General features: G+C 42.9%; 7 protein-coding genes across 14 annotated transcripts; 6 read left to right on the forward strand and 1 right to left on the reverse strand.

The window, feature by feature from the left end:
• Positions 1-336: 336 nt before the first annotated feature.
• Positions 337-10773, forward strand: nelfb (negative elongation factor complex member B). Its single transcript, XM_079160542.1, has 13 exons — positions 337-547; positions 3421-3581; positions 3661-3760; positions 5933-6163; positions 6256-6441; positions 6550-6662; positions 6743-6845; positions 7749-7844; positions 7934-8076; positions 8285-8391; positions 8562-8703; positions 8896-9004; positions 10312-10773. The coding sequence occupies exons 1-13, from the start codon at positions 446-448 to the stop codon at positions 10468-10470; spliced, it is 1752 nt and encodes a 583-aa protein (XP_079016668.1). The 5' UTR covers positions 337-445; the 3' UTR covers positions 10471-10773.
• Positions 10774-19960: 9187 nt separating this feature from the next.
• On the forward strand, positions 19961-35084 carry arrdc1a (arrestin domain containing 1a). Its single transcript, XM_079162027.1, has 8 exons — positions 19961-20108; positions 23350-23460; positions 23933-23983; positions 27428-27582; positions 29441-29623; positions 29766-29942; positions 31643-32165; positions 33954-35084. Exons 1-8 carry the CDS (start codon positions 19991-19993, stop codon positions 33989-33991), a joined length of 1356 nt encoding a protein of 451 aa, XP_079018153.1. The 5' UTR covers positions 19961-19990; the 3' UTR covers positions 33992-35084.
• Positions 35085-37010: 1926 nt separating this feature from the next.
• ehmt1a (euchromatic histone-lysine N-methyltransferase 1a) lies at positions 37011-64058 on the forward strand. 3 transcript variants are annotated; one of them, XM_079161352.1, is made up of 23 exons: positions 37011-37085; positions 37401-37818; positions 38920-38998; positions 39347-39429; positions 41936-42158; positions 42270-42430; positions 45417-45560; positions 48544-48851; positions 50571-50654; positions 50741-50829; positions 50939-51045; positions 52163-52285; positions 54060-54161; positions 54263-54367; positions 54949-55103; positions 55790-55957; positions 57926-58070; positions 58604-58681; positions 59525-59640; positions 59930-60016; positions 60124-60202; positions 63248-63423; positions 63514-64058. In XM_079161352.1, the coding sequence occupies exons 2-23, from the start codon at positions 37465-37467 to the stop codon at positions 63608-63610; spliced, it is 3063 nt and encodes a 1020-aa protein (XP_079017478.1). In that variant the 5' UTR covers positions 37011-37085; positions 37401-37464; the 3' UTR covers positions 63611-64058. The 3 variants fall into 3 exon arrangements, with proteins under 3 accessions (XP_079017478.1, XP_079017479.1, XP_079017480.1); XM_079161353.1 differs by having other exon boundaries at positions 42270-42415; XM_079161354.1 differs by lacking the exons at positions 58604-58681; positions 59525-59640; positions 59930-60016; ... (1 more) ...; positions 63248-63423; positions 63514-64058 and adding an exon at positions 58454-58586.
• A 2068-nt stretch (positions 64059-66126) lies between these two features.
• cacna1ba (calcium channel, voltage-dependent, N type, alpha 1B subunit, a) lies at positions 66127-203121 on the forward strand (the record flags this gene model as incomplete). The annotated part of the gene is made up of 49 exons (XM_079160508.1): positions 66127-66377; positions 68246-68351; positions 70189-70328; positions 105303-105394; positions 106631-106783; positions 107453-107640; positions 114652-114755; positions 126858-126973; positions 127083-127169; positions 128229-128312; positions 129356-129571; positions 131508-131620; positions 131781-131893; positions 131987-132118; positions 133386-133458; positions 133544-133661; positions 133812-133879; positions 136433-136539; positions 137957-138022; positions 139297-139332; positions 140134-140892; positions 141342-141529; positions 142957-143053; positions 144440-144569; positions 154738-154797; positions 155327-155433; positions 159516-159536; positions 162748-162844; positions 163995-164155; positions 164247-164384; positions 164865-165066; positions 166444-166608; positions 167078-167188; positions 167268-167351; positions 173090-173206; positions 176778-176843; positions 176994-177085; positions 178603-178753; positions 180230-180357; positions 180599-180695; positions 184628-184733; positions 185473-185580; positions 189154-189269; positions 189785-189966; positions 194143-194278; positions 195464-195583; positions 199873-200116; positions 200712-200926; positions 202570-203121. The coding sequence occupies 49 exons, from the start codon at positions 66127-66129 to the stop codon at positions 203119-203121; spliced, it is 7113 nt and encodes a 2370-aa protein (XP_079016634.1).
• Positions 203122-212836: 9715 nt separating this feature from the next.
• man1b1b (mannosidase, alpha, class 1B, member 1b) lies at positions 212837-231426 on the forward strand. Of its 6 annotated transcripts, none has more exons than XM_079161266.1 (14): positions 212837-213375; positions 213855-213974; positions 218273-218372; positions 218879-218991; positions 219645-219781; positions 219862-219971; positions 220171-220350; positions 221559-221707; positions 222967-223155; positions 225703-225893; positions 228121-228241; positions 229344-229538; positions 229843-229974; positions 231204-231426. In XM_079161266.1, the coding sequence occupies exons 2-14, from the start codon at positions 213870-213872 to the stop codon at positions 231408-231410; spliced, it is 1929 nt and encodes a 642-aa protein (XP_079017392.1). In that variant the 5' UTR covers positions 212837-213375; positions 213855-213869; the 3' UTR covers positions 231411-231426. The 6 variants fall into 6 exon arrangements, with proteins under 6 accessions (XP_079017392.1, XP_079017394.1, XP_079017393.1 ...); XM_079161268.1 differs by having other exon boundaries at positions 212837-213365; XM_079161267.1 differs by having other exon boundaries at positions 212837-213119; positions 213218-213974.
• An 8-nt stretch (positions 231427-231434) lies between these two features.
• dpp7 (dipeptidyl-peptidase 7) lies at positions 231435-241112 on the reverse strand. The gene is made up of 13 exons (XM_079161270.1): positions 240999-241112; positions 240657-240786; positions 240441-240580; positions 237911-238074; positions 237661-237796; positions 237384-237465; positions 237094-237260; positions 236542-236602; positions 235965-236083; positions 235197-235353; positions 234786-234850; positions 234629-234699; positions 231435-234539 (listed from the first exon to the last, which is right to left on the reverse strand). Exons 1-13 carry the CDS (start codon positions 241083-241085, stop codon positions 234428-234430), a joined length of 1491 nt encoding a protein of 496 aa, XP_079017396.1. The 5' UTR covers positions 241086-241112; the 3' UTR covers positions 231435-234427.
• A 6870-nt stretch (positions 241113-247982) lies between these two features.
• Positions 247983-264262, forward strand: noxa1 (NADPH oxidase activator 1). Its single transcript, XM_079162011.1, has 16 exons — positions 247983-248121; positions 249490-249664; positions 250077-250159; positions 250863-250971; positions 253420-253554; positions 255205-255312; positions 255437-255496; positions 255570-255607; positions 255719-255857; positions 257008-257076; positions 257358-257445; positions 260274-260380; positions 262769-262929; positions 263326-263434; positions 263780-263903; positions 263993-264262. Exons 2-16 carry the CDS (start codon positions 249491-249493, stop codon positions 264097-264099), a joined length of 1611 nt encoding a protein of 536 aa, XP_079018137.1. The 5' UTR covers positions 247983-248121; position 249490; the 3' UTR covers positions 264100-264262.
• Positions 264263-288358: the final 24096 nt, after the last annotated feature.

Consider the following 288358-nt stretch of genomic DNA (forward strand, 5'->3'; position numbering starts at 1 on the left):
ATTTTTTTCTCCTGGGTCTCAGGAGAATGGATATTCTGCAAAAGAACTCAAGTGAGAGTTATCAAGTATTATTTAAATATCATAGATTCATTAATATTATTAAGAAACTATGAGCCCGTTGTTTTGTTTTGTTCTTTTCTTTGAAGTTTAATTTGTATATAAGTACTAGACATCCTGATCCACACTCCATACCAGTTGGTGGCGGTAATGCACCAATTCATTGTTTGCCAACCGCCAATAAACCTAAAAACAGAAGTAAGAATAAGATCCGCCGCTGGTGTTTCTGGCGGACTGTTTACACAGTTACAACACCGGAAGTTTCCTTTGAAAGAGAGCGTGATGTGTTGGAGTCTTGTGTAGCAAGCGGAGTCTCTTCGGCTAAAAATCCACACGGTAGAATATTTAAGCCCCGCGCAAATCTTGAAATTGATGATAAAGGAGCAGAATGTTCGCGGGGCTGCCTGAGCTGGGGATCTCCAACGGAGAGGACCTGAAAGAGACGCTCACCAACTGCACGGAGCCGCTGAAAGCCATCGACCAGTTCCAGGTAACGGTAACAGGGTTCTCCAGGACCACGCTGTGTGGTCATGTCGTAACGTTACATTTCCAATAACGTTACCAGTTAGATGTCTGAGAGGACTAATGTTAACTCTATATTTCGGAATAGTCGTTCATGCTTTTATCTTGTAGAAAGCCTCTTTACTCATAGGTGCTCTTCAGTTTAGTGGATGGAGAACAACACGCTCCTCTGAGAGATCCTCCGAGCAACAGTTGAATAAGAAGAAAATAAATCAGAAGTCATTGGTCAAATAAACTAGAAGCTTAGATTTAAACAGGAACTTCCTGTTCAAGAGCTTCACAATAAAAGCAGGCTGGAACGAGCTGAAATTAACTTAAGAAAAGCTTTTCTTCAGACTTAACAATACAAACAGAAGGTTAGTCTAGGGTTAGTACTGTTGGAAGTTCCGATTAACTAATCACAGTTTAAACTTCTCAATCAAGACTCACTCAATATTTAGAGCCCGCAGCGGTGCATCAGTAGTGGAGATGGAGCAGTGTACCGATCCCGCGCAATGCCCCTGCTGTTTCTTATATCGTTTCCTAACGGCAGGTTCCGTTTGACATCGATATGCTACTAGTCGGGGATCGAACCGCCGACCCTCTGATTGTATATTCTATCAGTGGTAGAGCAGGGTGGTCCTTCAGTCAAAGGATCGGCTGTTCGATCCCCGGCTCCGCTAGTCGATGTTCCTGCCGGGTATGAATAGTTGGATAGTTCTGATGAGACCTTGCATGGCAGTCCCTGTCATCAGTGTATGAATGGGTGAATGATGATATATAGTGTTAAAGCTGTTTGAGTGGTCAGAAGACTAGAAACCATATGGTCCCTTTTTATATGCCAAATTATTCTAAGCCATTTCCATGGTGTGTCAAATGTCTTAAGTTGTGTTGTCTAGTTCAGTGATTGTCAACTGGTGTCGGGCCTTTGACTGAAAAAAAAGAAGAAAATCGTGTGATTTTATTTTGAAGGGGATTTTTTATGCACAGTAGTAACAGTATTTGGCGTTAATGCCTTGTAATGCTAATAGACCATTTCACAGTATAGAAGAACACCCACAAAGTTTGTTTTCATGCTAATTGAGCGAAACGCAAGTACGACACCGACTACATGAGACTACATGAGATATGGATCTTCTTACATTGAGGGCAAAAACCTCAGTGTGTTTTGTGCAGCGAGGTTCTGGCACAAGAAAGCATGAAGCCTTCAAACCTGAAGCGGCATTTGGAAACAAAACACCCTTCTCTCAAAGATAAACCTGTTGAGTACTTTCAAAGACGACTTAAAGACCTGAGGACATCACACAAGTGTCTCACTTACCTGCAGCCGTGGACGTGTTGGATCAATCCGCAGCGGATAAACTGGAAACTGACACTATAAGTAGACGAATTGAAGACATGTCGGATGACATCAAACAGACCACAGCTCGAATTAACCTCTTCCACTCCCCCCCTATTTTGGAGCAACAACGCCTAAAATGACGTACCAAAATTAAAATGGCTGTATCTTCTGAACCACTCTGACTATATGCATCAATGAGGTCTTGCCAGAAAGAAAACCCCCTAAAGTTCCTTGTGAAAGTGTCTGTAGACCTGTAGGTCATACAGAAACAGAGCAGTGGGCCTTTGAAGTCAGAAAAATTGAAGATTTTTGTCCGCCTAAAATAAAAAAGTATCTTTCAGTATAAATAACTGCCGTTGCCTCTGAATCTGTACCGGTAAAGGACAGTATAGGGCTGTAACTACACTATCAGTAAACACTTGCTTCAAATGTTAAGAAGATTGGACAAAGTATGACCATTCTACAGTGTTCCTTTCCATGAAGAGATCCAGGCGGAGCGCTAAAGGATATTTGGAGACGCAAATGGACACATGATAACCAAATGATATTCTGACATACTAAAGGTGTTTTTTCCTTTACATTTTGCTATTATATTATTTCCCTTTTATTTTTAGCCATTGCAAAAACTAAGTATATATGGTCGAAGACGTGGTATGTAAGTAGCAGACTTGCTGTGCGTAATAGCCATGACCGAGCGCACGGCAGAGTATGCGGGTAGCTTCGTTACGCGAGACTGTATACACCCCCAGGAAAGCTCAATGTGCACATGCAATACATCGTTCGAAAGCCTGAAGTCTCCTCTAGACGAAGGGCTTGACAAGCCTAAACGTATCGCTAGCTGTTACTCATGAAGTGCAGTCAAACAAAAACGGAGCAAATCCACGTTTTCAGGGCAGGTAAAGATAGCTCGGTCTCCTGGCTTTAATACATTACTGTCAGTGAACACACAATGCTGAGCCAGATGCTAACATAGTGCAGTATTGAAACCCGGCATCATTGTGATCGCCAAAGTAATTTTTAGACACACACACACCATAATGAAGCATCAGAAAAGGGCCGTACATGTAAAGTGAAAATTATGATTATGTAGGTTGACGGCTTATATTAGAAAACTATTAGGTTTGTACTATAAGTAAGAACGGGAGGGTTTAAGAGGTTTTAAGGCAAGTGGTCATTTTGCATTACAAATGGACGAATAAACAGACATCACAAACAAAGCAGTTTACGTGAAACGTGTGAGACGGGGACTGACAGGAACTACTACGGCTGCAGAGGACATTTTCAGCTCAGGTTCAAACAGCACCATCTTTTCATTAAATACATTTGAGATGTTGAAAATTTGGGTCGTGGCTTGTCATTAAGGGGTGATGGTGGGTCTCGCAGCCAGACCAGTTGAGAACCACTGGTCTAGTAGATATCAGCCATTGTAAATAAGCAAGGAAACCTTTATTCAGCTGGCTCTGACCAGCCACAATTACAACTAATCCCTGATGAGTCTTTAATGCGTTACATGACTGCAGATGGAAAATGGCATCCTGCTGCCAACCCTCCAGTCTGCTCTTCCCTTCCTTGATCTACATGGAACCCCTCGGCTGGAGTTCCACCAGTCCGTCTTTGACGAGCTTCGGGAAAAGCTGATGGAGCGAGTCGCCACCATTGCAGAGGGCAAGGACGAGGACAGGTGTGTCATTGAACTCTGAACTTTGAGTAATGTTTTGAAGGAGCCAGCTTGGATGCTATTATGCTCTGTTTTCTTACAGATATGGGAAGCTTGAGGAGCTGCTGGAGAAGAGCTTTCCCCTTGTCAAAATGCCGTCCATTCAGCCAGTGGTAATGCAGGTGCTGAAGCATCTACCCAAGGTAAGTGTCTTCAGGGCCATTGCTTTCCTGTTAAAGACTAAAAATAGCAATATATCCCAAGGTGTGAGCAGTATTGACATTTAATCAGCATTGCTGGGGCCACGGGTTCAGTGTATTGTACTGTGTATTGCAGCATTAATAACGTGTATTACAGTCACAGAGTACAGTACGTTTAGAATATGTGATACCCCATTCAGACTGACTGGATGCAGGTCTAACCTGGAGCGGGTTGCACCAACTGGTCTTCACTAAGCCTGGTCCTAACTGCTAAGTCGGTCTTTGTTAACGTTGTTTGCACTAGCCTTACTACTCCCGGTTTTAGCCATACACTTTCACGTGACTGCCCACGCAGCGATGGCTGTTCCCTAGCAACTTGCTAATGTGTAGAGTTCCAGCCGGCTAAGTTTAAGACCGGGCGTACGTCCTGCAGGTGCAAACGGCCACTGGTGGTTCTCTGAACGGGGCAGTGAGCGTGAGGTTGCTTTGGTGACCAGGGTCCATGTTAACAGTGTTCTATCTACGACGTTAACGGCGTTCTGTCTACGACGTTAACGGCGTTCTATCTACGACGTTGACAGCGTTCTATCTACGACGTTGACGGCGTTCTATCTACGACGTTGACGGCGTTCTGTCTACGACGTTAACGGCATTCTATCTACGACGTTGACAGCGTTCTGTCTACGACGTTAACGGCGTTCTATCTACGACGTTGACGGCGTTCTGTCTACGACGTTAACGGCGTTCTATCTACGACGTTGACGGCGTTCTATCTACGACGTTGACGGCGTTCTGTCTACGACGTTAACGGCATTCTATCTACGACGTTGACAGCGTTCTGTCTACGACGTTAACGGCGTTCTATCTACGACGTTGACGGCGTTCTGTCTACGACGTTAACGGCGTTCTATCTACGACGTTGACGGCGTTCTGTCTACGACGTTAACGGCATTCTATCTACGACGTTGACGGCGTTCTGTCTACGACGTTAACGGCGTTCTATCTACGACGTTGACGGCGTTCTATCTACGACGTTGACGGCGTTCTGTCTACGACGTTAACGGCATTCTGTCTACGACGTTAACGGCGTTTTATCTACGACGTTAACAGCGTTCTATCTACGACGTTAACAGCGTTCTATCTACGACGTTAACAGCGTTTTATCTACGACGTTAACAGCGTTTTATCTACGACGTTAACAGCGTTTTATCTACGACGTTAACAGCGTTTTATCTACGACGTTAACAGCGTTCTATCTACGACGTTAACAGCGTTTTATCTACGACGTTAACAGCATTCTATCTACGACGTTAACAGCGTTTTATCTACGACGTTAACAGCGTTTTATCTACGACGTTAACAGCGTTTTATCTACGACGTTAACAGCGTTCTGTCTACGACGTTAACAGCGTTTTGTCTACGACGTTAACAGCGTTCTGTCTACGATGTTAACAGCGTTTTGTCTACGACGTTAACAGCGTTCTATCTACGACGTTAACAGCGTTCTATCTATAACGTTGACAGTGTTAGAGGCCCTTTATTCATCCCAGGAAAGTCCCAAATAGCCCATGCTATAAGGAATAGTAATCAACATCAACTATTATTAGGAGGTCGATAGACATTAATCGATATATATCATTATTTTATATGTGGATATAATTCAGTGTATTTATTTATTCATTTGTCTATGATTCATATTGTTAATTCATCATGAGCAAATTTGTTTTTATGCGATATTGCTGTAATTTATTAAATGTGATTATTGTACATTTTGTAGCCGTTTTCATTTCAAGACAGGAAAATCTCTAAAGTTTTAGTCCTCATCTCTCATTAGACAATAATAGCAAAGTACAATTTAAGTAAATAACTAGCACAAGTTTGAGTAATTGTATGTGTAAAATACAGTGCTCTCCACCACATCACCAAACAACAAATGGGAATGCGTTTTGGAAGAATGCTGTCCGTCCCGCCGCCCAGCGTGGAACAACACACGTACATTGATTTGTAACCCATCTGTATCTTGTCATGAACGGCATTGACTATATTCTGACCCTCTGGGAACCTTGAATATCCGGAACAAATTTTATTAGGTATAAAACAATTTGTTGAGCCAAAATCTTCAAATTGGCTTTGCAGAAGTGCCCCTTAATCATCATTGCATGCTCCCTCCTGCAGGTGCCAGAGAAGAAACTGAAGATGGTGATGGCTGACAAGGAACTGTACAAGGTGTGTGCGGTGGAGGTGAAGAGGCAGATCTGGCAGGACAACCAGGCTCTGTTTGGGGATGAAGTGTCACCTCTCCTAAAGCAGTACATTGTGGAGAAGGAAGCCGCTCTGTTCAGCAGCGACCTCTCCATCCTGCACAATTTCTTCAGCCCCTCTCCCAAAATGCGACGCCAAGGCGAGGTAAGTCAGTCATCAGAATAGATGTCTCTTAAACACGAGGCACGAATCTCTGTGTAAAGAGATGGCGCTGTTAAGCTTCCCTGATGTTCTAGGTGGTCCTAAAGCTGACACAGATGATTGGAAAGAACGTGAAGTTGTACGACATGGTGCTGCAGTTTTTAAGAACGCTCTTCCTGCGAACGCGAAATGTCCACTACTGCACGCTGAGAGCAGAGCTGCTGATGTCTCTTCACGACCTGGATATCAGTGAGATCTGCTCTGTGGACCCCTGCCATAAGGTGAGGATCACTTTAGGACACCATCAGACCACTGAAGAGCCCCAAACCCTGTGTTTTCTGTGTTCTAGCATTCTTTCTCCTCTGTGTCTCTGTTGTGTGCTGTGACAGTTCACTTGGTGTTTAGACGCCTGCATCCGTGAGAAGTTTGTGGACGGCAAGCGAGCCAGAGAGCTGCAAGGTTTCCTGGATGGAGTGAAGAAAGGACAAGAGCAAGTCCTCGGGTAACAGATGAGGGGAAGGGTTATAAACAGAGCTGTTCATCTCTGATGAATGGTTGAATTTATCTTTCTGTGCGTTCCAGGGACCTGTCCATGATCCTGTGTGACCCGTTTGCATGTAACACCCTGGTTCTGAGTATCATGAGGAACCTGCAAGAACTGCTGAGTCAGGACGCTTTACCCAGGGTGAGCATACTGTGCACGAGGACACTTAAAGGGGACATTGGTATTATTCAACCTAGCCCAGGGGTCGGCAACCCGCGGCTCCGGAGCCGCATGCGGCTCTTCGGCCCGTCTGCTGCGGCTCCCTGAGGCTACATCCACATTAATACGTTTAATACGAGTTTTAACAAAACAAAAACCCGGACTGTGTGCTGTCTGCACCACTTGTCATTTATGTACAAGCAGAGCCCGCCCCCTTTGCTTTTCCCTGACAGCTCGCTTCTGTCAGAGCGAATGGGTGAGAACCCCTCTATACCAACGCAGCAGTCAGGGATCTCTGGGTGTAACCAAGTCTCGGTGAAAAGCATGATACAGGACTCACGGTACTCAAAGCATACCCTTGTCAGGAGTCTTGAGTTCGTCCATCTTATTCCTCAGCGACCTTACGTTACTCAGAATCATAGATGGCAGGGGTGGTCGATTGCCTCTTCTGCGCAGCCGTTGTCGTACGCCTCCTCTCCGGCCTCTTTTCCACAATCGCTGCCGACGTGGAGCTCTAATGTCTTCCGGCACATTTTTCCCTCGTGTAAGATAGCGCCTGGTTTCTACTTGCCCAAGCCGGTATAGCCTTGCAGGTGGTGTAAAGTTTGCACAGGAGCAGTAACGCCACCAGAAAAAAATCCCCAAACAGACGCCATCATATAGTCCTTCGTCTTGATCATACGAATTGAACTTAGGGCAAACCGATCGTTCACAAAAAGCCGAACAAACAGCAGCACAGGTAGGTGTATCCGTGTCACCTGCATAGCACCCGAATTCTAAAAGGCAGAGAGTTTCTCCACCACAGTTACTTGTGTTTTCACTGTAGAGTTCACACACACACAGCCCTTTGTAAGTTGTTCTGTTGTATCTGTTGTTTTTGAACAGGACAGTCCAGACCTGATGCTGCTGCTGAGGATGCTGTCACTGGGTCAAGGGGCGTGGGACATGATTGACAGCCAGGTCTTTAAAGAGCCTCGTTTGGTACGTAGAGTGTGTTCACCTCCGGCGTATATATGTGCTGCATCGCTTCATAAACTCATAAATGGATCTTTCTGTGTGCCTGCTGTCAGGACTTGGAGGTGGTGACCCGCTTCCTGCCCGCCATGATGTCGGTGGTTGTTGATGATCACACCTTCACTGCAGAACACAAGCTCCCCAGTGAGGAGAAGAGCTCGTCGTCCTACCCCACCACCCTGCCGGATGCCTTCAGCAGGTAAAAGACCTGCAGGAGGAGAGAGAGGAGGGCAGTCCCCCTTCACCATGTTGGGGTCAGAGGTCAATGGACGAGCGACCTGTGATGTGCTCCAGTACATGTTTGTTTATGATCATTACTGCTGTACGATAGGACACTATGTCATGTGTGCAGCGTTTTGTGATAAATAATGAAGAACGCCTCAGTGAGAAGTGTTGCTGTCCTTCAGGTACCTGCAGGAGAACAGAGTGGCCTGTGAAATGGGCCTCTACTACGTCCTCCACATTGCCAAGCTGAGGAACAAGAACGCCTTACAGAGGTTACTACCTGCCCTGGGTGAGTATCGCTCACAACCTGAACGGCTCTGACACAGTGTGGGTTCGCAGTTTGACCCCTTGAGCAGGCAGTAAATGACACCACTACGGTCAGCAGTAAAGAGACTGTGTGGGATCTACGTGTCTTGTCAAAATATGAGTTGTGTGTCTGCCCCCCCCCCCCCCCCCCAGTGGAGACCTACAATGACATGGCCTTTGGTGACATCTTCCTGCACCTGCTGACCGGACACCTCACCCTGCTGTCTGACGAGTTTGGGTCAGAAGACTTTTGTTCAGTAGTTTTCGATGGCTTCCTTCTTACTTCTTTTTCCAGGTGAGCCGATAGTGTGACTGACTGTGGGCATGCAGGTCGACACACACACACACACACACACACACACACACACACAGCATTGGACAGCAGACTGGTCCCGTCCCTTCCACATTATTCGTGTTTCATACGTTTGACTCAAACGCCTCCGCCATGTCTCGTGACCGGTTTTGTTTCTGTCTAAATATTTTCCAGTAAAGAGAACGTCCACAGACACGCCCTGCGGATGGTGCTGCATCTACATCACAAAGTGCTGCCATCGTGCCTGGAAACCTTGATGAAAACTCTCGAACCTCCAAAACAGGTTGGCTTCATTTCTACATTCAGAGTGATGGGTAGAGTGCTTTATAACATACCTCGTATACATCAAGCAACCGGGAGTTCTGGTAGAGCCCTCCTACAATGAAGGGGAAAGTTCAAGTATGATGTATAATGATTCGATGACAGCTAAATATGTGGTGGTAAATGACACTAATATTAAAATTCATTCTAAGCCAGCGGTTTCTTGTCTATAACAGAACTTCCCAGCGACTAAAATAACGAGCTACCAGGTCAATTGTGCAGCGTCCATTAGAAATGCTTGTTGTTGCACCGACTGATTTGAATATTACATTTTAGAAACTTGTTTTAATGTAAGTAATTAACTGGGTGAGTAAATATTCACCTGTAGAGTCGTCAACATGTCATTGAACTAAACGTCTCTTTAAAGGACGTTTTCTCTGATGATTAATCTCCACTTCAGTTCTCTTACATCCAACTTTACACTTTCATTCCTCTCTGTGTTCACACATCTTTCAGAGACTCATTTATACTACATTTTATTACTAAAAACATGTCGTCGTTGTTCTGTTTATGGAGTGACACAAAGACATCCTCTCTGTAAAGACCTCTGACTCTACGATGTTCACAGAAGAATTTAGAATTTGGCGTTATGTGGCAATGTTCACATTTCTGTTATCTATACAAATACGTACACATTGAATATGATCTCATCTACATATTCAAACATAAAATCTCTATAGTTGTCTCATTATGTTACTTTACATGTTTACCTTATTCACCTGTAGATTAACAAAGATACTTAACATTATTGATACATATCATAAAAATGACATAATATAATCAGTGTGTCCCCTTACATGAGAAGCCCATTCCTACATGTGTCCACTGACTCCACCAGAGAGAAGACCTGGACAACTGAAGGATGTTTTTATTGAAGTTGAATGCTTCTTTTGATGACACTGCCTCACTGTGGATAGATGTGCATGCTCTCTATGATCAGGACCGCTGTAAGCTACAGGACGCAGCGATAGTTCCTCCTCTTGCTGTCGTCTTGATAAGCGGTCTATCTTGAAACTCTGATACCTAACATCAAATGACATCATGCTTACAGGAAACAGTATGTCCCCAGAAACGTCCCAAACACCAGCTTAAGTTCAGCCAATTTCAGACATCCACACATAGGATCTCAGACCATCTATCCACGTCGTCATTTCAATAAGTTTCACATTGCCGCTTTAAAACAGAGCAGTTGTGTGAACGAGAGCAAGTGTTTAATGTATTGTATGAACTGACATTGTGTGATGCTGTGTGTGTGTGTGGTGATCACAGAGCAGCGAGCCAGTGAAGGAGCTTTACACTCAGCTAACGGAGAAGCTGGACGCCCAGAAGAAGAGCCCTCCACCACCAGATGAAGCTCCATCCCTGGACCTGGGGCTGCATCCAGTGACTGTCCCCACTACTGCCTCCACCCCAACCACACCTCTCTGAGGCCCAGCAGAACACCAAGAGGGACTGAGAGTATCAGTGACTGATTGTAAATACAGCCACCAGTTGGCTCATATTTTTCAAAATGACTAGATATTTTACATTATGCTTTGAGCTGTGATTTTTTTCATGGAGGTTTGTTCTCTTTAGATGTTTGTCTCTGAGAGGCTCTTCCAGCTCTGACATCTGTTTTTCTAAACTTTGTTCTTGCATTATTGGCAGAATATACATTCTCTTCATATGTAATTCTGTGTGTGAATTGTGTCCGTTGTGCAACAAACCTGTAAATAAATGATTATTTAGAAATACAAAGTGGTGTCATTGTGTTCCAGCCAAAGTGACGGGATGCAGTACGTCTCACTGCAACGCTTCTGTACAGATTTAGTCACTCGATGAGAAACACTCGACAATGTCCGGTTTCTATAGACCTTCAATGGTTAACTCCCCAGTAGCCACACATGTAGGCAGTGTGTCTTACTGGGCTCCACATACTGAAGACCACTTTAAATGAATATTATGCAACCAGTGTCCATAGATGAGGTTTTAAAACCTGCCACATTAAGTTATGGTCTGTATGAACAGTATATATATAAATGACAGGAAACCTCACTTTAGTTGTGGTAATAAATAAACAAATCATGGAACAAGTCAACAGGATGAACATTTATTTTTGAATGAAAACTGCTGGTTTGAACCAGAACTGTGTGTAGTTGCAGGATATCGACTCATTAAACTACACACAGCCTACTGTAGTCTTCTGACCATTCAAAGCGCTTTAACACGATGTTCAGTGAGAGAGGTCAGTGCTTAGGACATTTATTGGAGCTGGGCCAAACTGAAAAGATTTACTGCATATTTTTCAACATCCAGTGACCTAAACCTTGAGAAGTCTGGTGTCTGTAGTCCATTAGGTAATCCATGGCAGCTACTGCACAGTGTGTAGTGGGAACAAGAAACAGTTGCTGGCTCTCCACCACCACCATTAAATAATTGAGGGGGAATCTTTTGGAAGAATGCTGCTCATCCTCCACACTTCTAGAATCGCTCATCAATAAAATATTTGAATTTGCCATTCACAGTGCTTTACAGATGACTGACAGGCTGACAATACTCTTAATTGACTGAAGTTTTTTACTTATTTTTTAAGATTGATTTTTAAGGACATTACCATTCAAATGAATATAGCAGCATAGTCAGAGCGGGGGCCATTTCTATGTGTATATTGGAGCCGTTGTAGCGGTCTAACTTTCATATAGACGACAAGTAGCAGAAAAAAATTGCAGTAACAACTAAAACAAGCGGTGGAGTTGTAACTTTACAGACTGTAGAGAGCAGGAGTAGATTAGTCAAATTTAGCAACCCACCGCTTCATCCACACACGGGTCGCAGTGTAGGAAAGCAAATCGCTTATTTTCTGTAACCAATGTAGCATTAAAGCATCGTGGGATTTGCCAGTTAGCTAACTCAATTCCCTAACAATATATAGAACCTATATATACAGTATAGTTACACAGTGATATTCTTTGAATGGATATTGGATTGAATTATATGTACAGTACAAGCGTCTGTGTTGTTGATTATACAGGTACATACATACATACAGCACCCGTGTTGGTACATTCAGGGTAACCTGCAAGGGTACGTACTACGTACCCTCTACCTTATGGGGGCAAATATGTACCCCTGGGGACAATAATGGACCTAAAAGCTCTTGGGCGATAAAACGTACCATTAGATATGTACACATTTGGCCTTTAGAGGGAAGATCCCCAGTGATAAGCACATTTGTAGCTACTCAGTAGAACATGATAAACTGTAAAAAAAAAACGTTTTATCACATTTATTGGCTGAAACATTGCACATTTAATCAGACATTTCAGTCATATGGCAATATCATATTCAAATGAATATAGACACATCACAGCACTCACATAAGGCTGTTTCCCAGGCGTCATCATTCAGAACAGTTCAGACTGTTTTGAGTGACTTTGTGAGTCTCTATATGGCTCTGTGGTGAACACCTGCTCCCGGGTTAAATAGCCACCCAAATCCTTATTAGATAACATTCCTTTTGATTTTATCATGATTTAGTTATTTCAATAATCATTTAAGCTCCTTTTGTGCAGCAATAACATTTTTATCTTGATCAGATCTGATGGTTTTTACAGTACCTCTACGACATAGAAATCTGCGTATTGCATTGATGCAGGAGTTAGTGTCCAAACTACTTGCCACCTAACGATGGATTTTGGGTTAGTAAGGCATGTGGAAATTTGACCTTTCTTAGAATTGGTCCACCTTGCTTTATTTCAAAAAGGTCCAAAATAGTCCACGCCAACTGAAGTGAAAACTGACAAATCTGGCATCACACAGTCCTATTGAAGATTTTTGCTCTCCTACTTTAGACTACATTCGTCTGCAGAAAACAGTTTCTGATGTTCTTTAGTGCTAAAGAGTTTGCATCTTTTATTAAAACGTCATTCTGTACACATGACATCTATCACACTTCTGTCCATCCTGATAGAGGATCCTCCTCTGTTGCTCTCTAAGGTCTCTTCCTCTTTTCTCCTGTTGAGGGTTTTTTGGGAGAGTTCTTCCTGTTCCGATGTGAGGGTTCTGGGTCAGAGGATGTCGTATGTGTAAAGATTTTAAAGCCCTCTGAGGCTAATTTGTAATTTTGGGCTATACAAAAAGAAATTGAATTCAATTGAACTATCTTTCAGTAAAGCCGCACTTTATACCAGCTGCATGAATTCCCGTTCTTCAGCTGACATTTGTGGTTTTCCTTCATGGTCTCTTTCTGGGAAATCGTGATGGTACTGGTTTACAAGAAGGTTTTCCAGTTAATCAATGAAATTGTGGTTTACTTATGCCACTGGCCTTCCACATTTAACCACAGCTGAAGATGGGTTGAGTGGTCCATTTACCACCCATCCTAAGCGGGTTCTGACAGGGTAGGGACCATTGCCATGGCTACTTATGATTTGCCAGGGCTCCACTCGCTGAGGTCATTTTGAGAGAAAATGTTTCCCTTTGTCATTGGTATCTTTATTTGAATGTATGTTTTTTGGAGATCAATATAGTTATTGCCATCCAAATCACCCAGTTGTAGTCCAGTTATTTTAAAAGTACTCACTGGTTTCTTTGGACTCATTGTTTGCAGGAGAACCATAGCACAGGTTAGTATTGTTTTGCTGCCTTTGTAAGCTTTTATTTGTACTGGTACTATTGACAGCTTGCATTTTTTTCCAGCCCTGATATCCTTCTCTTTTTCCACTGACAGATCTTATTGTCTGATTGGTCATTTTATCATTTGGTTTATTCTTTGCGGGTTTATCAATAATAAGTATGCAAGGGTGCATTCCTTGACAGTATTGGCATGTCATCCTTCTTTTATAATTTTTCCTCATGTGTCCACTAGTCAGACAACTAAAGTGGATTAATTGTATGAATGTTTGCCCGTATTGCAAATGCAATAATTACCATTAGACACATTGGCTGTTGAGTCCTTGCTTGATCTAAAGTTTTATGGTTGCTTATTTCAATTGCCATCGTAAAGCTACTACTTTTCTCTCTTAGTTTAGTTTGTTGTTTGGAGTCTGTTGCCATATTACTTTCTGGGGTGGCTCTATTGGACATAGAATCCTGAATGTCACTGAAGAGTGGATTTTGCAGAACACAGGCTTGTTTCTCAATAAATCTGAGAATCTGGCCCAATTTTAGTTTTGTTCCAGAAGCTCATATGCAGTGGTTCTCCACTTTTTACTTTGCTTGTATGGCAGTTTTGATCAAATTAGCTTTATTAAAGTAGACACAAAATCCAGTTCTACCATGTTGTTTAACTCTTTCATAGCATTGCCAAGGTAAAGGGCTTAGGCATGTCCCGCCCATCATTGCAAATCAGTCAAGGTGTCAGTGCCACATTACCATGGTGCCCACAGTGGAACTAACTGCACTCCCTGAAGAAAAAGTGAAGTGAGAACAGAAGCTAAAGATTAAGGATGGCGCCGCCAATGGCTGCCTCGGTGTGTTGGAGTGCATTGTTTTGTGTTGTTTTTATTGTAAATTCAGTTTTCTGCTGTGATACCCTGAGCTCTTTCACCAGAGATGAGCTCATAAACAGGGTAACAACTCCAGTGGTGGGCCGTGCATTTTATACCTTTTATACATAGTCCCCATTTCTCCAGACCATCATTCTTGCTTTGTTGAAGAAAATAGCCCAAACAGATTCAATTGTCCGGACCCTAACCCCGTGCATGACGGTATGCTTCGTAATTATGGGACAATGCATATGGTCCAAATCTATATAATTAACACAATGACAAGAACAAACTCACAAGAACCAGTCACATATACTCATATGACAACAAAGCAACAAAGTATGACACATCAATCCAGCAGACCTGCAGCGGAACACGCATTCTGCTACACACTCGAGGGCCATTCAGATATTAGATGTAAAAGAACAAACGCAGATGACTTACAAAATGCTGTTCACTTAAAGACAAACTCCATCCTCCTTTCTTTGTTGACAAAAAGTTTAATCCCACGGTTAAATCTCAACTCACAAATCCATTTATCCTCCTTCAGCCATTGAGTGTTAAAAAAACAAAGCTAGGTAAAAAAATAAATCTACACCAAGCAAAATGCTAAAAAATGCATAATTTCTTCCATATCTTTCAATTTGAACTCTTACTACTCCGACTAAGCCTCTGATGGCTACCGTAGGTTTTGTTTCACAATAGTCACGTGCTCGCCCACTGACCAATCACAGCACACACTGCACCTCACTGCAGAGCTGCACCTGAAAATTGAGCTGTGTGTTAATGCTGACGTAGCTGTAGACCAGCAAGCCGCTCTGGCGCATCAAAGAATACGCCCAACATGTCAAACTAAAGATCTGATTGGTTGAACACTATGCCAATCAACAATATCGTCCCCATTCACTTAAACTGCACATGGATTCACTGGTGAGTCTGCAGGCCTGGGGCCTCTCTTCTTACCTAGAGACACAGAGGTGAAATCTGATTGGATAAAAGCTCTACTTAAAACAAGCTGCACTGAAGCAGAGCAACTGAGGAACACAGTAGCTGTGCAATGAGAAAATAAGATAATGGAAAAAATAGCTCTAACTTTGTGATTCTGTTTAGGCCAGCAGAGAAGGCCTTGCAGGCCCTGACGGCCCACCACTGCAGAGACGTTACTACTACTAGGCTTCTTGAATATATACACACACACACATATATATATATATATATATATATAGCACTACATAGTGCAAGTTAGATATTATTGTAATGTTCCGGACCTTTGCACGAGATTTTCTTAATCTGGACCTTTTGGAAATGTAATGTAATACCCCTGCAACAGAGTAAAACATAAAATATATAAAGAAAATAAAAAAATGCACAGTATAGTTTTTTTTTGCTGGCAGATTCGCGGTCCACATAAAATGACGTGGCGGGCCAGATCCGGCCCGCGAATCTGCCAGCAAGTTTTAAATCGCGCACGGCGGAGCACCTCCCCGATCCGCGCGCACACACGTCCACCAGCGCATGTGGCAGCACAGCAGCCCCCCACCCCGCCGCCGCCGCCGACGGAGCAGCAGCACCCCCCCCCCCCCCGCCGACAACCGGCCCTTTGGGGGCAACCATGATGCCGATGCGGCCCCAGATCAACAATGAGTTTGACACCCCTGGTATAGACAATGAAATAGAATAGTTTACCTAGTTAGTTAATTTAATACTAAACAGTAGTGTAAAGATCAACCAACAGCTAACAACAACAGTGTAGTGGTGTGTAGTTATGTGAAGGATGATCTGTTCAGAGGTGATTCGTTATAAAGTGTTATCGCAGGAATGTTCTCCTGTAGATGGTGGAGAGGGTGGTCCGGGTTATCCAATATGGAGAATAGTTTCTTCAGGTTCCTCCTCTCCACCACCTTGTCCAGATAGTCTTGTTTGCAGCCAATGATGGAGCCGGCCTTCTTAATCAGTTTATTAAGTCTGTTGGTGTCTCCGGGACTCATCCTCTTCTTGTACACAGTGTTGATGTTGGCCTTCCAGTTCAGTCTGTTGTCGATTAGACACCCAGGAACTTGTACTCCACCATGTCCACAACTTCTCCCAGAACTATCTGCGGTTGTGGAGCAGTCGTCTTCCTCCTGAAGTCGACCACCATCTCTCTGGTCTTGGCCACGTTCAGCAGCAGGTGATTTCTACCAGCCCACTCCACAAAGTCCTCCACTACTGCCCTGTACTCCTCCTCCCGTCCGTCCCTTAAACACCCGACCACTGCAGAGTCATCAGAGAACTTCTGCAGATGGCATGACCACGAGTTGTCCTGGAAGTCAGTGGTGTACAAGGTGAACAGGAAGGGAGACAGTACCACTGACTACCATATCAGACAGCAAACGGCCCAGTCGGACAACCTGTGGTCTGCTTGTGAGGTAGTCAGTGATCCAGGAGACGGTGGACGCGTTAACCCCCACCACCCGCAGCTGCAGTGGTTGGATGGTGTTGAATGCACTGGAGAAATCAAAGAAAGTGATTTCTCACAGAGCCACCCTCCCCGGTCAGAGACCACGTCAGTGGGGAGACCATGGAGCAGGACCAGCTCAGCAGTCTCTTTGGCCGAGGGGAGCATAGGCAAGGGCACAAAGTGGGCCATCTTGCTGAACCGATATACCATTGTCAGGACGGTGGTATCTTTGTTGGACAGTGGTAGACCAAACAAAGTCCAAGGAGATGTGGGACCAGGGCCGATGGGGCACAGGCAGAGGTTGCAGGAAACCAGCGGGTGCCTGGTGGGATGCTTGTGCTCGTTGCAGACAGTACAGACGTTGACGAACTCCCGGGTGTCTCCAGAGTAGCCCACCAGAACCTCTGCTGCAGAGTATCCCTGGTCTGCTGGCTCCCGGGGTGGCAAGTGAGTCTGGAGCTATGGGCTCACTGGAGGACATCGGACCTCAGGGTCTGAGGGACAAACAGGTGGTCAGGAGTTAGGACCGGGCTGGTCCTCAAGGGCGGCCTTGACTCTCTCCTCTACCTCCCAGGTGATCGAAGCAACCAAGACGGGGGCAGAAAGGATATTGTCATTGCCAGGAGTGGAATCCCCCTTATCCACAAACTGGCGGGAGAGGGCGTCAGGCTTGACGTTGCGGGTACCGGGCCGGTAACAGAGGGAAAAGTTGAATCGGGTAAAAAACAGGGACCATCTGGCTTGCCGAGAGTTCAATCTTTTGGCGGACTGAATGCACTTGAGGTTATTGTGATCAGTCCATACCAAAAAGGGCAGACTGGTCCCCTCAAGCCAGTGGCGCCACTCTTCAAGGGCCAGTTTAACAGCTAGCAGCTCTCGGTTACCAATGTCATAGGCGTGCGCCTCTCCTATTCAGCGGTGCCCCACAGTCGTGCCCTGCCTGTCAGGTGGTTGATGGTGAAGACTAGCTTAGCCTCCTCCGAGGTAAACGTGTAGGGCTGCAGGGAAAACAAGATGGAGCAGTTTGTGACGAATGGGTGGCAGCCCTCAGGTTCTCCAGCATAGCGCTCTGGGGTTCCCACATGGGGGCTTGTGTGCTGGAGCAGGCGTCAGAGGGACAGGAGGAGGAGCTGAGACTGCATGCTGGGTCAGGGCTGCTGTTGGACCTGAGCGGCTAACGCAGCCAAAGCCTGCTCCTGGGCTGCTGCTGACTGACGTGTCTCAGCGGCGATGTGGGTCATCAGCGCCTCATGCTCCTGGAGAGGCCCCTCGATCCTCTCGAAACGGCTCCAAGGTGCAGGGGTCTGTACTGGGTCCATGACTGGCCAGATAGCAATGTAACCGGTTGGACCCAAATGCACCACACAAGATTCCAAGGATCGTTGGCTTTTATTACAAACTTGCAGATACAACAGGCAGAGTTAATCAGAGTCCGGAACAGAAGGCTGGTGGGTTTACCGGGAGTCAGGCGAGATGGGTAGAACAGGGGCAGGCAGGGTTGGTAACAGGAGATCAGTCCGTGAGAGAGTGCTGGAGAGTCTGGCATGGAAAAGCGAAGAACAATCTGGCAATGTGTGTCTGGGAGGCAGGAGTCTATATCGTGGCTTGATTAATGATATGAGACAAGTGAGTAAACAGGTGAAGGGAGTTGGACTGATGAGGAGGGAGTGGCTGACAAGTAAGGAGGGTGTGGAGCTGAACTGTGACACCAAATGTCAAAACGTAAGCCAGAGCCTTCAGTTATCAAGCTCCTCTTCTGTGGAACCAGCTTCCACTTTCAGTCCGGGGGGCAGACACACTCACCACATTTAAGGCTTAAGACTTTTCCTCTTTGATATATTTATGATCCTTTATTTCCTAATCAATTTAATTTGTTGGCTATAGGCCATCATCGTGAATACCATGAAACAGTGATGTTTCCTCTGACAATAATCGTGATATCAAAATTTCATATTGCATCATTCCCAATTGCAAATACAAATTAAACATTTTGGTAACAATCATTTTTTTGGTGCACTAGAGGGTGCTGAGTTCAACGTTTGTATGACTGTGTGCTTGACTGACAAAACTGTTTTGCTGCCATAAAATGACTGAAGTGAGATGAACCGAGTGAAAACGTTATCTTATTAGAGAGAGCAGGTGTTAGTATACGGCACATTTTGCAGTTGAAGAAAGGTAATAAATCACAATATATGTTATTTCAGATATATCGCAAAATGTTTTTAATCATAATAAGATCATATTGTATCAAGGGGCCTCTGGTTATGCTAGTTACTAGTTATGCTGCTATAAATCCAGATGAGGGCACTTCTCAGGAATACACAGAACTCCTCTCTCCTCCTCTTCCTCTCCCTCTGTATATATTTATGTCCCATTAATGCTCATTACTAACTTTGCTTCAGTTTTTGTGCTTTCTCTCCTCACAGGTTTCATGGATCGTGGTTCTACCTGGACTGTGGTTGTGCCTGCTGCCTGACACCCACTAGTACTATCATTAGTATTAGTATTAGACACATTTCTATTACTATTCCTGATTTTATTTTATTATATCCACTGTTATTATTCGTAGTAATAGCAATATATTTTTCCTTTCAAATTTGTGATTCATGATAATAGGCTATACAATTGAATTGAATTGAAAATTCTCATATACCATCCATGGTCCCGACAGCTGTCTGCCCGCGTGCACCAGAGACTCGTTTCAGATGCTCTTCATTTTCCGGGGTGGTTTGTCAAAAGGATGTATGTATATATATATATGTGCAATTATTAAAATGTTAAAGATTGTGACATTTGCCAACTGATTTGTCATGTAAGTCAAAGGCTTATTATTCCATTTGTATTTGTTCTAAACAAACGTCATGTCTCTTCACAACAATACTGATGACCTTAATTAATCACCAACGCCCGATTATCGTTCTCATCTCGGACACGTCCGTGACGTCCAGTGACAGGGCGGGGTCACAGAGTGCTCAGTGCGCAGGTTGTTTGTGCTGCTCAGGTGATCTTCCAGTCACTTGCTGCTGTGATCGTGGGGGAAAACATGGGGAAAGTTCAGGAGTTTGAGATCACGTTTGACAAAAAGAAAGTGGTGTACACTCCGGGCGAGTCCATCAGTGGAACCGTGACATTCAAACTGGGCCAGCTGCTGCAGTGTAAAGGTGAGAGAGAGAGTCCGCTAACATTGCTGTTATGTACACATTTGCGCACCTGGTTGGGAAAACGCGGCCGTCGCTAAACAAGGAAGTACATGTTTTGAGCCACAATGGGGTGTAACTTCGGCCTCATTGTGGAAATAGCCTACCCTGTTTGAAAGTCACATTGGTGTTGAAATGAACGTGTGTGGTAGTCCGTATCTGCAGTGATGGGGGGGAAGTGTGCTCTTTATGTGCTCTTTACTCCACCATAACGTCCGCGTGATAGTCCCGTACACTGCTGCTGGGCTGCAATGAGACCGTCTGGGTATTTCTCCCTCTCATAATACTAGAGACTGTGAATCACGGGTCCCACTCCCACACAAACATTTGACCACACATCAAAAATAGATTTCTATTTTTTAAATGCGAGAGGCATTCAATAAACTATTAGTCTGTTAGAAAACAAATCCCAACATGAAAACCATACAAAACATAAAGCTTTCATCTAAGATGTCGTGTCTTAGTGGACATTCTATCTTTCACATAATCCAATGTGTTTTTAAATGGTTATTTTAGACGTTTCTCAGCCCAAAACAAAGCACTTAATCTTAAAGTAAAAAATAAATAATCAAATACACATTCTGTCAGAAATGAAAACATTTTGGGGAAATAATTTGACGATTATATATTTACTTAAAAACGTCTAAAAAATTATCAAATTTAATATCAAATGTAAACTCTCCTCAGTTCTGAAAATGGAGGGATCTACTGTATATTCCTTTCTGTGACGTGATGTTCTACATGAGTCTACTGCAGCTCTTTGCTGGTGCTGTTCCTCGATGCGTACGTGGTCTGTTAGTGGGCAGTCCAGCATCTTAAGGTTTGTGCTTTTCTTTAGTGTGATGCACTGTTTGTGCCAGCTGGCTCAGGTGTCTTCATTTGCGTTCACGTACTTGAACAGACAATGTTTTCTGTCCTGAAGGTGGTTCCACTCATTGACTGCTCATTTCAAATCTATGGCACTCCATACATGGTCCAGCCATTTACTAGGCTTCCACCGAGTCTTGTTTAACATGTGCTGGAGCCCGTTTTGCCCTAATTATGAAGTGACTCTTTCTCCTCGAGATCATTCTCGAGTGTTTCTGTCTCTCTCTCTGTTCTTCGTTGGCTTGCTGAGAGCAGCTGTTATGTGTTTTGAGAGTTTCTGTTTGACTGGTTACATTCCTCTTCAGGTAGAGCTGGTCCGACTGTCGCGTCACAGATGAAACAAACTCGCTCAGCAAACACGAGTTTGAATCACTGATGGATTATCAGTTGGGTTGGGCCCCGAGACATTACTGGGCAAATATTGACATTGCATTACAAATCAAATATGTTTAAGTCATCGCGGTTCATTTCAGATACAATGGATATGATGAGGTTCCTAGACTGTTTCAGCATTCGTTTTAATATTGTGTTTAGACTTAATAGAGTTACCTTTCTAATTAGGGCTGTGCAAAGATATCGATATAGCTTACTATCACACCGACAATGGTGTATCGATACTTTCATGACTAGTATCCACGTGTGGTGATATATATATATATATATATATATATATATATATATATATATATATATATATATATATATACATGTAGATGCAATTTAAAGGACATTTTAAATCTGTTTAAAACAGGATTTAATATATATTAAATCCTGTTTTAAACAGATTTAAAATGTCCTTTAAATTGCATCTACATGTAAGTTAAGATTGGTCAGGGACACAACAAGAACATAATTCAGGATGTATTTTATTTTCAAATGATGTCGTGGCAAAGGCATGTTAGTAAAAATGATAATACAATATGCACTTTATTTACATTACATATACATTTTTGGTTCAGTGCGTTCTCTGCTGAGTGACTAGTGCAATGCAAATACCTTTTTTGAAGTAGGTTTGATTGAATTTGTCTGCTGCGTTATCGATGTGTGATGTACCTATTACACTATAATATACAGCAAGTTGTATTTTCAGCTCTATTTTTTACATTTTCAGTAAAAAAAGAAAACAGAGTATTGCAATATATTGCATATATGTACTGTACTGTATCGATCTTATTGTACCGTATAGCAATAGTTTCTGTTTTTAAACACCATGCACAAATGGAAAGGGCTTTCTGTCTGGTGGGGGGACCTTGACTTGCCTTCACAGAGCCCTGAGCTCAACCCAAAGCCAACATCAGTGTTGGATCTCTTGTGTTCAAATTGGAGTAAATCCCTGCATCCAGGTGAAAACCAAAAGGAAATTAATGTTGGCTTTTTGTTAGTCCATGAAAACAAGAAAAAAGTGTTGATCTTGAAGACGGCACGAGGGCCGAATGGTTACCTAAAGAGATGCATGTGGAGCCAGAGTGTGAAACAGCGCCTGATCACAACCCGTTGTGTGCGATACTTATCAAGTATTTTATATTCTTGTATGTGTATTACACAAAATATCGTCACGGTAAACTTCATGAAAGGTGTCATTGTGGTAATTATTTTGCCTGTATGGCAGAGACGGCACTGTAGGCACTATAGAGGCCCAACGCTCTTCTTATAATATAGATATATATATAATAGATAAAAAGAACATTGAAATGCATAGTGGATCAAAGTAACGTACACATGTTGGCCATATTTAAAAGACTATGCAGAGTCATGCATAGTCATGATTGTCATGTATTGAGTCATGTATTGAGTCATGATCACATTGCAGTGTTTTGTTGCTGCAATCAGGACTAAAACTGATCCAAAATCCAAAGGTGAATTAAGTCAATTTGCTGGATTTATGCAATAAGTTCTCCCTTCTCCCCTAAGACCAGCACTAGTGGGGCTGCAACCCACTTTGAGCTCAAAGACGATTGGAAGCTTTATAATGCAATGGTCTCTGGGACTGGAAGTGTATTTCTGTCTTTAAACAGAACATTGTCGCCCACGACGGTTTCATGTTTAGCCAACAGTTTAACATTCTATATAGCCTCGAAAAAGACTTTCCACAAACAGCTGTGTTACGCTTTAACTTTGCCAACTTCATTAAAGGAGAGACCAAGCTCACCTGTCAGTACTGTACTGTCTTAGTTACTCCTGTACTTTCTGTTACATTTCTGTAAGAGCGCTAGGTTTCATAGTACTAGTGGGCATCTCTTCTCTTCCCTCCCTCTTGCTCTGGGCTTTGGTGTAACACAGCTGCTTAGAAAAATGGCTTTGTGGCCAACATAAAACATCTGTGTCTTCTTGTTTGCAGCCATCAAAGTGAACTGCAACGGTTTCTGTGGCATCACCAGTAAGGAAAATGACACCGCATGGACCGTGGAGGAACAGTACTTCAACAGTACCATCTCTGTTGCAGATAAAGGTACGTTGCCGAACAATTGAAATGCTTGCTACAAAACTGATCCATCTATTCATCCAAGAAGTTTGATCCGTCCTGCTATTAGTATTCCATAAGTGCAGTTTACCACATGATAACTGTTCATATAGAGGCAAGTGTCCAGTCACAGATTAGAATCGCTCAGTTGGCCTTAAATATTTGCTCATGAGTTGGTTTATCACCGGAAATGTCACAATACAGAGGGTGAACAAACTATCTACTCATAAGATTTTAGACACATTTTATGTCAACGAAACAATAGTTTTATTTTCCACAATGTAAAGGTTAAAAAGTTAAAGTGTGGGAAAAATATTTGAAGTGTGAGGACTGTACTGTAGTAGGGAAGGTTCCCATTTCCCACTGTGTGTACTGCATGCAGCCCGGAGGTGGGAAACAGCAGGGTGATTGTTACTGCTGCAGCTGACGGATCTATCTGTGCTCTCTTTGTCTCGCACAGGAACCCTGAAACAGGGAGAACACACTTTTCCCTTCAAGTTTCTCATACCAGGTAGGAGCGTGGAGTGATGGGATGAACACTTGTCTCTGCACATTCTTTCCTTTGTGTGTGTGTGTGTGTGTGTGTGTGTGTGTGTGTGTGTGTGTGTGTGTGTGTGTGTGTGTGTGTGTGTGTGTGTGTGTGTGTGTGTGTGTGTGTGTGTGTGAGAGACATGTCCAGGCATGTTGATATTTACTCTACTTCTCTTGTGGTTCAGCAGCCGTGAGGATGGGGCTCTTATTCCATCATTCACTGGGGTTGTGTAAAATATTGCCCATCAGGACTAACTAACATTCATACACCGCAGGCACAGCCTACGGGAGCATTTTGGGGTCAAGTGTCTTGCCCAAAGACACTTTTGACAAAGCCATCCCTCTGGGTGTTCTTCGGATGCATCCCTGAAGTACACAAACCGCTGTTCAGCGTGGCTGATGGGGGCCGGACGATCAACATAACATGCTAATGCACAAACTGGGAAAAGCAGATTTAACTTCCCTCCCTCCCTCCCTGTCCCCCACATGGGACGGAAGACGAAAAGCATCCAGCTGTATAACCTTCAGCCTCAAAGGACTCCTCATGTTCTTGGGTACAAAATAGGGATTTGATCTTGAGGGTAGCCTTGCAAGCAGCAAGCAATTGGCCGACTAAACCAATTCCAGTACCTTCATGGTTGATGGTAAACAAACCGAATGTCTTGCGGACAATACCAGTTCAGGATGCAGCCATCCTACACTGGTAAAACCCTCTCTTTCTGTCGTGAATGGGGACGAAAGACACAGCTTTCTTCTGTAACAGGTCCTGGATTTCGGCCAGATAAGCGAAGGATGAAGGCTGTAGAACAGGAGAAATTAAACCAGTCTCAATCCATCCGTTCAGTTAACACGCAGTTGCATTGCCGCTACTCGTAAAACTGTGTTAGAGGACGAGCAACTAGCTGTGGGACGTCCCGCCTTAGTTTTCATCACTAGCAGGATGTCCCCATGGAGAGATGTTGGCGGTGGACTTGAGATACTGGGATGCTGATGTTGCGGATACTGATGGCACATTGTCGTCGTCATTATCTGCAGACGAAGCCGATGTCTTGGCAGGGATGACCAGAGGCAGTGGCCAAGCGTTGTGGTTGGGGTGAGGATCTCGGGCTCTGGCTCACTCTCATCACAGTACAGCATCTGAAATGATCCTTCTGCTTCTGGCGTCGAATCTTGGGCGAACGCTCTTCAGACTTGGCAGGTTGGTGGCTGCTGAACACTCTGTGTGTGGTCTATGCTAAGGCACCCGAAGCAGACATGAAGATCTGTCCTAGCAATGAGGCCGGGACATGACGGGCACTGATAAGGTTTTGGCGATGACTCCATTGGCAGAGATGAGCAGTCAGTGGGCAAATTGTCTTTCACTGAAGAGAAAAATCTAGAGTTAAGCAGAGGGGTGTGCTGACTTATATACTGTGGAGTCCGCATGTGATCACGTAGACATGTTCTGATTGGCCGGTTTGGCTTATGCAGATTTTCAGTGGGCAAATGCATGCTTGTGATTGGAGGAGAGTAACATAGAGGTTGCCGACGACTCTGCCACCTGTGCGTCTGTGGTTATAGTTCTCATGTGTTTTTATTGTCTTCGATGCCTTCTGATTCATGATCATCAGCGTGATCAAACTCTGACGACGAGAACAGGACTGTACTTAACAATCGCACTTTTGCCTTCCGTGGCTTTGTGGCATTGTTTGGAGAGCCGCTCAAACACTTCGGGAGCGATCCAGGCCCACTTTTCATCACCTATAGTCGGCAAGAGCTTCTTCAGCTGCGGCCTCCTACATCAGGCGCACGGGATCTTGACTTTGATTTGTCGAATACCGAGCCCAGGACCAGAAAGAGAGGCCGTAGAGCTGGGGTCCAGGTCAGGAACAGTCGGCAGGGGTACAAACCTGTGCTACACTCCACTATAATGGGGATTTTGTCCGCTCCTTGGCTAATAAGGTGGATGAGTTTTCAGCCTACTTGAGATACGATTGCCAATTCCCACAGAGCAGCAACCTACTGTGTTTTACAGAGACCTGGCTGTCTGACAGGATACCAGAGTCCCATGTGAAAATAGAGAGTTTTCATTCCCTGTAAACAAATAAAAATGTCCCCTAATAATATACCTTGTGTGACGAGGGAGGTTATAAAGCTGCTATAAATAGGGAAAGAAACCGCTTTAGGAAGTGCTTTATGGAAGCACTTCCTAAAGACTTGACCTTTACTATTTTAGAGACACAAAGTAGGATCAATTATTAAAAATGATCTGAAGTAGCATTTGAATAAATGAGGTAAGGGGTGTTTCCCTTATGCCAACGTTTCTCCTCAAGATTTCCATCAACCACCACGACCTGTCACCTGATGCCTACAGTGTGACGTCAGCAACAGTTTGTTCCACTTATTTATTCCACTGCAATCTGTGAGAGCACTCCCTGTCGACACAAGCACACCTTTGACTCTTAAACAACAGGGAGATCATCTTGATTGTGGTGAAACAGTTTACTGAAAACGAGTTAACCGGCAAATGTATTATTTCCTCATAATTGGTTAATGACATAGTTAAAAGGGATCCTTAGAAAGCATTTCTGTGTCTTTTGGTAATAAGATTTATACCTTGTGAAGTCTAAGTAACTTCCATAAATACAAATGTATCCACAAATCCGTCCACTTTGAGTTTCTTATCATAAACCATTTCAGAATTGTATTATTTTGTATTAATTTTGTGGCTTTTTTGTCACATCCTGATCATTGGTGAACATCATGATTCTTGCACAACACTACACCGTGTCCCTCACTTCCTGTCTACACATTGTAGTCATGGTTAATTATGTGTGTTTAGACTTTGTTTGCCACTCACCTGCTGGAGTTCATTTTTCCGGGTAAAGCCTCGTTAGTAACGCAACAGAAACTCAAAAGCAACCCAACCGGTTATTCCACCGTTGTGAATCTTGATCTGTCTCAAATCTGAAGTGTGTGTGTGTGTGTGTGTGTGTGTGTGTGTGTGTGTGTGTGTGTGTGTGTGTGTGTGTGTGTGTGTGTGTGTGACCTCACACACACACCTGTATTAACAGGGCGGTTTACAAGCAATCGAACAGCTCCACAAATTACATTTATATAACCACAATAAGACATATTTCCAATATTTTTTTAGGGTAATCGTCATAAAATATGAAGACATTAAAAGCGTCATTCAAACATCTCAATAGGACTTTCAAATGTAAAGAGACTGCCCTCGTCTGCATGCTGTGTGTTGAGAATGTGTGCCTCCTGAGTTTGCACCCAAAATGCTTCTGATTAACAAAGCGCTGCTTCCATAATTCTCGGCTGTGAAAGAGGCAGAAAAAACCTTGCAAATATACAAAACATGCCAAGTCTCTGAGATACTGATGTGCACTGGACAACATGTGACACCACTAATACTTATTTGACTTCTTTCCCACAGAATCTGCTCCAACATCTTTTGAAGGCAACTATGGTCGGATCATTTACAGAGTGAGAGCGTTTATTGAAACACCGCGATTTTCCAAGGACTACAACACGGAGAAAGCTTTCTACCTCCTGCGCCTCCTCAACCTGAATGAAGTGCCAGACATATGGGTGAGACGTGCTTCGATGTGTGTCTGTGGTCAAGCTGTGACTGCTTAGACTGATCTCGGTCTTCAGAGTTCAACAAGACGCCACCGACATTGTTTCTTCTTGTTCATTTAATCCCTACGTCGAGAGGAATGTAAAACGACATTTCATGGTTTTAGGGATAGTTTTTGGGTTGGAACTATTTCTAGTTTATCAGCCAGAGCTTCTGTGGGCCTCTGCCTGGAGTCTGGGTTGTCGGATACATTTGATGAGCCCTGACAATGTTGGGGTAGATTTGAGGTTTTCCGGTGGACAGATCCCAGTGTGTTACTGGGACAGACGCACATCTGACAGATCTGTGTGTTGATAATACACCGACATTCATTGACAACTCAGTAGAAATTTGTAAAAAAAAAGCCCAGCGACAGCTGCACTTCCTCCGGATGCTCACTTGGTTTAGGGTGTGTAGTCGAGGCAATATTAATATCACACATTTCTAATTTATCTCAATGTGTCATGTGAACTCATGATGCTCTTCTACAGCTCCATCATAGTCTGTCTTCAGCTTCTGCATTATTGCCTAATTAGGTAATCACCAAATGACCAGAACAGATTCTAACATAGAGTTGAAGTGGCCAGTAAAACCCCATTCACCATAAGAGAGCAATTCTTAGTCTCAAGCAATTCTACAGTTTTGGCTTCCACGCTGTGGACACAGACTAGATTACCAAACGCTGAATATTTATTTTATCTCTCAGGCCACCAAAGTGTTAAATACTTACGATGACTCAGCTGATAAATAGCTTCCCGTATGAATACTGGGGGCTGATGATGTTTGTGAGATTTAGTTTTCTGGACGGATACAATGGTACCCAACATGGCAAAGAAACTCCTGACTCAACTCCCAAGTCAAGACCAACCGACAAGTCTCATGTCAAGTCCTAGATTCTCTTTTCCGAGTCCTAAATCAGTCTTTATTCACTCTTTTATCAAAGTGAATACATATTAAACAGAGCAACAGTTACTAGTCAGTAGATATACACAAAATAATAAATGGTTTTAAAATGAGTATTCATCAATTAATAACAAAATCATCAGGCGTGTCTTGATATGTTATTATATAGTATAATATAATATATATGGTTTTGTCATTTTATACAATCTGAATCTAGTTTTCAATCCGTCTGTCGTCAATTTTGAATATTTGGAACAAAGGTTTAATTGTGGACTGTTTGTTGGCAAAATGAAAGAACACTGTTGATTTGACATACTTCCTTTTATTTTTCACAACTATTATGCTGATCAGCTTGTTCAACTGGTAGTTTAGTTTGAAGAGGAGTCGTGACTCCTGGTGTGTATACTTGTTGAACTATAGAAACACACAGTTCAGTAATGTTTGTGCTTTGAGTACAAACGGCAGCTTGTAGAAAGCTTCATTCTGGCCCTTTGGCAAGTAACGTGTGCCATTATATTATTTAGCTCCAGCTGTTGAGATGTGCTGCCTAAGAATGTCGTTATTTAAACTGGTGAAGGATAAAGTGTGCACTGTCAAACGCACCTTTCTCCACTGCTTGCACAGCTGCTACTGTCAGAGTGATTCAGAAATCATCCCATTGACACGAACATCGTTGCAAAATAACATCAAAATGAAAGTTTTTCTCCTGCTTCTAGTTTTTCTTCTAAGCTATGATAACCATGTCTTGACTCCAGCGCTGTACTTAGCACACACATGAGACTGATCTCTATCTATCTTGTCATCCACCTCGTAATATAACGAGCAAATAAAACGACTAAGCGAATGTGAATGTTCCTTTAGCAAACGTGTATCGATGTCAGTCTTGTTAAAAGGCTCGGCGGTGTTTCGCTGCTCTTCTCCGTGCAGGGAACCCGTTCCTCTGAAGTGGAGCAGCAGTTCACCTACATGCTGGTGAAAACGGGCACAGTGGTCCTGAAGGCCCAGTCCAACATGAAGGGTTACACACCGGGCCAGATCATCCAGGTGTTGGTCAACATCCACAACCAGTCTGGGAAGACCACAGGCACCATGGCAGCCAGCCTCATGCAGGTAAACACGTCTGTTCTGGCTCAACCCTGCGAGGAGAAGGTCATGTTCATGGACCCAAATATACTGTATCAAAGAACTACCTGCAAATAGTAGTAATCCAAATCCCTGTGTCCCTGGTCACCATGTCCACCTGTGCTTTCAGAGAGTTACCTATGAGATGAAGAGGCCCATCCATGATGTGAGGACTATATCAGAGGTGGAGGGGGGCGTGGTGAAGGCTGGCAAGGAGTTGGAGTGGAAGGAGCAGATCATCGTTCCTCCTCTTCCTCAGTCCTCCCTGGCTGGCTGTGAGCTTATAAAGATTGAATATTATGTCAAAGTAAGATATGTTCATCCTCTGTTACACTTTCAGCACTATTTCCTTGAGAAGTGGTCCCGGTTATCATATTTCAGCCTGTTCTCATTCCCAGGGCGTCACAGAATGACACTTTGTCATGAGACACACCTGGCTTTCAAATAACTACAATGTGAACCCATTTGTGTCATTATTAGACATTCAGAGAAAATACTCCGGGAGTTTAGTGACAGAGTGAATGTAGTTCACTGTAACCGTGTGCTGGGCTGCCCAATGCGTTAGAAATTGAGGTAAAGAAATCGGACAAATCGTCAAAATGGGACGAGTTGGGATGAGAACGTGTTGCAGGTTTTTGACTGTTAGACAAACAGTAGGTCATTTAAATACAACTGTTGAGGGACATCTATCATTGCCACATGGAAAAACAAAAGAACTACTGAAAAAATGGTCAAACAACGAAACTAAAAAGGGACTGATGGCGAAAAACGACATTAGTAATCCATCAACATTGACATTTTGTTAACTACAACGAGGCAATTCGAACTTCACGGCAAGCATATTTTATAAACACCAACACTCACAATCCCACACGGACGTTTAGTACACCTTACAATGAACCACAGTGTCGAGCTTCCAGGTTCTAAACTGCTGTGAGAGAAAGGAGACTTGGACATTTAACACCCAGCAATTTAGACGGATTTCAAATCTCCCATTTTTAAGCAACATTTGAGAGAAACTGTTTTTTAATTAGCATAGGACTTAAACACTAAATTTGAAATGTTGAAACCAGGTTTCAGGACTCCTCACAGCACAGAGACAGCCTTACTAACAGTAGTCGATGATATTAGGACAGATCTAGACCGAAACCAGCCTTCAGAATGCTGCAACATGGACCACCAAATCCTTTTAAATTGATTATGTGAGCATGTCGGCCTGTCCCACTTGTTTTTAACTTGTTCACCACATAACTTAGTCAACCCTTTTTTTTTATAGTCACAATGGAGATCGGACTATGCCAGGCCTATATTATTTCTGTAATACTTCCAACATGGTGCAAGTCTGAAGTGAATGCGTTACATTTCAATGAATGTCAAGGCCACCGAAGCACAAGATTATCTATACCGAGACCCATTGACTTCACTTCTTGTTTTCTCCTAATTAAAAAAAGTAATACATTTGTGCAAGTAATTTGTATTTGTTGTACGTGTATTTGAGGATTAATTTCCATGAGCGGGTCATTAGATACGGCTTCAATGGCTAATGAACAGAAAACAACCTTCTTCAAATATCATGCAACAATTGTGGTTCTCTTTGAAACAATCATGTCTGAATCAGAAAAAGAAAACTGATCAAAGACGCCAGCAATGATTCCATGTCTGAGACGGGCTTAAGTTTGACATTCTATCTCTAGAATATAGGACGAGTCAATGAAATACTTGTTAGATGTCTGTTGCAACTCTGTGAAATGTTCATATTGCTTTTTTGGTGATGAACGTACAATAAACAAAGGGAACATTAGTTTTCACGAACTCTGTGAAACTGGTCCAGGGTGATCTATTGTAGATATTTAGAGCTGCTCTGAAACATATACAGTACATACTGTATTTTTGTGCATTTTGAGTTTTGGTTTCTAAAGAACGAGATCAAACAGAAGAGTATGTTCTGGGTACACATTCTGTATTCCTCCAGGAAATCTAACATTCTCTTATCCTCTCATTAATCAGGTCAGTCTCAAGTCTCCAGACGTCCTGTTGACATTACCCATCCACATCGGGAACGTCTCACTCGATAAAAAACTGCACCCGTCCAAAAAAGCAGCTCCGCCCTCCTCTGCTGCAGCTGAAGATGCACCAGCATCTGCCTCTACCTGTAGCACCAACACCGCCTCACCCACTCTGCCCCCTCGCCACGCCCCAAAGCCTGCTCCTCGTCCCAACCCTCGCTCCAGGATGTCCTCCCATAATTCCCCCAGCGCTCCTCCAGCTGAGAGCCACCAGGGAGCAGAGGGCGGGACTCAACAGAACGACGGCTTCCCCAACAAGCGCCAGTCTCAGCTGGTGTCACCCAATGCGTTTAGCTATGCTCCCGGCCTCTTTTTCCCCCAGAACCAGCAGCACAACGGGCCCGTCCCTGCACCCAGTGGGGCGCCAGGAGCCACAGCACCGTACCCCACTGAGAACGGTGCTAGCTCGATGCCAACACCACTCATCCTGCCTCCCGACTACAGCACCTCTGCTTATCCACAAGGTCAGTTGGCAGCTGTCACTCTGCACCGTCCAGGCTGCTCAGTGTAGGCTGGATAAGGTTGTTTGTAAGTAAGAACAACGCTGGATTTTAACACTTACTCATCATCTTTAAGGCACATGGTGCTACTGGGATTAACGGCTTGAGTTCAGCTGTGTAAAAGAAAACATAAAAAAACAAATTAAGTTATTTGAAAAAAGTGTGTCATTGTTCCTACAAGATTCAACTAGTACAAGCTCTACGTTCACGGTAAAATGACAAGTAATACGGACCACAGAGTGACGTGTTTACAGATCATTCTATCCCAGGCCAGACTCTCTAAACCTGGACTGTCCATACTATCCACTACACCAGCGCTGCCATGAACTCAACCTCTACCAAGCTTACAATGTCCAGTCAATGGGGTTGACAAAAACAATACACCTGTCAACATAATGTAACGGTAGCATTTAAGTACGGTCGTATTGGATTCCATTAGATTCTTTGGCTTACCTGATAAAGTGGCCGAGTGTAACTCCAGAGAGCCTTTGTTTCTTTGTCCATAACTGCAGTTCTAAGGAATGTGTGGCAGCTTTGCTGTTATAGATTCAATGATATCGAGTGCTTTGGATAAAAGCACTACAGTATATGAATGCAGGGGCCGTGGCTCATGCGGTAGGGGGTGTAGTCCGGTAAGATTGGCGGTTGGATCTAATATGCTTAGGATGGGTAAAGTGCAGAGGTCAAATTGCATATGTGTACTGTAAAATGACGAGTGGAATAAAGTCAAAGTTGAATCCATTTCATTCTCACAGCTGCGGTAGACTATACTGAAGCCTTATAGTCTTAAGACCATATAGTCTCTAAAATGGGTTAAGCTCCGAAAACACTATTTCCTATATTTCCCACAATATAAGTCAATAACCAGTTCAGTATACAATGGGCTTCATCGGGCACTCTGACTTTACTTTAACTGTGTTCAACAGTGTCATTTTTCACTGGGGATGGCAGTCCAGATAAGACGAGTAAAGCTTTCACCAAAATGCTGATATATGAGGAATTGTTTGCTCCGGGCCTCTCGGGCTACATGCAGGTTGCCCTAACAGATTGATGAAGGTTGTTTAGGCTTCAATCAAACTTTATTTATATAGCACAAGTCAAACATCAAGTGCTGAACATGATGAGTAAAACATTTAAATAAATATGGACATTTAAATGAGTAAATAAAAGTGTAATATAACTAGTCGCTAGATAAAAGCCAAACTAAAAGGGTGTTTTTCAGTTTTCTCTCTGCTCCCCTCAGGTCCTCCAGCAGGTCCTTCTACAGGCTGGGGCCATAGTGGCTTAAAAGGGCCTTGCTGTGGGTCTTAGACCAGACCCTAGGAACAACTAAGAGGCAACTACCAGAGGACCTGAGGGATCTAGTGGGTACACATCTTAAAACCATGTCAGACAAGTAGACGAGGTCGAGACCATTTAGTGATTCGTAGACCAATAAAACAATATTAAAATCTATTCTCAGACTAACATTAATATTACTCAAAATTGCCAGTTTATTTTTTGGGGGGGAAAGAAAAACATTTCATCTTTCTATTTCCAGTTAATGTTCTCCTAAAAACATTCCACAAATGACCATCAGCTAAAGAGCGGATAGTAAAGCACAGCGGCAGGTCCTTAAAGAACATAACATCGTGGGTCACAGTCACAGAAGGGGCCACTCATGAGGCTCACCTGGTGTACTTCTTGATTACATCACATGTGGAAGATGTAACAGTGTTTGTGTAATAACCGGCTGATGACTGTCTGTTACAGAGGCTCCTCCTCCTTATGATGAGACCAGCAACACATGAAGTGGATGAAGAAGCAGCAAACCCATCAGGACGACGCCGCGTCACTCTGACATCCAACACAACGCTGTCCTGCCATTTTAAGAGGTTGTAACTTACTTTGACAAAACTATTGCAATACATGAATGTTAATGTAACCTGGTATGATGAGGTTAGTTTAGGTGTAAGTCTCAAGCTTTTCTAAATGTAAGAGAATCAGCATATTGACCTGGACCTCTGCTGCTCAGTGAACAATTCCTTCACTGATCTACAGGCGTTGTTCTCTCCTTAAACCTGCCGCAGCCAATCAACTGTCTGTCTATTGTGAGTGAAAGGAAATACAAGGGGAATATGCTGAATATAATTTTTCATTTCATTCAGTTCTTTGTACAGCAACAGGACTCATGTTTTTAGCTGTGGGTTATTTAGTAATCACTTAGATGGCATCTGTGATGTCAAGTTTGAACGTTTCATGTATGAAAACTTGTGTAAGACAAACCGATGTCGTCTGAAGTCTTTATATATATTTTTCAGAAGCCGTATTGCTTTCTGGAAACAGGTGAAATCATCTATTCTTCCGGCATATTCATTTATTTTGAGTTTGAATATTAAAAACTGGATTAAATGGTTTGTTTTGGAAAGAGCTTTTTGATGTAGCTTTGATCCGGAGGTTTTAATGTTATGGTGATAATGAACAATCCAGATATTGCGACATATATATTTTTGTAAGGATATAATGTATGATCCAGTTTAGCCTCTGAAGATTTCTGCCATGGTTTGATCCTTTGTTAGCTTCATGTCCGTGAACTGTGTGGTAAAGACAGAATGATGCTCGTGTATTCTTCTTCTGCTGAATGTATGTTGGCTCTGTATATACCAGACATTCCCTCTTGTCTGCTTTCTTTTAATAGTCAACAAAAGTGCTACATCACTCTGATTTGAGCTTTTCTTTTGGCAATTCTTGATGTCATTTGCATCATGTATTTTAATGTTTTTAAAATGTCTTGATCAAGTTCAATCCATCAAACATGCAGAAAGACAACATTTTAATTATTTATTATTGTTTTGAGTGTTTTTTCCCACTGCTATCTGGAATGCAATAAATCTGTTCAAATCACTTGTGTCAACCAGTGTGTCATATTTAAGAGGTTGTTTTATTAACACACAATTCTGCCTTCTGATACCGTTTAAGTTGACACTTGTGTTTTTAAAGGGATGTAACTTAACCAATTAAAACTGTGCATATTAGTAGCATATCTGTATGTTAACCTACTTGTTTGCAATAATAGTGGTTGTGTTTTGCCCAGAATGTGTTAAAAAATGGCCATGCTAGTCCTAGCCTAAACATCTGAGTTTATAAAGGTTGGGCATAGTTCGAGATAACGCAGTGTCTGCCTGCAACCGTGATATAATCCACATCTCTGACCAACAGGGGGAGAGGGGGAGAGGGGGGAGGGGGGGGCGCATCTAGCATCATCAACTATTACTCAAAAGGAAAATCCATCAAAAAGACATATTTGCTGCAGGATGCTACCTATCGCCAACCTCGCCAGATGTGAGTCTAATAACATTAGAAATAACAGACAACATTAGACCATAACATCAGACAATAACATTACTCTAACATTACACAACAACATTAGACATAACAGACAATAACATTAGACAATAACATTAAACAACAACAAACAATCAACACAGTGCAAGAAATAGAAACATATTTAAATGTACAATAGAATATAGAAGAATATAAAATAAAGTGCACAGACAAACATAACATGACTTTAAACAAGTGTAATGTAAGTGTAATGTAAAAGTGACAAGTATATTTAAATATGAAGGGATGTGCAGGGGAGTGACCGGTAGGAAATTGTCCTGGGGATGACAGAGTCAATGGGGGACCCGGGCTCTGTTAATGAGCCTGACAAATCAAATATTTCTGGATTACATGAAGCAATAATCAAAGTTTAAATTAGAAAAGACGACAGCAGATCCATAAAGTAACTATGACTGCACTACACGACTCACAAAGTCCCCAACACACAAGAGGGTTCACCTTCAAACAGTTATACATAACACATAACAAAACAACAATAATAATGATAATGATAAAAGCAATAATTATTATAATTGTCTTTATAGATATTATCCTTATTACTGTTATTATATGTCCGAAACAACAGAGTAGGGTTCATAATAACAAAAAAGGTTTTAATCATGAGGTGCACTTGACTAAAAGGTTTCTGCAAAAGGAGACTGACCATCAAAAGTTAAGTGTAAGCAAGAAGCCACATTTGTATTTTAGCCAATTATTAGTAGAATATTCACGATAAAAAAAGATGTGCTTGCATACACATTAAAATCCCTAGTTGCCCTTTGCCACCCCAGTTAAAGATTACTTGAGACACACTGCCACAGATGTCGCCTGCATAAAAGTACGTTTCCCCTTAGATATGTATTTCAGGTATAGCCCCCTTTGAAGTTACAGGACAACTTGTTTGTGTCCCTAGGGTTTATGTTGTGCCTATACTTTAGGATAATAATACAATAATAAACACGGGGCTCCGCATTCTGCGCCAAGATGGCAGCAACTTTATTCACTTCTCACACACTTCGCCAGCAACTCTTTGCTCTTTAACTCTTTCCGCCTCATCCTCCACAATAAAAGCACCATAAACATACCCTGGAACACTGCTACATAGAGAGCTCTTAACGTACTCAACATAATAGCTTACAATACCATATAGACTGTATATAAATAAGTTGTGCCAAAATCATCAACTGGCGACTAGATCGCTCACTGTTTCCTACTCCCGTTTTCGCTTTGATCCAATTTGTTTAACCCGCGAAAACAACTTTTATCGTATCGTCCATCTCAATAAATTCAAGATATTAAAAACTAAGATGGTTAGCGTTGTCCTTATTGTAGACAGTGGCGTTTCCTACAGTTAGCTTTCGTCTTTCCGAATCCAGGAGGACATGAACACAGAGCACACAGCGCATCACGTGCTTGAGCGGGTGCGGGCGGAAGTGAAAAGTGGTGTCTTCCTGTCCCGTCCCATGGTCCCGTCCCTTGCTCTACACCTTCGCTCGGATATAACTGCACCGACTGGAGCTGGTAGGATGAAACTGCTGCTTTAACTGTTTCATTACGACCTCGTTGAAACTCTCGGTGATGTTTGTCAGCTGTTTACGCCTCATACGAGTCCCCGCTTCCACTGGTCCACCGGGCTGAGCTCTTCCACATTTAAGCCAGTGCCATGCACATATGTGATAACTTTGTTCTGGTGCACTCTTCATTGCTCCATGTTGAATGTTGCAAAGATACACGTACTGTATGCACGTAATGGTAACGACAGAGCTGCCCGGGGGCGTTTTTAACTTTGAGCGTGTTTGTTTTAGTGTTTGAGTCAAACTTGTTGAAACTTCTCAGGTGCTGCTGTGCTGAGGCCCCCTCAGTCTGACCGGCATCAACAAGCAGCCCCCTCGGGACGGCGATGGATCACAGTGGAGCCGGTGAGCCGCCTGGCCGAGGCAGAAGACCCTCCAGTCACTCATCCGGGACACCCGTTGCTGCCAAGGCGCAGGCAGCACAGAGTGGCCAGAGGCCACAAGTAAAGATCACTCCCTTCCACAGCTCAGCCATTCTCCACAGGGACGATGCTCTCAGCAACAAACGACCAGGAGCCGCTTCTGGGAGACTGATGGCGACTCCTGGCAGCCGCTTTCTAGACACACTTGGACGGCTGACTGGTCCACATGTCAGAGGGAGACTCTCTGCTGCTGGGAGCTCAGAGGAACCAGCTCCCAGTCCAGGCTCTGGCCTGGCCTCAACAGGGGAAAAAGCACAAGTGAGTGGTCTTGTTGTCAAGGTGAAATGATCTACTGATGAGTGAAATGTATATTGTGTATATACAGGACTGTCTCAGAAAATTAGAATATTGTGATAATCCCCATACGTGTGATTTAGTTTACTGAACCAAGCTGAGTGTTTTTCAAGGCTCAGGAAACCCTTGCAGGTGTTTCGAGTTAATTAGACGATTCAAGGGATTAGTTGAATACCCTACTAGTATACTTTTTCATGATATTCTAATATTTAGAGATAGGATATTTGAGTTTTCTTAAGCTGTAAGCCATAATCAGCAATATTAAAAGAATAAAAGGCTTGCAATATTTCAGTTGATTTGTAATGAATCCAGAATGCATGACATTTTTGTTTTTTTAATTGCATTACACAAAATAAAGAACTTTATCACAATATTCTAATTTTCTGAGACAGTCCTGTATATACTTTTCTGACAGTCTGTTCATTTGGCTTGTTTGTCAATGAATTACAGCGCTACTGTTAACCCTGGATTCTGAAAGAACCATGTTCCAGAAGTCAAATATAAATATCTCCCCTAAAGCGTGCAAACAGTTTAATTATCTGTGAACAGAGTTTTATTACGCCGAGTGCATGGATTGCAAAAGTTCTGAAGTTCAAACTCGTTGATAGAGGTCGACTCCTTTTGGTTTGTAATTGCATTCATTATCATTTAGACGGTATATTATGCAGAATTGAATTAACTTTGTCTGTTTGCATGTAGAATAGTGGGAATCTTTTATATATTAAAATAGTCAGTGTTGGCTGCACATAATAATCTAACCCTTCGTATTAATATAGATATAGTTTTAAATCATTTTAAATGTAATAAGTGGTTTAGGCTTGCCTTCTGTATTCTCATCTATTAAATAGATGATTAAGTATACACGAAAATCACAATTCTAATCAATAAACATGCCTTTATTGTGGTGTTATAGTCACGATAGACCTACAACATAACTGACATGTTTCAGCATCAACTCTTTGTCGGGGAGTGAAACAGGTGTGGTATTCCTCCAGTAGGAAACATGTGTTTGTGCCCTAGAGAGGGTAGATCAGTGACTATGTTGTCTTCATTCTGCCTCCAAAGCCTCCTGCCAGGAAGGCACCAAAGTCAAGTACAGAGCTTCGTCACAGAGACGTCTCCACCTCCATCAAGCCTCAGTCCGGTGAGTCCTTCATTCCTTTGCAAACGTTATTGATTTGAATCGAACTGTAAGGTAGGCTACCCGATCCAAATGTGAATTCTTTTACAATTTAATATGATATTTCATCAGCTGCAGTTATCAACATTTCTCAGCGGGATCAGTAATTACGAATGTTTCAGTACATCATCTTCCCATTAAATAATGTAAGGGGAGAGGAAAGAAGTGCTCTTCTTTAAACGTCCATTGTTTTCATTATAATAATAATAATAATAATAATAATACAGGTGATTGGATTTTCTTCTTTGAGGCATTATTTCCCAGGCATGACTCCTGGTCACCACCTAACCTCAGTCTGTGTGCTTTTCCCAGCTGTGAAGAGAAGGAAGCGGAAGATGGGAATGTACAACCTGGTCCCCAAGAAGAAGGCCAAGGCCCTCAAACAGCAGGAGAAGGTCCTTTATTTCTATATTCCTTCCTGTTCATCAGACCTCCGACAATCACCGTCACTAGCCTGTTTACAATGTATTCATGTAGCGTGTTTCCATACCGAGCAGGTCTACACCATACAGAGACCGCAGGGTTAAATATAGTACTCTTACTCTACTACACCTCAGAGGTAAATATAGTACTCTTACTCTACTACACCTCAGAGGTAAATATAGTACTCTTACTCTACTACACCTCAGGGTTAAATATAGTACTCTTACTCTACTACACCTCAGGGTTAAATATAGTACTCTTACTCTACTACACCTCAGGGTTAAATATAGTACTTTTACTCTACTACACCTCAGAGGTAAATATAGTACTTTTACTCTACTACACCTCAGAGGTAAATATAGTACTTTTACTCTACTACACCTCAGAGGTAAATATAGTACTTTTACTCTACTACACCTCAGAGGTAAATATAGTACTTTTACTCTACTACATCTCAGAGGTACATATAGTACTTTTACTCTACTACACCTCAGGGTTAAATATAGTACTTTTACTCTACTACACCTCAGAGGTAAATATAGTACTTTTACTCTACTACATCTCAGGGGTAAATATAGTACTTTTACTCTACTACACCTCAGGGTTAAATATAGTACTTTTACTCTACTACACCTCAGAGGTAAATATAGTACTTTTACTCTACTACATCTCAGGGGTAAATATAGTACTTTTACTCTACTACACCTCAGAGGTAAATATAGTACTTTTACTCTACTACACCTCAGAGGTAAATATAGTACTTTTACTCTACTACATCTCAGAGGTAAATATAGTACTTTTACTCTACTACATCTCAGAGGTACATATAGTACTTTTACTCTACTACATCTCAGAGGTAAATATAGTACTTTTACTCTACTACACCTCAGAGGTAAATATAGTACTTTTACTCTACTACATCTCAGAGGTACATATAGTACTTTTACTCTACTACATCTCAGAGGTAAATATAGTACTTTTACTCTACTACATCTCAGGGTTAAATATAGTACTTTTACTCTACTACATCTCAGAGGTAAATATAGTACTTTTACTCTACTACACCTCAGAGGTAAATATAGTACTTTTACTCTACTACATCTCAGAGGTACATATAGTACTTTTACTCTACTACACCTCAGAGGTAAATATAGTACTTTTACTCTACTACACCTCAGAGGTAAATATAGTACTTTTACTCTACTACATCTCAGAGGTACATATAGTACTTTTACTCTACTACATCTCAGAGGTAAATATAGTACTTTTACTCTACTACACCTCAGGGTTAAATATAGTACTTTTACTCTACTACATCTCAGAGGTAAATATAGTACTTTTACTCTACTACACCTCAGAGGTAAATATAGTACTTTTACTCTACTACATCTCAGAGGTACATATAGTACTTTTACTCTACTACATCTCAGAGGTAAATATAGTACTTTTACTCTACTACACCTCAGAGGTAAATATAGTACTTTTACTCTACTACATCTCAGAGGTACATATAGTACTTTTACTCTACTACATCTCAGAGGTAAATATAGTACTTTTACTCTACTACATCTCCGGGTTAAATATAGTACTTTTACTCTACTACATCTCAGAGGTAAATATAGTACTTTTACTCTACTACATCTCAGAGGTACATATAGTACTTTTACTCTACTACACCTCAGGGTTAAATATAGTACTTTTACTCTACTACATCTCAGAGGTAAATATAGTACTTTTACTCTACTGACTCAGAGGTAAATATAGTACTTTTACTCTACTACACCTCAGAGGTAAATTATGTACTTTTTACTTGAATACCTCTGAGATGTAGTGGAGTAAAAGTACTATATTTAACTGAGATATTTAGTGGCAGATAAAGACCACCTTCATACTGCCACCTAGCGTCTGTGTCAGGAGTGATATCCATTCAGTCCAAAGACGAAGATTTTAACCAATAACATTTAGTTAAACAATGGCGACGGGGTCCGCCCACTTACTGTCCAACAGAAAACTCACTGGTGAGCGAGCAGAAGAGCAATGATAGAAGGAACGCTCAAACAGTAATTTGTATATACTAATACAGGAGTAATAACATCTTTTTTTATTAGTTTTTGTTGTAACAATCCACATGTTTACATACTACATTGTTTGCATAAAAGTAATGAATGTGAGGTTAAGCCATATGAAGAGAGTGACTGGGTTTATTTCTGATCACTAACACAGATAAGGGAACAAATAAGTTAACTAGCAACATAACTGAAAATGTAATTTATTTTTAAATAATTACACTCTGCGTTCAGAGGTTGGCTCAAAGTGAGTGTGGGGATGAAACACTGCTTCATTTTTTGGAACATGAGAGCGCATATATCAAGTAGTACTGAGTCCATACATGGAATGGAGGCTTAAAATATGACAAATAACTGAGTAAGTGTCACCAGCTCAGTCACTGATACAAATGTTGTTCCTTCTCTTGATCAGAAAGAGGAACCAGGACCCAGTGTGGAGAAGAACAGAGCTGCAGCAGATGAGAAAGCAGGCATTCTACCAGAGACTCTGAAGAACAGAGACCTGACAGCCATCAGGAATGAATCGTTGATAGAGGTGGAACCTGGAGAAGGCTGCCGTGTTGAATACACAGAGCTGGCCTTGGACTGTCTCGATCTGAAGGCTCAGGAAGAGCTGCTCTCACCTCCCTTGTCAGGTGACAACAGCATCTCACTGACTGATTTGGCTTCAAGATTATTCTTCTACAGATCCATTTTTATAGGTCACAGGTGAATTTGTGGTGGAATAATGGGATGTATGTGTGCAGGAGTAGCAGCGGATGCTGCGGTGACAGAAACAGACCTGGCTGAGGAGTTACCGCTGTGCTGCTGTCGCATGGAGACTCCTCACAGCGGAGGCAACGTGTCCACACTGGATCAGAGCTGCATGGCCATGGAGAGCACGGATGGAATGGTAACATCACCTGAAGTAATGAAACAATGCTCTATATATATACATATTAGTGCTGGGCAACGATTACAATTTTTCATGGCGATTAATCGCATGATTTTTTGCGATTAATCTCATTGTTATGCGCAAAATTCAATAATGAATTCAAAAGTAGTGTATTGTGCACTTTTATTTTGAAAGTACTGCTATATGAACAACAGTGCAATAACATTTGGTTTGCAAACACTTTAAACAAATCAGGTTATTTTTAACATCAGTATTCTCTTCACACAGTAGCAGTTATAACACAGTTATAATGATTCTGATAATAGATATTCAGCCGGTGTTCACAACTTTATCTTCATGTGTGTAAGAGATGCAATTTCAAATATACACCTTGAAAACTGCAAACCTATCTACGTCATGTTTGTTATGTTTGTTAAATTCTCAGTAGTGATAACTAAATGATATGCTTATTATACATATTACAAACAAAACACTTTAAAAACTCTAAACACTTAAAGGAATCATGGTGTTCATGTGTTTCTTTTAATGAAAGCAGTCAATATAACAACTGAACAATTATTTGAACTCTACATTGAACTAAACATCGGAACATTTCTTTTTATGACAATTATCCACAATTTTGTCACTGCAGTGACTTTCTGGGCCTCTGGAAGAACATTTCCAGAGCCTCATGTTATTTATTTATGAATGTATGTAATGTTTTTATTTACTTACTGACTTACTTACCAAGATCAGTCTTGTACAGTCAGGGGGAGTATTTCCCCTCTGACAGCCAAGCTGGGTCAAAACCTGTCCTCCGGTGGACTTTAGCTGCTTTCTGCTTTCTGTACTTGGACCCTGGCTGCTACTCGCAGGAGAGCGAGTGTTGCCATCTAAACCACATGGGAGCGTTTACTTGTAGGCCAGCTAGCAGCTCTGACACGTCAAAGAATACGCCCAACATGTCAAACTAAAGATCTGATTGGTTGAACACTATAACAATCAACAATATCGTCCCCATTCACTTAAACTGCACATGGATTCACTGGTGAGTCTGCAGGCCTGGGGCCTCTCTTCTACCTAGAGACACAGAGGTGAAATCTGATTGGATAAAAGCTCTACTTAAAACAAGCTGCACTGGAAGCAGAGCAACTGAGGGACACAGTAGCTGTGCAATGAGAAAATAAGATAATTGGAAAAATAATTGTCATACACGTAGTGTATTTATGAAAAATTATAAAATAGCTTTAACTTTGTGATTCTGTTTAGGCCAGCAGAGAAGGCCTTGCTGGCCCTGACGGCCCACCACTGCTATGTATATACACAGCTCTGGAAAAAATTAAGAGACAACATCAAAATTATCAGGTTTACTATTTATTGGTATGTGTTTGAGTAAAATTAAATTTTTTGTTTTATTCTATAAACTATTGACAACATTTCTCCCAAATTTCAAATACAAATATTGTCATTTACAGCATTTATTTGCAGAAAATGACAACTGGTCAAAATAACAAAAATGCAAAGAAAATGACATCACATTCATTTTCAAACAACACAATACTAATGTTTTAACTTAGGAAGAGTTCAGAAATCAATATTTGGTGGAATAACCGTGATCTTTCATGTGTCTTGGCATGCTCTCCACCATCTCTCACATTGCTGTTGGGGGACTTTATGACCCTCCTGGCGCAGAAATTCAAGCAGCTCGGCTTTGTTTGATGGCTTGTGACCATCCATCTTCCTCTTGATCACATTCCAGAGGTTTTCAATGGGATTCAGGTCTGGAGATTGGGCTGGCCATGACAGGGTCCTGATCTGGTGGTCCTTCATCCACACCTTCACTGACCTGGCTGTGTGGCATGGAGCATTGTCCTGCTGGAAAAACCACTCCTCAGAGTTGGGGAACATTGTCAGAGCAGTTTTCTTCCAGGACAACTTTGTACTTGGCTTGAGTCATGCGTCCTTCACAAAGACAAATCTGCCCGATTCCAGCCTTGCTGAAGCCCAGATCATCACCGATCCTCCACCAAATCTCACAGTAGGTGCGAGACACTGTGGCTTGTAGGCCTCTCCAGGTCTCCGTCTAACCATTAGACCACCAGGTGTTGGACAAAGCTGAAAATTGGACTAATCAGAGAAGATGACCTTACTCCAGTCCTCTATGGTCCAATCCTTCTGGTCTTTTGCAAACCTCAGCCTGGCTCTTCTTTGCTTCTCGTTGGTGAAGGGCTTTTTTCTAGCTTTGCACGACTTCAGCCCGGCCCCTAGGAGCCTGTTTCTAACCGTAATCTCCGTGCACTTCACCCCAGCTGCCGTTTGGCATTCTTTTTGGAGGTCACTTGATGTCATCCTACGGTTATTGAGTGACAGTCGAATGAGTTGGAGGTCATCCCGGTGAGTGGAGAGTGGTTTTCGTCCTCTGCCGGTCTGTAGCTTTGTTGTCCCTCATGTCTGCTGCTTGAACCGCCGTCTTTGAAATTTTAGGGATGGAAGCAACCTCATGCTCACTGTATCCCTCAGCCAGTAAAACCAGAATTGAAACATTCTTTTCCTCACTCAAAACCTTTTTTTTTAACTCTTTTGGCACGGTCAATTTTATTATTCTAATTACTTTTGGGGTACTACTAGCACTGTTTCTGCCATCCAGCTGGTCCTATTGCAAGAGGATAGTGATGACCACAGCACTGGTTTTATACTTTTCTTCATTAAATAAGATTAAAAAGTCTAAATGACTATTTGTATTTGAAATGTGGGAGAAATGTTGTCAGTAGTTTATAGAATAAAACAAAAAATGTAATTTTACTCAAACACATACCAATAAATAGTAAAACCAGAGAAGTGAAGTGGTCTCTTCATTTGTTCCAGAGCTGTATATACAGTATGTGTAAGCTCAATGTAGAAAATATCAATAAAAGCTGCTGCTGGGTAAGATTATTAAGGGTCCAAATACACCAACAGTACTGGAACCCTATTGGTTTCAATGTTGTACATTGTCTGATTATTATTATTATCTCCTCAGCTGATCCGGTGCCAGAGGCGAGTGATGAAGCAGGAAATGATGCGACCCTCGAACACGGTCCATCTGCTGGTTTTGTGCGAGGACCACCGGGCCGGTATGGTCAAGCACCACTGCTGCCCCGGCTGTGGACTCTTCTGCCGAGCGGTGAGTGGAACAGAGCGCACTGATACTGTAAACGCGTGGATGTCCGACTGCAGTACCATACTGTTTGTTATTGTGTCGCCTTGCATAAGTGTGTGACTGATGACATGTAGTGTTAAAGCGCTTTGACTGGTCGGAATACTAGAAAAGCGTTTGACATAATGGTAACTGGATTGTACTTGTATGACTGCCTCTCTGTAGTCCTGTGGGTCCAGCCCGGACAGCTAAAGCAGCGACGAGCTGTCCGCCTGCTGTTCTGCCTCTACTAGTCCACTGGTAGAAAGATCAAAAGAAGCCAAACTGGGCCCGTCAAAGTATAGTCTATGTGGGAACCACTGCTTATGTTTCCAATCGCTTTTACATTACCTTTGATTAACAGATATTTTTGCTGGGCTGTGTCCTGAAACATTGTCCGTATGAGCAGGTAGTTGTAGAGACCATAAAAGGGCTTTCCAAGCATTTACAACAAATATAATCTTATTCATGTGAGAGGTTATATCAAAAGTTGTGACTTACATTTGTATTCTTGAATTTGTTCCCACAAAGACAAAGTGTATGACTCTGAAACAGCTGTGGGGGAATAAACAAACACCGCCCTAATTCTTTTTTAACATTGGTATCAGCATGGACCCCAAATCAGTGCATTCCTATTACATACTTTCACTGGAGTCACATTTTGAATACAGGACTTTTACTTGAGTAAAGATCTTAGGACTTCATTTCCCACTGGTATTCATCGGTCTCTGTCCTGAGTGGTCTCACAGTCAGAACCTCCTCTCTTATTTAGCTTTTTAAGTAATCACAGCAATATATTTTTGTAGCAGAGTAACAGTTGAATGGATCGTTTTTGTTAAGTTTGCTGCGTTCTCACATGTGGCGAGTATGAGGCGTGAAAGTATTCAGCACATCAAACGCCTCGCTAGCGCCTTCTGAAGACGTATGCTATCCGCTTAACGCTCGCAACATTCTACAGACACTCACAATGGAGACTCGCATGTGACGTAGCTCTGGCGAGGGTTGTACCCTTTAGATGTGGGGTTCACATGGATTGACAAATCACGTTTCCGTAATGTACGCTACACCTGATTTTAATGCAACATACGCCTCACCGGCCTGTACGTGTAACACACCACATCAGCACACTGCAGCGGACGCTCTGATAACGAGGCCTGTGTGTGTGTGTGTGTGTGTGTGTAGGAGCGCTGCACCGTTGGTGCTACACGGCGAAGTGAAGAAAAGCTAAACGACAACAAATATGTATTGAAGCAGAATATTTCGTTAGATAAAATGATGTTGTGAATTTTTTCTTTGTTCAATAAATGTTGACTTTTGAGACGAGTACAGAGAGGACCGAGTGTGTTTAAGAGAGGGGCAAGAGAAGGTGGACTGTTGAGTGGAATGTTTCTGTTGATTATTAGTGATAATAATTCTAATATCAATGAACGAATCTTCCAAATATTCGGTGCGGCCACACAGCTCTATTTTAAATGAGACAAACGAGGAATTCAGACCAATAACCTTATTGTTTTATTTTTCATCTACTTAATCATGTATGAACACACACAAAGGCTACGTAGTAAGCTCCCAGCTGGAGCTCCCAGCTGGAGCTCCTAGCAGCAGTTTCAGCACCTTGGAGAGCACCGCTCACTACGACACTAACAGACTAACAGACTCCTACTGAAGCCAGATCTACACGATACAAAGCGACCATCGACACTGGTATTTATATCCGATACAAACGTATAACAGCAGCTCTTGTTAATGAAATAGACATTAACCGCCATTAATTGTTGACTAATAGTTAAGTTCTTTATTTAATTAACAATAGCAAGGCTATTTGTTTTTTACTGTAGTACAGTAGCTTACATGCTCAGTTCATTCTGCTGACTTTTAATAAAATACATTTATGATTAGATCTAGCTTGTTGTTGTTTGGCTATTTACAACATCTGGAGGTTGTTCTATATGGCTCTAGAATTATTATTATTATTATTATTATTAAAAAGAGCAGTCTTGCTGTAGCAGGCCAAGAGGAGGCGGACTCTGTGTTTGAGTCCATAATGCTTGGTGCACAAAAACAGTCAAAGTTGATGGACACAACAAAAACAGTGTAATAATATGATATAAACAGCAACTCAAAAAGGAGTGCTGTACTTGGTTTTGTGCAGATAGAGGCTGAAGGAAGCAGAAATATCTGAAAGCATGACATCTGAATTACATTTCATAAAAGTGGAATGCCCCCTGTAGGAATAGTGGTGAAAACACAGAGCTTTCTTTTCTTTAGTCCTCCGACCTACATGCACGCCTAGCTGTCAGTCAAACTGTGAGGTGATGTGTTTGAGTGCATATGAGATTACACATATATACACACGGTAGCCTAGCAGGTACGCAGTGAAGGTGCTGAGCGTTAGTGTGCTGAATCCTATCAGACCTCACAGGAGCCCACGTTAGACCGGGGCCACATCTGAGTGAAACGATGTTAGTGTGCTGAAAGCTTTCACTCCTCCTACGCGCTCACACCTGCTCAATGCCCGCTCAACGCCCGCTCAACGCCCGCTCATCAAGTTGACTTTGGCGGCGGGATGGAGTAGAGTCGGCGGTGGCTGCTGCAGGGGCACCAATGAGAATGACCATGTGAAATTTTAGAATTTAAATAATCTCATATGCGACCATTTTGGTTTGGGTCTGGAGTCCTGAATAGCTAAAAGTAACGGACGCATCGTGAATGTTTACAAATCGTTGCTCTTAAGCTCGTAGTAGTGCCGATGCAAAGTTGACCAAACCTGACTTTGATAAATGATGGCGTTGAATGAGGGGTGACCTGAACCTGACAAGTGGTGTCGGGGCACTCGGACCAGTTGGGAACCCCGGCTCTAAATGTCTCTGATGTTGTTTTCACTTTTGATCACCGCATATTTATTATATGGTATATATTGAGGTACTGCACTTCTAAACCTTAATACAGTGTTCTCTGGTCCGTCCCACAGGGCACCTTCATGGAGTGCAGGCCGTATGGCAGCATCTCCCACCGCTTTCACCGCGACTGTGCTTCCATCTTGAGGGATCTCAGGTTTTGCCCTCACTGCGGAGAGGACGCCAGCGGTGCGAAGGAGGTCACGGTGTCCAAGGCTGATCCGTCTCCCTCTGTACCCAGATCAAACCCTGGGCCGGCACTCCCAGTCGCAGCCCCTGTGGCCACCCTGCCTTCAGTACCAACCATGCCTGCTGTTCCACAGATACTCAGAGCTAAGAAGACCAGCGAGCCCCAGAGGAGCAGGAACGAAAGCCCGAGCAGGTAACATCACTGATATCACAAACACGGTTTTACACACTGGCTTCTATGTGATGTCGTCGCTTTCCTGTTCTAATTCAGTTTTAGTTTTATTTGTTGATTTTACTAAATTATTTGAATAAATGCAGTTGCTCCTATTGGGTTTGTTGGCGGGATTTGGAGGCTTTCGGCTGTTTTCGGTCTGGGCACAGCTGGTGTTGCAGATGTTTTTTGCGGGTCCGGCGCAGAATGCCGCTTTCGGTGACTGCTGCGGTCGCTGAGTTGTTCGGTCCCTTCATGGCGGGCGTCTTTGGTGCTTTTTGGAGCGCCCTTTTGCTGTTGTGGCTTGGTGCGGGCGAGGCCAGGCAGGGGATCTTAGCCCATTAGCCCCGGGGTGGGCTAAGATCCCCCGTTTGGGTTGTTTATTGGACCGGCTGGGGGTTTGTAGATTTTGCGGATGGACCTGATTTGTGGTGGGGGTTGAAGCATTTTGAGTGCAACTGTATACAGTGACGTGAAAAAGTATTTGCCCCCTCCCTGATTTATTTTGTTATTACTGCCAGACCTGTTTAATCAAGAAATAGAAATAGAACCTAAAAGGTCTGACAAAGTGAAGGAGGCTAAAAGATCTCAAAAATAACACATCATGCTGAGATCTAAAGAAATTCAAGAACAGATGAGAAACAAAGTAATTGACATGTATCAGTCTGGAAAGGGTTGCAAAGCCATTTCTAAGGCTTTGGGACTCCAGCGAACCACGATGAGATCCATCATCCACAAATGGAGAAGACTTGGAACAGTGGTGAACCACCAAAGCCACTGCTGAGCAAAAACATTTACCAAAAAACATCTTGGAGATCCCTGAGACTTTTGGGCAAATATTCTGTGGACTGACGAGACAAAAGTTGAACTTTTTGGAAGGTGTGCATCCCGTTACATTTGGTGTAAAACTAACAGCATTTCATAAAAACAACAACATACCAACAGTCAAACATGGTGGTGGCGGTGTGATGGTCCTGGATGACTTGCCATACTTGATGGAACCATGAATTCTGCTCTCTACCAGAAAATCCTGAAGGAGAATGTCTGGCCATCAGTTCGTGACCTCAAGCTCAAGCGCACTTGAGTTCTGCAGCAGGACAATGATCCGAAACACACCAGCAAGTCCACCTCTGAATGGCTCAACAAAAGCACAATGAAGGCTTTGGAGAGGCCTGGTCAAAGTCCGGGCTTATATCTGATTGAGATGCTGTAGCGTGACCTTAAACAAGCCGTTTCTGCTCGAAAACCATCCAATCTGCAAAGAAGAGTGGGCCAGAACTCCTCCACAGTGATGTGAAAGACTCACTGCCAGTTATCACAAACGCTTGATTGCAGTTGTTGCCGCCAAGGGTGGCTCAACCAGTTATTAGGTTTAGGGGGGAAAATCAGGAAGGGGACAAATGTGTGTGAATGTGAATGTATGTGTATATATTTCTATTTCATTCTTTTTATTTTATTCCTTACATTTTCTTAAATTTTAAAATTATTTGTATCGATTATTTTATTTCCTTCATTTCTTAGTTTATTTGTAACGTATCCAGCGGTCTCACTGAGCTTTCTGTTACTATTGCCTCGTTTTTGCTGCTTTGACTGTCAAAGCACTTTGTGAACTCTGTTTTTAAAGGTGCTGTATAAATAAAGTTATTATTATTATTATCACAGCTATTGAAAGGATAATTCCAGTTGTCATTCTCTCTCCAGTGTAAATAGCGAGGCTGTGTGTGTTGCGGACCGACAACCTAAAGAGTCACTAGAGAGCATCCTGATGGCACTGGATGATGACAAGTAAGGTTAACCATAGAATATGTGGCTGCGGTTTTCTAAAATCTACAGTGTGGGACCACAGTTTGCATCTTTTGATCCTTTTTTAGCCTGAAACCAAAGAAGGTGAAGTACCCCCCCCGACAGCTGTACATCTCTGCAAAAGAAGGAGAGCTGCAGAAGGTCGTTCATCTCCTGGGTAACTCGATGTGTTACTGGACACAAAGCAGCTCCACTTACAACCACTCAATGTATATTTCTTAGCATTTTTGTTATCACACTAATAGACCAAACTTTGTACATTGAAGTTGATGGGAAGGACCCCAACTTTTTGATGGAGGGCCCAAACAAAGGCACCCCTCTCCATGCAGCAGCTGCTGAGGGCCACCAAGAGATTTGCCACATGCTGGTCCAGGTGAGGAGACGCACTTCACTACAGGCTGCACCTCTGTATTGATCACGTGTGTCGTAGAAAATCATCATATAGTAGAAAATCTCAGACACATTTTAGTTTTTTTATTTAACATGTTGCCAGTGTTTATTTACAGCCGAATACAAAATAGCTTCTTGGCCAATATTATGAGACTCAAGTCATTTTTATTTAGCATATATAACCTGGACAGGGTATTCAGTAATTACCGCTACACATGCAGTATATATCTGTCCGTCTATACTAGTACTCCATCAGGAACTATAATGCTTCATCCTTATTTCTCCTTTGCTAGTGAGAAGGGTGCAGCACATGTTTCTGACCCCTTTAAGTTATTTTAAAGGTAAACATTAACATAACGATGTTTCCTCCTCTTGATGTCCGCCCCGTTCTCTACCTTAGTATGACGTAAGAGTTTACCCTCGTATGGGCACGCTCATATGATTGGTTCAAAAATGGAGGAGACATCTGATTGGCTACAGATAATTCCCTGTTGAAAAATAAATACATTTGTAAATGGAGTCCCACAAAAACCACACAAGTGCAGTGAAGTTCACACATGGAAAGCAGTAAATGCAGGTTCAGCGATTTGCATATAAATGTAACAACATCCACATTATGTTTTTGATGACAATTTCAAATCCTTTAAAACACATTCATTTGTGGATTTCTATTACAAGAACAACTGTTGTGTGGATCAGAATACATTTGTGAATCTGTGGATTTTGTGTCTATTTTCGTGTTGCGTTGAAAAATATTTCGTGGATAAAATAAATGATTTATAAATCCCAAAATACAATTGGGAATCTCTGTGTACATTCATTGATATGGAGACTGATCTGACCCCATATAATGAAAGCAAAATATGTTTTTCAAATCAGACAGTGTAAATGCCATTAACGTATGACACCATGCTGTGCTTTAGTTTGGAGTAAGCTAAATATATCCCAGTGCAGTGGGCACCATGATAACTGTGGAACCCAGAAACCCTGTTGGTCGATGTCTTTATAAGTGGTGATGGGATGGTGTGTGTGTGTGTGTGTGTGTGTGTGTGTGTGTGTGTGTGTGTGTGTGTGTGTGTGTGTGCACACTCGTACTGTAGGCTGGAGCCAACCTGGACACGTTTGATGAGCAGCAGAGGACGCCGCTGATGGCGGCCTGTGAAAACGGCCATCTGGACACAGTGAAGTACCTGCTGAGAGCCGGAGCAGCCGTCGGCCACAAGGTGGGTCGGTGCCGTCTCACTCTATCAATCTTCTGAACTACTTAACATAAATAGTGTTGTTTTTACCTCCTGAGGAGACAGAGAGAGGCATCCAGCTGTGAATAAACAACTTGAGTTGATGCAAATGAACATGTACCTTAATTGATATGTGATGCTAAGCTAACACAGACTGCTTTGACATGTTGGTTTTGGACCTTCTGTTGATCCCTCTCAAATACTATGGTTCCTTGAGATCTGATCCACATCTGGGAGGAGATTAGTTTCTATTTATTCAACTTTAATAATATGGATCATTTGGTAAGATGCTGCCTCAGAGGTATTTTCATATAAGCATCTTCTATGTCCCCAGAGATTTTAAACTGAAATGTGGATGCTGTTTTCTTTGCCTTATTCTGTAGTCATACATCGCTCCTCTGACATTACTGACTCACTCTATATAGTGTGTCTTTATACATTAATATTGCAAACTTGAAGTTTACCGAATCTGGAACAGTGAAAACATCAGTTTATAAATGGAATGTATAGTTATGTCCATAATGACCACAGTTATAGTTCTTTTGGTTTCCTGCCATATAAACTGCACGGTTCCTCTCAACCAAAGCTCAGACCGCCTGATTGTCACCCACACTGAATTTGTGCTGAAATCTTCTCCATTCATTTATGATGCATGTCGGTACACAAGATACATCTACATACGTCTGTCTGTCACGCTATCAAGGTGTTGTTGTATAATTGGTTAATTCATTCTATCACTAAGTCGCTCAGTGATTCATATCAAACTGTTTGGTACCGTTCTGCAGCTTTCACATGAAAATGAAGAATGAAATAGACTGTCAGCAACTAGTATTAACTTGTAAAAGAAGGCTCAATGAAAGCATCGGGACAGCTGTTAGGATGGGACCGGTTTGCTGTTCGCGCCAACTAAACCCTGCACCACTGTCCAAGAAGAAGTCAAAAGAATGTTCATCAGAACAATATGAAATACCACATGTCAATGAGTTTGATGTTTCTAGGCCAAACAAGTTTGAATTCAGTTCATAAAATAATCTTAGTTGATACGATAACCTCAGATAGAGATGTGATAAACAGATCAATAAGCTTTAGACCTAAAGTAGGATCTATCTTAAAAAGCTAATACTAATTGCTTCACAATCTTCCCAGGTGCTGCTGAACGGTGCATACATCTTTTGAACCAAATGTATTATTTATATTTATATTTTTCTATGACGTTATTAACGTCAAACTAATTTAATCGATAATCAATTAAAGCTGTGAGTCACTGAATCTACCTGCTCACATGTAATCCTCTTCATTTATCTGTGGTTCATTGTACTCTTCGTCATATTCTTTATTCAGTTCAATCATTTGTACTTGTTATCGTTTATTCATTTATTTTCTGTTTAGTAGTGTAGTTAGTCAAATAAATATTCCATTTATGAAGAACTTGATCATTTGATTTGTTGATTTGTGATATGAAATAAGTCCCTGCACACCTTGAGAAGAACTCCGTAGCAACCCTGAGATTAAGTTTGAATTGATTAATATCACATTTTTAAGTTTTCCCTATTTTCCAAAATTGTGTGGTGTCCTGAATCTGTTAAATTCTGTTACTGAATGTTATGGTGTCTTATAGCAGAAGCTGAGTACCATCATCTTTTTTTGTACAAATTGATAGGTTTATGATTCATAATGGAGTTATTGATGATGTTAGATATTTAATTATTATTGATTAAATCTGTACAGTTGTTCAATGTGAATCATGTTGTCATCCCAGGATATCATTGGTTTCACCTGTCTGCATCTGGCAGCTAAACTGGGACATTGTGATATTGTTCATCATCTGCTGTCCAAAGCATCCAAATACGTCAACTGTCAGGTAGAGTCACACACTGCTAACAGCTCATGTTGTACTATGTCATTAATATTCATATGTTAGTATACATCTTTGCACGGGAATAACAGCCTGTGTCTGTGCAGGACGACGGGGGATGGACTCCCATCACCTGGGCCATTGAGTACAAGCACAAGGAGCTGGTCCACCTGCTGCTGGCCAGAGGGGCCGATGTGAACATCAGGGACAAGGTCAGTGCCCACGGTACGCTGTTCACTGTAACACATGTGCGACACACACACACACACACGCACACAACATAATACTGTTCGCATACAGCATTGCAGCTAAGATAGCTTCTTAAAGATAGTTGTTCTAAAGGTCCAATGTGTCTATGTTTAAAGTACTTATTGAAATGATATGGATATGTACATTGGAGGCCATTTAGACATGAGGTTCGGACCCTTACTTTCAAGACATTTTAATGACTGGACCTCTTCATTTGAATTGAAAACCTGTTTTACACCAATAATACTGTGATTGAGATTAAGTATGCAATTTCTATCTTCTGGATTATTATTATGTAAACTATCTGCACATTCAAAGTGTTTCCCCCATACCTCGAAGAGGTATATTTTAAAGTTACAAGGTTACCAAAGTTTAGAGGAGCTGCTTAACCACCTGTCAAATGATATCCAGGGTGATATCACCGATTTGTCGCCATCATTTTGGAAGCTTTGAACGTGTGGATTTCTAAAGGAGAGTTATTTTCCTTCTCGAGGCTGTAGTGAAGAAAGCCCTGTGCTGACCTCTTCTCTGCTCCCATGTTCAGGAAGAGAACGTCTGCCTGCACTGGGCGGCCCTTTCGGGCTGTGATGACATCGCCCTGGCTCTGCTGGAGGCTCGATGTGACCTCAACGCCGTCAACGTTCACGGCGACTCTGTGCTTCATGTTGCTGCCAGAGAAAACCACCTGGAGTGTGTGATGTGAGTGTGTTACACAGACCAGATCGGTTACTGTTAACAAGAGATAAATACTCTCTAGAACATTTTAAACACTTGTTAGTTAAGTCATTTGAACATGTGCACATGATTCTGGTCATGTTGAATATGCTTTCTCCTGTGCTGTTAATGATTGCGTGTAAGCAGTCCTGAAAGTTTAGAAAAAGCTTAATTTTAACAGCAATGTTTTGACGTGTAGGAATATGCTTGAATTCAGATATACTCTGAATAGACACTGAGTCATGTAAACCAAATATCATTTGATATCTGGAATGAAACGTTGAGGTATTCATATATGTTGGTTTCCTTCTGGCGCCCCGTACCGGATGCAGACCGGACAGAACCGGGGCTCAATTTACTGACGGGCGTCGCAATGCAAGGGGCCGACACTTCTCCCAGAATGCACAGGCGTCGTCTGACTTTTGACGTTGTGTGTACATGCACAATAAAGGCATTATCTTCCCAAAAGTGTTCCGCCTAGTCCCGCCATACTGTGCTACGATTGCCTAGTACTGGTGATATTGGTATAGCTTCAAAGCCCCCGTATTGGTGGATCCATCAAGATTTTTGAAAATAGTTTTCCCTACTGTGTTATATTGTTGTTGAGGTACACATTACACAAAAAGCTTTTGTAACCCGAGTCACCGGACTTTGAACTCGTCCATCTGCAGGTTGCTGCTGTCTCGTGGAGCTGACATCACTCAGAAGAACAAGGAGGGAGAGAACGCTCTGGACTGCTGCGTCTACGGCTCCAAGGTGTGGACGGCCCTGAACACCAACAAGAAGCTGACTGATGCCCGGAGAGGCAGGGACAGTCATGGAGACAGAGTGCTCAGCAGGTGTGTGTGTGTGTGTGTGTGTGTGTGTGTGTGTGTGTGTGTGTGTGTGTGTGTGTGTGTGTGTGTGTGTGTGTGTGTGTGTGTGTGTGTGTGTGTGTGTGTGTGTGTGTGTGTGTGTGTGTGTGTGTGTGTGTGTGTGTGTGTGTGTGTTGTCTCGGTTATATGACAGTCTTTGTCATACATATTGCTGCTGTTTGCTCTCATCTCTGTTCGGTTGTTCCTCTGTGACTTGAGACACGTCTTGTGAAACACCGGAGAAACAGAACATGGAATATGATCAAGCTAAAGCAAGAGAGCTGCGTTTAGGTTCCTATTATTATAAAGTGTGGCATGGTAGAATATGTATTCTAGACAGGGATTGCCAGAGAGTGTGAGGAGTTCTTTGGGGACATTAGGGAATCACAAACCAGGTTATTGCATGAAAAATGTCCCACTGGCTTTGACGGCGCTTCCTTTACAGTTTCTTTAAACGTGGCTTGTGTGGATGTAACCACTTCATAGCATACGTCTGATTAGGGTTATTGTGGTTATATAAATGTCATTTATGGTGCTGTTACATCGTAGCAAAAAACGTAGATTTGAAATATGGAGAGTATTTAGTTGGATAAAAACATGTTGAGAATTTTGGAAATGATTACATCCATCTTTTGGAGGACTGAGACAATTACAGAGACGAGGACACAGTGTGTACAGACCGGGGAAGGCGAGGTGGATACCAGCGGATTATTGTATGCCATGTTTCTGTCAGTTAGTACTTATAATAATTTGAATGTCAATGTTATGAACGAAGCTTCAAACTATTCGGCACAGTCCTTGTAGCCCTGATTCAAGATGTCCGCTCTCATTAGCAAAAAGAATGCCAATGAGCCCGTTTGGTGACTTTTGGTCTGAAAGAAAAGGAGAGCGAGAGAACACAAACACGGTGATTCGTAAGCTGTGCGATAAACAAGTCAGGACTAAAGATGGAAAACGCCACAAATCTCCAACCCTTCTCAACCTCACCATCCAACAGAGTATCTGCCACAAACTCCATCCACCAAGAGCAGCCAGACCCAAACTCACCACTGTGAGCGGTCGACCCTCAATCATGGCAGATTTTGCAAAGGCAACGGAAGATCAAAGTGAAAGTCAAAGGTGGCGAAATTGGACGAGGGCAGTTGATATAAAACATATAAAATAGAGCTTAAAGCCTAAACATTGTGGCCTCTTACGGGTTCATATGCGTTTTATTTATGTCAATGTTCATCTCTGTTTTGTGGATGTTGTTTTTCTTACAGCAATGTAGTCAGTTGGGGAATGTCGATATCGCCCGATCCTGGTTAATATGGCTGAGGTGTTTACAAATGACTGCCTGTGTTCACATCCAGCAGACACACAGCAACCTTCATTTGGGGTCATGATTGTGTCCAGCGTTCACCGTCCTTCCTGGTTCTGGTTTTGTCTCCACCAACTCCTGAGAAAGATATCTGCTAAATGCTAACAGGCTCACAATGACAATGCTAGCATGTGGTTCAAAGCAGGTCTACTGTTTACAATGGTCACCCTCTATGTTCAGCTCACTTTCACTTCTCTAATGATGGCGCTGGATTCAAACTTAAGGGATCACCAAAGTGATTCCGATTCATCCTCTGGGAACCAGCCTGAGGACCAGCAGTCACACCAGCAGCATGTTGCTGTTCTGAGCGTGAGCTGGAAGCTAAAACAATAAGCCAAAACGGAGACTAACGCGCTCCGTAGCACTGAGGGAACTCTCTGTGAGGGATCCCTGTCACATTAGACATAAGCATTGCATCATCATCAACTGATTGCTCACATACAAATATTATTAGCGCTGCTTTAAGTTATAGTTACTGTATAGTTTTAGTTCAACAAACATTTGTCCTCGATACAGATCTATTTGCATTTCTGTTTTTCTTTTTTCCGTGCATATTTGAATCCGATTTTGAAAACAAATGTTCCTTCTCTTAGGGACATCTCTCGGGGGTACGAGGCAGTTCCTATTACCTGTGTTAATGGTGTTGACAGCGAGCCGAGCCCTGAAAACTTTAAATACATTCCTGACAGCTGTGTCACCTCCCCACTGCACATCGACAGGGACATCACTCATTTACAGGTGAGATGCTCTAAAGGAAGCAAAGCAAGATCCTCAACCAACAATGAATGTATCCATGTGCTCCTGTTTGAGTAACACGTGATGGAAACTACAGTGACCAGCTGTGTTAGGAAAGCACTGAACTAATGAAAGCAGCAGTTTCTAAAGATGAATGTCTTCAGGACGAACCGATGGGTAGGCGTGCTACACGCAGGGTAAGAAAGTACCGAGGCCGTGGTTACACTTGTCTTTTCAATGCCAGGACGCATGAACTGTCAAGTCTGTTCGTTCCCAGATCAGATCTTTCTCTCGCTGAGTTCCGATGTCTCGCATTGAAAAGACAAGTGTACTTTGCAGCCTGAGACATAGTTGGTTTTGGTCTTTTTCGTTGGATTTGTTGACAGGTGAGAAAACGATAGCGCATCACCAGCTCTGTGCTTTAACCTGCTGCAAGCTTCACGTTACTGTGAGACATTCACGTCAGGCTCACCAGTGTCTACACGCAAGACTTCACAATACGTGACTTATATCGGCCCCCTCATTGTGTCACTCAGCACTGCAGCTGTAAAGACGACTGCTCATCCAGTACCTGCATGTGTGGTCAGCTCAGCCTGAGATGTTGGTATGACGGTGTAAGTACACACACGCACACACACACACACACACACACACACACACACACACACACACACACACACACACACACACACACACACACACACACACACACACACACACACACACACACACACACACACACACACACACACACACACACACACAGGTTTAGACTCAGCTATAATTCTGTGGGGTTATTTCAATGTCCATTGCTTTTAACAATAATAAAATAACTTATTCAGTGTCCATTTAACGATCATATGTGTTATTTATTTTTTACTGTCACTTCCACTTAGTCACATGAGTGTTTACTCTTTAATAATATACGACAGTTTTTCATTAGTTTAACACATTTTATTGGAGCTAGTTGAGGATAAGTACTGATCAGCTGCCTCACAGGTTTACCTGCTTCATTTCTGATTTAGTGTGTTTGTGCCTCTCTGACGGCTCAGGCTGGAGGCCGTTATGTTTCCCGCCTTGAGGGAATTTCTTCAAATTAGGCACTCGTGTCCAATTGGACTCAAGGATGAACTGGTTAGATTCTGGTGCTCAAAGGTCAGGGTCACTGTGACCACAAACAGGTTTTTGTCCATAACTCAAGAATTGAAATGCCAATTATGACAATTTTACACGAATGTCTAATAGTATACTATTAGACATTCGTGTAAAATTCTCATGAGTTGAAAACATTTGGACGGACAATGACATGAACTGCAACTTGGCTGGTTTGACAGGAATTCTAGTTTTTTTTTTTCCAGCTCTGAATACAAAATCAAACACCTGGTTTTGTGAAAGCACAGATAAATTGTCTCAACTGTAAATCTGTGTTTGTAACTTGTTTCTTGGTGTGTATGTAGGAGGGTCGACTACCTCTGGACTTCTGTCAGAGGGAGCCCCCAGTGCTGTTTGAGTGTAACCACGCCTGCTCCTGTTGGAGGACCTGCAGGAACCGAGTGGTCCAGAACGGACTGAGGTGACCTATTCCGCTCTCAGAGATTTCTTCTGCAGCTCTTCATCCAACAGCTCACTGTGGCTGTTTCTTTTTCCACCTCTCCTTCTTTGCAAATACTTCTGCATTTCAAAGCCTTCTGGTTTCCTGGGGGAAAGGTTTTCTATGAAACAGCAGCAGTGCACAGTGTGAACTAGCAACGACTTACATCAGCAAATATAGCTCCATAGCTACATTGGAAGTCAGCAGGGTTTCATTTCAGTTATGGAAAATAATTTCAACATTCTCCTAATCGCCTTGTTGTTTGCTTCAGAGCCCGGCTGCAGCTCTTCAGGACTCAGAAGATGGGCTGGGGAGTGAGGGCCATGCAGGATATCCCTCAGGGAGCATTCATTTGCGAGTAAGGAGAGACTGTCCCAAGAGAAACGACTGAATTCAGTGTTTTACAGCATGAAATATTGAAGAGAAGCTGCACTCTGAGCTCCTTTCCCTCTAATGCTTCCACAGGTATGTCGGGGAGATCATCACTGATGCAGAGGCCGATAAAAGGGAGAACGACTCTTTCCTCTTCACCCTCGACAATAAGGTGTTTCAATTGGTTTACATGAATTAAGAAAGGTGTGCTCGGTGAAGGTGCATGTTGGTTCTGAGGTGCTCAGATAGATAGATACTTTATTCATCCCCAGGGGGACATTTGTATGTTACAGCAGCAAAGATATACTAGTAAATACAAATATTAAGTATTTAAAAAATGCACAATATATACATTAAAATAACAGAGTAGGACATATTAAATATAAGAATATAAGAAGATAAAATAACAAAAATGCACAGTATAGACAATGAAATAGAATAGTGTTAAATTAACTAACTAGATCAACTAAACAGCAGTGCAAAGATCAACCAACAGCAAACAACAACAGTGTAGTGGTGTGTAGTTATGTGAAGGATGATCTGTTCAGAAGTGATTTGTTATAAAGTGTTATAGCAGGAAGGTTCTCCTGTATCTGTCCTTGTGACAGCGGAGCTGGATCAGTCTGTCCCTGCAGTAGGTGGTGCAGAGGGTGGTCCAGGTTATCCAATATGGAGAATAGTTTCTTCAGAGTCCTCCTCTCCACCACCTGTTTCAGAGTGTCTTGTTTGCAGCCAATGATGGAGCCGGCCATCTGAACCAGTTTGTTAAGTCTGTTGGTGTCTCCGGCTCCAATGCTGCTCCCCAGCAGACTACGGAGAAGTAAAGTGCACTGGTCACACCAGACTGGTAGAACATCTCCAACATCTTGCTGCACACAAGAAAAAGAGTCGACTCATCCTCTTCTTGTACACAGCGTTGATGTTGGTCTTCCAGTTCAGTCTGTTGTCGATGAGACACCAGGAACTTGTACTCCTCCACCATGTCCACGTCCTCTCCCAGAACTCTCAGCGGTTGTGGAGCAGTCGTCTTCCTCCTGAAGTCGACCACCATCTCTCTGGTCTTGGCCACGTTCAGCAGCAGGTGATTTCTACCGGCCCACTCCACAAAGTCCTCCACTACTGCCCTGTACTCCTCCTCCCGTCCGTCCCTTAAACACCCGACCACTGCAGAGTCATCAGAGAACTTCTGCAGATGGCATGACCATGAGTTGTCCTGGAAGTCAGTGGTGTACAAGGTGAACAGGAGGGGAGACAGAACAGTTCCCTGTAGAGCTCCAGTACCACTGACCACCGTATCAGACAGCACACGGCCCAGTCGGACAACCTGTGGTCTGCCCGTGAGGTAGTCAGTGATCCTGGAGACACGTTAACCCTCACCACCACCACCACCCGCAGCTTCTCACTCAGCAGCAGTGGTTGGATGGTGTTGAATGCACTGAAGTCAAAGAAAGTGATTCTCACAGAGCCACCGGTTCATCCAGGTGCAACTGAGCTCGTTGCAGCAGGTAGGTGATGTCATCGTCCACTCCCACATGAGGCTGGTGTGCAAACTGCAGAGAGTCCAGTGATGATTTCACCTGCGGTCGGAGGTGGGCCAAGACCAGCCTCTCCAGCACCTTCATCACATGAGATGTGAGGGCAACTGGTCGGTAGTCATTGAGGCCAAATGGTGTCGTCTTCTTAGGTACAGGAACCAGGCACGACGTCTTCCACAGCACCGGGACTTCCTCCTGCTTCAGGCTCAGGGTGTAGAGGTGTTGCAGGACATCAGACAGCTGGGTGGTGCAGGTCTTCAGGACCCTGGGGCTGATGCCATCAGGTCTTGCAGCCTGGCCTTGGTGGAGTCTCTCCAGCTGTCTTCTCACCTGGCCAGCCGTCACAGAAAGGGGGAGGGGGGGGGGGTCATGGTGTCAGTGGTGGAAGAGCCCTTTGATGTTAAGGGCTCTGTGTCCATGCAGCTCACCAGGGGGGACAGAGGGGGAGGCAGCCGAGGTGTTTGTGAGGTGAGGTGTGAGTCTCCAGTAATAGCCAAAAATGCACCAGGATGCCGACTCAGCAGTCCAGACACAGTGGAGTGGATGGTGAAGGAGCCACAATATGCTTCTGTATGTATGTGTCCACTACATTATATCAAGTCACACTTAAGGCGGTCAACATACAACACTCTCATATGTTGACAAAACCTGAGCTATGTCAAACGCCTCGTGTGTAAATGTGTACTGCAATCTCCATTCTACTGTCATATCGGACAGACGCTGCATGTGCTCTGACAGTTGGTCAGGAGGGGGCGCTGCAGAGCCGCTCATCCAGACACCACTCAGTCCGTCCAACACACAGTTGGTGTTAGCAGGGTGGACTAGTCTCTTTGTTCTTTTAAAGTATCTTAAAGAAAGATGGTCAAACCTGTTGGCCTCCGTGAGGCTACATGCATTAATCAGTGCAGTGATTCTCAAACATTGGGTCGGGACCCACAGAGGGGACGCAGGCGATTTGATCAGAGTCAACAAATAAATTGGCAGAATTGTAATCGTCTTTTGTTAAACATTTCTATCTGCAGTACACTTTTGAGCCACATGGTGGAGCCTGAATGTTGGTATTGTTCTAATGACCGTAGCCGCTACTGTCTGTTTTACTGATGAGAGGAAATGAAAAGAATGAGTGTGTTAGCCTCAAATGTATTTGGTCTCATGAAGTATATAAGATGTATTTTCAATAACACATGCATAAAACAAATTGTGATTTATCAAATGTATATCTTTTCTAAATGGCTGCTTTACCTATTCAGGATAATCTACGGCTCGAGTTCCCTCTCATGATTTATAGATGAGGGTTATTGTGAATTGGGTTGGGTTTGTCATTTTTAAAAAGTGTGTCCCCGGAAAAAGAAGTTTTGTTGAACACTGTATTAGTGCTGTGGTTCCTAAACTGTGGGAGCCAGTGCAGGAGGTAGAAATCAGGACAGAAGCTGGGAACACACGTAGTCAGATGATCAGAACGGTTGGAAACAAACCAAACAGGTTAACAAAGCTAACTTTCTAAGAGAAAGTGAAGGTGAGCTGTCTCTTGTAAACATCCAGCACAGTTCACAGACCCACTTCCTGCACAACCGTAAGTTCAGCAGGTCAAAGCTTTGATGGATTATTAATGACTCCCTCTGTTTGACCTCCAGCTGAAGAACATGTGACCGTGACTCTTTTTTGTTCATCATCTTGTGCAGGTGGGAGACGTACATTGTATTGATGCGAGACTCTTTGGCAACATCGGCCGCTTCATCAACCATCTGTGTGAGCCCAACCTGTTGGCCGTGAGGGTGTTCACCATGCACCAGGATCTCCGCTTCCCCAGGATAGCCTTCTTCTCCAGCAGGCCTATCAAAGCTGGAGACCAGATAGGGTGAGTGGTGGGAAACCCTTCAGTAGAAAAACGTCAAGTAAATCGTTAAAACAAAGATAATATGATGGACGGGTGCCTCTTCCTCACCAGGTTTGACTATGGCGACCACTACTGGAGGGTGAAGAGCAAGTACTTCAGCTGCCAGTGTGGCTCTCTCAAGTGTCGCCAATCCGCCGGTAGCGGATAGAAACTCGCCGATCCCCTCGCTCTGCCTGGACACATTCTGTGGCTCTGACCTCTGACCTCTTCACCGTCACAAACACTGTCTTCTGAAGCAGATGCCACGTAACAGTGATTCTTTGATTACGTGAACACCGATGGGATTCTTTTGAATTCACAGTTTTAAAGCAACTTTCACAAACATTGTGAAAACCCGTAACCTCAGAGCACAGGACCTAACTTATTTATACACCTGATGAGGTCACTTTTCTATATGAAGGACCCTGTAGCTCGCCACCAGCCCGAAATACTGTATGTCAGAGAGGTACAATCATATCTACATTCGTGCACTCTCGCTTTAATACTGCAAATATGTGTGTATTAATGAAGTGAAGTAATGTTCTTGTAGTCTGATATCTTCTGAACACGCTTTTTACTAAATGTCTAATTAGCCATTAAACACATTTGAAAGCTTTTTTCATCTTGTTTTATTATGAATGAACTGTAGTTGTCAAGAGAAAGTAGAGACACAGCTTCAGGAGTGTCAGTGAGGACCAACACCTGTGCTGGATGATCAGGTCTTGCTCACGGTTGGTGTTCCGGTTCAGCCCAAAGGTGTTGGATGGGCTTGAGGTCAGTCCTTCCACACCAGACTGGGAGATCGTTTCTGTATGGAGCTGATGTGCACAGACACATTGTCATGTTGAAACAGGAAGTGGACAAACATACTGTTGATATAAAGTCTATTGTTCAAAATATCTTTGTATGCTGGAGCATTAACATTAATTTGTATTGGAACTAAAGGACCCAAACCAGGAAAAACTAACCCAGACCACAAGTACACAAGAGTATGTGGACAGGTGGTGTCCACTTACTTTTGGCCATATAGTGTGGTTGGCACATTTAAGTGAAGATATCGGACTGTCAAATAACTGAGACAAGTCAAATGTGAAATGAGTCATTCTTCTAGGCTTTCCATCAGTAATCATTTCTAGTAAAACAAATTGGGGAAATAAAATGATTTGTGATTTTACTGGGAGCTGCTGTGATCCTCTGAAGGTCCCTCAGCTCTGCGTGGCCTCAGTGTGAAAACACCAGATTACTGGTCAACATTGCTGCCAATTTGTTAGCTTGGCAAATCCAAATGCAGGTCCGTATTTTTTTTGCGTTGCTCCTCTTGAAATGATAGTGACGTAGACGAAACCTTCCAGACCATTTCATGTCAAGTGAATTCACAGATTCACTTCAACTCAACCACACACTTGTCTAATCATCATCATCTTCACCAGACAAAGCTCCTCACTAATGGAACTGGAATTTGAACCAAAGTCCTACAGCGTTTTTAATAAAGTACTTTCATTTTTGTTTTATAATTGTTTTTTTTTTAAATGTGATAACATAGGATGTGTAGTCTGTTAGTTTCAAATTATTTCCATTGTTATTTAGCTACATGCCATTTCTTTGATTGTAACCTGTGCAAAGTAATACATATAACTTGAACATGTCAAACAGTTCCCCGTCAGTTATAAATGTATGTTCATTATAGTCATCTTGAAGCATAAATTGACTTATTTTCATCAATAAATCCTTTTTAGAAATTTGAACGTCGTCTTTTACTTTGAAAAGCTTGGCCGGAAATTGTTGGTATACACTAGTTTTACACTAGGTATGTATTGTACATTATGATGTATTAGTAAACGCACTAAAGTCGATTCTGTTCGTTCTCGTGCTTTTATTTTGAAGGTTATCACGGAAGTCCTCTCTGTTGCGTGTAACTTGACCGCGGTGTGGCTCGCTCTCCTCCCTGTTGCTGTGGAAACAGGGCCGGTCCAGGTGGAGCCACTGACTGGCGTCCTGTCGGTCACGTGGGGTCTGGATGGGGAGCAGTGGAGAAAGTAGTCTGCGTTCTCATCAACGGAGAGTTGACGCGAACAAGTTGCTCCGCCGGGGTTTGTGCTCCGTTACGGACACAAAGCGAGTGACGGCGGCGTGTCGTTGACCTGGTCCGAGCAGCGAGGAGGTTCTAAGAAGACTCGTCCAGACTCGTCCAGCGTGTATCTGGGAACAGAGACGAGTCTTTAGGGGAAATAAATGTTGGTGGACGCTTTCTAGAGGACAGCGTTTCGACTCCCCGCGCTGACGGTTCGCGGTAATTTCTTTACTGTGAAACTGACATTTTCTTTCCAGGATATCGTGGACTTGAACCGGTGACGCCCTCTGAGGACCGGGGCCGCCGGGCGGTGCAGGAACACCCATGAAAAATGATGCATCATGGAACCTGATAGTGTAAACTTTGGCGTGGGGGCCAGTGGCAGCATGGGAAGCAGCAGAGACGGAGAGATGAGAGACTGACGTTGAGGAGAAAGAGCCTCCACTCTCTGTTTCCTTGTGAATGTGTGACTCTTCTGCTCGTGGACGTTGCACGCGCCTCAAGGACCTAAAGGACCTGGGGGACCTGGGGGACGGGGCGGCGTGTGTTGGGATGCTCCCTCTCTTTTCAGTTGTCACTTTTGGTTTCTCCCGCAAGACCTGCGCTCTCCCACAATGGCCCGCTTTGAAGACGAACCGTCCGGCCGCTATGGAGGCAGCTGTCCCGCGGGCCCGACCAGAGGGGCCGGCCGGCCTCCGGGGGTCCAGAGGGTGTACAAGCAGACGATGGCCCAGAGAGCCCGGACCATGGCCATCTACAACCCCATCCCAGTCAAACAGAACTGCCTCACCGTCAACCGCTCTCTGTTCATCTTCAGTGAGGATAATGTCATACGGAAATATGCCAAACGGATCACCGAATGGCCATATCCTTAAAGTCCTGTCTCACCGTCACACATGCCGCTGTGTCCCGCAGAACGCGAGGTCATTCCGCAGATATGTCCGTGCTCACCGGCAGAATAGTCCTGTGTCTCGGTTATGAGACTCTATCTTAAATGCAACGAAAGGATAGACATAAATACTGTGTGTGTGTGTGTGTGTGTGCGTGTGTGTGTGTGCGTGCGTGCGTGCGTGCGTGCGTGCTGCCTCAGACTATAATGTCAAACTTCTACAGCTGGTCCCACAGCCTTCATTCTAGAGGACATTCACAGACCCTCGGTCAGTTTTCTGTACAATATAAATGCTTAATTTACTTCAGTTTATGTCGGCTACAACTGTTGAAAAGAGAGAGAGACATTGTGTTCATATGCTCAACTTCAATTGATGAGTGCTTGGTGTTTCACATAAGTTCATAAATGAGTTTCTTGTGAAGGCATTTCATATTTGTTTGACTGAGATCTGCTGATGGAGTGAACGCTCTGTCGGAACATTGCTCATTCTATCTTAATGCACTGGGTTTAGAGCACATCCGGGGTTAACGTGGGTTTACTTGGTCGACCATGCCTGTGACAGCTGGTGCTGTCCGTGGTGCTGAACTCCCAGCAGACTGCAGACTGCATGGGTGTGACACCACAGACAGGGCACAGCAGCACGATGCAGCAGGAGGCAGGCTTCAGATCAGCAGACAGCACCACCGTCTCTGCGGTGCAGATGTGGATACTTTGTGAGGACACAGTGAGTTGTGTAATGGGCTCCATTACTTAAGTCACCCCTGTTGCTTATCAAACATTCATCACGCTTGAAATAAGAAACTCTGCAGAAATGTGTTTCTCTCTGACAGGAAAAGAGAAGATGTGAGTGTCTCTATGGAGGACTGTATGGGAGTGTAGATGCTGCTAGCTAGCCAACTAGTTTGTGGCCATTGAGATAGAACTCCACGTTTACACATCCAGTTCAGTTTACTTGCACTAGTACTAGTCAGCTGGCGACAGCTGTGTTGTGATGTCCTCTGTGGCTCTCTCCAAGCGAGCTTTCTGAAGTCTGAAGAATAAACCCTGGTGACATCATCGGGGTTATCTCAGGACACTTACCATTCTGAACATGAATATATCATCAAACTACCATCCTATGCAAACATATGGAGGAGTAATGTCTACCTGAGCAGAGGATGCAGTGTGTGTTATCACAGCGTCACCTCAGGTTAGTGCGCGTGAGCGTGCCCCACTGGTTAGCTGACGGCGCCGCTCTGCTCTGCTCCCATACGGCGGTTACAGCCCATAACACCAGACAGACAGACAGACAGACAGACAGACAGACGGATGTCAATCAACCTGAGACTTTAGATTGCTAAAGCCAATTACAGTTAACAATCTTAACAATGCAAAATACTATTTGTCATTGTTTTCTAAGGTGTTCCTCGCTGTGAGCAGCCATAGCTGTAGAATGGATGGGTGTTCATTTGCACATTTACTTTGTAGTGTGAACACTGAATACTAAAGAGCTGCTATGAACTGAGCTACAGGAGGTTGAGGGATTCTCCTGTTTGCTCTTCTCTTCTCCTTTGATTTCATCTGATAGTGAAGCTGACATTTATCACTGATGCATGAGCTAGCCAAAAGCGTATCTGGTGTACAATTGAATTGTAGCTGCTTTAAAAATGTGTGTGTGTGTGTGTTATATTGTAGTGTCCAACTGTGTGTTGGAAAGATGCACCATCAAACACCAAGCAACGGTGCACGTCCAGGAAGTGTGTTCCTGTAGTGGAGAGGAAGAGTTTAGTATGTATTGTTTTAATGTTGTGGTTTGTGTTTGCATGTGTAGCAACCTGTGGATGTATTGTCCTTAACACTTTCACTCCATTTGAGTACATGATCCTGGCCACCATTATAGCAAACTGCATTGTGCTGGCCCTGGAGCAGCACCTACCGGCCTCAGACAAAACACCCATGTCAGAGCGTTTGGTGAGTAGCCACTGACTGCTTTCTATGTCCTCCTGTACAGCTCTTCATGTGATACAGATAGAACACTGTGACCCCCCCTCCCCCCTCCTGTGTTCATGAATTACAACATGCTGGTGCCTAAATACATTGAGTGCTTTCATGAATCCCTTAACATTAGATTTCTTCAAAGATAGTTTTCAATAGAAAGTAGGACTACACCTGATCCTGTTCTCAGAGTGGGTTCCTCCTCCTCAGCTCTGCAGGTTAAGCACAACCCTGCAGAGCTGCCTTTGATTCCCCCTGTGTATCATTACCTCAGGTTACCCCCCCCCCCCCCCCCCCCCCCCCCCCCCCCCCCACACACACCTCAGATCGCTTGTCAAATCTTACCTCTAAAGACGCAAGTGCTGGGAGCCCTTCTGCCCAATCAGAGAGCTGGTGGTGGTGTCAGGGGCGGGGCTGCTATAAGAATGAAATGTCACTCCTGGAGGCGGACATACCACAGGACTGTCATCATTCTGGATACTAATGAGTATTCCTTGTGTGGTCAGGCTGCAACTAACAGTTATTTTCATTATCGATTCATCTGCAAAATATGTTTTCTAGTCGTCAATTAATTATTCAACGTGGCAATTTCTGAGAAGCCAAGGTGATTGTTGACATTGCACCAGTCTAGACCCCGTAGGTGCCGGGATCACTGCCATGCAGCTCACATCCTCATCTTTGAGAAGCTGGAACCAACAAATGAGCCCATAAAAGAAAGAAAATGAATAGTAAATATATAGAGACATACAGAATATAATACCATAACATATACGAAGCAATGAAATCATCCATTGCATAAAAAAAGATAAAGAGGTTCCATACAGAGGCGTTAGTAACCGATCCTTGAGTCTGAAGACTTATCGGTGCCGCAACACTTCCAGAGGTTTACAATGGTTGGAGGAAGGATTTTACAAACATGGAAAGTACACATAGTACACAAGTACATATCATCTTATCCTTCATCACAAGGGCCGAATTAGCCTGCTCATGTTACATGGTAGCCAGGAATATATGCTCGCATGGATCTGATTGGCCAACACAGAGCCTTGCCAGAAGACGTTGCATTGCATTGTGGTAAGAGTAGATCCAGGTCCAACAGCTTGCTTTGCCTTCGCTCTGCATCAGTAGAGCCACTGCAGTGGAACATTGAAACTAGCAGTGCTAGTGTCAGTCTGAACACATTAACACCCTCGTCATCATTTAACAGGGAAGCCAAGAGTTAAATAGTTCCTCAACAAGACATTTGTGTAGAGCCGTCCAACATTGTTAAAAACATGATTTAAATCAGAGAGAATGTGATCAGAGAATCAGAGGGAGGAAGTTAACAATCTGATTGAAAGTCAGCGTTCACATCTAAAAGCCAAACTGATCAAATCACAAATTCTTACCAAAAAGAAAGCCTCTAAACATGTTTATTTCTGTAATGCCTTATCTATCCATATTGTTGGTTCATAAAGGATACAAACTGACATATACCCGTTTAAATACGCAGCATGTAATATGTTTAACTGAAGAACACCTTCGGGTCATTAGTGCCGAAATCCCAGAAAGAAAATCAGCGTTCATGACTTTAGCGTCCTTGAAAGTTGTTCCTTCGAGATCTTCAGGGTGTTAAGCGTTAGATAGAGCATTGGAGAGGCTCATGGGACAGTGACTGTGATGGACCTGAAGCTACTGAAGAAAATCCTTTGGACCTTCATTTTATTGGAGTGCAGTGACATTGACTGGCCAATATCAGATTTCATTGACTCGGCCAGATGGAAGAGTGTATTTTCATGAAACCTCCTCACTCTACTCTGCTTTTTCTTGACAGGACGACACAGAGCCCTACTTTATTGGAATATTTTGTTTTGAGGCTGGCATCAAGATCATCGCCCTGGGCTTTGCCTTTCACAAAGGCTCCTACCTGCGTAATGGCTGGAATGTAATGGACTTTGTGGTGGTCCTAACAGGGTGAGTAGCACTGGCCTAATGGCTTCCACAGCTGCTAACTGACAGAGCTGATGGGCAGCAGCGATTAATGAGGGGAGGGGAGAGCACTGATGTGTGTGTGTGTGTGTGGGTGTTGCATTTCTAATGATCAGTAGAGCCGAGCCATTCCAGATGGCTGCGCGTCTCCTTCCTGTCTGAATAAACGGATTCTTGAGAAGGTGGTACTGTAAACCACAGAGAAGTCCTCGTATGTACAGGGCAGACATTACTGCAACACCAAATTATGGCAAAATATTGTTTGTGGTGTCCCATCACACATTTACAAATGGTGGAAACCATTTAGCAGCAATAGTTTTGCCTTTAGTTAAAGTCGTTATGATTTCCTGTCTCATCAGTGCTTCATTAGTGTGAACTCCTTGCTCAGCTGACACCACAACACTGCAGGCTAGACATATGGTGATGTTCTCTACAGTGGCATTATCATTCACATGCAGATATTTGAACCTGATACAAAGTATGAGAGTCATATTTTAATGTACAGCATTCTCCAATTACATCACATTGCATCACTTACCCACATGTCATATAAATGTCAACCATGAAGGGAAAATGCATGAGCTCACTGTGGACATTCAGCCTTCACCAGTGGTTCCCAGCCTGCTTCTGTCAGATGCAGCACTACAATCCTGGCAGATTAATTCAAGTACAATAAAAAAGTATACATTTTCATACAATGGTCGCTTTGGTGAAGTTTGCATTTGTACTTCTACCACTCAAAAGCTGGATAATTCAACTATTTACAAATGACTTTCAGCTACTTGCACGTTTCCGTTACTTTTATCCAGAGAATGAATGTAACTAAGAACATTAATGTACTTAAGTACAGATTCAATTTATGTTTTTCCATTTTATGCAACTTTGTTCTTCTACTCAACTACATCTTAGAGCTGAATAAAGTGTTTAAAAAGCTTCTTGGATCATCTGGAGAATGCACCATCACAAAGCTGAAAACAGGCTGTTGTTGTCTTTAGAGATACGAGGTTCAAACGGGAAAGAGAGCTATAAATATTCTGATGATTTTATAGATTATGATGCATTGCTTTCGATCAAACTAGCCAACAGGATACAGACATTGTGCTGCACTAGCAATACGTTTTCTGTAAGTACTTTAACTACATTTAGCTGATGATACTCACATACTTTTACCACCACTATACTTGCATACTTGAGTCCAAACCTTTGAATCCGCCCACTCCACCGAATTAGAGTGTAATGAGTTGACAATTTAGTCTGATATCACAACTACTATTCTTCCACCACTGCTCTTAGCTATTTCAGTCACTAATGCATTACATTAAGCTAACTACCGTTGTCTATCTATATATATCTATATATATCTATATATATCTATGTATATCTATATATCAGTGGTGGGCCTAGCCCTATTTTTAGGCCTCTGCCTCTACTGAGTTAATTTGTCTACGGTGTCGTTTTTATGATATGGTTAATATTGTTCCCTCTGATGTGAATAATATTTGAATGGCTCGTGCTCTTTAGTGTGCGGTGGAATACATGTTTTAGCGCTGCAGTGCTGGATTGATTTGTTGCTTTGTTGTCATATAAATATATGTGACTGGTTCTTGTGAGTTTGTTCTTGTTATTGTGTTCATTTCGTTGATTTTGACTATATATGCATTGTCCGTTAATGACGCAGCATCCCGTCATGCGCGTATTCATGTATCTGTTTTCTTTTACAAAGCAAGAATTATGGTCTGGAGAAATGGGGATTGTGTGGTGATTGCTTTAGCCCTGTTTGAATCAGTAGGGAACAGCTAAACGCTGCGGGGAGAGTGTAGCATGTGTGCTGCTGTTAGTTTTCCTGCTAAGCTAGTTTAGCGCGCCTCCCAGAACACACTCGCCACACCAGGGTACAATGTTTTGTTTCCGGGTTCAGAGTACCTCTTACGTGCTGGGTTGCCAGATTGAGCGAAGTCCACCGAAAACATTATATTTCCCACAATTTAAGCTTCTGCATTTTCCAAATACACTAATATTATTCAAACATATTGTTCGGTTCGTAAGCCTCGTACCGAACGGTTTAATACGAATACGTGTATTTTTACACCCCTAGAAACAAATAATAACCGTAGCTGTGGCGTCATAATGAGGTTATTAGGAGATGGTTCAACTGTAGCAGGACAGCACTGAAGGCCCAGGTATAAAATGCACGGCCCACCACTGATATAATATATATATACGGGTTCCTTGTGATTAGAACCTCCAGAGAGGGTTCTGGGTGGAACCATCACACCATAGAATAGTTCTCTGTACAACTTATTTTAGGGGGTTCTGAGTGGATCCTTTCACAGATGGTTCTAGATAGAACCCTTTACGTTGGATTCGAGGTAGAACCCTCTGTGGTTACAAGTGGAACCTTTATAAATACTAATTGTTGAGTCTATGAATTATAAAATACAAGTGGCCAAAGTAATATCTTCTGATTGATTATTTTGTCAAACCAACAGTCAAAATCATTGACATTTCTAACAAATCCAAATTTTTGCATAATCATAATCAGCAAATGTTTAGTATTTTAAATGATACACTCTTCAGGCTGTTATCAGCTATTGTAGATTTATACTCTGTTGTTTAACCAACTGATGAAGTGAACTATTGTTTCAGCACTTTGTAAAGCTGACACGGCTTGTTTATGATGGGTGTGGATTAATGGAACCGGGGTATTGTTGACTGTGATACTCAGCAGCTGATTGTACCGTCTACAGCCTGCACCTCCTGAACAATAGTGCCACACGGGGACTGATGTTTGCTGTATGCCAAGCAGGCTTTTAAATAGAACTACACCTGTTGTAGGCTCTTCTTTCATTGGTCCATCTCAGACTGTCTGTTGAGCAAACAGAGAGAGGATCCCTTGGTATTGGTATTGAGAAAGCTAGTATGGGAATTGGGGTGTGTGTGTGTGTGTGTGTGTGTGTGTGTGTGTGTGTGGTGGGGTGTAATAGTAGTGACAGGGGATGCTGTTACGCTGCAGAAAGTCTCTTGGTGCTTGCTAGTTCCATCAGGAGACGGCCCGGCCCCTCTTACATAAAGATACAGAGATTTATTTGGGGCTTGTATCAGGAACCTCTTTGCAATAAACAGCTCCTCCGCCAATTCCCAAACCGCTCATCAACGTGCCGGCTCTCCCACTGGGAGTCACTGGAAGTCACTGGGAGTCACTGGGAGTCGCTGAGCCTTTGTTCTTTTTGGCTGAAAAAAGGGGGAAGCAGTCAATGGAAAGCATGATAAATGTTCCAAAGCAGACAAGAGTATTTTAGAGGTTTGAATTGATTTGTTTACTACCTTCCATGCAGTAAAGGGTTTCTATTAATTTCACTCGAGGGAAAATAAACTTGCAGATTTGAAAGTTGCAAAAAGAGTATGCTTTGGTTATTTTAATACAGATTAGCTGATTTGACTATACTAACAACGGACATGTGATAATTTCCTATATTTGAGCACTTGTGATATTCTTTGTGTTTCTTATTTTCATCTAATCCCGTCAGACCAAACCAACAGTGATTGTACCTACTAACAAGTATTGTGTGTGTGTGTGATATGTCTTCTTCCTCTGTGCCATTGAGCTCCATTGCAAACACACTGTCACTGGGTGACATGTTCCTCCACACACACTGTAGATTATTGTGACTCAGTGCCACACACACCGTCCTGCTGCCACCAATACCATATGTGGAATAATCCGCAGCTGAAAATAGTCCCTAACAAATGTATCGTTTGACAAAAAACCTCAGTGACCAGCTGATTTAGGAAATGACTGAACTTTAGAAAAAACATGAAACTGTATATTTGAGACGATCAGGTCATGACCATTAGAAACAGGCGATATGTGACACATTTTATTTCTTATTTCTTATTATTTGATATATAAGGACTGCACTTGGTGTAAAATGTCCTTTAATGACTTCCGACTGTAACAGAAGACAACATTCTTTGTTCTTTTCTAACAAATGTTTTTATCACGGGTGTCTCAGAAGTCTCTGTATGTGCCAGGGCTGTCTCTGTTTCAAAAAAGTTAACACTGGACAATTTGGAACTAACTCATAAACCCTTTGAATAACCAGTGGTGAGCCGTCAAGGCCTTCTCTGCTGGCCTAAACAGAATCACAAAGTTATAGCTATTTTATAATTTAATAATTTTTCATAAATACACTACTGTATTCTAATTATGTTTCCCATTAGTTTATTTTCTCATTGCACAGCTACTGTCTTCCTCAGTTGCTCTGCTTCCAGTGCAGCTTGTTTTAAGTAGAGCTTTTATCCAATCAGATTTCACCTCTGTGTCTCTAGGGGTACATCCCAAGTCTCTCAATTGCATCCCCGTTTCCCTCACTTGGGTCCTTTCCTTGCGTCTTAGTCCCTCCCACCAGGGATGCATGGAGGAAACCATGCGAGGAGAGAGGAAACGAGGAAATATGTTTTAATACATGAGACGTCCTTTCCTCAGTTGCGTCTGTTGCTGATGACGGAGGATCAGCTGATCTCAGCTGTCAGTCGGCTTTAACAGCTGGAGAGACCTTTGAGAAGTTTGTGTCTGTTCACATGATCACTGACCTTAATAATAGTAACGAATAATACTAATAACTAATAAAGACACACAGTTATCACTGTAGAGGTGTTGTCTCTCTGTAGCCTGTTACCTCTTTAACAAACTGTGTCCTGTTTATGAGCGCAGGACCGATTTCTACCGGCGGAATGCGTTCGTCTTATTTATGAATTATTTGCGTCGGTACGTTTTGAAATTCAGATTGTGACATCGATATTAATTAACCCAGAATATGATTAAAGTTTCTCTTAAATGATAAAACTCATCAAACGCTCTGAATGATCAGCCTCACGTGACTGAATGAAATGATGATAAATGATGTAAAAAGATCTCTCTGACTTTAATTGTTTCATAATAAAAGTTATTGAGGGAAATATCAGATTATGAAAAGACAAATCTTTCTAATAAATGAAGAAAGTTGTTTTTGGTCCTTTTGTTGTTCAGACTACAATGAACATCTATTTAAACCAGACGGTGAATCAGAAAACGAATCAAATATAAACTAGAGTTTAATCTGATCTGTCTTCATTGTTTACATGTTGAAAAAAATCGTATCAGTCCGATCGGCTGCAGCGTCCAATCACATAACAGACGAACAATGAGGGGGCGTGTCGGCCGTTAAAAGACTTCCTGGAAGGCTGTTCTCGTGAGTCCTCGCTCATGGCTCCTCAGAGATCCCTCCTCTCTCCTCTCTCCTCTCTCCTCTCTCCTCTCTCCTCTCTCCTCTCTCCTCGATCCTCGCTCCTCCAAGCTAAATAAGAGCTTTGGGACGGCCGTCAATATGGCGGCACAGAACAACTTCCGGTTCAAGCAAGGAGCGAGGAAATGACAATTAAGAGACTTGGGATGTACCCTAGGTAAGAAGAGAGGCCTGAGGCCCTCTAGGTAGACTTTGCAGATTAAAGTAAATGGGGACGATATTGTTGATTGTCATAGTCTTCAACCAATCAGATCTTTAGTTTGACATGTTGGGCGTATTCTTTGACATGTCAGAGTAACTGAGGTAGTCTACAAGTACGTCAGCATTAACCTGCGGCGTGATTGGTCAGTGGGCTAGTGTGACTGTTGTGAAGCTAGCTAGTAGAAGTTAGTATTAGTAGTAAGAGTTCAAGTTGAAAGATTTGTAAGAAGTTATGACATTGACATGACAGCGTATGTAGCGTTTTGCTCGGTGTAACTTTGTTTTTTTAACACTCAATGGCTGAAGGAGGAGGAGAAACGGATTTGGGAGTTACTGGCAATGCCTTTCCGGAGAAGGACATTTCCAGAAAAGTAAGAAAGGGTCGGCCAACCCCACAGCTAGCAGCCCTGACCCAGCATGGAAAAGGATTTGTATGAACGGTAATCCTGGCTAACAGCGTCGGAGAAGCGTTGCATAATTTATGGCTGGGAATGCGTTTTATTTGCGACTGAGCCTCTTGGTGTTTGGAGCCACGCTATGCTAACCTGAGTTGGCTAACCAAGGCAGCAAGAAGACACCATAGCGCAACAGGACACTTACAAGCTACGTACTTTTGAAAACTTTTGCTGAGACCCGAGTGGATCTACAACTCAACGAACACGTTCGCAGGAGGACCTCTGGCTGGAACTGAACCGCACCGATGTTCTGTACAACCGCGGTATTAAACTCTTTGTCATCAAAGAAAGGAGGATGGACTTTGTCTTTAAATAGTGAACAGCAGCTTTGGTAAGTGAAGTGCTTCTGTTTTAGATCTGCAGTAGCGTTACTACTGAGTTAATTTGTCTATGGTGTCGTTTTTATGATATGGTTAATATTGTTCCCTCTGATGTGAATAATATTTGAATGGCTCGTGCTCTTTAGTGTGTGGATGAATACGTGTTTTAATTTTGTTGATTTTGACTACATGTATTATCCGTTAAGGACGAAGCATTCCGTCATGCGCGTATTCATGTATCTGTTTTCTTTAACAAAGCAAGAATGATGGTCTGGAGAAATGGGGATTGTGTGTCAATTGCTTTAGCCCTGTTTGAATCAGTAGGGAACAGCTAAACGCTGCTGGGAGTTTGTAGCGTGTGTGCTTGTAGCGTGAGTTTGTGCGTGTTGTTTTCCTGCTAAACTAGTTTAGCATAGCCTCCTAGAACACACGTGCTGTGTACAATGTTTTTCTCCCATGGTGGGCGTGTCAGACAGCACGTTGTCTGTTACGTCGGGTGGGTTGCCAGGTTGAGCGCAGTGGCTCCACCGAAAACATTATATTTTCCACAATTTAAGCTTTTGCATTTTCCAAATGCACTCGAATTATTCAAACTTATTGTTCGGTTCGTAAGCCTCGTACCGAACGGTTTAATACGAATACGTGTATTGTTACACCCCTCGAAACAAATAACAACCGGAGCTGTGGCGCCATAGTGAGGTTATTAGGAGGTGGGTCAACTGTAGTAGGACAGCCCTGAAGGCCCAGGTATAAAATGCACGGCCCACCACTGGAATTAGAGTAACACACGCCCCTCCCAGCAACGTCAACCCGTCAGTGGTCAGAGATCATCTTGCCGTGCCGTCCATAGTTTCTCATGTGGTGTAATAGAACTGCAGTAGGCGTCTACACATTGTGGTGTGACTTTGAATTCTCTATGGTGGCTCCAGTTCTGTCATTATGCTGAAAGCCTTCTGTCAGAAGACAGCGAGACGAGGTTGTACAGTTTTCATTGCTCCTCTGCTGCCTCACTTTGGTGGGAGTTAGCAAGAGATTTTAACGTCATGAGAGGTCACCAGGGCTAGGGTGGGGTGGTGCAAGGGAACTAACAAAAATCAAAGGTTCTCAGAATAAGATTACGTTTTATTCTTATTCTGCTAGGCAACTCAGGGAAGTCTCTTTATCAAAAAATCCAAAACAAACAAACAAAAAGCGTCCATGCTGAGATAATGGTTCGTTTAAGCAGAACAAAAACTCAACTTAGAGTGTTCGGAACTTTACTCCACGTAGTTCTCGGTGCTCCTTCACGCCATGTGCTCTCTCCTCTCCTCCTCTCCTCCTGCAGCCCTTAAGTCCGGCCTCAATCAGGTGGCTTAAACACCCACACCTGGGTGAGTGGTGAGGCCTTCTGGGAGCTGTAGTTGTTGCCTCGGCGGCCGTCTTGTGGTGTGGCTGCCGATCCTTAAAGGGGAAGTAGCACCCATCTACCACCTGGCCCTGGGTGATGCCACAAGATCCTCAGATCTGTTGTGGTTGTAGAGGTAGACAGCTGTTTTAATGTAAAGTCATCAAACAGCCTTATCTCTGTTCTTTGGTGCTCGCATGCTAGTGTCCTTAGCTCAGTCTACTGCGAGGTCTTAATCTCCGCCAGGAGAATCATGCAATTGCTCGTGTGTGTGCACCTCTGTGTCCGTCCACGGGAAATCGCACTTTCTCCTGCAGCAAACGGTATCATATGTTTGGTGTCCAGTTCTGGCTGCATGCTCAAGGACATCTGGTGGTTGCAGTGACTCACACTTTCTCGGAACACTTTTTCTTTTGTGTGTTTGATACTACCACTGCCTGCCTGCTGACTCCTCACTCACTCCTCTTACCTGGCAACCTGCAGACGCTTCTATGCGGCCATCAGCAGCAGGAGAAAAACAGTTACACACTCTTATTGTTTTTTGACGTGTGTTTGACTCACGACTGCATTGCCGCTGCCCTAGTGGCTGCTCTGTGTTTGCTCTCTGTCTGCTCTGCGCTATGGCTTTTCCTTTTCTTCTTCAATGTTTGTGCAAGTATGTATGAGCTGTGTGAGTGCACGTGTGTGGGTGTATGTGAATATGAGCATGTATGCAGCATGTGTTCATGTGTAGAGATGCTCAGTGTAGAGATGAGGGCTAGTGACAGTTCTTCTGTGTGTAGATGGAGCCTCCTCCTGTCTGTCTGTCTGTCTGTCTGTCTGTCTGTCTGTGCGTGCGTGGGGATGGGAGCGGCCCAAGCAGGCCTGATTGAATTGGAGCTGAGCAGGCTGACTTGATAACTGTAATTGAGGGCCATTACAGCAGCAGTCTGGACTTTCCTATCAATGCCTCGCTACACTGCTTGCTGCAGCCACGTTGTCAGGGCTGATACTCATATGAAGTGTATGCAGCTGAATGCACTTAAACATGCATGTACACATATGCACACATGCCAACAAATCACTTATCCGTGATGATGTCCATTTCCTGCAGGATGTGCTGTGTAGAAAACCCATAGCTATTAGGCATTAGCAATGACTCACTGCATTCAGCTCATTGACAGGATTTAGAAAATGTCAGCTCAGCTACTTATTTGTAATATCAGTATGACGTTTTCTTTGGTGTTAATGAAAAGATAGGGCGTTTCTGCAACCACTGCGACGAGTACAAAGAGAGTTCAACATTACACTGTACAGTGGGTTTCTCCCAGCAGCCACTGGGTATGGGGATTCAACCCTACAGGGAATTTCCAAAAACATCCATCCATCCATCCATTTTCCTCCGCTTATCCGGGGTCGGGTCGCGGTGGCAGCAGACCAAGCAGGCTGACCAAGACTTCCCTCTCCCCTGCAACATTTTCCAGCTCATACTGGGGGATCCCGAGGCGTTCCCAGGCCAGCTGGGAGATATAATCCCTCCAGCGTGTTCTGGGTCTTCCCCGGGGTCTCCTCCCAGTTGGACATGCCCGGAAAACCTCCAGTGGGAGGCGCCCGCCTAATTTCCTTTTGCGGCTTAGGAGTAGCGGCTCAACTCTAAGTTCCCTCCTGATGTCCGAGCTCCTTCCCCTATCTCTAAGGCTGAGCCCGGTCACCCTACGGAGGAAACTCATTTCGGCTGCTTGTAGCCACGACCTTGTCCTTTCGGTCACGACCCAGAGTTCGTGACCACAGGTGAGGGTAGGAATGTAGACCGACCAGTACATTGAGAGCTTCGCCTTCCGGCTCAGCTCCCTCTTCACCAAGACGGTCCGGTGCAGCGCCTGCATTACTGCTGCAGCCGCACCGATCCACTCCACCGTGAACAAGACCCCGAGATACTTGAACTCCTTCGCTTGCGGTAGGCACTCCGTCCCCACCTGGAGGGAGCAATCCACCAGTTTGCGGCAGAACACCATGGCCTCAGATTTGGAGGTGCTAACTCTCATCCCCACCGCTTCACACTCGGCTGCAAACCGCCCCAGTGAATGCTGGAGGTCACGATCCGAGGAGGCCAACAGGACCACATCATCTGCAAACAGCAGAGAGGCGATCCCGAGACCCCTGAACCTGACGTTTTCCACCCCCCGGCTGCGCCTAGATATCCTGTCCATGAAAGTCACGAACCGGACCGGTGACAAAGGGCAGCCCTGGCGGAGGCCAACACCCACCGGGAACGTGTCTAACTTATTGCAGAGGATGCGGACACAGCTCCTACTGCAGTCGTACAGAGACCAGATGGCCCGTTGAAACAGGTCCGGCACCCCATACTCCCGCAGTACCCCCCACAAGAACCCCTGAGGGACCCAGTCGAAAGCCTTCTCCAAGTCCACAAAGCACATGTAGACTGGTTGGGCAAACTCCCAGAACCCCTCCAGTAGTCTTGCGAGGGTAAAGAGCTGGTAGAGCAGGGGTGGCCAACCCGCGGCTCGCGAGCCGCATGCGGCTCTTTGCCCGGTTTCATGCGGCTCTTACGTTCATATCGAAGTTTGTATTTGTGTTTTTTTAATGTTCGTGTTCGCTTCGCTTGAGTTAAATACGGTATTTTCGTCAAACGCGCATGTGCGGCCACAGATTACGTTCCTCGTCGACCCATTTAACGCCGAGACGGACTGTTTGAAAGCCCCGCTTTAAGTAAAAATGTAAAAGTCTGACAATTTACAAATATCCGTTGTATCGCGCAAGGCGGAGCTCCTCCCCGATCCGCACGCGCCGCGCACACCTCCACCAGCGTATGTGACAGCAGCAGCAGCAGCCACCCTCCCCGCCGATGAAGAAGGAGCAGCAGCACCCCCCCCCCCCCCCCCCCCCCCCCCCCCCCCGCCGACAACCGGCCCTTTGGGGGCAACCATGATGCTGATGTGGCCCCAGAGCGACAATGAGTTTGACACCCCTGGTGTACACAATGTTCATTGTTGAAAATGACAATAAATCTGGCTGAGCAAAGGTATGTGTGTGTGTGAGGAAGGGATAGGGTGATGTTCATGTGTGCCCATGTGTATGATGTGGCTCTTTGCGGTAACACAGTAAAAAATGTGGCTCTTGGTCTCTGACTGGTTGGCCACCCCTGTGGTAGAGGTTCGACAAACGGTCGGAGCCTCTTTTCCAGCACCCTGGCATAAGCCTTCCCCGGGAGGCTGAGTAGTGTGATACCCCGGTAATTCGAGCACACTCTACGGTCCCCTTTTTTGAAGATGGGAACCATCACTCCTGTCTGCCGGTCCATGGGCACTGATCCCGATACGCCATGCGACATTGAAGAGGCGTGTTAGTCAAGACAGCCCAACAGTGTTCAGCGCCTTCAGCATCTCAGGGCAGATCTCATCTACCCCCGGCGCCTTGCCACCAAGGAGCTTTTTGACTACCTTAGCGGCCTCCGCCAGGGATATGGGTGCGCCCCCCAAGTCTTCAGGCGCTGCCTCTTGTCCGGAGGACATGTTGGTCGGGTTTAGGAGTTCCTCAAAGTGTGCCTCCCAATCACCCCCAGCCAGGTCTCTCCGTCATTGCCCAAGTGAGCGTTGAAGTCCCCCAGGAGAACTATGGAGTCGACAGACGGCGCCCTTTCCAGGACCCCTCCCACAGACTCCAAGAAGGCCGGATACTCTGAACTGCTGTTTGGTGCATAAGCACAAACCACAGTCAGAGCCTTGCTCCCCGCAAACCGTAGGCGCATGGAGGTGACCCTCTCGTTCTCCGGGGAGAACTCCAACACTCGTGAGTAGGACCAGTGAGAGTCATGGCACAGTCCCAAGAGGACCAGTGAGAGTCATGTCACAGTCCCAAGAGGACCAGTGAGAGTCATGTCACAGTCCCAAGAGGACCAGTGAGTCATTCTGGACAAACTGGTGTCTCTGCCTTTTCTATGTCACAAAATCTGTCCCTGGATGTAAATGACTCTGCCTGCAGTCAATAAGCAATGAACAACAAAGGGGAAAAAACAGTAGTCCATAAATGCAAGGAGCGTTGTCATTATATGTCATCTGCAGTATTTCAGGGTGGGGGTTCTTTTAACTGTATAACTTAACATAATTAAACAGAACTTAGGTTAAACAACATAGTGAGTGCTCTTCTGATCAAAGGACACTAAATTCGCCATCGCCTAACTGCAGAATATATACTAGGCTGCCCAGTCCATCGTCCATCACAGGGGTGTGAAGACACTCCTCCGCTGTGGCGCAGATGCAAAGGCTCCCGACAACACCCCTCTTGCTGCTGCAGGATGGCACAGTCCAATTATCCAGGCTGCTCTACTTAGAGAGGTGTGATGCAGCTGCTCAGTCTTTTGCCAGGATGGTCGGCTGAAACACACTGACAGGAAAGTTAATACCTCAGCGTTAATTGATGCTTTGGCTAGTTTGCAGCCGCCACAAGTTGTATTACAACTTGGCTCTTAGCTGGGCACTCATTATTATTATTAATAATACCATTTTACTTTGTATCACCATTGTATCAAGTCATCAGCTGAGATCTGGGCACATGGCAACTTTGATTGGACAATAAAGTAAATTGTGATTCTTTTCTATAAATGAAACAGTCCTGTGTAAGTTTTCTCCATAATATTAAACAAGATATGAAAGTGGGGTCATATTTGTTGTTTACCTCTGATTAGTGTGGTGGGCTGCATGAACACAAGAGCCTTGATTCAGGTCCCAGAGCCCAGGCTGGAGCTCTCCTATGTTCCAATTAGATGTGCCCCCACCCAGATCAATAGTGTATTGAGCTTCACACAGAGGGAATAGATTCACCTCAGCACTTCTCTTTATAGCTGGCTGGATCAAAGCTACTGCTGTTGGGTCTCTGCAGTGGTTCGTTCCTACAGTGCAGCCGGGCCTCCACACTGCCGCACACAGCTTAGCATAGTATGAAGGCAAATCACTGTCAAAATCCGAGAGCGCAAATGAGATCCATGCGCGCGCGTATTTTACTTTGACGAGCGCTTTTATATCACTCCGCGAGCAAAAGTCTGTCTCGCGCGAGCAGGTTTTACCGTCGCGCGAGCAAAAGTAGCTCGAGAAGCTTAAACCTGTTCGCTCGGACGCCGGAAGACACAGGAACACATGATCCTAATAGAAGCACAGTAAAACACTGGGATAGATACTGTAGATGAAATCAATGTGTTTTCTTCCTTTTCTTGAAAATAGAGATCTAGAGTGACTTAACATGAATCTTAATCTGTGATTTTACGAAATGAGACATTGTGATGTGCTCATATTCAGTTTGAATTCATCATATCTGTATCTATCTCCTGCACCCTTTGAAGGTGGTGGTACGTCTTATGTGATCCTGATCTACATTTTAACCTCGACGATTCCAACTTAAGTTCTGAAGGCGTGCGGACTTGATTATGAGGCTATAATTAATGCTATGTTGCTTGACGCTGTGTTCTCACACAAGAAGGAAAATGTTTGTTTATATATTTTGACCTTTATTCATACAGATTACCTCATTGAGCCACTAGGCTCTTAATTACAGACAGACAGGACATTCATACGACACATCATGAAGCTGTGGAACGGAGTTCTTTTTTGTTTTGGATGAAGTTATTAAAGATATTTGTATTGAACCCGATAATAACTGATATTCTCCACTGAGACAGTTTCAAATGAAGTTGATAAAGTTTGTGTCAAATTATACTTTCACCACAAAAAGCATAAACTACTAATAGATAAATGATTGTACCCTACAAGAGAAATCAAAGTAAAGACTAGTTGAAGAGTCCATCTTGCCCTTTTTTTCAGCTTAAATGAATTGTGGTCATTGCAAGCTGTAAACATTGATCACTTTTAACGCTGATTAAATAACCTGTTGCCTGTGTACAGACTCTGCCCTGTTTGTGTCCAACAATAGTTACTCTGCTTCTAGCTCTGGTTTGGTCTTCACCAACCCTTCAAGAAGAAATCTCTGGCTCTTTTTCACTCGCCTGGTGGGTCAGAAATCTAGTTGCCCAAAGTACATTTTTACATACAAACTTTTGTTTTGTTTTGTGGTTATCAAATAAAGACAACGACTAAAGTTATTTGTCCTGTTTGATCTTTATTTTAAGTAAATTATTGTGGAGAACAGAGATGAGGAGGAAGCGAGGTGGCTCGCTATACTGTCTACGCTTTGGGCAAGAGAGTTGCTAGATTTAGTTGCCCCGGGCAAGCAGGCAATCTTTGTTGTTGAGCCCGTCTATATTCACCAGCTGGTCCCCAACTGTCTGATGAGGTGAAAACCAAAACAATGAGTTGAAAGAGACTATAAAGCTATGCAGATCTGTAGGGACCTGAGATAATAGAAACGTAACGAGCATCACTACCACACAACGTTTAACCAGGATGAGCTCCAGATCCACTAAACCAGCCTGAACATGAAGAACATCTGAAACCATTGATGAGTCTGTGGAGCAGAGCTGGCTGATGCTATGCTGTGATTGGCCAGTCTGCGTCCCAGGGCGGGACTTAGCAAACGGTCAATTGTTGATTTAAAATATTGATTTGTGCATCTTTGAGTATTTCTATGCTCCCATAATTTCAATCATGTAATTAGCAACACATTCAAAAAACTTTGACCAGTTTGACAATCATGGAACACTGAAGTGCTGCTGAAGCCTCTGCTAACAATGATTGAGGGAAATGTTGAAACCTTTGGACCTGCAATAAGAGATGTTTTGCTTGGGAGCAGTAGAAACGACAACACTGACAAATGATCACCTGCAAAGTGAACTTGTTAGCACATTTGACACATCCAGCAGATGTGCAGCATTATTGATTTGGAGTAAAATGTAAGTCCAATATTCGCTTTCCTTTTGAGAAGAAACCTGGCTCTTTAGCTGCTCAATGCTCCAAAATCACTGACTGTGACTGTCTGGGGCGACTGTGGCTGAGTGGAGAGCAGGGCCGTCTTTCTATCCGCGGTTCAAACCCCGGCTCTGGCGCCTCTGGTTGCATGTCGATGTGTCCTTGAGCAAGACACTTAACCCCAAAAATTGCTCCCGTAGCTGTGCCTACGGTATGAGAGCATCTGCTGTGCCTACGGTATGAGAGCATCTGCTGTGCCTACTGTATGATAGCATCTGAATTGTAAGTCGCTTTGGATAAATGACTGTAATGTAATGTAATGTTTGCTGCGGAGCAGGTAGCGCACAGTGGCTTCTTCAGAGCTTCTGCACCGAGAGCAGCTGCCTGCTGCTGCTGGGACTGAGGCTGAGGAAAGCACAACTGAGCTTAGAGATGCTAGAAAGCTCAGTAGCACTGATGGGGAACAGCACAGCTGGCTGATAATTGTCTGTGGGTTTGTTAAATGAACACAGTTAAAAGCAACATTTAGACCAACATGCTGCAGATGCCCATATTAAAATGATTTGATGGTAGAGGAAATATTGCCATACATTTTACTTTCTAAATGAAAAATGAGTTAATTTCAAACATCATTGATTTATCAAATAAAAAGCAGAAATGTGCTTGTTGAACCTTCTTTGTATGAGCAGCAAATGCCATGGACCGGTGGACAGTCAGCGAGTCCATTGTATTTTCAGATCACCTGTGAATGAAACCGTGTTATTCATTTTCTTATTTTTCTTGTATTGTCAGTCGGGTGAACTCTGAACGCTGATATCAGCCAGCTAATCAGGTGTTGTGGCTCCAGAGAGATATAGAGGCTTATCAGAATCTACTACTGTCCTTTGTGAGGATGGCTCAGTGGTCAGAGCTAATGCACACAGCCCACCACAAACCTCTGGAGAACAGCAGAGAGCTCCTCTCTGAACAGAGAGACTGGAGCAAATAAATAAATATTTGATTAGGTTTCACTGTGGATGAATTAGCCCAGAGTGCATTTCATCCTCTTTGCTAAGCGCTGTGCACAGTATGACTGCAGAATATTATACATTCGGCTTTACAGTCTTGTGATATGTCCAGTCTTATCCCACGTTATGTACCGGAATGCTAAAAATAAAAAAACCATCTCATGTCACTAATTTATTTCTGTCAGACCACTCACCCATGGTCTCTGATCTGTCTCTGAATGTCCTCTCTGATCTGTCTCTGGATGTCCTCTCTGATCTGTCTCTGGCTGTCCTCTCTGATCTGTCCTCTCTGATCTATCTCTGGATGTCCTCTCTGATCTGTCTCTGGCTGTCCTCTCTGATCTGTCTCTGATCTGTCCTCTCTGATCTGTCTCTGATCTGTCCTCTCTGATCTGTCTCTGATCTGTCCTCTCTGATCTGTCTCTGGCTGTCCTCTCTGATCTGTCTCTGATCTGTCCTCTCTGATCTATCTCTGATCTGTCCTCTCTGATCTGTCTCTGGCTGTCCTCTCTGATCTATCTCTGGATGTCCTCTCTGATCTATCTCTGGCTGTCCTCTCTGATCTATCTCTGGATGTCCTCTCTGATCTATCTCTGGCTGTCCTCTCTGATCTGTCTCTGATCTGTCCTCTCTGATCTATCTCTGATCTGTCCTCTCTGATCTGTCTCTGGATGTCCTCTCTGATCTGTCTCTGGATGTCCTCTCTGATCTGTCCTCTCTGATCTATCTCTGGATGTCCTCTCTGATCTGTCTCTGGCTGTCCTCTGACTCCTCGTTGACGACCTTTGACCCCTTGCCAGTAAATGATTTTGGTCCGATGTTCACAGACAGCTGATGCCTTTTAAATGTATTTTTAAATGTTCGATGAGTTTGTTGCCCAGTCTTCTTGCTGTAGTGTCCCCTGGAGAAAGATCAAGCAGGACATTACCATCCGATACAAAGCCCATCCTTTAACAGAGACGGGAGTTACAATGTCTCCCACCATATACAACCACTTCCTATTATGTGATCCAAGTTCACCACTTAAGTGATGGGATAGCAGCTGAGTCCATTCACTAAAGAAGTCCTAGTGCTCAAATATCAAGCCAACATGTACTGTGGAGACAAAACTCAGAGGGCACATCCCAAGTCTCTTAATTGTCATTTCCTCGCTCCTCGCTTGAACCGGAAGTTGTTCTGCTCCGCCATATTGACTCTTATTTAGTTCGGAGGATCAAGGAGAGAGGAGAGAGGAGGGATCTCTGAGGAGCCATGAGTGAGGACGCATGAGAACAGACTTCCAGGAAGTCTTTTAACGGCTGACACGCCCCCTCATTGTTCGTCTGTTATGTGATTGGACGCTGCAGCTGATCGGACTGATGCGATTTTTTTCAACATGTAAACAATGAAGACAGATCAGATTAAACTCTAGTTTATATTTGATTCGTTTTCTGATTCACCGTCTGGTTTAAATATATGTTCATTGTAGTCTGAACAACAAAATGACCACAAACAACTTTCTTCATTTATTAGAAAGATTTGTTTTTTCATGATCTGATATTTCCCTCAATAACTTTATTATGGATACAATTAAAGTCAGAGAGATCTTTTTACATCATTTATCATCATTTCATTCAGTCACGTGAGGCTGATCATTCATGAGTGTTTGATGAGTTTTATCATTTAACCTGAAACATGGAGCCTAATACATTAATTCCAGTATTCAAGAGAAACCATAATCATATTTTGGGTTAATTATTAATGACATCACAATCTAAATTTAAAAACGTACAGACGCATTCCAGTAGAAATCGGTCCTGCGCTCATAAACAGGACACAGTTTGTTAAAGAGGTAACAGGCTACAGAGAGACAACACCTCTACAGTGATAACTGTGTGTCTTTATTAGTTATTAGTATTATTAGTTACTATTATTAAGTACAGTGATCATGTGAACAGACACACACGTATCAAAAGTCTCTCTGACAGCTGATCTCAGCTGATCCTCCGTCATCAAAAACAGACGTCGCTTCACGTGACGCAACTGAGGAAAGGACGTCTCATGTATCTTAAAATATATTTCCTCGTTTCGTCTCTCCTCGCATGGTTTCCTTGCGTCTCTCCATGCATCCCTGGTGGGAGGGACTAAGACGCAAGGAAAGGAGCCAAGTGAGGGAAACGGGGATGCAATTTAGAGACTTGGGATGTACCTATAGTGACGAGCTTCAGTGTGCTTCAAACAAAGAGCTATTTTCTCCTTTTTGACAAAGCTCCAGAGCCACAGAAGATATTGTATTGACTGACTGTAAATCTGTGGAGTACCCTTTAAATATGACCCTGGGTTACAACCAGTTAGCAACCTCTGGGTCTGAAAAGTGAAGCCAATCCTGAAGTCCTGAAATTCCGTTAAATATATAGGTTTTCACACTGCATGCTGGACTAGCCTGGTCAAGGAGCATTTGAATATTTATTGAGAAAATGAATGAAACATTCACAAATTCACGGTAATGTTCTCACCTCCACATTAATGAAGCCCATCATGAACAGGGCTCATGTAGAAATAGTGATGAAGCTTTTTGTGAGGTTTCAGAAGGACAATCGCTGAACTTTGTCATTTGTTTTGGAATTTTGGTGTATGGAAAAGGTCAAAGGTACTGAACGTCAAAGTAAATGTCAGCTGTTTGAGGGCTCAATAATAAATACTGTTAACCACTTCCTAAAACCTAGATCAGTCAAATTCTAGTGTACTTAAAGTCTGTACTCAGTGCAGCGGTGAAGAGCCCTGATGGGAGTTGAGGTGCTTGACTGGCATCGACGTACGTGACTTTCCAGGCCATTTGTTTAATTGGATCAACTGTGGGGAGAGATGTGACTGCAACAGAACAGAAACCACATCAGGACATTTCCCTTTAGTGCCAGCTATAGCTTCTGTTCTCTGGAAATGAGGCTTATTTTGAGAATAATCTCTGTTTTTATTTGAGAGTCAAATCAACAGAAAAAGAAAGCTGTCGGCAACAGCACAGGTATGACCGTGTTCACATTATTTCTTCTATTCTCCACTGTGCACGGTAGCTACTGTGTTGACACAAAATGATGACACTGAAGTATATCCAAAAGAAATAACTTTGTTTGTATTGTTGGTAAATGGACTTTATACTACATGTCAACAGTCATCCGTTCACACACACATTCATACACTGATGGCAGAGGCTGGGTTCACAACTTGCCCAAGGACACTTTGATACGTGAACTACAGCAGCCAGGGATCGAACCGCCGATCTCCCGTTGAGTGGATGACCCAATTAGCCTTCAAAAGAGGGGATAACATGACTAAAGAACCATTCATATCCAAATGCATTTGCTAACCTTATGCTATGGACAATTTTCTTTCAAGAAATGCATTAAAATAGACAGAATATAACAGAGTTTCTTCTTGGGTTATGTTCGATGTGAATCCTCAAGGCTTCGCCTCATAGTGAACTAAATGTAACTGTGTTGAACAAACGCGTTGTTCCATTGGTGTTAGCACTAGCTCTGTGTAACTCTTGTACATGAGAGGATGGGGCCAGATGTGCTGATGTGTTTCTTTTTCGGACTAATGTGTCTGAGGTTGCTGATCCATGACCTGGAAGGCGTCTCAAGCCCCCCACCCCCCCCCCCACCCCACAATCAGCACCCTCTCCAGGGAGCTGATGGATCTGAGAGCTGGTTGTCAGGCAGGGCCAGGACAGCAGGCAGCCAGGCACTCAGCTACTAGCCGGTTTCTCTGCATGCTGCCTTGCTTACACTTTCATCTGCAGGGGAGGCAGCCAGAGAGCATGCTGGGAGAATCAGCTTGAATGAGTGTATGTGTGTATACAGAATGATCAAATGAACCCATGCAGCTCATGTATTCTGGCTGTATTTCAGTGCCACACCTTTCCAGAGACTCTTTCCAGAATTGGTTAGTTTGCCCATTCAGCCACATTATGTCTTTGTCTAGATGCCAGACAGTGATGAGTGTATTTTATTGAGCGTTGTCGGTCATTATGTTAAGCTGATGTCCATTACATACTGCCTTTGGCTCCAACCTCAGACTGAGCTCAAAACATTGATTTGCTCTTACATTCAAAGAGATGACCCGGTCTCGGTGTTCTGCACCAGCACAAAATGAACAGTATAACATGTTTGACGTGAGAAGTACTGTATTCCTGTGTGCTGTAATGGTTCGAGGGTTGCTCTGGAGATACCCATTGATAACTGAATTGTGCACATGATGAATGAAGAAACATTTGAAAAATCCTTTTTGAAGGATTAAATAAAATGAGGTTGTTAAAAGAACAAGAAATAAACTAATCCACCAGATTTGTGCCCCTGCATGTATGTGATTGGTGACACCAGATTACTCAGCATTGCGTTTTGGAAACTTTTTTTGCTGCTCGAGCCTATTTTGACTTTAGCTCCCACGCTGCACATTCACTGGAGAGAGAGGGCTATGCTCTTTGCTATTGTCCTCACAATACACAATTCATCTCACGTTTCAGGCCTCTACATTAATGCTATGTGAGTGTCCGTTAGTTTTAATGAGCATTTTGTCGCAGTTGAGCTCATGATTTAGATTAGTTGTTTTTTCTCAGAACTAGTGAGCACAGTATTTTTCAGTCTATCACTGTTGAGCTACCAAGCATAAAAAGAAGCTGTTCTGTTGTTGGAAAAACCTCTAAATCAGAGATTACTCTCCTATTAAAGCAGCTTTATGGTGCAACACTACCGGCTGTTTAGTGTTACACCAGAAGCAATTTGAGCTTGTAATTGCTAACTGTTAGCTGACACTAGCAGCCAGAAAACCAACCAGGAACTGAGATGAAGCAAGGACCAGCCAGAAACAAACCTCTATGATTCTTTGTCCGTTTGATGAACAACGCTAGCTAACGCTAGCTAACGCTAACACTATTATGTTCGGTTATATGCGCACCAACAATAATACCACTTGGAGACTTTAAGGGGCGGAGAGTTCTGTGTTGCCACTTAAAAACCTTTGCTAGAGCAGCTGAGGTGCAGACACACGTGCAGACTTCTAGCTGCTAGCAAAGAGATCGATGACTTAGCTCAGTATAGTCCAACCTATCCAAACCACAGTGAGCTGGGTTAGATTTAGTAGAAGAATATTGCCATAACTGCAAGACCTTCTGCTGTTATATTTTATTAAATAGGACATTATTTTCCTCACTACTTCATCATCTGTGGAACAGTGTGGTGCTCGGCTCTATCCCCCACCCTCATTTCTGATTCATTTGTTGCCATGGAGATGGGCAGGGAAAGTTATGTTTTCAATTATTGCACATTTTACATCTTCTGAGTGCGTAAATACACATTTTCCCCAGTGTGTAAACAAAGAGCTTCCTGGTATACAGAGTATATACTTAAGCAGCGAGCCACAGAAGGTCTTGGTTTACAGTTAAGGGACCGTACAACGAAAACATGCAGTCATTTGATAAAAGGTCATCATTCTTGCCAAACAATTTAGTTCTTCAGCGAAAATTAGCAGAAAGGTTGCCAAGCAACACACAGGCGCAGTGGAAAGCATGCTTAAAGATTGGGGTGATTATTAACATTTATCTGGATATCGGCCAACACTTTGAACCCTAGCCCCATTTTGAGGCCTCTGCTCGAAAATTGCATACCCATACTAAAAAGACTGTAATTCTGTAACTACAAGTTCTATTTTAATAATGTTGATGTTATATTAAAGGGAACACTTGTGAGATTTGTTCAGATGTGTAAATATTGTGTACGTTACTGGTTAATAGTAAATGAAGATGGCACACAGCTCAAATTATTGAGTTATTGATATTATTTCTTTGAAATAATGCAGCTGAAAGCCTAAAAACTCTCCCACATCATAGCACAACAGGTCAGCAGTCTCTCTGCAAACTTTTACTTTGATAAAGTGAAGAATAAAAAAAGTTAGAGGTTTCAGTACAGAGAGGTCAGGCGAGGTCATCATTTTGGAACAGCTGTTCCATTGTACTTTTACCACTAATAGTGTTCAATACATCCAAATACAGCAGTTTGGCATCAATTTGAGAGCCAGGATCCTCTCTGAGCCTGTTTCTGTCTCTCATCCATAGGATTTTCTCGTCTGAATTCCAGTTGCTGTGTGTCTATGGAGGTCTAGCACATCATCAGTCGATTTCAGTCTGAGTCGTCCTTCGACGCGTCAGAGTCTCAGGGATGCGGTAGTATTAGCCTGGTGATGATTGACAGAACTTTTAGACAGTAAAAATCAAAAAAGCGCAGCGCATCCTCGAGCCTAAAATTCCATTCGCCAAAAGTCTGACCCCCTACCCCAAGGTCCCACACGTTAGGTTGACCCCCCATTCTACAGGAAACGGATGAAAAACACACAGGATATACGTAGGAACAGTGTTTTTATCCGGGAACCGGGGAAATATGCCGTTGTTTTCGTGATTCTTCGTAGAGGTGAGGTGCTGGCTGTGATTTTTTTCGGTGAAGCGGTTTGTTCTTCTGGCGTTTGTTTGCTCACAGCGTTGTACTGGTTTCAGGGAGAGAAATTCTGAAGATATCTCTGGATTCGTTGTCGAATCCTCGTGCTTTCTGGTGTTGGTTGGCCATGTAGCCGTTAGCTTTTTGTCAGTAGAGCTCGCCGGAGTGCGTAGCTCGCTGAGTCATGGCGGAAAATACGTGATATTGTGGTACATCTTCTTGTATATTATATTAGTTTGTGTATAATTGTCTTTGCAGTGTGGTTATGTTGCCCATACTTTTTTCTTTAACTGAGTATATAACATGTGTGTAACATCATTATATTCGTTTCTGAAAAGTGCTTTGTGCGACACGCTGTACGCTAAACTTTTCTCTGTAGCCCCCCGGTGGGGGGGCTCTCGGGTAAGGAAGGTAATAGTGCCTTGTTGAAGGTGTTCAATCATATTAGCACTCTTCTTTGCTAGTCCAGGTGTGTATGTCTCTGGACTAGGGTGTTTTAATTGCTGGTTGCCAGAAGCAATGACATTGCTCCAGCATCTTCCCTCATCTATCATTGTGTGCCTTTGCTATTGTGCTGTTGCATGTTTTGTTGTCTGACACACTTTGCAGTGGAGATGGATTTCCCCTTAAGGGAAATTAAGTCTAAAGTCCCTTGGTGTAGTTTGTGCAATATTGAAGATTGAAGGGACACTTTAATGCCCCGTGTGGTGGCTGGGCGTGGTTGGGCACAGCTGCAGCCAGCATCCGTCCAGTACTGTGTTGCTTTGTAAGGCTGGTGTAGACTAGCGGTGCCAGCTTTACAAATCAGTGGCAACCAGGCGACAACCTCCAGTTCTGCCAAGTGAAGCCAATGCAGAAGTGTCTTAAAACTTGCATTCCCTCTGAGCACCGGCAGGGGGGCGACTCCTCCGGTTACAAAAATAAGTCTGGTTGTATAGAAGTCTATGAGAAAATGACTCTACTTCTCTCTTGATTTATTACCTCAGTAAACATTGTAAACATGAGTTTATGGTCTCAATCTCTAGTTTCAAGTCTTCTTCAATACAGCATGATGTTCATTTAGTAGATGATGGTCCATTTAGAGTCAAACAGACCATAAAGCAGGGGATGCTTTAGGGCGGGGCTACTCTGTGATTGACAGGTTGCTGCCGCTACCAGAAACGTATACGGCGTCTCTATGTCAGTCCTCCGCATTCCAAATATGATAACTTCTGTTCATTGTTTGCGAAAAAAACCAAAATGGCCACGGTGAAATCGCTGAACTTGAGGCTTCAAAACATCAGTCCACAAACCAATGGGTGACGTCATGTTGACTAAGTCCACTTCTTACATACAGGCTATGGTGGCAACATGGGGCCAAGGAAGTTCACCCCCATGGGCTCTCTAGTATACCTAGGAATATGAAAAAATAAAGCTTCTCATCATTTTGCAGTTACATTATAACCACATTTTATCAATCATCTGCAACTATTAGGCCCACTCTCCCTTAGCTGTTGTCACTTGACAGCAATGTCATTGTTGTTACAGTACAGCTGCTGGCAATTGACAACATCTCTTAAGAATGGTGAGCATAATAGGCTACAAATAGAACATTCAAGCTAGATAAAGTTAACTGGTCAACTTACCATAGATTGTTGGTGTGGTTTGTCAGCTTTGGATGGAGATAAAAGCTGGTGCACTGGGTGGCAGAAATGTCTCCAACGTAGACGGGACACATTGGGTTTCCTGATGCTCAAACATAAATCCCTGTAGGCTCTCCTCTTTTCTTTCACCGGCATCTTTGTGTTTTTACAGCGTAGCGTACTCCTGATGTTCTCGTCCAGGCAGATGACCAGGTCTGAAAACGAACGGACCACAAAGTCTGTTTTACAGTCCCATTGTTATGTCGACTGCTCTTCCCACGTGGAATAGTTTCCCTCCTTAAAATGAGTGTGCTCCCCTCTGTGGTTCGGTTTAGGCATTAGGGTCGGTTCAGGTTTAGGTAGGGGGAAACATATATCAACCGGTAAATAGTGGGTGCTTTCCTTTTCCTACAGAAGGAGCACAATCTGGTGAGAAGTGATGATGAGTGGCGAGGGAGGAGCTATCTCTTAAATGGAGCAGAAAAGAGTTGCCAACAGGAGAAAACCTCAAACAAAGCAATGATCTGTCAGATCAGGTTTTATTGTCATTAATGGTTGACGAGATCATGATGCCACAGAGAAAACATGTTACCAGTATCACTTGCTGACTCCGCTGTCTGTTAAGTACATTTTATGGTACTCGCTCTTTCAGTTGTAATAGCACAATGCAATGTACTCCGCTATTTAGGGATTAAGACTTAAGTCCTATTACACCCACATCCCCAGTTGTGTTTGTCTCACCCTTGTGGTCGAGGCACGCCTGCACACCACTGTGGCTCAGTAGCAGGGTCGTCCTTCAATCAGAGGATCGATGGTTCGAACCCCGGCTCAGCTAGTCCATGTGGATGTGTCCTTGGGCAAGACACTTAAGCCCGAATTGCTCCTGCAGCCTGTGCCAGCAGTGTATGAATGGGTGAATGATGACATGTAGTGTTAAAGCTCTTTGAGTGGTCGAAAGACTAGAAAAGAACTATACGAGTACAGTCCGTTACCATTTGCTTGAGTTGAGCGGTGAATCAGACTCTGCCGACTCAGCGCACCACAGGCCTACGACGGCATGCTAATGGGGTGGACCCACTGTTCGACACAACACCGACTTGGTTTTTGACTTTTTCAGCTCTTCAGTTTCTCCCTCAGTAATTTCAGTGTCTCTCCTTTCTTTTTTATCTTCCTCCCATCTCCTCCAACCACTTATCCACACTTAGTCCACTTAGTAAATCAAAATTCACAACTAAATCTTGACATTTTGAAACAATTGTATTATTGTAACAAGGTCAAAGTATTTTACAACAGGTTTGAACTCAAGGTTTGGCTCAACCAATCATAATCACACATTTTACAAACACATACACACAACACCCATTACAAGATGAGATTAGAAAGCAGTTTTCCTCTCCACTCAGGTCAGCTGAGTTTAACACATTTCTAAGTCTTCAGATTGACTGCAGTCATTCCATTTCCACCATTTCTTTTTGCTTGGAACACATCATCCATTACTTAAAAGAGACCACTGACCATGCCTCCCACAGATACATGTCATATGTCACAGTACCTGACTGGGGTTTCTGGGACAATCCCAGCCAACGCTGCCTCAAGGTAAATGAATACATTCATCATAGTCTTCTATCAAACCACATGGGATCAATCTGAGTTTTCATCATGAAATTGAATGACTTCATTTAGTCATGTCCCATTTGGGCTGGCTTTATTTTACTAGGCTTTATTCTTCTTTTTTATTGATGGGGTGTGTCACAATATCTGTCAATTTAATCACTTTTGCAGAACAACATTTTGTACAAGAATCCATTTCATGTTGAGGAGACCTAAGAGAATATGAAACATCTCCAGTAGGCTATCCAAAGAATGTGGGTGCCTTGCTATGAGAAATAATATTATAATAAGATATTAAGTCATATTCAATCGAAAGAGAATTTAGCGGTCTAATGTGCAGATTTGCTGAAAGAGACTTGGCCTAAACAGGAAATAAATAAACAAGTATGCTCATCGGTCACACTTCTGTTCTTAAAAGAATTCCTTGGCATCGCATTTCTTTTTTCTTTTGTCATTGGCTTGAAGTATTAAATATCTTTACCGTCTAACGGGGCGTTTTGTCTCGAGATGTCTGCAGCAGTAAACAGTGTTTCCATTACGCTGTGGAAAAGGCTAGCTTCTCCTCTCTACTAAATCTTGTTTCTAAAACAACAAGAAGTATTTCTAATAATAGTCCAGATCATTTTCCAAGTATTAACAGAGATATTGTATTACATAGCACAAGAACACGGCACTCTCTCAGTGGCTGGATAGTTTAGATTGATCCTAATCTGCTCTCTGACCTGTGGATGTATAGTTATGGATATGTGTGTGTAAAGAATCACACAGCCTGTTACCTTTCTGAGCCAGTGTTGGTCTCTCAGCTGTTTGTCTCTAATGAGATCAGTGGAGCCTCCTTTGTTTCTATGGCGACACCTTCATTCGTCTCCACTGTGGCTTCTTCAGCCCTCTCTTCCTCCTCCTGTGTCTCTTCATCTGCCGGCTATGCATCCTTCTTATCCCCTGTTCTTCTTATTTTGTGATTCACAGCGCTTCATCAGCCTGCTCAGGCTACTGTACTATATCTATATATAATATCTGTAACTATATATACATGTGTGACGATCAGCTGTGTTACAGTAGTAAAGACAAAGCCAGAGAGGTCGCAGTGTAGTAAACAGTGTTCCATCATGTGTAAGAACCACAGTAATGAACAAATATCAGTTGTATGTTCAGACTGGAATAAAAAAGGTTTTACTGCCACCCAAAGGACAAAATAGCCACAGTGTGGGTAATGGATACATTTATTAAAATGTAGTTACTTTTTAGATTCAGATTTTGTATACAAAATATATTGTATAATAAACATGAATTCAGTTAAGAAAAAAATGATGCATTTCTACAGGTTAATATAGATTATCTCCACTCTTAATATCTTCACCATTGATATGTTTACACATTCATATATATATATAGTATCACAGTGGTATAATATGTACAGTAATATATTAAGGAGCCATACTTTATATTCACTACTTTTACTCATTCCATTCTGGATCTATGTGGTTACTGAATATCTGATTTTACATTTGATTGGTTTCTCCCAATAAATGATGATATTTAGCTTATTTTGGTATACATATTAGCCTTTTAGTAATACTGCTAATAAAGAATAAAAAAATAACTCTGTTCTAAATATATTTTTAAATGATGAACAATTATCTGATGAAATAGCAGAGAGAATCTCATGAAACCAGCTCTCTGTCTCTGGTTGACTGTCCCTTCTGTCATTCGTCCCCTCGTGGCAAAGAGAAAAAAGATGGAACGTGTCATATTAAAGGCTAAAATAAATTCAGAAGCCACGTCAAGAAACATCGTTTATTTGGATGTCTGGTGTGAAAAACAATGGAAACCAGTGTCACAAGTGAGAAAATGATTGGCCGATCAGACGACGATAGTCCGGACCTCACCAATAGGATGGTTAACTATATAACTACATTGTACACCCCTACTCCAAGTACATTTTGCTGCTACTACTTTTGTACCTTTACTTGTAATACGACACATTTTACATTGTGATATTTCTGTGTTTAATTAAGTTAAGGATTTGAACTTGATCACTTCTTCCACCACTGGTTTCCTCATCAGTTCCTGCTTCTGCCTTTAACACCATCATCCCTTCTCTACAGCAGGACAAGCTCCTTCAGCTGCATGTGCCCGACTCCACCTGCAAGTGGATCATTGACTTCCTGTCTGACAGGAAACAGCACGTGAAGCTGGGAAAACACGTCTCAGCCTCCCGGACCATCAGCACTGGTTCCCCCTAAGGCTGCGTTCTTTCCCCTCTCTGCTCTTCTCCCTGTACACCAACAGCTGCACCTCCAGTCACCAGTCCGTCAAGCTCCTGAAGTCCGCGGATGACACCACCCTCATTGGACTCATCTCTGGTGGGGATGAGTCCGTCTACAGGTGGGAGACTGATCATCTGGTGACCTGGTGCGGTCTGAACAACCTGGAGCTCAACGCTCTAAAGACAGTGGAGATGGTTGTGGATCTCCACAAGAACGTAGCCCCACCTGCCCCCATCACCCTGTGTGACTCCCCCGTCGACGCTGTGGAGTCCTTCCGCTTCCTGAGCTCCATCATATCCCAGGCCCTCAAGTGGGAGCTGAACATCAGCTCCATCACCAAGAGGGCTCAGCAGAGGATGTACTTCCTGAGGCAGCTGAAGAAATTCAACCTGCCAAAGACAATGATGGTGCACTTCTACACAGCCATCATTGAGTCCATCCTCTGCTCCTCCATCACGGTCTCGTACGCTGCAGCCACTGCCAAGGACAAGGGCAGACTGCAGCGCATCATCCACTCTGCTGAGAGGGTGATTGGCTCCAATCTGCCGTCCCTCCACGACTTGTTCGCTTCAAGGTCCCTGAAGCGAGCAAGAGAGATTGCAGCTGACCCCTCTCACCCTGGAGATAAACTGTTCGTGCCCCTTCCATCTGGCAGGAGGCTGAGGTCCATCAGGACCAAGACCATCAGGACCAAGACCTGACGCCACATGAACAGTTTCTTCCCTTCCGCAGTTGGGCTCATTAACAAAGCCCGGGACCCCCACTGACTCTGTCATCCTCAGGACAATTTCCTACTGGTCACTCCCCTGCACATCCCCTCCATGTTTCTTATTTAAATACACTCAGCACTTTACATTAAACCTACTGTACATCTCACTTGTTTATAGTCCTGTTATCTGTTCATGTGTGCACGTTATTTTATATTTCACTTTATTTTATATTTTACTGTAAATTTTAACGTTTCTACTTTTTTCACTGTTGATTGTTGTTGATTGTTTAATGTTATGCATCACCTGTCATGACAAATTCCTTGTATGTGCAACATACCGTGGCAATAAATGGTTCTGATTCTGATTCTGATTCTGATTCAAGCCCACAGCAACATGTACGGATTTAGAGCCACAGATTATCAGACGCTTTGTGCTGTGTTCATGTTTTCGAAAGTAGGTAGTTAACATGAGTAGACAGCTGAAACCAGCGTAGCTTTAGAGTGTTGTTGGTGGCAGTAGGACAGATAAAAATCCTAACTTTTAATGTCCAAACATTTCACCGTAGGAGTGTAATCATTACCTCATGGCCTAACTATCACATTTTGTGCAGTGCAAAGGGGAATTCCTCTCATATATGTCTCCCACAGTGCTTCTATCTGCTTTGGTGTTATTAATATTATTATTCATTATAATTATCATTCGATCCAGTTCTTGTTTTGGGATTCTGTCTGTCCCTCCAGACGTTGTCCTCTCCGTTCAGATGGAGCTTGCCTTTCTCACCCTTCATCATTCCCCGTATCCACCTCGTCCCTTCTTTTCTCCTCTCTGGGGATAAAAGACAAGTGCAGTCAGAGCAAAGCAACTAATGCACTGTTACTGTGAATTGTCACCGAGTCTGCACCCTAGAAACCCCCTCTTCTCCTCCATGCAGCTCCGGGATGATATTGAATATGACATTTTGGGGTCAGTCAGCGCGTTGAGCGTTTAGCTCTGCTGGAATCACAACACTACATCCGGTTTCAGCTGAAAGGGGATCTGTTTGACTGTGAATACAACTCAGGGTTCAGTTATTAAGCCTGAAGGTCAAACAGCATTTCTTGTAATTATCCTACATGTTGTCTGCTGTTGAATGAAACAATGTCTTAGTTTGGACTCCGGGGCTCAGAATGTAAAACACTCCTCTCTGCTTTCACACTGCCACACAAACCACTATGGTGTAACTGGGAACACAAGGCTTCCAGCCTTCCAGCTCATTCTTACTTCTTGATTCATTTTTTTCATATGCAGGAAAATAACAGTGATTCACTGTGTTATTCGCTTTGTTTACAGATGAAATATCTACCAGACATATGCCCATTCAAGTTGGGGGTCAAATGCCCCACCAGGGTTTTGATATCTGAATTGTTTATATTTATATTTTATTTCATATTTTATGACTATCATTTTCTATGATCATTTTAATTGATGAGTCCAAAGTATTGTTCTAATTTGGTCACATGTCATTCCCTGTAAAAAGCCATCCCTCAATGCCTCGCTAACTAGTCGTGACTTGTGATAGCACAGCATCTTATTTAATATTGGTAAAGGAGAGCTGAGTGAATCGTATCTCAGTGAGCTGATGTTGAAATTGGAAAGATGAGTGTGGTGGCGAGAGAGGTATGCCATGCAACAAAGGTCCCACTGGTGGAATCGAACCGAGGACGTGGCGGAATAACCTGTCAGCCACCAAGGTGCTCCAGAGCTCATTACTTTTTTGTTTTTAGTGGTGATCATGCAACCTCCGAGGAGTTCTTTATCCTCTTGGACCCGAGCGAGCCCCATTTTGGGTTCAGAGCGAGATATTTAATCGAAGAGAGCATCGTAGAAATCAAAGTTCATAAAGAAATAAAAAAAAAAAAAAATTATTTTATTTTATTTTTTTGCGAAAAAAGTCTCCTTAACTTAATCATGTAAACCATTTTACACACTGCAAACACCATTATAAACGCGGCACGGTTTTGGAGTTTTAGTGGCTGAAAATTCTGTCAATCACTTCATGGAACATATGGGCGTGTTTGAAATAACCACCCGGTTCTAACGAGGGGTCACATGATAAGATGCGCCCACCACAGGCTAAGCAAGGGCTCCATACACACAGACAGAGACGAGGAAAATGCATGGAGGAGAGATATGAGAGGTCAAAATGGCTCAAAATGATGCCAAACAGCTCTGTTAAGATAGATTGTACAATAGATTGTACATATGAGTGTTAAACAAAGTGAAATATAGTGAAATATATAGTTATATAGTATATAAAAGTACAATGGAACAGCTGCAAATCCTGGTTCGAAAATGAGAATTTGGCGTGTTTTCTTTTACATAAACACCTATAACTGGGGTTTGCTTCACTTTATTTACACCAATTCTTTTTGTGAGCCACCTGCACCATTTGTGCTATGAAGTGGGAATGTTTCTAGTCTAGCCAGGGCCTTATTTAATAAAGCACCAAATTTAGCACTGACAGACTCAGATTGTTGTTGTCTGACAACATGATGGAAAGGACCCTACAGAGAAACTAGAAAATGCCTTTCCTGCAGAAGATGTGTGTGAATGCTGACATGAATGGCAAAGCAATGCTAAAATACAGAAATCTTAAAGTTCATGCATTGCCTGCTACACCTGAAAAACTGAATTGTAAAAATGTCAGAGTTGAAAGCTGACCCTGACCTGTACTGAACTGTCAAAAGTGGAAGTTGAATTGAATCAACTTGTTAGATAAAAAAGTAGCATTTGGCCAGAATTAGGGGTGGGGGAAAAAATCAATAGAGCATACTATTGCTCTATTTTGCCTGGCAATATTGTATCGATACATGAACGTCAAGTATCGATCTCTTATTATATAAACTACTAATATTACAATTAGGGATGTCGGGATTAACCTTTTCGCCATAACTCCACTTATATAAGTTATGGTTTCATAACAATAAGAATTGAAAAAGCTACGATATCTATGGTGTCCCGTAGAACGTGCGTGTGCGCCGGTTTGTTTTGTGTGTTTCAGAGAGTCGTGCCTCTCACCTGAAGCGTTGCTGCAAAATGTTCAGAGGGAACCAGCATGAGGAGAGCTAACGTTCGCTCACAGACAATGACGGCACAGATACTTGTTGAGACAACATAATCCTCTTTAACATTAGTTTCAAACTGACTAAATCTAATACACTCTCTAAATTGTTTAAGGATAGCCTTCCACTGTTTTGTTGCTTATTGCAATTAGTTTTTAGTTAAGACCCTCTAATTATGCTTTGTGCTCCTCTGGGAAAAGTCCAATAAATAGATCAATAAGTAAGTAAATAGTTATATACTATGCGAATGTATAATATTTTAAATTGTCCAACATAGACCATTTCAATAGAGACATTGAATAATTGACAATAGAAAAGTTTTTAGTTTTACCTCTGTACGGCACGTTGTAGGCAGATGTTTTACTTTCAGTCCCAAATGCGTTGGCGTAGCTCTGCTGCTGCGCTCTGATGATGCCATGAAACGACCAATCAGCTTTATCGATATAAGTTCTTTGATAGTGCGTCTGTGACCAAGATGTCCCACTGCATCTAACATGGATGTCAACTCTTTCTTGCACACTTCCTGCTAAATTTTTTAAAAAATTGATTTTTGGATACTGCGGTTATCTAAGATGCTAGACCGCCCCGTGAGCAACAGTTTTATAACCGCAGTGAAAATGTTGTTTTTGAAAGTCTAATTGTTGGATAAAAACATGGTGTGAATCTGTCTTTTTTCAATACATTCTTGACTTTTGGAGGACTGAGCACCGCGTTGCTCGCTGTATGTTTATATACCCTTCTTCATAAGAAGTCAGACACAACCTCTGTAAGGTGTGAGGTCTGTAGGTTTGGTGCTCCAGTAGCCCAGAATATACAAACCAGGACCGTTAGTGTTGTTATGTTACCTGAAGAGCACCGTAGTTCGTCCTTGGAAAGGACCAAAGGGCTTTATCAGGCTGTGCCCAGGCTCACGGTTTGATGAATACTTTGTTGACGTTATGAAAACATATTATTAACATATTCATGTAATCTTTCACAATTTGCACTAGCTATTTCAGTATATATGATTATGTTTATGTACATTAAGTAATTCCTCTCTGAGAAACATTTGGGGTTAACCTGCTGTTATTTCCAAATAAAGATAGATTGTCAGTGTCTCCCTTCACAAATATTCATCATATAATTAATAAATATCATAATATTTATTGTATTCGTCTTATTCTCTTTAGTCTTCCCTGATTTAAATATAGCTTGAAGTCCGTCTGAAAATGAATAGCATGTTTCTTTCTGCTACAGCACTTTGTAAAATGCGTTGCCTGTGCTCTCACAAATGAGGAGGAAAATAAGTAAGGAAAACTAAGACTAGGTGGGCTTTTATATCATTTGGTTTCATGATGGCACATCCCCTCTGTGCATATTTAAGGATTTATTATTGTCATCATAAATTACAGGATTGCACAATGAAATGTTAAGTAGTTGTAGCCCCTTCGACGCTACACACACAGAACATGTGCATTTCCTGTTTAAAACATGCCTGTTCAGAGCCCAATGTTTGGCCTTTGGCTCATACAAACTCCACACTGGACTCTGAGCTTCCTCTGGTCCTCAGCAGCACACCTGACATGACATAGTCGAGTCCCACACACGAGTCACAGCTCCTCACGGCCACAAACACCAATCAAATACACTCTGGTTCAGGAGGAGACTTTACTGTTAGGCAAGGAAGGCAACATGAGCCTGGGGCTCAAACTGAAAGGGCCCCAAACAGCTATAGATTCAGTCGGGTACGCTCACATGCACTAAAAGCAATGTGTGGCTAAAAGAACAGTGAGGAGCTCTGATAACAACCACACAGAGAGAGGGAGACTTCATTCTCTGCTCAGGGAGACATTACTCCACTATATCTTTACATAGACAGCACACAAGTGCAAACTATGGTAACAGTGCTGATGGAGCTAACAGTGTTCACTTGAGGGGGAACCGAAGGGGGCCGCATGCCGTGGGTCAGGACAGCGTTATCAGTGGGAACCTCAACACTGCATGAGGCCATTAGCTATAGCCAGTGGGACGCACACAGAGGAGCATATTATTTTGCCAGCAGTAACATTATCATTGTTATAAGTTAGTATGGAAAAAACCTAAATAATTAGAGTTGCAAAGGCAGAGTGGTGCTGTTGCTGCTCCTTGACTCCAGAGAAGTGAGGAATCGTTGGCTTGTAACATTACCCAGCATTCATAGCGTTGCATGCTATATCAGCATGCAGCAGCCAAAGTGAACTGCAGTCAAAGAACCGCTGTCTGCCCGCTGCTGACCACATGCTAAACTGCAATCCCTGAAGCTCCGCCCCCACTGCGGCACAGAGCGCTCTTTATTCAAAGTATATTCATTTTGAATGTATCATTTGACCAAATTGCACCAAATTCAACAAAGCAGTCCATGGGGTCCCCATCAATAGAGCCACCACATGTGAAGAAGATCTGATGAGCAGGTCTCAAGATATGTGAAGGACAGACAGACAGACAGGCAGACAGACAGACAGACAGACAGACAGGCAAGCAGACAGAGAGACAGACAGACAGACAGGCAAGCAGACAGAGAGACAGGCAGACAGACACGCAGACAGACAGACAGACAGACAGACAGACAGGCAGACAGACAGACAGACAGACAGACAGGCAAGCAGACAGAGAGACAGGCAGACAGACACGCAGACAGACTCCTTGCATTATAGTTAGACGCTGTTATATTTTAGTACTGTTCAAACTGGATGTCATTGGTAGTTTTTCAATAGAACAATGCTGTTAATATACGTGGATCTTTATGTCTTTGTAAAGAAGCCCACTCGTTGGTGCTGTTAAACCTGTTATGGTCCCTTTATACAACGTCTACACCTTAGCTGAGCAGCAGCAGCAGCAGCAGCATCACTGTAGTTACTCACATGAAATGGAAGGAAATCAACTTTAAGCATAAGGATACCATTAAGCAGCCTGTTGTTTAGCTGTATTGGTTCAGATAGAGGTGTATCTGCTCTGTGTAGACAAGCGGTTTACCAGACTCTATCTGCATACGATCATGCCACAAGGAAGAGAGCCAGGTTCTGAAGCAGGAGAGGCCAAACGGTGATCACAACTTCCGGGTCCGTCACGTGATACCATCGGGCCAAAAATACTCATGGACTTACATTGGGAAAGAGACATGTGTAACTCAGACGCAGATCTTTTCTTCCACATTATGAACACTTAGCTCTGATTTAAATCATTGGGTTGTAAAATACACTGGTAGCTGAGTCCTTCCTCTGTTCATGTGAATGAGCCTGAGAGACAGACGTTGTATTGTGTTTGCTCTTTGGGTCCACTGATACGGAAAATCGCTGGAAATTTGGGGTAATTTTTTATCTGGAAGTCAAGTTAGTTTGCTTCATGCGCCACTGAGATACTTTCATATTGGAGTGAACGGGGCGCCGCCTCCAGCGCTGTATCTTCAAACATACATGCATAGTAACAGTTTGTTCTGTCGGGTTCTAACGGTGAGCAGCACTGGTACAGCCTCAGTTCACCAACTGTCACTACCATTGTCTCATGTGTTTGTTTACCATCCCCATGAATGATCTGATCACTGATGTTTAAAATGAAGCACCTACAATGATCTTTCTCTGCGCATGTGTTTCAGTCAAACAGCTGCTGACGATGAACCCTTCCTGTAATCTTGCTCCCGCTCTGTTGTTGTGTGTGCAGGATGCTGGCCACTGTGGGGGCTGACTTTGATCTGACAACACTGAGGGCGGTGAGAGTGCTGCGGCCGCTCAAACTGGTCTCCGGCATTCCAAGTAAGTTAGCTTCACATTGTAACACATTTTTATTGCAATGAGTGAAACTGCTTGCAGAGCTCATTCCAGAGAGGGACTTAGAGCCTAGTACAAAGACTGGACACTGGCTAATAAACACATTGTATCTCAGTCACCACTATCTTCCTAAGTCATCTCTTAAATGTGTTCTTTAGAATTGTCGTCCAAAAAGTCTACATCGGCCTCCTGCAGGACTGGACTGGCCATCTGGCATACCGAGCATTATCCATTATTGTTTCATTCTTAATTGGTACTGGCCTGGCCCAATCCTATCACCCCTTGGGCTCACTGCCTTCATTAAACAGCGCAGCTGCAAAAGAGAATGCCAAAATGGATAACACAAAATGCAAGGGATGCACACATGGCAACCACAGTAACATCAGCATTGAATCAAATTGTACCCTCGAAAAAAATCTATACCCAAAAAATCTAATCATCAATGCCAATCTGATCTGGTAGCCTCAACAGGATTTTTTATTTATTTGTATCATTATTGGTTGTGGTCAGATAATTGAAACAGCTTCAATGACTATTCACTTGATGATTCAGCAAAAAAGGAAGCCCTCTGATTGAGGGAAACCGTATGTGGCTTGCTATCATGAAAACATTAAGTCAACTGCTCCAAGACCCTCAGCTCCTATGATGACTGAAAAGGACTTTGGCAGGATACATCATATGCTACTGATTAGTTAGAACAAAAGAAAATAAAACCGCTATTGAAATGAAAAAGTAGTTCAGTTCGGACATATTACCTGGCCTGTGTCGGTTCGATTCCCAGCTCCTCCAGTCCATGTCGATGTGCCCATCGCTCCCTGCGGTTCCCTACCTTTGGTGTATGTGTGTATACCTTGCATGGCAGTCCCTGCCATCAGTGTGTGAATATGGTGTTAAAGCGCTTTGAGTGGTCCGAACACTGGAAAGTCGCTCTACAAGTCCTTAAGTGCAAGTAGTGGCATTTATATATGTGAGAAGTAAATTGGGCTTTTGACAGGTATTGTGATTTATAAATGACTTATGGTTAAGAACTGTCAAAGAGCTCATTTTAGATTCTCTACCGCTGTGATTAGACAATACTTCAAGGTAGATGACCATGTCTAACCCTTCTCACTCTCTCCCTATGTTTGACTGGCTGTCCTCACACTGCCACTCTCCGAAGACAAACAACAAAACAATAATAATAAAATACCATTTTTAAAATTCCCGTTTCTCCCGTTTCAGGTCTTCAGGTGGTATTGAAGTCCATTATGAAAGCCATGGTGCCTCTGCTGCAGATCGGCTTGCTGCTCTTCTTCGCCATCCTCATGTTCGCCATCATCGGCCTCGACTTCTACATGGGCAAGTTCCATCGCACCTGCTTCAGAATCGACACAGGTACGCAAGAGGAAGGCGAGGGATGATGATGTTACTTGATGTTAACATAGGCATAAGTTGATAGAACCTTAATCATATTTATCTTATAAGGACATACAACTGATTGAGGTCTGCTTTAATGAAATGTACAGCACAAGGTACATACACACTTTGAAAAGGCTCCAACTCCTATTCCTGACAGATTTTCAGACTAACCCCAATTCTATGATATGTTCCAATTATTTCCCCTAAATATTAAATTATCAAAAACAAATGGTAGACATGCTTCACAGCTTTGACTTTTTTTGTAGATACAAAATGTTTGTGAAATCGGTTCAGGGATGTATGAGGGTTGGTTGGAGCATGTATACTGGAATTGTATTTGTTGTTTGTTTCTTCATTAGAAAGGTGCTTAAGCCATTTCAATTTCATATATAGCATCTGTGAAACTCTATTCACTCTGGATAAAAACATGAAATTATGTAAAATGTACTTGCTTAAATGTTGCCATTCTGTGTATCATTGTAGTGGAACCCATATAATATGCATCTGATATTGAGCATTTTTTCTTCTTTTTCATCTAAGAAAGAGTACTTTTACACAATACATCCCTAGCCTTCTCTAGAAATATCTCGGCAGAGTGTACTTTTGAGTATGTGATGGTGTGTGGATGTGTGTTTGTGGCTGTAGACGAGCAAGCAGCAGATTTCCCCTGTGGGCTGGAGGCTCCAGCGAGGACATGCGCCAACGGCACCGCCTGCAAGGAGTACTGGACCGGACCCAACTATGGCATCACCAACTTTGACAATATCCTCTTCGCGGTTCTCACTGTTTTCCAGTGCATCACAATGGAGGGATGGGTGGACATTCTCTACAATGTGAGTCCGCTTCTGAATGCTGTTTCTTAAGCACCATGGGGGCACAGCCAAGCTTTGTGGGCAGGATCAACTGGAGTCCGTCTTCCTAGGCAAGCTAGCTACATTCCTTATCCTAAGTGCAGATTGTGGGCTGCTCACAGAGGTTGACTTAACTTCTAGAAATAAGAACTCTTAATCAGCACATTCTTTGAACATCATGAAAAACAATGTCAGCTGCTCCTATCAATCACAGCTTCCGTATCAACAGAAACGCCACGCTGGCACCGGCAAGACAGATTCGTTACTCGCTGCTTATTGGTTAGGACAAAACTAAATGATCCTAATTATATCATCTAACATGAACATGCTGTCAGGCTAGCTGAATGAAGTGACAGTCATGCCACAATATACCTTCTACTATTAATGATAATTACAATTGAGCAGGTAATCAAACAGGCGGGAAACACACAGGGACAGGAAGTGGAGATGTGAGTAACAAAATAAAACAAGAACAAAATGTACATGACGCCACTCATCAGAATACGATGTACATGACGCCACCTATCAGAATACGATGTACATGACGCCACCTATCAGAATACGATGAACATGACGCCACCTATCAGAATACGATGTACATGACGCCACTCATCAGAATACGATGTACATGACGCCACTCATCAGAATACGATGTACATGACGCCACCTATCAGAATACGATATACATGACGCCACTTATCAGAATACGATGTACATGATGCCACTCATCAGAATACGATGTACATGACGCCACTTATCAGAATACGATATACATGACGCCACCTATCAGAATACGATGTACATGACGCCACTCATCAGAATACGATGTACATGACGCCACCTATCAGAATACGATGAACATGACGCCACCTATCAGAATACGATGTACATGACGCCACCTATCAGAATACGATGAACATGACGCCACCTATCAGAATACGATGTACATGACGCCACTCATCAGAATACGATGTACATGACGCCACTCATCAGAATACGATGTACATGACGCCACCTATCAGAATACGATATACATGACGCCACTTATCAGAATACGATGTACATGACGCCACCTATCAGAATACGATGTACATGACGCCACTTATTAGAATAAGATGTACATGACGCCACCTATCAGAATACGATGTACATGACGCCACCTATCAGAATACGATGTACATGACGCCACTTATTAGAATAAGATGTACATGACGCCACCTATCAGAATACAATGTACATGATGCCACTTGACTGCAGCTATTGTGACACTGTTACTGTGACAGATCTGACCACAGACAGTCAACCAGACAGGCAGACAACCAACTGGAAAAGTAATCGTCACTGCTTCTGTGGTAGTTCTGCTACAGAAGTTGCCTTCCATGATGAAGCACAAGGTGAAAACAATATAAGCCACACACAAAGACGGCTGGTAATGAGTGCTTAGCCAAAATATCACAGAATATAATCTATTTTGTAAAAGCTTTCAATGATCTGAATGATTATTGTGAATAGAAAGACGTGAATGTAATGTCGCGGTCCACTATGACCAGATAAAAAATGTGAAGCAAAAACACCCCCAACAGTTAGTTGTTTATGTAAATAGAATCTAAGCAAGGCACATTTGCAGAGCAAGCACTTTCAGTTAACTGTGTGATGCTGTCGCATGAATCTTGAAGAGGAATGCTCACATTGAGGAACTCATGAGAGTGAGGCGTTCGTGTTTCTGGCCCCAGACATGAGAGCTTCAGCGGTCAGATGTCTCACACGATGCAGATTAAACAATCCCTCATTAGTCCCGCAGTGGGGAAATTTGTTGTCTGCATTTGACCCATCCCTATTTTATATTGGGAGCAGTGGGCTGCCCCTGAGAATCGCCCGGGGAGCAGTTTGAGGTTCAGTGTCTTGCTCAGGGACACTTCGGCACAGCACATGTAGTAACCGAGGATCGAACTGCCAACCTTGTAGTTACTGGACCACCCTCTCTACCCCATGGGCCACTGTCGCCCCTAGAGGGGGACTAAAGTCTGAGAACCCCTGACCGTGATATCCTTCAAAAGCCCACAGATAGTAATACCGGTGTTTTTCTTCTGTCAAGTTGCTGAAGAAGAAGAAGTTGCTGTTATGCCATCTGAGCATGCTTATTGTGGTTTGTGAGGAGGTCAGCAATGACCAGGGCACTTTGCTTGAATGAGGCCGACGTGATCTTTCTTTATGACAGACATTATGATCTGCACTGATGTGGATGTGAATGACTTCTGAGCATGTCATGAATGACCGTGCCTTTTGGCATCAAGTACAGTGTATTTGAGTTAAAACTCCCAAACAGCTGTACTTGTAGTGATGTAACGTGCCTGGTGCCGATCAGGTTGTTACCTGCAAAGTGACCTGTTGTAACCGGTGAGTGTCCCAGGCAGGGAAACGAGAGGAAGGAGATATTTTCTCCTCTGCTGATGAACTGGATGTCGGCTTGCTCTACAAACGAGAATCGTGTGGGTTTGTAATGAAAACACACCGGGCTGATGGAGAGTGAGTGTAACAGCAACCTGAACATACTGAAGGTAGAGAGACACTCATATTTAAAAAGAAACAGCAGCAAGATGATAGGCTGACGATGTCACTGTGCTATTGGATAAAGGAAACCAGCTGATCTAAACAGCTGATATCATGATCAACAGCCCCAAACAATACCAGCAAGGAAATAATGAGTGAGTGTATGAGAAGTGAATGGTAGATGTATGAGAAATAAACTATGGGCTTAGGCATGCAAGAGTATCATCTTCCTGACTGAACTTACGCTCGAGCTTCATTTGTCACTTCGATGTCCATTAGTTTTCATTATGAGTTACAAACACGGACCATATAGGCTGAAAATAGGGGCACAATGTTACAGTCACTTGTTGCTGAACAAGCATGTCTAACATTACAGCGTGTTCCTGGCTGGGAGAGTGAAGTCAGGAAAAGATGTCTAACCAAAATGAAATACTCTGTACTACGCTTTGTACTTCACACAGGAGAGGATTCACTGTTATGTTTCTTTTTTCTTTGCTTAGCTGTTGGAATGAAAGTGGCCCTCAAAGGTTTCTACCCCTGAGTTGCAACATCACAGACACACTGTAAGCAGTAATGCCATTAAGTGCTTTCGGTGGAAAAAAACCAAAATGAGATATGGTTCACAGAATTATTTCCTTGAAACTACCAAAAAAAACCACACAACATATGTCTAAAGAATGTCGGTGTGTAGAAATGAAAGAGAATGGCCTCACATTTGTATCAAGGCAACACCACTTCATTCATATTGGAAATTAATGAAGTTTTCTGATCTCTTTGGCAGCTTTTTCATTATGAGACTCTATTATATGTATTGTTTATTTATATTTACTTAAACTTTTATGTGATGGCTTGTGAACACTGAATACTCTGTTCAGACAGTACAGAGGATTGTGTGTCAGTCTGCTGTTTGCTAATTTGGCTAACATGATGAGTAATCCCCATTAGACAGAGGTTAATCCAGAATTAGTCCATATGGGGTGTAAGGGTTGTGTGGTTAAGATCACTCCTTCATCCATCCTTAGACAGCTCCTCTCCTGTCTTCTGGGTGCCTGACAGACTGGTAATGCTCTCTGACCACTCGGCCTGTTTTGGCTGAATATGATTGGTGGATTCTCTGATTGAATTGTCAAGGGAGGAGTGACGGCTGTCTCATTTCCTGGCTGTGTCCTCTTCATCAGAGTGTTCATCCATCATAGCTGGACGGGCCCTCGTCTGTCTCCCAAAGCTGAGACTCTCTAATGGGGATGGAGGACAAAACTCAGACTCAGTTTCTCATGAGCCCTTATTAAAACCCTTTAAGCCCTTTTACACTTTTTCATAGCTGTGTGTGTAGACAACCTTTAAAATAGCACTTAGACACGAGATAGACATACTATGGTAACTGGACTGTACTCGTATAGTTCTTTAGTCTTCCGACTACTCAAAGAGCTTTAACACTACATGTCATCATTCATACACTAATGGCAGGGACTACCATGCAAGGGGACACCTGCCCATTAGGGCTCTAACTAACCATTCATACACCGCAGGCACTGCGGGAGCAATTTGGGGTTAAGTGTCTTACCCAAGGACACATTGACATGGACTAGTGGAGCCGGGGATCGAACCGCCGATCTTCTGATTGAAGGACGACCCGCTCTAGCACTACAAAATACAACGTTTAGAGCAGAGTACATGTAGTGTTCATTCATCCAAATAATATGAATTTCACATTCATAATAACAGTTAACTGTAGTTTTGATTTAGCCATCACACCTGATTTCCTTGCTTCTCTGTGGTGATTGTACCCATGATTTCATAGATTTACATTAACAAGGAATCTGTATCTGGATTAAAAGATGGATCATTTTTTTCAAGTCTGTCTTTAAACAATACTTACTCTTCAATTATTTGTTGTGTCAATTGGTCTCCTCTCCATACTGACCTTGGAAAAATCCCTTTCTAATGCAAATTCAATGTAGATGATGGGGGGCAATATCCACATTCAGTGTAGAATGCATTCAACCAAAGTTAATATGAGGATTAGGCAGTCTGCATTTCAAATCAAGTGGATTGTCAGTACACGTGATGTTCCAGCAGTCGGGGTAAGACAAATGAACATCTTGTGTTACTATCCCTCTGAAGCAGCATTCTTACACTGTGGTTACACTAGGAAAGGATCATCACTTGCATGTGACTATTATATGAGAACTAAGGCTACATCCACACTACTACGTTTCCATTTTAAAACGCATATGCTTTGCTACGTTTATGTCTAGCGTCCACAATATCCCAAAGTTTTAAATCTCCAAAAAACGGAGGGGTTTGGAAATGCTACTGAAGTAAGTAAGGTTGGAAACTCTTGGGTAACCTTGTAAGTGTGGACAGGTGGAACCGGAGCCCTTTGAAGGCGATGACGTAGACACCCATGTTCGCTACTTGATTGGGTCACATCAGTCATGACGTGTCCTTCCTTGATTCGTCACGCCGCCGGAACAAAACAAACACCGTTTTTTCTATACTAGCAGATGTTGTGCAGTTAAATTCTGCATTCTATAATGCGACGCCAAAATAGACAAACTCAAGGCTTCAAAACGGCAGTCCGCCAACCAATGGGTGACGTCCCTATGACTACGTCCACTTCTTATCTACAGTCTATGGTCAGGGTTAGCTAGGGTCACACACACAGATACAGTGTAGAGCATACACTCCCACTTGTACCGCTACAACCTCTGTCTCCTCAGCGTGCTCACTGATATATTGAGTTGAGGGAATCTCCATTTCTTTCAATACCGTAATTCCTTAAAATGAACAAGATCAAAGATATAGTTTATTTCAAGTATCAGCAGTCTCAGATCAAGTCCAAACACAGCTGCTTCAGAGTGATTTCCTGCTCTGTATCTAGTCTCCCAGGAAGTATGGGTGTGGCATTACAGATGAATTGATGGCTGTTGTTGGGCTTACACTTTTAGGCGTAGAACAGGGCTACTAATGGCTTTTCTATTGCCTTCTGTGCTCTCTGCATTCTGTTAGCCAAGGTCTGAGGCAGCCTCACCCTGACACCAGATAATGCGCTACCATGCGCAGCCCTCTGCAGCCACTTCCAGCTCCGAGCTACATTATGACGGATGATTCCACCTTTCTAATACAGCGCCTTCTTCACTGGCAGCAGGTCAACATAGATCACACAACCCCTTGCCCTGTTACTGCCTGTGCCATGTTTTTTTCTTTGCAGTGAAGTAGACTGTCTGATGACGCTTAACCTGAATGAATGTTAGTTGGTCCTGATTGGCAGGTGGCACCTTGCATGGTGACCTGAGGGCGGATCCGCCCCGGAGTCGACTGCTATCTGGGTAGTAAACCAGCTAGACGCCGTCTTACTTTAATGATCCCGGTTGACTGCACGGTGGTTTTTGCAGTGACGTCTTAAAACACTGTCAGCCTGAGATGAGCTCCACTGGTCTCATTGCACTATTGACAGGTTCAGTGTTTAAAAATAGCTCTTTAAGGAGCAGAGACGGATGACGAGGCTTCATGGGAATTGATGTGAGCTGTGTTTGTGTGAACAACTCTAGCAATGTGTTAGTTTGGGAAAACATAGATTTCACCTTTCCAACAAGAAAATAACTATAGATCTATAGATGTGAAATAGCACACGCATGAATGATGGGAAGGCATCACAATGGAAGCAATAACCAGAGTGTGAGTGGCCGCTGTAAAGAGTTATGTAAACGTAAGTAGAGTAGAAGGCCCTCAGGCAGGGTGGACATCAGATTGTGACTGCTGCTTCTGTCATTACTGCCTCAACAGCAGCTCTCCTCCACACCAACGCCAACCTATTTTACAGGATATGGCCAATGTGGCCACTCCTGTCTACATACCTGTCTGTCCTTGTACAGGGACTGCTGCATGGACTGTATTTCACTCCAGTTAAGGGTAATCTCAATAATACGGTGCTATGACATTTAAATTAACAGTGTTCTCTCCAACAGTAGAAGAGTATAGGCTACTCATACAGCAGCACATCAATTGCAATGGTTTGGTATCACATATAGGGATAATGTTGGCTTTCAGCTATCTAGTATATATTGTCTTACTCTTACTCTCTGGATGTCAATACCAATTGTGTATTAATACGCCACTCATGCACTATTTCCTCTTGTTTGAGACACGGAGTAACTGTGTAAAGTACAGTGTCCAGCGGTTTTAGGAAATGACTGAGCCCTTTTAAAAATGAAACTGCATATTTGTGAACCGTTTTCATGGTACATTGGATTCACGTCTGCAGCAGCAACCAGTGTGTTTGGGGCTGAGAGCCACAGAATAAGAAGGTCAGAGAGTACTGAGAAAATGAACAACACATTTTTGTTTTTTGTCTAAGAAGAATATAGAAGTACACCAGTCCTTTAATTGCAAAAACACAACACTGTTAACAGTCTTATTCTTTGTCTCTGCGTTGTTTAGGCCAACGATGCTGCAGGGAACACGTGGAACTGGCTGTACTTCATCCCCCTCATCATCATCGGTTCCTTCTTCATGCTTAACCTGGTGTTAGGTGTGCTGTCAGGGTGAGTACATATGTGAGGATGACCTTAGCGCAGCATTTCAAGAGATGTTCTTTACATTTGACCAAGATTTACCCTTCTCTTAACCAGACCTGTTGGGCCATGTGATGGCTACATTTGCTCAAGAAAAACTCAATGAGAATGTGAATAAATGAGAATGTGAATAAATGAGAATGTGAATAAATGAGAATGTGAATAAATGAGAATGTGAATAAATGAGAATGTGCTACACTTCCACAATGATGCGGTCTGTCTAGACAGCGTTATTAGATGTAACCACCCATATGAGAGCAGAGCAGAGCGGCGGCCGTGTATTAACCAGTCTGGGCACGCTCATATGCACTAGCATGGCACTAACATGCACTAAAAGAACATGGCCAGTCGGCTATGTCAACACAGGAAGGAGAAGCTCTGATATCAACACACAGAGGGAGAGAGACTTCATCCTCGGCTCAGGTAGACATTACTCCTCTAAGTCTTTACATAGATGATAGTTGTTTGCTGATATATTTACGTTCAGAATGCAGTGGCGGGCTGTGGAGTTTATACCTGGGCCTTCAGTGCTGTTCTACACTTCTAATAACCTCATTATGACGTCACAGCTACGGGTTATTATTTGTTTCGTGTAAAAGCCGCATATTCACATAACACTGCAACATTTGACAAATGAAATAAAATGTTACATGAAGTTCAACACCTATCATACAAAACACGAAATGCAGAGTGCAGATACATGAATACGAGCATGACGGGACGCTGCGTCATTACCGGACAATACAGTCCAAATCAGGGGTGCCCAATACGTCGATTGCGATCGCGGAGGTAGTGCCGGTAGATCGCATGCCATTCTTTTCTAACACACGGGTCACCACGTATGCACAGTGAACCGCGCGAGCTACTGCAAAACTCCGTGAGCTAATTAGTCAGCCTGATGCAGCAATCGCTCTCCTGCAGGCACCCCCCCCCCCCCCCCCCCGCCGACGAAGGGCCGGCAACTATGATGCTGATGTATATATATATATATATTTAGCATTTTTAAAGTAGGTAGATCATTTTGACTTGGTCATTTTAAAAGTAGCTCGCAAACCGAAAAAGTGTGGGCACCCCTGGTCCAAATCAATGTAACACAATGACAAACTCACAAGAGCAGTCACATATATTCGTATGACAACAAAGCAACAAATCAATCCAGCAGACCTGCAGCGGATCCACGCATTCCACCACACGAGCACGAGCCATTCAAATATTATTCATAAAAACGCCACGATAGACAAATGAACAGTAGAGGTAAACAAACGAAGTTCACTTACCAAATGCTGTCTATCCTCCTTTCTTTGTTGACAAAGAGTTTAATCCCAGTACATCAGTTCCAGTAAGAAGTCCTTCTCCATTCATCGACGCCAGTCGAGCCTCCCCAGTTATATTTCGCCGATGGTAGTCGGTGAAGGGCGGGCCGCGGTTGTGGAGCTGAATTCCCTGCGAACGTGGTCGTTGAGTTGTAGATCCACTCGAGTCTCTCCAAAAGTACCGACGCTCAGTTAAAATGAAACACATTCCCAGCCATAACATGTGCAACGCTCCTCCGACGCTGCATACAAATCCTTTTCCTGGCTGGGTCAGGGCTGCTAGCTGTGGGGTCGTTTCTTACTGTCCAGTTAGTTCAGAAATGTCCTTCTTGAGAAAAGCGTTCCCAGTAACTCCGCCACTAAATCCGTTTCTCCTCCTTCCGCTATTTCATATTAAAAAAACAAAGCTAGGTAAAATGTCTTTCAAATATTTCCACTTGAACTCTGTCTGCTACAACCAAAGCTCTGCTAGCAAGCATTATGTTTCGCGGGCACATAGTCACGTGCCCGCCCACTGACCAATCACAGCACACTCTGCACCTTGCAGGAGAGAGGCATCGAGCTGCAGTAATGCTGACGTAACTAGGCCTGCAAACCGCTCTGGTGCGGCCATGAATCTCAAACTAAAGATCTGATTGGTTGAATCAACAATATCGTCCCCATTCAACTTAAACTGCACATGGCAGCACTGGGTGAGTCTGCAGGCCTGGGGCCTCTCTTCTTACTAGAGACACAGAGGTGAAATCTGATTGGATAAAAGCTCTACTTAAAACAAGCTGCACTGGAAGCAGAGCAACTGAGGAGCACAGTAGCTGTGCAATGAGAAAATAAGATAATGGGAAAAATATTTTTATAAATTATAATACATATAAGAAAAAATTAAATGTATTTAAGAAAAAATATTAAATTATAAAATAGCTATAACTTTGTGATTCTGTTTAGGCCAGCAGAGAAGGCTTTGTAGGCCCTGACGGCCCACCACTGTCAGAATGTTAAATACAGCTCCTTCAAAAATGGTAAGAGTGTTGTGTTTAAATTAATATTCGTAAATCAGCATTGAGGCTAACGAAGGTTTAGTGAGTGTTTGCGCAAATATAATGTTAATAAGCTTTTCTTTCGATATCAAGCTAATGTGCTGCTGCATCATATAGTAAGCTAGCTCTAACACACTTTACAAATCTGATATCTGTAGTGAAAGTGGCAGTGTTATGTCCTATGATCTCTTCAGAAATATGGATATTTATAGCAGGCTGTGTGAACCGATCAGGACCAAGAATTGGTTTAAGCTGACAATAGCAACTGGACATTAAACAGCAAAATCCGAAATGGAGCAAGTACAAAAATAGGCGGGCCACATTTAGGTCAATAAGGAGATTACACTTTAAAAAAGCAAGCCTCATCTCTATAGTTACCATTGTTGTGTCTTTTCTTTAAATTACAAGATTTTGTATCGGGATCTTTGGTATATTTGAGTTTCATTATTTTCAAGGACTTAATATAGAGTTGAGTTTGCTAAAGAAAAAATGCCTTGTAAATAAAGAATTCTGTGAAAATGAGTAAAACATTAATCATTAGGTCAACAAAAATAATATAATTATGATCAAAGCATTGCTGTGTACCTGCTACTTAACCACTGGTATGAGACCAGGAACCACTGTTGCCTGTCAAGCTTTCCATTCTCACGCGGCACAAACTGTATGCTGTTTGCAGTAAACGTTCCACTCAAAATTCTTAGAACATTTTATTTAAACTGGCTGTAAGAGACTTATTAGACTTGATAAGATGTGTTAAGTGATTTAGTAACACTTGGGGTAACATGGGTAACACTTTATAATAACTACACACTATGAAGCATTAGTTAAGTATGAGTAAACACTTAATTCATCCTTTATAAAGCATTGTTCCTACATTAACACTCATTAGTATGAGGTACAACATACCTTCCTTTAAATTCTTCTTCCTTAACCATGTGAGGTGCTTTGTGTTTGTCTTGTAAAGAAACACACTTCTGTTTATATGTCTCATACAAATGCACTGAGGGCTCTGACATACCTGTTGATGCATTCCATTGGTCTATGTAACACTTGCAAAGCCCACAATGTTTCCAGTATTACAGTGTTTCCATTAGCTGGTAGTCCTCTTCTCTTGTTTCTCTGGTGTATTGCTCCCTTTATGGTGAACTACTGCCAACAACTGATATGTGGAATTGCATTAAGAGAAGGACATGATGCTCTTGTCCGTACAAGACACGCCTCGGTATGTATGAGTGAATTTTTACAAACCTATAGAGGTTGATAGTTTAGGTTTTACGTTAATATCAGGCTTTTGTCAAGTCACAAATACGTACCCTGATGGAGTCTATTTCTCCTACTGCTTCATCACCTTTGTGTTTGACTCAACATGGGGGTGATGTTGAACCACTTTTAAATGAATCAGTTGTCTACGGTGGAACAACCGGAGTAACTGTGGAAAACAAAATGCACTCTTTTCCAATGAAACTAGCTACCACTAGCTCCAAAAGTCACTAATATTCACCAGATGACATTATTCACTGGTTTGACGTTACCACACATCATTTGCATAAAGCTAGTGGTTGTGTTAGCGTTGTGGCAGCGAGGGAGACTGCCAAGAGGAGGAGAGACCCCGTGCTGTTGACTGAGTACTATTGGTAATGAATTACATATCAATTATTTGAATGAATATATATATATATACACATATATATCTTTTTCCCTGACGGTCGGGAATAAGTCGTTAAATCGGTTGCAAGTAGGGCTACATTTTAGATATAGAGGATATGGACCTTGCTGTACTGTCTGCACCACTAGTGTTGAAACTGTCTCGTCTCTCACCTGAACATTCCTCTCCCGTGTTACTGCTATGGCCTTTCAACGTCACTCTTCTGTAAGGGTTACAGGTACTTGAACCCAAAAGCACAACTCTGAAACAAAATACAAGTATAGTTCTTTTTACTTGTGTTCAGGCAGGGTCAAAACCGGGAGGTCAGTCAAACAGCCCAACAAATCCAATAGGTGGCAAGCAAAAATCCAAGGTCGAATCAACAGGCAGACAGGGTCGGAACAGGCAGATCAGGAACAATATATAGATACACTGGAGAGCTTGGAAATAACACACAAGACAATCTGGCACCCCATCAATGAGCTGGAGGGGTGGAGGGGTTCTGGGGAGGCCTGAGGCGGGCTCTCCTTGACAGGTTTAATCCTGGAGACATGGAAGGTGGGATGAATTCTCATGGATGATGGCAGAGGAAGACAACAGGATTGATGACCCGAGAAACAGGGAATGGGCCCACGAAGCGAGGAGACAATTTCTTGGATTCCACTCTGAGACACGTTGTCCTGGGGCATAACAGGGTGCAGGGACATGGTGTCTGTTGGCAGACCTTTGGTAGCGGTTGGAAGAGCGCGGAGAGGGCCTGCCTCCAAGTGCGACGGCACCGCTGGATGAATGCCTGGACTGAGGGAACGCTGGCCTCCTGTTCCTGCTCCGGGAAGAGTGGTGGCTGATATCCCCGGGCACACAGGAATGGCAAGAACCTGGTGGCTGAACTGGGAAGGGTGTTGTGGCATACTCGACCACGAGCTGCTCAGACCAGGAGGAGGGGTTGCAGGAAGAGAGACAGCGTAAAGCGGTCTCCATCTCTTGATTCATCCAGTTTGACCGCCAACAGGTCCTGGTTCCCAATGTCGTAATTCCTCTCCGCGGGGACAGCTTCCGGGAGAAGAAGGCACATGGGTGAACTTTTTGGTCCTCAGCCGACCCATGAGAAAGGGCCGCTCCTACACCAGTGTCCGAGACGTCCACTTCTACAATAAACTGCTGGGCAGGATCTGGGAATATGAGGATGGGAGGATGACCAACCCCTGGAAGACTGCAGGGGCATTGGTGAGACCAAAGGGCATTACTAAATACTCATAATGTCCACTAAGAGTATTAAAGCCAGTTTTCCATTCATCCCCCTCTCGGATTCTCACCAAATGGTAAGCATTGCGGCGATTGAGTTTGCAAAAAATGGTAGCACCTTGTAGCAGCTCAAATGCAGAGGAGATAAGTGGAAGAGGGTACCTATTCTTGATAGTGATGTTATTGAGTCCTCTGTAATCAATTCAAGGGCCCAAGGAGTCATTAACCTATTTATCCATGGTTTTCGTCTCCGGAGTAGATAGTGAAAAAAAAGTCTCCCTCTCGGAGGCGATGTCAAGAATCAAGACAGGCAGCTTACCTAGCTCCCTAACCGAAAACAGGAGAAAACAAAAGATCTGCTCACCCCTACCACTTCATGGACTGTTGTTATAGCATATACAATAGTTGTCGCCCCGATCCGTACAACAGCGACCCTGTGAAGCACGGACCGGTTGGGAGCCGGAGAGAAAACGAGAGAGAGCTAGCCGGCCTCCACAGGTACCTTCTTATCGCCGGCCTCACGAGACCCCAGTCCAATCACCTGCAATTCCCAAGATACAAAGAAACACAGTCACAGTATAACAGCACCACCCTCAGACAAGGAGGCACACAGCATTAATAATCATATATTATGACGCTCAAAGTCATAACACAATGTATAGATACGCTGGAGAGCTTGGCAATGACACACAAGACAATCTGGCAGGGAACAAGTACAAGTGAGGGGACCTAAATAGTGAGGGTCTAATGAGGGAATGGGCTGCAGGTGAGATGGGCGTGGAAGACCAGGTGAGGGGAATGAGTGATGATAGGGTGTGAATGGCAGGACCTGAAATGACAGGAGAGTTAATTAAACAGGCAGGCAGGGTGAAAACAAACTAATATGAAGGGGAATTCATGACATCTTCTGTTGCTTCATCTTAAAGTCATTTATTTTTGAATGAAGAATGCTCCTGCTATAGTAATGTTTCTCCTTGCTGGTATATGTGAGACTGACTGTCCCTCAAAGACTGAGTCATTTGTGGAACACCTTTTTTTCTTCTTTTCTCGCAGGATGTCAATCAATTGATTTCGTCTGGAGAGGAGTTTAATGACTAGAGTGAAAAAACTACAAACGGTCTGCTTCACAGAGCCATTAATCATTTTCTTTCACCTTGCCGTCAATTTTACTCCCATCATTCTCCTTACATTTTTGTCAAGTATGTTTCTTTTCGTGTTGGGTAGTAAATGTATGCTCCTATCACCTTATCAAAAGCTAAACCAAGTGAGCAGTTTGACTTATATGGATCATTAAAGGCAGCCATGTACAGATGTTACCTTCAAGCTTTGTCATTCAATGTGATTATTTAAGTACAAAAATGACATGCTTTTAGTTTTTAATGCCAGATTTAATCCTTCACGTTTTCTGTGTCTTGTCCTTGGTCCAAATCTTGACCTAATCTGTTTCGTTGCCATGAAGTTGATCATTTTGGTATTATATGACATTACCCACATTTTAGTACATTTTTTACAACTTGCATATTACATTATTTATCTTTAAAGAGATACATAAATAATGTGCATTATAAATTAACCATGAAAGAAGACAAGAATAAAATGCAGTGCATAGCCACAGCAAAACACAGCACAGAAGTGAATTTGTTACAAAGCCTAGCTGGCTAAAAGAGAAGTCAATGATCAGTTGTAATACGAAGCCTGAAGCCCACCACCCATGAGTGACTTATGCCTGGCAACAACCTGAATGAGTTGTACTGTCAAGCTCCAAACCACCAGCTCCCCCTCCCCCACCCAAGCAGGGGTCTGTGCCTCACAACCATCCAAACCAAGAGCCCCCCCCCAACCACCATAATGACGACTCTCTCTATTCTGGAGAGGGACGTGAACAAAATGCCCCCAAAGCAGCCGGCCCAGACTCTGTCCCTCCTTCCTCCCTAAAGCACTGTGCTGATCCGCTGTCTCCAGTCAACATTTTAAACAACTCACGAGACATACCAGCCTTCTTCAATACCTCCACCATCATCTCTGTCCCTAAAAAAACAAGGGTTACAGGATTTAATGACTACAGGCCTGATTATTAAGTCTTTTGAGCGCCTTGTTCTGTCCCACCTAAAAACTCTCACCGACCCACTCCTGGACCCTCCTGCAGTTTGCCTACAGAGCCAACAGGTCTACAGACGACGCAGTCCACATGGCCCTTCATTTCATCCTCCAGTATCTGGACTCCTCAGTAACCTACACCAGGATCCTGTTTGTGGACTTCAGCTCTGTCTTCAACGCCATCATCCCGTCTCTGCTGAAGGACGAGCTCTCCCAGGTGCACCTGCTCAAGCAGCATGTGAAGCCTGGGAAACTCGCCTCTGACTCTAGGTCCATCAGCACTGGTTCCCCTCAGGGCTGCGTTCTTTCCCCTCTAGTCTTCTCCCTGTACACCAACATCTGCACCTGCAGTCACCAGTCCGTCAAGCTACTGAAGTTCGCGGATGGCACCTCCCTCACATGACTCATCTCTGGTGGGGATGAGTCCACCGACAGGTGTACGCTGCTTCCACTTCCAAGGATAAGGACAGACTGCAGACTATCATTCACTCTGGGCGACTGTGGCTAAGTGGAGAGCAGGGTTGTCCTTCAATCAGAGGATCGAAGGTCGACCCCAAAATTGCTCCTGTAGCTGAGCCTAATGAGTTAGTCTGATAGGCATGTGGCACTTAGCCTCTGCCATCAGTGTGTGAATGGGTGAATGATGACAAGTAGTGTGAAAGCGCTGTGAATGGTTGTAAAGACTAGAAAAGCGCTATACAAGTACAGTCTATTTACCATTTACTCTGATGAGAAGGTGATTGGCTGCAATCTGCCATCCCTCTAGGACCTTTAGGCATCCAGGACCCTGAGGCAGGGAGGAAAGATTGTGGCTGACTCCTCTCACCCTGGATACAGATGACTGCTTGAGCCACTTCTCTCTGGCAGGAGCCTGGAACCTCACACCACATACAGTTTCTTCACAAATACAGCCGGCCTCATCAACAAGGCCTGGGACCCCCCACTGACTCAGACTCTTACATCCACAGGACAATGATTGAACTGTACACTTTAAATACAGACCGCAAAAATATTTTAACATATATGTAATCAGGCGAGACTACTGTCTTTTACCTATTTATAAGCTCATTTTCCTGCCTAGGCCGTAAAATGGCCCACAATGCAGCACCACAGATCTTTCAAGGAAACATGACCTTGTCTCCCCTATCTACTGATTCATTTTAGGGTCAATTTTGAAATGTAAGTCATCACATTCAATGAAATACAAGTTCACAATCTGAAGTCCTGCCAACGGTCTCCTGGCTGTTCCTCTCAGCTGTGTTCGAGCCTCTGTGGTCACGGCTCTGCTTCTCTGTCAACTGTCAAGTCCCTTTTTTAAACATATTTCTACAGGCAAGTGTCTTCATTTCAATGTTTACTCCCCCCTGCTTGCCATTAGCCACTGTCATACATGTATATACTGTAGATCCACACAGAGAGAAAGACATGACCAAAGTTTAAATGGCAGGTAGCATTTATCCAGCCCCTCTGTGGTTTTCTTGTCCTCTCTGTTTACTGCTCTCTTCAGAGCACAGGAGTTGTCAGATGTCTTTACAGTTACTGGGGAGGTGTAAGGTCACTAATGCTGTCTGGCAGGGGTGTGCTGGGGCCATGTCATTGTTTAAAGGCCATGATCTGAGCAGATACATGCAGGGTTGAGAGGCTGCAGACCTCCATGGGAGGTCAGGGCCATTCTCTCAGCTTTCATCCCATCAGTGTGGGCAGGCCGGGAGAAGATGTGGCATCATTGTAAGGTGGCTACTTTAGCATTATCTTGTTGGTTTATTCTATGTTTTTAGTTTAACAGTAAGTATAATCAATATAAACTGGAACTAGAATATATTTCCAATAAATGGCACTTACATCGCCACTCTTGTCGTTACACTAGATGCCATTTCAAACAACTACTTGACCTCCATTGATGAATTAGTCGATGACAGCATTTACTTCAGTCGACTAGGTAAACATGGCGGAACCGAAATGATGGGAGATAGAGAGGTGCTGAAAACTGAAACAGTGCTGAAAATTTCAGAAACTTTGGTAAAATTAGTACTTTTTGTGTTTGTAACAGTAAAATGGTAGAAGACACTATGGATCTAAACATCAGTCCTACACTTTGTACACTGGCACTGATTTTCTGCAGTGTAACAGGTAGAAAAGGTTGGTCAACCTCCGGATTGACCAACAGTTATAAATAAAAAGTTGCATATGTATAATATTCAATTTAGTACAGGTAAGTGTATATTGGTAATTCCAAATGTTCAGTGACTTTTTTCCCCATTTTCTTTTCATCACTGTACTGCTTTGAAGTGGGCTCTCGGTAGCAAGAGGTTAAGTGCTTAAAAGCCCACACCATCTGCCTCTGGCTACAGATGTGGTGCTGTGTGTTCCCACATGCTGCTCGGCTCCATCCAGACAACAGCATCATTTCCTGATTCTACATTTGTTGAGCTGTTGTTGTCATGCGTCACTGTGATTGTTTCAGCGGTTTCATCTGATCTATATTCACCTTCACCTTCATAAACCAAAATAGCAGGTGAGCTTGTAGACGCACAATTGAAATAGGATCCATAGTTTACATGTACATATACACATGTCTAACTATACATTGTGTTGTACGTATGCAATGCAGTCTGGTTTGATGATGATAATGTGTCGTCCAACAGAAATACAGTAAAGTAGCTTTTTGAGGAGAATCGGGGTGTTTCTGTTCACGAGCACATCTGAATTGGTGTGACTGCTTCAACGATCTCATTTAGTGTTGATCTGAGTCCGTGCAATGTTTACGTTTGTGCTCAAGGTGGCTTATGTATCAGTATGTATGTGTGTGACGCAGTGTGAACGTGTGGCTGTAGCTGCTACAACGCTGGGAAATCACACTCACACAACACACACACACACACACACCACACATCAACACACACACCACACACACACACACACACACAAACACACACACGCACACACACACACCACATGCACGCACACACACGCACACGCACGTAACACACTTGCACAAACACAAACACACGGCATACCATACATGCACTTCATACACCACACACCACACACACATGCATAACACACACACACACACACACACACACACACATACATTCACTGTACACCAATCCAGCAAACACATGGATGCAGTGCACACACATTAAAGGGAGAAAGATATGTAGATATGTATGAAATGAGATTTAGATACACTGGCACTTCTACAAACACACACACACACACACACACACACACACCCTCAGGAAGGCAGACAGCCACTGCAATGCAGAAAAGAGCTTCCCCCTCCGCTGTGTGGGAGACACAGCCATCACTGTTCACTGCTCTGATGTTTTTGTCTCTTTTGCTTCATTTCTTACATATCTCATTTCCCAGCTCATTTAAATTGACAACTGCCTTATTTGCGTGACATAACCATAACCCATATGTTGTCAAAGCAACACAGTAATGGAGATTATGTTATCAGCTTTAACAATTGAGAAACAGAAATAATGTAATATCAATGCCAAAAATGTAGTTTACTTAAGGATAACATTTAAATAATCATTTGTATCTGTAAGTGTGTCATTAGCTCTCAGGTTCTGTATACTCTGTAGCTGTGTGACTTACAGTAAACAGGGGACATTCAAAACAACACACAGACACTGGAGTTAGAAGATGATCCATGCACCTCTGTCAAACCTCGGCCCGTTGAAAGGATCATTCTGGTTATTTACAACTTGCCTTTTATTTTCATACTTTGGTCCCAAAGCTCATCGGTAACAAGATATTCATATGTATATTGGTTTAAAGTTTCTACTAGAACTGATTGAAATTATTGCAGAAACTATGAAGAATCAGACTCTCAAGTCACAAGTAAGTCTCAAGTCAAGCCCAAGTCACAAACCTAGCTTTTTGAGTCCTAAAAAATACATGACGTGGCCTTCACTAGATAATATTTTAGAATAACAGTTAGTATGGTAAATTTACAGAAATAATAAATGCTTCTATTTGTGTTACTACTTTCACATAAACTGATTAGGAGCATTTAGAGATGCTAACTTAGCAGCTTTCTCATAGATTCTATTAAAAAGACCCTGGCGACAGATCGTTATGCCTTCATCAGTGATAGTAGAGAGAGGATAGGGACCCTGGTGGTAGAAGCTCCACCTCTTGGGGGTTGTAGTTTTTTTATGTACTGAATGGAGTGCTGTGGTGAAATCCATACTTGCTATGAAATACAAAAATGACAGTGAATATAAAAAGACATACAAAATGAGGATGTTTCCTCACACGGCAAATGGGACTTTGAGGAGCTTGAGCCATTATTAATCAGAGATCTCTAGATCTATCAGAAAAAACAGCTGCTCGCAAAATAGAACAAAAGGCTCAAAATAAAGTGTGCTGATATCTCTTTAATCAATAATTGCTCAGTTTAATTGTTCAGAAAATCTTGTCAATTTATTGTTGACATATAAATATATGCAAATAAGCATCAGCGTTCCTGAAAGGCTTTTATTATGGGGAAGAATTTATGTTATATAGCAATTATTTATCATTTCTGGGCCAAATGTTTTACATGTTGCTGTAGTTTTTTTGTTGAGTCGTAACATCTGACAGTTGGCTTGTCAGATCCAATAAATATTTCTGTGTGTGTGTGTGTGTGTGTGTGTGTGTGTGTGTGTGTGTGTGTGTGTGTGTGTGTGTGTGTGTGTGTGTGTGTGTGTGTGTGTGTGCGTGTGTGTGTGTGTGTGTTCTACAGAGAGTTTGCCAAGGAGAGAGAGCGGGTGGAGAAGAGGCAAGAATTCCTGAAGCTCCGCAGACAACAGCAGATAGAAAGAGAGTTAACTGGGTACCTGGAATGGATCTGCAAAGCAGGTCAGAAACAAAAACACACATTTGAATCAAAAGTCTTTGCTGTAATTGATGTTGACACAAATATGATCAGATTATGACTGTGAATTCAGGTGTGGTATTTGTGTTGCAGAGGAGGTGATGCTGGCTGAGGAAGACAAGAATGCAGAGGAGAAATCTCTGGATGAAGCATGGTACAAGAAGAAACACAACAACTCTGGTGAGAACTGCCATCTTCAGAATCAATCGTGGCGATAGAAAACAATGTGCCAGGTTAAGTGCCATGTTAGAAGTCAGGCATTCATCCTAAATACACCACAACTAAACCGACATATATCTATAGAAGGCAAGACCAATAATGTAAGACTAACAGGGGTTGTGTCACTTTGTTTTGAGCTGATAATGTGACGGATAGATGCTCTGTTAAGGTACATTTGTTTTCTACTGCGTCACATGTTCTATGGTACATTACTGCCACAAGCTGCCTATGCTTTACTGTCGTCTTTAGTCAGCAGACGTTTTCACTCTACAGTACCAGTAGTGGGTACTTTTAGGGGGCTTTCAGAACTTACACTTCCTGAGCTCCACCATAACCCAGGACCTCAAATGGGAGCTGAACATCAGCTCCATCACCAAGAAGGCTCAGCAGAGGATGTACTTCCTGAGGCAGCTGAAGAAAGTCAACCTGCCAAAGACAATGATGGTGCACTTCTACACAGCCATCATTGAGTCCATCCTCTGCTCCTCCATCACGGTCTGGTACGCTGCAGCCACTGCCAAGGACAAGGACAGACTGCAGCGCATCATTCGCTATGCTGAGAGGGTGATTGGCTCCAATCCGCCGTCCCTCCAAGACTTGTTCATCTCAAGGTCCCTGAAGCGAGCAAGAGAGATTGTAGCCGACCCCTCTCACCCTGGACACAAACTGTTCGTGCCCCTTCCATCTGGCAGGAGGCTGAGGTCCATCAGGACCAAGACCTCACGCCACAAAATCAGTTTCTTCCTATCTGTAATTGGGTTCATCAATAAAGCCCGAGACCCCCACTGTCTCAGACACTTACATCTCCAGGACAACTTCTTACGCACCCTTGCAGATCTTTTCTCTATTAATATACACTTGACACTTGACTGCCACAGTGGGAAACAATTTATTGCTAATTCCCTCCATGCAGAATAAAAGAGGAATTGTGAGAGAAAGATTGAACTTCAAGAAAAGAGTTGAATCAGAATAGCTGCCTTATGACTTGTGTGATTGATTTCTTCTATGTTGTACTCACAGTGCTGAAAAGGGCCAAGAAGAGTAAGAATGAGCTCATCAATGCAGAGGAAGGCGAGGACCACTTCACTGACATCTCATCTGTTGGTGAGGACGAAACCTGAGACACAACCTTGCAAATGTCTTGGCACTGTATGTTGAAGAAAACTCAAACAGCGAGTGCACACTGCAGGCAGCTCAGTGGATGTGTTGCTCTATTGGGACAGATTGTCCCTGGTATGAAACTCACTCTCATAGTGTACACCATTTTGTTGAGTTAAAGTAGCTTAGCACAAAGAGCTAAATAGGCAACATTATGAAGATCTTAAGACAATACATTCAGAGTTTTCTATCAACTTCATCCGTGGATGCAGCCAAATACACTTTTCACTTTGTTCATGAAACATCAGTGCTAAGTGATTTCTTCTTCCATGTTGTATTGAAATGTTTTTAGAGAGCCTGAAGAGATCATATTATCCAGCAATTCCTAAATAATACCAACAATTCTCTCTTTCTTACCCCTCAGATTTGTCTTCACTGCATTAGTGCAGGACCTACCTAACTTAGAATGAATAAGAATCTTCATTTGAATGTTGATTATAAAACTGATAAGGAAACCATGGGTAATATTTTGAATATATCGAGTGAGTTAGTATGGATCTTTAGGTGATTCAATATGAGGCAGATGTCTGGATTAAAATAGATCAGGAGATGAGGAGCCCACTAGTCTTCCTGTCCTAGTAATGAAATTCTAATCGAACTTCTCCTTCTCTTTTGTATCCAGTAGCACTTGACATTTGGGCTTAATTTAAGTTACAGAAGGTTTAATATAGTTCAGGCTAAAGGGACGAGGTAAAGACAGGGCACTGTGATCTAAACAGCTTCACTTTGCTACTTGGCAGATAAAACTCATGAGAATATGAAAAAGTTATTTTATATTTTCATTTCAGTTCATCATTTTGACTGTTTTAGTGGAGCTCACCTCCATAACATACAGGCTGGACTGTATGTTATGGAATGCCAAGTTCAAACTCACGAGCACATTGCAGTTAGTTCTCATGTTGAAAGCAACCACACTCTTGATGTTGTAAGACCACCTTAGTTTAAGACTTGGTAACTTTATTGCATCGTGTATTTTTTTGCTCCAACTGCTCCCCCAGGGTCGCCGTTTGCCCGGGCCAGCTTGAAGAGCAAGAACGAGAGCTCGTCTTACTTCAGGAGGAAAGAGAAGAGGATGCGCTTCACAATCCGCCGTCTGGTCAAGTCCCAGAGCTTCTACTGGACTGTGCTGTGTCTGGTTGGCCTCAACACGTTGTGTGTAGCCATAGTACACTATGACCAGCCTGAGTGGCTCACCTTTGCACTCTGTGAGTTCCAGCAGTTTATTCATTGTGAATAATTGTCATGTAACCCAATATTCCTATTTGCCACTATTTATCTTACCAATATTATTATATTTGCCCATTCATTTGAATATAAATCTATATAATATAAATAGTATTCAGTTTCAAGGCGTGGCTCGTATTGCTTGTTGGTGGTGGTGGTGGTGGGGGGGGGGGGGGGGGCTTGCAGCATAGTCATGGAACACTTCCAGCAGCAAAAGTGAACTGCAGTCAATGAGCCGCGATCTGTAAAGGTCCGCGACAGATGACATGCTCTACTCAGTCCACAGAGCCCTGGAGCCCCGCCCCCGCTGCTGCACGGAGCGATATCGCTTGTTTATTCATAGTTTATTCATATTGAACATGTCTTGTGTCAAAATGTGACCAGCTTCAACACTGCATGTCTTTGGGTCCCCAACAATACACCTGTCCAGTGTGAAGTAGATCAGATGAACGGCTCTCGAGATATGGGAAGGACACACACACACACACACACATACATACATACATACATACAGGGGTTCCTGCTTTATATTTAGGTAGAGATTTTAAATTAAAAAGTTAAATTAGTAATCAATGAAACACAACATTGCTCAATACACTTGGGGGTTTTGCACTTTGCCTTACCTGACTCTGTACGACCAATAGCTTTTTGTGGCTAATGTAAACAAACTTCAGATGAAGATTGCTGTGTAACTGATATTACTGAGTCACTTTGCTGAGTCATTCCGCTGCTGATAACTAACATTTCAGCATTACTGCCAACTGTAATTGCAACAATATCATTTTAGGATGGCACTATGTGACAGTAGTAGGAGACTATAACAGCTAATTAGTGCTTGCCAGAGGGCATAATTCACATTATATACAAAACACAGTAAATAGGAAGAATACATTATATGAAAATGAATTTGTTTCAATCACAGATTTATAAGCTTGTTTAAGTTATAGCCAGCTGTTCAATGGAACCGCGAACATCTATTTAGAATGATGCATGTTTGCATTTTATTGTCTTTACATTATATTTAAATCAGAATGCTTTTCTTCAAACTATGCCAGAAAACCGTGTGTGTCTTGTTTATTTAAGTCACGCACAAAAAATGTCAAGAATAACAGAATAAAGTCCAAAACCTTGTGGGTCCTGTTGACATCAGGCTACCAACAAACCAATGCAGTTAATATCTATATCATCATCATTGTCATCATAAAAATAAAGCTATTAAAAAAATTCACACATATACATTTTAACACATACAACATGCTTACAAATTTCATATTTGCCATGATTGCAAGCTTCTTCTAAAAATGTGCTGGTTACCTATTATTTGATCATGCACAGGTAAGCTATTCCTGACACCACAAAATGTAAAAGAACAGATACTCGGGTTGGTTTGAAACCAAGTCTCTGGTGGGCATGAGTTCCCCTAACAGTACCAAGGCGGTGCTGGAGGTTTGAGGTTCCAAACAACTGGATCAAGCGCATGCAGTCCCTCATCTCACCATCCACTAGTTGAAAAGTTTAGATTTCCTAACGATAACAAAATACTTCAAGTCACTGTAACGTCACCTTGCTGGCATACTATATTGAGTGAACCTGCTTTCTCTAATTCCTGTTCATTTTCTAATCTGCTCAGGCATATAAAACACTTTGGTATCCTGCTTTAGATAGGGACAGCAAAGACAGATGTGCAAACATGTATCATACAAGTACTGTTGTACATATCCACATGCACCTCACACACTCCATCATGGCAGTGTACAGCATTATGTTCTCAAACAATAGACTCTTTCTATGTCTTATTTGCTGAGGGCACAGCTGAACAGGCAGCAGTAGGTGCTCTATTGAATTGTAGAAATGAGCAGGGAGGCCCTTTGAAACCCGGGGCATTGATCCGTGTGTGTCCTTATTGTCCCTGCACAGACCTAGCAGAGTTTGTCTTCCTGGGCCTGTTTCTGGCAGAGATGTCCATGAAAATGTACGGCCTCGGACCCCAGAACTACTTCCACTCATCGTTCAACTGTTTTGACTTTGGGGTGAGTCGTCCTTGTTGAGCTGGGAGTTCAATCAATCGCCAGTGGATTTTACAGTGTGAGCATGCGTAGAGTCATTTAAATGTTTTAGAAAAAATGCCTGTGATTATGGCCAGAGTAGTACAATATTTGGAGCGTTTGGAAATGAAAGCTGTGTTTGCAGGTGATCATCGGCAGTATTTTTGAGGTGATTTGGGCTGCCATCAAACCCGGGGCCTCATTTGGGATCAGTGTCCTGCGGGCTCTGAGGCTGCTCAGGATCTTCAAAGTCACAAAGTGAGTCATCACAAATGTCTGCCTGTGTGGGACACATATATCGCAGAATATACCAGAATATCGCTGCATATATTCATATGTCTGTGTGTGTAGGTACTGGAACTCTTTGAGGAACCTGGTCGTATCCCTTCTCAACTCCATGAAGTCTATCATCAGCCTGCTGTTCCTCCTCTTCCTCTTCATCGTGGTCTTCGCTCTGCTGGGCATGCAGCTGTTTGGTGGCCAGTGAGTCATTTGTTTCTCCTGCTGCTGCTCATAAGTTCTACCGTTTGTTTAAGTAGGCCTTTGAACCCGATTGACGCAATATGCAGAACAATTCTCAAAGTTTTAACTCTGATCTGAAACACCACTGTCGTGATAGAAAAGAGGTCATCCTCCACTGAAGATCTGTTTTCCCCAACTGCAATGCTGCTGCAGAAGTCAGCATGGGAGTCAGTCCATTACCTTCGGCACCTTATGTTAAGCAAATCTGATTAATCTGTCAGAAGATGTTTGTATGCCCGAATACACTGAACACATGAAGATTTGGAAAATTTAAATATTTGTATTTACTTACTACTTTTATTATTGTTTTGTTGGTTTTAGTATTGTTTACTCAGCTAGTTATTATTGTTATCATTATGTATAAGAAATAATAATAAAAAAGACTCCTCTAACAGACAGACAAAATCAGTGAAAATGTGAGACCTTTTGACATTACTAAGGCTCAGACTGTCCCAATGGTGTTGTATCCCTGGAACACTGATGCTCTCCTATATCCAATCCTATACAGATAGAAAACCTGTGGATACACAGATAAAAACAAATTCAAATTGCATAAAACATTTTAGGAATCAAAACTGTATCAGAGCTAATTGACAGGCTAATTGATAACATTTCTAAGTAGACTTCAACCTAATTTGAAAAGTATTTATGAAAGGTGTGAGAATTGAGCAAAAGCAGTCAAGAGTTTAGAGATGAGATGAGATAGATGATAACTAATAATTATTTCAGAAACATGTAGCAACAAGTGTAAACCGTTTAAGCCAAGGATAATGAAATGGTGGGAAGAAAACTCCCAACTACGTCATAAGGAAATAAAACCATATAAATTCACATGCTGCTGAAACAAATGCAATGTTCTAACTCTACTGTCTGTGGATGTCTTTTAATGAGATCATGACTAAAGAAAAGTTCTCATGCATTTTGAGACGACACAAGACAAATTTCAACCGCCTCCATCTGCATTCCTTACATCGGGGGCGTGTACTCTAATTAGGTCCCGGTGGACAGACACAGAATGTCAGCAATAGCACAGCTCATCTATTTAAGAAGAATAAACACTCAGAGATCAGCCATGAGGTCAACAGACTATAGGCACACAGACGACTCAGATGTAATTGACATATATTGTGCTGCAGACAATGAGCTTCTCCATCTTCCAGAAGGTGGAGGAGGGACTGTGACTGTGTTGTGGCTTTAAAGCTTGATTACATGCAATTCCTCCCTGCAGATTTAATTTTGAAGATGAAACGCCGACAACCAACTTTGACACATTCCCAGCAGCGATCCTCACTGTGTTCCAGGTAAAGGTCAACTCCATCATGCTATTTGCTGCTCTGCTTGTACTGTACCTCTGAACTGCACTCAGAGACTGTGTCTCCTCTGCAGGTCCTAACTGGGGAGGACTGGAATGCAGTCATGTACCATGGGATCGAATCACAGGGAGGCGTTCGCAGGGGAATGTTCTCCTCAATTTATTTTATCGTTCTCACTCTCTTTGGAAACTGTATCCTGCTATCCCTATTACCTTTGTGGTTGACTGGCAGCCTTGTCACTCCATGAAAGGAAGTATCACTGATTTGAAGAACAGCTGCAATTGTAAAAGTTGATTCTGTCTTTATCAATCTGATCTTTTCCTTACACCACAAATAACCAGACACGCTTCTCAACGTATTCTTGGCCATCGCTGTTGATAACCTCGCAAATGCCCAGGAGCTCACTAAGGTGCAGTATTCATTTATTGCTTGAGACACTCTGGCTTTATAGCTGATTACAGGAGGAGAAAGAGCCAGAAACACCGTCTTACCTTCAGTAAAAGTACTTTACCGTGCCGCTTTTGCCGATTGCTTACACACTTGTTGTGGAATTTGGCTGATTGGGTCAAAAACTCTACACACAAGCCTAAAGGGACACAAGAATATTTCACTTCCTGTCAAAATGAAACTCTGCAATCCAATCCTATCAATCCTTTTTCAAAATGGCAATTTTGCAACAAAATGAAACACACATGCATCATTTGGATTTTTCTGTCAAAGCAATGACACACTGCTGTCTTTGGTACTTTGTTTTTAATTTCCTCCTCCGTTCCAGTACACAAAGGCTTCAGAAAAAGAAAATGTACCATTGTAGTTTTTAGAAAGAAAAATAGAATTAAAGTAGAGTAATCAATACGATATGTTACTGTAAACTCACAACACAATATTATTGTAAGGGACGGAGGAGGGTTTTGGATCCCGCCTTCTGTAAGGGTCTGGCCACATTTCCTCATCCACATGTTTTCCATTTTGAATAGAAGTGTTGATGATTGCAAGAGATTTCATTCTTGATGGTGTGTGTGTCTAATGTCAGCAACAGTGTGAAGTGTTTTATCAGAAGTGTGTTGCAGAATTGCAAACAAAGTGCAAAGCAGAAAATGTGTTCATACTTTTGATGCCTTTGTGTAGGGCGTGGTTAAAAAAGGTAAAGTGTTGATGCACGTGGCCTTTATCCCCTTTTACACAAGAAAGTGAAAATGCATAGGCTATGAGGGTACCATGGCTAACTGGTTTGGCAATACTGTCAACTTTGGAGGATGGGGCTGTAAGACTGATGTGATGCTGAGTCAGTAACTCTCATAATGAACGGGTAAGATCATTTGCAGTTGTTAACTCACCAGTGAAGCCTGTTATCCGCTATGTTTTTGAATTCCTTAAGAAGTTATTCCATTTGTATGTATTGTCCAGTTACAAATCCTTGTGAGCAGTAGTCAATAAAATGATGATGAAGAAAGGCTGGTTGCTAGTAAAGGCTGAGCAAACACCTCTGAATTACCTGTACTATGATAGCTCACAATAATTCAGGATAATGTACAGGATAATTTCCACACCAATTGCATCAGTTTGTCGTCTTTAATAGAAATAATGTTTTCATTCGCTGATTATTTTCAGTTCCTTTCACTTTCACTTAAAAGATTACCAGGAAAGGAGGAGAACATGCTCATTTAGTTGCTGGAAGACTTAATGTGAAACATCTTTGCAGGATGGCTTGAGTTTCACTGACAGGAGCTAAATAGCAATTCAAAACATGGAAGTGGTAGTGAGTTGAAATAATTTGGGAGATCAAAGATATATCAGTGAAGTGTTGAGTATGATAACTCTCATGTACGATAACTCTCATGTACTTGTGGAATTAGTGCTGTAGAAATTAACATTATACTGACTTTAAAATGATAAATCTTGTTAAAAGAAAATGAATACAAGCCTGTTTCAAAATAAGGTGTGGTTCTCTCTGCCATGTGGATAAATATGAGGTCTGACAATTTACAGGAGGATATATGTGAATCTGATTGACTGGTGGATCAACGAAACAAGTTCAGTTGTGTTCACGTTTTGGTAGTCTACATGCTTGTTAAGTGTCCATGCAATACTTGAACTCTCCTTCTTGCTCATATCTACTGAGCAATCTGTATTGATGGTGTTACTGACAAGCTGGATGAAGGCAACCAACTCTGCTGCACAGATAAAGGTCTTCATGGTCTTCATCCTATATCTGTCTGTCTGTCTGTCTGTATGTATGTGTTTATGTATGTATGTATGTATGTATGTATGTATGTATGTATGTATGTATGTATATATATGTTTATGTATGTATTTATGTATGTATGTGTTTATGTATGTATGTATATGTGTATGTATATATGTTTATGTATGTGTGTATGTATGTATGTATGTATGTATGTATGTATGTATGTATGTATGTGTTTATGTATGTATGTATATGTTTATGTATATATATGTTTATGTATGTATGTCCGTCTGTATATATGTGTGTGTATGTGTGTTTATGTATGTGTTTATGTATGTATGGATGTGTTTATGTGTGTATATATATGTTTATGTATCTATGTCTGTATATATATATATGTTTATGTATGTATGTGTGTATGTTTATATATATGTTTATGTATGTATGTATGTATGTATGTATGTCCGTCTGTATATATGTGTGTGTATGTATGTGTTTATGTATCTGTCTGTATATATGTGTGTATGTGTATATGTGTATGTATATATATGTTTATGTATGTATGTGTTTGTGTGTGTGTGTGTGTGTGTGTGTGTGTGTGTGTGTGTGTGTGTGTGTGTGTGTGTGTATGTATGTATGTATGTATGTACGTACGTATGTATGTACTTTATGTATGTGTGTATGTATGTGTGTGTGTATGTATGTGTGTATGAATGTATGTGTATGTATGTATGTTTGCATGTATGTGTGTTTGTTTTTCCACATGCTGTTCAGGATGAAGAAGAGCAAGAGGAGGCCATCAATAAGAAGCTTGCACTCCAGAAGGCCAAGGAGGTAAAGGAGGTCAGCCCCATGTCAGCCACTAACATTTCCATCACAGCGTAAGTCAACCTCTTCTAATGTCAGTTCTGTCTCTCTCACTCAGCACACATCCACACAGAAGGCAGGATTCCAGGCCTTTTTGTTGTATAGCTATGTTGCTCTTGCTAAAGACCATTTCTGTGTAATGCCAATACACACACTGCAGGACGCACATTTACAACATTTTTATATGTAAATCCTTCCATCCTGCCCTGTTATTCAGTGCCCAAATATGTTTTTGGTTTGGATTAATAACCTTTAACTCTAGCCTAAATAATGTAAACAACAAATTTAGAAGACCGGCAAAATATAAAACAACTCTGCACATAATAATTCAGTACTTCAATATTGCAACACACACAAGGAGCAATCCATGGCTATAGCTAAATGGAGAGTGAATATTGAATTTGTATACTTTAGGTGGACACAAACCCTTTTCGAAATGAATGTTAATGCTAATGTTGTTTGCTGAATGTGTCAATAGAAAACTGCTAACATGTTCGCTATAACAATTTTAATATATGTCAGTGTTGTTATTTTGACTTATTTAGATGCCTATAAGTGGCTAAAGAAATAAATGAATGCAGCTTTAAGTCCTGCAAGTTCTTCATCAACATCTGTTTTTATCTAATCCAAACCTACTGCAAGAGCTACTAGACAACTGTTTCACAACAATCACGTGCTCGCCCACTGACCAATCACAGCACATGCTGCACCTCACTGCAGAGCTGCACCTTAAAACTGAGCTGCACATAATGCTGACGTACTTGTAGGCCAGCTAGAAGGCTCTGACACGTCAAAGAATACGCCCAACATGTCAAACTAAAGATCTGATTGGTTGAACACTATGCCAATCAACAATATCGTCCCCATTCACTTAAACTGCACATTGATTCACTTGTGAGTCTGCAGGCCTGGGGCCTCTTTTCTACCTAGAGACACAGAGGTGAAATCTAATTGGATAAAAGCTCTACTTAAAACAAGCTGCACTGGAAGCAGAGCAACTGAGGAAGACAGTAGCTGTGCAATGAGAAAATAAGACAATGGGGGAAATATTTTTATAAATTATAATACATGTAGTGTATTTAAGAACATTTTTAAATTATAAAATAGCTCTAACTTTGTGATTCTGTTTGCATTACTTGTTAAGTGAAATGTTGCTTGTGCAGAGATGTCAGTATTACCTTACTCTATCGTATGTTAGATTGAATGATATCTACTATCTGTAACCATGGCAGTCAAAGTTTCGCTGACGCTCCATTTGCGCTCCATTTCCTCTCTGGTTCAGGCTCAGTCATGTGTTTCTGAGCTTTGACTGTCCATTGCATTTAATTGTGATGGGAGCCTAAAAGACACAGAGAAGATGGTGTCTGGCTGTTTCTGACTTCATCCTATATGATGTTCCCTCTCCCCCATTTTTGTTCTGTGCATGTGCAGTTTTCTAACACGCGGTCGAGGTAACGTGCACTCTAGCAGCTCATCCGTCTGCAGCGTTAACTCACTGTGAGTTATTACCTCTCTGTTACAATTTTTGAATCCTCCCATCACCTCCTCTCCTCTACTTCTGCTGGCTAACCCTGTCTTCCTCTGGTGTCATCATGTCATTCTTCTGTATAAATTGTCCAAAATAACATGATGTGATCACACCTTCTGATAGCGTCCGTTTCAATATTTCCATTCCTGTGTTCTGTTTTTATTGTTTCCACGAATGTCAGTGTCAGTGATTGTGGTATTTCACGGTTTGTGATTCACATCCTGTGGTTTTTTTCAATATCTGCCCCTCTCCTCCTGTAGATTTGAAGATAGTACATATTGTTGTTCACACTGTATGTGTTGATTATGTAAATTTTCAGTTGTGATTCATTTCCCCAAGCTGGTTTTAAATATGCATTGTATGTTGTTACTGTCATGTCAGCGTTGAGCTTGTCTTATGCAGATGAAGACCACGACTGCTTAGTGGAAGCAAAGACAGATGCTAAGTGACTTCGTAGTTGAATACAGCAGTTGTTGAGTTACTAGCCTTCTTCATCGTCATGCAAGAAAAACACTAAAAGAAGCTTTACTAACATAATAACCATGAAGAAGAGGTAGTCACAATAATAAGAGTACCAGATACTTTACACTTTACCACACTACATCCAAAATGGATTATTAAATGACTTTAAGACTACTAAGAGGCTGCTATAATTACTGTAATATGCACGACTTGTTGCCTTCAAGCAAGAGAGGGTTTACCACCCAAGTCTTAGACCAGATCACACATCACCTCTTATTATAAAGCATTTGGGCACATTGTTGTAATTTCATTTGGAGGAATCAAATTATCATAGGTAAAAAGCTCTGTAGCTCAAACAACTGAGAGGAACAGATTGGGTAAATGGATGCTCTGGAGTGCAGATTTCAGGTACATACAGACACCAGTACATTTACACTGTAAATAGGTAAATGGATACACTTTAGTTACATGTAGTGAGATATCAAAAGAAAAGCTATGAAAAATAGGTTTAGGTTACTTGAATAACAGCAGTTCTCTGAGAAGCATCAGTGTGATGTCCCACTATGCGTAGCAGTGAAACATTGAAACAAATGCTATGAAAACCAAACATTTATTATGTTTGTCTCCTGTCCCCAATTCTTTCCCTGCTTCTTCTCAGCAACATTTTCCTTTTGAGTTTTTGTATATTTCTTTTTCTGAAGCTTATTTGTCCCCTCTGTGTTTTTGTTGGGAACCTCTTTCTGTCCATTTGAAGTTCCTTCTCCCCTTTTTGTGTTTGTAGGAGTTATGTCTGCACCCCAGTCCATCACTACCTGAGGTAAACCCAACCGCCTGCTAGCAAGGTGGTCCATGATGATGATCACATGCTTAAAAACATACTTAATCATTATCTCATTATTTTCCATTCATCAAAGCAAGACCATGTGAATAATACGCCGCCACCCTTCATTCTTCTCGTACACACATTTGTGGGTGCTTTTCTGTTCATTCAGTAAGTCCAGTCCCATAATGTCCATCCATCTCTTAGCAGGAGTTCTTGTAGAGGGTAGGGCAGTGCTCTGGCTCTCTAAGTTTACACATGAAGATGGTGAGTACCAAGTATGCTTCTGTGGGGAAAGTTTAGTGAACAGACTTCTCTCTTAAAGAGATGGCCTTGTAAGATGAAATCTCCCACTGTGAAGAGATAGCACTGTTTTTTTAACACACTATCAAAAGAGCATGTGTTCAACCATTTCAAAGTACTGTAACACACACAGACCATGTGGTCAAAGCATGGTAATGTGGCCATGCTTAGCCATGGACGAGCTCTCTCCACAGTAGACCATGGACCCAATGGACCCAGGGGTTTGCTGTGTTGGAAGCTCCATTGCACCTTGTTCATATTGTAAATCATTGTGTGTGCCATCCTGAGATGTGAAATGAAATATACTACTGGTATTATGTGCCATGAAGTAGAAAGTACATACATACTGAATGTGTCATGCCTGCCAGTGTATCCATTGGAAATGATTATTCCCTAGAAATGACAAACACTGACATCAATGTGTGAAAATGATTTCATATGGTAACATGAATCTTAGTAGTTTTGGTTTGTCTGGTTCTTCTGCCCCTCCTCTAGTAAGGAGCAGCAAAAGTCGATAAAGACAATGTCGGTGTGGGAGCAGAGGGCCAACCAGCTGAGGAGGCAGAACCAGGCAAGCTGTGAGGCCCTCTACAGTGAGCTGGACCTTGAGGAGCGTCTCCGCCTGACCTCGGCCCTCCACATCCGGCCCGACATGAACACTCACCTTGACCGGCCGCTAGTTGTTGAGCCTTGCGAGGGGCCTTTGCTTGCTGGCCACCAGCACCACCATCACAAGCCCTGCATGCCAGAGGCAGCGGTGACTGCCACTGACCCTCCTCCTCCTGTGCCTCACCAGCCTCGGCACCACCACCGCCACAGAGACAGGGCCAGAGCGAGACAGGAGACAAATGAGAACAGTGGCACCAATAAGGACGGGGGCCATCATGTCCATCACAGCCACTCCAAAGACCACGAAGGCAGCCGGGGCAAAGAGGGGAAAAGCGAGAGGTCCCGCAGCCGAGAGGGAGGCAGGAGACATAACCAACAGAGCTCAGTGGATGACAACGGAGGTGGAGGAGTCACGAGCGAGAGAGAGCATCGGCATCATCATTCACACCGGCAGTCCAGAGGGGGCAACGGGACAGTAAACGGTGGAGGCAGGGCAGAGCGAAGATCTAACAGGAATGGGGATCGACATTCTAGAGGAGACAGTGGAGCCACTGGAAAGAAGAGGAGACATCGCACTCATGGATCCAGGGGCCAATCAGTAGAAGGAGAGGAGTCCAACGAAAGAGAGAAGACCCACAGTAACAGGTAAAAAAATCCAAATGACTGCATTCATTCTCTCATTGACTGACAATGCATATGTGTATGTCCCATTAAAAAAAAGAAATGATGTTATGTACTGCTATGTATAAGGAATATGTTGTTTTTGTCACATATTTTGGTGTGCATTTTGGTTTCAGTGAATGCAACAAACTTAATAAAGTAATCACAATCCCTGCGTATTGCAGCCACCAGAAACCTCCTTCAAAAGCCACAGTATTTGGGACTCCTTAAAGATTAAATTCAGCATTTAAACCTCATAGTCACTGTTTGGCTTGAGAACACAGCCAAAACAATGACAGCACGTCACTGTCCTCATCATTTTGGAGTCCACTTGCCTTTTGGAAGGATATGAATAGAGTAGAAATTGTTACTGAAAGAGCTCATCAAAGAATTCAGTGAAAATGTACAGTATATTAATATCTGTTCAGGGACAGGTTTGGTGAAACAGAGGGGGAGTCCCTCGCCTTCTCCCCCCAGCAGGGCTCTGGGGGGGCCAGCTTGCCTCCTGACCAACCAGAGGACTCAGACAACCAGAGAAACGTCAGAAGAACTGGCCAAACCTCCATCCAAATTCCTCCTGTGACTATCACCTCCCCACCCGGAGACACCACCTTCATACAAAGTCAGTAACAGAATGCAGTCATAATTTAACTTCCTTTGCAGACATTTTATTGAATGGTCTTATTTTTCATAGCCACATAAAGTTAAACCAAGTATGGAGTATCATCACCCCAGGAGACCAAAGAGAATGCATTTCAGAAGTCAGATGTTTCTAAGACATGAAGCTGAAAAGGAAAGAAATATAAAATCAAATAAAGCAGATTTCCTTTGGCCAGCAGGTGGCGCTGTGAGTATTAGTGCAAATGAGCTTGTAGCCATCCTCAGGCCATTAGTGTTATCAAGCATGTGAAGTTTGGGACCGTTTGAAACAAGTCCAGCCGAGTTACATCAGCTTTTTTGATGGGGAATCACGTAAAGTAGCCGCCGCCCACGACGGCTAAGCCATTCAACCAAACGTAAAGCTTTTAATATATTTTAATCACAAAGGTCTTGAGATCGTACTGACCAAATTTGAAGAGGATCAGACAAATTCCATAGGAGGGGTTCCTATGTAGCGCCCCCTAGTGGTTGAATGAACGAATGACGACGGCCCTAAAAATACAAAACTAAATTCACCTGCAAGCAGAGCTACAGGGGTACAGCGGTAAAGGACTATACGGATACATTTACAAAAAAAGGTAAAGTAACTAATAGTAATGAGGTTATGATGTTAGAATAAAATCTTTATGGAAAATAAAAAAGTTGAATAATGATTGTAGGTCACTAACTAAATAAGCAACCACAGAGTTAAATATGTCTGAGATGACTGGAAATTTGAAATTCTCCGCTTATGTGAAAAATGTTCCCATATGTCAACTTAAAAGTAGTGGATGATCCTCTTTTTAACTCATTTTTGGCCACTGTTGTCCTTTATTGTAACCGTCAGTAGAGAGAGGACAGGAGCGCGACATTCAACAAAGGTCCCAGACTGTACATGAACTGGGAATGTTGCTGTTCATGGTTGGTGCCTTAAGGCTACTGTAATGCCCCACAATCATTTTTTTTAAAGTATACAAAATAAAAGATTGTCTTGAATCCATGACTGGAGAAGAACAGGAAGACTGTCCAGCCAAAAGGTTTTCATAGTGAATACAGAGTATGAGATTGTATCAAATACTTCACGGGTTGTAGCAGGAGATGGACAACAAGACAGCCAGACCTCCAGTAAATAGTGGCAGGGAAGATTCTTTCATGCTGTCATACTTTGCCATTCAGGTGGAAGAAGATATCTAATTTATTCTCCAATGGTGTTTCAAGGACAATACATTAGATGTGATGATTGTTGCGAGTTGCGATTCAATGCCACTCTGCCATGTCGATAATTAAATTAGGTCCCAATTTAAATGACCTACTGTATGTGGGGAAGAAAGAGGCCGCTTAGAGATAGTTAAATGTGAATGTCTCGAGTCTTGCCTGTTTTGCTTTAATTCAACTATCTTATCTCCTCAGTGAAAAGTATTGACTGTGAGACAATGCCCATGCATGAGAGTGGACCCAAACCCATCCTGCCTTACAGTTCTATGTTCATCTTTGGACAAACCAATGCGTAAGTCACCTCAACCTCCAAGGACCACCCACATGCTATGGGAGACAGACAATGCAAAGATCAAGTGATGTTTGCTCTTTCATTTCATATCTATGGACTATCATATCATCACATAAATACAAGGAATCTGTCAATCCTACACCGCAGTCCTAAACCTTCACATAAACACACTGTCAAAGAGCAAAACCAACACACTCACAGTAGTAGTAACTGATCTCTATGTCCAGGACATTAACAGGAACACAGATCATTTTTCATTTTAGCTTCTCCACTGACTTGTGTGCTGTTGAGAATAACCCTAACCTATACCTATAATTATCCAGTGCTATGAGCAGATTATAACACATTATGAGTATATTTATGAGTTTTATGAGTTTTAGACATGGGTGTCATAGGATGGGTTATATGTAACAACAAGGGAAACGCACTTCACAGAATTCCTAAGCTCCAAATACATAAAGCTCCAAAGATCCACCTAATCACAATCACTGAAATTAAATCAATACAGAAAGCAATCAGGATATACACTTTCAGCTATCTGCAACATATGGGCATCATATTTTGATATGAGCATTATTCTTGGAATTTACAGATGACTGTGAGGGTTGGAGGTACTGCTTCGTGACAACTTTCCCTACATTTGTGCAACATTTCTTGCCCGTTTGATGTGTATTTCTATTTTTTGGATTCCCTGACTGCTTTCTGTGTGGATTGATGGGCTGTGGCCCTACAATACGATACATTTTGCAATATACTGATTATTTCGATAACATATATTGTGATTTATTACCTTTTTCAACTGCAAATGATGCAGTGAGTCACCAACTGTTTTCACTATATTCATCTCACTTCAGTAATTTTTATTGCAGCAAAACAGTTTTGTCAGTCAAGCAAACAGATTGACCAACACTGTCATAGAAACTTGTCTTCATGTTGCATCATGCACCTGAAAAATGGAACTGTTTGTAGTACAGTCCACAGAGTCCTATCCTGCTGGATTTATCCATGACCGCGCCAGAAAAAACTCAGCAACCTCTAGTGGACTGAAAGGTTTTTACCGATATGTTCAATTTGTATTAGCAATATTAATAGTTTCAATAATAAAAGATCAATACTTGGTGCCCGTGTATGGATACAATCTTGCCACGCAAACTATTGCGACACTATGTTGTCTTGATTTTTCCCCCCACTCCTATTGGATTCCTCCTCAGTTTCTGTGTACAGTGTGCTTCCTGTGCATTGGAACGTTAGCCAATGAACGGTGTTTCTTGTGTGAACTCGTATGACGAACACAGGTGTGCTCTCTCTGCTGCTGCTCCAGCCTAATCTCTGTTTTACATCTGTGTCCACTGCCTGCTGTTTCTCTACCTGCCTTTCTCTCCACAGGGTGAGGCGGTTATGTCACTACATTGTGACTCTGCGTTATTTTGAGATGTCCATCCTGGTTGTCATTAGTATGAGCAGTATTGCTTTGGCAGCTGAGGACCCTGTCTGGACGAATGCCCCTCGCAACAATGTGAGTCACACAGTGTAGTTCAACTTCATGCACATTACAATTAATATTCATTAATAGTCAAATATTATGATATTCACGACAAGAGCGTCACTTTATAATAACTACACACTATGAAGCATTAGTTAAGTATGAGTAAACACTTAATTCATCCTTTATAAAGCATTGTTCCTACATTGACACTCATTAGTATGCTATTCATAACAGATTTAAATGTTTTATTCTTGATTAATAAGCTTGTCTATTATGTGTTTCATGATTGTGTTTTCATACTTTATAAATGATGGATTCCCCATTTGTAAATGAAGTATTATATATATTACAAACCAATTATTGAGGAGTTGTAGATGATTAATAACATCCTTTATAAAGTGTTAGTAAATGATTAAGAACGTATTTAGATGTACATTATTCATCCATTTATATATATAATGATTTAGATATGCACTAATGGTTAGGAACTATGTTAATACATGCTTTATAAACATGTATTAACACTGCAATTCATGATGAAGTATGAAAACACAATCATGAAACACATAATAGACAAGCTTATTAATCAAGAATAAAACATTTATAACTGTTTGTGTTGCCCACCCGTCAGTGTCTGATGACGGGCGCACCAAAGAACGGTAGCAGACACCTTGAATAGCGTTTTTAACAAAAGTGTTTTATTCGCGCCTTGGCTAATGCTACGGTACAACGTTCTTTTTCGTTCTTCTTCACCGCTTCTTTACCACAAGGACCAGAATATCATGCGCAGACAACCCCCTAGTGGTGAGATGGCGACACCTGCTGGCCGTTTAAACTATAACACACATTAAAATATAACATCGCTGGCCGTTTGAACTGTAACACACCTTAAAATATAACATTAGTTAGTCCAAAAATCCATTTATCTCACACTCTCCCCCACTTGAACAAATGTCGTCTCGACATTTAACTACACTGGTAACCTTTTGTGTACATACATAGAGTGGTATTACAATGATTGGGCAGCACGTTCTTTAACATAAAGGGTATGACATTTTTTCCTTTAGCACCATAACCACTGTGCACTGTGATCATGACTGCCCCTGACTTTGTCACTTCACATACCCATTACCCCTATTTCACATCATTACCATTCTATTAGTCCTTGTACCTGGGTGGGTTTCTCTCTCTGACAGTCCTCATACCCACTTCATATTCAAACGCCCTGACACACTTCAGCCAACGGATTGTGTGCTTTGCTCTTCCCAGGCCACCAGCCACCTTATGTATCGTTTCAAATGGTACGAGTCTCTTTCTCAGTCAATGAACTGTACCAATTTATTTCCACTACCAAGGCCGCCAGTAGCTGTTCACGGCTATTTCTCTGGTGGACACTGTTCTCTGTGTGAAATTAGGCTGACCAAGTTTGTCGTATGTCAGTGTCTGTGGTCGTCTCCTTTCTCTTTTGGGATATCCTGCTATCTGTTCGGTTTCCTCCAGCATCTCAATGTCAGAGTCCACACTTTCTCCTGGATTCCCAATGTCATCCTTGTTGTCTATAAAATCCAGTTCTGCCCTGTCCGTAGCTGGGTTGTCATCCTGTTCCTCATGAGCTCCATGGAGCGAGTGGTGTCCATCTGACACGTCAGATGTGTCCTGGGGATAGAATTCCGGTGCTGTCGGATTGAGTGCCAGCGAATCTTCCTGTTCTGCGGATGACCAAGAGAGTACTCCTGTTGGAAACTCTTCATCTGATTCTTCATCAGTGTCTGTTTGCTGGATGTGCTGTGTTCTGAGTTCCTGACCGATTCCATTATTGTTTCTTGTCCTTACTTGCTCTGTGCTTTGGAATGTTTTTGGTTTTGTGTTTTCAGCTACAGGCAGGAAGTCACATGGCAACAATAGATTTCTGTGGAGGACTTTTGTCCTACTTTTCCCACTCTCAGATTCGACCTCAAACACAGGACTGTCATCCCCTTTACGTCCTCTGATGATGTAGACATCATTCTCCCAGTATGATCGGAGCTTTCCCGGCCCTCCTCTCTCTGTTGTATTCCTCACTAGGACTCGGCTGCCCACTTGTAAATCCGGACCATAGATTCTTTTGTCATATTGTTTTTTTCCTCTGTCGGCTGACCTGCCTGCATGTTTAGATGCTATCTCATAGGCCTCTGTCATCCTCTTTCTCCATTTCTCCACATATGCCTGATATGAGCCTGGCTGGTCCTCCCTTTCGATTCCAAAAAGGATGTCCACTGGAAGCCGGGGTGTCCTGCCAAATAACAAGAAGAATGGAGAGTAGCCTGTTGCATCGCTCGAGGTGCAATTGTAAGCATGCAGGACTTTAGGAAGATAGCTTTTCCAGTCAGTTTTCTGTTCCTCTGTCAGTGTTCTTAACATGGAGAGAAGTGTTCTGTTGAATCTTTCAGTCTGTCCGTTCCCTTGTGGGTGATAAGGAGTGGTGTGTGATCCCTTGATACCACAGAGTTCTTTTAGACGGTGCAGTAACTGGTTCTCAAATTCCCTGCCCATGTCATGATGGATTTTTCCAGGAAACCCAAATTTCATAGCAAAATCGTTAAATAGTTTGTCAGCCACAGTTTTTGCTGATTTGTTGGTAGTTGCGTAGGCTTGGGCAAAGCGTGTATAATGGTCTATAACCACCAGAATATATTCATACCCCCCTTTAGACTTTTCCAGGTGTAGGAAGTCCACTGAGACTAACTCAAATGGGTGAGTGGTTTTGATACTCATCATCGGAGCTCGTGCTGTTCGGTTTGGTTTCCTCTTCTTGAGGCATTCACACACATTTGTCACGAAGTGCTCAACGTCACGCTGCATTTTTGGCCAAAAGAAACGGTCTCTGATCAGATTAACTGTCCTTTCTGTGCCCAAGTGACCCATCTCCTTGTGAAGCTCTTTCAGAACGAGAGGATGGTAGATCTTGGGGAGTACTAGCTGACATCTAGACTGACTCCTCCTATGCAAAATTCCATCTGCCTTGATCTCCAGTTTACTCCATTCCCTAACCAGGTTTCTCAGCTCAGGGCTTTCCTTCCTTAGGACATTGGGACTTGGCCTTTCATTTTTCATTTTGTAGTCCAATACTTTGCCTATAACCGGGTCTTTTTGTTGTGCATCTCGTATTTTGTCTTTGGATATTGGCTGTACTGTGCTGACCAACCTGTCTGTATCTGCCTGTTCTTGAAGTGTACTGAATGAGACTGAGCTCAACAACGGTGCTGGCTCCTCCTGCTGCACCAGGATACCCTGCTTAGTGGCACTCACTGTTTCCTGACTGACTGACTCTGTGCACTGACTTATGTACCTCTCAAAATACATAGGCATTCTAGACAAGCCATCTGCATCCGCATTTGCTTTACCTGGTCTGTACTTTATAGTAAAATTGAAATCCGCTAACTCGGCTACCCATCTCTGCCCTGTGGCATTTAACTTTGCAGTTGACAGTATGTATGTGAGCGGATTATTGTCAGTATACACAACAAAGGAAGGAGTATGGAACAGATAGTCCCTAAAGCGCTCACAAATAGCCCACTTTAGTGCCAGAAACTCTAATTTACCAGAATGCAGATGATAATTTTTTTCTGGAGGGGTAAGAGTTCTGGAGCCATAGGCTATTACCTTCAGCTTGCCTTCCCTCTGCTGGTACAACACCGCTCCGAGGCCCTCTTGTGATGCATCAGTGTGGAGGACGAATGGTTGGTTGAAGTCAGGGTAACTGAGTACTGGTGGGCTGGACAGCTTGTCGACTAGCTGGCCCACTACTTGGCAATGTTCCTCAGTCCATGTCACATGTGTCCCACTAGGCAACTGTCCCTGTTTCCCTCTTTTCTGTGTTGTTTTTCTTTTGAGGACTTTGGTATTAGGAGGAGGATCGGTGCCACTTGGAGGGGCTGCTAACAGGTCATACAATGGCTTAGCCAGGCGTGAAAAGTCCTGTATGTAAGACCTGTAGTAGGAGAGAAACCCTAGCAACTGTCTTACCTCTCCAACAGTAGTAGGACATTTCTCCTTTAAGGCCTGCACCGGGGCTATTTCTGCAGGATCCATTGTGTATCCCTCCTTAGACACGATCTTCCCCAGAAATCTTACATTGTGTCTGAATAGTTCACATTTCTTTGCTGTGAGCTTGATGCCGTGTTGTTGGTACCGCCTCAGAACCATCTGTATGTGGTTGACATGATCCTGAAAAGATTTACTGTGGACTAGATTATCATCTAGATATGGCTGGCAGATCTCATCCCGTAGTCCCCATAGACACTCCTCCATACTCCTTTGAAATTCAGCCGGTGCTGAACTCAATCCAAATGGGATTCGTATCCACTGGTACAAGCCCCATGGAGTTATAAAGGCTGTGAGAGGCTGGCTCTCTTCATCTAGAAACCCTTGGTGGTATGCCTTGCCCTGATCTAACACTGAAAACCAGGAACTCCCACTGAGACTATCTAGCATATCCTGTATCCTTGGGATGGGATGTCTGTCTGGCACTGACTTACGATTTAGTTCTCTGTAATCGCAGCATAATCTCAAGCTACCATCTTTTTTTCTGACACAGACAATTGGTGAGGAGTAGGGTGACTTTGATTTTGTGATCCAGCCCCTGTTGATGAGGTCTTGCAGGTACTCCTTCACTTCCTGGTGAACCGGTTTTGGAACACTGATATAAGTCTTTTGGACAGGAGTCTGATCCTTTAAGGTGATGTGCATTTTCAGTGTTGGAATACAGCCAACGTCCATATCATCTTTTGAAAAGGCATTACACTCCTCTCTCAGCATTCGTTTTGCAATAGCCTGCTGCTCGCTGGTCAGGTGATCCAGTGCTAGAGGTGGGTCCCATGCTTTGCTGTCACTCTGGGCTGGACATGGTGTGTCAGTGTTGACTCCGCCAAACTCATCAGGTGGTGTGTTTCCTGTGTCCTGCGTCTCTGTCTGTGCTGCTTGTCCCTCCATGACGGGCTGCACTGCTGCTGGGTAAACTGCCTTCACCATTTCAATGTGCCCTAAGTTTGTGCGTGGGCTCAGTGCGACACTGTGTTTAGTGCTGTTAACTATAGGGACTGGAATAGTGGTACAATTCCCCTTTCGCTTGGTGAATAGCACTTCCTGTATATGTACCCCTTCTGGCAGACTGGTTTTTGTGTCAGGGCAAAACAACATCACTGTGTCTTCGTCAGTCTGTGTGTGCGAGCGGCACCTCACTGTGGTTGATTCTCCAGGAAGGAGGACTATTCTATGCTTGCCCGTTTTCACGATCACTTCCTCATTATCTGACTGGTAGGTGTGCATTAATTGTATGAAGGTCTCAGCAGCACTGGAGTCAATGCCAAAGGCCCCACTAACTATTTGTGCAACACAGTCATCTGTTGTCACTCCCAGCTGTTTTATTTGTGTATTTATCATTTCCTCTATCACATTGAAGCCTATGATGGGATCCTCAGCTACCTTCGGGTTGCTGGACACAAGCACTGGTACCAACATACTGTGATTTGAAACCTCCGAGTTCAGTTTGAACTCTACCGGTATCCACCCAATAAATGGTATTTCTGTCTGATTGGCTGCAACCCCATTTAGTGGATCTGGTCCAATAAGTTCATCAATCTGACGAATTATGCTGTGAGGGAGGTGTTTACCTCTCCAGGCATCATTTATCACTGTTGCCTGTGCCCCCGTGTCCCAGAGTGCTGTCACAGGTATGTTGTCAAAGCTACATTTCACCATATTCCGTCTTCCTATCAGTTTAATCAGTCTCCTTTTCTGTTTGGCTGAGAGGTAGTTCACCTTACACATATCTGGTAATTTGTGTTTTCTTTCTTCCTCCTCAGTTACCCTTTTCTCGACTTGACTTATTGCCACACAGAGAGGCTTGTGCTTTTCCCAGTGGTTTCTCTGACATTCTTTTGAGCAGTATAATGTGACTGAACACCCCTTACATTTTTGTAGTATTTTTACCTGGTCCTCCTCTTGTAGGCAGTTCTGGCAACATCGGGACTGTGATGGTTTTTGTTGGGTTACTGTGGGTCCCTCGACAGCAACCCTCTCCCGTTTCCCTGAGACTGGTAAGGAGCCCTGCACCCACGAGACACATGTCCAGCCTGGCCACACTTGAAGCAGTGGTTGCAGCTTTCTCCTTCACCTTTGTCCTGGCAGGTCCTGCAGCCTCTCTTCCGAGCCCCTCTCTCTCCCATTGTCTGTCTCCTGTTTGTGTATGTACTCATGGAAGCCAATACCATCTTTTTCATCTCTGCCATTTCAGTTTTCAGTTCCCTCACGATTGAATGGATCTCAGTGTCTGATGTGTGGCGGGTTGTCGGAGGCTTTTCTTTCTGGTCTCGGCTGTTCCTCCCAGCCTGTGCAGTTGGGTCTGGAGAAGAGCTATGTTGGCTGCTCGCTGCCTCCCCTGAAACACTAGCATGTAGCTCATTTACACGGGCTGACTTGACAGTGGATTTCTTGAGTTTGTTGAGTCTCTCTGCCTCAAGACTTGCTGCCTCATTTACTCTTTCAATGAGCATCTCATCACTGACTGTTGGGTCGTCCAGGAAAGGCTTTATCTGGAATTTAATGTTATCACTCAACAGCCCTGTGCCCACGGACCTCAAGAATTTCTTACTTATCAAATCAGGGCTATATTGCTCCCCCGACTCATTTTCTTTTGATGCAAACAGCAGCCTGTCTTTGAGTTCTATCGCCCTGAACAGGAAGTTTTGAGCTGATTCCTTCGGTTCCTGAACTATGCTAATGAGTCTCTGGTACAGGTCTGATGTATCTTCCTCATTATAGTGCCCCTTTAGAATAGTCTTAAGCTTTGAGAGAGTCAGATCAGTTTTTATTTCAAGCATATCCCGCAGTTTCAGCCCTGGGCTAATGGCTTTTATGACTGCTTCAATGATATCTGATTCACCATGACCTCTCCGAAGTCCTCCGTCTATCTGGTGTACCAGGTTGGTATATGACAATTTGTCGCGCTGTCCTCCCTCGCCAATTTGCCCACTTATACGGAACTCTCTTCGAATGGTTACTTCAGGAATTTTGGATTGTTGAGGGGACTGGATAAGCTCATTCACAGTGGGGTCGGTTATATGCAGTTTATTACTGAGAGCTTTAATTTCCTCCTCTAGGAGCTTACGGGACAGTTCTTGGGACTTCTGCAGCTCAACGTACTTCCCCTTTATCTCTCGTAAGCGGAGACGTTCCTGCTCTGTTTCCACACCACTCCCGTCAACCATTGCTCCCATGAAGGCTAAAAGATCTTGGATAATCTGACATGCTTCATCCCCATCCTCATCCTGTTCAATAGCATCCAGTTTCTTCTCCACTAGTTTAACAAGTGTTCGTCGACTCCTATCATTTATGGTCTCGTCATCTTCCTCAATACAGTTTAGGTGTGTGCAGACTTGTACTACCTGATCCCAGTGTAGTTTGGTCAGAATTGAGCTGGCTCTGTCCAGAAGCGCCTCAAGTTCCATGATGACACGGCAGTTAGCTAACTGTTGTTCTAGGTTCGTCTTGGGAGAAAGATCTTCCTCTCACTGCTGGAGATTCTGCTTGAAGACACCTTTCTCCTGGCTGGCTCGCCAAGATATGTTGCCCACCCGTCAGTGTCTGATGACGGGCGCACCAAAGAACGGTAGCAGACACCTTGAATAGCGTTTTTAACAAAAGTGTTTTATTCGCGCCTTGGCTAATGCTACGGTACAACGTTCTTTTTCGTTCTTCTTCACCGCTTCTTTACCACAAGGACCAGAATATCATGCGCAGACAACCCCCTAGTGGTGAGATGGCGACACCTGCTGGCCGTTTAAACTATAACACACATTAAAATATAACATCGCTGGCCGTTTGAACTGTAACACAGGGACAAGCAGCACAGACAGAGACGCAGGACACAGGAAACACACCACCTGATGAGTTTGGCGGAGTCAACACTGACACACCATGTCCAGCCCAGAGTGACAGCAAAGCATGGGACCCACCTCTAGCACTGGATCACCTGACCAGCGAGCAGCAGGCTATTGCAAAACGAATGCTGAGAGAGGAGTGTAATGCCTTTTCAAAAGATGATATGGACGTTGGCTGTATTCCAACACTGAAAATGCACATCACCTTAAAGGATCAGACTCCTGTCCAAAAGACTTATATCAGTGTTCCAAAACCGGTTCACCAGGAAGTGAAGGAGTACCTGCAAGACCTCATCAACAGGGGCTGGATCACAAAATCAAAGTCACCCTACTCCTCACCAATTGTCTGTGTCAGAAAAAAAGATGGTAGCTTGAGATTATGCTGCGATTACAGAGAACTAAATCGTAAGTCAGTGCCAGACAGACATCCCATCCCAAGGATACAGGATATGCTAGATAGTCTCAGTGGGAGTTCCTGGTTTTCAGTGTTAGATCAGGGCAAGGCATACCACCAAGGGTTTCTAGATGAAGAGAGCCAGCCTCTCACAGCCTTTATAACTCCATGGGGCTTGTACCAGTGGATACGAATCCCATTTGGATTGAGTTCAGCACCGGCTGAATTTCAAAGGAGTATGGAGGAGTGTCTATGGGGACTACGGGATGAGATCTGCCAGCCATATCTAGATGATAATCTAGTCCACAGTAAATCTTTTCAGGATCATGTCAACCACATACAGATGGTTCTGAGGCGGTACCAACAACACGGCATCAAGCTCACAGCAAAGAAATGTGAACTATTCAGACACAATGTAAGATTTCTGGGGAAGATCGTGTCTAAGGAGGGATACACAATGGATCCTGCAGAAATAGCCCCGGTGCAGGCCTTAAAGGAGAAATGTCCTACTACTGTTGGAGAGGTAAGACAGTTGCTAGGGTTTCTCTCCTACTACAGGTCTTACATACAGGACTTTTCACGCCTGGCTAAGCCATTGTATGACCTGTTAGCAGCCCCTCCAAGTGGCACCGATCCTCCTCCTAATACCAAAGTCCTCAAAAGAAAAACAACACAGAAAAGAGGGAAACAGGGACAGTTGCCTAGTGGGACACATGTGACATGGACTGAGGAACATTGCCAAGTAGTGGGCCAGCTAGTCGACAAGCTGTCCAGCCCACCAGTACTCAGTTACCCTGACTTCAACCAACCATTCGTCCTCCACACTGATGCATCACAAGAGGGCCTCGGAGCGGTGTTGTACCAGCAGAGGGAAGGCAAGCTGAAGGTAATAGCCTATGGCTCCAGAACTCTTACCCCTCCAGAAAAAAATTATCATCTGCATTCTGGTAAATTGGACAAGCAGCACAGACAGAGACGCAGGACACAGGAAACACACCACCTGATGAGTTTGGCGGAGTCAACACTGACATGCTTCATCCCCATCCTCATCCTGTTCAATAGCATCCAGTTTCTTCTCCACTAGTTTAACAAGTGTTCGTCGACTCCTATCATTTATGGTCTCGTCATCTTCCTCAATACAGTTTAGGTGTGTGCAGACTTGTACTACCTGATCCCAGTGTAGTTTGGTCAGAATTGAGCTGGCTCTGTCCAGAAGCGCCTCAAGTTCCATGATGACACGGCAGTTAGCTAACTGTTGTTCTAGGTTCGTCTTGGCGAGCCAGCCAGGATATGTTGCCCACCCGTCAGTGTCTGATGACGGGCGCACCAAAGAACGGTAGCAGACACCTTGAATAGCGTTTTTAACAAAAGTGTTTTATTCGCGCCTTGGCTAATGCTACGGTACAACGTTCTTTTTCGTTCTTCTTCACCGCTTCTTTACCACAAGGACCAGAATATCATGCGCAGACAACCCCCTAGTGGTGAGATGGCGACACCTGCTGGCCGTTTAAACTATAACACACATTAAAATATAACATCGCTGGCCGTTTGAACTGTAACACACCTTAAAATATAACATTAGTTAGTCCAAAAATCCATTTATCTCACATTTGCATACTAATGAGTGTTAATGTAGGAACAATGCTTTATAAAGGATGAATTAAGTGTTTACTCATACTTAACTAATGCTTCATAGTGTGTAGTTATTATAAAGTGTTACCAGAGCATGGATACTACATATTCCCTTAGTAAGTTATGGACCACATCGTCATGCAGTGCCTAAAACAAACCTACAGACCGATATGATATCAATGATGATATTTCAGGATAACTGTCTCTCCATTTGTGTGTCTGTGTCAGCGCTGACTGAGTCTCTCTTTTGCAGGTGCTCAGATATCTGGACTACGCCTTCACAGGTGTCTTCACGTTTGAAATGGTGATCAAGGTAAGCATGTCGGAAAATACACATTCAAAACACGAATGACTTCATTGTCTTCGCTGCACTTTCCTCGCTCAGTTAAACTGTGATGGCAATGTATTTGACTACAATTGATCAGAATTAAGTTGCTGACTCATTACAACGTCGACCTACTGAAAGTACTTAAGTGATGAATGTGTAAAAGACATTCAGGCGGCCAGTGCCAGGACCTCACCTCGCTGTGACCAATGTTCTCAGGGTACCAGGCTGCACTAATCTCCCTTTGTATTTACTATCCACTTCATTTTGTAAATCAAATGTAAAAGGATTTCCTGAAATAATGAACGTATTATTTATTACATCATTAACCATATAGGTACTTTAGGGGCAACAATAATAATCACAAAACATATGATATAGTAGACTCACTGAGTCTATTGTAATAACATAGTTCTATATCCAAAGGAAGTTAATTAGAAATAGCACAGAATTAAACAGCATAAAGTACCATAAAGAAAATACCAAATAAAAGGACATAATGGTGTCTTTGGTTTAGATGGTGGACCTTGGCCTTTTGCTTCATCCTGGAGCCTACTTCAGAGACCTGTGGAACATTCTGGACTTCATAGTGGTCAGTGGGGCGCTGGTGGCTTTTGCATTTTCGTAAGTTCAAAAACTCCTACCTTTTTATCATAACTTTGTTAAGAGTTCATCCTGATGGTTAGTGGTGGTGTACTGTATATATACTGAACAACATGTAATGTGGACTGTGGTGGCAGAAACACAAAAAAAGCACACATCCAGGCTGCTTCTGTGTGCTCATGAAACATCTGCTCAGTTTTCTCCTCTGCTTCTGGATTTTTATTGTGCAACAACGACGTCACAATTCCCCAACAGGTCTCACCCACAATGCATGGTTAACGAGACGGGTGGTGTGTTTCAAGATGGGCTGGGGGGCGTCGCCGACATGACTGTAGAGGCAGTTAAACAGTCTCATAAGGATCCACAAACAAATGTCAATGCACAAATCAATGCAGAGTGATTTGTATCTGTAAATCTGTATCTGTGCCTCTAATTTACCCAAACACCTGGAAGGACAAAAGGTTGCGTTTACTCCTTTAACCCGAGGCCAGTGGGGAACACTGCCTTTCTTATGGAACTCATGCACTCATCCCGGGTTGGAAGTGCATTTGTACGGGTCCACTAGGATGAAAGTGTTGGAAGGCCCTGAGCTAGAATCATAGTACATGGTCATTAACATGGTACTTTTACTTCAGACACTTCAGTTGTTGCATTATATTTGTAATTCAGCAATTCAACTATTTTTAACCATTACACCATTCTTTTTTTTCTTGCACTGTTGTTTCCGATGTGTATAAAAGTGATGAAATCCTTTGTTACTGTTCTAAGTTGTTTTACGGATGAAGGCTGTCATATACGTAGAGCAAGCTAATAACTCAACAGCCCAGTTTGACCTTTACTGCCACAGCTTTTTCCTCTTAGTCTGCTCAAACGAGCAGGAGAATGGCAGCAGAACACAAATCTTGTAACAGAAGCAGACGAGAGTCGGAACGAGAACGCTGATGAAATTCTGAAAGAGCAATAAGTGTGTTTGTTTATTGACATGATCCTCTCTCTGTTTCTGTGCTTTGTTCCAATTGAAGGAGCTTCATGGGGTAATGCCTCCTCTACCTCCCTCATCTTGCCTGTCTGTGTCATTATGTGTATGTATGTGAGAAAACATACGTACTAACACCTCCGTTGCCTTGACATGTCATTTCCTCCCATATTCTTACTTCTTGAACTGTATCCAGGCTTTCTTTAAAGGCATGTCATAGGAAGAGGACTACAGCTTTATAATTGGACATTTAAAGCATTCATGTGACCTCTCTGCACATGCATAAGTTTAATTTTGTAGAGAAATTACAAACAAAGAAAAATGCAACCAAACAATCATCCCTTCTGTGCTCAAGATGTAATTTATTGGGATGAAAAAAAATCTTTCTGAGACAGAAATATACTTTGTTTTCCCAAAACACAACACACACACCTCACATTCACTGGATTTCTTCATCACCATCATTTATTATAATTATTAGTGCAAAGTAATAATTGTAACAGCAAAGTCAGTTCAAAAGTACAAGATGCATCACCTTCAGCTGTTAAGGTGTATGTTTCCTTGAAAAGCCTGTAAGACATTCAGAATATGAAGTAAGATTGCTTGTTTGTCACGGTGTGCACTGTTGTGCCTGGAACACACTCCCATCCCGTCGAGATCTTCCTGTACTTGATCATGTGCTTGGCTAAAACTCTCCTCTGCTATAGAGGACGTCACCTGAGTGTTCATCACCTTAATCTCCCCCGAGCCTCTGATGGGAGGTGTTTCCAGCAGCACTTTGCCCTGCCACAGCTCTGCTCAGACTGTAGTGATACCATCAATTTCATATTATCTGTCATAAATTCACCAGAAGCTCCCTAAAGTAACAAGTCATCTGCTGCTGGAGGCCATGAGTAGGTTTCCGGGGTATCCGTCTTCTCTGTGTTCAAAGCATGCGCATTAGATAAGCTGTTAGAGCTGTTTAAAGACTGCCAGATGACCATACTGTCACATCATTTCCATTCACATGCAGTTTGCTTTACATTGCCCTACTTAACCTACTCAACCTTTATCTGTCAGACTCAGCATCATACTGTTGATGGGGATAAATACTGAATTCATGGTTTGGTTAAACACATCATCAGAGAAACTCATATACAACCTATATAATATGGAGACACAATGTCCAATATCAAATAGATCGATATTATGAAGTAATAGAACTAGCTTACTATGTAGTCCCCTATCATATCATTAACTTACTACATTAGTTTGTGGGTTTACAGGTTACATTTAAAACAGGCCCATCCACTGTGTAGTATATCCCCAATGTGTGGAGGCTGGTCCTGGTGCTGCTGTGGTAAGGTTAGCAGCTCTGTCTGAAAGTTCTCACTTCAGCAACCCCAGCCGACATCAGCCGAGATAGTACGACTTTGCCCTATAAGTGCCTGTCACTTTTAATGTTAAAAGTTAAAACATGTTATTTAAATATACATATTTGTCTCAAGGATGGATCATCATCAACATGTAGCTTTAACCCCAATCTCAGCATAGTATCGTGTATGTAGCATATAGACCCTTTTACAATATGTTGATTTTAAAATGAATTAGTGTGAAACATTAAAAAGTTTAAAGTTTAAACATTAAACAGCGTTTCAACCGATTTACGGAGCAACTTTAGCATGATTAGCTAGCTGGGTACAGGCTGAGGAAATAAAACATTTCAGCTGGAATCAATTCATATTTTTACTAAGAATTGAGTGTTAATTCTGCAGCCATCATCACTGTAAACTAAATATTTGCCAAACAAGAACTTACAGCCGTAGCAGTAACAGTAATTGAGGAAGGGTGGGGCTTAGCAAACACTGTATTTCCTTTTTTTATTCAGCCTTTATTTAACCAGGCGGGTCATTAAGAACACTTGTTATTTACAATGACTGCCTCGCGAAGGCAAAGCCTCCTAAGAGGAGGGGGGGCGGGGACACCCACAGCTCCATTTAATATCATAATGACACTTTTCACGACACAGTCTTTGTTCGTCAGTCGTGACACAAAGGGCAGAGTTATGATGATTGGCTGTAGGCTCATTCAGACCGAAGCAACAGCAACTCACAGAACTGGTTCTGCCCTCTGTCTTAATTGGCAGACAGTGACTTTGTTATGAAAAGTTGTGTTTTAAAATAATGTCATTTATATAAATTGACCTGCAGTAATCTCTGTGATTGTGAAAAGAAGCAGGATGAAATACAGTGTCGCAATGTCATGAGCTGAGTTTTGAAAATGTATGTTTTCAATTTCATGATTATATTAAATATTTGTCTGTATTTACCTGTGATATTTATTTCATAATGTCTGATTCATTTATTTGATATTGAACACATTGGATCTCCACAGCTTTGATTCTATCTTGTTCTCACACATTAAGTCCCACATATCTGACGCTTCAGCAGGTTAAATACATCAAAAGCAAACAAATGATTTGCAGAGGCTGTTATGACAGATAGAAAGTCCCGTTTGATGTACGGCGTCACTCACTCATGCATGTCTACATGCACAACCAATCACAGCTTCCCATCAAAGCCCAATCTGTCATCTCACCAAGTGTTAAGTTCAGTCTGAAGCTTTTTGCTGCATTTCACATTTGATGCTGCAAACTGCAATACTGTTCTTCATTTTGGTTTTAGATGCCAGTGATAACCTGGTTTTCAAAGTTTGGATGAAATTTGTATTTGTTTTATTATGATTATAATACTATTATTTAGAAAATCTCCCAAGAGACCTATTTTGTTGGCATTTGCTCTTTTGATTTGATGCTTTGGTTGAGACTGATAAGTTGTACCTGTGTGTAAATAACTGAACAAGAACTGAGCAAGTGACTCCCAGCAGTTTTGGTTTGTGTGTTACGTCAGTGATAGGCTACTTCCAAAAATAACAGGCTCATTCACACCTGCTGAATTGAATTTAATCCATTGTGGAGCCTTACCCATCCAGTTGTCTTTTACCAACCAAAGTACATCAAATCTTACATCTCTTAGACAGTAGAATCTATGTTTTTTTCATTTGATGCAAACATGCTTTATTGTGTTGGTGTGTGAAGCATCCATAAATGTGCTGTACCTTGTTTTACCACTGTTTTCCCCCCAAGTAGATCGCAGCAAGGTGTGACCAGGTGGGGAACCTCCCTATGCCACCCTATTCCCAAACCTCACCCTACTTCCTTTCCCCAAATCCAACCCTCTCTAACTACCATTCTCCTTCATGCTTAGATCCGCCTCATGTCGAAAACAAGTAAACCCGTAATCCAGTGACTCAAATGCCTTTGTAACACAACAGCAACCTTTGTCTGACAGCTTTGAACTGAAACCGACTCCTCCTACCAAAACCACTCCTGGTTTTAGCAGCGTCCTTCCATAGTGCTATATGAACCTTATGGCTGGAAATGAAACGTAGTTCTTTTTATTTTCTAGGTCATAACTTCAAACTACGATGAATACGAGTTCTTTATACCGAGGTCATTATTTTGATAATAGTCTAATATATTTCAGTAATAACCAATCGGAAGCTATAGTTAAAAAGATATATAATGTGATAGTACAAACATATTCTTTATTTTGCATTTTGGAATGAATAAAAATAGTAGTTGTGTTAGTCAATCTATTTTCCCTCACAACTACAAACTCAGGCCGGTTTACACTAAATATCTCTCCTTGTACCTGAGTAACATCAAGTACCGCAGCAGTCCAGCCTTCCAGCCCTCACTGTACACACATCCAGGCTTTCTCAGCATGACGGACAGGAAGCTATATCAAGTTATTGGGGGGAAATGGATTACTCAAAGCAGCTTATGAAAACACATTTTTCTGCACAAATTGATTTTTGTATGTATAATTAACAATATGATAAGCCTTCACTGCTCGCTGTGCTGCGATCACAATCAGTAACTCTGTGTAGTTGACAGTGGCATGCCTAAATGAAGTGCATACGTTTAAGATAGTTCTTCTCCATAACGAGACCATGAACATCAGTTTTTAATGTTTCTGACACCCCTGATAATGTAAAAAATAAAAATAATAAAATAAATGTCATAGATGTTGATTGTATGTGTTTAAATATTTAACATTTATTCCAACACGAAAAAAAGCAGTAAATAACACTTAAACACATCAGGACATCATATGTTAGTCACCCTCACAGGGAATTCAGTATAATATATATATATACAGTATAATATATATCATATAATAATATTCAGTATAATATAAAACACAGACATACATATATAGATATAAGCTATGATGAGTTTTCACTGTTAGTTTACCATCTCTATTAAATGTTGATGCCTCCATGACCAAGTTAAGCAGAAAAGATGTTCACTTTGCCTAATATGTAGCTTGACAGAGTTCTCCATGTGTGTCCTGGTGTTCTCATGTTTCCTTACCTCCTCATCCCTCACTCCCTACCCTGGTGCTCTCATGTTTCCTTACCTCCTCATCCCTCGCTCCCTAACTGTCCGTGCTGGATCTGTCCCCGTTGTTTAAAAAAAGCTAAATAAGTTGTTAGCATGACTGCATCCAGCTAGCCAAACCTGTCTGGTACAGCTAGTAGAGAAGCTTCATGTACTGCTTCTCTTTCCCGCTAGTCTGCTGTCTGACTGTGAGGTCAGGCTGATCTGGGATCAGCTCTTTGGCCTGTAGAATCTCCGCCAAACTTCTCCTCTCAAACGGGTCTTGGAGGAGCAGTGCTCACGCTCGCCTGTAGAGACTTCTCCTGACGAGAACGCGCAGCTTGGGGCCAAATCGTTTTGGCCCCCGAGCTGAATCTATTTGAGGATGCTGATTGGCTAAATTGTATGTCACTCATTTATATCTTTAATTAGCAATTGGCTAAACTGCTTCATAGACCCGCCTCCTAGCTGCGCGTTCTGAGACGAGCAGACAGGCGGAGAGGACGAGCAGGAAAAGCATATATTTTGCGCAGATATCATATTTTACACATATTACTGGGTACATTCCATAGTTCAAAAACACAAATATTGACAATTTGTATAATTTATCAATTTTTTTTTTGTGTGGCTCAAGGTGGGGCCAACTTATATAACATCACCGACAACTAATATAACATTGCTGTACAACTACATTGTATCACTGTACAACTTATATGAACATCACTTTAAAACTACTATGACATCACTGTACAGCTAATATAAAATCACTGTATAACTAATATAGGGGTGGCTGTCCGATCCCCGGCTCCACTAGTCCATGTCGATGTGTCCTTGGGCAAGACACTTAACCCCAAGATGCTCCCATAGCGGTGTGTGAATGTTGTATGAATGCTAGTCCTACCTTACATGGTAGCCCCTGCCATCAGTGTGTGAATGGGTGTGAATGGGTGAATAGTAGTGTAAAAGTGCTTTGTGTGGTCAGAAGACTAGAAAAGAGAAATACAAGTACAGTCCATTTACCATATAACCTCCCTGTCCAACTGATGTAACACCAATGTGTATAGCCACATATGTATGGAAATGGGATAATACTAATTTCAATGTTAAATATCATGAAATAAAATAATAGTCAATAATAATAAAAAGGCCGGGATTAAAACAGAATTTGATCTAAAAAGGCCAGACTAGATGTCCATAAACAATATAAACTAAATAAAATGATCACAACTATCAAGTTCCAGTTCCATTTTGATAAAATGCTAAGACCGTATTCAACATACATTTTACTAATGGAAAATGTGCATTCCATTATCCACTGACAGCATAGTTTATTTATTTTAAACCAAAATATTTGATCTTAATATTGAATATATATATATTGAAATTGACAATATCTGCTTGTAGAGTGACTACTGCGTTAATAAACAGTTTTGTCGTCATGTTTGGGCAATAATTGTACTTGGTTAAGGTTAGATAAAGATCACGGTCTTGGTTTGATACAGTAAAAGTCTGCAGTGATTTGAAGAACAACACACAACTTTATAACATTTTGTATTAATATTTAACTAAAATTGTTAATACAAACGTATAAAAACATGACATTATTTGGCATTGTTAGCTTTAGAGGTGTTGAGGGGCTTTTTAACTTCAAACAGAGCCAGGCTAGCGTTTTTTTGCTGCTTCTAGTCTTTATGCTAAGCTAGGCTAGGCTGCTAACCGCGTCCTGACTCCAGCTCTGGACTTAAAATGGACTTCTCATGGATGCGTTGTTATTGCTATCGCGACAGCCTTTTTTAGTGTGCCTCACTAACACAAGTGTGTCACAAACATCATGTTAAAGTAAGGTCTGTGTGCTGTTTATTATTATTAGCAAAGTAGAAAAGAATGGAATGAAGTGAATATTTCTGCGTGCTCTAACTGTGTTTGCTTTCCACAGGGGGACCAAAGGCAAAGACATCAGCACAATCAAGTCACTGAGGGTCCTCAGAGTGCTGAGGCCTCTCAAAACCATCAAACGTCTGCCAAAACTCAAGGTTTTTTGCTTTATTTCTATTCATCAAGCCAGGGAAGCAGGGCAAGATTAAGGCAGGAATTATTGTTGTCACAGCTAGTTTTCTGTCCTATGATATGCAATATTACTGTTTGAGTATGATAGTAATAAAAAGTAAAACTCAAGTGACCTACAACGTGTTTTTTTTTGTCAATTAATAATTTTTGACTGTGGCACTAAGCCCATTCATTCTTACAGAAGATGCCTCAAAAAGAACTCTCTAATATACGGTGTCATTTTTTTGCGGCAGATTAGTCCACATTTTTGTATAGGTGTGTGTTCATGACAATGAAGGAACATGTCAGCCAGTGCAACAGTATGGCTCATTGGTGTGTTTTTAATGGAGTTCTATGGCACAAAGAAGAAGATGGTTTTGGCTTTGATACACACGTTGCTTGTATTAGATGCAATCACTGTTGGTGCCGGTCTGCACATGGAACTTGCTGACAGGATGAAAAATCCCGAATATCATCAGCCCTTTCTCTCGATAATAAATCAGAGATTATAATCTCAATGGTGCTCTGTTCTGTAAGCAGTAATGACGCTTAGAAACTCTGTCATTATAAATTCACTTTAAATGAGATTAGCAGTATCTCTCAATTTATGTCCTAATTATGTTTCATTTTCTTAAAGAAATTGAGTCACATTGGAGCAATTTAGTGTTTATATTGTTTTGCTTTTAATAATGTATCGCTGTAAGTTTTTGTGACTACATGGAGCTCACTGTTTCCCCCCCGACAGACCTGATCTCATGGGGAACATAGTGTATCAGTAGTTTACAGTGTTAATAAGCTACTTCTCTCTTAAAGGACCTTTCGACTCTTTACTTCCTTCCTCTCAGCTCCATTTTACTTGAGTTTACAGTCCATGTTGTGTTTAAATAGTTGCAAAGTGATTTCACATAGGCATATTAAATATCATCTGTTATTAATTACATGCTCATGCGTCTCACTGAGCTGGACCCACCAGCAGGCCAAGCCACTGGGACTTTTCACAGTATTCCCATGAGTACAATTTCAGCATCATGTCAAACAATAGATGATAATTAATAGATGATATTGTTGAACTGTATTCAAAATGATTTTCCAATTCACCCCTAAATCAAATGTGTGTGTGTTTCTCTGTGTCCTCAGGCGGTGTTCGACTGTGTGGTCAATTCTCTGAAGAATGTGCTGAACATCCTCATTGTTTACATCCTCTTCATGTTCATCTTTGCTGTTATCGCAGTTCAGCTCTTCAAGGGGAAATTCTTCTACTGCACAGACGAGTCCAAGGGTCTAGAAAAGGACTGCAAGTTGGTCTAAAATCCCCCCCCCCCTTCCTTAAAACGTATTTCAGAAACCTTTAAGACATTGGTGCTTTATTTATGCCTTCATGTCTTCCAGAGGGCAGTTCCTCGACTATGACCAAGACGAGGTGGCCGCCATGCCCAGAGAGTGGAAGAAATACGAGTTCCATTATGACAATGTGCTGTGGGCCTTCCTGACCCTCTTCACTGTCTCCACTGGGGAGGGCTGGCCAACGTAAGTGCCGCTGACTTGATTCCCTCTTCAGGCTTTCATAGTTGAAACTGGTGGATTTGACACCTGGAGCAGGTGTTCCCAACATTTGTTTGGTATTCATAAATGTAAGTCAAGTACTGGTGAAGGGGTTTGTGTGACCCTGGGAGCTGTGTTGTCCGGGGCAATAGCTCCTGGTAGGGTCTCCCAAGGCTTCGGGGGAGGAGCCACACCGAGACCCTTTATGAATCGGCCAACAACAAGTTGTTGATTCAAAAGGCATTTGAATCTCACCCACTCCTTTAGCTGAGGCCAGAGATAGATCTTGCTGTTTATAAAGCCACCTGTTCCACTGGTCCGGTGGTGCTTTTAAGCAGATATACTTTTGCTGTGTGCATCTTTTTCATGAGTTTCAGTCTGGTCTTGGAGAATAACATTACAGGCTGGATATCTTACTGTGTCTCACCTCCTGGCTGTTGTGTTCTGCTCTCCTCTCCCCTGCAGTGTCTTGAAGCACTCTGTGGATGCTACCTTTGAAGACACGGGTCCCAGTCCAGGCTACCGGATAGAAATGTCCATCTTCTATGTGGTCTACTTTGTGGTCTTCCCATTCTTTTTTGTTAACATCTTCGTTGCTCTCATCATCATCACCTTCCAGGAGCAGGGAGACAAGGCCCTGTCTGAGTGCAGCTTGGAAAAGAATGAGGTAAAGCAGAGACATGACAAACAAATATGAGCTTCATGTTGACAGTCAGTATTGCTTACACAATGCTGTTATTATTATGTTATTACTATCTGATTCACAAAGATCAGCGCTAATAGCCACACGCAGTTACAGTGACACGATCAGCTCCACGATAGCTGTGGGGTTGACCGACCCTTTGATACGATGTCCAGTTGTTCCTGAAATGTCCTCCAGAAATTCGTTTCTCCTTTTAACCATTGAGTGTTAAAAAAACAAAGCTAGGTAAAAAAAAAAAAGAATCTACACCAAGCAAAACGCTAAAAAATGTTATAATTTCTTCCATATCTTTCAATTTGAACTACTACTACTACTTACTCCTCCAACTAAGCTCTGCTGACAAGTTAAGTTTCGTTTCACAATAGTCACGTGCTCGCCCACTGACCAATCACAGCTTAAAACTGAGCTGCCCGTTAATGCTGACGTACTTGAAGGCCAGCTAGCAGCTCTGACACGTCAAAAAATACGCCCAACATGTCAAACTAAAGATCTGATTGGTTGAACACTATATCAACAATATCATCCCCATTCACTTAAACTGCACATGGATTCACTTGTGAGTCTGCAGGCCTGGGGCCTCTCTTCTACCTAGAGACACAGAGGTGAAATCTGATTGGATAAAAGCTCTACTTAAACAAGCTGCACTGAAGCAGAGCAACTTAGGAACACAGTAGCTGTGCAATGAGAAAATAAGATAATGGGAACAATATTTTTATAAATTATAATACATGTAGTGTATTTAAGAAAAATTATTAAATTATAAAATAGCTCTAACTTTGTGATTCTGTTTAGGCCAGCAGAGAAGGCCTTGCAGGCCCTGACGGCCCACCACTGGGCTCAGGCTGACCATCACCAACTGACGCATAGGCCTCAAGTGCAGTTCTTTATGGGCATGTTTGTGCTGTAATATAATAATAATAATAATATAAATTAGCGCAATATCTTTAGTGAGTCCCACCTAGCAGTTTCAAATGATGAACAATTTATCAGCAGCCATTCTTTTTGAATTTGCCCCAAGATTTTTCTTTTGTGTTGGAAGCCAAAAACGCAGCATATGCTGAACAACAGAGATAACAAATTAACAACCATCAAAATCCCGGGAAAACATGACATTTTGTTTTTAGGTTTTTAAGGTTTCAATAATCTTCAAGTCTGTTCTTGGCCTATCAACTTTCACAGCTGCATGTTCATTTAATACTTACCAACGATCCATAATACCCATAATAGCACCTCGGGCCAGAAGCCAGTGCACATTTTGAATGATCACTGAGGTTTGAGAGCAGTTCCTGTCAGATAATGAAGACTGAAGAGTGAAGCAGAGATGTGGTTTCTCTCTTACAGAGGGCTTGTATTGACTTTGCCATAAACGCCAGACCTCTGACACGCTACATGCCCCAGAACACGCAGTCCTTCCAGTACAGGATGTGGAAGTTTGTGGTCTCACCTCCATTTGAGTACTCCATCATGATCATGATCGCTCTCAATACTATAGTACTCATGATGAAGGTAAGAACTTTTAAAGAAGATATTAATTATACAATGCAGAGTTTTGTTGACTGTCATTTGAAGTCAGTCCTGGATTTATTAGCTCAGGAAAGAAATTGTTTAACATTTTGAGCTAGTGTATATGTTCAGATTGATATGGTACTGTTGTGTCTGTTCAGTAAATATAACGCTACCACCAGCAGCATGTTAGCTTAGCAAAAAGATTATTGCAAACAGCTAGCCAGGCTCTGTCCAAAGGTAACATACATGAAGCAATTTATTTAATGGGTGGTTATGATGGCCAGGAGCTAAGCTACTGTAAGTCAACAAGTTGCTTGCTTTAGCTTCGTTTTAGAGAGTGGTAATGATCTTATCAAATAACTCTCAGCAAGAAAGCAAGTAAGCAATATTTCTCATACCATATAGATATATATATGGCATATATTTTCCCAAATACACCCAAACTTGTTTATTTGCCCCTGCCCTTCAGTTCCATGGAGCTCCAGACTTCTATGAAGCGATGCTGAAGAACCTTAACATAGTCTTCACCACTCTCTTCTCTCTGGAGTGTATCCTCAAGATCATTGCTTTTGGTCCATTTGTGAGTAACATTTATGAAAGAACTTTAAATATTCTGACTAATAAAGAACAGCTAATGATTTTCAACTGTTGTTTCTCAGAACTACTTAAAGGATGCCTGGAATGTGTTTGACTTTGTCACAGTGTTGGGCAGCATCACCGACATCCTGGTGACTGAAATCAATGTAAGAGCACCTGTCCTCACCCTATTCATATCTGCCATGGTAATGAGCTGTGCTCACATCAGCAAAGACAATCACATGACAGCGGTCCAGACAGCGACGAGCCTCTCTTGCCGTCCTCCATTAAAGCTTTGTTTATACTCGCGCGTGGCACCGTAGCCTCTGTGGATGGCGAACGCTACGAGCACGCACAGAGGCGTTTTAGTTCAACATAGTGTTTGTTACATTATTCTCCAAAATGCCAGAAGGCGTACAAACAAAATGTACTGTGAAGAAGCAAGAAGACAACGAGTGTAAGTGGCAAAATACCATAAACCAACATAAACTGTAAACTCATATCCCATGTTCCTGGTCTACTTAATGGCCTTTATACCAGCCCTGTGAAGAAAGAAGTCAAGAATTAAATGCATTCAATTAAACAATGGTTGAATATCCTGTAAATAATTACATCTGACTGGAAAAATATTTACTCAAATGTAGATTTAAAAAAACCCTCCTGTTACTAAAGCATTTTAAAAGCATTTGGCCTTCTTTGTAAACTCCTCAGACGTGTTAATAGCGCTTTTATCAGTAAACTATTTGAAACCGTCACGTCTGATTAAATTCTGAGCGCACACAGCGAGCACCTTGTTCAGAAGTGCAACATTCAGACGTGCACAGACAAGCACCACGACAACTTGCAAGCTGTCATTTCCCTTCACCGTGGCGAGTATAAACTAAGCTTTTGGCATTGCTATTTTCATGCTAATCTGTGATTGGCTAAAACAAAATCAGAAAATGACGCTCCAAGGACAAACCTCATTTACCCACCTCTGTATTGAAAGTGTCAAAGTGGAAGTACAGCTTAAAGTCAAAATTAGAGCGATAGTAACATATTAGAAAATAAATTCTTGTGAACTACTTTTAAACTCATCGCTCAAAAAAATCCATTTTACTTCATAATTTGTTCATTTGGACTCTTGTTAGGCCTTTACAACAGAGTCCAATTTTCCTTTTTCAGATGTAGGTTTCCCTTTTTTACTGAGCAGTAGCTAGCTAACTTACTTTCATTAGCCAATGCAACAGTTAGCTTGTTGTAGCAACCCTGAAGGACCAGTGCAGGACTGCTGCAGTTAACTGACAGTGAACCACTGACACATTACACACACACGATTCATTGTCACCCAGAGCCTGCAATCACATTGTGTTAAGAAATTGTGTGAGTCACTTTTTTTATTGAACATAAGAAAATAAAAATAGGTGCCAACTAGTGAAGTAAAACATATCATTTAAAAGCTTTTTAAATGCTTTCCTGATTAAAGGATTTACAGAATAAACACAAATTAAAAATCAGAAACCCATGTATGCATGCATGATGCCTACGCAGTGTGGTTTTCATCCTGTCAGCAGCCGCCACTGATGTGTGTATTTGTTGAACTGTATCAGTTAATGTCGTGCAATATGACTTCCTGTTCTCCTGCCTCTCCATCCTTTCTCCTCATCTTCCTCTGCTACCTGTCTCTCTCTCCCCCGCTACATTTCCATCTTGTTGATTGTCATCACCGGTGTTGCCATGCCCTGGTCCCAAACATCACTAGACTACGGTGAGTGGCTTTCTGTTGCCATGTTCTGCTCTAAACGTTTTAATATATAAGATGTTATGGTCTTTTGAATGTGCTTTAAAAGAGTACTCCGTCAAGTTAGTATTGCCCTGTCATAAAGTTGGGAAACTTATGAGAGACAAACTCAAAAACGGATGGTCTGAAGGCCCAGATCTCTTGACTTTACCCCTTTCAAACACACACCTACATACAGTAAATGTGATGGAAATAGTACCTCTGTCTGAAATCCACAAATCACTTTTATATACAAGTCTCAATGGTAATCTGACTAGGTCAGATCTGTAACATTTCTGTAACATGTTCAATGCAGCACAAGTCTGAACTTACTGTATGTGTTATTTCTTATGTACAAAGAAAAAAACAAGACAGAATGAGCTGGATGAGCCGATTGTAATGTGTTGAGGATATTCATCTGATGTCAGATCTGTCTATAAAAACACATTACCCCCTTGTGGTAAATGGGTGAAATAATAATAAGCCGGGCTTCCAACTCCTCCGAGCGGACCGCGTAACGGCTCCATCGGGGAAACGAGGGGTTGGTGTACGGATGTCACAGTGTTGAAGGAATCATGTAGCCCTCACTTAGAAACACTTTTCATAGACTGCAAACCATTTTATTCACCGCAGGAGTTTCCCTCATTCATTCTGGTCGGTGTTTACATCCTCAGGCCTGTGTGAGTGAGGCGCTCCAACACCTGGCAGAGCAAATAACTAATGTGACCGAGCGTCCTGGGTTTGTGTATGAGGGCCACTTATAAGACGGTAATAAGCGGAGTCGGGGGACCAGACATCTCGTTCAGCCCACGGCTTCTCTCTGTATTTTTGTTCCCCCCCTTCGACCAGAGGCGGGAGTTGCGTTTCCTCTACGGCAACCCTGAAGGGACATATCATCTCCAATACAAAACGACAAACACGAGGCAGTCTGTTACACTAACATGGAACACTCAGACTCCCTGCTCATTGTTCTTGGAGACTTTAACAGAGCAAACCACAGCAAAGAACTGCCAAAATACAGACCGCATATTAAGTGTAGCACCAGCGACAAAAACACACTGGACCACTGCTACACTGTAATAAAGGATGCGTATCACTCAGTCCCCCGTGCAGCTTTGGGACTCTCTGATCATTGTCTGGTTCATCTTCTCCCGACCTACAGGCAGAAATTAAAATCTGCAAAGCCTGTGGTGAAGACTGTGGAGATGGACTGTGGAGATGGACCAACGAGGCAAAGCTGGAGCTACAGTCTTGCTTTGTCTGCACTGAGTGGAGAGTTTATGAGGCTGCTGCTACAGACCTGGATGAGCTCACTGACACTGTGACATCGTGCATCGATGCATCGTACACCTGCACTCCAATATGCCTGTAGGGGGGACCAGTGTGTGTCAGACTTTGCCAGAGATGGTTATCTGGTCAGAGCCTGTCTTTCTTACGAGCTCCCCTTGTTTATGGTTGGGCTAAGTCTGAAAATGAAGACCCGCCCCTACTCGGGCAGCTGTGGCTCAGAGCAGGTCGTCTTTCTATCAGAAGATCGGCAGATTGATCCACGTGTGGATGTGTCCTTGAGCAAGACACTTACCCTGAAGTGATTTATGAATGTGTATGAATGAGAAAGTTAGTCCTGATGGGCAGGTAACACCTTGCATGGTAGCCCCTGCCATCAGTGCATGAATGGGTGTGGACAGTGTTTGAATTACCCAGTGGCAATCGGGGGTCCTTATTTTTTTTACAATTTCCTCATGCTTTTACATCATTAAACTTACTTCTGATATTTTTTTAAGTGAGATATCAACTATGTCAGGCTCACACACCACGCTGTGAGCTCACTGGAGCTCACTGGAGCTCTCTGAGGCCCCACACGAGCGCCAGTGGATCTATGGCCGAGGAGCTGACCACAGTGGGGCTTTCTGGAGCCTGTTTAGGGGGTGTGGGGGGGAGCCAGGCAGCTAAGATTCAAGCGAGCGCCCGCAGAGTGTGTTGGAAACCAGAGGGACGGCAGGAGATGTGCAGCCTCCCAACATGCTCTGTGGGCCCCGGCGCTCCTCTCACCCAGTAGACTGCCTCCTGGTAAAGAATCCAGATTTTTCCCATAAAAACATAAAGACTTTATTTTAACTTATCTATCAGACACACTTGTAATAATCATAATAATAATTTTTACAATGATATATATGATAAGTATTAAGTTTATCATTCTACATTTTTGCATATTTTTTTATTCATTAGAGGCTTAGATTACAATAATAATTATCATTATCAATAATATAATATTTCATAAAACTGCCAGTATTTGAAACTACACAGTTGATTTATTGCCTAAAAAATGATCAGATGTGAATTGAATAATTGATAATAATTGAATAATGTAGCCAATCAGAGGCAGAGTAGGGGCGAGTCTTCCTGTAAGGCATACTTGGTAGGGCTCATGCGCAGAACGGATCGGACAACTGGGACAGATCGGGTAATGACAGGTCAAGCTTTCTAAAGTCCTATAAAGTGTAGTGGGTGCTTCAGTGTACATGCTGCGGCCCGTAGCTCCCATGAATTTATTACTTTTTTGTCTTAATTTGTTGCTTCTTCGTTTTTATTACTGGAGTGCTTATGGCATATGACAAAACTCATTAATATCGGAGAAGGAAGTGTGGGAATTGAGAGGATCACCGCCCACGGCTTCTTCCAACCACCCAGCCAGACCTGCTGGACCAGATGGGATCTAAAGCTATTCCACCACCCAATATGCTTCTGGCTAATATACGGTCACAGGGAATTAGGCTAACCCAGCAATGGGAGGTCGGTGACTGTTGAGCCCACATCTTTACAGAGACCTGGCTCCATCGTGGCATCCCGGATCAAGCCACTCGCAGGACAGAGAGCAGGACTTCAGTGGGACGAGAGGAGGTGGACTCTGTTAACGCCAATGATGTTTGGTGACACAGCTCCTTCACAGCCAAAGACAACTGTTTTCTGATGTTGAAATGTTTAATCAATGCAGTGCTCCTTTGAGGCCCACAGCATGAGTTGGGTTGGTGTGATGTGGGTCAGCATGTTTTAATGAGCTTAGTACATAACATGAGAATCTGCTCCTTCTTGGGTGTGTACAATGAGCCAGAGCAGGGACTGGCTCTCATATGCAGTGATGGGCTAACAGTCTGCAGGCTTTCTTTCTAATCAGGCCATTCTTTTAAGGATGATGCCTTTAACCCAGAGTGGATGAACCGCTTGGTTCACGTTGTGTGTTTGTGTGTCTGTGCGCGTGTAAGTGTGTGTCTGTTAGATGCATTGGAAGCAGCAACTGTGCCTTATGTGTGCTGTTGTTTCAAAGCATGATGTTCAGTGACTGTTTGATCTGTTTCAGATTAAAAGATGGTAAAATGAAATCCCCACTTTGGGTTTCCACAAACATTTTTTCTTTGCTGAGCTTCAGTGGAGGGGTAGTGACGCCAAGCAGACATTTTATACTAAAAGACTTTATGCAGAATATGGACTGGGAATTCTTATCCCCCATCACATAAATGGTTTTATGAAGCGACTACTTTGCAGGCAGTGTGCATGAGCAGAAAAAACTCTTTCAATGTACACATGGGCGTGTCAGTATAGTTTTAGGATAGACTCAAAACAAATTGCAAACCTAAATATCTGGTTGCATCAGAGATTCTGATGCATAATTCAGCTGCAGATACAATTAATTTGAGAATAACACAAGATTTGATTCATACATTGGAAACTTGTAGACTTTTATCTCTGCAAAGCATATGGTTGAACATCCCTGACGAATGCCTTCTTTACGTCTTAACCTTGGACCCAGATTCCTGGAGAATCGTAGTTGTGATGAATAAATAGTTTCTAACTAAATTCACAAATGCAGAAACAAACTGAATTAATGCAATACATGATTAATGACACAGATAAGTAATCACATGACTAAAACATCAACACAATAAGATGTTTTATTTGGTTAATTTTGTTATTAATGTGACAAAATTCATCTGAGGTCTGTGATTGGATCGTTAATGTCTTGACAGCTGGGCCTTGTATGTTTTTACTCAATCACACTTGTCAAAGGGAGTCAGCATTTCACCATGTGCTATTTTGTAACCAGCTGAAGTTCTGAAGGTGATTTGATGTCCCGTCTGTGTCTAACAGGACAGGCTGCTGAACCTGAGCTTCCTGAGGCTGTTCAGAGCTGCTCGGCTCATCAAGCTGCTGAGACAGGGCTACACCATCCGCATCCTGCTGTGGACCTTCGTCCAGTCCTTCAAGGTCCTCACATACATTATCACATAAACACTGATGTGTGCACTTTCACAAACACACACCCATATACAGTAAAAAAAAAGAACCTTAGGGAGAGCAACAGAGGAGTGATCCCTCTATCAGGATGGACAGAAGTGTGATAGATGTCATGTGTACAGAATGAACAACATAACAGAGTTACAACACATTCAATGCATATGACTTATAATGAGAGTAGTAAGCATGATAAAGATGAGAAAATTACGACTAATAATAATAACAGCAGAAGTGGATACAGTAGAATAACAACGATAACAAAAGCAGTAATGGTATCGGCAATAGCAATAGCAATGCGACTACTAATAATAATGGTACTAGCAGCAGGCGTCAGCAGGGCCACGGCAGGGGGAAGGACCAGGGTCCAGGTATAACCACGATCTACGGAAACCTGTGAGGAGAGAAAGCACAAAGACTCCAGAGAAGAAGCAAAGAGGAGAGAGGAGCTCAGTGTATCCTAGGAAGTCCCCCGACAGTCTAGGCTTATAGCAGCTTACCTAGGGGCTGGTCCAAGGCAAACCTGAGCCAGCCCTAACAATAAACCTGAGCCAGTCCTAACTATAAACCTGAGCCAGTCCTAACTATAGACCTGAGCCAGCCCTAACTATAAACCTGAGCCAGTCCTAACTATAGACCTGAGCCAGCCCTAACTATAGACCTGAGCCAGCCCTAACTATAAACCTGAGCCAGCCCTAACTATAGACCTGAGCCAGCCCTAACTATAAACCTGAGCCAGCCCTAACTATAGACCTGAGCCAGCCCTAACTATAAACCTGAGCCAGCCCTAACTATAAACCTGAGCCAGCCCTAACTATAGACCTGAGCCAGCCCTAACTATAGACCTGAGCCAGCCCTAACTATAAACCTGAGCCAGTCCTAACTATAGACCTGAGCCAGCCCTAACTATAAACCTGAGCCAGCCCTAACTATAAACCTGAGCCAGTCCTAACTATAAACCTGAGCCAGCCCCAACAATAAACCTGAGCCAGTCCTAACTATAGACCTGAGCCAGCCCTAACTATAAACCTGAGCCAGTCCTAACTATAAACCTGAACCGGCCCTAAATATAAACCTGAGCCGGCCCTAACTATAAACCTGAGCCGGCCCTAACTATAAACCTGAGCCAGGCCTAACTATAAACCTGAGCCAGCCCTAACTATAAACCTGAGCCAGCCCTAACTATAAACCTGAACCGGCCCTAACTATAAACCTGACCCGGCCCTAACTATAAACCTGAGCCGGCCCTAACTATAAACCTGAGCCAGCCCCAACAATAAACCTGAGCCAGTCCTAACTATAGACCTGAGCCAGTCCTAACTATAAACCTGAACCGGCCCTAAATATAAACCTGAGCCGGCCCTAACTATAAACCTGAGCCGGCCCTAACTATAAACCTGAGCCAGTCCTAACTATAGACCTGAGCCAGCCCTAACTATAAACCTGAGCCAGTCCTAACTATAGACCTGAGCCAGCCCTAACTATAGACCTGAGCCAGCCCTAACTATAAACCTGAGCCAGCCCTAACTATAGACCTGAGCCAGCCCTAACTATAAACCTGAGCCAGCCCTAACTATAGACCTGAGCCAGCCCTAACTATAAACCTGAGCCAGCCCTAACTATAAACCTGAGCCAGCCCTAACTATAGACCTGAGCCAGCCCTAACTATAGACCTGAGCCAGCCCTAACTATAAACCTGAGCCAGTCCTAACTATAGACCTGAGCCAGCCCTAACTATAAACCTGAGCCAGCCCTAACTATAAACCTGAGCCAGTCCTAACTATAAACCTGAGCCAGCCCCAACAATAAACCTGAGCCAGTCCTAACTATAGACCTGAGCCAGCCCTAACTATAAACCTGAGCCAGTCCTAACTATAAACCTGAACCGGCCCTAAATATAAACCTGAGCCGGCCCTAACTATAAACCTGAGCCGGCCCTAACTATAAACCTGAGCCAGGCCTAACTATAAACCTGAGCCAGCCCTAACTATAAACCTGAGCCAGCCCTAACTATAAACCTGAACCGGCCCTAACTATAAACCTGACCCGGCCCTAACTATAAACCTGAGCCGGCCCTAACTATAAACCTGAGCCAGCCCCAACAATAAACCTGAGCCAGTCCTAACTATAGACCTGAGCCAGTCCTAACTATAAACCTGAACCGGCCCTAAATATAAACCTGAGCCGGCCCTAACTATAAACCTGAGCCGGCCCTAACTATAAACCTGAGCCAGGCCTAACTATAAACCTGAGCCAGCCCTAACTATAAACCTGAGCCGGCCCTAACTATAAACCTGAACCGGCCCTAACTATAAACCTGAGCCGGCCCTAACTATAAACCTGAGCCGGCCCTAACTATAAACCTGAGCCGGCCCTAACTATAAACCTGAGCCGGCCCTAACTATAAACCTGAGCCGGCCCTAACTATAAACCTGAGCCGGCCCTAACTATAAACCTGAGCCAGGCCTAACTATAAACCTGAGCCGGCCCTAACTATAAACCTGAGCCAGGCCTAACTATAAACCTGAACCAGCCCTAGCTATAAACCTGAGCCGGCCCTAGCTATAAACCTGAGCCGGCCCTAACTATAAACCTGAGCCACCTTGTGGAACCTTGTGGAACTCCATGACTGACGTTGGTCTTTATCAAGGTTTCATTGTTTATACAAACTGAGCTCAATCTGATAAATAGGACTTCGACCAGCTTAGTGAGGTTCCTTTGATGCCAATCAAATGTTCTAGTCTCTAGATAGGAACTAGATACAGCGTTGGAGGCAGGGCCCTGTTCATTCCTATGAAAGTTGCTCATTGGCATATCAATGGGGCCATAGAGCAAGAACGCCGGTGTTTCCTTTAACCACGCCTCCCGTCCCTCGGTCCAGCCTTGGTCTCATTCAAGTGAACAGAAGAAGCAAATGCAAGTCCATGGGAAAAGTCTTTTTGGGCCCAATGGCACCCTGTGATGGACCGGAAGTTGTAATTACACAGTTTTGCCACTATAAAATCTGCTTCAAAGCCCAGGCGTTCTTCCTGGAGGCTTGATTTTAAACTGCCAGACTCGCCAACTCAATGAGTAAAAAAGCATTTTCAGGAACATATTTTAGTGTACTGTTGTGAAATTAAAAGTTTGTGACAATCAAGCTAAAATATGCAAATTAATACATAGTGTCGAAGCAATGGAGGTGTGATCTCAGATTTAACAATTGAGTAATCTCCTCGAGTCTCGCCATGTTTATTCTTTACGTCTTTTATCATGCAAATCCAGAATCTCTGTGTGGTCCTCTGGTGTGCCCTCTAGTGGAATCCTTCAGTAACACGTAGAGTATATAGGCAAGTATGTGAAGGATTGTCTTCGTCAAAGCGTGGTTAAAAAGCAAGTATATCTCCAGCTGCTGCTGCTAACTGTTTGGGATGCCTAACCAAAGGCAGTCCCATCACACTAACTTCTCTCCACAACAACATGCGTGTGTATGAGTGTGTATTTCAGTCAAGGAGTGATTTATGATGATTATTGTTATTAATTAAATGTGTTTCCTGTCCTTTAGGCCCTGCCTTATGTTTGCCTTCTGATTGCTATGCTGTTCTTCATTTATGCCATCATTGGGATGCAGGTGAGTGATGCCGCTCTGCTGTGGTCACAGAGGTCATGATATTCATATCGTAGTTCACCATTCAAATGTTTTGGCCTGAACGTGAAAAACTTAATTTGCACATTGCTAAGACTGTACGAATCCATTTTCCTCACCGTTTCTCTGCTGTAGGTGTTTGGCAACATTGAGCTGAATGAGGACACAGCTATCACTCACCACAACAACTTCCGTACTTTCCTCCAAGCGCTCATGCTGCTGTTCAGGTATAAGAAGCTTTATTAATTTGAGCATGCTATATATATATATATATATATATATATATATATATATATATATATATATATATATATATATATATCAGGTTTGCCTTGGAACAGCCCCTAGGTAAGAAGCTATAGGCCTAGACTGCCGGGGGACTTCCTAGGATACACTGAGCTCCTCTCTCCTCTTCTCTCTCTCCTTCTGTATGAATTCATGTCCCAGTAATGCACATTACTAACTTTGCTTCTTCTCTGGAGTCTTTGTCCTTTCTCTCCTCACAGGTTTCCATAGATCGTGGTTATACCTGGACCCTGGTCCTTCTTTATGAATTTAATTATTAATCTCATTTGAAATTCTGTAAATACTTGGATGTCAGCCATGAGGTTAAAGCAGCCCATCATCTAACACGATGGGCTGGGTGTCACACTGCCAGAAAGGGTGGAATCAGGTGGCAGCAGAGACACTTTTGTAATTGGAGTTAAGAAGCAGCGCTAACAACTAGTTCTGCATAAACACACCTCCATTCTTCCAGTGCTTTCATGAACCATAGCAGATTTGTCATTTGTATCCCATACTGGCATAAGGACAGTGGGTTGACAGTGCGTTAAAGTTCATTGTTGACTTTGGACCCAGTAGTGTGACCAAAACGTTTAACTCAGAGTTCATTTACTAGCTTTTGCAGAAGCTTCCAACGACATGTTGCAGTCGTTCTCAGTGGATGGGTTTTGCTCAGTTTTCAACATGTGATCTAAGTATATAACGTCTTCTACCTTTCTGAAGAATTGTTCTCTGAAATCCAAATGACACTGCTGATTTGAGACGTATAGTCCAACACAATTACTGGTTTTCAGACTGATTCTGACATTTCCAGTTTAGTTTTGTTATAAAAGCATAACTACATAACTAAACCTTTTTTCTCAATCCGATTTTTACCGTGAGCCATCAGGTTTTAGTGCTTTCACATGAGAGATTTCTATCTTTTTATCTGTGCTCTTCCTACTAATATAAAGTGGACGTGCTCTTTTGGAAGAGTGTGTGCTTCTGAGCACTAATCAGAATTAAGCAACTTTATATCTAAATGTTGTTTTAGTTGGTGGATTATTGCTTATTTTGCCATGCTGCTGTCAATCAAATGTGACCAAACCACCCCCTCACCATGCTGCTGAAGCAGATTAGCTGAGTCGTTGAGTGTTAAACACTTATAAATAAAAAATTCCTAAGAATTTTTGATTGTTGCTTATTTAATCATGAATATTTAATAAATACATATTTAAGCTTTAAGTAAGACATTAATAAAGCAACATAAAACAAGGTTTAACAACCAAGTCCATTTAGCTACAATCACACTTTGCACATTTTCAATTCAACTTCTGTTGAGTCTACATTATGTGACTTTTTCTTTTTCACATGTAATTAAATAATCATTTCACAGAATGCAACCTTGTCTGTGTAGTGTTGTTGAGGCTGGACTTCATGTCTCTTGTTTCTCTCTTCTTGCCTGTGTTTTTATGTGCACCAGGAGTGCAACTGGCGAGGCTTGGCACGAGATCATGTTATCCTGTTTGAGTCACCGAGCCTGTGATGAGCGGTCCGGGACCCATGGGAACGAGTGTGGCAGTGATTTTGCCTACTTCTACTTTGTCTCCTTCATCTTCCTCTGCTCCTTCCTGGTTAGTACTGAAAGTAAATGTATCCACAGTGTTTACTCACTTTTAGTTTATTACTATATTTTCAAGTGTGTAGGTTTTAGATTCTATAAACGTGCAGTGATCAAAGAAAACCTTTTTTTTTTAATTCTTGTTAAGTTAACTTTTTCAACACATGAGACTTTAATGCATTTGAAGGAATAATGTTTGATATCATTTTTATATATCAGGTCATTTTCATACAGTGAGGTTCATCAGGTTTCATAGAAGGTTGGGAGGGTCACTTAAAAATATATTCCACTACAAATACTAATAAAGTCAGTAACCTAACCCAAGTATCACAAGTAACTTAACTTGATTACTTTCTGTTACTTTTGGATTATCTAATGCGAAATATGTAAATGAAGACAAGAGAAAAGAACAATGCTGAATTTTCACTGTTATTTAGCAGCTGTGGAAATGCTGTCATCATCCATTATCCATAGTGTTGCTAGGTGTTGACTTGAATGAAGCCATTTGTCTTGTATTACGTTAGCTGGACCTGAAATTAGAAGCGGTTCTCTCAGCAAAAAGAGAATCTTGATGAAATAAAATCTCATCCTCCTGGTTGCCCTGTTCTGCTTCACGTAATAAATGTTGAGGAAGCATTTTTCTCACTAATGTTGGAGGCCATTGAGTGACGATGTGCATGCATGTGGATAGTAGTATATGCTCCTTTTAAAATATATTTTAAAATTGTTCTACTGCTAGTCGGTAATCTGATTACATCTTTACTTTCTGTTAAGGAAGTTACCTTTTTTTTATCCGAATACATAACTATGTTCCATGTATTCCATTACTCCCAAAGCCTGGCTGTATGTAAATATGGCCTGCAACACTTTAAGAGAAGTAAGAAGTAAGCTGACACAGTCAGGAGCGTCGTAATGTGAAGTCCTTCATTCTACTTCTGTAAACGATCGTGATTACAAAGCTCCAGTAACACCAGAAAGTATTACAGCTCAGTTCATCCAGATGTCCTCAGAAAGAGCTTAGACACACAGGGACTTCTTGCAGTGCTAATTAGTGAACTACTGTAGATGGCCAGCTAACCGCTAACAAGCTAGCCAGCCAGGAACATGCTCGCGCTAGTCATTCACAATAGCTCTTTAAGCTAGCTGGCTCAATTGGCCAGCCCAAAGAGCTAGCTGGCTTACTAAAGCTTCATTGGTAGTTAATTCAAGTTACATTTTATTTTAAGCCATGCCTCTTTTGTGAAGCAGCTTATACTCCGACAGAGCAGCGTTATATACAAGTGGATGGTTCAACACAGCTAAAATGCTAAAACATAATGCTATAAGGCTCTTTGTTCCTTCAAAGACTGTCGGAGATTTGATTTTATCCACTAGTGGCTCAGCTGCTCGTGTTGATGTCACTGAGATAAGTTCAATTAAATTAACTCTTTATTGTTTTATTGCTGTGACCAGGTCAAGGCGTAAACTCTACTTTATGGTTGTGTTCCAGATGCTGAACCTGTTTGTGGCTGTCATAATGGATAACTTTGAGTACCTAACCAGAGACTCCTCCATCCTTGGACCTCATCACCTCGATGAGTTCATCCGGGTTTGGGCCGAGTACGACCCGGCTGCATGGTATGTTCACACCTCCCTCTGGGCCCCAGAGAGTGGCAAACAAAGTAAAGTGGGGTGAACAGATAGCCTAACTTTACTCCTCTCTTTCCCATTCCCGTGTGACTAAGGTGACTAAATGAGGTGTCATACACCAGCCTTGTTCCTGTACCTTGTTGTATGCAGTCAGCCCACTGATGATTATTGATTTATTTTTAAGCTGTCTTGAACGTTTGTGTATTTATGTGCTTGTTCTTTTCCACAGCGGACGGATTTCCTATAAGGATATGTACAATTTGTTACGCATTATCTCACCCCCCCTTGGCTTAGGGAAGAACTGCCCTAATAGGGTAGCATACAAGGTTTGCAAATACCAGACATTTCCGTTACTAGGGTGCTTTGTGTACTTCTATGCCAAAAGACTTAATTGAATGGCTGTGCACCAATGAAATCGTCTTACACAAGCACCCGCCCCTCAAACTGACTGGCTTTGGTTGATGATGCCGGAGTGGAAACAAAGCTTTCAAAGCCACAACATTGTCCTACTATTGTCTGCTATGCCGACTTTCTCCTGTCTGTGATGTTTCCACAGCAGACATGCTTTAAACCTCCAAAGCCTTGATCCCTACATTGGAGGTCTAAGAATAGAGGCATTCGTATTCTGTGCAGATTGTAAAGTCTTGAGGCAGGTTTGTGCTATGTGGTATTGGGCTAGAGTCTAGACAAATATAAATTGATTTGACTTGTCTTTAAAAAAAATCTGAATCAGATCAATAGCCTAATGAAAAATGTCATATGATATTTTCACGAAGAACAAGCTATGCTTCCAACCAAAGCTTGGGCTGGCATTGAAACCTTTGTCTCCGTGCACCCTGGTTGAAGTACCAGTGGGATGTCTGCTAGCATGCTGAGGCAGACATCCCCGTTACAATGCTGTCATTTCTCTTCCCTCCCATCAGCATTCTGTGTGTTGGGTCAACCCATCCTCCCTTCTTCTCTGCCCTCCTCCCCTCTCCTACCAAACTCACTCTTTACCATTCCATATTTCCTGTCAGGGATCCTGAGCTCCACATTGATGCATCCCTGTGCCCCGACACTGAGGCCGAGGATGGCATCCACCTCACATCTCACTCTGGGAAATCTATTAACAGATTTCTGTTTTTCCCTTCCATTATTCTCTTTTTTGTTGTTGGTTTCTGCCCTTTGTTCCTCTCCTCCTTCTCTAACTCCCCATCCTCCTCTGTTTGCATTTTTTTTCATTTCCTACCCTGTGAAGTGGCCGTATCAAGTACCTCGATATGTATCAGATGCTGCTCCACATGTCCCCACCCTTAGGTTTGGGAAAGAAATGTCCGCCAAGAGTCGCCTACAAGGTAGACCCTCCTCTTCCTCCACCTTCTTCCCTTTGCTCAACAATCTCTCTCCTACTGGCGTGAACTCAAGCCAATGTCTGTGCTCTGCCGTGTTTCTTCACTTTGTTTTGCTAGCGCTCTGATATTTTATATAAGTCCCTACCTCATCTTTACTGTCTTTACTGTTCCTTTGTGTGGGCTACTACCAATCACTAACGATAATAACCATGGAGCTTATCTAAGAAGACTTAAAGTTATGTTAATTAGCATATCGTTTTATGTTTATGGAGGAAATCTGCTCCCTTGTGTCATATGATTATTATCATTTCTTTTAAATGGTATGCCCTAGGTTACATTTTGTTTTGTGGAGCAGTCTGTGTGTGTGTGTGTGTGTGTGTGTGTGTGTGTGTGTGTGTGTGTGTGTGTGTGTGTGTGTGTGTGTGTGTGTGTGTGTGTGTGTGTGTGTTTATGTGTAGCTTCTGTTGCTTTTCTGTGGGAGCAATACTTTCTCTGTGTGCTTTTCACTTTGTGGTTCTATCTTTGCTGCCCATTCCCTCTCATTCTCTCTCACATCTCATCACAGTCCATCCACTGTTAGAAATATTTCTGTGTGTGTGTACTATTGCGTGCATTTGTTGTTGTATTAGAATGTTCGTGCTGCACAGCATTAATACAAATATGTCAATGTGATTTTTTTATTTTACATATTTATTTATTTTTGGCTAAATATTGATTCAGATAACTGAGAAAAAGACAACATTTCCACCTGATAAGAACAAGTGATCTGTATCTGGATATCTTGTCTGAATCAGGAAAACTGTCCGTCAATATGATCACAATCATCAACATCTCGCAGTGGTCTGGCTACATTGCGATCCGATCTCAGCCAGAAGTAAATTACATTTGTACTCTGTGATCACATTCTTAAGATTTGTTCAACAAGTTGAAAGTGTTGACAGCGATAACGTGTACGACCAAGGTCACATGACTGCCAGGGGCAGCTGAGCTAGCAGTCTTAGCAAGCTTCTTCAGGGACTCTGATGAGCTTCTTACAGTAAAGGGAACATTAGCCTGCTGAAGAGAAGCTCAGATAAGCCTTTATTGATAGCAGGGCTATGGGAACAGTAGCCACACCTTCCATGGATTATATGCCCGTTTCTTTCTAATTAAAGCTTACTTTTTAGAACATGCCAAAAAACATTTCCAGGCTTCCATTTTTCTGGGGCCATAGAGTATGGCCAATAGACTACTATGGAAATGATATACAGATGACGTTTTGTGAGACTTTGTAAAGTGGATTCGACCCAAATGATGAAATTCTATTATTACAAAAGTCATTTGTTTTTGACATTCAAAATAAATATTCTCATGGTGTTGTGCATTGTTCTGGGGGGATTTAATGCCTTCAGCTGTCTCCGTCTGCCATGTGCATGCACATTTCTGTTGAGATTCACCACATTAGTTGACTAAGTCAGCAGGCTCCGCCTACCTAATGATGCATGTTGAGATCTACTCACAATGTAAGCAGAATGGAGATGATAATACCACGTATAAAGTCCATGTGGACACAATGTGGCTGTAAAAAGATTGGATTTAAGTAAAATATAAGATTTCATTCACACTGACAATTGGTATCTTTTGAATCAGCCTGGTCTCACAGAAATACATGAAATGACGATGACCAGCACGTGACGTTTTTGTGGCACATACTGGTTAAAATGACGTGCCAACACCACAGAAACATTGTCAGTCTAAAGTCAATTGGGTTTCCCTTTTTGTGGTGGACACCCACATTCCCAGAGTCTACGAAAATAAGGAGGAGGGTCAAACATGGGACTTTCACCCATGAGACCAGTGTTGGTGTCCCCGGTGAAACAACAAGTCAAAGTGAATTATTTGAAATTAAACAGACTACGGAAGAAGTATCATAACCAAGGTATTTGTTTGAACCCAAACCATGATGTTTTATTTCCATGACTTAAAATGTAGTTTTGTTGCCTAGATCTAACAATAAATTGTGGCAGCATGCCATTTTACACATTACTGGCCACCGTCATGTAATGCGCTGTTAAGAGACTGTAGTCATGTCACGTATTTCTGTGAGATCACATTGGTCTATACTGCTGTCTTTCTAATTGGGCAGCCTGCAGTTGTGCGTGTATGTATGTGTTGGCGAATGTGGGACCACATGCAAATTGGTGTGGTTGTATAAGTGTGTGTCGAGTTTGTCCCTCAGCTCTTCATCCCTGTCTCATTCTGACTCTGGTCTTTCTTACTTTCTGCACTGCCACTGATAGCACATGTAGGCGAATGCTTTTTGTGTTCAGGGGAGCTCAACTCTTACAACAACAATCTCACAGCATTCTATATGCTTCTCCTGGTGCCATTAGTTCTCTATGAACCACGTCTTCCTGCTAAGGCTGCCCAGGCTTGGTGGAATGGACACTCTTTATTGTTAGCTGCCACTTTTCATGCATAGTCAACCCTCTCAACTGCAAGTTGATGATTGTTAGGATGGCAACCACAGAGTCGAGCTCCTGCGACTGTCGATGCACCTTCATGGTTATGCGTTACATGCCTACTCTCCACCTTTTGTTCGATCAATGTCAGTCTTGCACCAGTGCACTTTGACTTGCAGCGTAGTGCATACTGTAGCCAATAGCAGTGAATGTAAATGTCTAGTTTGTCTCCTCCTGTGCGTGCTAGTAGAGAAGGCTTTTTGTGTGCTGAACTGAGTCTCGGTAACATTTGATCAATATGGCTAAACTATTTTCAACTAAACTTGAATTTACATTATGCTTAGAGAGTGAAGCCATGGAGGGTATTGGATCACTGCAGCACACAGATGGATTTCTCTGGGTGAATTGTCTGTTGTGATGGGGCTGGGTGCTATCACTGAGTGATCTAAAGTCTCTCTGTCACCACTCATCTACTCTCCTCAGCGCCTCGTCAAAATGAACATGCCCATCGCTGATGACAACAGTGTCCATTTCACCTCCACCCTGATGGCCCTGATTCGCACTGCCCTGGAGATCAAACTGGCCTCAGGTCAGTGAAACACACCACACATCATTCAAATAGAAGAGATAAAAAATGACTAGAATAGAGTAATGTAATGACCTGCTCTCTGGTTCACATCTTAAGAAAACACAACATATGAATAATGTTGGTTTGAGAAGAAACATAAAGTATAGATACACCAGAACAAGCCAATCAGAGTTGTGTTGAGTTGTTTTTTCAAGCTGACATTTAAAAGAAAATACAGGAGTAACAATGGACACTTTCAGAGTTTCGGTGACCTGACAGGAAATACATAGAAAACCTTGTTTATAAAACCTACGAAGAGACTTTTCTGCCGAACTCTGCATGTGCCTTTGTACATAAGGGCTTGTAGTGAATCTATTTATCATCTCACAAGACCTTCTTGAAGAAATGTGAAGCTGACAATATATCGTCACGTTAGAGGCTAAGAAACCACATACACAGTTCTCACTTAAAAGCCAATATTGCAAATACCAGTGAAATATGTTTAATGTTTAATCATCGTCTTCAAATAGTTGTTAGTCTATCTGCACTTTGAATGAGGATTTCTCCTCAGAAACAACTGATTTATTGCTTTGCTTGCTTCGTGTCGTACATCAGAATAAACTAGTCAGAAGATGTTACTTTTTTATTTAGTCTATCTTTCCCACCTTTTCTATTTAAAACACTGTATGCTGTGCTGTTACTGGAGGTTGACATGTGTTTTAATAAACAAGGTTTAAAGTGTCTCTCTGTGGATTTCCAGGCATGGTAGGCCAGCGCTTATCTGATGCTGTGTTAAAGAAGGAGTTGTCTACAGTGTGGCCCAGTCTCTCTCAAAAGACCATGGATCTGTTGGTGACACCACATAAACGTAAGCATGTCACCATGTCTACATGTTGAACTCTCTGGTCTTATCTCAACCTGACTTTCACGCACCGTCTCAAAGATTACGCACAGGGATCTTTTCAACAAAAGTAACAGAAATGTATGCACAACACAAAAGGAAAAGGGATGTGTTGTGTACATCAGTGTCCATGGAAGCTGAGGATGGTGTGTTAGGCCAACTATAATGGCTCTCCCAAAGAAATGTTTATTATTATTGTGAAGAGTAATAAGACATAATATCTGTGGGGGGGCATTTTTTTAAAACCATGGCAGTAATTTTACAGTGTGTTCACTACAAAAAGTCAATGCTTCCTTGGAAAATGACTTCTTGTGTAACAGCAAACAAATGCTCAGATCAAATGCAAATAGTAGCTCAAACTACCCTAATCTCAAGGACATGTTATCAGGTATTCATTTCTGTCAAGATGCTTTTGTTTACCTCAAATCTTTTTGAATTACTTACTGTGAATTAATCAAAGCAGTCTCTGTTAGAAGTACATTTTTTGTAACGATTTGTTTTAAGTAATCATTAAGGAGACAAGCAGGTAAATAGAGATGAATCAAGAAGGAAGGAATGAGTCAGCAGCATTTCCTCTCTGCGCTCATCTTTTCTCCTCTAGCCTCCTCTCCTCTCTGTCCCCCGACAGTGTCCTCGTCCTTCTATCCGGTAGGGAGATTTGTGTCTCACGTTTATCAGCTGATAGAGAGCGCCGTGTTTATCAGGGACGCATTTGTGCATGTCTCCCCACCCGCTGTCAGCTCCCTCCACGCAGATCACCATGTCTGTTCATTTAAATCTATTGAGTCGTTAGAGAACGAGCTCTGTAGGTCTGGTACATTTGCCAGTGGATTTAAAACAGTGAGTTTGGGATGTAAATATCCCAAACTGAAGCATGTTTAGTCTCTGAGGCAGCAGGTCTTGATGGCGGTGATGGCTCTTACATGGTGAAATACAACCACACCCGGCAGAAAATGTTGAGGAAGCAGCTTCCACAAGTGTTGCAGGCAGAGATGTCACTGTGATCACACACGGAGAACAGGGTGTGTCCAATAGCCAGGTGTCATGTGGAGAAGACATAGACTATGACAGTCAGATACAGTATCTGTTTGTAAGACTTCCAACAGAAACACAGATCTCTGCTGGTTTCATCTTGTCTGTTGTGTTTCTCTTCTCTGACCTCTCCATGCGAAGCCTTACAATAGGGTCGTTAAACATCGATGGTTGGGGAGAGATGTTTGGTTTATGGAGGAGACACTGCTGTTCTGTTTAGAACAAATGCAAATGTCTTTTCCTCTACTGAGGTGGCGAAGGGTCGGCTGCTGATTGTCAGGGCAGAAATAGAGAGCTCTGTGTTTTGCTTCATTAACATATATGTCCCGAACCAGGGAACAGAAAGAGTACATTTTTTCACCATGCTAAAAAATTAAGGAATTACCATCAGTATCAATTAGTTGAGTAACTAAGTATCCTGCAGGAGAGGGTGGAGGGAGCCCTCGTTAGGTCTCACTTCCTCCAGCTTAAGGATATAGATGCCCCAAGCTTTCTGTTCTTCAATCCGGAGAGATCGGTGTCAAAGCGAAAGCAGATGACCTGCCTTAGCCTTCCATGAGGCAGGGTGACCACCAGTCTGGGCGAGATGAGGAACCACACCGTGGATTTCTACGCTGACCTCTTTGGGGCGGAGCAGTGCAGCATGGAGTGTCGGTGGGAGCTCTCAGAGGGGCTTCCTCAGCTCAGCCAGGAGGAGAAAGCTGTCTGGACTGTGAGCTGACTCTGGGAGATTTGACAGTTGCTGTCAATCAGATAGCACTGGGACGGACACCAGTGATTGATGGTCTCTCCACTGACTTATATAATATTATAAATGTTTCTGGAATACCCTTGGACCTGATTTACATAGCGTTTTGTTCGAGTGCTTCAGAACAGGATCTCTTCCTGTCTCCAGAGCGGTGCTTTGCTTTCTGCCAAAGAAAGGAGACCTGGCTTTACTCAGGAACTACAGACCAGTAGCCCTACTCTGTACTGACTATAAGGTGCTTTGAAAAGCCTTATCAAACAGACTTACGGACATCCTGGACTTACATTTCACATACAGACCAAATGTATTGTGTACCGACAGGACAATCATGGACAACATTTTCCTCATGTGGGATAATTTGGATTTCTGCAGATCTGATCATGTTCATTTTGGTATTGTGTCTCTGGATCAGGAGAAAGCTTTTTACGGGGTGGATCACTCTTATTTGTTGGTTTTGGTTTTGGTGATAGTCTCTGGCTTGGGTTGGTTTATTGTACAGTGGTGCTCAATGTTTGGTGAAGACGGGCTGAGTCGGCCAATCCCTGTACAGCGGGGGATAAGACAAGGTTGTTACAAACTCTTTACTCTGACGTCACCAATAAGCCTGACCGAGGACAACCAGAGAGCCATCCTGGACTTTTTCTGGTCTGGCCGGCACTCGGTCTCTCGCAATCAGAGAACATGGACATGATCATCTTATTGCAGCTCTGTACTGCAGGTTTTCGAGATCACACAAGTCACAAACGAGTTTCCTGGAATGTGGTTGTTTGAGGAACCTTTTTACAGACTCAAACACTGCAATCTGTCAGCCTGCAAGACAATCTCAGAGAGGCTGGCTGAACCAAACTGGGCCATCTGATAAAGATGACGACAACATCTGCAGATGTCCTGAGAGAGAACAGCAACATCACCTCTACCAGAGTGCTCAACAGAGTGGAGGAGGAAGTCTGTGCCGCCCTGTCTCATTCACAGAGCGTTTGCAGTATATCGTACCCTGTGTGACCAATGGAGTGAAGGTTTTAAATATTGTTGCCCCTCTCTGTCCATCGCTGTGAGGGAGCGGCAGGAAGGAGGAAGTCAGCTGCTGACTTTTACAACCCTACACCTGGAAAAAATGTCAGGCTGCGCTCTTTAGCAGGGATGAAGGAGTGAAGGTGGACTGGGTTCTTTGGTGCAGATGTTTGCCCGAAAGGCAGTACAAGCTGCCCGTTAAAAATCGGGACAGCGGACCTCAAGTGGAGGGTTGTACATGGAGCAATAGCTACAAACAGATACAGAGCGCACCTTGATCCTGATCTGGGGGAAGGGTTCATTTATTTTTGGTCCAAAATACTGTGCTAAGAAGAAGAAGAAGACTGTACACACATTAGTGAACTTTTTGTCTGGTACTGCTAAGTTGGCCATCTGGCTGACATGTAGGAACCAGGCTCAGAGTACAGGCAGTGTGCAGCCAGCACCTGTTTTGGAGGGACTGCTGAAGGCCCGAGGGTGGAATACGCCTATTATCAGATGATGGACGATGTGCAGGCTTGCAGCCGCATAATGGTCTTTTGGGGGATTACGCTCTGTGGGGGAGGATGGAGAACTGATGGTTCACTTGTGATTAGATAAACTAAATTGATGATGTGACAGTGATCTGGTGGCCCCCTGCAATGGTTTAACAAAGGGACTTTGAAAACCAAACCTCTCCCCTCTTCTCCTGTCCTTTCCCTGTACCGTCGTTTGACTTCACATCATTTCTTCTCTCCTCACCTCCTCAGCCAATGAACTGACCATAGGGAAGGTTTATGCAGCCCTGATGATCTTCGACTACTACAAGCAGAATCGAGCGAGAAGGCTGCAGCAGCAGCAGCAACAGGGCGCGTCAGGCTCCCAGGTACAACATCCACACCACGATTGCCTGCACACTGCACACACACTGAAGCACACACACATTGGATGTACTAGTGCAAACCTATATGCATGTGCCCACATATATTATGCTTGCACAGACACTTTGACTGTATGCCTGCATGCATACACACATGCAGAAGATGCTTTTGTAGCCACTAGCCATTCATTGGTAGATTACAAAATCCATCAACAGCTTTGCTAATTTAATGTTTTCAGTGTAAAGGTGCACAGTAATTGGTTATTAAAGGCACACTTAGCATTTGGCTGCTGACTGGTGTCTACTACTGTACAGGTGCATGTTTGTTTCTGCACACACAAACAATCACAGATGCACACAGATGTACCACTTACAAGCATGACTGCAAAAAATGAATATGTTGGCCCGAGTCTCTAAATCTGGGTGGCACTGAGATCCTGCTGTCAGACCTGGGTGCAACAATATTCTGCCTGCTGCCTCTGAATGTCTTCAGCATGTTGCCATACGTCTCTCCTCCACAGTGCAAGGTCGGGGCTCTGTTTAAGCCATTGCTGCCTCTGACTCACATGCAGGAGAAAGATCTACCTATGATGTTAAACAGTGTGGAGCCTCCCAGCATGCTTCAGCCCCAGCCCAAATCCCATGCCAAGTCCCTGCCACAGACCAGACCTAGCTCCAACTCCCTCAACAATGGAGGCACGCTGTAAGTTCAACGCTTCAGGAATTAAAACTTATGGTACCATATCAAGACTAAAACTACATCCAGGGTAAAAACACTGTCAAGGTTGGTTTAGGTGTATTTTTCTGTCCCGACTTACCCTAAGAAAAACTGAAGACTGATATAATGATGTTGTGTAAATGTTTGCTGAAGTTTTCATTGCATTTGCGGTTGCAATCTGCATATAGCATAGTTACTGATTTACGAAGCAGCATTTAGCAGATTATTAAGCAGTCACCAAACTCAGAAAGGGGGGGCCAGCAGGCTGATACTGAGGTAAATAAAGCCAAATGTTCACTTAAATGTAACAAAGTAAAGAAAAGCTTAGTTCAATCAGGAGAGACTTCATTCAAATGTAACAATAATTTGTTACACATGGTATTCATAAAAAGTGAATAGTGTAAAGTCTTTGGCGATTTGACTCCATCCTGAAGTAGGATAATCGACAAGTAGGGATGCTGAGGTCAGATAAGGCCTAATCCCCCTGGAGTCCAGACACTGGTGGTGGTGGTGATGAAAGGAGTTGCTGCACTCTATTGATGAAGGAGGAGGATGACTGTGATGCTGACTGGAGGCGACTGGGGTGGAGGAGGGCCGCATCCGACTGCGCTGAAATAACAGCAGCAGAGAGCAATGTGATTGGCTTAAGGATACTGTGCAGAACCTGGTTGGTTAATTTAATGTGAACGCACACAATCAGCTGATAGAGTAATCACAGGGAGAGAGAGAGACTCAGAGATTATGAATGAAAAGGAGTGTAAAGAGAAGTCTTCCTGACTGAACTTACTCTTAAGCTTCATTTGTATGTATAGTCGTTATACAGTGTGTAGTTCTATGATGTATTCCTGTTTCTACCACAACCTTGCTTGTGACTACAGTAAATCCCATCTGCATTGTTTACAGCTGGTCTGCTGAGGTTTTGAGGAGAAATTTCCCTTCAAAAGCAACCATCCCAAATTGCGTGACCTCAGTAAATCCAGCAGAATACATGATCAACCTCTGTGAACATGTCTCCACCCTCCCTTGATGATGAGACCCTGCAAATAATCACACAAATGACACACAAAGTGTTTTTCCACCCGGTTGTGTCTTGTGTCACGTGTTTGGGACACAATGTCACGTCTACGACGGTTTAAAAGCCGCAGTAAAAAAGACTGGGTTTACTACAGCATGATAAAAAGCTAAGGGCTGGTTTATCACATTAAGACCAATCAGTACAGTAATGTTTAGTGGGATTCACAACATCAAAAGGAAAACCAAGACCACATTTACTGTGTCAAGACTAACAATGAAAGACGAGGTATTCTGCAGGTGCTATTACCTGCTTTACCAGGAACTGAGTTCAAATGGACAGCATCACGTACGTGATTGGGTGAAGAAAAGAGGCAGAAAGAAAATAAAGATTAATTTCTTTAAATCAGGAGAGACTTGGTTTCGAGTGAACAAATGTATTACATGTTGCACATTGAAGTTAGTATTGTGTAGAGTCTTTTACGTAGACCCCATCATGATGTTGTATCGTTTAAGAGGCTATGCCATGGTTAGTACAGTCATATTCTCATTAGACCCTGGTGTTGGTGGCGGTGAAGAGTTTAAGAGTTTGCTGAAGATCTGGATGATAGGATGCTGAGCGGGACTTCTGGTGAGCTCAGTGGAGGGAACCCTGGACATTGATGTGACTGGAGGGTTGTGTCGGTTTGTGCTGACATGACAACTGACAATAGAGAGGAGCTCGGTTTTGGTAGCAACCACATGATTGGCTTTGGGAGATTGTGGTCAAATCTGATTGGTTAAACATAGTGAACACCCAAAGTCAGCTGGAGAGCGAGAGATTTGTGGCTCAGAGGTAGATTGTCCTTCTATCAGAGGACCGGCGGTTTGATCCCCGCCTCCACTAGTCCATGTCGATGTGTCCTTGGGCAAGACGCTGAACCCCAAGTTGCTCCTGTAAGCTGTGCCTGCGGTGTGTGAATGAGTTAGGTAGTCCTGATGGGCAGGTGGCACCTTGCATGGTAGCTATTGCCATCAGTGTGTGAATGGGTGAATGTTGACATTTAGTGTTAAAGAACTTCCACAAAGCTTCAGAACGTCAGGCCAGAATTGGATCTTTTTTCATTTTGAGAGGGAAATATAGGCAGATTAGTGCTTCTCTTGTGAGCTCAAACTCAGCTCTGAAGAGAGCCTTGCTGCAGCTAATACACCTCTAAACTGTTCGAGCGTGTGAGGACTTGACATGAAAATCACAGCTTGTCCAACATGTTCTCAGTGACACCTGTGTGCGTGTTGAATGAAGGCTCAGTAGTCTTCTCTTCTTCAGTAACGCCCAACAGATTTGATGATCGATTTGTACAAAAAACTCATTCATGACTCATTCACTTAGTGTTGCGTCGGTGCTATAACAATTAACATGTTCAATTCTACTTTTATAAATCAGTTTGAACGTTGGGCCAGCTTGAAAGAGAAGCATAAGTCTGCCTTACCAATGGCAAAGTCCATGTCCTCTCAACTTGTAGCTATTTGCTTACTGTATAATTCTAGGGAGGTCAAAGGCAACTGGACTTGCTTTAGATTCTTAAAAATAGTTCACCTCTCATCACCTCTCATCCAAAAAGCTTTCCTGACTGACTGGTGTGGACTCCCAAGCTGTTAAGCTCTTTGGGAATCTTCACACATTTGCCGTGTGAAGTAACGAGTGGATTTAGGACCCAAGAGCAGGACTCAGACAAAGATCTGAAAAAGTTCACAAGCAGCTTTCTTACAGAAAAGGTATGGTGAGAGCAGATCAGGAGATAGCTGTGGAGCAGAGCAAGCATAGTAGGCTTAGCTGTGGGCTGAAAGCAGACAGCCGAGGTGCTGGAGGAGATTGGATCTGAAGCACAGGGTTCAGACAAACCAGTGCACATTATAGGAGCGCCACTAGAGGCTGAGCTGTAGTATTGTACCAGGTTGCTTAAGTGAACAATCTGGCGAAGACTGCAGTGAAGAGCCAGGCTAGATATACTGCAGGAGCGTGATTAGTGGATAGGTCTCAGATGGGCAGCTTGATCGCAGCAGGAGAGAGAGATTGAGTGCTTTGCCTAGACAGACACACATAAACATAGAGAGAGAGGACAAACGGGACCAAAGAAGAAACACAAGGAAGGGGGAACACAGAAACACACTAGGAATGAGGGAGAGGCAGAGCAAAATGCAGCGAAATCCCCTCAATGAAACAAAAAACTGTTCCAAAATGGAAGTGGCCTGCACCATAAAGTTGAAATTGAATAAATCCAGGGCTGTAGTACAACCCTACCATGAGGGGCAACTGGGGCTTAGTGGTAGAGCAGGGCCTTCAATCAGAAGATCGGTTCGATCCCCGGCTCAGCTAGTCAATGTGTCCTTGGGCAAGACACTTAAAAAGTTAGGATTTTGTTGTCAAATCCTTGCCATGAAAAGTTGCAATCTACTTTGAATTGCTTCCATACCTTAGCTTTTAAGCAGGGAGTGCCGGTCGGATTGTATCCATACTCAGCTGCCCTCAAAACTCTGCTTGTATTTAGGCTAAATACCCAGTATTTAGGCTAAATACCCAGTATTTAGGCTAAATACTGGGTATTTTGAGAACGTAAACAAGACGCACATGTTTTACTTCTGTTGTGTTCATGAGCAGCCCTAAGGAACGGACAGCCTTAGACAACTGTCACAGAATTGTAACCGGCAATCATGTTGTTGAGAATTGAGTTTAAAATTTCTGCATCAAGACATAATCTTTTAAGAGAGAATCACGATGCATCTGAGAATAACATTCCCCCCCCATGTCCATATATTTAAAGATCATTTGTTAACGTAAAATGTTGTCATGTCCATATATCATACAATAAGATGATAATGTAAAAATGATTGAGGTCATGTCCATTATTCACCAGAAATAATAATATTTAATCATAGAATGTAACAATGGCTATTGTACAGTAAATCAAGGTTGCACCCAAACCACTGTGGGTACAGGGCTATTAAGTGAATTGTCATTCTACAACAGGGTTGCGTACACATTCATTTATCATTGGGAGTGGAAATAATGAAATGTTATCAAGTTGTCAAAGTAAGAAAATATAAACCTCTGACCTGAATGTACACTGTGTTATTATTATAATGCTGAGCTGTGACTGCTACAACACACAGGCCAGCACATGACCACAACATCAAGCCATCGTCTTCCTGGGTAATGGAGAAACCCAAGGAAGTGCCCCGAGCTAAGACTAAGAGAACCATGTCCAGGGCTCCATCAGAGGACACACCGGACGCTGTCGTCATTCAGGTACTGTAGACAGCCACATGTCCTACATTGCTGTGAATGTCAACATGTATTTAACTCATTGTTGTACAGACGTACAGCTGTGTATATACAAACTACTTCATGTGTCTCTAGAGACTGCAGATTCTGTCTGGCTGAGTCATGGGAAGTGACAAAATGTTTGTTAAAAATGTAATTAAATAACTGTTATTGTAACTGCTGAGTAAAAGTATACTTTAAGAATGATCACAACACTGCTGTGCCTCAGCCAAATGCCTCATCAAGCGAAGTCTGAAGCTCAGTTTATACTCGCCGTAGTGAAGCTGCGTGAGGTGGAGTTTGCAGCGCCTGGTTGTGTGTACCGCTGAATTTTTGGAACAAGGCTTGCGCAACTACAGTGCCATGCTCATGAATAAGACAAAGCTTGACCCTTGGGCTTCGTTGTTTCACTGGCGCTACTGGGGGCCTTGAATCTGACGAGCGTATCCGACCATGCAGCTTAGGTTCATTGATGACTCTAAATTGTCCCGACGTGTGAATGGCCCTGAGATAGCCTGGCAAGCTGTCCAGGGTGGACCCTGCCTTCGCCTTCTCTCCAGCCGTATATATATATACATATATATATATATATATATATATATATATATATATATATATATATATACATATATATATATATATATATATATATATATATATATATACATACATATATATATATATATATATATATATATATATACATACATATATATATATATATAGATACCGTTCGGGGGTAGGCTTTTAATATGAAATATCTGCTGTTTTCATTCACAGCATTATCGGTAAATAGAGAAAGTGAGAGCAGCTGTGTATGAAGGACATGACTGGTAGAATTTGTGCACATACGTACATTATGCTGAATTAACCATGTGAGGGCTATTACTTGAATACTGGCTTTAATTAGAAAATGTATGTTATGTATAGATTTTGTAGGGTGAGCTGAGTTTGGGTGAACATTGCTAAATCATTGCCTTGTGTGTCTGAGTCTGATCAAATAGTCCGCCCAAATGTGCTTAATGCAGATCTAAGTGTTATCCTAGGGTTCAAGCTGTTAAACATCTGCTGAAGAATACTGTTGCTTAAGGTAAAGAAACAATTAGTCTCCTCCACCACCACGCACCTAATGATGCTAATGGGAGTGGGTGTGTGTGAGTGTATGTCCAGGAATCGGTGGAGATGAGGAAGATGGAGACCAGTGCCAGCAGCACGATCCCGGTCCCTGTCTCAGGTCTGGAGAACCAGGGCAGAGCAGCTTCTATGCCTCGACTTAATGTTGAGCTGCAGGTAACACCTCATCTTCACCACGTTCTTTTTGATTAAGTTTCAGCCAATGCAAAATAAACGATATACCTTTTAGTATAGTTTCCTTTGGTCAAATTTGAGTCATGTTTTGTTTTGATGTTGTGTTGTTATTTTACATCTTTCTTATCTGTAATCATAAATATTACAATATATTTCCCATGCCAGGACGAGTCTTGTAAATTCCGGAATATAAATCATGGCCAATGTGGTCCGCTTGCCAAGTGCTGCTTGATCTGGGATGTCACAATGTAACCAGGTCTCTGTGAAGATGTGGGCTCAACAGCCACCAACCTCACGTTGCTGACCCACACACACACAGTGCCCATGTCCTTCTGAGTATTACAACGGATGGACTGTCCTCAGTAAAGCCAGCTAGTATAGTATAGCATAGCATAGCATCGAATATTATAGTATAGTATAGCATAGAATATTAGAGTATAGTATAGCATAGAATATTATAGTATAGTATAGTATAGAATATTATAGTATAGCATAGAATATTATAGTATAGTATAGTATAGCATAGAATATTATAGTATAGTATAGAATATTATAATATATTATAGTATAGAATATAATAGCATAGCATAGAATATTATAGTATAGTATAGAATATTATAGTATAGTATAGTATAGAATACTATAGTATAGTATAATATAGAATATTATAGTATAGTATAGTATAGAATATGAATATTATAGTATAGTATAATATAGAATATTATAGTATAGTATAGAATATTATAGTACAGTATAGTATAGAATACTATAGTATAGTATAATATAGAATATTATAGTATAGTATAGAATATTATAGTATAGTATAGTATAATATAGAATATTATAGTATAGTATAGAATATTATAGTATAGTATAGTATAATATAGAATAGTATAGTATAGCATAGCATAGTATAGTATAGAATATTATAGTATAGTATAATATAGAATATTATAGTATAGTATAGAATATTATAGTATAGTATAGTATAATATAGAATATTATAGTATAGTATAGAATATTATAGTATAGTATAGTATAGTATAATATAGAATATTATAGTATAGTATAGTATAGTATAGCATAGCATAGTATAGTATAGAATATTATAGTATAGTATAATATAGAATATTATAGTATAGCATAGCATAGTATAGTATAGAATATTATAGTATAGTATAGCATAGTATAATATAGAATATTATAGTATAGTATAGTATAGTATAGAATATTATAGTATAGTATAGTATAATATAGAATATTATAGTATAGTATAGTATAATATAGAATATTATAGTATAGTATAGTATAATATAGAATATTATAATATAGTATAGTATAGTATAGAATATTATAGTATAGTATAGTATAATATAGAATAGTATAGTATAGTATAGAATATTATAGTATAGTATAGTATAATATAGAATATTATAGTATAGTATAGTATAGCATAGCATAGTATAGTATAGAATATTATAGTATAGTATAATATAGAATATTATAGTATAGTATAGAATAGTATAGTATAGTATAGCATAGCATAGTATAGTATAGAATATTATAGTGTAGTATAGTATAGCATAGTATAATATAGAATATTATAGTATAGTATAGTATAGAATATTATAGTATAGTATAGTATAGTATAATATAGAATATTATAGTATAGTATAGTATATTATAGTATAGTATAGTATAGTATAGAATATTATAGTATAGTATAGTATAATATAGAATATTATAGTATAGTATAGTATAGAATATTATAGTATAGTATAATATAGAATAGTATAGTATAGTATAGTATAGTATAGAATATTATAGTATAGTATACAATAATATAGAATATTATATTATAATATAGTATAGTATAGAATAGTATAGTATAGTATAGTATAATATAGAATAGTATAGTATAGTATAGTATAGAATATTATAGTATAGTATACTATAATATAGAATATTATAGTATAGTATAGTATAGAATATTCTAGTATAGTATAGTATATAATATATAGTATAGTATAGCGTGGGGAAAAAGTAAGCATCAAATGAATCCACAGCTACATGCAGGTTGCTGCATGTAGCTGTGGATTCAAATAAGACTGCATTAAATCAGTCAATAGTTCATTTGTAAATTCATCCATACTCACATTCTTATTTTTTTGTTATTCGTTGACAGATTTTGTAATACATCATAGTTTTTGTAGTCAAATGTTATTTTTTCTATTTTTTGTCTTGTTTCATCTGGGAACAGGATTGTCAATTATTTGACATTGCACTACAGAAAGACAGACATACTGCTGTGTTTTGAACTTTCTTTAACATGAGAGATGTTGAACGTAGCTTAACATGACTCGAGGAAAAGGTTGACTGTGCTTATATTACTGAGAACAAAACAAAGCACACCGTCACAGAAGCTTCCTACATGTAACTATTCATCCGGTTAAGGCTGAAACACTCTAAATGAATATTTCACTAAATCCTATAAAACATAATAACTCCTCATTTCCTGAGAGATGTTGATCGATTCATGCATTCAAGGTACATTCCTTTCACAGCCCAATTGGAAGATCTGTTGTTGATCCTACTCTCACTGGAGCACACTGAGGTAATCTGATTAGATCCTGGCAGGCTGCCAGTTTTGTCCAGTATCCGCTTTCTCTTCCTGCCAACTGAAAAGATAATAGTGGCTCCAAATGGCTTTGGGTCCAAGATTCAGTGGTAGGGGCAGAGGGTAATTGGGTTACTGTAGAGGGGAGAGAATGTGAACTGGGGGATTAATAAAAGGATGTAAGGGATGAGGGCAGAAGGTTCCCTTGTTGACTTGCTGTCTTATTTTTCTTACCTTTGTAGAAAAGAGGGCAGGAAATCCTCCAGCACGTTCAGTTAATGCTGGCCTTCCTCTTGCTGGAGTGTGATGAAGGGAACTGTCCTATGCAGTCTGAACTCAGGGGCTCCAGCCTCATACACAGCAGTTTGTCCGTCACTCTTGCTAGATTGCTTCACTTTTGCTTAATTTGAGCTCAGCCTTTGCAGGAGCAGGACATGACATCTGTTCTAACCCGTTCTCCTCTTTACAATCGGTCTTTGTGCTGTGGTGACATGAGAAACCTCAGTGAGTCAGTCAGCCTGGCCTTCTGCTCCCACACTGGATTCCTTTAACCCAGCTCATATGAGACGTTTGATCCTAATGTTTTGCTAATACAGTATGTGCAGAGGCCTGTTTTAATTTACAAGCCTGGCAGGCAAGGACAGAAGGCATTCGGGCTGATATGGTGTGTTTATAGTATGTATAATAAGCATATCATTTAGTTATCGCTACTGAGAATTTAACAACCATAACAAACATGACGTAGATAGGTTTGCAGTTTTCAAGAAGTATATTTCTAATTGCATCGATTATACACATGAAGATAATGTTGTGAACACCGGCTGAATATCTATTATCAGAATCATTATAACTGTGTTATAACTGCTACTGTGTAAAGAGAATACTGCTCTTAAAAACAACCTGATTTGTTTAAAGTGTTCACTTTTGTTCATATAGCAGTACTTTTAAAATAAAAGTGCGCAATACACTACTTTTGAATTCATTATTGAATTTTGCGCATTAAACAAAAAAAATCATGCGATTAATCGCGGAAAAAAATTGTAATCGTTGCCCAGCACTAATTTTAACTCATCATAGTAGGAAAAACAGAGGGGAATCTTATTTTGTTAGCAATGCTCAGTTTCCTCAAGTGTCCCATAAGCTATGACAGTGAGTCAGCAAGTACAACACCTACACCAAGGAAGCAGCTCACCTAAATGTAGAGCAGGTCTCAAACTCAGACACCATACACAAGGCAAGCAGGTAGGTGAAGGAAAATGTACTCAAACTGGATGTCAGGCAGACTTGTAGGTTTGGGGCAACAGGATGAGAAACAAATCCAGGACGGGCGCTTCAGGAACAGGTTTAGGTGTCTGGAAAGCAAAGGCATAAACATCATTGACCACGTTAGGGAGCGAGTGAATATACACTGCGGGGCTCGTTGAAGGAAAAGTGGAAACAGGTGAGCAGGGAAATGAGAGTCATGACAGGTGGGAAAGTCAGTGGATGGATGGGGAGTAGAAATGCATGGGGCTGGGCGAGAGAACTGTGTTTACTGTCAGTGAGAAAACAAGGAGGGGGCTTAACGTGCAAGGAGCAGTTGTAGTCATTGTATGAAGCTGGGTCTAGATGATTACTGGATGAAAAGTGAGCTTCTCATGTCTCTCTACCTCAGACTGTTCCTGATGCCAGTCCAATGAAGCGCTCAGTCTCCACTGTGGCCCCACAGCGACCCCAGGAGGTCAACCTGAGGGACTACACCCTGGAGAAACCCAGCCAGGACCGGCCCCACCACCATCACCATCACCACCACCACCACCGCTGCCACCATCGCCGAGATAGAGACAGAGATAAAGACAAGGAGAGGAGGCAGAGGTCTTTGGATACACCTCTGGGTGGACAACCACCTAACTCTGCTGGTTAGTCAGCACTTACACACACACCCAGTATACTCACACACACACTGTATCCTGAAGTCCCATTTGTTGGATATGGACTGCTTCATCATGTCCCATGCAAAGCGACACTTTTGGTCAGCTTAAGACCTTTAAAATGTTATTTTGATATATTTACCAACAAGCACACTCTGGTAAACCAGTAGAGGCAGACGGAGTGTTTCAGAGCGTGGGTGAATACAGGTATATTCAGTCAGGAAGTACGATATCTAAATACAATGCGTTTTTGTAACATTAAAGCATTTAAATATGTTCTAGTAGAAACCCAAAATACAAAGATGAACCTGAAACTAGGCATGATATGTAAATGTGAAGCTCTGTATCCATGAGTCTGAGGTTAAGCTGCTTCAGGTTCTCACCTGTCGCTCACTGAACCCTAACCCAGAACGTAGCCATGATATCTCATTTTATTAGTAACACCTGTGCTTTTCCTACTTTGACAGACGTCAGAATGCCTGCTTGACAAAATTACTGGCACTCAAAGCCATATTAAACCAAAGTCAGCCAGGTCTCTAATATTATCTAGAAGACAGAAACATCATATGGTCCTCCTCTACAGGTGCACCAGGAGAGCCAAAGTCTGACCTGGCTGACTCCAGAGATCGAGGCCATGACCGCGGACGCTCCCACGAAAGGAAGCACCACTCCTCAGCGGATAAGCAGCGCTACTACTCCTGCGACCCCTACTGCAGCCGGGAACACTGCCACACCAAATCTGCCACCGCCAGCTGTGCCGCCTCCCCCAGCGAAGAGCAGGAAACCAGCAACAAGCAGGTGGGAGGGCACGGGCATGTAGAGTAGGGACAGACGAGGCAATAAACCAGGTGAAGGGGATTCTCAAAGGGTTTGTAATGAGTTTGGAGTTCATCTGACAGTGTTTACTATCTTTGAATACTGTTTTCCATCAGATAGAAAACTCCTTTTAGATCAAAGAACTCTAAAACTAGTTTCCATTTACACCTGTGGAACCTGATCAACCCTTTGAGGTGGAGGCTCTAGTGTCATAGCGGCATAGTAGGGCGACGTGTATTGGTAGAAGGACAGTATGTGTGGTAATTAGACTCACGTCCATGAGCCTCCAGACAAACTACAGTTCTGAGGACAAACACCTGAATCATCTTACAAATGTGTAGTTTGTTAAAGGTGTTATTGATTATTCAGTAATGTATTTATCCAACTGAACTAAATGTATTTTCATTGAATAATCAAAAACAGTTAAGTCATTAAAACAAAAGAAATGTATCATATTATTCAGCAACACTGCAAGAAACGTAATCATTATTTGTCCGTACCATAGAGCTCCATTACAGACAGACATGAACACACATACTGTAGATTATTTTGACTCAATCCCACACTAACACTAATACTAACTGCAGCAGCGTATTTTGATGTATCCACCGCTCAAAATAGAAATGCACTACTTCCTTTTGTGTGAGTAACATTTGATAAAAACTAAATGACTTGTACGTGCCAAATCTGTTGGCACAAGTGGCTCCTGTATGAGGCCTGTTATTGGTTTTATGTTCTTTTCATGGGATTTGTTAACATTAACAAAACAGTATAACAACACTGACCGTAAGCTTTGGGGGAAAAAAAGATGAATTAGTTCACTTTGCTCGTAATTTCAACATCTCTTTAATATTCTGATAATATTCCTACAGGAACTTAAGAGCAAAGTACTTCATACAAAGTACTGATACTTTACACAACTTTACCGTTAGTTCAACATTCTCCACGTGTCTACTTCTTTATCTTCTGATTGTATTTATACCCTCTGATCAGTTTGAAATGACTACATCATACAGTAACATACATACAGCACATTATAATATGATCCTTCTCTCATGATATCAGTTAAACACTGTGTCCAGATGCTCTCCGCAGATAACTGTGAAGGGATTAGTCTGCCAGTTGTCTGTCACAGACAGTCAACGCTGAACAGTGCAGGTGAAATATCAGGATCACCACAGGCAGCAGATGAGAGACGGATCTCTACCGTGTCCGTACTACTATGAAACTAGAGGCCTCGGGGTTCCATTAACCAGCATGGTAGAGATAGAGCTCTCATAGGGATAGTACTCTGTGCTGCGATCCCTCTGCATGCTCTTACTACTGTCTCCTCTGTCTGCCTTTAGTGCAGCTTCTCATGGCCTTTCACTTCTTTTCCCACTTTCTCTTTTCATCATTCTCCGTTCATCTTGTCTATCTGTCGTTCTCTTTCCATTAGTGCTTGTTCTTTCATTCTCTCTTCTCTGTCTTATTTGTTCTCTGTCATCTTTCATGTCATCACATATTACATTTTGGTATCTTTCCTTTCCTTTCCTACCTCCGGCGGCCCTGTCTCCTTCCCTTTTCCTTTCCTTTCTTACATCATTTCCTCATCGTTTCAAATTGCTTGTCCAATTTTCATCTAGGGCAGTGGTTGGGTTAAAGGCAGCCCAGTGGCACCGAGTTCCACTTCTAGCACGCCAAGCCGAGGACGTCGGCAGCTCCCCCAGACCCCCCTCACCCCGCGGCCTGGGGTGGCCTACAAGACTGCCAATTCATCCCCTGTGCCCTTTGTGTCCAGCCAGGCCTCTCTGAGTCCTGGCCGGCTGAGCCGCGGCCTGTCGGAGCACGACGCCCTCCGGCACAGCACCCAATACTTTCCCTGCCCCGTCACTCGTATCAGCTCCGAGCCCTTCCTGGACCGGGGCCACGGCGAGGCTCTGGGCAGCCTCTACGGCAGCCTCCGGGACCAGCTGGACGTCTTTCAGGATGCGTTGTCACTGACGCCCAGCCCCCGTGCCGGGCGCTCATCTCGGACCGCACTGCCTCGCATGATGGAAGCCCTGCTTCCTGCTCCGCAGCAAAACCTTGGGGTGCCCAACGGGTACCACTTCAGCTTCGGGGGAAGCACCAGCCCGAGCTCTGGTCTCAGGGCACACAGGTATTACCAGGAGGCAGAGGAGGACGAATGGTGCTAGCATGGCTTCAAACCAACCTTTTTAATGCATTTTGAGGAATTGTGATGAGTTTTATCATCTTCTTTAAAGGCTTTAGTTTACATCGTCAGTGTGTGTTTAATGCTGTATTTGTAAGCCTAACTTGGAGAGCTAAGGTTAGGGAGAACATCTAAACAGGGAGAAAGCTTGAAGTGGGTAATATTTGAACTTTTATCAAGGGGCACGTAGCATTATGACACAGAACAGTAGACTTTTTGCCAATATCCAACGTCTTACAGTAGTTTCCTTAATTTGCTTTGACTTCAGTGTTTGGTTGAGACCACCATATTAACCCTCAAACAGCATTATATCACATAAGACTACACATTAATATGACAACATCTCCTGATGATGGTGGGAAAGGGAAGATCTCAAGAAATGTTTGGATGAAGAAGATGAACTGCCAGACCTGCTGTGTGTCTGTGTTCCAGAGAAACCATTCAGATCATAGCAGTCTCTCTTCAGGGTCATTTGCTCCTGATGACTGACCAGTGAAGCTTTATTCACGTTGAAGCAAACAATGAGGCTCTTGCACGGCACATGGTGATTTGGTCTAAACATTCTTCAGGGGCGTCTAACATCTAACCATTTGGCTTAATTTGAACATTTTGCAAAAAATTAAAGCTGCATTAATCTGCCATTCAGGGGTAGCACACCAACCTGTTAATACAACATTGACATATTATCACCTTATGAAGTTGATCAGCTTAAGGCCCAGATCACACCCTGATATCCACATGAAAGTTAAAATATTATCAACTTTTCGGCGCCAGACGCCGAGTCACACTGCTAGTCAATGGCCCAGGCAGCCAATCAAATCAAGCAAAAGGCGGGCTTTACTACTTTACCACTGTACATGCCCCTATCATGTTAGGTTGCCTAATTACAGCAGACTCAGGCAACATTAGCATCCATTTGGAGTCGTGTTTCTGACCACCTGAGAAAGTCCAGTCGTCACCTTTTTAGCTCTGGTTTGGTCCCCACCAACAAAATCTGTCTCTGGAGCTGCTAAATGCTCCACTAAAGTTCACCAGCTAGTCTCTGACTGTGTCTGTCTGCTGTTTGCAACGCTTTCTCACTGAAAACAGCTGCCTGCTGCTGCTGGGAACCAGGTTACTAAATCTAAACTGTGACATTTTGGTGTTGTCAAACCAAAACATTCAGCTGAACGTTGCTAAAACACTCCTTAGGCTGAGGTCAACTGCAGAGTTGATGATGATGGTTCTCAGTAGGTTTGTCACACCTGTCAAATTACACATTTCTCCATTGTACATATAGAAATGATGATTAGTGCAGCTTTAACTCTTTATAACCTATATATATATACATATATTTCCTATCTATCTATAGTTCTGTTTCCCTACATGCTACAGTGGGAACACTGCCTTTTTGACTTGGACTGCTTCAGACTGTGCACCACATACACAATAATGGAGGAGGCACATGCAAAAGCCCTTTTTTCATACGGCTAAAGACAACGCCACACTCAATGTGAGTTGTGCTCCGTCAGCTGGTTACAATTTCACCTTCTTATTACGGCCAAGAAGCACAACACACTGTATAACAGGCCTTTTGAAGCTGCAAGTGGAGTTAGTTACTGATGGTTCGAAGAGAGTTTGAGAGTCAGTATGGTAGTTTCAACAGAAAGTGAAGGAAACAGGACGAACTAAATTGGGTCAATAGTTCAGTGAAAGTATGTATTACAATTTTGTAAAACCTCTAAGACATAACAGCTGTGTTGTCCTTCAGTTTAGGACTCTACCATTCCATGATGATGCCTAGTTCTTTATGACATTCCCTTTGTGTCAGTTGGACCGATGAAGTGCTGTCACACACGCAGCAGCGTTAATTGTTTTGCCTGTTACATGTTTTTTGCAAGAGAGAAGCAGCGCACAGTAGGAAAAAGTACCGTACTCATTTGATTTCTATTAAAATGTCCTTGTAGATGTTCTCTTTTCATTGTGTGCATTTTTTATATGACGTAAAAAGCAAAGATGTGTTTTTTTTGTGAACTGCTTCCGGGTTGGCCATCGTTTCAGGTCTAATGTTTCTTACAGACTTTTTTGGGGATGTTTTAAAGACGAAGTGCCTATCCTTTTAGATATACTGTAGAAAAGGTGCAACGTCGACTGTTTTCTAATGCAGCCACACTTGAGTAGATGTTTGGCTCATTCCGTATGTAGCTCTGCAGGAAACCATGCTGTGCAGAGAATCTTATCAGTATGCAGAGACCTCTGCAGGTTTAAAAGACAGGAATGGAAAAAAGGACCTTATTCTCCATTAGTCCATTCTTTTTTTCTTGTTTTTGATAAACCATAAAATCATGTGTGGGTGGAGGAGCAAGAATCGACATTATGAAAACACTATGCGAGCATTTAACAACTATGTAAACTGCATAAATATATGGATCCAGTTACGTTAATGCCAGTAACACATCGTGCATGTTCAGACAGACCTGGGCTTTTGTCACAATGTGACGACGTGAGTCTTCCAAACTCCTGTATTCTTTGGACTGCAGGTTGTGTGTTGGTCAACGGTGGTCTGAAGGAGTTAAAGCGTGTGGTCACTGTGATTTCACCCAAGTAGCAAAAGGGGGGGTCCAGTCTGACTCTTCATGGTCTTTGTGCCATATGTGTCGGTATAGTATGTGTCGTGGAGTGGCGTTTTTTTTATACTCGTGGATAACTGGCAAAAAATAGATGTTTTAATATCATTCAAAGCTATTTCCAGCAGCTACTGTATCATGGAGTCTGGCAGCGGGAGAGTGACTCACTGCTCCAGCTACAGTAGCAGAAAACAAACCACAACACAGTAGCACTGTTAGCTTTGTCCATATTCTGTGAAATTGAATTTAACAATAATTGGCAATTTGGTTCATTATTTCTAATTAGTACAAAATGATGAAGTACATTTGATTTCTATTATATTATCTGCAAAAGAACAATAGACTGCTGGATACTGAGGTAAGAGCTGGTTCAATGTAGTTGTTAAAGAATTGTGACGTGGTACTGAAAAGGACATTCTACAGTTGAAAGTCAACTTGTCAGTGCTCTCCGGTGGACAGACTGTGAACGAGTTGAAATGTTCCTCTGCAGTTCTGCACTGACATTTCTTGTGGTTTCTTGAACGACATGCTGATACTGTTTTATATCAGTCAATGTACCTCCAGTACATGCTGTATGTTGTAATGACACAGCTAACAGGTCCACCGACACTTTTGATTGAAAACAAGAAGTTCCTGCCTGTTTGATGGGGCTTGTTGGTAAATGTAGGTTATCCCTTTAGAGATGCTGGAGATGGAGGGAAGTGGGCTCAGCTGTATAAACTGCGTTAAATCCTGACAAGATAAATTACAGCACAAATCAAAAAACAACACCTGGAATGTGATCGATATCTAACAATGGTCAGAAGTGGATCTGACGGTACTGGGGAGTGGATTTTTACTTCAAGTGGTCCAACTGCCCAAACCTGCCTCTGCTTCCAATTTGTAGGAGGAAATTCTGCAGCTGTCTCAGAGCTCAGGAGGACTGTTGGGGCCTGAAACTGTACTCTGCTGTAGGATTTAATGACAAAACAATATTTGTTATATTCAACTTGCTTGAGACACATGACTGGCGTCAACATCAGATGGTCTTTTGTGATATGTTGATCTATTGCTGTTCTTTTACATCACAGCAGTCTTCTGCAACATGAGGGACAGAGTTGAAGCTAGCAGCAGCCGATTGGCTTGAAGGTAGTGGAGGAAGACGAGAGACGTGGGGCTATGCAACCGGATAAAACCCATATCTCCATCCATTCTGTAGCTTTACATGCCGGTCTCTGTAGATTCAGGCTTCAGCATGATTGTGACCAAATGTTTTATAGAAAATGAAATGAAAAACATGCAAACAAAAAAAAAACACTTCAAATGTGCAATGGCACATAGTGTGAACAAGAAACAGATCGGATATTTAGGATCACAGTGACTTTCGCATATATTTGCATGCATAACATGACAATATCAAATGGAGATTCCACGGCTCAAAGTGGGAGGGGTGGGGGGGGGGGGGGTCCTGTTAGGTTACAATAAAAGGCTTTTTATAGATCAACCTTGTAAACTGTCAAAGTGATTCTTTCTCTCAAAGACAGGAACGTATTCTTCTGCAGATGTATTTATCATTTAAACAATCTAAATATTTGTACCTTCTTTAACTATGCGGTCTCTGTATCGAGACAAAGGAAATGTACCTGCGCCCAAGTCTGGACCAATCGGCCACCGAACATTAGGAGCAATCCAGTTGCTTGAGTTCTGCGTACCATAGGCAGTGCAGATGTGGCTTTTACAAGAAAATACAGATGTTTGCATGTTCTGACAATGTATGTGCATGTAGAAAACGTAGTACTTTTGGATACCATGTGTTATTTGTTGTTGATTTTTAATATTTGATATAAACTGTGGGGTTACAAACAGTATTGAACATTGTAGACAGTTCCACCCTGTGCAGCAGAGCGGGGACATTCCTTTATTCGGGTCTTGGGATTCAGTGAATTGTTTGTTTGCTTGATTTTATGTTTCTTGGCCAGACTTTGAATTCTGCAGTTGTTTCTACATTAAACATTTTGTATGCAGCAAAGTTCCTTGAAATAAATAAGAATGAAATCAATCTGCCTCTGATTAGCTGGATGGTTTGAGTGTTGCAGCTGTGGTACACGTTGTTCATTTAACCTGCTGTTCTGAGTCTTCTTTCAACCATTGAAGACATGTTGGAAAGCTCCAGAAAAAGAAGCTAGTAAGTAGACCTTGAGGTAAGATTATTTTCCTCAAACTATTTTTTGAATGTTTATGCTCATTTGATGTATTGTCTTTTGTTTAACAATATACATTAGGAATGCACAAAAACAGAAAGTGCAAATGTAAATCATGGTTTAAAAGCAAGCTTAGGACATGAGTTGTTACCCAAACGCCAGTCTAAACAGGTGTGTCTTGAGTTCAGAGAAACAGCAAAATGTAAGGGTTCAGGCAGAGCATTCCATAGCCTCTGTGCTACTGCCTCTAAAGCTCGGTCACCACGGGTCTTAAGGAGAGTGTGTGGGACAGACAGATCATTTAACACGTTTGACCTGAGAGCACGGGCGGGTCAATAAGGGTGAAGTAATTCAGCCACATAAGTGGGAGTCTGACCGTGTAGAGCTCTGTAAGTGAGAGTGAGAATTTTAAAGTGGATCCTAAATGCTACAGGGAGCCAGTGGAGAGATCGGAGTATGGGGGTGATGTGAGACCGTCCATTTGTCCTGGTGAGTAATCAAGCATTTTAGATGACCTACAAACGGTTGAGAGCAGCTACACTGAGTGATGAGAAAAGTGTGTTCCAGTCAATGCGTGAAGAGATAACGGCGTGTGTATAATCATCTCTAGTTCAGCTGTTGATACTAGATCTCAGTTTACTGATATTTCTTAGGTGGAAGAAACATGATCTGGACAGCTGCTTAACATGGGGGTCAAACGACATGGATCGATCAAAAATAACCCCGAGACTGCGCAGGTTGCAATGGGCAGCAGAGGAGAGTGGACCAATACTCTGAATGACAGATGGAGTTATCTGCATATAAATGATAGGCAACATTATAAGTTTTTACAATCGGTCCCAAAGGTAACAAATACAGGGAAAATAACAGAGGCCCCAGAACCGAGCCCTGCGGTACACCACAAGACAGACACAAAATCACCCACAGAGACATTAAAACTTCTGTCAGCGAGGTAAGATGTAAACCAGTCTAACGCTATACCAGAGATGCCCACCCAATCACGTAGCCTCTTAGTCAAGATGTTATGGTCTACAGTACAGTGTCGAATGCAGAACTGAGGTCCAGAAGTACTAACAGAGCAGTCACCTGCATCAGAACACATGAGAACGTCATTTAAAACCCTCAGGAGAGCGGTTTCAGTAGAGTGTTATTGTCATACATGTGCCTCTCCAGTGCAGCAGTGAGTTGGTTGGACACCACTTTCTCTAAGATTTTTGAAAGGAAAGGCAGTTTGGATGTGGGCCTGTAGTTCATGGGCAAAGCCGGATCTAAGTTTCTTTAACATAGGCTGGATAGTGGCATGCTTAATTAAAATAGGAGGGGTTCCTGTAGACAATGAGGAATTAACAATAGATGTTGCTGCAGGGCCAATAATTGGCAGAACTTTATGAAATAGAGAGGATGGTATAACATCCAGGGGGCAAGATGATGGCTTTGTTTTCTAAATTTAGTCCATCAGGTCTTGAAGGCTGATAGGCTAGAAAGAGTCCAGGACAGAAGGAGACTGAGAGGAGCTACAGGTAGATGAACAGATCCCAGGCTGAATACCAGACCTAATAGCTATTACCTTATCAATGAAATAGGTAAGGAACTTGTTACAATCATCAACAGAAGAGCATGATAATGTAGAGACAGACGGTGAAACAATTCTATTAATTGTGTCAAACTAAATTAAGCATTAAAAGAAACTCTGAGGTCTTTGAGATATGAGCGATGCACTTCTAGGCCAGTGGCTTTCCAGAGCCGCTCTGTCCTGCGTCTCAGGCTGCAGACAGCGTCTGTCGTATGAAGGCAAATCACTGTCAAAATCCGAGAGCGCAAATGAGATCCATGCGCGCGCGCATTTTACTTTGACGAGCACTTTTATATCACTCCGCGAGCAAAATTCACTGAAAAAGTCGCTCGAGAAGCTTAAACCTGTTCGCTCGCGAAACTTTATTCTGCTCGCTCTCGAGTCTTTTCTCTGCTCGCTCGCGAGTCGTTTTTCTTTTTGACAGTAAGTGGGCGGACCCAGTCTCCATTGTATCTCTACATCTAATTGGTTACAATGCTCGTCTTTGGATAAACCGGATATCACTGACACAGACGCCAGGTCTGTTAGAGGTGGTTATCAATCCGCCACTAAACACTACTCCACTACATTTGCTTTGAATTCACTCCATCATTCTATTACAGACGATGTGTGTTTGATAGTCAAACTGTGACAAACCGCTCAAAGACACTCTTTGATCTTAATTGATTAAAACATGATGCGATCATATCTAATCATACTGTTGTGTTTACAGAAGAGATATAATGTAGTTGTATATAATATGAGCAACAATTTGGACCTGCTCAAAGATCTGGAGCAGGATTAGGGACCACTGTGTATATTAACTGTTAAATCACTGACAAGTAGTTAGTGGATGAAAAAGTATTCAGATCCTCACTGCAGTAAATGTACTAATACCATACTGATGAAAAAATAATCCACTACGAGTAAAATACCTGCATTAAAACCCTTAGTTAAGTATGTTATTATCATCAAAATGTACTTTAAGTGCAGAAAGTAAAAGTACCCGTGCCCGTGACTTTTGCTCGCGGAGTGATATAAAAGTGCTCGTCAAAGTAAAATACGCGCGCGCATGGATCTCATTTGCGCTCTCGGATTTTGACAGTGATTTGCCTTCATAGTCTGTCGTCTACGGAGAAGTGTTGTAGGCAGCCCCAGTCCTTTCTTTAAGAGGTGCCACTTTATCCAACAATGTGGTGCAGTGTTCATTAAAAGACTGTATTACAAATTCGACATCCTTGTGATTTGTGTTACTATCACACCAAAAGTGCATTGAGAACTGATCAGCTGCACTCTGAGTAATAATGCGGGAGTTGGTTGTGTCCACTGGACCAGGAGAAGAGAAGTCTCAGTCTCTGGTGGGCAGCTTCTGGCCTGGGGGTCCGGAGACCTGGACATGGGTGTCGTGAGGTTCCTGAGCGCTGGGGACACAGGCACTGAAGCCCCCTGCGTTATACCAGGGGTGCTGGCCAGGGAGTGAGTAGGGGGAAAAGGCTGCGGAGGAGGTCCACGTGCCCCCGATGCCAGTGGAGAAGAAACCCCTCTGTATGGGGCACCACTCTCCTTTCCTTAGGAGGTAGCAGCACCTTGTAGTCGACCACACCCAACCTCTCCAATACTCTGCAGGAGCCGACCCATTGACTGTCGAGCTTTGGGCACCGGCCCTTCTTTCGCTAGGGGTTGTAGACCCAAACCGTGTTTCCAGCCTCAAAGTGCTTTCCTTTTTCCCTCACGTCGTAGTTGCGTTTTTGTCTCACGCCAGCACTCAGCGGCAAAAAACGTGGGCTGACTTGAGGTGCTCCTGCAGCCTCCTGGAGCTCATCTTTTCAGACTTTTTGCTTTTGCTTGATATGCTTTTAGAACTTTACTTGCTCCGAGTCATTGCCTCCAACAGCGCTGCTAGGAATTATGGGCCCATGAGAAAATGTAAACAACTGCAAAACTTCTGCAACAGAGTTGCAAAAACAGCCACTGTATCTCTGTGTGGCTTGTATCTCAGGCACCATGTTGTTGTCTAGTGGGGAGCTTTTGTCAGTCCTGAGGTTAACTTTTCACTGCTGACCTCATATAGAGATATTCCCACAAACTACAATAGAGATTGACAGGAAATAGTTCAATTCATAGTCCATAGTCCCTTCGCTGTTTTGATTTGATTTGAATTGTGCACAATGTCGGCGCCTTGTTTACTCACTTTATTAATGATGTTTCTTGTCATTAAGCCATTGATAAACTCCACCTTTACATACAAATCTAATCAGGAAGAGTCAACCAATCGGAAGATGCCAGATTGTGGACTCTTACCATGTGACAGTGTGCACAATTCTTTGGAGCTTTTGATTCAACACACCTTTTGAACCTATATTTAAAATGTACCGTTTTAAATACTTCATGTGGCTGTTGTAGATGTTTTCATTTAATTCATTTTTCATTGCTTGTAGTCTATGTCTAGTCATCTCTCTGCATCTCCATCATTCGCTGTTTTTTTGTTGAGTTTCTAATTGTTTTCAAGCTTCTTAATTGATGTTCTTCTTTGATTCTAAATATCTCACTGATGCTGCACATCATTTACAGATGCATCAATGGACCACCTGGGGGCTGCAGACCATGCTGAAACACAGCATTAACATATTGTCCCCTTAGAGTTGTTATGGGGAAGTAATGTTGCCTGTTGCAATATTAGTATTCATTTGGAGTTGTGTCTGTGTCCACCTGATGCATGTAAAGCTAATATCCACTCTCCTTTTAGCCCTGTTTTGATTTCCACCAACTCCTGAGAAAAATAGAATCAGCTGCTAAATGCTCCACTGTGTTCACCAGCAACTGTGTCTATATCTGCTGTTTGCTGCTGGAAAGGTAGCGTACAGTGGCTTTACCAGAGCTTTTTTGCTGGAAACAGTGGCCTGCTGCCTAAAAATGGGGTTACACGTTGACACATGGGTCAATAACAAATACAAATAAGAATTAATACTATACAGAGTGTATTATGATTATGTTCATGTTATTGGCCCAGTTGCAGTCTGAACATATGGGTCTTCAGTCTGCAACAGTGACATCATTAATAGTAGTCACTTTACTAATAATTAATTGTTTTAAATATTGATGCATGTATTTATTATTTCACTATATTGATCCCTCTGTCACAATATGTGGACCTGAAGAATTCGTAACTCTGTAAAATATGTTAACATAATCTAATAAGCATTAAGAATCAGAATGACTAACAAGGAAGAGGTGTTTTTAATAATTTATTTTGAAACATGTCATTCACAGATCAAAGTACCCGGTAAACTAGCACAACTTGGTGTTTAGGATATTTCAAGGAAGTCCCTGAAGGCAGCATGGGTGCACCTGAATCCCATCTGTTGACAGTGAGCGAGACATCCTCAGCTACAAGTGAATGGTGGCCAGCGGGGTTGCTTTTCCTGGTGTGTGAAACAGTCATCACACGAAGGCTCGTGGATTTCGGTCATAGTGTCGGTGAAGTGTTTATCCATGCGGAGACTCCCGGGGCTGGTTCATTAACGTCAAGCGAACCACAATGTTGACTGCCGTTATCGTTACCCTACTGGTGGTGGATTAGACTGGTTGTACATCACATGTAACGTTAATGCTGGACACTTTACAAGCATACACGGTTTACAAGGTAACGTAATGTCAGCTACATATTTCCTTCTGGACGACAATTAAGTCCCCGACAAAACACGTGTTATCTTTTAAAATATGTTTCTGTTACTTCGAAAGGAAGCTCGGCTGTGGTGTCGGTTGTGGTAGGCCTCAAGCCATGCCTCGGTCCAAAGTTGGGCTATAAATCCGCCAAAACATTACTTCGAGCCAGTGACGCGAGGGGCTAACCTGAGCGTTACACCGGTGTTTACCACTTAGTCCAAAGGTACAATAACGTGAGTATGTAGTTACGGTTGTTTAGTAAGCTAGTACCTCCTGCTAAAGTTGTATCGACTGACTAAACCATGTATATCGACAACCAGTTTACATTTGGTTACGTTAACACTATCAATTCGATTAGCCTGTTGATTAACACTGCGTCTGCAGACTAGTTGATAGCTTTATAGCTAGCTAGCTGTGCTGTGCAAACCACCAACATGTATGCTCACATTTCCCCTGAAGTTAAATTCAATGAGCGTTAGTTATGTCGCTCAGATGTGCAGCAAATCTAGGTAACAGCAATGTACGTCGGCGTGAAAACGGTGCGAAACTCTTCTCTCCATATCCGACTATAGTGTGTTAATATATAATCATATCACAAACACACCTGTATTTACCAGCCAGGCTCACTTGCTAGCTGCATCTTGTCCCCGGGACAATAGCAGCACATCCTCTCCATCCAGCTCAGCTCTCCTCTGTCACACTGCTCCTCCAGGGCTGGGTACCAGACATGCACCCGCCATCTCGACAGGACTACACATCTGTAAGTGTTGCTGGACAAGGAGGTGGAAGTTACAACAACAGCAAGCAGTGGAGGAGGCAGTCCTGCTGGAGGGTGAGTCGCATCTCTGAGCTCCTCACAGGAGCTCTTCTCCTTCTCCTCTCGTCTTCCAGTGCTCTTGTTTCCTCTCCTAAGACCTGACGAGGACACCACTCTTGTGTTCCTCTTTTTGCCCGTGCTGGATTTATTTTCCATTGTGGTTCTGAAATGCAGAGTTGGGTGCTTATGGTGAACGTTTACTTAAAATCTACTCTTAAGAGCCGGGTTACACTAAAATAGTGGCAATGCAGTGAGAATGGATGCAGAAGTCTATGATATGGCTATAATTCCAATTTGGAGTTTACATTTATTTATTTGTTATTCCGTGTATTAGACAAATGGATAGAAATATTGCATTTTTGAGATCCATTTCCTGTTTAAAACATGCCTGTTCAGAGCCCAATGTTTGGCCTTTGACTCATACAAACTCCACACTGGACTCTGAGCTCCCTCTGGTCCTCAGCGTGCTGCTGCGTCCTGACTTGACATAGTTGAGTCACACACACACACGAGTCACAGCTCCTCACGGCCACAAATGCCAATCAAATGCACTCTGGTTCAGGAGAAGACATAAGGGGCAGACTTTGTTGTTAGGCAAGGAAGGCAAGCAAAAGGGCCAAGGGGCCACATGAGAAGCAGGGACCGTTGTGGAGGGCCGGACCAATAGACTGAACCTTCTGTATTATTCCACCGCTTTATGAAAAGTCAATATGTTTTGATGAGCTGTGAGTGGTAAGAGTAAATATTATTATCAGTGGTGGAATACAACAAAGTATATTTACTTATGTACAAATTCAAGGTGCTTTAATTTTATTCAAGGAAATATTGTACTTTTTACTCCACTACATTTATCTGGCAGCTTTAGTTACATTGCACATTATAATTTTTCAAACCTTTCCCAACTACCCAAACTAAACAACAGAATTAAATATAAAAATAGTAGAAAATTAAAATAAGCTCCATCTGAAACATCTGCAGCAGGAATAATGATCCAAACAAATATACATTTGTAATATCCATATATAATAGTAGAACACTGACGGGGATCATGTTTCTGATAAATGAGTACTTTTATCACAATTGTTTGTAGTGACCTCACTTTGTGTCTTTTGTTCGGTGGAGAACTCTAGTGTGTGTGTGTGTGCGTGTGTGCGTGTGCGTGTGTGTGTGTGTGTGTGTGTGTGTGTGTGTGCGTGTGCGTGTGTGTGTGCGTGCGTGCGTGCGCGCGCGGCCTGAACGAGTGACTGAAGTCAGGCTGAATGTGTGAGGTGAGATGTGAAGCTGACAGGTGCTGGTCAGTGAGAGAGGATCTGGATTTGTTGACCTTCATCACTTGTTCACATATGTAGGGAGATCCAAAGAGAACCAACATCTCCTGAGCACGTTGCTTTAGCGGCTTCTAAAGCCTCAGATGTCCGTGCCGCTCTGCATCAGTCAGGTTTTAGTATTTCTCCGTGTGTATCGTCTCGTAATGCCGATTCAAATTGTAATCCTTAAACTTTGTGATCTGTTCTCCACAAACTAAGCACGCGGCTTTACCTTTGACTTCAGTAAATAAATACGTCGAAGTCCATGTTTTGTTAAAAACTCTACACTGTGTATCAGTCTTTCTTTTTGTAACATTGGCTGACATGTGTTAAGGGGTTAACAGCTGTCTCCCATGAGCTCAGTTCACCAACACAAGCTGCTGCTCGCACACATTCACCAACGTGCTAACGTACATGAATCTAGAAAAAAACAGCAGCAGTCTCCTTCAAAATAACATTGCAGCTGTATTCTGCATGATGTACACTTATTTAGGTTTTATTCCTAATTTCCCGTTGACGTCCCGCGGGCCGGTCGGTGACAGCCAAAGGGCCGTACGATGCCCCGGTCTGCCCTGTGGTCATCTATGTCATCTATTGTGGTTATTTGCATAAAAACACACAATTCAAATGAGCAGGAAATATATCATTGTACTTTTGTTCAAATACTCGCTATAATTAAATCTTGGCATTGGACATTTTAATGTGGATGTGTTATAAGCTAATAAGAGCCAGTGTTCGGAAGTTACAAGTCATAATTCATCTCTAATATCTATTTTATATTGCTGTGAAAGCATCTTCAAACAACTGGAATTATTCTGGTTTGTCACTTAAACTACATTTATCAAGATTACATTTGAACACAGGAAGAAGTTATAATTCACCTTTGCACAACACTCATCTTCACTGAACGGAGCTTGAGCGTAACGTAACTCAACGCTACCTCCAGTAACAGCTGTTGGCTCCGTTATCTAGCTCTGCAGGACGACTGCTGATTGCAAATGTTAACTAGCTGTCCTCCTGCAGACACAGATGTGTTCACAATGTAGCATTTACAGGGAAAATTGGGTGTTCACCGCCGATACCAGAGCCAATATTTTATGATTGTGTCAGAGGCATTTGCAATACTGCTATCAGAAATAACTCTCAAAGGCTCCCAAAGCACTTGAAAAATATGCGACTCAACTGTATACTACTAACTGCGTACTTCTATTTCAGGGGAAAATGTACCTGACAGTAGGGCTGGTCGATATGATACATATTGTCAAAATAATATAACTATTGTTTTGTTTTATCATAATGTGGAAAAACCGGCGAGAAAACTGTGTTACAATACAAAACAATTCTGTACATTTACATCATGCATTTTATTTGTTATATTTAAATCAAGCCTGATGCTGCCTCGTGCACAAACGAACGAGCCGAGTCACTTCCGCACAGTTATTAATGAAACACTGCTATCTGATCAGTGCACAGTTTTGACCGATACTCACAGCCCAGGTATCGGTATCAGGACTGTAAAAAGTCGCTGCATTGTTATCTGGGACCGCAAGTGTTTTGCTTGTCCATCTCCAGGGCTGGAGCCATCAAGGAGTGTTGGCAGCCTCGATGTTGCACGCATTGTCGTAGACACACGCGTTGTCCACTGTAGCAATTGGTTTAGTTGCAAGGTTGCCAGCTGTGTGTCTGCCTGGCGTACTCCGGTTCTCAGGGTTTCTGCCAGCTTATTTCAAGCCAGACGTAACGTTAGCGAGTGTCCGGTCAAGAGAGAGAGCGTGCCGAGGAACAACCAATCACAGCTGGCCGTACATCAGTCCACGGTAGGAGAAGTTAGTCTCGCCGTCTCTCTGATAGTTTAGCCTATTTAGCATTTCTTTTTTTCTTTTTTTTTTGAACAACAAAACAGACCAAGTGAGGAAGTCAACACATTAAACATCAAACCTTTTCTTGGAATATTGACCCAGCATAAACGCGAATGTCCTGATGGTAACACAGGAACTCAAATAAAGCATATTGGGGAGAAATTTACAATGACAGAATGCTTACTTGGCTAATTAAGCACAATCTACTCCAATACATATTATTATAACCAAAATATGTACTAAGGGGGGGGACCACTCAGTTACAAACTCATCTAAGATTCCTAGCAATACATTGGCTAACCTTTCATAGGGAAGAGTTGATCATCATTTATCAGACCACATCGTAGGTGGAGTTTCATCTCACCAAGCATGTGGGATTGAAAAGCCTGCAGCATAAAGCATGATATTTAGCAATTTTGCCTTTTGACCTTAAAAGGAGCTAACACCAGAAATGCAGTTTTGGAACCATTACCATTTTAACGCCAATACATTTTTCAATCTCTGCTAGAACAGAGGACCAGTATATTGTGATCAATGGACATGACCACAGTAGATGAAAATAACTTCACTGCACACTAACGGGTCTTGCGAGACTCATTTTCACAGGGCAACAATCACCATGCAGGAGTCAGGACACCATAGATATCGTAGCTTCTTCAATTCTTACACTTCTGAAACAACGGTAGTGGCAACATCGCAACAACAACAACACACCTAGCTTTGTGTGCAGCAAGCGGGAGACTAAACCGTTTTCTTACCAGTGAAAATGTTGTTTTTTTTAAAGTCTCAACACCAACAACTCTGGTAATTCAATACCATTAATGGTGCCGTCATTATCTATCAGACAGAAAGGTGGCAAGAGTGACCCAGTATACAGTGGAGCATCAGCAGAGCATAGTGTTTAGCTGTCACTGACTTCACTGAGGTGCAAAGTCTGTTGATTAGAAAGCACAAAAGAATATAGTTCTTAGCTGTGCTGTACCTCACATGATCAAAACACCACAGGAAGCCCCACACTTATTGTTCTGTTCAGAGCTTAATAGCAGCATGAGACATCAAAATTCATTCAATTTGAGTGATGAGACCTGGTTGCTTGCAGGAGCTAAATAGAAGTTATTCTCCATCTTCCTCTCTTGTGTGTCTACAGAAATGGAAGCAGCTGTCCAGGCTGCAGCGGAGCCTTATCCTCGTCCTCCTGTTCGTCTGTGGAATTGCTTCCTATCCTGCTGTTACTGAGCACCTCAGAGGTATACGGCTCCTACACATCAAACATCTCCCACGGTCTCTACCACTACTCTTATTGATGGTCCTTATCGGTTCGCTTCTCTATCCGTATCTGTATCATTTCGTTTTCATTACTAAACTTTATTTTTACTTTTATATCTATTAAAAAGAATATCAGAGCATGGTTGAATTGGATGTTGTTTCTACAGCAACAGCAGTAATGTTTACAACGGCAAATTCGCTATATAATGAAACAAATCTAAATTGCCAATATGGTGAATAATATCCCTAATAAGAAACATAATATCCCTGACATCCCAAAACCTGGTGAGGTTTATAAAGAAGTATCTGTCCGTCCTGTCATTAGCTGGAGTTATTGAATCCCAACAGAATAGAAGAGTCTTTGTTAAAGGTGCATATTGAACATTTCTCACTTTGTGGGGTTCAGTAATCATTAGGCCAGCCTGCCCCACTGTGGTTACTGCACTACTGTAATACTTTGATTCTCAACCTTTTTGTCTGTTTTGAGGCCTTTCAGATGGAGTCCAAGACCGTGACGGCCTCCTGACGCCCGTCACCCCTCTTGTGCTGCCTGAGCCCGTCCAACAGGGCCAACCACCACTGCCAGAACCAACCTCCAAGGTTTCTGTTCCTCCGATTAGGCTCTTTGAAGGGTAGCACAGGGTTTATAAATGGGATTGCAGCACTAAGCGTGGAACATTTTCCTTTTCTCATTTTATTTACAGAAGACTCAAGAGGCAAGTGAGAAAAAAATGTATCATGTGATCATTATTCTTTTCTCTTTTTAGACCTTTTTTCCTTTATTTGATAACGGCAGGTAAACAATTTCTTTTGCAGGAATAATCTGTCTAAGTTCCTTATTTATCTATTCATTTTTCCATCTGTGAAACAGGCAGAGAAAAACTAGTTTAGTCAGGATCATTTTGATGTTGTAATACTCATGTCGGCCACAAGACGCTGAAGTGCACCACTGCCCCATATTCTAAAACAAACTACAAACGAGGTTTTCCATCAGCGCAAAGTTGGTGGTTCGATCCCCAGCTCCTAATGTCTGCATGTCAAAGTGTCCTTGAGCGAGACACCGAACCCGAGTGGCTCCTCTGGGGCTTTACTATTGCGCGGCCCGCCTACAGTACAGGTGCTCTGAGCAGCCACAAATGTCCAAGAAAGAACTACATTTCAGCAGTTTTCTCACATTTGACACAAAACAACGTTCTATTGAGCAATATACTTGAATTGGTTAAAAAGGTTGTTTATGTCGCCATTTGCCACAGAGGAAATTATCCAATAAGAGAGGACCGCCCATTCTTCAGAATCGTCTTCAGAAGAAGGGAAACACTTCAGACACAGTGGTTGAGGACAAGGCAGCCGACAGCAAGAAAGAAGGGAAGGAGGAGGAGGAAGTCATCAGGTGAGACTTGCTGTGTGATCACCTGACTCAACTAAAGTACGTGTTTGTGTTATTATTTCTTAATCCTGGGCAACTTTCAGCTGGCGTGGGGTAGTGATCGACACGGACAAGGCCACAGAAGGCACCAGGGATGGGGAAAGTAAGGAGAATTCACTTGGCAACCAAAAAGGAAAATCATCAAACATGTCTGGTATGTTCTGTTTTATTGACTGCTTTCTGCATTTAGCAAAATAACAACAATTGTATCACAGTCTTTAGAAGGCATGACTGTGTTAGAGTGTGATCATGAAATCTAATATCCACTTTAGAATATCGATTATAACATTTCAGTCACGTTGTAGACTTTGGATGGGATAATAACTGGGCATGTTGTGTGTATTGTGTTCCAGAAGCTGACTTGCTGGAGGCGGTGCAGGAAGCTTTCCTACATTCATGGAAGGGTTATAAAGACTTTGCTTGGGGCCACGATGAGCTCAGGCCTCTCTCTAAGTCCTACAGTGAGTGGTTTGGCCTGGGTTTGACGCTCATCGATGCCCTGGATACCATGTGGATCCTGGGGCTTAAAAAAGGTAGACTGACCTTTGGGACTTCCAACTTTGACCTTTTACCTCTTGTCTAGGTAGTTGCTGTAAAACAGTGATTCTCAACTGTTTTGGGGCCTCTGCTATCTATTATCCAGGTTCTTTACTAGCCCCCATCAATTAGAATGTTTGAAGTAACAGATTTGATTGAAATGGACAGTGGGAATATCATGATTATTAGTTTGGAGGGGACGTGCCACACTGAAGCCCAATTACAATTACCACACTAAGTCGAATTTGTTACTAGTTCTAACTTGGGTTTCATGAGTTTTTGTGCATCCTTAATTTCTCAAACATGTTAAATGAAAGTTAATGCAAAAAATCCAACATGGCTGAAAAATGCTGAGATGAAATGAGAGCAATGATTTCCACATTTTGTTAGTATCAGAGGAAGCTTGTGCCAAACCTGGCGTGCGTTCTGTGATCAGCCCCTGAAAAGATTATGGAATATAATGCACACGCGTGGAGCCGAGCTTTACTCTTCCCTTTTCCTTTTGTTTAGGGAAGTAACCACCCCACATGTACATGTGGCACATTTTCACCTCCATGATACATGAATTCCTTTTTAATTAATTTACAAATCATTTACTTTAATACTCAATGCACTGCAAATAGAATTAACACAAGCAAATCAAGAAAACATCCCAAATGCCTGAAAACACAACCCAATACAGCAATATGCTGCAAATACAGAGAACACAACCCAATACAGCAATATGCTGCAAATACAGAGAACACAACCCAATACAGCAATATGCTGCAAATACAGAGAACACAACCCAATACATTCTGCCAGCATAGACTGTATAAGTGGACGCAGTCACCGAGACGTCACCAATTGGCTTGTGGACTGCAGTTTTGAAGCCTCCAGTTGGACATTTTGGCTGTCGCTGCCTTGGCTTTTGATGGTCGCCATCTTGGTTTTTTTCAATCATGTTTACAAATAATGGTTGAACTTTCTTAGGCCATGGACATAACATATTGGAACCGTTTATTTAGGTGCTGTTCCCCTTTTTAATATACACAACCATATTTTTTTCTTACTTATGCTATTGACCTGATTGTCCAAGTGCCATGTCATCTCGTCTGTCCTTTGTATGGGCTGGTGACGGTTCACTGTTAGATGTATGAAATTATTTCTAATTCTATTGGTTCATGAACGGATGACACAGTATTTATTTTGTTTTGTTTTTCAGAATTTGAAGAAGCAAAGTCATGGGTGGCCACAGAGCTCACATTTAACAAGAACGTAGATGTCAACCTATTCGAAAGCACCATCCGCATCCTGGGAGGCCTACTGAGTACCTACCATCTGACTGGAGACACCCTGTTCCTCGACAAAGCTGTGAGTCAACACACGTGCACTCGTTTCTCGACTGCAAGCGTATTTTAAGCACACTGAAGAATGCAGATAGCAGCAGCCTCTCATGTGCAGACACAGATGTACCTCACAAATGCTTCAGCATCTCGCTCATCTCAAAGTCCTCACCATCCACCTGTAGATGTTACCCAGACTGTCAAATAGAAACAAATGGTCTACATTCACATCTAGGCTGTGATACACAAAGTGTGGAACTTTTTTTTTACGACTGCTTTTAAGCTTCCGATGGTTTCTGATCCTCCTAGTTGCTAAAATAATGTACAGATCATCCTTCGTGCACAGATGTAAGGTCCATTCATCAAAATGAATTCACACCCAGTCTGTTGGTTTTCTTTAAGCTTTTAGAGTTAAAGAAATAAGAACAAAATGCAACACTTATTGAAACAAATGATTCTTCTTCTTTTTTTAAGATTGATTTGCATTTATAAGAATGTGTCTCCACCAAACACCACATGTGTGCTATTTATCCTCATAAACCCAGTTGCTTCCAATAGCTGTTGTTTGTGACTCTGCTGATGTGGGTACAAGTGACGGACGGCAACTTTTCTATTAGTGTTTTACCCATTTCACTACCATTGTTAAAAACTCTGAAAACAGCAGACTGTAACTAATCTCCTGTTGGGCTTTCAAGGATTTCCAGCATATTAGCCTCTAAAGTGGACTGGGGAGCATGCAGTGTGAAATGGTCTTATTGGTTTACTTCACTTTTAACATTGTTTAGAAATTAATGACATGTTTTTGTGTAGAAAAAATACTGCAAGAAATGTTTATTTTCATTATCAATTAATCTGCCTTTATTGTCTTGATTAGTTTGTTATGAAAATGACCCGGCGACGTCTTCAGATTTGTTCTTTTGATTTGTTGGTATTGTGTCAGAAACCCAAAGGTAGTAAGTCGCATCATACAAGACACTGAATCTCGTCATTTGATTGAAGAAAACTATTTTAACACTTTTATTGGAACTGTTGAAGATTAATGTTCTATTAATTGAGCAAGAGATTAATTGACAAATGGTTTCATCTGCAGAAATGCTACATATAGCATCTTTTGTAACAAACTACATGCACAAGTTAAAGATTTGCACCACCATGATATTCTAAAAATCTAATTTCAAGGTTAATTAATTCATTTATTCAAGTCAGTCATAGTACACTTTCATTTGTGATTATAGATTGCCTTTTAGCTACAAAGGTCTGCATGTAATCTGCATTCTTCCTCTGCAGAAGGACATCGGCTCCAGGCTGATGCCAGCCTTCAATACTCCGTCCAAGATCCCCTACTCTGATGTGAACATCGGGAAAGGTACAGCCCACCCTCCTCGCTGGACCTCTGACAGCACCGTGGCCGAGGTAACGAGCATCCAGCTGGAGTTCAGAGAGCTCAGCCGCCTCACCCAGGAACCACAGTACCAGGTAAGTGGCCATGACATAAAACAAGTTGATCCATGGTCTTCCCAGAAAGAGATGCACTTAGGCTCAGCTTCCCATTTGACTGATCCAACTTGGTGTCAGTTGGTGTCTCGAATGAGACGAGACACGCGGATCGGGGCGGAACAAGCTCCCGTCTCTTCTACTTCTTCTACTCTTCTACTTCCACAGGGTGCGCGCATGACAGCTCTCATCTCGTTCGCCCCCCCCTGGTGGTTGGCTGATTAAAATTCGATTAATTGTGCAGACTGAAAAAAAATCATAATGCGTCTCTGGTATTGTTCAGGGGGCCGGACCAAATGTGGAGGCGGGCCGCATCCGGCCCGCGGGCCGTAGTTTGGGGACCACTGCTGTAGACCATAACATCTTGACTAAGAGGCTACGTGATTGGGTGGGCATCTCTGGTATAGCGTTAGACTGGTTTACATCTTACCTCGCTGACAGAAGTTTTAATGTCTCTGTGGGTGATTTTGTGTCTGTCTTGTGGTGTACCGCAGGGCTCGGTTCTGGGGCCTCTGTTATTTTCCCTGTATTTGTTACCTTTGGGACCGATTGTAAAAACTTATAATGTTGCCTATCATTTATATGCAGATAACTCCATCTGTCATTCAGAGTATTGGTCCACTCTCCTCTGCTGCCCATTGCAACCTGCGCAATCTAGGGGTTATTTTTGATCGATCCATGTCGTTTGACCCCCATGTTAAGCAGCTGTCCAGATCATGTTTCTTCCACCTAAGAAATATCAGTAAACTGAGATCTAGTATCAACAGCTGAACTAGAGATGATTATACACGCATTTATTACATTACATTACAGTCATTTAGCATTTAGCTTTTATCCAAAGCGACTTAAAAAAAGGGTATTCAACATAGGTATTTGTTAAGAAAAATTCACTCGAGCCGTGGTAACAATGATTAAACAGGACATTTATTCTTTGCAAAGAAGGAGACAGAGTTGATTCACATACAGTATACATGGATCAAGGCTGCTCGGAGATCTGTCTCCGAGCCTCGTATATTTATACCAAGTGAACATATAGTGTCACAGGCAATATGTCACAAAATCATAACGCACACGAATTGCCTTCATACAGCATATTCTAAGTATCTGGACACTTTAACAATTCGTTCTAGTACAAAGGTCACTTTTATAATCGGAAGACGCCATGAAGTATTGACGCCGTCTACAACTTTATTTACCATTACAAGCAGTGCTGAGTGTTCTTTCAGATAGACTAAACAGCTGTGGCGCTTAATGTCAGAGGATGTTCACACAACAAAGACACATAAGGACACCAGACTTTGTAAGCACACTTATAATTAGTCATTTAGATTTTGACTCTAACAGTATTCAAGAGAACTACTAGTCACCAGAAGTCATAAGTGCATCTCCTTTTTTAAACAAGCATCTAAGAGCATAAACCAGAGCAAACGTACAGAAACAAACCAATACAATAAGTGCAACAAACTAGTATGAATAAAATAAGTGCTAAGTGGAAGTCTCAGGGTAATACTTCTTGAGTATCTCTTCACGCATTGACTGGAACACACTTTTCTCGTCACTCAGTGTAGCTGCTCTTAACCTCTTTTAGGTCATCCAAAACACTGCCGCCAGATTACTCACCAGGACAAATAGACGGTCTCACATCACCCCCCGTACTCCGATCTCTCCACTGGCTCCCTGTAGCCCTCTACACGGTCAGACTCCCACTTATGTGGCTGAATTACTTCACCCTTATTGACCTGCCCGTGCTCTCAGGTCAAACGTGTTAAATGATCTGTCTGTCCCACACACTCGCCTTAAGACCCGTGGTGACCGAGCTTTAGAGGCAGTAGCACCAAGGCTGTGGAATGCTCTGCCTGAACCCTTACGTTTTGTAACTTTAAGACTGTGACACACACTTTTGCTACACTTCTTGAAAGCAGAACTGAGTTGTAGTCTATTTGTTTTTGCAGTGCTTGATATTGGTGATGCATATTTCATTGTTACTGGGTGTTTGCTTTGTTTTTTATGGTTTGACTGAACTATTTTCCTTCTATTTTATAATTATTAATATTTGTCAGACGTGACCCTGACGAGCACCCCTCTTAACTTAAAAGGGTCAAATCCGCTACAAGCTTTGGTCGACAATACAGAAAAATAGAACTCCTGCACAGTCTTCTTCACTTTCTTCACACATTTTTATTAAATAACGTTTTCTGTCAGTAGACCTTCATCAGGTTTCTTTTAAAGACTGGAGAGCACATCCTCAATAGGTTAGTAGACCCACGTGGACCAATCAAGTCCCACTACAAAATGACATCACTCAATCGATCAAGTATCATAAATATATCAACATAAGCCTACGACATGATAGAAGTAAATAGAAAGCAAGTGAAGAGGACAGTGTGCAGAGTTTTATTGTTCTATATTAAATGCCCTGGTGTACCGTAATACATTGATACTGCCCAAGCCTGCTGTGAAGTTGTTTGGAGTCACTTAATAAATGTCAGAAAAAGCCCCTCATCTCACCTCTGATCCTGATTTTTCCAGGCTGCGGTTGCTGAGGTTATGAACCAGGTCCACAAGATGGACGGCAAGCTGGATGGTCTTGTGCCCATGTTCATCAACACCAACAACGGGCAGTTCACCCATCAAGGCATCTACACACTGGGAGCCAGAGCAGACAGCTACTATGAATACCTGCTGAAGCAGTGGATCCAGGGAGGCAAGACGGAGAACCAGTGAGTCGGACTAAAGACACCTTTCAAATAGTCCCATTCGTTCATGTGTAAGGGAGCACAGAGTGTCCAATACCTTAAAGGGCCTTGAAATGGTTAGCCTAGATATGTTTGATTTAAAATGGACCAATATTAGACTTTTTATAAAGACTCCATCAGCGAGTGTCGTATGTAGAGAGAGACGTTTGTATTCTATTCTTTCAGCACTGGCAGCATTTGGTTACTTTGGCTGTCAGTAGGACTGATGAAAGATTACTAAACTGGAGCAGCAATCCCCTCCAGACACTCGGCAGCACAGGCTTAGATTAAGCAGCTTTGAATGTGTTATCTGTTGGAATTGTTTTTTTGTGTCACTTCTGGGTTTTGGACCTATATTAGTTGGCATGTACATTGGATTCAAAGGAGGATTTAATAATGTACTCATTTTTTAGGGAATATATTTGATGGTCAAAGTTCAGGCAATAAATATTACTTAAACAATAATCTGCTTCATATCGGTTCTGGGGGAAAGAAAATCTTTATTGTATATTACATAGGAAACTACTGACATCCTCATTGGGTGTGAATTCTGGATGCATTCACAACCTGTGTTCTTCCATCCATCTGGGGCCGCTAGATATACTTGCTTCTCCCCCATCACTCTCCATGTAGTACTCTGGTTTGGGATGGGTTCCACACACAGACAACGTGTTCAGCCCACTAAAATTCTCATGTTGCTAGGGGGGGAAAAAATCAGTAGACCGTATGAAAGTTTTGCATTCGTTTTTTTCATAAACAATCCAAATTAGGCTCCAGATGCTCACTGAAGATTCCAAGGGCCGGCGCTACTGCAGTGCTCTACACTAGGGGGCATGCATAGATCTCAGGTCTGTCTCAAATTAAAGTTACATACCTACAAAATTCATATATAAAGGGATTCCCTTGATGCAAGATTGTAGTTTAGTTGTTCCTTTTTAGTTGATGTACAGTTAAACAATGTTATGAAGGTGGATGGATAAGTGTGAAGGCTATGATCTACTAAATCATCATAACTTTCACCACTTCTCTCTAAATACATAGTTTTAGCTGGAAGTAAAGCAACTCCCCGTACTCTAATGGGTCTCCTAGTTGTCACGATATCGGGAGTTCTGGTCTTTGAGCGAGAAGCAGGAGTATGAGAGGTGTGCCTCAGCATAATCGCTGTGAAGTTTACTCTCTGAACCAGGAGTCACTTAGCAGTTACCATTACCAACCTTTAAATTGCCACGGCCACACTAATACGGTTTCGTTTAAAACAAAAACGATCTCCGTCCTCGCGAGCATTTCAGCATCGTTTTCGAAATATTCTCCATCCAGACTAACGAGCCTGAAAACAAATATCACGTGACTATTTACGTACACTGGGCATGCGGATGGGTGCCGTTGTAAACAGGAAGTAGATTGGTTGCTTAGTTTAAAAAAAAAATATGACCGAGTAATAAAGTAGTCTTTAATAATGAAAGGTTGTGCTCGATACTTAAGATCTTCCTCTAAAATCTACCTCTATAAACACAAATTTTGGGGAAAGTTGGAGACGTTTTATTTGTATCTCTCACACACTACAAATTTACTTTAAAATGAACACTTGCACATAATGGTTTACTAGATTATGGGTACATTGATGTGGTCAACACACGTCTCTCAGTCGTTTGGTTGTGTGTTCTCACTCGTAGCTCTGCTGGTGGCTGAAGTCTGTCCTACTGGAGAACATTTACTGCTTTTGTTCCTTTATAGTGTGTGTGTGTGTGTGTGGACTTCACAATAGTGCAGAACAAAATAAACATTAATAAGGATATCAAGGCTGTTGTTTGCAATCTTCCGGGAAAAGGTTCACGTGATGAATCGGGTAAGGACACGTCGTGACTGCTAACACCCAATCAGGTAGCGAACGCAGGTGTCCACGTTATCGTTTCCAAACTGATGCGTTTACACTCGTCCACACTAGGAGTTAACCCCAGAGTTTTCAAACGTATCCGTTAAAACTCAGTGTAAACGTAGCAAAAGATATGCGTTTTACCATGGAAACGTAGTAGTATGGACATGGCCTCAGATTAGCCACTTGGTTAACTTTGACACACTGTCACACAAGTCCTATTAGGAGTTGCAGTCGTCACTCTACTCCCTGTCGACTGTCACTATGTGTTCATTTCACCGTCATGTTCAACACGGAATGTTGTTCCTGAAGTGTCATTCGGTGTCTGTTTGTTTTTAGACTCTTGGAGGACTACCTTCAGGCGATAGAGGGTGTAAAGAAGAACCTGTTGCAGAAGTCTTCACCTAATGGCCTCACCTTTGTTGGAGAGATCTCACATGGACAGTTCAGCCCTAAAATGGTCAGTAATCCTCAAGGTTTTCCTGCTGCTCTGTAATCTTATCAGAGCTGTGAACCTAGTGTTACCCTGTCAAATGAAAATGTAATTTGAATGTTCCCTCCTGTTGAACAAGTTGGTCAGTTGTCAGTTGTGTTGATGGTCAGCAGATACATTCATTAACTGTGTCTTGTTGAAAGTTGTAACTGTCCAAAAAGGGAAGTTAAAGGATAACTAGTGTGGAGTTCTGGGATGGATGGTGGTGCCAAATGTATTTTTGAACATTTGAATCTATAGCCTATAAAGCCTACAAACTGCATTAGAAGTCACATCACCATTCAATATGAAATCCATTAACACAACCACCTTCACCACATAAACACAAAAAAATCCCACTACCGTCAAGTAAAATCCATACCAAAGCAAGTAATCAGGACAAAGAAATTCAAGCCACAGGTTGGTGTAAACTGACTGCCGTTGCTGGCGTCACCTGACTGATGTCAGTCTGCATAAGTCTAGAGCCAGTGAGCTGGTATCAGACGGCTGGGTCGCAAGGTGATGGACAATGAGGTGAGTGATCAAAACAAAAGCTGTTCGTAGTCATCGTGACGTCACCCATTGGTTTGTGAAGCCTCGAGTTTGGCCGTCAACATCTTGGATTACAGTCGTCGCCATGTTGGTTTTTTGCAACCAATGAATGGAAGTTAGCATATTTGGAATGCAGAGGAGTGACATAGTGTCGCCGGATACGTCTCTGGTAGCGGCAGCAACCTGTTGGTCACACTAGCCCCGCCCTAAAGCATCCCCTGCTTTATGGTCTGTTTGACTCTAAATGGACCATCATTTACTAAATGAACATCATGCTGTATTGAAGAAGACTTGAAACTGGAGATTGAGACCATAAACTCATGTTTACAATGTTTACTGAGGTAATAAATCAAGAGAGAAGTAGTCATTTTCTCATAGACTTCTATACAACCAGAGGAGTCGCCCCCTGGTGGACACTAGAGAGAATGCAGGTTTAAAACACTTCAGCATTGTCTTCACCTGGCAGAAACCGAGGTAGCCGCCTCACTGTAGTGGACTGTATCTGTTTTTGTAACTTGTGGACACTGGGTTTTTTCAGGACCATCTAGTGTGTTTTCTGCCGGGCACTCTGGCTCTCGGCGCCCACAACGGCCTGCCTGCTGATCACATGGATCTAGCCAAACAGCTGATGGAGACCTGCTACCAGATGTACATCCAGATGGAGACGGGCCTCAGTCCAGAGATCGTCCACTTCAACATGCATCAGGGCAGCACCCGAGACATCGATGTAAAGGTAGGTAGAGACAGTGTGGATACAGACACTGTCCTCTCCCAGTTATGCAGTAGTCTTTGGCAAACAGTCAGAATCTTGTACCCACAAATGCATTTTTTGTTATTCTGGATAAGGGCATTGTCTAGATGCCTGCTGAAGAAAATAAATGTGGCCCAGCCTTCCCACTGATCACATGCATAATGTCTGAGGATGTTCGGGAAAGTGTTCTTTAAACTGATTTCCTGCATTACTACTAATGAGACGGTAAACTTTCAAATGCTTTGCTTTACTGTTTGTGTCCTTTTTGTATTCACTGTGATGATAGCTCGCAGACAGACACAACCTCCTACGACCGGAGACAGTGGAGAGTCTCTTCTACCTGTACAGGTTCACCAGGGACCACAAGTACCGGGACTGGGGCTGGGAGATTCTCCAAAGCTTTAACAAGTACACCAAGGTCAGCAAAATGAAGGTTGTCTTCACTGTTCAAATGAAGTGAAGATCTGTCATATCAGCTGTCTGGGGACCCCTCACATGATACGGGTTGGTAACATCTGTTGTCATTAGTTCATGTTACTCAGCCACATTCAGCTTACTTTGCAAGGCAGACGTCACAAGATCACACGCAAATCCACTGTCAGGCTTCAAGTACTGTTTGTGTCTGAAACTCCGTCTGGAAAAGCATCTTTGCCCCCCTCTGAGAACCCTCAGTAGGGTGTGGGCTGGTGACGTTAAAGCCAATGATTTAAAGTGTCCTATACAGCAGGGACAGCTTTGGACACCACCACCACATGTTGAAAGCACTCTCAGGTGAGGTTAGGTTGGTGGCCTTGTGTCTGTTGTGCAGCAGAGGCCTGTGATGGCTGGAGGCCATGATTCCTGTCCCTGAGCTCCAGCTCTAGCAGCTCCTGGGCAGAAGGATGGAGGAGACCAAGGGAGAGAATGAAGCTTTAAGAACTCAAGTGGAGCGGTTCAAATAGAAAAGGACCATTGTAGTGACAGCACCAACTTAAAGGCTGGATATCAAATGCAATTTACAGGGACTTGCTGTGAAGACTGACCTTTGGGTTCAGGATGTTTTTTTTACTAAAGCTTAGGATTTAGGTTGGGAAAAGAGACAGTTTGAAACCATGGCAAGTGGTTCAGCCAAGTTGTCTTTAAGATGCAGATTATGTTGAGGTACCGGTGCAGAACCCAACACAGGACAAAAGGCCAGCAATGCATTTCAACCTTCATGTTTTCACTGCACTGCTTCTATTCAATTACACATTCACAGTCAGCATTCATCACTTTAAACTGTTGCTGTTATTCTGGGTTATGACTTTAACTTCTTTTTGTATAATATTTGATCGATTCATGAACCAAGCTCTGATTGGTCAGTTGATCTTTTATCTCCTGTTCACCATCAGTTACCATGGCGATCTACCAGGTAAGGAGTAAACCTCTGTCGTAGGATTGAATACCCAGTTAATCCTGAAGGAACCAAATCCTGCTTCCTAGTCCAGACCCTGTGTGTTGTTATTACACGTACTAGATAAGTCTTCTTAAAAACAAGGGACTTCAACAGCTGAGGAGCTGCTCCTCTCTAATGTATTTTCTTTTTATTTCCATCACATCATCCGGGTCGATGCACAAATCCTAATGGTAGTTGGGATCTACAAATGCAGTGAATGTGTTTCCCCTCAGGTTTCCTCTGGCGGCTACACCTCCATTAATAACGTCCGTGACCCGGACTACCCAAGCCCCCGAGACAAGATGGAGAGCTTCTTCCTGGGAGAGACCCTGAAATATCTGTACCTGCTCTTCTCTGACGATCCCGACCTCATCAGCCTGGACCAGTATGTCTTCAACACGGAGGCTCATCCTCTGCCTATATGGCCCTCTGCTGCATGACACGCATACGCACACAGGAATTCAAATGGCAGATAAAAGGACACGTACAATCGCAACAAACATCTCAGGGTTGGTCTAACACCAAGATAATTCTTCTGTCTCTGTGACTGGGAGTTGTTAAAACAACACCACTGAACGCAGACCCCAGCTGGAAAAAGCCTCCTTTTTACTAATCCAATCAAGATGAACGACAAGAGCCCAGTTCACTCTGTGGCTGTGTTTGTTCATTCATTTGACTGGTTGTTCTGGATGCTTGGACTCTGGAAGAGAGGCAGAGGAAGGTCAGCAAAGAACAACCTGATTGTGACTTGAATCAAAATGTCTTAATCTGGTGATGAGGAGAGGTTTGCCAATGGATCGCTTTAGATTGATGATCTAAAAGCTCATGATTTAGGCTTCCAGCTGTGCACATTCATTCCCAGCCAATATCTGGAGGGACAGCAGGTCTTTGTAGCAAACCGTTCCCCGAGAGCCTGCTGCCCCTCCAACCTGACACCTTTTTGTTCATGGCTGTGTCTAACACACCTTCAGTGCCATGTTTCTACCGTCCCATGCTGCATTCATGACACCCAGGAAATGTGAACTCGCTCCATAGAAAACCCCACTCAACCTCTTCAGGTCAAGTAGAAAACATTGCACTGTTTTACATCTAACATCTTAATCTGAAAGGTAACCAGTAACTCCTGCTGAGAAGTATAAAGTACTACTTTATACCTTTTTTGAGTTGTCTACTTGCCATGTATACTGAGATAGCTGTCATTCCCAAACACAGACGATAACTGTGAACGTTCCAATAGAAAATGACCAACACTGTGATGCAGCATTGAGTCCATAGCACCGGGGTACATCCCAAGTCTCTTAATTGCGTCCCTGTTTCCCTCACTTGCGTCCTTTCATGGAAAGCATGCGAGGAGAGAGGAAACATTTCTCTTAAAACTATGTTTTAAGAGAAATGAAACGTCCTTTCCTCTGAAGTGTCACGTGAAGCGACGTCTGTTTCTGATGACGGAGGATCAGCTGATCAGCTGATTGTCGGCTTTAACAGCTGGAGAGACGTTTGTGTTCTGTGTCCTGTTTATGAGCTCAGGATCGATCTCTACCGGCACAATGTGTTTACATATTTATATATTTATGAATTATTTGCATCTGTACGTATAGAAATTCAGATTGTGACGTCATTATTAATTAACCCAGAATATGATTATGGTTTCTCTTGAACACTGGAATTAATTTATTAGGCTCCATGTTTCAGGTTCAACTTAAATGATAAAACTCATCAAACACTGAATGATCCGCCTCACGTGACTGAATGAAATGATGTAAAAACTTTAATTGTTTTATAATAAAGTTATTATGGGAAATATCAGATCATGAAAAGACAAATCTTTCTAATAAATGAAGAAAGTTGTTTTTGGTCCTTTTGTTGTTCAGACTACAATGAACATCTATTTAATCAGAAAACTAATCAAATATAAACTAGAGTTTAATCTGATCTGTCTTCAGTCAGTCCGATCGGCTGCAGCGTCCAATCACATCACAGATGAACAATGAGGGGGCGTGTCGGCCGTTAAAACACTTCCTGGAAGGCTGCTCTCCTCTCCTCGTCCTCATGGCTCCTCAGAGCAGAATGAAGAGCTTTGGGACGGCCGTCAACATGGCGGAGCAGAACAACCTCGTGTTTAATCGAGGAGCGAGGAAATGACTTGGGATGTGCCCCTGCTCCTTACACATGCTGTCTTCTTCCCTCCCGTCTTTAATGTCAAACCTGAATAAGTCTTCCACGTCTGATCATTGTGAGGCGTTCACCTGACCGGGCAGAGCTGCTGTCCATGAACGCCACACGGGGCCATCTGTTCCACGTGACATGAATGCAGCATCCGACTTGTTGCCAAGCAGCAGATTTCTTTATGAACTGAAGCGTTTGTTTCATGAGGACACAGCTGCTCTTTACACTGAATGTTCCACTGGTTTCATCTTCCTCGGTGAGGATCATTTCAATAGAACCAGCGTTTGTAGTTTGTGTAGCAGCAGCAGCAGCTCGCAGTCATTCCTGTAAATATTACTAGTTTACATCAGAGCTCTTTGATTTTGATTTCTAGAACTTTCTGAATTTGAATAGAGACCAAACTCGTCTTGTATTTTGTCCTCTGGTGTTTCACGTGTGCCTGACATGTTGGTATCCGTACGTTGCTGCTGTGCTACAGTACATCGTTGGATCACTCTTTCTACAGAAGAACATAAGGATTGCTATCGTTAGGTCTTCACCATGCTGATCTCTAGCTGACGTCTTCCCTGGTGTTTGATGCTGTAACCATGAGAAGCCATCGAGCAGGTTCTCCGTGCTTTTGAACTGTTTCACCAGTTTGGGATTTGAAGTCATTGATGGATTCGCTTCTATCTTTGCAGCCACAAGTACACAATACACAAATGTCATTAAGAAGTGATTCAATGTTTGCTTTTATTTAGAACATAAATGTCAAGTGTACAATAAACACTGGATCGCCTTTCATTTTGTAAAACTGTCGAAATTAAAGAGATTTTTTTGAACAGAACTATTTGTGTTGACCGTTGACTCACTAAACAGCGGTCTGTTCCGAAAAGCCAGGAAGAAAAGAAGTGGGGGCGGGGCTAAAGCAGTGAGGCCAATTCCATTACGTGAGCTCGTTATGGCTCCTGGACGCACAAAGAGCTTACAGAACCAATCAAAGCTGACCTCTCACGCAGTGTCAGTGTGAATAGTATTCAGCTCTTTCATTTACTATCTTTTTAGCCCAACGATCAAAAAGCAGAAGAAGATGAACCAGATTACGCAGTAACAGTAAAAGTATACCGTGTAGCGGAGAAATGATTCAATCAGGAAGCAGCAGCAGTGTGTTGTGTTGTGCTTTTGTATTGTACAGACTGACGTTAATGTTGAACACACTACATGTTCTACACCCACTTAGTATGCAGACTGGAACTGGGACACACAGCTGGACTCACTGTTCCAGTCCTGATACTTTAGGCGAAGCTGAGCCTTAAAGGGACCGCTGTAATCTGGTCCGCTCCATCTTCACCCACTGCGTGATGAGGTCTGCTTCTGTCTTCCTGGCGCTGATTACTGACTCTGGGTCGGCATCATTAGATCCTCTGCATGAAGCGGAGACATGTCGGATCAGATTTAGCGTGGCGTTGAGAGAATAAAGAAAAAGGTGAAGGACGCCAACAGCGTGCTGTACCTCAGATCCAGATGATGGGCTCCTCCAGAAATGTTGACAGCTATCAATGATGAGCTCAAGGTCTTGCGCACCTAAATAGCAGAGAGCTGATTGACTCAGACTGAAAGCAGTGGCTTCATAGTTCACCGCCGTGTGCTCGCTCCATGTGCTCTCTTACCCCTCCGTTGGCCCACGGGTCCAGATCTCCATTGGAGAAGATGATGTTGCTGGCTGTGGAGAGGGCTGAACACAAAGGGGACAACACTGGTGCATTCTCATTCATTCCACACACAAAACACTGACCTTCACTATCCGCTTCACCCCTTCAGTCTGTGCCTCTCACTACCAGGGACGTCTGTGTTTATTATTTTCAGTTCTATCTATTCCTGAATTTGTTTTACTTTGTCTTTCTTCTTTATGACAATAGAAATCTCTAGTGAGTCATGTACAGTAGCACGAGCCTGTTAATGGCCTCATTAACCCAGCCCGTCCCTCAGGGTCCTCGTCAGGGACCCAAAATACTTGGCCTGAGAACAGGCCAAGTGTTCAGGTCACTTCCCCTCTCTCGATAACCCCTCTAGATGCTCACCGTCACCCCAGAACTGGGTTTTGAGCCAGTCGGCTCGTGGAACCACGGCCCAGCGTTTGGCACAGTAGCGCTGGCGGTCCGTCTCGGTGAAGGCCATGGGAGGAAACATGTCCGTCACATTGTTGCTCTCAAAGCACAGATCAATCTCTGTGCACGCCTGCAACCAGAACAGACCCGACACGTCACACACACGTCACAATTCAGAGTGCTTTGTCTTTTTTTTCTGGTGAGAACTACTAATGTCTGTCGGTGATTCTCAGTCATGATGGTGTTGATGAGTTTCCAGAGGGTTTTGTTCCAAGGGGACAACGTATTGAGGACATTTCACAAAGCAGTGTGGTGGGCGTGTTCTCTTTCAACTTCTTCTTGTGTGAGGTTACACAGACCCGTTTGATTCAAACAGTCATAAAAGAAGATAAGTAAAAAAAATAAAACGGATCAAGTGATCCGTAGAGTCCATCATTTGATGGCTTTTATAGAGACGGCCGATCAAACTCTAGAACCGATACCAGCTGATAACGATCGGTGGCCCACTGACCGGCGTACAACTCAAAATATCAAAATGGGAGCGACATAGTGCCTCAAAATGCAGCATCAGAGCTCCTCTTGTATGTCACCTCCATTTGTGTTTTTCTTCTTCTTAATACTGAACAGGGTAACTGTGAAATAGTTTTGACCTCATGTGGCTCATATGAGCCCTACGAGCAGTGGCTACAACAGGATGACTGTGTTTGGATGCTGTGCTGCGTGTCGGTGCTGGTTGAGTACCTGATAGTCCCAGGCCAGGCTGTTCGGACCCAGTCCACAGCCGGTGGGATCGGCACACTCCACATACAGACTGTACAGGTCAAAACAGGGCAGCAGCCCGGTAGAGTTGTACACAATGCCTGCAGGACAGCACGAGTACAGGAGATCAGGGACGTGCTGTACATTATCAAGCTTGAGCCTTTTTTCCATTCATTTCCATTATGAGTATTTGTCCCTGATTGTGTACTCAAAGAACAATAAGCATTTTCAAGTATTTTGGTAAATACGGAATCTGACCACCGCCCTCTAGCGTCTGCGGATATAGAATACATCTGATCGCTGACTTCCAAACTCTACCAGAGTATCAAAAACAGTCTGAACCCAAGATTTCACCCTCCTCCTTCCTCCTCCTTCCTCCTCCTCCTTCCTCCTTCCTTCCTTCCTCCTCCTCCTCCTCCTCCTCCTCCTCCTCCTCCTCCTCCTCCTCCTCCTCCTCCTCCTCCTCCTCCTCCTCCTCCTCCTCCTTCCTCCTCCTCCTTCCTCCTTCCTCCTCCTCCTTCCTCCTACTAAATGGTCAGCTGCTGGATGTTTCCTCTACCTGCAGTGTTCCTGAGGCTGGTGAGCAGATCAGGTCCACTCAGCATGGTTTCACAGGCCACCTGAAAAATAAAGGCGACGTCATCACCGTCAGCACCACTCATGTCATTTACATTCTAAACATACGGTAGACCCTGTACACTTGTAATTCATAGATTTCACCCTTTAAAAGGGTTTACAATCTGCTTGTGAGTAGATGTCGTTGACTGAAGCAAGAGCTCGCTCAGCGCTGCCACAGACTGAGGAAGCAGCAGCCGGTGGTGGTGACAGTGACTGCAGGAAGAGCAGATGGCAGCTAGGGGGCGCCCTGCTCTAGAGAGGCCTCTCAAAAACAACTTCCCTACAGCAACACATGCACATAGAAGGTGTCAAACGTTCCCTTAAAGTAAACTAGCTCTCCTCGTTGAGCAGACGGTGTAACACGGATAACGAGAGCGATGTTTCCTGAAGCCTGTATGATCCCAGATTACTGTTATTCAGTCAGTGTGTGTGGAGTCAGCCTCACAGATGTATGGGCAGATGTGTTGGAGGTCCAACTTTGGTTTTAAATTACCTTGACCGGGTTGGCGGGCATGTTCCCCATGAAGTGAGTGATGTAGGGGTAATCCAGCATGGCCAGCAGAGTGAAGGCGTTCCTCAGCATCCCGTTCAGCTGGTGGATGTCCTGAGCAGACGATGGAGGCTTGCACAGGGAGAACGCGGACTGGATGCGACTGTAATCTGGTAACATCAACAGTAGTGGGTTGACATTCCTTATTAAGAGTTACTACATCACCCCCGAGGTCCGAAAAATCAATCAAAAATCAATCATTTGTGTTCATGGAGGCCTTCTCTTCTCTCTACCTTGGTGTTGGGCTAGTTCTGTCAGCTGATGGAACGCTCCTCTCACAGCGTCTCTGCATTCAGAGGCAACGCTCTCAAAGTCCTGCATGAAAGACAAACACAGGTCTTCATCCACCCTGCACACGTGCGTCTATATCTAGACATTATTTGCGATTGTGTTTCCAAAAGCGCTCCCAACGGTTTTAGAGCCAGCGGCCCCTCAGATGTTCTGGAAGCTGTTTGCGCTCAGGTGAAGGTAGATGAAGCACAACACGAGGAGGAGCATTCACGCACTCACAGCGGTTACGTCTCTGAAGAACTGGCCGGGGTGTCCCAGCCCCGCAGTGGACAGTACGGGGGCGCTGGCAGCCAGAGCTCCAGCCACCATGTTCGGATACTTGAGTCTCATGTAGGCCGACAGCATTCCACCGTAACTGCAGGAAGAGATGAGACAGTGGAACAGGAAGCAAGAGGAGCAAATACAACTGAATACTAGGACTAATCTGATACATACATATACAGTATATATGTCACATATATAGATATACCTGCCACCAAACACGATGACGGGACAGTCTGCGGCCGCCAGCTGCTGCTTCAGGTCCCGGATCATGACGGCGTAGTCGGCGAGGGCCTGCTCCACCGTCAGCAGGCCGATCTGAGGGACGCTAAACGAGTCTTTGCCAAACGGCAGAGATCTGCCATAGTACCTCTAGAAGCACAGGGACAGGAGGACAGACCGGTGCAGCTTCAGAAGACATTCAAACAAATGAAGACGGTGGGAAAGTGTCCTAGCTCCAGCGAACCCAGCATGCACAATACTAAGTATTACAACTCTCTGGCTTCTGGCCACATACCTGCATATTTAGTAAATATATTTAAAATCGGACCAAAATCAAAGAGCAGTATTGTTTTTCTGGTTGAACACACTAACTGTCCCTGGTTTGTACTTCTCTACGAGAGTCCAGCATTGTGTGTGTGTGATATGTGCCATAGAGCTCCATCACCATGAACACACACACTGTAGATTACTGTGACTCAGTCCCACACACACACACAAATACCATGTGTGGAACAATCCGCCGCTGAAAACAGTCCCTAACAAATGTATGGTTTGATAAAACAGCTCAGCTGATGCAGGAGTGAAGCTGGACGCTTGTGAGGCGTGTCCAGTCGGACCTGGAGGTCTGAGGAGCGGGAGCGGTGGTTCATGGAAGTGGTTGACAATAAGATTAATAATAAGGAATAATGCTGTGGAGCTCCTCTCATTGGATTGGTGTTAGTTCTGATACAATAATTGAGTTTGGGCAGTAACACCAACATTTCTAAATTTAACAAAAGAAACCAAACTTCTCAAATGTTAAATGTTGAGTAAAGCCGCGGTGTGTGAACACAGTCCAAAACTAATTTAATAAGCAACCGTCTGATCCCAGAAGAAGTCATGAAGATTCTAAATCTGATCGGACATGTGATGTCAGCGCGTCCGTCTCACTTCTCTGGTTGTTAGTCGACAATGTTTGAATCCCAGCAGACAGGAACAGCTTCTGTCCACCGGCCGTCACTCTGATGAACAATCAAACAGACAAACGGCTTCTTCATTTGCACGATTATCACCTTCTGCACTAATATCCCAAATCCACTGTCAGTGTTCTTTATGCTCATATATATTCTTAGATATATATTTATATTGTACATAGTACTTAAATGTTTGTGCTTAGTTTCTCTGTTCTACTTGTTGTCTTTAATCTCCTTGTTTTTATATTTCTCTTGTTTATTGTATATATTTCATGTGTGTGTGTGTGTGTGTATGTACGATGAGAGTCATGTGTAATGTGGAGAATTTAATTATTAAAAGCATTATTTAGTAGAATTAATAACACCTCTAGTGGTGAATAAAAGTTTCACAATGATAACAATGTAAATTATGTTAAGAGTCACAATATATTTACTTATGGAATGTAATATAGGTTTACAGGATGTTTACTTATAGAAGATATTATATGTTTGCAATAAGTTTACTTGTAGGAGTCTTAAACATAATCATTGGAAGTATTGAACCAAAGTACAGTCACATAGGTATGGGGATTCTGAGCCATGAGGCAGAGAGAGCAGGGAAGATAAGGATGAGTGAGGAATGCAGGGGACAGGCTCTTCACGACCATATAAGGGAATAGGTCGAGGGCCAGAGACATCAAAGTGGTCGCAGAGGAACTGGTCAAGATGACCACGAGGGCTTATCAGGAGTGCTGCCAGAAAGCGGAGCGATGACGGATCGATACAAGGAGGGAAAAACACGACTACAGCCAATCACTGATTGGCCCGGACATCTGTCTCCAACGTTTTGGGACAGCTTTGACACTTTCCAACTTTCAGGAGTATAAAGAACAATGTTTTAGGGAGTTTCTGGAGGCACGGCACTCCGTTTTTCAGCCACCCGGCTAGGTGTGACCTGTGAGTGGAGTTGCACGTGGTCTCTGCTCTCGAAAAGCATACTATCGATAGTGTATTTCAGATTGTAATTGTCATCATCAGTTTACAGTTGTTATCGTTTAATTAAACACTGTTTTGAATTTGGACCGGATCAAGTTACTTTTTGATGTGCCTGCGCAGACAGAAGTAAACACAGCAATGCGATTACTCCAGAAACTTCAGCCTCAACAGTAACCAGAGTCAAATTCCACACACACACACACACACACACACACACACACACACACACACACACACACACACACACACACACACACACACACACACACACACACACACAGCCAAGCGTTCCCCTCTAATACAGCATTTACATCACTTCTAGAAGTGATGATGGAACTGAGGATGAGGATGATGATGGTGTTCACGTATTGATAGTCACACTCAGAGCCCTCTCTTCAGCACGTGATGCTTTGTGATTCACTGTGTCACTGATGAAGGGAAGTGAGAATCAGCTGACTGCACGAGTCAAACTTGAACCACTCATTTCACTATTTCTATTTGTCACATGATCTGGAATTTCTTCTCAGCTATGTTTGAGCTACAATGTAGAGTAAAAGAAAAAATGAAAATACTGTCCGCATGTCTTACATGTTCAGCAAATATGACCACGGCTCTGAGCTGAGCAGCCAACTCCGTGATGAATCCAGAGTTGGCTGCAAACTCCCAGATGTCGCCCTCATTGCCGGTGTAGAAGAAGACCGGACCGTAGCCTTCCTGCCAGTACTCCTCTGGAGGGAGAGCAGACACAGACGGTGAGTGGTGCTGTGCGGCCTCTTCTCTCCGTGCAGGCGGGAGAGGGCTCACCTGTGATCAGGTACCGCTGGTCGAACGTCGCGTTCCCCATGCTGTTGAAGTTGAAGTGGTCCACAGTCTGAGTGAAGTACTTCTCGCTGAACTGCGGCTCTGTCTTCTTGACTCCATGATGGTTCCTTGGCTGTGAACATGAATGTATGAATCTCTGTGAGAGGCTGAATAATGAATACACTAATCACTCATAAACGACTCATCGAGACAAGCTGCCTGAGGAACTCAACGCTCTGCTTCACTTCCGAGTATTAGAAACGACTTCACTCCGAATCCATGTTCAGTGAAAACAAAGCGGAAGTGAGGTTTCGTAAAACCAAACATTGTAAAGTGAAACGTTACCTGAAGATAAGAGTACGGGAGCCCGTGCAGCACGTCCACGCCGAGCAGGGCTACTGCTACCGTGAACAGGACGACCGGGCTGCTCATATTCCAAACAACACGCTGCAGACTCCTGCGCGGATGACTGCGCATGCGCAAATGGCATGTGTGTCACATGACACCTATGTTATGATCCATGCTACGTTTAAGTGCGTCTCGTAAGATCTACCATTTATTATACAGTCTATAGCAGGGGTCACTAATAGGCGGACCGCGGTCCGGATCCGGAACCAGACGCCGTTGTATCCGGACCCAGGACCTAAAACCTGGGTAATTCAGATAGATAATTCAGAATTATTACATTTTGACTGAGCTTCTTTTTTATCTTTTCCAGCATTTACAGCTCTTGTTCAGCGGTGCAGGAAACACACCGACCAATGCGCTGTAAATCACATCACGTGATGCAGCTCAGCCAATCAAATATGAGTATTCTGACAAGTTTCCTGACTCGAGTGAGATGTAGACACACCGTGAGACACGAGGGGGAGACGAGGAAAGAGATATGATATCAGGAGAATTATTTAGTGAGTCACAGAAATCATTTCACAAGAGAAAGATGTTCAGAGAGACCATAGTCTTGATCCACTGGTAGTTCTTTCCACGGGTAGTTTAAAAGCTGCATGTCTCTTTTGAGCAAACATACAACCTCACATCTGATAAGAATACAGAAAATAATCCTAAGAGTCCAGTAACACCATAGTCCTAACACTTTAATTCACTGCCCAACAATGATGTCAACAGAGAGAATAGAGCAGAAACAAGTGACCACAGGTAAAGTCCATGCTCACTAGTTTATCTTATTAGAAGATAAGAAAAATATAATATTGTGGCTTTTTTGAATGACATCACTTCTCACCTGAATGAACTGAATTTAAAGCTGCAGGACATTCAGTGAAATTATTTTTTCTAAAATGAAGTACTTTATTTGAAGATGCCCATTTTTCAAAAGCTTTGTAATGTAATGTATTCTTTAATCCAGACCTTATTTTACTTGAAATGAGAAAAACATGTATTTATGTATTTCTATGTATTATTTATAATCCATCCTGTTCAATTTGAAAACTGAGAATAATAATTGTTAAAATATAATTGATGTGTACTTTCTTTATTTGATTTGACAGCTGTTGACTACACAGATACATTGTTACTACTAGGCTTCTTGAATATATATATAATATATATACTATATATATATATTACAATAATATCTAATCTCCTCTTACAGTATGATTGTTGGTAGTTGTAATTGGTTTAGTAAAAAAAAGCTGAATTGCCACAGTATGGCTAACTTTGCACTTGTTGCCATGTGTATATACATATATATATATATATATATATATATATATATATATATATATATATATATATATAATATACGTATATATATATATATATATATATATATATATATATATATATATATATATACGTATATATATAGTCCAAGGCATACCCGAAGTAAATTGAGAGCTGTTCTTGAACCATGTGGACTACATGTATGGTTCTGGTCTCTTTTGAAAGGTAACACTCTGAAGTTTGTTCCCCAACAGTCAGAATCACTGTAAGTGCTGCTGGCATTGAGTAATAGATGGTTGAACACTGAAGGAGAAGGTTTTTATTTCCTGCAGATGACTATAGCTGAGACTTATTAGCTGGAAAACACAATGGGACCACAGCATGAAGCCTTACCTAGTCCAGGTTCAAATGTGATAACAATACCAGAGAATGAATATTTTACACATGTTTTACTGAAGGCATGTCTCGGTGCTTTCCATAAAAGCCCATTTGGAGACCCATGGTAACCATGGTAACATACTGAGGCTGTGTAGAAATGTGTTTTCATAATTTAAACTAAAGCTTATTTATGTCGATATACAGTAATCTATAAGTTATTTCACCATTAATCACTTTTCTAAAGTCTCCAAAACTCTCAAAAACCACACTTTGAATTTAACGCACGGTCACAGGGAGCAGACTCACGGTGACGCAGTGACTTCAGTGTTGAGGCTCTAAATCTAACCCCTGAAGCTGTATATCGTTATTTTTGAAATTTCATTGGCTATACGAAGCGTCAGTCATCAGAACGATCGGTTGCAATTGGCTCGAGCTTTACACGAAAGAAGAGGGGCAGGCACTGTCCTTCAACACGGACTCTCGTTGGTTGTTGTAGGCTGTGGACATGAAGCTCCTGTTGGGTCAATAGGAGTCAATCGAAAGGTGAGACACAGAGCGGCAATGTTTACATGCCAACTGGAGTTACTACGGAAAATACATCAATAATTAGGCATATCTGCCGGCTAATTTGAAATGATGCAACAGCAGTCTGTGGGTGTTTATGGACGTAATAATGTGTTTTGGACTAAATATTTTACTGGATTGGATCGTCTGGACCTTTGTTAATGTAACAAGACTGTTTTTGTTGGAATATTATCAATGAATGGATTATTATGAAGCTTCATTGGTGAGTTGCCTCAATATTGTAATTGTTTGTTTGTGGGTTGGTGGTCTGACGGAGGCGATGATTGTACCTGTCACCGGGCATGGTGGAGGACTCAAACGCAGACCAGGCAGAGTAGCATGAAGAAGGTATCTTTAATGAAGAACATCAACTTACAGGACACGATAAAGAATCCAAGGACGAGACAAGAGGGTTAAATCCAGCAGGGTAGGCAGTGAGACGGGAATAGGACAAGCCGAACAGGCGGGTAGACAATACAGGGATCTTGCAAGGAGTGACTGAGGGGCAGGAGTTTATGAAGAGGGAAGAACAGGTGAGAAGAGTTGTGCTGATGAGGGGGGAGTGCTTGATTACTGATCAGAGGCAGGTGAAGGGAATTAGGATGAGGGAGTGACTGACAGGTAGAGTGGAGTAACACAGACACACAGAACACAGAGGCAAAGCCTAATTGTGACAGTACCTGCTGTTGTGATTGTATCTTGAAATTGTTTGCACAAATCGAATCACAAGAATCTTAGCTTTCCAAAGATGTGTCGCATCAGTACCTACCTACACATAGCAGTTGTGTACATGACACAGATGTACTGTTAACACTCCAAAAGCACGTGGGTGGGCCGTCGGAGTGTTAACAGGTTTAAGTGATGCTTTTTATAATAACAAAAAGTTCAATATTGGTTTCTTTAGTGAATCTGCGTTTGCCAAGAATAAATAGATATGGACTAAACCTAAATTGCATAATTTTACAAAGATGAAAAACTGAATATGTTACGGAGAATTATGTTGTATATTAAGACCAAATGAGCAGATGTGTTCAGTTGAGAATTAGTATTTTACCTTTGAATGTTGAAACTGTGTGCTGTTAATCTAGAAGAAAAGCGGATCTTTGTTGTGTATGTTTTGTCTAAATGTTATCGAAAATGAGTCCCATTTGGTATTCTACTGTCCTTTTTATCGCAAACAGCGTGATCATTTGCTAAGTGAGATAAAATTAGATATTGATTTTGTAATTATGGATGATCCACAAAGATTGAAGTGGCTGTTTACAACTTAAATATAGGAATTAGCCAGTCACAGAGATAATCTGTAGATATTTAATGCTTTTGTTTGGTTTTGGCTTTGTTTTGTTTTATTTTTTCCTCATGCTTTCTATATGGAAAAAGATCTATGACATATAGTTGTGTTTTGTTGTCCCATGTGGGATGGGCAAAATGTTGCATGGCATGACCCGGAAATAAAATACATGAATGAATGAATAAGTGATTGAGTAGCAGCACCAGCAGCAGTAGTAGTCGCAGTAGTATCAATAGTAGTAGTAGAAGCACCAGCAGTAACACTGGTTGTAGCAGTAGCAGTAGTAGTAGCAGTCGTAGCAGTATCAACAGTAGGAGGAAGGAAAGAAGAGGTTCTAGCTTATCAGTCTGGATGTTGATCCAGACTGATAAGCTACTACTATGACTACGACTGCTACTACTACTACTACTACTACTATAACTACTACTGCTGCTGCTGCTGCTGCTGCTGCTGCTGCTACTACTACTACTACTACTACTACTACTACTATTACTACTACTGCTACTACTATAACTAATGTTGCTGCTGCTGCTACTACTACCTACTACTGCTGCTACTGCTACTGTGACTACTACTACATGCTACTGCTACTATAACTATTGCAACTGCTACTACTAAGTCTATTATATCTACTTACTACTACTACTACTGCTACTACTACTACTGCTGCTGCCACTACTACCACTATTACCACTGTTACTGCTGGTGCTTCTCCTACTACTGTTGATACGTTCTTCCGCTCTAAAATCCTAACCTCTGCTTCCAATCCTAAAAAAATCTTTGAAACGTTCTCTTCACTCCTCCAACCCCCACCCCCTCCTCCTACTTCCTCCCTTCTCCCTGACGATTTCGCCAACTTCTTTGACAAGAAGGTAAACAATATCAGATCCTCCTTCTCTCAGCCTCCCTGTCCACCCTCTCCCTCTCTACCCTCTCCAGCTCTTCCCCCACAGCTCTCCCTCCCCTCTCCATGCCCCATCTTACCCTATCTTGCTCCCGTCTCCCCTAACGAGGTCCTCAAACTTGTTACATCTAACCGCCCCACCACGTGCTCTCTTGATCCGATCCCCTCCCCTCTTCTTCAGTCTATTGCGACTGAACTACTTCCTTTCCTCACCCACCTCATCAACACATCTCTTGTTTCAGGATGCTTTCCCACGGCTTTCAAGACCAGAGTCACTCCCCTTCTGAAGAAACCATCATTTGACCCCTCTGATGTCAAGAACTTCAGACCGGTTTCTCTTCTACCCTTTCTATCCAAAACACTTGAACGTGCTGTCTTTAACCAACTGTCTTCCTATCTCCATCAGAACAGCCTCATTTCCCCTCGGTGACACTCAAGTGGAGGTACGCATCGCTGCGTGCTTGGCTGACATCTCGAAGTGGATGACGACACACCACCTCAAGCTCAACCTGGACAAAACCGAGCTACTGTTCCTCCCGGGGAAGGGTTGCCCGCACCGAGACCTGTCCATCACGATTGACGATACCGTGGTGACACCAACTCGGAGTGCGAGGAACCTGGGTGTGACCCTGGATGACCAACTGTCGTTCTCAGCAAACATCTCATCAGTTACACGCTCCTGCAGATTCCTGCTCTACAACATCAGGAGGATTCGCCCCTTCCTCACCGAGGAGACGGCGCAGGTGCTAATCCAGGCTCTGGTCATCTCCCGCCTGGACTACTGCAACTCTCTACTTGCCGGAGCCCCGGCTTCGGCCATCAGACCTCTGGAGCTTGTCCAAAAAGCTGCAGCTCGCCTGGTGTTCAGTCACCCCCAAGTTCTCTCACACAACTTCCCTTCTCCGTGCTCTACACTGGCTCCCTGTAAGAGCTCGCATCCAGTTTAAGACTCTGGTGCTAGCCTACAGGGCAGTGAAAGGAACAGCTCCTTCCTATCTCCAGGCCATCTCTGTACGGCCAGCAGCAGTAGTAGTAGCAGTATAAGTAATAGTCGTAGTAGTAGCAGTAGTAGGTAGTAGTAGCAGCAGTAGTAGTTATAGTAGTAGCAGTAGTAGTAGTAGCAGCAGCATTACTAGTAACAGCAGTAGCAGTAGTTGCAGTTGCAACGGTAAATTTCCCCACAAGTATTGTGTGTCTAAACTCTTGTTAACCAAATCACATACTTTGGGCTATTCTATGTGACCTTCTTTTAATAACTATGTAATGTCATTTTTTTCACTTCCATTCACTGATCCTCCCCTGAAACTGTTTAGGCCCGCCTCCAACTTAGAAAACCATTTTAGCATAATAAGTACTTTTTGACCATTGTTTGATGGTTTTATAGTATTTTGCATATTGAAATGTGAACGACTGTGGATAAGTGGTAGAGCAGGGTCGTCTTTCATCGGTGGTTCGATCCTCGGCTCCGCTAGTACGTTGATTTGTCGTAACCCCAAATTGCTCCCGCAGGCTGTTCCTGTGTGAACGATTAGTTAGTCCCGATGGGCAGGTCGCACCTTGCATAGTACCCCACACAAGTACAGTCTATTTATCATTTCAAAGTTGTTTTTTTTATTTAGGAAAAGGAGTATTTTTACCACTGTTTACTGAAGTAAAGAATTGTAATCCTTTTTCCACCACTGGCCTGGCAGTACTGAATTTATATGAGGAGTTTCTGTGGGGGGTGGGGCCACACTGGAAAACAAAACAACCTGTGCAGCAGGTTGACCCAGTAGGCCGAGCAGTGAAAAGGACAGATCATTTCCTTGTTCCCAAACATGATGACGTTTTATACCAAACCAACCACATCACTTTATGTTTGAAGAGCAGTGAGTGTTGCACCATTTCCTCTTGACTTCCTTGTCTAAAACATTCCTTGTAAAAGGAAGTCCAAGGTCACTTGGAATGGACTTCATTCAAACCATCTCAGTTATTGTATGATGTCAACCTGAGATAGTAACCACAGCTTCCTGCTGCCAGCGTGTTAGCATAACAATGACTCACCTCTATGGTGTTTTACTCAGATAATCCATAAAGTCATAAAGTTTCTGCAATAGACTACCTGGGTCAAATAATGCATAGGATGAGAAAAGTTGGTCAGATATTCTTTATTTTCACTGTCCGTACAGTCATGCAGTGGGGGTTTATCATGCATGCCAACGTTGCCAGACATTTTGCGTACATTTTTCTTTGATTTACAATTTAGCTGCCATGATTTGGTCATTTGTTTATTTGTACTGTTAAAAATGTAAACAAGTTTGACCATTGTGCAGGAGAGGTTAGAATCCAAAAATGGCTTAGATGTTAATAGTTGTGTAAATAATTGCCCAAACAAAGCATCTGCTCTAAGAAATTCATTCCAGGTCTAACCTGTGTAATCCAAACCTGTGTGACTCATGCATGGATGTTGTAATCATGAGGTGAATTCCAGAGCTTGGGTGCCTCTGTGGAATCTGGGCGGATGGATGGAGGACTTCCTTGTAGCAGCAGGGTGGAGACTCCGAAGGAGGCCTGTTTAAGTCCCTCTCACTTCCCCGTTGGCAGTGTGTAAGGCAGCAGGACAGCTGGTACATTGACTGAACACTGACTGGACTCTCATTTAGGAGCAAAAGGTAAGCCGTCTGAGGATTCATAAAGTTTCTCTGATAAACTATGCAGCTTGTATTAACTCAGCTGAACGTGTGACGATAGGAACAGGGTAAGGTACAAGGAAGTATTCCAGTCAAAGTGTGCAGGATGTTACTGATTAATATCGGCTCACTTTCTCTGTAGGTTTCTCTGTTCTTGTAGTCTTTTATACATTTGTATGAATTTATTATTACAATCAGACAGTTAACGGGTAAAGATTGGTGTCTGTTTGTTTTTGTTCCAGCCTACATATACTTCACTCTACTTGAGACCAGCTGCAATCTCTGTGGGCCTGATTTGGTACATTACATGAAATAAACTTTCCAGACAAATTCAGCAATCCACGCATATACGCTTACACTTAAGAAACCTCTAAAGAGCCAACTTTTCTACATGTAAGTTTTACAAATGCAAAACAATATTCAACTTACGTTTGCAAAGACATTACATTCTTTTACAGTATAGTATAGCATCTGAAAATGAAAAAAGAAAGAAAACTAAACTGGAACAGGAAAGAAATCCAGTTGCTGGCAGATGATGCACATCAGAAAACGACACAAACATACAGTGATAAGGATCACTTACTGTCACAGTGCAAAATGTAGACGTATGGACAATTATTGCAAATTATCAACACAGCATTACTATTGTTGTTTGCACCCTTGATGTACACAAGACGTAGTGTAACATCCCGTTAGTTTCATTGTGTGTGTGTGTGTGTGTTTCCCCTGATTGCACTCATCCTACTCACCTGCCCGGTCCACCCAGCTGCCTCCAATCTGCTCATCACCCGACTCACACATACTCCCCTGCTTTCCCCCTCCGGTTGTCAGATCCTCATTGTTCTTCCCCTTGTGCTCCTCGTGTCTCCCTCGTGTTGAGTCAATGATTTATGACTTTGCCTTTTTGTTGGTTTTTGTTCGCTTTACGTTTTTGTTTGTTACTTTTTTGGGTGACCAGTAAAAGAACCTTATTTCCAACGTCACCTGTGTCTCCAGTGTCGGTGTCTGCTCGTGAGTCTTAGCTCAGCCCTGAGCCGTGACATCCTAAGGGTTCAAATAAATGGCTAAAATGATTTGAATGCTGCATATTGCTTCAGCGAAGGTATTATTTAATTATTTAGTATGATCAAAATAGATTTTTACTTACAATACATGAGCCAGTGGTTCATCTCTTTCTGTATTAAATTCATCCGCAATGTAGCTCTTTTATATTGTACAACATTTTTAAGTCACAGACATGCATCTCATTTCATCTTTCACCATTTAGAACAACTCTCAAAAACGCAAAAGAAAAGGTGGAAATCCTCTGTTGTCTATTTATGTCTGTTCTGTATTGTCTCCGCTGTCCAGAATGCTTTACACTGAGTTACTGCAGTTGTGGCATGAGGCGGTGCAGGCGGTGGATGCCAAGGACTGGCAAGGAGCTCTGTCCAAACTCGAGCAGATCAGTGAACCAACATCTCGCACTCTGTTCAACGCTGCCTCAGCTCACCTGGTTCTGGGGCAGCTGGACCTGGCCCTGAAGGTCCGTGTGTTGTGTGTACTGGGGGATAATGGAGGGGCTTCAGTCCATACTTTGAAGTGATTCAAACTCAAACAAAGTTTCTGGTACAATGTATAATATGTTATAACTGATGGACTTTTAATAAAGAATGGTCTTGTGCTTTATATATGAGTATTAAACCATTCATAAGACGCGTGCTATAGATCTTTGGTTTATCAGGAAGACCACTTTGATTTAAGCTCCTCTGGAGTGAATCTGTTCATATAAACAGCTGCAGACTTGCTGAATCATTGTTAGAGAGATCATCTTACTCGCTCTATCTGCTATCTTCTACAGTACATCAGTCTGGGTATCACAAAAGGAAGCATGTAATGAAACTTCTGCCCGTTTATGTCCAACCTCAACTTGTCTTTCTGCCTTGTCTGATGTCCAGGCTTTAGACCTCACCATTGCCAAGGACGAGCGTCTTGCTGTTGGCTTCTTTCAGAGAGCAGCAGTGACGATGCAGATTGACAGGTAGGTGGCAGCACCCCTTCCCAAAGACTGACTTACAATACACCAAAGAGAGATGATGTAACTTTTAAAACTACTGTTAACACAACTAACTCAAGATCATCTTTGGAAATGAAGAGCAGATGGGTGTGCTGTATGGCTGCATAGTTTAGCTTTGAAGGACAAATGAAATGTTTTGTTGTTTCCGTATTGTGATGTGATTCCTGTTGAAACAGGAAGTCTTATGTTCAAACCTGGGCTATCAATTGCAGAAAATAAGCAGTTTGATTTGATAGGACGCGGGTAGGAGGGATTGTTTTTTTGATGACTTTGTAGTTGGACTGTGGATGTATTAAAAAATGGTTTGACATTTAGGGAAAAAGGCTACCGCCAGCAGCTGTTAGCTTAGTGCGCCGTGATTACAGGAAACCGAGGCCTGGCTCTCACGTGCCTACCAGCACCTCCAAAGCTCACTAATTAGAATGTAATATGTGAAACTGACCCGTTGGGGTTTTATGTGCAGGAGTATTTCTTTGCTATGCACAGACAATTCCTGGAGACTTCCAATCACTGTGGGGTTGCCAGGCAACCAGCGAATACCAAATGACTGTGCGTGACAAAGAAAGTGTCTGACCTATAACACCCCTTTAAAAACCACACTGTTGGCTTATTGTGCATAACTGTATCCAGTGTCTCATCCAATCCTGTGCGTCTCTTGTCTCTCCAGGCTGGAGGAGGCTCTGTCAGACTGTATCTGGGCACAAAAGCATATGAGAGGAAACACGGTCATTGACTACAAACAGCTGGGGCTGCGCTTCAAACTTTACAGCTGGCAGGTCTGACATTTAGCCTCACACACACACACGTCTAATCCCATGATGTCTGTCAGTACTGAGGAATGAAACCCAGAGCAAACTGTGCTCTGTCATCACCTCCATTGTTTAGACTGGAAGCTTACAAAGCCTCATTGATGGAGGCCGAAGAAGAGGATACACGGCATTGCATATTTCTCCCTCAACAGATAAGACAATGCACCTGTGTCTGCAGCCAGCCAGTCAGTTAGCGCTTAGTCCACCTAACACCAACATGTTAGAGACATAGAGACCAACATATCCATCCGAATCCTACTTCATTTGACCTTATGTGTTGCCATGACAACATACTTTGTGCCGGTGTTTTAAGAGTGAAGCGGACACGACCCAATGTCGGCCGATTGTACGGAGGGAACATGGAGGAAAATTAAATTTGAATTTAAAAAAATGAAGGTTAATGTGCTCCTGGGTCTGTTTGGCACCATGGAAACCAAACGATGTAGCGCACACATCTGTGGGAGAGGCTCACTTTATGGAGGCACTTCATTTTGAGATTGGCCATAAATATAAAGACATTAAAGACATTTGGGGTGACTGTGGCTCAGTGGTAGGGCAGAGTTTGTCCATGTGTCCTTGGGCAAGACACTTAACCCCAAGTAGCTCTTGTAGCTGTAGCTACGGTGTGTGGATGTTAGACAGTCCTGATGGGCAGGTGGCACGTTGCATGTAGCCCCTGCCCATCAGTGTGTGAATGGGTGAATGATGACATGTAGTGTGAAAGCTCTTTGAGCGGTCAGAAGACTAGAAAAGGACTATACGAGTACAGTCCAGTTACCTTTTAAAACAAATCAGTGGCACGGTTTTCACATTAGTCAGTCTTCTGGCCCGGGGGCCTGAGCCATGCTGTAGCTGTCATATTTAGCAAAAAGCATGCATTGCACCCTCAGTTTAATATTTTGCACTCTCGGTTGATATTTCAATCATGATGTCAAGCAAAGGTGGTCGTATGTGATCTGAGAGTGCACCTTTTCTTTGGGTTGCTGTAGGGTATGTGCAGCAGTCAACGTGCTGGTTGAAGGTGACTGTAGATCAGCGGGTGTGGTTACATGTGATTACATAGACTGAAGCTTATTAAAGCTCTGAAACAGCAGAGCCAATCGCATGAAAATTACAGCTCAGCAAACTAAAAGCTTTACCTCCTCTCGACATGAACACAACACACCTATCACCACAAATCTGCACCCAAAGACAGATTGTGAGATTCCATCAGTTACTCCGCCTATAATACCAATAGAATAAAGAAGTGATGAATGGGGAGTTACAGGAATTACGGGAGTAATTTGGTTGAACTGTTTATATGGTTTATTGGACTGATGCTATTTTAGCTCTTTATTACAAGCCCTTGTAGCCTCTCACACTCAACCATTTAACAGGTGAGGTCAGTTCAGTGCCTGAGGGTTTAGGGTTTAAGGCCGAAGCAGTGTAACTGGTGTGGTAAGGACCCAGAAGCAGTACGACAGACGCACTGAATAGTTGGAATCAAAGCTTTATTCTCAACCGAACACACAACAGGTAACAGTCTAGGATAGGCACAGGTGTAGAATCCCACATGGTGGAACGCCAAGCCGTCAGGGGAGAAGGCAGACAGAGCCAGGGCAGAGGCAGACGGCCGAGTGGTTTACCGGGGCAGAGGCAAGGCGGAGAAGTCCAAACTTCAGGGACATCAGGATTTGGCCTCTGAGCTGTCATACAAACATTCAAACATGCCGTGTCTGTTGCCAGACAGCTAGCTTACATACATACATTTGCTATTTGGGAAGAATAAATGCAGCCCTTTTTAAACCATCCTGCCTCTCTGCTTCCTATCTAATCAAAAAGCCTTTCTCTTCAAAAGGAAATGTATGACATGTAAACAAAGCATTGATATCATTTCATGGAACATTTAAATAATTATGGCTCAAAATGTACAAATACTCCTAGATTACACAATAGTAATGCATCTGAACCTCAAACCCAGTTATATTTAGTTAGATATTAGATATTGTTGTCAGTCTCTCCCCTGAATGATCAGCTAAGAGGCGGACACAATAATAAAGAATACATAATGCCCCATGCTACATTCAAAATGTTATTCTTCAAGGTATACAAACTGGTGAAACTAGCACTGGTCTCTGGCTATTTAAATCCCCACTGCACAGATATATCACCTTAATGAAGTACTTGAATAACAATGCTGCTTTTTAGCCTTCGTAGCAGAAAAGTGTGGACTGATAGTTTCATCCAGTGTCTTAAAACTTCAAAGCACCAAAACCAGAAAGACCTCCATGTTAGATAAGTAATGACTGAATCATTGGTACTGGCCCCATACAGGCAGTTTATTGTGGTAAGTAAGTAATGATGTTCACACATTAAAGACAACAGCAATGTGAATGGAATGGTACTGCCATGTCTAACAGTGACGTGTCCCCCCAGGTGTTATATAATGCAGCAGCTGTGTACTGTCGGATGGGCCAGTGGGAGCAGGCCAGGGAGGTCCTGCTGTCAGCTAACCAGGAGAGAGGAGGAGGTCGAGGGGGAAACATAGAGGTGGCTTTGGAGAACGTCCTGGTGAGTGTCTCAACTTTCACAAGACACTGGAAAGAACATGGGACAGACTTTGGTGACAAATTTCCATTTTCCAACTGCCCCTGCAATGTTTATGTATGTATGAAGATGAGGATGATTCTCCAAAGTGAGGAACGTTGTCCTCATTTCAATCAAGATGCAATGAGATGGAAATTTTAACTTCGTCTCAAACAGTGAATCATTGGCTGTGCTCCATGTGGTCATGCTGGTGTTCTGGTGTCAGGTATGAATGTTGAGTGCAGGTGGTGTATGCAGCAGGTGTGCATGATGCCGTATAGTTATTGAGCTAGTGAGTATAAGTAAATGGTAAAAGGTCTTGTACTTGTATAGCCGCCTTTCTAGTCTTCCATCCACTCAAAGCGCTTCAACACTACATGTCATTCACACACCGATCGCAGGGGGCTACCATGCAAGCTGCCACTTTCCATCAGGACTCACTGGTCATTCACACACTGATGGCACAGCAGTCATTTGGGGTTAAGTGTGTTGCCCAAGGGAACCTCGAGATGAACTAGAGGAGCCAGGGATTGAACCACCGATTGAAGGACGACCCTCTTTATCTCTGAGCCAAAGCCCCCAAAGATAATAAGGATATAATGAAGGATAACTGCTGTCTGTTAGGCCACTACCACTGCTGCTGAACTTGAATGTCCTCTTAAGAGGACCAAACTCCAGCCTGTGATAGCTCGTTAAGCGCAGGGTTTCCGGTTCAACTCCTGCTGTCCACCAGCTTTCACACATTTTGAAGAATCCCACCCTTTATCAGATCGATCATCTTTCCTCCTCTAAGGAGCTTTTCTCTTCGTTTTTCTAACTGTTTTTAATTCAGGGGAGCTTCGCTGAGAGCCCAGCTCTCTGTGGCACAACTGACTGCACTCTCTCAGTGACGCTGCCAGTTCCACTCCAGTCCGACCTGCTCCAGTAGAGCAGTTAGGGTTGGTGGTAATGAGGGAGCACCTTCCCTCTGGCATCGCTTTAACCATTAGACCACCACTGCTGACTTTAGAACGATATCTCACTGTGTTTAGTCCCATTTCCATTCCAAAACCCTGATTCAACATAAATGACATCACAGAGGTGCCATTTCATCGTGTCTTTGAGTGATTAGTGGCGACTGTGGCTCAGTGGTAGAGCGGGTCGTCCTTCAATTAGAGGATCAGCGGTTCAATCAGCGGCTCCGCTAGTCCATGCCGACGTGTCCTTGGGCAAGACACTTAACCTCAAATTGCTCCCGCAGTGCCTGCGGTCTATGGATGATTAGATAGTCCTGATGGGCAGGAGGCACCTTGCATGGTAGCCCTGCCATCACTGGTTAAATGGGGGAATGATGACACGTAGTGTTAAGTGGTCAGAGAAGCGCTTTACAAGTCCATTTACCATTAGTTTAAGTCACAATTTTGAAGATCTTCATGGCAAAAGTTAAGGCTATGGCGGTTCTAATAAAGCTGTTTACCGACTGTTTCACAACACAAATTGTTTAGCTGACTCAAAAAGAAAATGAAATCCATTGCTCCTCTCTGGCTTTTCTTAAATATATTGAGTGACTGATTAAAACAAAGAAATCTAAGAAAGCCACTTTGGAAAGCAAGTGCATGCACCCGATCCCGGTCTTTGCTGTGACTTTAATAACAGAAGGAGGTGGTCCTGGCTCCTCTCCTGGTGCCTGAGGATGTGGTGTTTCGTCCCAGGAAACAGGACGTGGAGCAGCTGCAGCAAAGAGACTTCCTGGGCAAAGCAAAGGTACAGTGAAAGGTCCCCATGATGAATGCTGTATCATGGCTGTATGATCAGATGATTGAACTATCACTTTTCTATAGAAGTGGGAGAGAAAATGTTGCAGTAATGTATGATGCTCTGATGACAGGTCATTTCCTCTGTGATTCCCAATGATGACTTTGGAGGCTTTGAACCTCTGAGGCTGCAGGTAAGAACCACGGAGTCCATATGATGATGTTGTCAGTCACTCTCTTTGCTAACTGTCACTGTCTTCACCACAGAAACCTGGTTTCTATGAGCCCAAGGTGGATGGAGCTCAGTGAGTACTATCACCAGTCACATAGACATATTATGAACCTGGGATGTTCAACAACACATTTCAGTAATAATGCTTGTAGAAGTATGATTTTCTCTTCTCACCACCCGTAAGGGATTCTCGGTACATGCGCATGCGGATCCCTTACATGGCTCGGGGCCCGGGACAACTGACTGTGCCTGGAGGGGCCATGGTGTTTTTATTTGGCGACGAGGACAGGGATGGGATGGCAACTGTGATATATGATGGACAGGTGAGGAGAGAGATAATCTATGAATCTATAATGAGCCCAAGAGAGGGGGAATCTTCTGGACTGATATGATGGAGTTGTATTGGGGTTTGTTTCTCTTCCGGAGCTTTAAAACACCGTAGAAAGCATTACATACAACACAACATTCCTTGTGACCTTATACAACGTTGAAATCCAGCATCTTCAGAGCAACATTAGCGTTCATTTGGAGCCGTGATTGTGTTCACTTGAGCTGAATATTCACTCTTCTTGTAGCTCTGGTTTGGTCTTCACCCACTGAGGGAAACGTCTCCAGCTGCTAAATCCTCCACCAATGCTTCACCAGCTAGTCTCGAATTGTGTCTGTTTGGTGGGGGAGCTGCAGAGTTGGTGATAATTCATATTGATGTGTGGGATGATGATGGTTAAATTCAGTTCAAAACTGTCTTCCTTCTCATGTGCCTGAAGTCCATTCAGATGTTGCATCTTTGGTCAATAGTTGTTATCGATGTCACTTCAGTTCCGTTTGCTGCCTTATATTTTGTGATGAAAGTAAAAGCCAAGAATGTAGAACGAGTGGAACAAGTTGTATACGCTCTTCTGCATTCAACAAGGGAATCAAATGAATACATTTTTATTTAAGTCTTCTGTTCCATCAGAGCTGGTTAGCAGGGCCTTTGTCCCTTATTTTCTAATACCTATGTTCAGATATTCAACCCCCACAGAAATGTTTGACTAACCTGAACTGTTGCTTTTTTTTTTATTAATGCATTTTATAGTTTGGTCCTATTGAACGTAAGAGATAGACTTTATTGTCCCGAAGGAAATTTGTCTTGGAGACATACATACAGTGTCTGCTGTTAAGACAATACAAGTAACATGTTGCATACATACATTACATACACAGACTGTCGGCAGTCCACATACCCGCACACACAGTACCTACTGTACATGCAAAAAAATACATTTATGTTATGTACACTATCGCTGCTAAGAGTGTACCCAAAGCAAATACATTATTATTTGGATATGCAAAGATCATCCATCCATCCATCCAAACTCTAAATTAGCAGGCACAATACTGAGCATTTGGTGGCTCGTGACAAAGCTGCATGTCACTGTCATTGAGTGTCTTTTATATTTCAGCTTCTGAGTTTTAGTCCTTTTTTTTCAGAGAGGACTTCTGCCGATGTCCCTGCTTGATCCTGCAGATGTCAAGATGTCCAAAGGCAAAAAGGAGAATGTAATGTATTAATATGTAGAAATACACTTTATGATAAGCAAACAGACTGGGCTTCAGTTTTGAGATTTATGAATGACGGCACTTCACACAATGCTGAAAATTGCTTCACCCATCAGCCCAGGCAGCAAAACGATGTGGACGGGAAACACTTGTGAACTTGTTAAATGCTGGAGTCAAGCCCTTCAGCCGGAGCTGTTCCAACATTACTTTGCTTAATTAAGTTACCTGCTGGGAAAAAAAGTTCCATGTTTATTCCTCATAAGAAATGCTGTCTTCCACAGAGAGTTCCTAGTGGGATCCCTCTCCCACCTGGACTCAAGCCACCCACTCGCCCAAAGGCCCGGCCCGGCCCTGCAGCGCCTCCTCGAGGTAACACATTGATCAGTCTTCCTGATCCTCCCTCTCTCTCTAAAATCCTCTAAAGACCTTTTCACCTTCTCTCCTCTGATCTGCTCCAGTAAGCACTTATCGATTATAACAGATCATCCCACGGTCAGAGCAATTTTTGTATTGTGTGGCTTCATCTTCATTGGATGGTTGCCCTTTTTTATGGAGTTATTTTGTTGCTTATTGACAATATTTTGCTCTACTAGAAGCAGGGTGAAGATAGCCAACATTTAGTTTCTGAGCGAGACATCTGGACAACTATCGTACACGTTGTTAGCTTTCTTTTAATGATCACTCATTTCTCAGGTTTTCTGGAAAGACTTTTAGTAGTAATTACAACAAAATAAAGAAACGTTCTGAGACTGCATTTAGTTAGAACTAAATTGTTGGTCTGTTTTTTATTGACTATAGAAAACTTTAATTCACGTAAAGAGATACGATAAATGTGCAGTATTACAGGAGCAAAGGGGAATCAGATTAAAACACAAGTATAATAAAAATGTAATCAAACAGTTAATGTATAATAAATGAATACACTGTAAAAACTAACAAGATCTAAAATAAGATGCAATCCGACTGAATGGCTGAAGTGTTGATGGTGCAGTGTTCATGTCCCACCTCATGCAGGACAGCTCCTCCTTTCCTGATGCTGTCAGACATGAATGAATGTGAGAATCTGTAGTTCTGATTGACTAACCTGTGATTGACTGTCCACCTGTCTCGAGTGGACCCTTCCTCTTGCCTATTGATGATAATAATAATAACTCGGTCTACTTCAAACCCACTGCAGTTACTGAATATATATACAGTATATAAAATCTTGTTATCTTATGGGCTACAATACAATCAATGGCATGAACATTGTTAAAACATAATTGCAGGGATTAAAACCTTTTTTTATACAGCAAAACACAAACCGTGTGTGGAAACGGCAATATTGTTTTTTATTAAGTACAATAATTCTATAAATTGCTCGAAAACAAATTAGAAAATGTCAATCACAACTGTACAGTTACAATGTTAACAGTGATATAAAGCAGGTAAGGCAAATTGTCAATTGTTTGGCATTGAGTTTTCTGGCTTCATCCCCATCCAGACATGCACTTCTATGGAAAGCCAACAGTAATAGTGCCACATCTTTGCTATTCCTTGTGTAATAAAGCTTCTACACTGGACCCTCACAGATCCTCCTCCTTCCTGTTCACGGCTCTTTTTGCTCTCGGCTTCTTCATTCCGCTGTACTCAGCTGGGAACCAGAGGAACCCAACAGTGCCCCCCAACTTAGATACTCAATACAACACGGTCAACATTCAGTTCTAGATCTGGTCTGGTCCCGCGTTTCTAACCCTTCAATGCCATTAGTGCTGCAGAAGAGTCTGAGGTCTCTCCTGGTCTAATTTCCGGTGCCCACAGGATTGCCACAAGCTCTGCAGTGAAGACTGACACGAGATTTGATATCAGCTTTCCTTGCTGTGTCTAGCATTGTGACGCTTACTCCTATCCCCGCTTTTCCATTGTTCTAATTCTTAGAACCACCAGTGTAAATCTATATGTAATCTGCCCATTTTTGTTAAAGAAGATCTCTAACTCAAGTCCCTGGATCTCCTGCGTCCTTTCTGATTTGGACTAATATAGAACGTCTACATCAGGTTTTGGCAGCAGCCATGGTGGAACCAGTGACCAACACACTGCTGTGCTTGTTTAACTTCTTGCAAAGAAAAGATGATTTTCAATATATTGGTATAGCGTTGTTATAATCTAGTTTCTAACTTCTCCTCCCGCTTCTTTATATATATATATATATATATATATATATATATATATATATATATATATATTGCGTTTAAATCTGGACGGGCGAAACGGACACCTTTTTGAAAATGATGACGTAGACACTCGCGTTCACTACTTGATTGGGTCTTACCAGTCATGAGGTGTCCTGTCTGTTTCGTCGGAAGAAGAAAAACATCAGCTTTGATCTCAGATACGTCAGTAGATCGATGATGCTTGGTGCTCAAACTTGGTCAAAGTCGAAGGACAATGTTTCCCTGATGTTGACTTTTTAATGCCAAAACCCCGGCCATATTGTCTGTCCAGAGAATTCACCATGTCATCAGCAGACACATAATATTTTAGGTGGTGATTTGATTTAAACAAACCTCCGGTCTGTTTCACCTCAATTCCACCATCGTGTTCACATCTCCACCAGAGGAATCGATGCACTGGATCATGTTTGCAGCTACGTAGCCCTCCCTGCCCCCACTATGGACGATTAGATCATATTTCCTTGCTCTTTCTGAGTGCATACGCCTAGCTAATGAAACGGGCTAAACCATCAGGAAAAACTGTTAAAGTGTGGACAGATGAAGATACAGCGGGGGGGGGGGGGGGCTGTGCCTCAGTGGTGGAGCGGGTCGTCCTTCAATCAGGATCGGCGGTTCGAACCCTGGCTCCGCTAGTCCATGTCAATGTGTCCTTGTGTCCCTGTTCCTGCCTAATGGAACAATGTATTTATTGATAGTAAAAAAAATCATCACTCATCAAAGTACAGTATATGTCAATTGCTTTTATTGACTTCTGTGACATTGGAAAACATGCTTTGGCATTTTGATCACTAGTAGGCTGATATCATTATCTTTCAATCAATGTCAGAATGATATATTGACTATCAAGTGTTTCCCCTAAGAGTTGTATGTGCTTACACATTGTAATGCATAGTGGAACAGACTCGGAGAACATCTACATGCCTAACCTTCCATTAGGCTTGTATTGTGTGTTCAGACTGTACCTGTACTGTGTGTCCCCTGCAGTGCGTTTTACTTCAGACACTCCACCTCCATCCTACACCATTGCCACCCACGCACCGCCGCAAGCCTCAGAGCCTCCCAGGTACACAGCCAACGCCGCCAACGAGCAGGTAATATCCCCCTCTGATTCATCTGTGCCAGCTGAAAGGTGGAATCACATCAACGTTATTTCCTTCGCACATCCAACTGATGACACACACACACACACACACACACACACACACACACACACACACACACACACACACACACACACACACACACACACACACACACACACACACACACACACACACACACACACGCAATTACACACACATAGCAATTACACTCTCCTTCTCTTTCCACCTGATCCAAATATAGAAGGGTTGTGTGGACTGAAGAGGTTAAACTTAGCAGGGGAAATGCTGATGCGTCCTGATTAAGTCACTATGAGGCTCAGGGGAGGTAGACAGACGTACATAAATATATGGATATAAATAATCTTTTCTTTTTCTACATGCCACAGTGACCTAAAAAAATGAATTCATGAACTATGTGAAATAACTACTGGACTTCCTGTTCCACATTTGCCACAAAATAACACGTTCTCTATACCGAGGTTAATCAGGAAGATTTCATATCTGCTAGCCCATAATGAGAGAACCAACTTGTTGCATCTTCAACAAATCAGCTGCAGACAGCAGCCTCATTTAATCACTTACATCAGAGGTCTTTAACAGGGGGTCCGGAGGTACTGCAAGGGGTCCGCAATAGTTTTTTTCCCAACATGAATGTGTCCATTATTGTAACAGTTCAGTGTTGAATGCAAGATAACAGGTGTGTGTATGCATGGCAGTGGCACTAATGGACCATCACTCATTTTCGTTTCCACATTCATGTTTAAAATGAAATTATGCAATTCACAGACAGTTGAAGGTATGTTTCTAAATGTCAGTGGCACGGCCCCCCTACTCACTGTACCTTCACATGTTTAAAATAACAACATGAATATATCAACCTGTGTATTAGTTGAATAGCTTAGTATTGAATGCACAATAAAGAGCTATGTTTATACATGGCACTAGGCCCAGTTTAATATTAAACACAATCTTATACAACATATATAGTCGGGGGTCCCTGCTCCATCTCTATCAGTTTGGGGGTCCTTGGCCTGAAAAACGTTGAAGACCCCTGATCTAGACCATTAGTTTAATCCCATGCAACACATGTACGGGGGTATTGGTCTTAGTGACATCAATGCAGAGTGTCATAGTGCTGTGACATTGACCACAGACACACCACACACATTATTATGGTACAATAGATGTTGTCAAATGTATCCTGATCTGTAGAATCTATATCTTATATATTTGTGATGGCCAATGTAAATATTTTTGATTTCTGCATCAAGATTTCTAGATTTGCGTTAAGAAAAATACATACGAAAAATGATATTTAGTAGAGACGAGTGCATTTCCTGTTTAAAACATGCCTGTTCAGAGCCCAATGTTTGGCCTTTGGCTCATACAAACTCCACACTGGACTCTGAGCTTCCTCTGGTCCTCAGCAGCACACCTGACATGACAGAGTCGAGTCCCACACACGAGTCACAGCTCCTCACGGCCACAAACACCAATCAAATACACTCTGGTTCAGGAGGAGACTTTACTGTTAGGCAAGGAAGGCAACATGAGCCTGGGGCTCAAACTGAAAGGGCCCCAAACAGCTATAGATTCAGTCGGGTACGCTCACATGCACTAAAAGCAATGTGTGGCTAAAAGAACAGTGAGGAGCTCTGATAACAACCACACAGAGAGAGGGAGACTTCATTCTCTGCTCAGGGAGACATTACTCCACTATATCTTTACATAGACAGCACACAAGTGCAAACTATGGTAACAGTGCTGACGGAGCTAACAGTGTTCACTTGAGGGGGAACCGAAGGGGGCCGCATGCCGTGGGTCAGGACAGCGGTAACATTATCATTGTTATAAGTTAGTATGGAAAAAACCTAAATAATTAGAGTTGCAAAGGCAGAGTGGTGCTGTTGCTGCTCCTTGACTCCAGAGAAGTGAGGAATCGTTGGCTTGTAACATTACCCAGCATTCATAGCGTTGCATGCTATATCAGCATGCAGCAGCCAAAGTGAACTGCAGTCAAAGAACCGCTGTCTGCCCGCTGCTGACCACATGCTAAACTGCAATCCCTGAAGCTCCGCCCCCACTGCGGCACAGAGCGCTCTTTATTCAAAGTATATTCATTTTGAATGTATCATTTGACCAAATTGCACCAAATTCAACAAAGCAGTCCATGGGGTCCCCATCAATAGAGCCACCACATGTGAAGAAGATCTGATGAGCAGGTCTCAAGATATGTGAAGGGCAGACAGACAGACAGCAGACAGGCAGGCAAGCAGACATACATAGTACATAATAACGATCTAAAAGTTCACACTGATTGGACAAGATTAATATTTTGAAAAAGTGTTTCAATGTGTTCCTGCTCCTTGTTCTCAGCATGTGGGTGGGGCTCAGGGAACAGAGTTCAGCTCTTTGGTGGTGAAGGTCCACTACACGTACACCATGGCTCTGTCGGTCCCTGTGGACACACCTTTCCATGAACTGAAGGAACGTATCGCACAGAAATTGGGCCAGCCAGCATCTCAGCTGCGCCTCAGGTAACCACAGGCCTGTCAACCCACTTCTGTCTCCTTGAATTTCAACAAGTGATGCTTCATTTCTAAAAATGTTCTTATCTTTGTCCACCCTGTGGGTCCAATATCTGCTCCGGCAAAGAGAACCTAACATGAACCTGGCATAGGACACTGAGGCTACGGCTCCTCGAACGTGACAGGAGACCATAAAAAACAGCAAAATAGTATTGAAAAACCATTACATGACAGCCAAGGATTGATAACAAATAACATGCATCAGAGCCTTGCTTTAATGCTGTCTTCCACGATTCAAGTTGTTTTTTTTATCTTCTGTCTCTCCATGTGTGCCCATATGATGCTCTCCATTTCCTATCTATTCCCCTGTTGCCACCCCTGCTCACCTCCCCTCTCTTTCATCAGACATAAGCAGCATGGCTCCCGGGTGCTGATACCTCTTGGTGAGGAGTTGGAGCCAGGCCACACTGTGCAAGAGGTGGCCGAGGCTGGCAGAGCCACCCTATGGTGCCAGGTTAGGATTCAACCCACACATCAGGGCTTGAAATGGACATCAGTTCCAGGGTTGCAGGGGTTTAATATAACTTTTTGCTCTGCCTAACACTCTATAAGACATGTTTTCATGTTTTCAAGAGCACATATAACTTCAATTCAAATTGGATCGGTCTTTTCTTAGGATACACCCAATTTAATTTGTTAAGCTGTATATACTATATGTAATACTGTACACAGTTCAGCACCCCTCCCTATCATAATAGTTTTCATACAGTCCCTTTAGAAATAGGAGAGTTACACGCTGCTTCCACCAAACATTTTCATTTCATTAACGATTCCTCCCCTCATTGTGCAATTACTTCAGACTGAAGATCCACTGGAGAACCGTACCATCCTCTACCAGATGGTGGCGCTGTATGACTACACAGCTCAGGGACCAGAGGACCTGGAGTTCAGCGAAGGAGACACCATCGACATCCTGGGTGAAGGTGAGGTCCATCCTTGAATTGCTTGTCAGTAGAATCTTTAAAAAGTCTCAACCTCACTGGCTCTTTGTGTTTCTTTCTCAAACTCGTAGTTAATGAGGAGTGGCTGGAGGGACACAGTGCAGGACGAATAGGCATCTTCCCCAGCTGCTTCGCCTACAACGAGAACGCCAACGTCACCCAGAGCCCCGTGTCGTAAAAACAGAAATGTTACTGTGCAGTGATCTCTAATAAACCTATTAACCGGCTCACTACTTTTTCATGCTTTAAAAATATTTCTTTCTCACATGGTATCACTCATACTAAAGTGTTCTAATGTTTGTAATATTCCTGTTGTATCCTGTAAAATTAAACTGGTTTATACTGAACATATTGAAGTGTATGACACTTTCACGTCAATGCTCCTGCAATATTTCTACAGGGTTAGAACGATCCTGGCCGGGGAACTTTTAAGTGTGTTAATGTGTGTTACGTTGTGCAATGGGGACTAGTATTGTAATGGATTTTGAAACATTGTCTTAATGAAGATACAGACAATGTTTGTACATTTTAATCCCTTAATTATGCTCCAAGTGCTGACATAAATACACTGGTGGAGAGAAATGATTTTAATATTCCATATCCAAACCGCTTATCCTATTCAGGGTCGCTGGAGCCAATTCCAGCTGACAAAAATTGGCGACCGCCAGTTTATTGCAGGGCACATGTAGAGCCAAACAAACATTCACACCTACGGGGAATTTCAAGTCGACAAATAACCTAAGCTGCATGGGAGGAAGCCGGAGAACCCGGAGGGAACCCACGGGGAGAACATGTTATCTGCCCTGGATCGGAGATCGAACCCGGCACCCTTTTGCCCTGAGGCGACCGTGCTAGCCACTACGCTATGACATACCTAATAGAATTAAGATTACAATGTTTTAAAGAGCTCAGTATAGTTTGTCATGTAATTGTCGACATAATTAGCGGTGTACAATTAAGTTGTGAAGAATAAATCAAAAAGCAGTCTAAAATAAATTGAGCTCTCTGGAATGTTTAGGGGGATGTCCTCAGGTTGTCATGTGGCAGGTAGATGGGTGCAGGTAGGATAAGTAGGATGTTATCATTTCCTATTTGAAATAAAAAAGCCAAACACAGGGAGATAAAACTCTCTCTGTGCTTAACTCTATAGAACACATAAGCACAAGACATTAATAAAGTTAGATCAAGTAGCGGTATTCAGAACATATGCCGTTATGGTGGCTCTGTTTGTATCATAATTGTTCAGGCAGTTCATCAAGCATACAGAGAAATACAAGCAGCTAATGTCGTTAACCAAGCCCCGAAAGCTTTAGTTTTGAAATCAATTTCAGAAGATTAAGTGGAGCAATAATGACTTCATTTATTCAGTGTTAAGAATTTGTCAAATATTTAAGTCAACAGATCCTTTTCACATATTGATGTAGCATTATGGTCTTTGCTCCCTTTTTGTAATATTAAAGCTACAAAATCAAATTGGCACTTATATATACTATAGAGAGTCGTACGGCATTCAGGTGCCTTTCACATCCTCCTCACTGTGTCTGGGTGGTGGACTAAAGATAGCAGTCCAAGTCTCTGTATATTACACAGAAGTCCTTAACTCCCTTAGAACCGTGGGAAGTTCACTAGCTCGGGCATTAATTACCAGCAAGGGAAATGTCAGGTGCTTTTAGCTGTCGTCACAAATGGTAGGTGGTTGGGGCTGCGAAGCAACTGAGAGCTCCATTCAAATGGCCTCTGAGGCCTCTAATTACTGCATTACTCTTCCAACGCACAGCATAAACACCCACCTTCCCTCGCCACAGCTGCTGGAAACGAGGACGAATACAGTGGGAGTTATATCAGTGGAGTGAAAGCAGTCAGTCAACAAATAACTATTCTCTGCACAGAGAGGCCACAAACCCAGAGTGCTTCCTTTTGTTTGCGAGGTAGACAAACAGTGTGAGGATGCAAAGCCATTATATCTTATATCCTCCATGAAATGTCAATTGAAAAGCAGATGCAATAGCAAAACCTTAATTTGCTAATGTTAGAATTGAATTACCGTAGACTGTAACTGCAAAGAGTGCTTTACAAAGACGAACAGTCTACAGCCGAAGACTGTGGTGCTTTGGACAAAATGTTGCTACATCTTATTCGGAGTCATGCTAACATTTGCAAATTAGAATTGAACACAAAGCACAGCTGAGACCGATGGGAATGTTATTAGTTCTGAACAAGAAGAAGAATCAGAGATTCACCAAAGTTAATAGGATTCATCCTCTGTAAAATATTAATTTCTGTACAATATTTCTAAGGAAGGCATAAAATAGTCGTGCTCTCAAAAATAAAATCAAATGCATATAATAAAATATAAATTATAAAAAATCTACTCCTGATTTTAACTTATTTGTGTATTGTGCCATAGAGGAAATCAAATGATGTATAAATGCTAGTCCTAACCAGATGGTTTCGACAGAACCATCTGAGAAGTCATCATTGGAAACTGTGCGGAAAAGGGCAGACCTTTTTCAAATACCTGGCAGGTGATTGGTTGAATTATCTGTCAATCAAACTCTTACCAAGTGTGGCAGCTGCAACTACGAGCCGCACCATCAACCGGGCATATTGAAGGGGATGCTTTTCAGGTTACAAATGTTACGTGTCAGGGTGGGGCGCCTGTGTGCTTTCTCCCCTCCTGCCTTTCTTTCTCTCTCTCTCTCTCTCTCTCTCTCTCTCTCTATCTCTCTCTCTCTCTCTCTCTCTCTCTCTCTCTCTCTCTCTCTCTCTCTCTCTCTCTCTCTCCCTCATTTTCTCTTCAGGTGTCAACAAGGTGATTGGTTTCCACCGGTGCAGGTGAGTCATGCTGCTCCTTGGTTCCAACAGATTTCAAGCTGGCCAATCAGCAGAGTGGGGCCCAGCATACAAAGAAGGAAGCCTGAGGTGTTCGCTCTGTTTGTTCTCTTCCTGTTTAAGCTGACATGGTTGTTGCTAAATCATTAAAGTTTGTGGTGGGAGGTTGAGGACAGTAGGTGAGTTGAGGTTAACTTTGTCTAGATTCCTTTGGATTATTGGCCGGTGCCACCTCTGTATTGGTTTTGGTGAAGCTATTTTTAGAGAAGCATGTAAAGCCATTTTGTTAGTTTTGTTTTCAGAGGTATAGCCAGGACTAGTGTTGTTATATTGATTTCTATTTGTTTGGCATGACCACATTTGTCCCATCCTCTGCCACATTGAATGATCTCCCTTTGTTTGAATAAACCTGAGTTCAAAATAAATTGTGTTAAATTGTTACCTTTACTTTTGACTTTCACATTTTTTGGTTGTTGTCCCAGTTTTCAAATTGAACTGGATGAATTATAAATAATCTAATAATAAATAAATGTTCTCTTGTTTCAAGCAAAATAAGGGCTGGATTTAAGAATAAAATAATTTTATAATAAATAAAAAACTTCTGCTTTATCCCTAGCATATTTGTTATCTCAAAAGCTTGTGCAACAAGGTGTGGTCCATTGTCGGAGCTGATAGTATATGGCATACCAAAACAACGGCGTTGCTACTGAACCTGTCGACCACAACCAACATGTACCTATGACTTCACACCCTATTCTACTATACCTACACAATCCCTCGTCTTCATTACCCAAAACCATAACCCTCATAAACACCTTCTCCAAGATCTCAGACTGCACGATCAACTGGTCTAACTCCACCATTCCCCCCTCAGTCCTAACAGCTTGGATGTGACAGTCCAAACACCACCCATTTCTCTGCACACTGGTAATATCACATATGTAGGAATCAACATTTCCCCCAGGCTGTCAGTTAGTCCATCTAAACTTGAACCCACAAAACAGTAAAGGACAACGTTGGATGAATCTACCAATATCCCTCATCGGCAGAATTGCTACCATGACAATACTACCCATGTTAACCTGTTAACACTCCGACGGCCCTCCCACGGGCTTTTGGAGTGTCAACTGTACATCTGTCTTATGTACACAACTGCTGTCCCATTTCACATGTTTGTTGAAGACTCCTTCAAATGTAGCCGAAGTATGCAGCCTTCTGGTCCCAGATTTAGAGGACACATCTGATGGATCCTTCGCGGCCCAGCATATCTCGAGTACAATAACATTGCTTTTTTTTCAGGCGAACCTGATACATTTTCAGTATGAGCTGTGTGCCATGTTCTTTTAGTATTAACCAGTTACATATACACAATATTTACCCATCTGAACAAGTGTTTCTGTTATTAAAAAAAAAAGAAATGTATTCAAATAGACCTTGTAGTTAGAGATCTATACTCTCTTGAGTATGGGTATGCAATTTTCGAGCAGAGGCCTAAAAATAGGCTTAGGGTCCAGGAGGTAGATGAAAAGTTACTAAAATGCCAGTTACTGCCATTGAACAACCTTGATTTTATGTGGCGCCCATTGTCGTGGCGACGCGTCATTCGCCATGAAAAATGAAGCTTACTTTCCTGTGGCTTAGGATGCTCAACAAGCCTTTGAACTTTGCACAGGTGTCATAGGTGATGGACATAAATATTTCATATGGGTTTTTGGCTTGACAGTTAAAAATTTACCCGATAGCGCCCCTTACAAATATTCAAAAACGCAGCCCCAGCGCTACGTTTAACTTAGATGTATGAAATTTGGTAGGAACATGTATCACATAAAGACTTTAAAAGAATTGTCTCGGGACCATGCTCTAAAAGGAACAGGAAGCCGGCCATTTTTATTTTTTTGTGAATTTTCCCTTCATTTCTAGTCGCTATACTTTAACAAACTTCTCCTAGTGACTTTGTCAGATCCACTTCAAATTTGGTCAGTACAATCTAAAGACCTTTGCAATTAAAAGTTACTCAAAGCTTTACGTTTGATGGAATGGCGTAGCCGTGGCGTGGCGGCCATTTTACGTGATTCGTCATTAAACAACAAGCTGAGTCCACTGGACTTGCTCAAATCTGTCCCAAACTTGCCATTCTAACAGTCAAGGCCTGAGGATGTCTAAACGCCAATTTTCACTCATCGTTATAGCGTAACAGGAAGACAGTGTTATGTGACAAACGGCATCCAATTTACATGACATTTACATGATGTGGTCTGCACTTGATATAGAGCAACATAATGCATGTTTGCACGTGTTCTCTAGCGCCACATAGTGGAGACAGGAACTGGTGGAATATTTGCACTACATCATTTCCACTGTCAAATAGTCCACGCTGGAAAAATATGTTGAACTCCGGAATGTGTTGTCTGATGGTCGAAGACAGGGAAGGTGCGAGGATCGTACATCACTTTAATTTAGTTTGTTTTATTGATTACTTTCACTCATTACTGTTATTATGATTCCCCCATTATTAGTAGTAGTAGTAGTAACATTATCTATACAGGACTTTTTTTCTCTCCAGGTATTCCACAAACGCACACATACACACACATGACAAACCCAATCAATCTCTTAATACAACTCCCCAATCAACCCCTTGTTCTCCTGTGTGTGGTGGCTTGTTGTGGTGCTGGACCTGGCAACTCGACTGAGCTTGTGGCTCAGTGGAGAGCAGGGTCGTCCTTCAATCAGACAATCAGAGGGCAAGACACTTAACCCCAAATTGCTCCGGTAGCTGTGCCTACGGTGTGTTAGTTAGTCCTGATGGCAGGGGCTACCTTGCATTGCAGCCTCTACCATCAGTGTATGAATGGGCAGAGATGGGCAAAAATACATCAAAATGTATTTTGATACAAAATACCCCCAAATAAATGTATTACAACAAAATACAAAATACAAAATACTGGTGCCAGAAAATGTAACAAAATACATGTATTTTGTATTCAGCATTCAGCATTCAGGTTTGGGCTATAATGTACACAAAGCTCTGGTGAACCCCACAAAAAGGAAGAACAGTCACGGAATGTCAGTGTAACTAAGCAAAGCTATTACAAGACAACAACTTGATTGATTATGTATATATATATATTTGTATTAATGGGACTTAACAGCCCATAAACTTTGGCGTTGTATCAACAAGAAAATATTCATCACATATGACATACAAGCTCCCAATCTCCCTCTTCTTAAATGATTCTGGCAGTCCCTTCAAAATCATTGCTACTAACAGCCCGTCACTCAATGTCTCACCTGCGTTTCTCAATGCTGTGATGGCGGTCTCTGCGCGTATAACATACTCCGTCACACTCTCACTGCTCGACTTTTGAAGCAAAGTCAGTTCTGTATACACACTAATTACGTGTGGCTTCCCTTTGCCAGCATAATAGTCTCTCAGAATCGTCAGTACTTTCCGCCCATCGTCTGCCGCTTCTCTCATTACTAGCGACAAACTTTTATCATCCAGAAACTGGATTAGCTCTGCGTATGCTTTGGCATTTTTCGTCTCGTAGGCTGCCGGTTCTTCATCCTCGGTGGGCTCATTTAAAATAGTATCCTTTAGCCCTTGCAACCGAAGATGGCCCAAAAATTTCGTCTCCCACAGTTCATAATTTCGCCTACTCATGGTGCTAGCATAGTATGCGAACTCTCACTGGACACGCGGTACGTTGCGACTTTTCTCTCGGTGGTACTTCGCTGGATAATTTTCTCTGGGTGACCCTGGGTAGCTCTGGATAACTCTGGGCCCATAACCTGTTAGCAGATGTAGATTGTACAGCGATGCTGGCGTGTATACCCAGTGCTAACCCGAATGTAATTACGGAGGAATAAAACAACGTGGGGCATCACTTCTGTTCAGTGGAACTCTTTTTTCAAAGTAAAACTTTATTGACACATGTCACCTTCAGCACCTCTTATTGGCTGTTCTCTTTGTCCATCACACAGTATCTGAATTAACTCTATAAAGCCTGCATATGACAATACAAATAGATAACATATAATTGAGAACACATTTCTACGTGCAATGCCTACCCTGTGAACATTGGTTCCAGTGGCGGCTGGTCAATAGGGGGCCATGGGGCCTGACCCCACCTTGAGCCCCAAAAAAAAAGAAGAAAAGAAAATCCTGTGTTTTTATTTTGAAGGGGATTTTGTATGCAGCCTGTCTGCTCATCATCTCCGCTTGTGTGCACGGCTCAAAACGCGCAGCTAGTGGGGCTGGCCCCACCGAGGTGGGTCTATGAAGCAGTTTAGCCAATTGCTGATTAAAGATAGAAATGAGTGACATACAATTTACCCAATCAGCGTCCTCAAATAGATTCAGAGTGGGGCCAAAATGATTTGGCCCCAAGCTGCGCGTTCTCGTCAGGAGAAGACTCCATAGGCGAGCGCGAGCGCTACTCCCCCAAGACCCGTTTGAGAGGAGAAGTTTTAGGAGAAACTACAGGCCAAAGAGCTGACCCCAGATCAGCCTGACCTCACAATCAGACAGCAGACTAGCGGGAAAAGGAAGCAGTACATGAAGCTTCTCTACTAGCTGTACCAGACAGGTTTGGCTAGCTGGATGCAGTCATGCTAATAACTTAAAACAACGGGAACAGATCCAGCACGGACAGTTACGGAGTGCGGGATGAGGAGGTAAGGAAACATGAGAACACCAGGGCACACATGAGAACTCTGTCAAGCTACATATTAGGCAAAGTGAACATCTTTTCTTCTACATAGTTGTCCTCAGTCTCATCTGCTTAACTTGGTCATGGAGGCATCAATATTTAATTGAGATGGTAAATTAACAGTGAAAACTCATCATAGCTTATATCTATATATGCATTTTATATTAATATATATATATATATATATATATATATATATATATATATATATATATATATTGAATTGCCTGTGAGGGTGACAAAAATAAGATGTTATTTACTGCTTTTTTTCGTGATGGAATAAATGTTAAATATTTAACTGCAAAGTAGTAATGCGTGTTCCATCCATCCATCCATCCATTTTCCTCCGCTTATCCGGGGTCGGGTCGCGGTGGCAGCAGGCCAAGCAGGCTGACCCAGACTTCCCTCTCACCCGCAACATTTTCCAGCTCATACTGGGGGATCCCGAGGCGTTCCCAGGCCAGCTGGGAGATATAATCCCTCCAGCGTGTTCTGGGTCTTCCCCGGGGTCTCCTCCCAGTTGGACGTGCCCGGAAAACCTCCAGTGGGAGGCGTCCAGGAGGCATCCTAATCAGATGCCCGAACCACCTCAGCTGACTCCTTTCGATGCGAAGGAGTAGCGGCTCGACTCCAAGTTCCCTCCTGATGTCCGAGCTCCTTACCCTATCTCTAAGGCTGAGCCCGGCCACCCTACGGAGGAAACTCATTTCGGCCGCTTGTACCCGCGACCTTGTCCTTTCGGTCACAGAGTTCGTGACCATAGGTGAGGGTAGGAACGTAGACCGACCAGTAAATTGAGAGCTTTGCCTTCCGGCTCAGCTCTCTCTTCACCAAGACGGTCCGGTGCAGCGCCTGTTTTACTGCTGCAGCCGCACCGATCCGCCTGTCGATCTCCCGCTCCATCTTACCCTCACTCGTGAACAAGACCCCGAGATACTTAAACTCCTTCACTTGAGGTAGGCACTCCGTCCCCACCTGGAGGGAGCAATCCACCGGTTTCCGGCAGAGCACCATGGCCTCGGATTTGGAGGTGCTGACTCTCATCCCCGCCGCTTCACACTCAGCTGCAAACCGCCCCAATGAATGCTGGAGGTCACGATCCGAGGAGGCCAACAGGACCACATCGTCTGCATATAGTAGAGAGGTGATCCCGAGACCCCCGAACCTGACGTTCTCCACCGCCCGGCTGCGCCTAGAAATCCTGTCCATGAAAGTCACGAACAGGACCGGTGACAAAGGGCAGCCCTGGCGGAGGCCAACACCCACCGGGAACGTGTCTGACTTATTGCCGAGAATGCGGACACAGCTCCTACTGCAGTCGTACAGAGACCGGATCGCCCGTTGTAACGGGTCCGGCACCCCATACTCCCGCAGCACCCCCCACAAGAACCCCCGAGGGACCCGGTCGAAAGCCTTCTCCAAGTCCACAAAACACATGTAGACTGGTTGGGCAAACTCCCAGAACCCCTCCAGTAGTCTTGCGAGGGTAAAGAGCTGGTCCACTGTTCCACGGCCGGGACGGAATCCGCACTGCTCCTCTTGAATCCGAGGTTCGACAAACGGTCGGAGCCTCCTTTCCAGCACCCTGGCATAAGCTTTCCCCGGGAGGCTGAGTAGTGTGATACCCCGATAATTCGAGCACACTCTCCGGTCCCCCTTTTTGAAAATGGGAACCACCACCCCGGTCTGCCAGTCCATGGGCACTGATCCCGACCCCCATGCGACACTGAAGAGGCGTGTCAGCCAAGACAGCCCAACAGTGTCCAGCGCCTTCAGCATCTCAGGGCGGATCTCATCCACCCCCGGCGCCTTGCCACCAAGGAGCTTTTTGACTACCTTAGCGACCTCTGCCAGGGATATGGGTGAGCCCCCCAGGTCTTCAGGCGCTGCCTCCTCTGCAGAGGACATGTTGGTCGGGTTTAGGAGTTCCTCAAAGTGTTCTTTCCACCGCCCGACAATATCCCCCGTCCGGGTCAACAGTTCCCCCCCCCTGCTGAGAACAGCCTGGGGTAGGCCCTGCTTTCCCTTCCTGAGGCGTCGGATGGTTTGCCAGAACCTCTTTGAGGCCAACCGAAAGTCCTTCTCCATGGCCTCCCCGAACTCCTCCCATGCCCGAGTTTTAGCACCCGCGACCACCGCAGCTGCAGTCCTTCTGGCCTGCCGGTACCTCTCAGCTGCTTCAGGAGACCCCTGGGCCAAACAGGCCCTGAAGGCCTCCTTCTTCAGCTTGACGGCTTCCCTCACCTCCGGTGTCCACCACCGGGTTCTCGGGTTGCCGCCACGACAGGCACCGATGACCTTCCGGCCACAGCTCCTAGCATGGTCCATTCGGATTCCATGTTCCCAGCCTCCCTCGGGATGTGTGAGAAGTTCTTCCGGAGGTGGGAGTTAAAGACCTCCCGGACAGGGTCCTCTGCCAGACGTTCCCAGTTCACCCTCACTATACGTTTGGGCTTGCCGGGTCTTTCCAACCGGTTCCCCTGCCATCTGATCCAACTCACCACCAGGTGGTGATCAGTTGACAGCTCTGCTCCTCTCTTCACCCGAGTGTCCAAGACATACGGCCGCAGATCAGATGATACGATTACAAAGTCGATCATTGATCTCCGGCCTAAGGTGTTCTGGTACCAGGTACACTTATGAGCCACCTTATGTTCGAACATGGTGTTCGTTATGGCCAAACCGTGGCTAGCACAGAAGTCCAATAACAAGACACCACTCGGGTTCAGATCGGGCAAGCCGTTCCTCCCAATCACCCCACGCCAGGTTTCTCCGTCATTGCCCACGTGAGCGTTGAAGTCCCCCAGGAGAACTATGGAGTCGGCAGGCGGCGCCCTTTCCAGGACCCCTCCCACCGACTCCAAGAAGGCCGGATACTCCGAACTGCTGTTTGGTGCATAAGCACAAACCACAGTCAGAGCCTTGCTCCCCGCAACCCGTAGGCGCATGGAGGCGACCCTCTCGTTCTCCGGGGAGAACTCCAACACAGCGGCGCTCAGCCGGGGGCTCGTGAGTATCCCCACTCCAGCCCGGCGCCTCTCACCTTGGGCAACTCCGGAAAAGGACAAAGTCCAACCCCTCTCCAGGAGCTTGGTTCCAGAGCCAGTGCTGTGTGTGGAGGTGAGTCCAACTATATCTAGCTGGTATCGCTCCACCTCCTGCACCAGCTCCGGCTCTTTCCCCGCTAGTGAGGTGACGTTCCACGTCCCTAGAGCTAGTCTATGCTGCCGGCGATCGGCTCGCCCAGGCCTCCGGCCTGACCTGCCGCCCGGTCTGCATTGCACCCGACCCCGATGCTTGTCCCTGCGGGTGGTGGGTCCACAGGGTGGCTGCTCCATGTTGTTTCTTCGGGCTGAGCCCGACCGGGCCCCATGGGCGAAGGCCCGGCCACCAGACGCTCGCCGACGAGCTCCCCTCCTGGGTCTGGCTCCGGGAGGGTGCCCCGGTTTCCCTGGTCCGGGCGAGGTGGCTGAAGTCCGTGGGCTGCTTATCATCAGGGTCGTTTTGAACCGCTCTTAGTCTGGGCTCTCCCCTGAGACCTGTTTGCCTTGGGAGACCCTACCAGGGGCTACTGCCCCGGACAACATAGCTCCCAGGATCACTGAGCCACTCAAACTCCTCCACCACGGTAAGGTGGCGATTCACGGAGGAGTAATGCGTGTTTGATACCTTAATTTGTTTGCATTAAACCATACTGGGATTTTCCACCAGCCGCCACTGATGTCACAGTTCCGTTGTTCTCATACTGCACACTCACTAAGATAGCAAGCCTGCAGTTTAAGTACTTCAGAGATCCTACAGCATCGTCCTCCTTTACTGGGACCCCAAAAAGAGGAATTTTAGGAAGCTTTCAATTAAAAATGAATATTTATACTAAGATGAGAGTCCACAATACCTTTTACATTTTAAATATTAAGCAGAACATCCTTTGTCGCAAAATAATATGGACCAAGTCAAAGAAAAGTCATATTACAGTATGTCTAAAAAGTTTAAGTATTGTATATTGAAAAAAGTCATATAAAGTATGTCCAAAACGTTTTTGCCAAATCCATGCAGCATAGCTAAATTGCAGCTAGCTGGCTAACCTTAGCTTGCTTGCTCGCTAACGTTGTAGCTAGAAAAATATGAATTACTTCACAAGCTAAAAAAGTCATAGTTTAGCTTTAGCATGTCGAATAAAGTAATAAATAAGTCACAGTATAGCATATTGAATAAAGTCATAGTAGGCCTATATTATGTCAAAAAAAGTCATAGTAGTAAAATGTAAATTGGGTAATAGAAAGACTTATTATTATTATTTGTCTTAATAACTATTAACCACCAAATACTTCAGTTCAAAACAGTTTTAAGGTCTTAAATCAACTGACTAATTCCCAAACTCAGGAGCAGGTGAGATTGGATGTTGCTATAGTTACCATCAAGTACACGGGATGCAATATATTAGCATTTGAATATGAATTTGCAAACATAGACAGCTTAACAATGTTAAAAGGAGAATTTGTTGAGTTACTTGCAACAGCTTAAACTTTTGTTCTGACTTGTGACTCTGCAAAGCAATAGACACATTTTATTTGTAATATACAGTGTTATTTCATTACTGCTAACTGGTCATAATGTGTGGAGTTTTGTGAAAACTGTGCCATGGAAAACATAGTGAACGCTGGACTAGCAAATAGTGAATTCATAAAAGAAGACATTATCTGCCCTTGAGAATAGAATAGAATGCTGGATGGAACACGCACTGTTCTCTGACTCGAATAAATTAGAATGTTGACGTGTCATCTTATGTATGAAGCCAGGTTAATATGCAAATTAAACTCAGTATCTTCCAAAACTTTACAGAGGACAGCCGGACAGCTCTGAGGCTCTGAGGCTCTGAGGTAGGCCGTGGGAAAACAACTGCTCATAATTTATAGTACAGTTTTATTTTATTTGACTGTGGTCAGACTTCCTGGGGGGCTCCCTGTTGACGTGAAGGTCTATCATCCGGCTAGTTGGCTGAGGCTTTTCAACCTATTACAGTCGGGTGTTGCCCTTTCATGTAAGCAGATTCATGCTCACTGTGTTGAGCTGTTTGGAGAGTGTCCTGCAGTATATGTTAACAACTACATTCTGGATAGTAGCCCATGGCTTCTCGGAACCAAAGGTGACGGTGAGCGTTCGAACTGGGGGGAAGACTCAGTCGCGCTCTTGAGTCCTGCCAATGATAGGTCACTGTGTGGCTTACTTCGCTGGGTGGGGCAAGCCGCAGGCTGCCGTCAGCAGAGTGTAAAGATGGTCGGCCAGTTTTCAGTGCTACCTGGGGGCAGGAAGTCTTTGTGCCAGTCTGCCTCAGAGCTCACTTCAAGCTTCCCGTGGGTCTGATGTAGGATGCTGTGGTAAGATACTTGCACCAAACTCCTGTCGTGTATACCAGTAGCATATCTGACCTGTAACTTTGGATTCAGAATAGACTTTGACTGCTACCACTTTTTGTTATTTGGCTCAGGATGTTTGGTGCCACCAGACTGATATTAGGATTACCAAATCCCTCCTTGAATATCAAATTGTTCACATTGATTATCAACTTAGTAGAATAAAAAAGAGCTTAGCTTACAGGAGAGAAAGGGAAATGTAGACATCTTTATTTAAAAAATATAGTGAAATTAAATGTATTATAGTCGTCATTATATACATATGAAGTTCAAGCTCTGCATTTAACCAATCCCTAGCATATTGGGAGCAGTGGGCTGGGTTTAGTGTCTTGCTCAGGTATACTTCGGCACAGGACATGTAGCAGCCAAGGATGAAACCGCCGCCCTCGCGGTTACCGGACGACCCCCTCTACCCAATGAGCCACGGTATTTATAATCACACAGTTGTAGAAATGTTGTATAGTATGGAAAAAAAACAACTCCACAGAGGACAGCTGGATAGCTCTGAGGTAGGCCGCAGCATATTTTCAGAACTGCCCCCCAGGTAGTAGCTGGCTTCTCGGAGCCAATGCTGACGGTGAGTGTTTGAACTGGGGGGAAGACTCAGTCGCGCTCTTGAGTCCTGCCAATGATAGGTCACTGTGTGGCTTACTTCGCTGGGTGGGGCAAGCCGCAGGCTGCCGTCAGCAGAGTGTAAAGATGGTCGGCCAGTTTTCAGTGCTACCTGGGGGCAGGAAGTCTTTGTGCCAGTCTGCCTCAGAGCTCACTTCAAGCTTCCCGTGGGTCTGATGTAGGATGCTGTGGTAAGATACTTGCACCAAACTCCTGTCGTGTAAACCAGTAGCATATCTGACCTGTAACTTTGGATTCAGAATAGACTTTGACTGCTACCACTTTTTGTTATTTGGCTCAGGATGTTTGGTGCCACCAGACTGACTTTAGGATTACCAAATCCCTCCTTGAATATCAAATTGTTCACATTGATTATTAACTTAGTAGAATAAAAAAGAGCTTAGCTTACAGGAGAGAAAGGGAAATGTAGACATCTTTATTTAAAAAATATAGTGAAATTAAATGTATTATAGTCGTCATTATATACATATGAAGTTCAAGCTCTGCATTTAACCAATCCCTAGCATATTGGGAGCAGTGGGCTGGGTTTAGTGTCTTGCTCAGGTATACTTCGGCACAGGACATGTAGCAGCCAAGGATGAAACCGCCGCCCTCGCGGTTACCGGACGACCCCCTCTACCCAATGAGCCACGGTATTTATAATCACACAGTTGTAGAAATGTTGTATAGTATGGAAAAAAAACAACTCCACAGAGGACAGCTGGATAGCTCTGAGGTAGGCCGCAGCATATTTTCAGAACTGCCCCCCAGGTAGTAGCTGGCTTCTCGGAGCCAATGCTGACGGTGAGTGTTTGAACTGGGGGGAAGACTCAGTCGCGCTCTTGAGTCCTGCCAATGATAGGTCACTGTGTGGCTTACTTCGCTGGGTGGGGCAAGCCGCAGGCTGCCGTCAGCAGAGTGTAAAGATGGTCGGCCAGTTTTCAGTGCTACCTGGGGGCAGGAAGTCTTTGTGCCAGTCTGCCTCAGAGCCCACTTCAAGCTTCCCGTGGGTCTGATGTAGGATGCTGTGGTAAGATACTTGCACCAAACTCCTGTCGTGTAAACCAGTAGCATATCTGACCTGTAACTTTGGATTCAGAATAGACTTTGACTTCTACCACTTTTTGTTATTTGGCTCAGGATGTTTGGTGCCACCAGACTGATTTTAGGATTACCAAATCCCTCCTTGAATATCAAATTGTTCACATTGATTATTAACTTAGTAGAATAAAAAAGAGCTTAGCTTACAGGAGAGAAAGGGAAATGTAGACATCTTTATTTAAAAAATATAGTGAAATTAAATGTATTATAGTCATCATTATATACATATGAAGTTCAAGCTCTGCATTTAACCAATCCCTAGCATATTGGGAGCAGTGGGCTGGGTTTAGTTTCTTGCTCAGGTATACTTCGGCACAGGACATGTAGCAGCCAAGGATGAAACCGCCGCCCTCGCGGTTACCGGACGACCCCCTCTACCCAATGAGCCACGGTATTTATAATCACACAGTTGTAGAAATGTTGTATAGTATGGAAAAAAAACAACTGCACAGAGGACAGCTGGATAGCTCTGAGGTAGGCCGCAGCATATTTTCAGAACTGCCCCCAGGTAGTAGCTGGCTTCTCGGAGCCAATGCTGACGGTGAGTGTTTGAACTGGGGGGAAGACTCAGTCGCGCTCTTGAGTCCTGCCAATGATAGGTCACTGTGTGGCTTACTTCGCTGGGTGGGGCAAGCCGCAGGCTGCCGTCAGCAGAGTGTAAAGATGGTCGGCCAGTTTTCAGTGCTACCTGGGGGCAGGAAGTCTTTGTGCCAGTCTGCCTCAGAGCCCACTTCAAGCTTCCCGTGGGTCTGATGTAGGATGCTGTGGTAAGATACTTGCACCAAACTCCTGTCGTGTAAACCAGTAGCATATCTGACCTGTAACTTTGGATTCAGAATAGACTTTGACTGCTACCACTTTTTGTTATTTGGCTCAGGATGTTTGGTGCCACCAGACTGACTTTAGGATTACCAAATCCCTCCTTGAATATCAAATTGTTCACATTGATTATTAACTTAGTAGAATAAAAAAGAGCTTAGCTTTCAGGAGAGAAAGGGAAATGTAGACATCTTTATTTAAAAAATATAGTGAAATTAAATGTATTATAGTCGTCATTATATACATATGAAGTTCAAGCTCTGCATTTAACCAATCCCTAGCATATTGAGAGCAGTGGGCTGGGTTTAGTGTCTTGCTCAGGTATACTTCGGCACAGGACATGTAGCAGCCAAGGATGAAACCGCCGCCCTCGCGGTTACCGGACGACCCCCTCTACCCAATGAGCCACGGTATTTATAATCACACAGTTGTAGAAAGGTTGTATAGTATGGAAAAAAAACAACTCCATAGAGGACAGCTGGATAGCTCTGAGGTAGGCCGCAGCATATTTTCAGAACTGCCCCCCAGGTAGTAGCTGGCTTCTCGGAGCCAATGCTGACGGTGAGTGTTTGAACTGGGGGGAAGACTCAGTCGCGCTCTTGAGTCCTGCCAATGATAGGTCACTGTGTGGCTTACTTCGCTGGGTGGGGCAAGCCGCAGGCTGCCGTCAGCAGAGTGTAAAGATGGTCGGCCAGTTTTCAGTGCTACCTGGGGGCAGGAAGTCTTTGTGCCAGTCTGCCTCAGAGCTCACTTCAAGCTTCCCGTGGGTCTGATGTAGGATGCTGTGGTAAGATACTTGCACCAAACTCCTGTCGTGTAAACCAGTAGCATATCTGACCTGTAACTTTGGATTCAGAATAGACTTTGACTGCTACCACTTTTTGTTATTTGGCTCAGGATGTTTGGTGCCACCATACTGATTTTAGGATTACCAAATCCCTCCTTGAAAATCAAATTGTTCACATTGATTATTAACTTAGTAGAATAAAAAAGAGCTTAGCTTACAGGAGAGAAAGGGAAATGTAGACATCTTTATTTAAAAAATATAGTGAAATTAAATGTATTATAGTCGTCATTATATACATATGAAGTTCAAGCTCTGCATTTAACCAATCCCTAGCATATTGGGAGCAGTGGGCTGGGTTTAGTGTCTTGCTCAGGTATACTTCGGCACAGGACATGTAGCAGCCAAGGATGAAACCGCCGCCCTCGCGGTTACCGGACGACCCCCTCTACCCAATGAGCCACGGTATTTATAATCACACAGTTGTAGAAATGTTGTATAGTATGGAAAAAAAACAACTCCACAGAGGACAGCTGGATAGCTCTGAGGTAGGCCGCAGCATATTTTCAGAACTGCCCCCCAGGTAGTAGCTGGCTTCTCGGAGCCAATGCTGACGGTGAGTGTTTGAACTGGGGGGAAGACTCAGTCGCGCTCTTGAGTCCTGCCAATGATAGGTCACTGTGTGGCTTACTTCGCTGGGTGGGGCAAGCCGCAGGCTGCCGTCAGCAGAGTGTAAAGATGGTCGGCCAGTTTTCAGTGCTACCTGGGGGCAGGAAGTCTTTGTGCCAGTCTGCCTCAGAGCTCACTTCAAGCTTCCCGTGGGTCTGATGTAGGATGCTGTGGTAAGATACTTGCACCAAACTCCTGTCGTGTAAACCAGTAGCATATCTGACCTGTAACTTTGGATTCAGAATAGACTTTGACTGCTACCACTTTTTGTTATTTGGCTCAGGATGTTTGGTGCCACCAGACTGATTTTAGGATTACCAAATCCCTCCTTGAATATCAAATTGTTCACATTGATTATTAACTTAGTAGAATAAAAAAGAGCTTAGCTTACAGGAGAGAAAGGGAAATGTAGACATCTTTATTTAAAAAATATAGTGAAATTAAATGTATTATAGTCGTCATTATATACATATGAAGTTCAAGCTCTGCATTTAACCAATCCCTAGCATATTGGGAGCAGTGGGCTGGGTTTAGTGTCTTGCTCAGGTATACTTCGGCACAGGACATGTAGCAGCCAAGGATGAAACCGCCGCCCTCGCGGTTACCGGACGACCCCCTCTACCCAATGAGCCACGGTATTTATAATCACACAGTTGTAGAAATGTTGTATAGTATGGAAAAAAAACAACTCCACAGAGGACAGCTGGATAGCTCTGAGGTAGGCCGCAGCATATTTTCAGAACTGCCCCCCAGGTAGTAGCTGGCTTCTCGGAGCCAATGCTGACGGTGAGTGTTTGAACTGGGGGGAAGACTCAGTCGCGCTCTTGAGTCCTGCCAATGATAGGTCACTGTGTGGCTTACTTCGCTGGGTGGGGCAAGCCGCAGGCTGCCGTCAGCAGAGTGTAAAGATGGTCGGCCAGTTTTCAGTGCTACCTGGGGGCAGGAAGTCTTTGTGCCAGTCTGCCTCAGAGCTCACTTCAAGCTTCCCGTGGGTCTGATGTAGGATGCTGTGGTAAGATACTTGCACCAAACTCCTGTCGTGTAAACCAGTAGCATATCTGACCTGTAACTTTGGATTCAGAATAGACTTTGACTGCTACCACTTTTTGTTATTTGGCTCAGGATGTTTGGTGCCACCAGACTGATTTTAGGATTACCAAATCCCTCCTTGAATATCAAATTGTTCACATTGATTATTAACTTAGTAGAATAAAAAAGAGCTTAGCTTACAGGAGAGAAAGGGAAATGTAGACATCTTTATTTAAAAAATATAGTGAAATTAAATGTATTATAGTCGTCATTGTATACATATGAAGTTCAAGCTCTGCATTTAACCAATCCCTAGCATATTGGGAGCAGTGGGCTGGGTTTAGTGTCTTGCTCAGGTATACTTCGGCACAGGACATGTAGCAGCCAAGGATGAAACCGCCGCCCTCGCGGTTACCGGACGACCCCCTCTACCCAATGAGCCACGGTATTTATAATCACACAGTTGTAGAAAGGTTGTATAGTATGGAAAAAAAACAACTCCATAGAGGACAGCTGGATAGCTCTGAGGTAGGCCGCAGCATATTTTCAGAACTGCCCCCCAGGTAGTAGCTGGCTTCTCGGAGCCAATGCTGACGGTGAGTGTTTGAACTGGGGGGAAGACTCAGTCGCGCTCTTGAGTCCTGCCAATGATAGGTCACTGTGTGGCTTACTTCGCTGGGTGGGGCAAGCCGCAGGCTGCCGTCAGCAGAGTGTAAAGATGGTCGGCCAGTTTTCAGTGCTACCTGGGGGCAGGAAGTCTTTGTGCCAGTCTGCCTCAGAGCTCACTTCAAGCTTCCCGTGGGTCTGATGTAGGATGCTGTGGTAAGATACTTGCACCAAACTCCTGTCGTGTAAACCAGTAGCATATCTGACCTGTAACTTTGGATTCAGAATAGACTTTGACTGCTACCACTTTTTGTTATTTGGCTCAGGATGTTTGGTGCCACCAGACTGATTTTAGGATTACCAAATCCCTCCTTGAATATCAAATTGTTCACATTGATTATTAACTTAGTAGAATAAAAAAGAGCTTAGCTTACAGGAGAGAAAGGGAAATGTAGACATCTTTATTTAAAAAATATAGTGAAATTAAATGTATTATAGTCGTCATTATATACATATGAAGTTCAAGCTCTGCATTTAACCAATCCCTAGCATATTGGGAGCAGTGGGCTGTGTTTAGTGTCTTGCTCAGGTATACTTCGGCACAGGACATGTAGCAGCCAAGGATGAAACCGCCGCCCTCGCGGTTACCGGACGACCCCCTCTACCCAATGAGCCACGGTATTTATAATCACACAGTTGTAGAAATGTTGTATAGTATGGAAAAAAAACAACTCCACAGAGGACAGCTGGATAGCTCTGAGGTAGGCCGCAGCATATTTTCAGAACTGCCCCCCAGGTAGTAGCTGGCTTCTCGGAGCCAATGCTGACGGTGAGTGTTTGAACTGGGGGGAAGACTCAGTCGCGCTCTTGAGTCCTGCCAATGATAGGTCACTGTGTGGCTTACTTCGCTGGGTGGGGCAAGCCGCAGGCTGCCGTCAGCAGAGTGTAAAGATGGTCGGCCAGTTTTCAGTGCTACCTGGGGGCAGGAAGTCTTTGTGCCAGTCTGCCTCAGAGCTCACTTCAAGCTTCCCGTGGGTCTGATGTAGGATGCTGTGGTAAGATACTTGCACCAAACTCCTGTCGTGTAAACCAGTAGCATATCTGACCTGTAACTTTGGATTCAGAATAGACTTTGACTGCTACCACTTTTTGTTATTTGGCTCAGGATGTTTGGTGCCACCAGACTGATTTTAGGATTACCAAATCCCTCCTTGAATATCAAATTGTTCACATTGATTATTAACTTAGTAGAATAAAAAAGAGCTTAGCTTACAGGAGAGAAAGGGAAATGTAGACATCTTTATTTAAAAAATATAGTGAAATTAAATGTATTATAGTCGTCATTATATACATATGAAGTTCAAGCTCTGCATTTAACCAATCCCTAGCATATTGGGAGCAGTGGGCTGGGTTTAGTGTCTTGCTCAGGTATACTTCGGCACAGGACATGTAGCAGCCAAGGATGAAACCGCCGCCCTCGCGGTTACCGGACGACCCCCTCTACCCAATGAGCCACGGTATTTATAATCACACAGTTGTAGAAATGTTGTATAGTATGGAAAAAAAACAACTCCACAGAGGACAGCTGGATAGCTCTGAGGTAGGCCGCAGCATATTTTCAGAACTGCCCCCCAGGTAGTAGCTGGCTTCTCGGAGCCAATGCTGACGGTGAGTGTTTGAACTGGGGGGAAGACTCAGTCGCGCTCTTGAGTCCTGCCAATGATAGGTCACTGTGTGGCTTACTTCGCTGGGTGGGGCAAGCCGCAGGCTGCCGTCAGCAGAGTGTAAAGATGGTCGGCCAGTTTTCAGTGCTACCTGGGGGCAGGAAGTCTTTGTGCCAGTCTGCCTCAGAGCTCACTTCAAGCTTCCCGTGGGTCTGATGTAGGATGCTGTGGTAAGATACTTGCACCAAACTCCTGTCGTGTAAACCAGTAGCATATCTGACCTGTAACTTTGGATTCAGAATAGACTTTGACTGCTACCACTTTTTGTTATTTGGCTCAGGATGTTTGGTGCCACCATACTGATTTTAGGATTACCAAATCCCTCCTTGAAAATCAAATTGTTCACATTGATTATTAACTTAGTAGAATAAAAAAGAGCTTAGCTTACAGGAGAGAAAGGGAAATGTAGACATCTTTATTTAAAAAATATAGTGAAATTAAATGTATTATAGTCGTCATTATATACATATGAAGTTCAAGCTCTGCATTTAACCAATCCCTAGCATATTGGGAGCAGTGGGCTGGGTTTAGTGTCTTGCTCAGGTATACTTCGGCACAGGACATGTAGCAGCCAAGGATGAAACCGCCGCCCTCGCGGTTACCGGACGACCCCCTCTACCCAATGAGCCACGGTATTTATAATCACACAGTTGTAGAAATGTTGTATAGTATGGAAAAAAAACAACTCCACAGAGGACAGCTGGATAGCTCTGAGGTAGGCCGCAGCATATTTTCAGAACTGCCCCCCAGGTAGTAGCTGGCTTCTCGGAGCCAATGCTGGCGGTGAGTGTTTGAACTGGGGGGAAGACTCAGTCGCGCTCTTGAGTCCTGCCAATGATAGGTCACTGTGTGGCTTACTTCGCTGGGTGGGGCAAGCCGCAGGCTGCCGTCAGCAGAGTGTAAAGATGGTCGGCCAGTTTTCAGTGCTACCTGGGGGCAGGAAGTCTTTGTGCCAGTCTGCCTCAGAGCTCACTTCAAGCTTCCCGTGGGTCTGATGTAGGATGCTGTGGTAAGATACTTGCACCAAACTCCTGTCGTGTAAACCAGTAGCATATCTGACCTGTAACTTTGGATTCAGAATAGACTTTGACTGCTACCACTTTTTGTTATTTGGCTCAGGATGTTTGGTGCCACCAGACTGATTTTAGGATTACCAAATCCCTCCTTGAATATCAAATTGTTCACATTGATTATTAACTTAGTAGAATAAAAAAGAGCTTAGCTTACAGGAGAGAAAGGGAAATGTAGACATCTTTATTTAAAAAATATAGTGAAATTAAATGTATTATAGTCGTCATTGTATACATATGAAGTTCAAGCTCTGCATTTAACCAATCCCTAGCATATTGGGAGCAGTGGGCTGGGTTTAGTGTCTTGCTCAGGTATACTTCGGCACAGGACATGTAGCAGCCAAGGATGAAACCGCCGCCCTCGCGGTTACCGGACGACCCCCTCTACCCAATGAGCCACGGTATTTATAATCACACAGTTGTAGAAAGGTTGTATAGTATGGAAAAAAAACAACTCCATAGAGGACAGCTGGATAGCTCTGAGGTAGGCCGCAGCATATTTTCAGAACTGCCCCCCAGGTAGTAGCTGGCTTCTCGGAGCCAATGCTGACGGTGAGTGTTTGAACTGGGGGGAAGACTCAGTCGCGCTCTTGAGTCCTGCCAATGATAGGTCACTGTGTGGCTTACTTCGCTGGGTGGGGCAAGCCGCAGGCTGCCGTCAGCAGAGTGTAAAGATGGTCGGCCAGTTTTCAGTGCTACCTGGGGGCAGGAAGTCTTTGTGCCAGTCTGCCTCAGAGCTCACTTCAAGCTTCCCGTGGGTCTGATGTAGGATGCTGTGGTAAGATACTTGCACCAAACTCCTGTCGTGTAAACCAGTAGCATATCTGACCTGTAACTTTGGATTCAGAATAGACTTTGACTGCTACCACTTTTTGTTATTTGGCTCAGGATGTTTGGTGCCACCAGACTGATTTTAGGATTACCAAATCCCTCCTTGAATATCAAATTGTTCACATTGATTATTAACTTAGTAGAATAAAAAAGAGCTTAGCTTACAGGAGAGAAAGGGAAATGTAGACATCTTTATTTAAAAAATATAGTGAAATTAAATGTATTATAGTCGTCATTATATACATATGAAGTTCAAGCTCTGCATTTAACCAATCCCTAGCATATTGGGAGCAGTGGGCTGTGTTTAGTGTCTTGCTCAGGTATACTTCGGCACAGGACATGTAGCAGCCAAGGATGAAACCGCCGCCCTCGCGGTTACCGGACGACCCCCTCTACCCAATGAGCCACGGTATTTATAATCACACAGTTGTAGAAATGTTGTATAGTATGGAAAAAAAACAACTCCACAGAGGACAGCTGGATAGCTCTGAGGTAGGCCGCAGCATATTTTCAGAACTGCCCCCCAGGTAGTAGCTGGCTTCTCGGAGCCAATGCTGACGGTGAGTGTTTGAACTGGGGGGAAGACTCAGTCGCGCTCTTGAGTCCTGCCAATGATAGGTCACTGTGTGGCTTACTTCGCTGGGTGGGGCAAGCCGCAGGCTGCCGTCAGCAGAGTGTAAAGATGGTCGGCCAGTTTTCAGTGCTACCTGGGGGCAGGAAGTCTTTGTGCCAGTCTGCCTCAGAGCTCACTTCAAGCTTCCCGTGGGTCTGATGTAGGATGCTGTGGTAAGATACTTGCACCAAACTCCTGTCGTGTAAACCAGTAGCATATCTGACCTGTAACTTTGGATTCAGAATAGACTTTGACTGCTACCACTTTTTGTTATTTGGCTCAGGATGTTTGGTGCCACCAGACTGATTTTAGGATTACCAAATCCCTCCTTGAATATCAAATTGTTCACATTGATTATTAACTTAGTAGAATAAAAAAGAGCTTAGCTTACAGGAGAGAAAGGGAAATGTAGACATCTTTATTTAAAAAATATAGTGAAATTAAATGTATTATAGTCGTCATTATATACATATGAAGTTCAAGCTCTGCATTTAACCAATCCCTAGCATATTGAGAGCAGTGGGCTGGGTTTAGTGTCTTGCTCAGGTATACTTCGGCACAGGACATGTAGCAGCCAAGGATGAAACCGCCGCCCTCGCGGTTACCGGACGACCCCCTCTACCCAATGAGCCACGGTATTTATAATCACACAGTTGTAGAAAGGTTGTATAGTATGGAAAAAAAACAACTCCATAGAGGACAGCTGGATAGCTCTGAGGTAGGCCGCAGCATATTTTCAGAACTTCCCCCAGGTAGTAGCTGGCTTCTCGGAGCCAATGCTGACGGTGAGTGTTTGAACTGGGGGGAAGACTCAGTCGCGCTCTTGAGTCCTGCCAATGATAGGTCACTGTGTGGCTTACTTCGCTGGGTGGGGCAAGCCGCAGGCTGCCGTCAGCAGAGTGTAAAGATGGTCGGCCAGTTTTCAGTGCTACCTGGGGGCAGGAAGTCTTTGTGCCAGTCTGCCTCAGAGCCCACTTCAAGCTTCCCGTGGGTCTGATGTAGGATGCTGTGGTAAGATACTTGCACCAAACTCCTGTCGTGTAAACCAGTAGCATATCTGACCTGTAACTTTGGATTCAGAATAGACTTTGACTTCTACCACTTTTTGTTATTTGGCTCAGGATGTTTGGTGCCACCAGACTGATTTTAGGATTACCAAATCCTTCCTTGAATATCAAATTGTTCACATTGATTATTAACTTAGTAGAATAAAAAAGAGCTTAGCTTACAGGAGAGAAAGGGAAATGTAGACATCTTTATTTAAAAAATATAGTGAAATTAAATGTATTATAGTCGTCATTATTATTATTATTATTATATATATATATATTGAATTGCCTGTGAGGGTGACAAAAATAAGATGTTATTTACTGCTTTTTCTCGTGTTGGAATAATGTTAAATATTTAACTGCAAGGTAGTAATGCGTGTTTGATACCTTAATTTGTTTGCATTAAATCATACTGGGAAGTTTGCTGAAATTGATTGGATGGCCCTACCTAGAACAGACGGCGGAGCAGAGCCTTGAGCCTTGACTGCGAAGCCTTGTGCCTTGACGCTGGAGCCTGAGTGTAGACGGCGAAGCCTTGAGCCTAGACGGCGGCCGCTTGAGCCTTGACGCCG

This window comes from Pholis gunnellus, assembly GCF_910591455.1.
Source record: "Pholis gunnellus genome assembly, chromosome: 6".
NCBI lineage: Eukaryota > Metazoa > Chordata > Actinopteri > Perciformes > Pholidae > Pholis > Pholis gunnellus.

Excerpts from the sequence above, each read along its gene's own strand:
- ehmt1a (XM_079161352.1), top strand. The coding sequence starts at position 37,465 with ATGGATCACAGTGGAGCCGGTGAGCCGCCTGGCCGAGGCAGAAGACCC. Across the intron at positions 42,159-42,269 it reads GCTCTCACCTCCCTTGTCAG|GAGTAGCAGCGGATGCTGCG; the intron begins GTGACAACAGCA and ends GTATGTGTGCAG. Across the intron at positions 55,104-55,789 it reads AACCACCTGGAGTGTGTGAT|GTTGCTGCTGTCTCGTGGAG; the intron begins GTGAGTGTGTTA and ends GTCCATCTGCAG.
- man1b1b (XM_079161264.1), top strand. The coding sequence starts at position 213,084 with ATGCTGGACACTTTACAAGCATACACGGTTTACAAG. Across the intron at positions 213,120-213,854 it reads AAGCATACACGGTTTACAAG|GGCTGGGTACCAGACATGCA; the intron begins GTAACGTAATGT and ends CTGCTCCTCCAG. Across the intron at positions 225,894-228,120 it reads GGAGGCAAGACGGAGAACCA|ACTCTTGGAGGACTACCTTC; the intron begins GTGAGTCGGACT and ends GTTTGTTTTTAG.
- arrdc1a (XM_079162027.1), top strand. The coding sequence starts at position 19,991 with ATGGGGAAAGTTCAGGAGTTTGAGATCACGTTTGACAAAAAGAAAGTG. Across the intron at positions 23,461-23,932 it reads CATCTCTGTTGCAGATAAAG|GAACCCTGAAACAGGGAGAA; the intron begins GTACGTTGCCGA and ends TGTCTCGCACAG. Across the intron at positions 23,984-27,427 it reads CTTCAAGTTTCTCATACCAG|AATCTGCTCCAACATCTTTT; the intron begins GTAGGAGCGTGG and ends TCTTTCCCACAG.
- dpp7 (XM_079161270.1), bottom strand. The coding sequence starts at position 241,085 with ATGAGCAGCCCGGTCGTCCTGTTCACGGTAGCAGTAGCCCTGCTCGGC. Across the intron at positions 236,084-236,541 it reads CAGCCTCAGGAACACTGCAG|GCATTGTGTACAACTCTACC; the intron begins GTAGAGGAAACA and ends GCTGTCCTGCAG. Across the intron at positions 234,540-234,628 it reads GCCCATCATCTGGATCTGAG|AGGATCTAATGATGCCGACC; the intron begins GTACAGCACGCT and ends CGCTTCATGCAG.
- noxa1 (XM_079162011.1), top strand. The coding sequence starts at position 249,491 with ATGCTTTACACTGAGTTACTGCAGTTGTGGCATGAGGCGGTGCAGGCG. Across the intron at positions 250,972-253,419 it reads TCAAACTTTACAGCTGGCAG|GTGTTATATAATGCAGCAGC; the intron begins GTCTGACATTTA and ends GTGTCCCCCCAG. Across the intron at positions 262,930-263,325 it reads GCATCTCAGCTGCGCCTCAG|ACATAAGCAGCATGGCTCCC; the intron begins GTAACCACAGGC and ends CTCTTTCATCAG.
- nelfb (XM_079160542.1), top strand. The coding sequence starts at position 446 with ATGTTCGCGGGGCTGCCTGAGCTGGGGATCTCCAACGGAGAGGACCTG. Across the intron at positions 3,761-5,932 it reads TGCTGAAGCATCTACCCAAG|GTGCCAGAGAAGAAACTGAA; the intron begins GTAAGTGTCTTC and ends TCCCTCCTGCAG. Across the intron at positions 9,005-10,311 it reads CTCTCGAACCTCCAAAACAG|AGCAGCGAGCCAGTGAAGGA; the intron begins GTTGGCTTCATT and ends TGGTGATCACAG.